This window comes from Panthera tigris, chromosome B1, assembly GCF_018350195.1.
Source record: "Panthera tigris isolate Pti1 chromosome B1, P.tigris_Pti1_mat1.1, whole genome shotgun sequence".
NCBI lineage: Eukaryota > Metazoa > Chordata > Mammalia > Carnivora > Felidae > Panthera > Panthera tigris.
The window spans coordinates 166,082,290-166,370,647 of record NC_056663.1 but is presented as its reverse complement, the minus strand read 5'-3'; positions in this window follow the sequence as shown (position 1 = coordinate 166,370,647).

Genomic DNA, 288,358 nt, shown 5'->3' with positions numbered 1-288,358 from the left:
GACTTTTGTCCCATGGGATATGGACAGAAATTATGTGCATCATTTCTAAGCCTGGCATTTGATAACCCCCATGTGTTTAGAGGTGGATTCACCGTCAAGCTAGTGAAACTTAACACTCAGGCATCTCACTTGATCCAGCTTCAGCTAATACTCATACAGAGCCCTACACATGTGTTTTACATGTATTTGTAAATGACATTCTAGCTACAGCCCTTTCATGAACTGGTCTCTTTCTACTCTGGACTCCATCTCTCACATTTCACCTTGTGTTGTATGAAGTTGTAGAGGTAGAAGGTATTTTAGGATCTGAAAAGGGGAGTATTGAATTAAGGCTGTATGTGGATGACCTCTGGGAGAATATATTCAGATGTTTTGCTTTTCTTCCCATCTGTACTTATTGCCATTTATATGTATAAATGGCTTTCAGGAGTTTTGATTACCCACTATGCCAATTTTCTCAGTGTCATGACACAAAGGTGAGGGGACAGGGGTCTTATCATGATATGACTGTGTCCCATGGCACTCAGAATTATGTGAATGGAGCAAAACCAGGTTTGAAATGCAGGATTCCAAAAGTAGTCTGTAGAAAGTTATTCCAATGATTAAATATATAAAATTAAATGAACAAGAGTCCCTTCTTATTGAAACCTAGTCAAAATGAATGTATTCTCGTGTTAAGGTAATGAAAAGGAAGACACCCCCAAACATGGAAAGGAAAGTACCAGTTAAGAGAGGAATGAACTGCTACTCTTCCCTTAAATCCAAAAGGAACAAAAAACTGAGTCAACTGTGTAGTAGTAGTAACATTTGCATTCGATGTTTCATCTTTTCTAAGAAGGAACATAAATGACTAGTCTGGATTTTATTTAATCCTCCTCAAGATGGAGCTAGAACTTGATAAAAATATTAATAGTTTTAAATTAGTTGTTTTGTGAAATTCAAACTTTTGAAATACATGTTTCTACTAAGATATTGCTTGTTTATTAACAAGCTATGGCATAATCACCCTTCATTATTGCATGCCATTATTTTAAATGACACGTGCATTTGCACATAATGTCCTTACCTCTCCCAATCTTCTGGAACAATTCAGCCTTATTGCTGATGGGCAGTATTAGGGTGTTGTGAGTTACTTTTTAGCCATTCATGTCTAGGCTTATTTAAAGTACACATCCCCCTCCACACTAGCTTAGAGTAATGTAGGCATTTTTCCTTATTAAGGGAAAATTATAACTCTTCCAACAAAATTCTAGATGAGACATGGTATTTTGTTTTTGATTTTCGGTTACAAAAGAAATAACTGATTAATCTGAATATTTTTGTGGCATTTACTTGGAAACAGAACATGTTCTCAGGACAATGAGAATATGTATGATACAAAAGAAAGCAATGACATGAACTTTTTCCAGTATAAATAACTACACTCATTTGAGTCTCAAGTAGACGTCCCTGGACGTCTTATACAAATGTTACTGCATTTCATTACTGGAGAAGGGAGCATGTTCTTTGCAACCCCACCACCCCCTAAGCTGAGAGAGAAAACTTGGATGTCTGTTCCTGATGCCCTCCAGACTTCCTGATGTGTCTTTTTCTGTTGCTGATCCTTCTCTATATTCTTTCACTGTGATTTACCATTGCCATCAGAACAACTGCCTCTGGGTCCTATTGTTCCTTCAAGTGTCACCAAACACTTCAAGTATCACCAAACAATGGGTTGTTGTGGGTTCCCCAAATCACCTCCTGTACTTACTAAAATAAAGTTACTAGGAGAAGTTCTCCATAAAAATTAAGGTGCAAATCAAGATAGAGAAAAATGTATCCAGGAGACAGTGGATTAGATCCAAGGGGTCAGTAAATCCAGGGTTTAAGATGACAACGGTGCATCAGATTAAGAATGGTCAGTCTTTTTTTTTTAATGTTTATTTGTTTATTTTGATAGAAAGAGAGAGAGAGCGCTAGTGAGCACACGTCAAGTGGGGAAGGAGCAGAGAGAGAGAATTCCAAGTAGACTCTGCGCTCAAGGCTTGATCTCACAAATGTCAGATTATGGCCTGAGCTGAAATCAAGAGTCAGAGGCTTAACTAAATAAACCACGTAGGTGCCCCACAACAGTCAGTCTTAATTGAAGCCAAGAAGTATAGAAAGACCACAAATACATATGTGCTATAACTGAGATTGTAAAAAATATGAGGATGTAAGAAAATCCAAAAATATAACCAAAATTAAGCAATTGGCAAACTTACAATGAACAAAAATTGTATAAAAAATTGCTCAATATGAGAGGAAAATGTGTTATGAATTTTAACCACTAAAGAATAAAACTTATGTATTTTACCTAATGGTGGGAACATTTTAGTTCATGTGGTTCCAGGGTTAATTACTTGGATGCATTAAAAAATGTGTTATTTTAGCATATTACTAAGTCTAATATTGGATTTTATATTCCATTAATAATGTAAATGTTATTTCATCCCTTTCATTTTAAAGGATTTTGACTTAGTGGACCAAACTACAAACTTTGGTGGTTATAACAAAATTGAAAATAAATATTAAACTTCACTTTGTAAAGATAAAATATCAGTAGCAGAATTTAGGAGATGCAATATGGAGAAAGAATAGGAGTATTAGTACCACCATCTTTCAATGTAGATAGTCAAAGCTTACTGAAAACACTTGTGGAAAAAGAAACAAAATCTTTATATTATTTTTAAAGGATTTTAGGAAGTGACAGAATTAAAATGATAACACACATTGTGAGTATTATTAAGGAGAAGTCTAGAGTAAGAAAGCTAGATCCTGATCTTTCATGTCAGAAATGAGTATCTAGTGTCTAAAGTTAAAAGTCAGTAAATGTACACATATATATGTATTTGTATGTATACATATATATATATGTGTGTGTGTGTGTGTGTGTGTGTGTGTGTGTATGTATTTGCATTTGTAAATCTATATTTTCAAATATATATATATATATATATATATATATATGTTTTTAATTAGAAAAGCATCAGTAAATTACTTTTTTCAAAAACTCTTCTGTGGCATTTAATGTGCTATCCAGTACATTCACTGATTTATATTAAACCTTTACAGGAAGAAAATATTAATGGTAGGATGCCAATATGAAAATAACTATATCATCAAAGCAGTGGAATAATATGGAGTTTTTCCTATATACCTAAGATTTAATTTCTTTGATGTTACTACACCATTTTTAAAAGGTAATTCTGTGGGGGCATCTGAGTGATTCAGTCAGTTAGCCTCTGACTTCAGCTCAGGTCATGATCTCATTGCTTGCGGGTTTGAGCCCTGCACTGGGCTCTGTGCTAAAGGCCCAGAGCCTGGAACCTGCTTTGGATTCTGTCTCCTTCTCTCTCTGCCCCTCCCCCACTTGCTCTCTGTCTCTCTCTCTCTCAAAATAAATAAAAAACATTAATAAAATTTTTTAAAAAGATAATTTTATGTTAAACTTTTTCAAAATTCATTATAATGTTAATGCCAGGAGGACACAGAGAGTTTTTCTGCTGTATTCTTGGAACACAGAATAATAATTGGCCTACACTAGATATTCCCTACGCATATGTTAAGTGAATAAAATTTGAACTCAACAAATAGTTTTTAACCATCTCCTGCAGGAAGATGGTAGTTTAAGTTTGGCAATTCCAACTCTAATCACTCAATTTTCTTTTCACAAATCTCACTTTAATTCTACTTTATAATTTCATTTCACCCCTATTGCACCATGACCTGTTGCCTCCTATGGTTTGTATCCATGGAAACCTAAAATACTTTAATATTATATTGGCCTTCCAGGGGAATTACCATTTAAAATGAACACTGCAGGATGGGTAGGAATTACGTAAGGCAGATATTACAGACGAAGGCAACAGCATTTATGAGAATTTGATGTATCACAGGGATAGGAAGATCTTTGATATAGTTAGAACATAGAGTTCAACGGGTAAAATGTAGTCAAAGTGTCTATAGATGACTACATATACATTATTATGGGGAAAAAAATGAAAGAACAATGGAAGCCACTTAAGGATATTTGTGTTTCAAAACCATGGGGATAATGAAAACATAGTGTGTGTGTATACACACACACACACACACACACACACACACACATATATATGCATATATACATATATATACACACACATATATATGCATCCTATATATATACCATTCTTACCATTACAAGTATGTGTATATATATACACACATATATATACATATATGTATATATATGTGTGTATATATATATATATGTATATATATGTATATATATAGTGATCAAATTATTAGAATTTGGTGACTAAATGGTTATAGAGAAGGAGGTTCAAGGGGTTTTGGTAAGACTCTTAGAATTTAAAGGGAAACAAATTTTTTGATGGTGGTAGTGGTGATGTTCTGCCTGATATTGTTTTTTGTAATTGTGCTGATGTATGTGAATTAGTGAATCAGTTGACTATGTTATAGATGCCTGAGTAAAATCCAAGTAGAGATGTGTACCTACTTATTGGTTAGAAATTGAGACTTTATCTAAAAAGAAGATTGGACCAATGACAAAGTTTTGGCAGTCAATAGCATATAGAATTAATAAACTTGAAAATTAATAAACCACTGCATTGACTATGTTTCTTTTAAATTTATAATTCTTTTATATTGTTTTTATTGCTTTACCCCACCTATGTTCTACATACAAATAGGAAATAATCACATTTATTATTTATTGAACATATGCTATTCACTAGGTGCTATATAGGATACTTTATTGCTCATTTAATCTTTAAAAAACCTTGTGAGGTTTTGAGATCCCTAGTTTATTGATGATGGAACTCAAGATTATAAATATCTTTCTTGTGTTTCCTAAGTAACTAAACCACCTGAAAGATCTGGAATCTGGGACCACGTTTGTGTTATACTTAGGTCTATATTTGTCTATCAACGATACTGCCTGCGGTCTGTTTCTGTTCAGTTCTGTATTTTCAATAAAGAAATTTCTTCACTAAAACTATTATTTAAGAACTTGCCACCCATTGTTATGCCTGTTGTAGGTGATTAGAGAAGTTCATGTGGCTGAAAATGAATGATGTGGGAAAAATACAATGGAATCTCTTAGGGCTTTTTATTGCTTTTGAAACCTTCTTACTATTACAAGTTTATCTAAAAGTTGTCTCTCTATGCAAGTTTTACTTTGACATATTATCTTACGATACACTCAAAAAAAGGAGTCTGTCAAGATGGAGCATAGAGCCACTCTTAAGATTTTACTTTTGAGTTACTATTATGCAAATCATTAACATTGATAAATAAATATTTGGAAATGTGGTTAAAGTTCCTAAAGTTCATACTTCTCTGTGTTATAGTCTGCAAATTCTGCTTAAAATAGATAATGTGCACATACACACATGCACATTGGATAATAAGTCAATAAAAATATCTGGGATGATGCAACATCTAATAATACAATATCCAGACTTTCATATTGTAGATCTTTATAAATTAGGAGATGGACCAATTTCATAATTAATAGGTATTCTGCTCTGTGGATGATATCTTTTATTTTGACTGTGAGCCCACATATGTCACATCATACTTGTGACAGTGGTAATTGTCATTGACAAAGTTTCTGTGCTGCCCCAGAATCAACCAATTATTCATTTCCTCACCACCTTCCTTGCTCAACAGTGATTGAGAAGCAATGACGTCATTTTCTGGAACTGCTCAATGAATAACTGGTGAGAGAATTATTAGGTTAACAGAAAATCAGAGATTGTGTAACATCCAGAAAAGACTTTGTTAGAATATCCTTGGGCAATTACTACAGGTATGTTTGTCTTCTTACAGTCCAAGAATTAGCTTCTAATTTGACTTTCCTAGATGCAATTTTCAGGAAGTTTCTAGACCCTTGATAACTGCATCAAGGACAAGAAGGTATAGTTTACTAGGATGAAAGAGTCTAAAAAATGCATCATAAACTGAAAACCTATCTTTAATGACTTTTATTTCTTTGGTTAAGTATAACTTTTCAATGAAAATAAATATTTTCTTGGATCAGTGACAGATGGTTTCAATTGGCAAATATGTTTTCTGTAAATCTGTAAGAGGAAAATAATCCCTCCTGTTTCAAAAGAGTAACAATAGGTCAAATACCAAGATTTGGATCTAATCCCTCAGCAGCTGGACTATGAGTGAATATCCCTCATCTAATACTATCTTTTAGAAAATTCTATTTGGGAAGATGTGTTGTATATCTTATTTCAAAAGAAGTCTTATTAATTTCCCACATACTGTGCAGAATTGCTTTTGGGTGCCAACTTTCTCTGTATATTAAATATGCAAGTATGTGCATGTGTGCATTTCTCTGTGTGTAAATTGACAATGAGGACACAACCACAATCCCAGAAGCTAAAATGTTCTTTTTATTTACATGGTAGTATTGTAAATCATATTTTCATTCCTTTGACTTTATTTTGCAAAATTAGAAGATATCAGAAAAATAAATGAGAGCTTCAATCTTGATTTATGAAATAAGGTTAGCTATTTTTTCCCCACAAAAATTAATAGAAACTAAGTAGTTCATGGACAAAATAAAACAAATTCCTCTCTAAATGTTCTTAGTTAGTAGTCTTTTGACTGTCACTCTATCATTGTTTCCACTTGGCTCTGATTTACACAAAATCCTACTAATATGACTTATACTAATATAGACTTACATTTCTCATGTAAAGAAATTCAGAAGGAGGTCATGCAGAGCTGGTAGTGTGACTTAAATGTGCATTGGTAACTTGGTGTCCTTTATCTCTTTGCTTCACTAATTACAGCCTGTGATTTTGGCTGTCATGATCACACTGAAGAATGTGTCTCAATTAAATTCAGAAAAAGGAAAGTACCAAGGGAAGATAGGTCTTTCGTGGAGTGCTTCACGTGACTAATCATAGCTTCAAGGAAACATTGGATAATATATATTTTAGTTTTATTGCTTTGTTAATAGAAGAAGACAAGGGAAATTAATTTGGATATAGCTTTTGAGAAATCCATATAATGTCTACTATAGTTATTAAGTAAAATGCCAACTTTTTAATTAGAAGGGAGTGAGTCACTTTCAGAAGAGAGTTGAACACTAGGGTAAAATTAAACTTGCTCCCTTGCAGATGTACAAAAATGTTTTTGTCTTATTCCTAGATATGGTAGTAAACCACATATTTGCTTATATTTGTCTGTTCTTTATTCCGAAGACTAATACCTGTTGTAGAACCATAATTACTAAATTTTAGCTTCTCAGAAACAAAAATCACCACCTATTCATCTTTGTCTTGTAGCATGTGTTACTGCTCAGGGTATTAATAGACATCCTGTAACACTGATGGATTTAATGAGTGAATATTTTAACCACTTTACAAATAACTAGAAATAATTACTCAAGGTGATTTGGAGGGAAAATTTTATTTACCACAGCTATTATATAGGTAACATAATTTAGTTAATAATATATAGACTTCAGAAATATATAAATAATATTTTATATTTATACCAAAATATCTTTGAAGTTATATTTTGGAGATACTTACTTTTATAATTGCATCCATCTTATCTTGCTACTCAAAATAGATCCAATAGGCCTTAGCCTTTATTGACCTTCACAGCCAGTTTGGGATTAATTTCTGCCCTTCCCAGGTCATTGGTATGCCAACCTTCCCAATTTCATTCCAGCTTTAAGACAGAAGGAATGGGCTGTACCGACTAAAATATTAGGAGTATTTTTTTGCACTAAAATCCTAGAGGTTGGGTCACTGAAAAGATTTAATGAAAAGATGAATGAATATTTAGACCCTTTTAAATAATCAAATTTCCTACATTATTTAGTATGAAAGCCCTAGGCAATCCTCTTAGAAACTATGCATCCCCACACTTAATTTTTTTTAAATGTTTATTTTTGAGAGAGAGACAGAGTGTGAGCCAGGCGGGGGGGGGGGGGGGGAGTGGCAGAGAGAGAGGGAGACACAGAATCCAAACCAGTCTCCAGGCTCTGAGCTGTCAGCACACAGCCTAATGCAGGGCTCGAACTCATGGACCGTGAGAACATGACCTGAACCGAAGTGGGTCGCTTACTGGACTGAGCCACACAAGTGCCCCTGCTTCCCCACATTTATACTCCTAAGAAAGACCTATTCTGAGGACTGGAGAAAAAAGAGCAATAATAATGAAACTATTGCTCCTGCCTTCTCACTTTTACTGATGAATGGAATGGTAAACTGCTAGAATATTAAGATGTAGACAAATGATATAGACTTAGGATTCAGCAGAGATATATTTAGAGTGGACTTTTTGATCCAACTTTTGCCTTAGGCTACTTATATTAAATTTGACTAGGCTTAGGTGATCCCAAAGGGAAGATTATGGAAGACAACACTAGGGATCATTGAAGTACCTGATTTTATTCTCTTTTGGGGAACATGTCCCTTGGAGACAATAATGGCCATATGATTTGTGTTAACCAATGAAATGTGAACTGGAAATGCCATGTATATTTTCTGAATGGAAGTATTTGAGAGTTGTGAGTGATTATATGTGCAGTCTTACTCTGCACCTAGCAACAGCAAAAGCACCTGTTCATACGGAATGCCATGAAATCAATGCAGCCAGAAATGATAAGTCAAAACTTGGAAGATATCTGCCTTGAGGAGTCATCTAGACACAGTGGACTGCATGACTGAGAAAGAAGTTTAGAAGTTTCTGATCTTTTGTTGCTAGTACAATTAAACCTACCTTAGCTGAGCCTCTAGGTTCTAAAAAATTGAGAAATAAGACAAAATATTGTAAAATATCAACTTATTTTACTAATAGAATCTAAGGTGAGAGATAAAAGTCTAAGCTTGGTATGGAGAGGCAAATGGACCTTTTAAATAAAACTCAAAAATAAGCCACTCCTCCCTCTTTCCAAGCCACAGGTAAAGAAAGCTCAAGCCACAACCTGGAACACCTTCCCAAGAAAGGATTAAGAATTGAGATGATGGTGAAAAATTTGGGACCTTGATGGCAGATTCACTATCAAAAAGAAGAGAGGCCCTAAGTTGAATATGACTAGTTTATTGTTACCAATTTTTTTTAATGAGGTAAAGTTATTCCATATCCCCTGGCATTTAAGAGAATAAGGGGCAGGGAAAGGCCAGGAATGCACCAGGAGCTCTACTTGTAAGCAATCAGGATGGAGTACCTTCAGCTCCAGTCATAAATTGCATTCCCGTATTTAATCTTGAGGGCATATGAACATGCTATTTCCATTGAATTAAATGGTCTTCTATTCTTATCCAGTCATCTCTTACTCCTCATTCAAATCTCAACTCAATAACAATTTCCCCAGTTAAACCTTCCCTGCCTCCTTAACTGGATCAAATTACTTTATTAAAAGCTTTTTTACTGCATTATTTATCTTTTATGTACTTACCACATTTGTGATTTCATATTTATTGTGTAATTAATTTTATTAATGTCTGTCTCCCTAATAAGATTATGACTGAATGATATTATGCCTGTTTTGTTCATTGTTTATTCTTTGTGTCTAGCATGGTGGAGCTGTTTCTCTCTCTCTCTCTCTCTCTCTCTCTCTCTCTCTCTCTCTCTCCTCCTTGTCCTCCTTCCCCTTCCCCTCCTCCTCCTCTTCCTCCTCTTCCACCTCATTCTTCTCTCTCCAGAGAGAGAGAGAGAGAGAGAGAGAGAGAGAGAGAGATGAATACAGATAGAGATTATAGGGGAAGAAAAAATTCTCCTCTACCCTTTTAGAAACCCTGGCTGGCCTTAAGAATTAAACTGATGTAAGACAAATTAACAGGAGAAAAGCATACAAGTTTTATTAGAATTTTTTGTATACATGAGGACTTCAAAAGAAAATGAGTACCTGGAGAAGTTGCCAGAACAGAAAGCTTTTTTATCTTTTCAATAAAGAAACAATACATTTGTGAAGAAATGACGATACAAAAGGGTTAGAGCTACGGGCAATATATTGTGGGGAAGTGACTAGGACATGTATAGGGGGAGGAGACTAGTGGAAGATAAGTCATTTTATTTAGTTAGGTTATTTGTACAGATCCATTACAGTGTCAGCCCCCAGTCTCTGGTGATAAGGATATTCGTTTCTTCCTAGTACTGGGAGAAACCTTACTCATAGGAAATATTATGGCCCAGTTTCAGATAGAAAAGGGTAGATCAGAAAGCCCTTATTGCATCTACTGTTTCTCAACAGCCTTCAGCTCAAAATAATGAATGTTCCAAACTTGCATACTTTGGGGAAGGCATATCATAAACTCATTTTCTATATATTTCTCCTTCTATCTTTATGTGCATTCACATAAATCTACATACAATATACAAATATACATAGAGTAAATATTTTATATATAATATGTTATTTATATATACTAAAGGTATAAAGAATGTATATGAACTAAATATTTTAAAGAGATATATTCATAATTATATAGGTGAGACAGTATTTGGAAGGCAGGTGAAATGTCTGAAAGCAATCTGAATAAACTAACCATTTGGCAAATGAAATAAGATTTAAGAAAAAACAAGACGTCAAAAGATGGAGTGGAATAAAGCTGTGAAAGTGGACAGTCTGAAAGTAAATTATAAGGGAATACTTGTCTTCCAATGCTCTTATTTTGCTTATAAGTAGGCGGGGGGGCTTTGTTAGAATAGAGGCTAAGTTTCATGATAGTGTCTCAAATTGGTTTTGATATTGTTTAAGTCATAATCCAAATTTGGGTATACAGCCCATATTTGGGTGTAAGCTATGTGGCTACAACAAGGAATCACAAAGTATGCTGACAAAAAACAAATATTTCCTTTCTACCACCTTCCAGATATGAATGGGTCAGGTTCTTGTGTGTGGGGAGGTGCTGTTCCACAAAATCACCCAGGGACATTGATTCTTTAATTTTTTTTCACTTAGTTTTTCTTGTTTTTACTACCTGATCAAAGCTGAGTTATTGTCACGATGATATTTAGGCCCTTAAGGAGGTATGAGTTTAAGTCCAAAAAAACTATTCTATTTTAATTGAATGATCCAAAATTACTCACAGTATGTGTCTATTAATTATCACTAGTTTCCAAGGAAGTTGAGGACTATTCTGTCTATCTGAGCAGACAGACAGTTAAACCTCTTTTACTAACAGAGAAATCTATAATAGAATTTGGAGAACAATGAAACCATCTGACACACAGTCTATGTAAGAAAGATAATTCTGACTGTAAGAAACACAGAATTCTTTAAGAAATTATACTACTTTTTAAAGGTTTTCAGAAAGATCTTTGATCGTAAGATTTTTTTTAAGTTTTACTTCTTTCTGAAGTAAGTCAGTTTTTTTTTCAGAAATGTAAATAAATGTGAAATTTTATAATGCAGTTTAATGAAGAAAATAAAATCCAGGAACAGAATTATGTTATATAAAACTTGTGTTAATCCTTTCTTTAAAGAAAGATATTTTTAAAAAAAAGGCAAACAAAAAAATTTTAAGTTTAGGTAATTTGGAAGCTAGTGTTGATTTCCTCAAGGTACCTAATAGCACAGGTTTTTAAATTCTGTTAAGCAATTATAGGATTTTGAAAAGAAGCCTGAGGGATCACTTTGTGTGTGTGTGCATGTTTAGGGGCAAGGGAATGTAGCTGGTTTTTGTTTTGTTTTGTTTTGTTTTTATGTTTGTTTATTTTTGATAGAGAGAAAGAGATACAGAGTGCAAGCAGGGAGGGGCAAGGAGAGAGGGAGACATGGATTCTAAGCAGGTTCCAGACTCTGAGCTGTCAGCACAGAGCCCGACCTGGGGCTTGGGCTCACTAACTGAGTGATCATGACCTGAGCCCAAGTCAGATGCTCAACCTACTCAGCCACCCAGGCTCCCTGGAGTGCAGCTGTTCTGAAGGAGGCTGAGAATACTGAGCTCTGAACTTCTTCCTGAGGTTTTAATTATTGCAAATAGACCTGCTAAGAACATTGGTAGATACATTTTTATATTCAAGATATATATTTCATATACATATATTTCATATATATTTATGTTAATATACATGGGAGTGGAATTGCTGGCTTGTAATCATATGTTCAACTTTTATAGAAACTACAAACAGCCAAGAAGTTTTCCAAAGTTTTTCTACAAGTTATTCATTGAAACCATCTGGGCCTAGGAATTTCTTTTTTAAAACCTTTTATATTTCAGATTCAATTTCTTTAATATTTATAGGACTATTCAGTTAATTTATTATATGTTGATGAAGGTTTGGCAGTTTTTAAGGAATTGGGCTATTTTCTCTACTTTTGTAACTTATATGCATAGAATTGCTGGTAGTATTCACTTATTTTTTTTTTTTACTAGTTATATCAATATTATTTCTCTTTGTTCTTGATAATTATCTCTGCTCCTAAGCCTTTTTTTCCCCTAATGTTAATATAGCCACTTCTGCTTTCTTTTTTTAAAAATTCACTTTTTCATAGTGTACTTTTTAAAATATTTTTACTTTCAACCTATCTATATAATTATATTTGAAGTGAGGGTCTTATAAATATAATGGGCTTGGGCTTGCTTTGGTACACCACATTCATTTTGAATACAGTTATTTCTAGTAAATGTGGCAGGAAATATATTTTCTATTCATTTTTTGAGCAGGCAAGGGAGAGAAAGAGAGTGTGCTGGAAGGGAGGGGCAGAGAGAGAGAGGGAGAGAATCCCAAGCAGGCTCTGTACAGAGCTCAGTGTGGGGCTCAAACTCAGAAACCATGAGATGGTGACCTGAGCTGAAATCAAGAGTAGGATGCTTAACTGACCAAGCCACCCCAGCACCCCAAATGTGAAAGAACATAAAACCAATTTCACCAGTGTAGCATGCAGTGAGATTTTGAGAGACATCAATCTGAAATTGTAGCATATGCTTCATGGGCCTACAAGGAATGAGAGTCATTCATAAGTGTTTTTTAATTTAGTGTAAAAAAAGAAGCACCCCTTAGGAATTCAGATTATGATACATATTTCATTAAAATCTTTGGGGTACTGTGGTGGCTCAGTCAGTTAAGAGGACTACTCGATTTCTGCTCAGGTCATGATCTCATGGTTGTGAGATCAAACCCCACATCAGACTCTGCGCTGACAGTGTGGAGCCTACTTGGGATTCTCTCTCTACCTCTCTCTGCCCCTCCCCTTTCTCTCTCTCTCTCTCTCTCTCTCTCTCTCTCTCTCTCTCTCTCTCACACACACACACACACACACAATTTCTCTAAATTTATAAACATGAAAAACAAATTAAAAAATAAATATATGATAAATCCAGTGGAGAAAAATACTTCCTTAAGTTTGAAATATCATTGTATATTCAAGCAATTGATAAATTATTTGATGTGAAATTTTCTGATTTTAGATATATAATTTGGTCATATTTTGGATATTTTTTCAAATGAGTATTTGTTCTTGTTTGGACAATACCCCAGCTTCTTGATCCTTAATTACTGCTGAACTGCCAAGTTGTAACTATAGCAGATTAGTCTTCCTAGAGTGGATAAATTGCTCATGAATAGGCAACGTTTACAAATCAATTTCTAAAACCCATTTTTCATTTAGTTTAATTAATTTGGGGGAGGAGGATCATCTTTCATTTTAAGTTTGTGGTAAGTTTTCAAATTTCAAGCATTTTTCACCAGAACAAACAAATCACCTGCGTATTATTTTTATTAGGAGCCATGATTTTTTTGTCATTAATTTTCATCAGAAAGACTGAAGTTATATGAAGAATAAAGTATGCCGGCAGAGTTTCTTTAGACTCATCTTACTGCTTTGTTCAGTAAGAGATTTTTCCTAAGATCTTGAGTCACCAAGAGAAGCAATTGTTAAGTACCAGGCTGCTGATCGTATTAAAGAAGCTAAGCTGTCTTCAGGTCTCAGATAATTATTTAAGATCAGACATTTGCTTCTTTTGGGTAAAGGTTATGTTTAGAATTGGCAACCTGGGCTGGTTATTCCTCTTTGCAATTAAAATAACAAAGTTAAATATTTAGGCAAAGTATTTATAAAGAGGAGTAAAGGGGTGCCTGAGTGGCTCAGTCAGTTAAGGGTCCGACTGTTGATTTCAGCTCAGGTCATGATCTCATGGTTTGTGAGTTCAAGCCCACATCAGGCTCTGTGCTGACCACAGAGAGCCTACTTGGGATTCTCTCTCTCCCTCTCTTTATGTCTCTCCCCCACTATGTCTCTCAATAAATAAATATTAAAAATGATAAAGATGAATAAAAACAATATTATATATAAGTATAGGAAAACATTGGTTATTTAAACTTAAAATATACCTAAAAGATCTCATAAAGTTTACTGTTGGAATTAAGATGGATAAAAACAAATGCCCTAAGCACCCTTAGGGGACAAATTTAGGATTCCTAATGGGAAGAGCTTCTGAAGAGAAAGTGCACAGATTGAGGTTCAAGTTTGCCACCCAAGCTTCTGATTGGAGACCCATGAGCAGAACACCCACAATTTGTTGGAGATCAATTATGACATCTAGTCAAAGGTATTCCCAATAATTGATGGTGAAAAGTGAGGTATGGTAAATGGAGGGCTATTTTCCTTGGTTAGTTTGCATAAGCAGAAACCCATTACAACCTCTGTTTTTTTTCTCACAAGTTTAGTATTTGCCTCTCTAGGTCTTGTCCATTTTAGTAAGTACTGGATAAAAATAAAAACACCATATTGTCAGATTTTTCTCCAGTCCCATAAAGATTCAAACACTGAATACCTTCAACTGGTATCCTTAGCTTTGCTTGGTCTCTGATCCAGATCTGAACAATGCAGGAGCACGCCCACCCCCCGCCATTTTTTTCCCTACATTCATAGTAATCTTTGTATGCTGCACTTCTAGAGTAAAACAGTACCTTTCTTCCCACTGAGATATCTGTTCTGTCTATATTCTGTTGTGTTTTCGCATTTCATTTGTCTGGAGTTCTGTTAGACAGTCAAGATCAAATTCTGTTTACAGGAGAAAGCTGTTTTCATAAGAGTAGAGTATTTTAACTCTTTTTTCATTACTATGCCTCCAGCAGATATAGCAGATCTTCCTTCATAGTAGATGGCATTAACTATTCATTGAATGAATCAACAAATGAATACCAATGTTAGTCCTCTGTGCCTTTATATATATTTTTGAGTTAAGATCTTATTCTGTTTAAAGTCAGGTCAATACTATCTTTTAAAGATCTGGATTCCATTTGTGTCTTTCCCCTGATTCTGTCTAAAGTTTTGTTCCAGACAGAATAAACAACACAAAATATCCATCTAATATATAAATGTTGTTTGCAAATTCTGTTGTCACAGTTTAATCTCCAGACTGGGTACCTACGGGCATCAACTAACTAGGATTAAGTAAAACTTGCCTTGTTCCTTTGCCATATATAAGTTGCTACAACATAAAGTAGTGGAGTAAGGCTTGGTTTTGTAATAACCCGCATCAGGATTCCAGTACTGTTGGTGATACTGTAATTGTGTTGTGTCCATAGGCAAGTTTCTCCATTCAGTTAAAAAAATAATTGTGTGCTCCAACTCCTCAGGCAGTGTACTATAACCAGGGTTATCAAGATACAGTCATTATGCTTAGAGAGTTCAATGTATAATAGAACAGTCACATAAATACATGTCAAAAAAGAGAGTTTTCAAATGCATAATAGTGATTTAACACAGGATTATAAGAGGTCAAAAGAGAGGAATGTTACCCAGCCTTGAGAACTTCCTAATTCAAATTGCACCCCATAAGAAATTGCCAGCAGAAGATAGCACAGATATAAACATTTCTTGCTATATTCAGAGCTAGCAGGTTAGTGTAATCTAAACTATCATCACCTCCTCTTTGAAAAAAAGAAGTTTCAAGTTTGTTCACCTAGATTTTATTGTCAGCCCAACAATCATACTACTCATTAAAATATAAATTATACCATTTTCCTTTTCAAAACTCTCCCCTAGTTTCCCACATTATTTATATTAAAAGCACTATTCCTTATCATGGCCAACACAAGTTTGGCAAAGAGTGCCCATCTGCTCACTATACCTACCATTTTCTTCATGGGCAGATCACTGGGCAGCCAGCCCCAGAATCCCTTTCAGTATGCATTCCAGGTGATGGAATTTTAGCACAATATGGACTTGGAAGCCATGTGTTAAAGGTGATACTATTCTGGATACCTTAAACACCTTATGAGCAATGACCCCCACCCCTCCTCCCCTCCCCAATGGCATAATAGGAAAATGAGTTAAATTATGGATATCTCAGGTTTACCTATGAAATCTTCCTGAATTAACTTAATTAACACAGGCCCCTGTTTTGTATCTTCTTTGCCCTTTCCTGCCTCATCTCCTACCATCACATTGGCCTTCCTCCTGTACCTTCATCCTCCCAAATTTGTTCCTGCTTCAGGACTTTGCTCTTACTGTTTTCTCTACTTGGCATGCTATTTCTCAAGACATGTGAGTGGTTTATTGCTTGCTTCATTAGTCTCTGGCCAAATTCACCTATAGGAGTCTTTCTCTAACCAGTTCTACTTTTAAAATAGCCATATTTCCATCATGCTCTGTCCCCTTTCCCTGCTTTATTTTTCTTCATAGCATAATAAAATCTCTTCATAGTATTTTAATTTTTAATTTAATTTTTAATATAATTTATTGTCAAATTAGCTTACATACAACACCCAGTGCTCATCCCAGCAAGTGTCCTCCTCAGTGCTCATCACCCATTTTCCCTCTCCCCCATGTCCCCCGCACACCCTCAGTTTGTTTTTTGTATTTAATAGTCTCTTGTGGTTTGCCTCCCTCTCTCTCTGTTTGTAACTATTTCCCCCCTTCCCTTCCCCCATAGTCTTCTGTTAAGTTTCTCAAGATCCACATATGAGTGAAAACATATGATATATGTCCTCTGACTGACTGACTTCACTCAGCATAATAGTATTTTATATATTTTGTATTTATTCATAATATAATTCCAGTTAATGAATTTATACTGTGTATTTATTTTCTTTTTTGTCTTCCTTACTAGAATGTAGTTACTTGAGGCACAGACACTCTATGTTTATTGTTTCATACATAAAATAGTATTTGTGTATGGTAGGTGATTGGTAATATCAGTTGGATGGGGATTGAATGAATATTGGTGTTTAGATGCCTAAGACATAATGATCCTTGCATTTGGAAGATCCGGGGCATGGTTTTGGGAATAGATGCCTAAGGTGAAGTAGATGTCATGGCCAAGAACATGAGATTTTCTATATTTTTTTATTCAAAGTGGTTTATTGAGCACCAGGCTAATACATGATAAATTATGGGTATAGCAGTATATAAAGCAATGCCTCTGCCCTTATGGAGCTTGTTTACTAGTGGGGGATACAAAGAGCAAACAAATGCATTTAAGATGTAGGTTTTTACACATTGACAGTAAAATATTTTATGGAAAGGAGGATTTTGTACCATGTGCCAATGTTTTCATTTTAAGTAGAGACAAACACCTGAAGGAAGATTTAATATTGAGGACAGGGAGAGGATGATAGGGCTGGAATGTATTAACCTCAAAAGAGAAACAGTTTTGAAATGAAGTCTCCAATTCTAGGCCAGAATTATTTCCAACAAATATTACTGCTCAGGGCTGGTTTTCTTCTATAGGAAGAGCCAGTAACTAGGGCTTTCCTGACACGGTGAAAAAACCCCTGGACCTCTACAGGTCTCTGGAGAAAGAGCCATCATGTCTATTTATTGGATATCCTAAGGATCACAATCCCAAGATGTCAAACATAGCCTGTATAAAAATTTGTGTTTAGGAAGGCACCTCTAGGCAGGAAAGAAAGCTGCTGTTTTTGCAAATGGTGAAACCAGAATACAAAACTGAAATATATATGAATGTGAGTTTATGTTCTTCAAACTCAATGAAATTACGACCTTGTCTGCATGTGTGTGATCTCTTATTCTGCCTTCTCTGCTCATTACTTTAAAGGCTTGCGTTTTAAACCCTGATTATAGATTTGCTGCTAGCTGAGTGCATGGACTATAATGTAAACATTTATAAATGTACATTTTTCAAGCAAATTGCACTGCACATAACAGATCAAAACTATTTATGGAAATGGATTGTAGGTATTAAAGAAAATGTGCCCATATTCTTGGAAACTCAACTCAGATTTTTTACCCCCTACTATATTTAATTAGAGTGAACAAAAGTAAAATAAAACCTCTCCTAATTCTTTATACTCATATTTTCCCCATTGATTATATATATAATGTATATTTGTGTAAGTTTCATTTTTCTGTGATTCTGGCTGCCAGTCTCCATGCTAAATTAAGCAGAAAGTTGTCCTGCTGTGCATATGTGAGTTGCAGGTGCAGGACTTCAGTGCTTAAGTAAATGTGAGGGAATTGGTGATACCCGTGGATTATTGAAAATGTATTCACTTCCCTGTTGGGTTTGAAATATGATGTAATGGTACTCAATTAAGAATGTGGATTTATAAAGGCCAAGTTTAGAAAGAATGTACAGGTTTTTTTTTAAATTTTTTTAACGTTTTATTTATTTTTGAGACAGAGAGAGACAGAGCATGAACAAGGGAGGGTGAGAGAGAGAGGGAGACACAGAATCTGAAACAGGCTCCAGGCTCTGAGCTGTCAGCACAGAGCCTGATGCGGGGCTCTAACTCACGGACTGCGAGATCATGACCTGAGCGAAGTCCGACGCTTAACCGACTGAGCCACCCAGGCGCCCCAATAGAAGGAATTTAAACTTTTTCAGGCAAAATAACTTTACAAGAGACTAGTCCCATGAAGAGCAAATACTTACTTTCATTTATCCTTTTAGGTTGTTTACTTTGATAGCATCATCTTTGGAACTATGGATAATACCAGACCTATTCCCCACCATTAACTCTCATTATTTATGAATATATCAAAGAGAATGCTTGGAGGCACTTTGGTTTGCTGGGTTTGCTTGGGTTTGATGAGAATGTTTGAAGAAACTTCAAAACCCTTATCATATTGTCCAATTTGGATTTCAGCCAGAGCCAACTGATACTTAGTTTGGAATATATTTGATGTGAGGTAAAGTTTTTCATATACAAAAAAAAAAAAAAAAAACAGAAATAGCAAAATTAAAACTACCAGCTAAGTAAAATAGTATTTAGTAAGAGTTTATTGTGAATGTAAAAGCAAGTCACAAACTGGGAGCTCTCAAACCAAGAGTGGAATGAGGTACTGAGATACATTGTTGTAAGATATAGGAGTGAAAATGCAGAGACCATTTATTCTTTACAATGATTGGTTATAGGGTTTGAGTTTTTCTAGTGATAATTTGTTAAAGGTGTGTACCTCATGCCAAGTTTGAAGAACAGCTTAAGTTTCATTTATGATTTTCAGAGGCAGGTACAAGAAGTGGCCCAAGTTAAGTTTCACTTGTTTTGCAGAATAAGCTAACTTGAGTTTTGCTTATGTGGCTTAAATGTTTTTGCCTGCTCAGGAAATTTTCAGGTTTGTTCTCTGTTTTGTGTTTCACATTAGCACATGTAATTCTTTTAAAACATTAATAGCACCATGTCATAAACAACTTGAAATAAAGAACTTGAATCAACTTTTAGGTTTTCATTTTCCATTGTCTGGATTAAGAATGCCATGCAAAGAGAGATTTGGACTGAATCTGAAAAAATTGGGGGGGGTGGAATGAAGAATTTTACTATAATATTTGAGAGACGGTAATATCTTATTATATTTTACTTTTAGGGTGATACCAGTCTTATAGCATTGTAGAGAATAAATTATGAGAGGGATAAGACTGGAAGTGGAGAAACCAGATACGAGAAGGTTGTAATATATGTGAGTAATGTTAAGGACTTCAACTAGAGTAAAAGGATATAAAGAAAAGTAGTATCAGTAAGAGCACCTGACTGGCAAAGTCATCAGAGCATGTGACTCTTAATCTCAGGATTTTGAGTTTAAGCCCCATGTTGAGCGTGGAGCCTACTTTAAATAGAAATAAATGCATGCATGCATGCATACATACATACATAAATGGGTAGAAGAATAGATGAATGATGGACTGACTGAATGAATAAATGGATAAATAAATAAGTAAATTTTTAAAAAGTGGCATAATTAAGAGATGTGAAGATTGTAGATTAGGTCTGGTTGTGATTGGATATAGGGTGTAACTCTGACAACTACCTCATGGTCACTACATCGTGTGGTGAGGACTGAAAGTTATACATTATTAGTTAGGTATTAATTAAGCTTAATTAATTAGGAATATAAGAAATCATCAGTATGCTTATAAATATTAAAACTAGTAATCTCTATTAATACCTATAATAGTGATGATGATCCCAATGACAAGTGGAGGTCCCTTTTCATGGAACGAGTATTCTATATTAAATATAATATCAATGATGTGTACATTAAAATATTTGGAATCAATACATCAATAAAGCCAAGGTGTGTGTCGGGGGGGGTGGATTTCAAGAAGTAGGATGTTGTAGTAAATGTCAGCAGCTATAGAGGATTTAAATACGAATGTATGCTGAGAATTATCCATTGCAATTAATGACAAAGTTATTGGAGATCATGACAGGAAGAGTTGCTGTGGGGTGTGGGGACAGAAGCCAGGAACAATTACCTGAGGCATATTTTCGGACCTAAGGTGTAACTCTGTTTCACTGTGGTTATAGGAACACCGCTATGGCTACCAACTCACCATACACTTGTGGGATAGCTGCCTACTTGCCTAAGCACAATCTTAGAGTTGTGATAATTTTTAAAGTAGCCTAATAACTTGGGCTAGTAATCTGGCTCACTCAGTTGATTCTATGCTTGCTATCCCTTATTAACATGGAGATACCACCAGAAATCTGCATCTCAACCATGTAATCAACAACTTGTATTTTAGGTATTCTGAGATCTCCTGTAGTTTGTGATTAATCATCACTTGGTACCTCTAAGCATGGGAGAAGCCCACCAGGGACGTTCTCTGCATAGTTTAGCACAAATTTTGTGAGTCTGCACAATCAGCTTTAGAAGCTTAATAGCACTAGTCATCTGGACCTAGAGTTAAATGCTTCCCTTGTGACAGTTTTAAATGGTGTGTGAGGATGTTGAACAAGAAGTGTAGACCATTTTCAAGAAGCTGAGGCTATAAATAAAAGGACAGAGATAGGGTGGTAACTAGAAGGATACGTAAGAATAAGGTAAGCAGATTTTCAATACAAATAGGACTTGAACATGCTGTTAATGCTTTTGACATATTAATTAGAAACTTGCCTACATTTCCAGTATCAGGAAATTATAATACATTATGTTGAAGTAACCTTGTCATTTAGCTTTTTTCTTTATCTGTAAAACAAACGAAGTTTATACAAAAAGGCCTTTTAAGCTCCTTTTATTTCTTTATTCCTAAAACTCTGAGTTTTTAGGCCAGTTTTTATGCAGAAGACATAATCCACATAATTTTGAAAGTTTAAGAGATTGACAACAATGATATTTATATGTTTGACGATATAGACAGGATGAGACCGTTCCCTTGCTACACATAGATTATATTAAATTAAGCTTATTTTTCCCCTCTGATTTCTATTGAGATAAAAATTAAAACCAGAGTTAAATATGGCTCTTTTTGCTTATTAACTCATTTATTTTTTTCAATTTCATAGGAGATTACTGTTGGCTATTTAAATAATTACAATGTTCTTATGTTGATGCTACTTGTGGCAATGGTTAGGAAATTTTAAATATGATTTTTTGTAATGCGTTATTATTGACTTCAAGTTTTTGAAAGTTTCACATAAACACATTGTGAGAATAGTTGGAGGTGCTTAGGATAGAAATGTCAAAGCTAATAAACTGAAAGTATTTAAAAATGCTATCAGAGTAAGAAGAATGGCTATGAAAAGGAAACTTGGTGTATGCTTTGTCTTTTTTAAAATATGTTTATTTATTTTGAGAGGGTGGGGGGAGAGGGGATAGAGAATCCCAAGCAGGCTCTGCACTGAACTCTCAGGAACTATGATATTATTATATGAGCCGAAATCAAGAGTCTGGTACTCAACCAGCTGAGCCACCCAGGTGCCCCTATGTTTTGTCTTGGTAAGTTTTTTTGCCCTATAAATTTATTGGACATAGCTGAAACTCACAAGGATAACTAGGTAAAGATCTTTTTGTTATACTTGGCATTGCAGTTTTGTTTTGTTTGTTATACATCTTTGAATGAGTATACTGATTTTGGTCTTCATTGTTATAGGAAGTTCACAGGTTATTGAGGCTAAATACTGTTATACACACACACATACACACACACACACACACACATACACACACACACTTCTCTATATGTTTCTGATTGATTTAGTTAAGAATATAGAACTTAACAGAGAAAGAGTAGTTGTAGCTTTTTACTTGGTATATGTTCCATATAGGACATGACTGTGGCAGATGACTCCTGTTCAGTTATGAGCCATTTCTGAGTTGATAAAGCCAAATTCTTGCTATGCCTGATTCTTTTACAATCAGGCTTACATTATGTTCAGGAACAACTAAGGCTATCTATATGCTTCCAATTAAAAATATTTTACAAAAAGTAGTCTGTACTGATTCTTATGTATATTCAGCATGAGCTTAGCTATATAATTACTCAGAGAAAGTTAGAAGATTAAGCTTCTAAGATGTCCCTAAATATCTCTACCTTCTTTATCAGTTTCTCAGCAAGCCTGTTTCCCTACGGGTTGATGTGTAATATATGCATGTATGCTCACACATAAATACATGCTGTTTAACTTGTGGATTTGTCTGTCTCTCCTGGCTGACAAAAGGTTAAAAGAGCAGACTCTTTATTAATATATTGAAATATAGTCAGAATACTATCAATATATAGAATTCACTGCAGAGGCCAACCATAGTATAAATTGATTTTCATTATTATATTAATGTATTGAGAGAGTGGTAAGATTTTATTGTCCTCTTTGTAGAAAAGATTCGGATCTTTGACACTAATATTACATTTCATAAGGTTACATTTTTCTAGTGATAAATTAGATTCAGCTTTAAAATCTTTGTATTCAATTTAAAGTACTTTGTGTTTTATATTTCAGTTGAATTAATATATAACGGTCCTTTTTTATCTCCCATAAGTATTTTTCCAGACACTTATTTAACATACTGTGTCCTATGCAGATCAAAAAAAATTGATTAACACTGTAAAATATCCCAAGAAATGGAGAAAATATAGTTTCTCTTTTGAAATAAAGTGCTTAATTAGAATTCCAAGTTGGAATGAAGTGTCACTTTTCTTACATATACAGTTTCATATCACTAGTTCTTCTAAACCATAATGGGAAATTGATACAGCTTTTCATTACTGCTGCTTTCTTAAAATGAACACTAATGTGAATTTATTTCTTTTTTTCTTTAATAAAGTTTTATTTTAAGCCAATAAGTTGCAAACTCAATGTAAGTCATTGGTTAGAGTAAAAAAAATTAAAAAATAAAGTATAAAATGAATTACAGTATTTTAATCACTTCTGTTATGCATAAACTTAGAAACTGTGCATGATAGTGTTCATCGTAGTATAATTAAAATCATTTTACTGACCTACACACTGACAATTAAAATGCAAAGAATAGATGAAAAATAAGGAAGAGCCACCCCTTTTATTATAAAGTAAATTTAAGCCCATAGATATTTCCAGGAATTTGTGGTAGGACCTTGGATTGATTTCAAGTCACATATTCAAATAGTTACACAGAGGAGGAATAGGATTGCCCAAAATAAACCTAGGTATGACTAAAACAAAAGCAACACTGTGGGTCTAAAAAGTCTTAAGATCCATAAAAATGAATGAAGTGATGAAGCTAAATGAGCTTATTTGCTGTTAACTGAAGTACAGGATATTCTTATTTTTTTTTATGGAACAATATAAAGAAATGGATTTGGATTTTCTATATAGTTTTGTTCTGCTTGATTTGCCAATTTAGCTTCCTATCTAATAAGCAATTCTAAAAGCAAACATTATAGCTGTGAAATTTATTTTCTAAAAATGCCTCAGTAGAGGCTATTTATATAAAATATATCTAATAAACATTGTATGGTGTCCTAACACAAAAATGTTAAATGAACTTAAGTCTTACAGACAATGTGGAAAAATAACACTTTATTTTTATTAGTCTTTTTATCAAGCATTTCAGTATTCCTTATGTCATGCCTCTACATTTCAATTCAACGAACATTCTTTTATATCTGTTATACACTAGATACTGTATGATTCATATCAAGTAAGACCTGCTCCCACCCCAGCTCAGTGATTGGTAGGGAATAAAAATGCAATCATATATCATAATGCAGTCTTATAAATTCTATTACCTCAATATAATATCATAGTGCTACATGGACATGAAAATAAATAGGTGTACTTATAGGTGGCTAAAATATTAGTTTAAGAGTTATGAGGAAAGTGACATTGCACTTATATTCACAGGTGATATGAAATATAATAATGAGTAAAGACCTGGCTCAGATTTTGTAAAGTTATATAACTCGAAAGTTGGACAATATTTTTCAGCTCACAGACTAGTGAGGAAACATAAAACAGCTATAATACAATGTGGAAAATGTCATATCCAGTACCATACAAGTAAACATGGGTCTCAAGGAATGAAGAGAAAAGCCAGGTCAACTTTTTGTTAAGTATCTCTACATGGTAAGTCCACTAGCACCTCAAATAGAGGATGTAAGAAATTGAAGTGCATTATATTTTGTTTAATGTATTTTATGCCATCAGTATTTCCAAAATGAGACCATTCCAGGAATGAAAGTTCAAAATTTGGAGACTTCTTTGCGTCTACTTACTCCTTTAGTATCTCTATAAATGACATTCCAAGATCTGTTAATTCTAATCATGCAATTTCTTAAATCTGCCTATTTATTTAATTTATAAAGCCAGAAGTATAGTTCACTTTCTCTTAAATGATTATAGAGTAGACACCTTGTTAATTGGTTCATAAACCTAATTCTAGTCCTTTCTTTAAAGAGTTGTAGATTTCCCTGAAGTCCTTTTACTATTCATTTACATTAATAGAGAATATTAAAAAGGAGTACATTTACTATTCTTTTTACATTAATTACTATTCATTTAAATTAATACCATTTTTATTTTATTTAGTTTGCTTTCTATACCAGAACTCATAGGCCTGCCTTTTTGTCTTCATTCAAAAATTTTTTAATGTTTATTTATTTTTCAGAGAGAGACAGAATGGGAGCAGGGGAGGTGCAGAGAGAGAGGGAAATGCAGAGTCTGAAGCAGGCTCCAGGCTCCTAGCTGTCAGCACAGAGCACTATGTGGGGCTTGAACTCAGGAACTGTGAAATCATGACCTAAGCCAAAGTCAGATGCTTAACCAACAGAGTCACCCAGGCGCACCTGCCATTTTGTCTTTTTAACTGTTACATAATGACTCATAGTAAATGTATACTATATTTTATATAGTTTTCGTTTATTGACAATTATCTCTTTTTGTTTTGACTTGTCCTATAATATGAGACAATCAGTAACTTTGTACGTGCTTCCTTGTGCACAATTATCACATTTCCCTGGCATAGGTATAGAGGTCTGGTATTGCTTTAAAAAAAATCTAATAAATTCTATGAAGCTACCCTTCAAACTGTTCATCCAGTTTAAAAACCTTAGACACTCACCAACACTTGGTGATGCCAAATTTTTATTTTTTCAGTCTGATAAACATAAATGTTTGTCCAAGTTAGGTGGCCACGAAATAGATTATCTTAACTAGGAATGTTTTAAAGGAAAAGGAGGTGATGTTAACAACTTTCCTAGGGTAATAAACATAAGCAAGGATGGTTAGGGCCAAACTAGAACATATTGCCACCATAGTTAGAACTAAATTTCTAAGACCCAAATCTTGTAAGTTCAATAACTGATTAATTCTTTTTATACAACAGTATACATAAATTCCAAATCCTCCATCTAAATATATGGCCTTTCATGACCTAATCTACCTGCTTTCCTTCTTAATCTCCTATTCCATCCTTTTATTTAATCCATATGACCTACTCACCATCATTACCAGGTTCTTCTGGCCCACATGGGCTCCTGCTGTGTCTTGTCTTCCTAGTCTGTTTTCCTGCTGTTTCTACCTGTCAATGCCCTACATTTCCTTAGAGATCCAGCCTAGTTCTTCATCCTTGCAGGAGCGTTCCAAGATCTTTCTATTCAGAATTACTTTATTTCTTATTCTATTATACTTTATCATCTGTTATTCTTCATTTTTATATCCTCCGCTTCTGCTCTGGGGATATGGCATGGTGGCATAGTGATGAATATGTGTGATTAATATGGCATTGTGATTTCAATAATAGACTTGAACTTGAATCCCAGCTCTGGGGCAAGTTGCTTACTGATTCTGACACAAAGATTCCTCCTGGATAAAATAGAGATAATAGTTCCTATCTCCTAGGACTTTCATAAGGGTTAAATAAGTAACACATGTAAAGCATTTAGATGCAGTGCCTAATATGTATCCTTGTCAGTAATGTGACTTCTCTTAAATATTGTTTTTCACCAGTAGTTAGGCGCTGACTTTTCTGAAATTCTCTCTTTCTCATGCACTAAAAAGAATCTGAAGTGAATCTCTAACTACTGTTTCTTAATTAGAGCAAGGGGGCAGCACAATGTGAGGTTAAAAGTTCAGTGCTGGGATAGGTTTGGCTCAGGTTGGTGTCTTGAATCTGCTACCAAAAAGTGGCACTCTTCATCAGCCTTTTTTTTTTTTTTTAAGTTTCTTTGCCATGCATTCTAAAATGCAAATAATAAAAATACCTACTTCGTTAGATTGCAGTGATAATTGAAGTATGGCAAGTTTCCTTCTAGCATTGTACCTTGGCAGTACTGGGCTAATAAATGTTAACTATTGACAATGTACTTCAAACACAGTGACTCTAGCTCACTCGGTGAAAAATCTCTTTCCTTACTCTAGTCAACCAACCAACAAATAGACTGAATATTTTCATTTTGTGAATGGCCAGACTGTAAACTCACCTGAAAGGTTCACCAAAATATTTGTTTAATATTGTGAAGAAAAAGGTAGTGATTTAATAGATATCTTCACAATGTATTTTTCCAAACTAAATCCAATAGTGAATGGTTTCCCTCCCAATTATTTGGACATTACCAAATAATTCTTTCTTTTCTTTTTTGATGTTTATTTTTATTTTGAGAGAGAGAGAGAGAGAGCAGGGGAGGGGCAGAGAGAGAAAGGAAGAGAAAGAATCCCAAGTAGGCTCCACACTGTCAGCACAGAGTCCAATGGGGAACTTGATCTCATGATCTCATAACCTTCTTCAGAAGCCTTTTTGAAATAGTTTTCAGATTTCGGCATTATTAAAAGAAATTTCATTAAATTATGCCCCTTTTGATGTCTTGTGTTTGTAGTGTGGGTGTGTGTTCTGGTTTCTTGGATTGGAGGTAATTAAAGCAACATCAAGTTGCATGTTAAATTATAGGAAGTGATCAAAAAAGTTTGTTTCTCATAATAAGAAAATAAATTTAGGAATGAATTTTATTTGAAAAAATTATTTTAATATTATTCAAATTTAACTCTTTTATTTTTAGGCTTTAAAATGCATGTCTTGACAATTATTTTTTATTATGCAAAGTAATGTTGGATTTTAATTAATGTTGATGATGTTTTAAGTATAATAATTACATAAACTTAAACAAAACTATTTAAAGGAAAATATGTTACAGAATATTTTAATATAGAATAGGATAAAGTGACTGAATTTAGGGACATATATGTCCACAGAAAAGTTTTTTTCTGGTTTTGAAACTATTTAAATAGAGTACTATAGTATATTTCTGCTTGATTTTTTTCATGTAACATTGTGATTGTGAGATTTATTTCAGTTACCAGAGTAGCAGAATATTTTTCATTTTAACTCCTGTAATATTGATAGGTATTTTCAATTGTTTTCAGTTTGAGGCCATGAGACATATGGATGAAATAAACATTCTTGTGCATATTTAATGTGCATGTTTATTCATGCTCTGGAGAGGAGGATTACTTGCTCTTTATGATTTATTTATAATTTATAATTAATTTATTATGATTAATTTATGATTTATAATTAATTTTAGTTATGAATATGATCAGCTTAAGGAGATAGTCTCATAAAGTTTATCAAAACAATTGACCCATTTGCCCACCTATGAGAAGCTTATAAGGATTCAAGTTAATTCACAATATAAAGTATTAGTATTAACATTATTTTCAGTTTTAGCCATTTTGGGGGTATGCTGCAGTATATAATTGAGGTTTTAACTTAATTTCCTTTACAGATAATAACATGAATCCTTTATATGACTTTATGAAATTTGAATATCCTTGTTCTATAATTTATCTTGTTTTAGATTGATTTGCTGAAGTTATTTATATATTTTCTGGATATTAATCCTTTGTTGGTTATATATATTTCGAATGATTTTTTTTTTTTTTCAATATGTGGCTTTAGTTCTCAATCTCTTGGTCTCTTTTGACAATGAGTTCCTAATTTTAATGTAGTCCATTTTATCTATTTTATTCCTGTAAGATAAGTGATTCTTGTGTTCAGTTTTAGACAACTTTGTGTACTATCAGGCCATAAAAGTATTCTCTTGTGTTATCTTATAGACATTATAAGGGTTTATCTTCAATATTTAGATATACATTCCATTGTGTATAGTATAAAGTAAGAATTCATATTCATTATTTACTGTATGGATGTACAATGGATACAAGACCACATCCTACTTCTCTGCAGTGCCGTCTTGATAGTAAATCAAATATCTATCTATGTGTGCATCTAATTCTGGAGTATGCTGTTTTATCAATTATTTTGTCTACCCTGAACCACTATAACAGATTCTTAGTATACTTCTATAATAAGCATTTACATTTTGCCTTTAGGACCTAAAATTTTATTCTTCATCTTTAAGATTGTCTTGATTATTCTTTTCCATGGATATTTCCTTAATATTTTGAATAAGTTTGTCAAAGGAAACCTATTGTGATACTGATTTGGGATTACATTCAATCCATAGATTAATTGGGTGGAAAAGGATATCTTTATAATATTGAATGTTTAAGTTTATGAAAATTGAACTCTCCTGCCCTACAGATTTCATAATAGAGAATACAACATTGATTTGTAGGATTTCATTTATGTAAAATTCAAAAGCAGGTAAAAGTAACATACAGTGACAGAAATCAGAATAGTGTTTCCTCTTGGAAGGAAGATTGACTGGAAAGCAGACTTTCTTGGTAGTAGGAAACTTGGTGGAATAAGAGAGAGAAATGTATTTTGAAGTTTACATCACTATATATACATTTGTAAACCTCATAAAACAGTGTTTTTAAGATTTATAAGTTTTACTTAACATTTAGATTTTTTTTTCTTATTTGCTATTAGGATCAAAATTCTAACAATGTCACAGAGTTGTATTAAAATGTTTTCTTTTGAGGAACTTCTTGCACTGCTGGTGGGAATGCAAACTGGTACAGCAATAATGGAGAACTGTATGGAGGTTCCTCAAAAAACTAAAAATAGAGCTACGCTATGATCCAGCAATTGATACTGATAAATACTATTAGGTATTTACCCAAAGGATACAAAAATACAGATTTGAGGTGGTACATGCACCCCGATGTTTATGGAAGCATTAACAACAATAGATAAACTATGGAGAGAGCCCAAATGTCCATCTACTGATGAATGAATGCAGAAGATGTGGTATACATATGCAATGGAATATTACTCAGCCATCAAAAAGAACAAAGTCTTGCCATTTGAAACAACATGGATGGAGCCAGAATGTATTATGCTAAGTGAAATAAGCCAATCAGAGAAAGACAAATACCATATGACTTCACTCCTATGTAGCATTTATGAAACAAAACAAATGAACATATGGGAATGAGTGGGGAGAGAAGAAAGGGAAACAAAACAGACTCAATGATAGCAAACTGAGGGTTGATGGAGGGAGGTTGGTGGAGAAGGGCTAGATGGATGATTGGTATTAAGGAGGGCACTTGTGATGAGCACTGGGATTTTTCTGTAAGTGATGAATCACTGAATTCTACTCCTGAAATCACTATTGCACTGCATGTTAACTAACTAAAATTTAAATTAAAAAATGAATAAAACATTTTCCATTTTGGTATAGAACCTAAATTCTATGTAGTATGACATTTGTACTAATATTTTTAAGCTACTTAACAGAAATGCAGTATTGATATCGATAAGCCTACTGATTTATCAACATCTTACACCAACATGTTAGCAAAAGCTATATAGAGAAAAATGTAAATCTTTTTTTTTACTCATTCTTAAAGTGTCCATATAATATTGCTATGATCCCTGAAACTCTGATTTAATATCATCCTATAACATTGGTTATCCCACTGAAAATATACTAGTAAATTTACTAGTACAAATTCCAAACCAAATTTGAGTCACATCTTTCCATTCTTTTTTCAATATCTTATTTTAAATGGCTATTTCAGAACAGTTTATCAATAGCATTTCCATATTTTTAGCCAGTCATAAACCTGTTTTATTACCCAAGTTCTTTCAATTTAATACCTGAATATCCTCGTTAATATAGAAATAAACTTTACTTTTAGGATCAACAGTGCTTTAGAGACAAAAAGTGGTTTGTTTTGCTTTTTTTTTTTTTTTTCAAAGGAATGTACTATTTGGAGTTTTGAAAGAGTGTTTTTTGTTTTTGGACTTAGGAATTACTTTTGCAAAAGTTTTGAGGTTTGCAAAAATATATGAAGAAAAAAATCTGTTTCCAAAATACATGAATAATGAGCAGCTCAAAAATTGTACTTAGATCCACAAACCAAGATTCCATTTACATGAATTTTCAAAATCCTTATTACAGCAGTGTTCTATCATGCTGATTTTTCATCTGATTAGTAACACATTAATCAAATGAATATTTTTACAGATCTGAAAATGGTATAACAACATGGGGCATAACTATAAGACAGAAATCCTGTAGGACTGAATAATTTTTCTTACTAACATACTCATATTTATAGCTACTTTCCTATGTTCAGAAGTTGAGGGAAGAAAATCTCTAGGGTAAAATTTTCCTCTAGAGCCTTAGCTATAATTCAGGATGAAATTGCCACCTTTGCAGAGTTCAAGACCTAGGGGGAATAATTTCTCCGTGGAAGATATTTCCATTCCTTTCAATTCATTGGTAGTACTGTTGATATTCACAATCATTAAGAAGTATGCAGAAAGGATATGGGTGGAGTGGAAAATAAATGACTCTATTTCTTCTAATATTAATAGTTTTGAATCCTTTTCTCCTTGCAAACACTTTTCCAAAATTCTGTCCCGTCTTACACTTTTTCCAAGCACTTTTCTTAGAAAATAGTTATGTTTGCAGAAATACCAGGGGGAAAATAAAGTATGTTGGATGCAACATAAGACAGTCAGGCAGCAGGCTATAGAAACTGCATTTGATTAATGCAGTTATGGTAAATAGTAAATTATGATTAATATGTTAAGGTTATTCAAATTTTAAAATAATACTATATAATGCATTCTTTATATAGAATATATTCAGTGTTATATTTGTTTTCAAATGGAGTCAAAATTAAAAAAAAACTAGAGTCACAAATATTTGGTATTCATAGGCTACTTTTAAGTAACATTAAGATAAAGCTAAATTAAGAAATGAAATCAGGGGCGCCTGGGTGGCGCAGTCGGTTAAGCGTCCGACTTCAGCCAGGTCACGATCTCGCGGTGCGTGAGTTCGAGCCCCGCGTCGGGCTCTGGGCTGATGGCTCGGAGCCTGGAGCCTGTTTCCCATTCTGTGTCTCCCTCTCTCTCTGCCCCTCCCCTGTTCATGCTCTGTCTCTCTGTGTCCCAAAAATAAATAAAAAACGTTGAAAAAAATTAAAAAAAAAAAAAAGAAATGAAATCAGTGATGCATATAATGTATTTAGGTTGATATTTTCAGCTATTATACATTTTTCAGAAATTTTATTAGTTAACAATGGGCAAATAACTTATGATCTGTAAGCTTTGTTTCTTCTTGTAAAGTTAACATAATCATAGGATTTTTACCATAGGCACATGCCTTACAAGCTTTTAAAGAAAAATACTTATATATACATATAAAGCTGTTAGCACAAAGTGAAATAAGTGAGAGAAAGACAAATACTATATTATTTCACTTGTATGAGGAATTTAAGAAACAAAAAGAAATAGACTCTTAACCACAAAAAACAAACTGGTGATTGCCAGAGAGGAGATGGGGGCCAGGGCCAGGGAAAATAGATGAAGAGGGTTAAGAGATACAAACTTCCAGTTATAAAATAAGACATGGAGATGAAAAGTAAAGCATAGGGAATACAGTCAATCATATGGTAATAATATATACTGATACATGTTGACTACCCTTATTCTGGTGAACATTGAGTAATGTATAGAATTGTCAAATCAAGAGAAAGACAAATACCATATGATTTCCCTTGTGTAGTGTTTAAGAGAAAAGAAACGAGCAAAGGAAAAGAGAGAGAAACCACAAAACAGACTCTTAACTAACAAAAACAAACTGATGGTTACCAGGGAGTGAGGATGGGGGATGGGTGAAATTGGTGATGGGGATTAAAGAGTATACTCATCATGATAAATACTGAGTAATGTATAGAATTGTTGAATCAGTGTATTGTACATCTGAAACTAATATAGCACTGTATGTTAACTATGCTGGAATTAAACTAACTAGGTAATTGACTAAATAAATAAATAAATAAATTATTAGCTAGCCATATAGCTACTTGGAAAAAGACTACATTCTCCATGCACACCCAAAAAGTCAAATCAATATGCTGTACATCTGAAGCAAATCTAACATTGAAGATCAATTATTCTTCAATGATTTTTAAAAAGCTGTTACAACAGACTCTGACACATAGTAACTACTTAAAAATACTTACTTATTTGTTGGATAACTTAATGATATCTTATAGTTTAAACAAGTATTTAAATTTGATAATTTTGAGAAAAGCCACACCCAAGTTACAACTAAAACTAAACTAGGTCTATTCTAATTACTTTAGAATATAATAAAATTTATTTTTAATGATATAACCTTAATATCTTTATTTTTTTTTGAAAGTCAGATCTAAAAGATGTTCAAAACTTAATTCAATGTGAACTTCTTTTAGAGTACAGAAAAAATGTATCTCATTTAGCTAAGAAAAATACTAGCTTCTTGACTTCTATAATTTATACATAGAGCTATTTATGATAGTTTAAACACTTATTGAAAGTTTGCTATTTACCATTAATCTAATGCTCATATGACAATGAATAATGTAATGAAATAATTCAGGATTTAATATTGAGTAAACCCTGAGGAAGGTTGTTGACCAAAATTTTAAATATGCTTAGCTCTTACCTCTTATTTAAAATAGCATCATTTGTGTAGAGGAAAATGTCTTCAAAATCCATATAATTTTCTTTATTGAAATAATTGTGACTTATGGTTTATAATAAATAGTCGTTAAGCGTCTATCTGGATTCCACTTCCATCTTTTCAACAAACACATCTCCCTGAGCACATTGACAAATTATTGGCATAATTTGACAAATTTATTGGTGGCTTTTATTATCTGCATCTTTTTGTACATTTTCCAGCACACTTGGTAAATATTTAGCACCATTTCTTGAAAGTTATATAAATACCCTTCCTTTTATTGCTTTGGTAGAATCCTCATTTCTTAGAAGAGTTCTAAGATATAGTTAGTAGTAATGGTAGTATTCATATCAATTCTTACTATAGATACATGGAGAGACAAAGGGAGAGAAAGAGAGTGACTTTCTATGTGCTCAGCAATTTGCAGGTAATTGCAAGCATTAATGCAAGCATTAATTTATTTAACCTTATAAAAACTGTGTATGAATCATAATGGTACGACTATTAGTGAGGGGGTTGAAGTTTATTTGGATTGTCCACATCATACATATGCACGTAGGGAAGGTAGGTAGCGAGAGTGTGAACACAACTCTTTCTGCCTCTAAGTCACAGATGTTTAACCAAGATAATTTATTGCCTCAGAATGTATCACCTAGTTTTCTCCAATATTCAAAATCTTTGTTTACCATGCAACACAATCCAGAAATCTAGAAAAATATTTTTGTGACCTCTCCAATTGTGGATACATTCTCTTAATATGATTTTGATATATGTGTCCCCATTTCAATAAATGCTGCTATAATTCACCTAGTTTTTGAAGCCACACATTTAGATCTATGCTGTTTCTCTCTTTATAGAACACCCAAAATTCAATGCCCCTGTTAGTCATGCATGCTATTTTTTTTAATGTTTATTTTTAAGAGAGAAACAGAGCATGAGCTGTGGAGGGACAGAGAGTGAGGGAGACACAGAACCCAAAGTAGGCTCCAGATTGAGCTCTGAGCTGTCAGCACAGGGCCCGACATAGGGCTCAAACTCACAAACTGTAAAATCATGACCTTAGCCAAAGTCAGACGCTTAACTGATTGAACCACCCAGGTGCCCCATGTATGCTGAGTTTTTAATCCACAGTACACATCATTGTACTTCTTTTCCTCTCTAACACTGTAAACATATTCCTAGCTAATATTACATCTCTACTGTATCTTCTACTCTATTGTTCTGCTCTTGCCTTTTTCAGTTCATTCTCCACCCCACAGGCAGAATTAATTTTTAAAAACCTAGAGATAATTTTACTCTGTTGCTCATGTTCCAATTGTTTTAAATTGCACCGAGAGGAAAATCCAAATTCCTTAACCTGGCTTATCAACCTGAAGTTATTTGACCTTTGGTTAGAACTACAAATTGTTTTAGTTTTCTCTAGATCATCACATTTTGTTCATTGTGAATTTATTTCTGTACCTGAAACATGGCAAGCTTCACTCAAATATTGGGATTCTTTGTTCCTGTCACAAGAATATTTTCCCCTATGTTTGCTGCTTGGCTGAAGCTTTGCTGCCTCTTTTCAGTTATAGAAGCCCTCCCTGACATATAATTGAAATGATCTTTCTGCATCACCAATGTGATTTTTTGAGTACCTACTTAAAATTCTGCATTATCTCTCCACTGATTTCATAATAAACCCTAGATTAGCGTGGCAAGATATTTTATGAGATAATAACTGTTGAACTTTCTTTTCCCATTTCCTGTAGTTCTCTTCAACACTCCAGTTTATTTCAGCCAGCCCTGAATATTGCAGTTCCTTGACTATTTACTGATGTTTCAGCCCTCAGTACTTGCATACTAGGTAACTAAGCAATAGCTTTGGTGTTTTTGTTTGTTTGTTTTGTTTTGTAGAATTATTTGTCTCCAATCAATTTGCTATAAACTCCTTGAAGAAAGAAGTCTGCACTTAAGTGGCTATAAAGTTTCAGTTATATAAAATGATTAAGTTCTAGAGATCTGCTGTGTAACATTGTGCCTATAGTTAATAATACTTTATTGTACACTTACACATTTGTTAAGGGGATAGATCTCATGGTAAGTGCTCTTATAATAAAAAGAAAGAAAGAAGTTTGTTTTCTATGTTTGTCAAAATGTGTGGTATAACATAGGAGATTGACATATTTTTAACAAATTAGTAAGACTTTATGAATCCCTGTATTGCCAAATGCCATCCCTAAATTATAAGGTCACTTGAAAGGTAGCCTGGCTATCTTCCTCCCACTCTATCTTTTATATTTACCAAGCTTTATGAATGTATTTCCTAGTGATCATGGATTCTAACTACATAGAAATAAACAGAAAGGTTGGAAAAATTTGTCATTACTCAGAGAATTGGATGATGCTGTTAGAATGTGGAGGTATTGTTAAGTAATTATTTTAGATGCTTTTTGAGCATTGCTGAAGAACAGTTTGGACCAGTGGTGAGACCTTTGTGAGATAGCTGTCACGCAAATATCATCCTCCACTCTACACTGTAGTTTTGCTCATTGGACTGTTTCTTTTGATAGAAAGTTCTTAACTTCCTAGAAGCACAGAATCTACCAAGACTGAATTATGAACAAATAGAAAGTCTGAACAGACTAATAACAAATAATGAGATTAGAGCAGCAACTGAAAACCCCCCAATAAAGAGAAGCACAGAACCATATGGCTTCACAGGTGAATTTGAAGAAATATTTAAATGGTTAATGCCAGTTCTTCTCAAACTCTTCCAAAACATTGAAAAGGAGGGAACACTCACTCCCAAACTCATTTTATGAGCCCAGAACCACCTGATACCAAAGCCCATAAAGGGCACTACAAGAAAAGAAAATTACAGAACAATATCCCTGATAAACATAGATGCAAAAGTTATCACCAAATACTAGCAAACTGAATTCAATAGTACATTAAAAGGATCTATTTTCTATGATCAAATAGGATTTGACCCCAAGCTTCAAGGATGTTTCAACATATGAAACTCAATTAATATGATACACCACATGAACATAATGAAGGATAAAAATCACATGATTATCTTAAAAGATGAATGAAGAGGCATTTAATAAAATTCAAGAAGCCTCCATGATAAAAACTCTCAACAGACTAGATATAGAAGGAATGCACTTCAAAATTATAAAGGCTATATATGACAAGGACAGCTAACATCATAATCATTCATAAAAAAATCAAACTTTTTCCTCTAAGATAAAGAACGAATAAGGAGGCCAATTTCTGCCACTTTTATTCAACATAGTACTGGAAGTCCTAGCCAGAAGATAAATTTACCATCCCTCTCCCCGACCAAAACATCCAGTCAATTGTATTTCTGTCTTCATATTTAAAGTTTGTCTCTTTTAAGCAATATGAAGTTGACATTTTGAAGAAGAGAAAAAGGGAAGAGTATCTGGTATTCCCTGGGACAGTACTTGGAACAGTTAGTGCCTATTCCCATAAACCAGCCTGAAAAATTGTATAACTCATGGACTTTGGATAGAGTATTAAGAATTGTATTACCTTAGTAGTTAGCCAGGGGGGAATAGTTAGCTAATAGACTAAATGCTGCTCTGATTCAGCCTAACAAATCTTAAAACCAAGACGCAAAAGATCAAACCGTATTTAAGCTACTTAAATATTTCCCAGAACAAAGTGAAAAAAATGGGAATATAAAAATATCCAATTCTCAAAAAGTTAAAACTCATAATGGCTGGCATTCAATTAAATTACCAATCATGCAAAGAAGCAAGAAAATAAGACCTGGAAAAAAGAGAAACATTAATCAAAACTGACCAATAACCGACACATGAAATACACTCACTGGTTTGCTTTCCACATATTCAAATGTTAAAGGAACAATTGAACTTTGTGTTATTTTGCTAGAGTCACCATAACAAAGCATCACAGACTGGGTGGCTTAATCAACAGAAATTTATTTTTTCATAATTCTAGAGATTAGAAGTCCAAGATCAATTTGTCAGAAGGATTGGTTTCTTGACAGACTTCTCTTCCTGACCTGTGAAAGGCTCCCTTCTCAGTGTTCTCACATGGCCTTTCCCCTGTGTGTATACATTCCTGGTATCTCTCTTTTTCTTTTCTTTTTTTTTTTTTTTTTTATCAGAACACTACTCAGATTGCATTAGAGCCCACCCTAAAGGCCTCACTAATTTTTACTTAATTACCTCTTTCTAGGCTCTATCTACAAATATAGTCACTTACTGAAGTGCTGGGGTTAAGGCTTAAACATAGGACTTTTGGGGGACACAGTTTAGTCCCTAAAAAACATGTAACATAAAGAAATGTAATGAACAGGTTACACACAGAGACATGTTCTCTCTCTCTCTCTCTCTCTCTCTCTCTCTGTGTGTGTGTGTGTGTGTGTGTGTGTATGCAAATTGAACTACTCAAGATGAAAATTATGTCTGAGATGAATAATTCAATGGAAAGATTAAGGGAAAGTTTTACATTGCAAGTTATATCAAACTGAATAAATTTTATGGAAAAAAGTAATATGTTGAAAGATATAGCATAAATGATTTAGAAGCACAAGTCAATTCTTATGGTTTCACTCTTGACTTATAAGGGGGAAAAAATGATAAGTAAACAGTTGATTACACAGAAGGTGTTAAAGGCCAGCCTTTGGTTTTCTGGAACATAGGGTTTTATGACAGCCTTGTGAATTCATCTCTCAAAGCTGGGAAGAACTCACTTAGAAGGACACTTGTTTATCTGACTAATTCAACTTTATTTAGAAAATGCCATGTACTATTTTGGAATAAGTAGCTTCCTGGACTGGGGCCAACCTAAGTTTCAATTCTAGTTCTAGCAGTAACTTGTGAAAATTTAGTCAAGTTGCTTAGTATCTTTGAGTCCTACATTTTTATTGCTAATAAAGATAATCATACCTAACTCATAAACTTGTGATGTGGATTAATAAAGTGAAATTATTTTGAAAGTCTAGACCAATGTCTGGTATAATTAATTTACTTTCCCTTAAAAACTGGGGTAAAAATGTCCAGGAAAAAAAATCTTGATTAGGTAACATAAAGAACATTAAGAAACACATAGCGATTTCCAAGTTAGGGAAATACTTATGTTCCTATAAAATATCAAACATACAAAATAAACTTGAAACTTTCAGAAAAAATATAACTATTATGTTATATGTATAGTTAAATTTGGGTAGTTTTTTATTTTCAAAAGATCTTTATGAGGGAAATATACTTAAAGGAAACAAGTTATAAAGTATAGGAATTAAAGTCATCAATATAAGAATTAAGATCATGGGTAATGTCTTCAAAAACAAAGAGACTATTAGGCACATATATACATACAACTACCACAGAATAAAGCACAGTGAGTTACTAAAGCTAATAGAGGTGAGTAGAACTCCACCTGACAGAAGAGCTAATAGGTTATCTTAAGCTTGAAAAGAAAGAGAGGATCTCCGTTTTAATTGCAGAGCTTAACAAATAGCTAATTTGAATATTAACATATCAAAAGCAAAAGCTTCACCTTAGAAATAGAGAGGTTGAGAAAGTTTAAGGTCTTCTTGGCAGGTCTTACCTTGAGCCAGTCAGAGAGACAGTGTTGTGTTCAAACCATCAGGAAACAAAACCAAACATAAGATGTTGGCAGGCCCAGAACTATGGAAACATAATCATCATTTGTAGAAGACTAGACTAGGGCCTTTGCTGGCAGAGATGCCTAGTTCTGAGGAAAATTTAGAAATAAAGAATCTAGCAAATATAATCTGCCAGTCCTGGGAGGGGTGTGGTGTTTCCATTTGTGTTGAATAAATGAAAATGATGAAAGGGCCAAAAGCTTGGCATCATTACCCAGGGTGAGGTATACTAGCCAAGGTTTTACTTGTATGTCCTGTCTTTTATCATGGTAGATAAGAATAACAAACTTTCCCTATAATGGACAATTTAAGGAGTCCATAAAACATGATTTATTAAAAGCCTTTCATTTGGCTACATCCCCACCATTGGAGTCAACCTTCAAAATGAATAAAAATATTCTGGTCTGAGGAACAGAAGGGAAAGCAATGACCCTAAAGCACAGGGACCAAGAGAGAGAGAGAGAGAGAGTTGTGAATAAAATGGAGGTAAGCCAAGATACACTTGTTAGAGCATACGGGATGTGATACCTTGGGGTGAGGTGAAGACGCCAGGGATCTGAGAGCCCCCAGTGTCAGATGTGTCATTTCTAACAACATGGCGAACAGGCATAAGTATGTGGTCAGATGTGGCTGGGTGACAAAAGACAATTGTGATGTGGTCCTCGGCCTTCTGTTCATGAGAAAGAATGACCAAGGGGAGATCACAGTAGTGCAATGATTTTCGGCCAAACTGGTGTTTTTTAAGGCAGAAAGTTGATGGAAATGGCATTGTTTGGGTGGTAGTTGTGAATGAGGTCTTACAGCCCATCTCTTGACATGCTGTTGTGTGTGGTGTGAGGGAAAGAGTCTCATTTTGAGATACTTTTAAACATTCTGGCCAGTTAAAGCTAGGAGGAGGAGATGCATCCAGGCTGACCTCAAAACTTAATGTTCCAAGGGTAGGAGTGACAGGGCTTCATAGGATGAGAAGTGGAAGTGGCTGGGGATAAGGTGCTTGAGGACCAATGGAAATTGTCTTAGGGATTGATTATTCTCATAAGAAATGTGAGAAGTAGGATGACCTATAGGTAATTGTGCTTTGTTGCTGCATCTTCCTGGAATACTTCCTTTAACACTACATTATGTTCTGTGGGAGATATGATTTGCTTCTGAGTTTCTTTTATCAGATTTTATCTGAATTTAAAATTAGCAAAACTCCCTCTATTTTTCAGCATGTACCTTAGCCTGTAAATCCACTTGGACTCCTAGAGTCATCTCCAAATAACTATCTCTTAAGCATCCTATGTGAGTGGCTGTACACGAAGAATATGGTTAAAAAAATATCATTCTCCTATCCTAGTAAATCGTACATTTTCCTCCATGTGTTATTAAAAAAATAGTGCTGTCACCAGAGTTTACAGTTGTGGCTTTATAAACTAACAATTTACTGACACCATATTATCTTGCTTATGGTAGGTTACTCGGGAAATGTAAGTGTTGCAACATTTACTACAATTTACTGTACTTTAAAAATGTCTTTTTAAAATGCCTCATCTTCTTGTACAGTGTAAATGTACAAAGGAAATTCAGTAAGTGCTGTTGTATCTGTCACTGTGAAATAGGAACTCCCCAAATAGCCCCTAATATTTTCTCTTCTCTGAATATATTTATATAGCACAAATGATCATTTTAGCAGCAAAAATTGAGGAACATAATTCTTAATGTCACTGAAGACACAACAGATTGCTTGTCCTATGTGGACACATCCTATATCCATTTACTCCTGGAAGTATGCTTTATGCAAAAATTTGGTTCCCAGACCTCAAGCGGGACATTTCTTTGAAACTAGAAACTGACATATCAAATGATGAAATATGGGCCAATAGCCCTGGGGATTCTCTTAATTTTTTATTTATTCATAAAATTCCTTGGGAATTCTTTGTTGTTGTTGTTGTTGTTGTTGTTGTTGCTGTTGCCATTTTCAATTTGGACAGCCATTGGGGAAGAGCTGAAAAGAAATCTCATTTAAGCCAATACCCATCTTTCTTATTATTTTACTCCATTTTCAGCTGTTTCTTCCCTTCAGGAGATTATTCTCACAATTTATTCTTTTGAGTTGCAATTAAAAAACCAATATTTCTACTTAAGCAGTTACACAGGAATTCATTATATGCGCATAAAATTCTTAAAAATTTTTATCTTGTAGCATTTTTAATAAATTAATTATTCTAAAAATATGTGTATTACTATTTTTGAAGACTTTCTAGGTGGTAAGTATTGTGCTAAATGCCTATTTGTTTTTGTTTTGTTTTGTTTTGTTTTGCTTTTTAAGTAGTAGTCGATAGCAATGCAACTAAGATTAGTTTAAGCAAAACTAGAAATTTAGTGGCTCAAAGAAATCAAAGCAGGTCTGAAGATCCAAGCTCTCTTAAAGACAAAGGTAGAAGGTGAATCTCATTAATGGCTAATATCTAGGATTTAGCAGCTAGCAAGACTCTGTCCTGATCTTTTACCTCTAAACCTTTATTCATGTCAGATTCTGTTTCCCTGTAGAATGAATTTTCTCCATATGATATGAAACAATCAATGATAACTTCTGGCTTTCACAAATTTATCTTAACTCCAAAGGAAGAATTCTTTTTTGGCTTTAGTTTGAAAATACTCAAGAAAAAACTGTGATTAACCTACTCTAATTCAGATGCTTACCCTGTAAGACAAATCAGTGCAGAGTCTGTGTCGTGTATTACAAAATTGAACATTATTTTTTTCTTTGAGTTTATTTATTTATTTTGAGAGAGAAAGAGCATGGGTGAGGAGGGACAGAGAGAGAGAGAGAGAGAGAGGGAGAGAGAGAGAGAGAGAGAGAAGGACTCTTAACCAACTGAGCCATCCAGGCACCACAAAATTGAAGATTCTTATTTAATCAAAAATTCGGGGAGTGTGGAGGTGTTTAACAAAAAAGTATTAGGTTGACTACACATAGCTGTCTAAAAAGTAGTTGATACACATTTTTAGTTACTTACTATTCTATGTATTATCACTTTTTAGCCAGATGAGAAAACTGAGGATCAGAAAATATTAGTTGATATGCATGAGGACATATTGATAAGTAACTGAGATTTGATTCAGGTGACTGCCTTTAATGTTCATATTTTTATCTGCTCCAATATTATGTATAAAATTAATATTAAATGCCTCACTAAAAATTCAGCAGTAGACTGCTCTGCTAGTCCTGATCTTCTAAAAACTGAACCTCAGGCAAGGATTAAGGTGCTCATACCTCATTTGGAAGATGCAGAACAGAACAGAACAGCAAGTAAAAGAGAAGGGATGTAAGGAAAGTAAGAATCAGTGCAAAAACATGTGATACTTTCTACCCTAAGGCTTCTTAATGAGCTGTAATGATGAGAGCAAGTTACAATCAGATGCATTTACTTGGTATACAGAACTCAGGAAAGAGGACAAGAAACAACTATCTTGTGGGATAGTCTATGGAAAAGAGGAAAGAAGGGAAATGTCTCTGCCAAACTCCTTTTTTTCCTCGTATTTCCCATTGGTTAAACTTTGCCCCACGGAAAATTAACTTTCCCATTACATCTAATTTGTATCATAAAGCCACTTTAGTGACCATTCAGTATTTCAAACACCACAAATGTTAGTACTGCATTTCATCCAACGTTGAAAGTGACAAGAAGAGACAAACAAAACACAGAGTGTAGCTATTTGGCTATGATCTGATGTCCAGGAACAAGTGACTATGCCATGGTTATGGCAGCATGGTCCAGGAGTGGAATGATGCATTCAGAAGAAAAGAGGCAGTTAAGAGAGACTGAAGAGGCACATAAAATTTATCAAGTACAGTCTATTTCTTGCACTGCTTGAATCACTTATGCTCTCTATTATATAAAGATTCCATTTTAAAATACTGAGCCTTCATTTTGTTTTTAAAGAATAACAATGTCCTTACTCTTTTCGTCACAGGAGAAGGGCAACATTCTTCAAGTGAAAGGTCAGTTATAATCTCCTGGAAGACTCTAGTAAGAGGGTTAGTGAAACAAGATACAGTATCTGCTACCCGATCTACTCTTAAAGTCATAATTAATATTAATCATTTATCTTCTCATCTACCCATTATAGATTCTCCTCATCTTCTGCAACATTTTAGGTGGTCTGGTTTATGTTACCCAGATCTTTATTCTTCAGCTTTAGAACTCTTGCTTGTGCTTCCCAGATTGTATTGTGGTTATTATTGCTTATTGATGGTTCTCACTAAACATGAAAACACAAAGAGAAGAACCAGTATGTCAGCTGATTTCTGGACATATTTATCCTAGACTTCATTAAACTCTAGTTCCATAGGTAATCAGGATATATTATTTAGGCTAGTTCTGTAAGTGCTTTTTAAAAAAAGTTTATTTATTTTGAGAGAGAGAGAGCAGGAAAAGGGCAGAGAGAGAGTGAGAAAGAAAATCTCAAGCAGGCTCCACACTGTCAGTGTGGAGCCCAACATGGGGCTTGATCCCACAAACCATGAAATCATGACCTGAGCTGAAATCAAGAGTCGGTAGCTTAACCCACTGAGCTACCCAAGTGCCCTGTGCTTTAAGTCCTTTATTCACATGTTGTGCCACTACATGAGAAGCTTAAGGTGATCCAATAGTAGTCACAGCTTCCAGTTTAGAAAGTCTTTTATTAAATTCCCTGGAGAAAGTATTTTTTTCCTAAGAAACAGGGATTTATTTTTGTATTTATTATTTTTTTAAATTTTTTATCTAGCAGAGATCATAATTGTAGAAAAGGGAAGCATGGTTTCCACAGGTGCATGAACAGTGTTATAATGTGTGATAGGGCTTAACTGTGGGTGGGGCCATTCTTAATCACAATTATTAGTTCCCAGGGCAATGTATTGTAGCAATAGGAGACATAGTAATGAATCTCCATCATTGGTTCAATAATTATATTGTGACCTGAAGGACAATGCCCTAACTCAACAACTGTTTCCCACTTTGGACTTGTTGACTATATTTTCAGAAGCCTGTTCCATGATTATAATAGATCAGTTGTTTCTGTATCATGAGCCCATTGTCACATGCTTTTGCTGTAATATGGATCCCTTGGACTTAGGGAATGTGTGTAGTCGGTACCACGTGAATAAAATTTTTAGTAAGATCTGGGATGGTGGTTGTGGGTGATAAGCTTAGGAATCCCCCGGGCTTACACCAATGTGTTGACAAGGCATAAAGAAATACAAAATCATAAAATGCTCACACCAGAGTTTGGGTAAACAAGATTGGCACCCCAAAAATAGGGGGTGCAAAGATACCCCGAGAATAGGGAGGCACAAAGGTGCCAGGAATAGGAAGGTTCAAAGGCACCCCAAAATAGAGAGGCAGTGCAGAGCCCCCAGAATAGAGAGGGAGAGGCAAAGGCCTAAAATAGAAATGGTGCAAAGGTGCCCAATACATGGATATATGAAATAAACAAGATTAGATATTCAGGGTGGAAGCACCCCCAATTTAGTACTATAGCAGAAAAGCTCTTTCCCAGGAGGATAGGGCCAGGTAAGTTGGTGAATTGGACTATGGACCACTGTGCTGCAGGCAAAGCAGCCCAGAGCAGAGATGGTTAACAAAAGTTGCCTTGTCAACCCTGAGGTCACATGTCCTACCTGTCTCATCCCCTAGGCTAGCTAAGATAAACAGAGGTGGTGCCTCATGTCCACTCTAAACAACCTTCCTCCCTACTGCTGGCACCTGGATTTTGTTTTATATTAACCCAAACCCTTAACCCCAAATATCCTCAAGACCCCCTCTCCCTCATGTCCACAAGTTAATGTTCACAGATCCATTGTCTCTTTGTGCACGTCTATCGCCATGTTTGTAAGCCTTCTGATCCTAATAAAAACGGGACAAGGGCCCTTACTTGGGGCTCTTGTCTTTTCCCAGACATTAGCCATCTGTCGCTTTAATCCTGCATCTGCTCTTTTACTGGCCAAAAGAGAACTTTAGACTTAGAGTCTATCACAGGTGGTGACTGTAAAGACATTGTAAATAAGAAAGGAAAACCTATATCTGAAGATTTTATTAAATTCTGTAAGGATAAACTGTAGTCCTCTTCTTTTCCTCCCCCTGCTCACCTTGGTGATGAGGTTTAGAAATTGTCCTGCAGTACAATGCTGGTCTATTTATCCAAGAAATGGTGCCTTGTTAAATGTTGAGCATTGGTGTCTGCTGCTGGCTGGTTGGGTACTCACCAGTGGCAGAAAACAGACAACATCAATGTTGGTAAGGATATGGAACAACTGGAATTCTTATACGCTGCTGGAGAAAATATAAAATGGGATGATTACTTAGGAAAACTAAAGTTAATAATAAATTTGGCAGTTAATAATGAATTAAATATATTCCTACTCTATGATCAGCAATTCCATTCCTAGGTATTTATTCTAGAAAATATAAAGTAAAGCATATATGTGAAGAAAGATTTGAAAAAATGTCCATAGAAGTTCTACTTATAGTATCCCCAAACTAGAAACAACAAATGCCCATCAACGGAGAATGGATAGATTGTGATATATCCATATAATGGAATATTACTTAACAATGAAAAGCTGACTTAGGCAACAACTTCAATGAATCTCCAATACATCATGTTGACTCAAAAGATTACATAAATGTGACTCCATATATCTGAAATTCTAGATCAAGAAAACTATCCTATAGTGAAAGAAAGGGTATCAGTGGCTATTTAGATGGGATTGTGGGGGTGGTGAAATTGATTATATAAGAACTTGCTGGGATGACAGAAATTTGCTGCGTCTTATTAGGGTACTGCTTACATGTGTACATTTATATAAACTCATCAAACAGTACATTCTAAATCTGTATATTTTATTGAATGTAAATTATACCTATAAAAGGATTAAAATGAAAAATGGTATCATAAATTCCCGCCAATTGTTGCATTGGACATTGCTGGCTGGGTATGGGTTGGGAAGCAAAAGAACATTAAATTCATGTCTTTTTTATTTCAGTTGTAGATTATTAAACTCATGGCTCCATGATTCACCCTTGATTTATACTGAGGCCCAAAGCGGGCTAATGACTTTTGCCCTAACACCCCAGAGCCAAGTTCAGACAAAGCCAAAATTCTTAATAGGACATTTGTGTAGTAACAAGAAGAGTGAATGTGATTTAAATGGAGAATAAATTGAAATGAGCTTAATCTCATAATTATGCCCTGAAGTATCTGTAAAGGGAAGGAAGAATGGTTCATTAATATAAAAATTATTATTGGGTAATCATGAGTATTCATGGAGACCCGAATATAATTTTAAATGCTCTTTACTTTACACACAGAATCTCTAATCAGTAGATCAAAGTCTGAATCTCTTGAACATCTGATTTTCCCTTCCATTTTTTCCTAGGATAACCCATCTGCACCTCCATTGTCTACACAAATCTGTATGGGGTCAGAAATTCTAGCCCCTTGTGTATTTGACATCCTTTCCTGGGGGTAGGAAGGGAAGCAAGAGATTTTTTCCAGTGTGGATTACAAGGAGGGGAACTGGGAGGAGATTTTGGATTCTTTAGGACTTATATTCTAGTAGGGTTCATTGGTCCTTCAGAGTAAAAACTCCACAGGTCAAATCATGCTTTTCTTCCTAATTAATAACTACTTCCTATTCATAACTTGGTATTTTTATGTCAGCAGAGTTCTTTACTTTCTTTTTTTCTATTTAACCAAAGACCTGCTTCCTAAAAATGATGGAGAAAGCTGAAAATAATTAAGTGGGTTGAAGTGAGAGTTAAATGAAAAAAAATCTGTACTGCCTTACTTATTCTATAATAAAAAAGCTTTCAGGTAAAATGAGGTTAAATGATATTGTATTTGATGTATCTTTGCAGTTCATAAAGTAATAACATAGAAATTATTAACCTTGAAAAGTGTTTTTAGCATAGGGATTGCTTTGTGCATAAGAATTTTAAATACTTGATGGAGCGCCTGGGTGGCTCAGTAGGTTGAGTCTCCAACTTCAGCTCAGGTCATGATCTCACAGCTTGTGAGCTCGAGCCCCACATGGGGCTCTGTGCAGACAGTTCAGAGCTTGGAGCCTGCTTCGGATTCATGTCTCCCTCTCTCTCTGCTCCTCCCCTGTTCATGCTCATGCTCATGCTCATCCTCATGCTCATGCTCATGCTCTGTCTCTCAAAAATAAATAAACATTTAAAAATTAAAATAAGTAAAAGGAATTTTAAATGCTTAGGTTGCCTGAGTAAGCATCTGACTCATGATTTCGGCTCAGGTCATGATCTCACTGGTTCATGAGACTGTGTCCTGCACTGAGCTGCCAGCACAGAGCTTGCTTAGGATTCTCTCTCTCCCTATCTCTCTCTGCCCCTTCCCTACTCACTCTCACTCTCTGTCTCTGTCTCTGTCTCTCTCTCAAATATATAAACTTTATTAAAAAAAAAGAATACAAGAATTTTAAATGCTTGTCCAATTAAAAAAAATCTGAATGTGAATCTTTCTGTCCAAACAAGAAATTGGGATTATAAAAATAAAATATGGATTCTATATCCATATTTATCAACATACTTGATTCCCAGGGTCCCACGAGGCAAGTAAAATAAGCATACTACCATTACATTTCCATTCTGTATTCAAACTGTAATGGAGATCAGGCAAGATATTAATAAAATAAAGTATAGTTTTTAATTTGATGGTTACTAACCAGCTGCTTCTGCTTGCTTACCTGACTACTGAATAATATAAAATTATAAATAAAGATAATATCTGTAATGTAGGAAACTGAAGATCAGTTAATGACATGAAAACCCCTGGAATGAAATATTGCTTGCTGAGAAATTGTTGACTGCCTATTTAGGCTTATATGTTGAAAAAGCAGTATAACCTGGAACTAGAAAAAAGAAACAAAACACAAGGCCTACTGTCATCTCTGTGCTCCTATATCAAGAGTGAAACTTGATGGCTCCTCCTTAATTATGCAGGGACATACTTCCAACTTGGTAAACACTTACAAGGAAACAACCTGATCAAAGTTATAAAGTAATGTGTGTTGTTCCTTGTAGAATACCTCCAGAATGTGTTCTAGATTATGAGTTAGGAGGCAGAAGGGGAAGCAGGAAGAGAGCAGTCTGAGGATTGAAATTTTTTTGTTTTTGTTTTTAACTTTAGCTTCTACAAACACACACACGCATCAGGGCATCCTGGCATTAGGACAGTTCTATTTCATCAGTCGTTTGGGACCTCACCAATGGAAACCATCAACTAGGCTTTTTAATTTTTTTTAAGTTTATTTATTTATGTTGAGAGAGACAGAAAGAGCGTGAGTAGGGGAGTGGCAGAGGGAGAGAGGGAGAATTCCAAGTAGGCTCTGGGTGGTCAACACAGAGCCTGATACAGGACTTGAACTCACAAAACTGTGAGATCATGACCTGAGCTGAAATCAAGAGAAGGATGCTTAACTGACTGAGCCACCCAGCCTCCCCAAAGCTTATGCACTATCCATTAGATAGCATCCCTTCCTAAGAGATACAAATTTTAGATCCCGATAAGCCTATCTAAACTACCCTTTTTGTACAGTCCTGAAATGGTAGCTACTTCTTCCAGTTGCTATCTCTGCATTACTTCATTTTCTTATTCCTATTCCTATTCCTATTGGTTTCAGTCCTTCAGTAACTATATAACAGTCTGTCATATTAAATTGTTTAAATAATGTGTCTGGTTTCTATATTCTTTCCAAATGAGACAAGAACATTTAACAAGGGTAGGAAAGAGTTCCTTGAAATTATTTTTTTCAGTGAGATTTAAAGAAGTACCTCCAACCCAAATCAATCACCTGATCTTTAGACCCACTGCAGCACTGTTTATTGAAATCTCCCTTTTTAAGTTCTACAGGTGTCTCAAACCGATAAGATTAAAAATAAAATTAATTTTTCCTATATTTTGCTCACTAAAATCACCCTTTCCTCAATCTCCTATATGACAATGGGTGGCATCATCATCTACTTATTCAAATCAAATATTTAAAGAGTGTTATTAGTGCCTCCTTATTCAATCAATCACTAAGTGTATGATTTCTATCCTTAAACATCCCTAAAATCTATTCACTTATTTCCATCATCAATTACTACTTTCATCATATTCCTTGATGGGATTGTTATAAGAGTTTTCTAATTGTACTTTTTGACTATAGGTTTATTTCATAAAATTATTTACCACTTTAGGAAAAATGTACTTTTGGGACTTCCTCAAGATAAAAAGCTCATGCACAGTGAAAGACTACAACTAATTGTTGATTGCAACACAAATACTAGGTAAACTACAGAATGGGAGAAGATATTTACAGATGACATATCTGATAAAGGATTAGTACTCAAAATCTGTAAAGAAGTTAAAAAACTCAACACCCAAAAAACAAATAATCCAGTGAAGAAATGGGAAGAAGGCATGAATAGACATTTTTCCAAAGAAGACATACAGATGGCTAACGAACATATGAAAAGATGCCAACATCATTCATCATCAGGGAAATGCAAGTCAGAACCACAATGAGCTATCACCTCACACCTGTCAGAAAGGCTAAAATTAACAACACAAACTACAGATGTTGGCAAGAATACAGAGAAGGGGGAACACTCTTACTCTGCTGGTGGGAATGTAAACTGGTATAGCCACTCTGGAAAACAGTATTGAGGTTCCTCAAAAAGTTAAAAATAGAAATACAGAAATACCCTATGATTCAGCAATTACCCTGCTAGGTATTTATCCAAAGGATAAAAAAAATACTGATTCATAGAAGCACATGCACCCAGATGTTTATAGCAGCATTTTCAACTATAGCTAAATTATGGAAAGGGCCCAAATGTCCATTGACTGATGAATGGATAAAGAAGAGATGATGATGATGATGATGATGATGATGATGGTGTGTGTGTGTGTGTGTGTGCGTGTGTGTAATATTGCTCAGTCATGGAAAAAAAATGAAATCTCACTATTTGCAATGATGTGGATAGAGTTACAGAGTATTATGCTAAGTGAAATAAGAGAAAGAGAAATACCATATGATTTCAGTCATATGTGTGATTTAAGAAACAAAACATCTTGGGAAGGAGGAAGAAAAGAGAGGGAGGCAAACCATAAGAGACTCTTAAGATAGAGAGAAAACTAACGGTTGCTGGAGGGGAGGTAGGTGGGGGATAAATGGGTGATGGGCATTAAAGAGGGCACTTGTGATTAGCACTGGGTGTTGTATGTAAGTGATGAATCACTGAATTCTACTACTGAAACCAATACTACACTGTATGTTAACTAACTAGAATCTAAATAAAAACTTGAAACAAACAAATAATTTGCCACTCTGACTTCACCACACATTTAAAAGTATTTTTGCTTAAATCCTTTAAATAAGCTTCTCATTAACCTAAAGTTAAAATGAATCTTTCATGACATGGTAACAGCTTACCTTGAGAAATCTTGGCAGGAAACTGTATTTGATAACTCTTCACGAGTCTAACAGACTGCCACAAGCCCAGAGAAAACTTAATAATGATTTTACAGAGTTTCAGAATGAACGATTTAGAACTACTGTTTTCTGGTTGTACATATTTCTATTATTAATTAGACTTCAAAACCACTCTTACAAAAATAAAGCATCTCATGAGTTTATAATCATTCTTTGCCTAAAAATGGCATCCTAGGAAAGTCAACCTGTATGGACACACAGTGTGTCAGAACTGTACCAAATCTATGTTTGACTCTGAGTGCCGGATCAGAAAGACCCATACGTCAAAGTTTTTAAAATGACAACACAACTGGCGTAGAACTCTCCCTGTTGGGGAAATTTACACAGGCTGCCTGGGTTTGAATCTTAGCTTACTGTCCATGTGACTCTGGGCAACTCATTGTGTGCCTGTATGTATTAGTGTATTCATCTATAAAATGGGAATAATAAGAACATTTACCACACATGATTTTTAGACATTTAAATTGGTTAATATATGTAAAGCATTTAGAACACTGCCTGGCAAGTGACAGGTGCTTGATGTTATCATTAAACCATGTGTATCTATATATAGCCTTATGTAACTATTTAGTATATAAGTATATTAAAATGCATAATAAACAACCAATTCTCAATATCCATTTTAGTCAGTGTGTCAGAGGAATTTGACATCGTTTGTCATTCTCTACTTCTCTACACATTTTCTTGCCTTGGCTGCCAAGTCATTTCCTTAACTTGATTTTCCTACTATTTCTCAGGCTTCTGCTTCTCAGTTATTATTGCTGGCTTCTCCTCATATTTCTTTCTTCAGAGCTTAGAAACATTCTAGAGCCTTGTTTTGTTAAATTGGAAATAAGCCTTCTGTGGAGAGGAAACGACACTGGGTTCTCTAATCCTGGGTTTCATTATGTTAAGTCACCTCACTTAACCCTGTATCTACTGTCTTGACGTTTTTGGGGAACCAGTCCTTTTTGTAGTTAGTATAAACTGAACATATGTCTTTAGGCCCAGTGAAATATAAACCACCAAGGGTAATTATTGCTAAGTTAGAATGATATAGAAAAGAATTATGTTGCATTTTATCTCTAAATTTTATTAACCTCTTCCTGTGCCTTATATACGTCAAAGTATTTATTTTGACAGTAAATACAGTGATAATGTAAGTGAGAGTAAGATCTAGTAAGTGAAAATTGTTTTAACAGAAGGAAATGCATACTATAAGAGAATAATGATAATTCTGTATAAATCTCTGTGCTAAAGTATTTTCATGTATGACTTTTAAGATGGTCTAATTTGCATTACAGTATAGTCATAATCATGTTTCACTTAGGAAATTCAACTATGTGTGCCTAGTGAAAAAAATAAACCAGAGAGGGAGGGTGGAAGAGGGGTATAAGCAGAGAGAGAAATGAACATAAATGCCTGAAAATAAGTGTGATTTAGATATGAATCCAATTCAGAAGTTGCAATTTCAAGTACCTAAGTATCTCTCATAATGTAAGCTTCTCACTATGTTCATTGGTTTATTGCTAAAGCACCAACTACTTCATCTGATGCTTAACTTTATAGCTATCCATCCCAACCGTGAAGGTAAAATTTGCTGTGTTAGCTTTAAAGAGGACTATTATGTCTATCTTCAAATGATTTTGTCATAAAGAAATTTTGAGAGAATTTTTGGCCATTTGCAAAGTTTGCCTTTTCTTTTTTTTTCCTTTCCAAAAGGAAAAAAAAATCTTTAAATTTAAATTCTAAGTAGTTAACATACAGAGCAATCATGGATTCAGGAGTAGAATTCATCACTTGCATACAACACCCAATGCTCATCACAACAATTACCCTCCTTAATACCCATCACCCATCTAGTTCATCCTCCACCCATCTACCTCCTTCAACCTTCAGTTTGTTCTTTGTCTTTAATAGTTTCTCATGGTTTCCTATCCTCTCGCTCTTTCTTTTTCTCCCATCCCATATGTTCATTTGTTTTGTTTCTTAAATTCCACATATGAGTGAAATCATATGATATTTCTCTTTCTCTGACTGACTTATTTCACTTGGCATAATACTCTGGTTCCATCCATGTTGTTGTAAATGGCAAGATTTCATTCTTTTTGATGGCTGAATAATATTTCGTTATTATATATATATATATATATATATATATATATATAATATAAATCTGTACACCACACCTTCTTTATCCATTCATCAGTTGATGAATATTTGGGCTCTTTCCATAATTTGGCTATTGCTGATAACGTTGCCATAAACATCGAGGTGCATGTGTTGCTTTGAATCAGTATTTTTGTATCCTTTGGCTAAATACATAGGAGGGCAGTTGCTGAGTCATAAGGTAGTTCTATGTGGCTGGGGGATGGGCTACATGGGTGATGGGTATTAAGGAGGGCACTTGTTGGGATGAGCACTGGGTGTTATATGTAAGTGATGAATCACTAAATTATACTCCTGAAACCAATACTACACTGTATATTAACTAACAAGATTAAATAAAATCTTGGAAGAAAACGAATATGAGTTGGGAGCTACAATGTGTATACAATATACACTGATTGCCTTTTTACTGATATCTGTATTAATCAATTTTGCTGCATAAACAAATGGTCCCCAAGTCTCAGTTACTTACATTAATAAGCTTTACTTACATTTACTTACGTTAATAGCTGAAGGGGACTGTAACTTGGCTATGGCCATATTGCTGCTGCAGAACTCTGGAAGAAGGAGTGTCTCCATGTAGATCATGTGCTTTTCATGGCCCCATCTTGCAGCTCATGCTCTGTCTTCAAGCTTTCAGTAGACATGTTTTTGGTCACATCTGCTTACTACTCCCTGGTCAAGATGTCATATGGGTGAGCCAAAACTCAGTGAGGCGGGAATGTATTCTCTTCCCACAGGAGGCAAATCACATGGCAAAGAGAAGGGTGAGATAATCTTACAGGGAAGGGAGGGAGAGAATAATTGTAAACAAAAATATAGGAGTCTACCTGCCATTTGTCACCACGTGTTAGACTGGCCTGTTTTTCTTCACCCTCCAGGTACTATTTTACAACAGCCACTGCCATCCATTTGAAACTTACTGAATGGAAATTCTTTTGAGTTTAGGTATCTGAATGCATTTTTCATCTTCTTCCTGGTAGGTCTCTCCCAGCTTCTGTTTTTACCAATCTGCCCTAGAAAACATAATTTTCATAGTGTGGATGTCCTGATAGCATTGTCAGGAACACTGTAGGTGCTATTTCTTCTCTATTCTGTAATGTCTCAGTCATGTCTATATATCTGACTGTTCATTCTTTATATGAATGAAACGTTTCCTCAAAGAAATAAGGGAGGAGAAAATTATACTGAAGTCTTGGGCCATATATGTATAAAAGAGATTTCAGGGATTTTAACTCTAATGGATACTCCAGATACAAGATAACTATGCAGAGAAGGGTCATAAAGTTTATTCACAGTATAACCCAGATGTGCATAGAAGATGTGGCTCTTTAATACTTTCTATAATTTATGTGGTCTTCATAATTTCTTACTGCTAGTAATTGGGAAAATAATTAGACCTACCCATTTTGAAATTAATTTATTCCAAGAATGGAAATAGTCCCTTTTAGATAAAATACAGTTTCATTAGGAAAAAAAAGGCTCAGTCTATCATAGTTTTTAGTATTCCACTCCCTCTGATTTTCTGTTTCTCTCCAAAACTTGAACCACACTTTGAGCTGCACTGCCTTAGAGAAGTTTACGTTTCCCTGTGTGTGCTAGTAGAGATATAAAAGAATATTTATAGAAGTATTGTTTGTACTAACAACAAAACCCTTTAAGAAGGATTAACCTGAAAAATGGATACATTGTTTGCATGTTTATATGGATGTATGCTATATATCAGAGAAAATATGAAGCCTAGCTACCTCTATTCATGAGGCTTACTGCAAAAGCATAATGTGAAATGAAAAATGCAAGTCATTGGTGGTATTCTGGGAAGAAGGCCGCAGCAGCCCAAGTTTTCAATCTCTCCAAACCCCTCTATTGAAAACAGAGCAAACAGCATGGGGGAGAAAAAAAAAACATGCAGAACATTTAAAATGTTACAAAGTGACAAGATATTCCCACAAGCCCCAACATAAAAGCAGGAGGAGACAAACCACCCAAATCCATAAGACCTGCTATTCTTGTCTGTGTGAGAAGAAGGAGGTAGCAATGGTGAGGTGTCTGTCAGCCCCGAGAAAGGGACAACCTCAAATAAACAAGATATATTTGCTCAACAATATAAAGAAGGAAATTTAAGAAGCTGTAACTTGGAGGGGTTTGGCCCCTTCCTGTACTGGGTGAATGCAAGAGACCTGTGGTCAGAGAACTGTGAGCTGAAGTAAATTCACAAAACTGAGTGTTAGAACTCCCAACAGAATCACAAAGCAATTGGAACTTTCCAGGAGCTGAATAACAATTGAGAAGTAACAAAAACAAAAGAGAAGATCTAGACCAAAATTGAGTGGGATACAGGGTCCAGAAATCTCAGTGAGTAAGCCACCATATATTTGAACAATACAAAAATCAGGACCAAGAGTTTATTGGAGATACATAAACTTTTCCAGTCTTGCATTACTCTAAAACTTTAGGAAAGCTAGTTTCATATAAAAAGAAGCAACAGAAATGATCCAACTCAAATCCTATGCAAAATTATTATAAGGAAGAGAGAATGAGGAGCAAAATAACATCCTAGAGAGAATGGAGAGTTCCCAAAACATAGGAAACAGTCACCTATTATTTAAAAAAGAGCTAAAGATATGAAAAGTTACCTAAGATGTGAGCAAATCATTAATTATGATTTTAAAACTTAAGAGGTAAGTGACAGATCTCAGGAAATAAATACAATAGAAGATACATAATTTCACAAAGGAAATACAAGGAACCCAGAAGTGAACCCTTAAGAGAAATACAAAGTGAAACCGAAGGAATGTTTAAATGGAAATGGAAGAAAAATACAAAGGATTTTAGAGATGGTGGTAAATATTGAAAATCAGCAAAGAAAAGGCAAAAACAAAACTAAGGGAATCAAATTATACTGAAGTGTATAGTTTAAGAAAACTTTCTCAAAATAAAACTGGACCTACATTTTTATAATTTTTTTAACGTTTATTTATTTTGAACAGAGAGAGACAGAGCATGAACGGGGGAGGGTCAGAGAGAGAGGGAGACACAGAATCTGAAACAGGCTCCAGGCTCTGAGCTGTCAGAAGAGAGCCTGATGTGGGGCTCGAACTCACAGACTGCGAGGTCATGACCTGAGCCGAAGTCGGATGCTCAACCAACTGAGCCACCCAGGCACCCCAGACCTACATTTTTAAAGAGTACACAGTCTAGCTTAAAATATTGACAGAATGGCCAACATCAAAACATCAAATCTTTTTCATGATTTCAAAAGAAACAATTATTTTGACATATAATAATATGTTATTATTAAAATTTGACATCAGTATTTTATGCCAGATGAAAATAGAGTGACATATGTAAGACAGTTAAGAAAAGTGTGGAACAAACAAATTTTTTTCAGCAAAGGGTACTGGCAAATTGTTGTGAATATGCAAGACTCAGGTAATATTGTTCTACTAACTGTCCTTGAGTAATCTACCAAAAAATGATTTTGATCCAAATGACTACAGATATTGACAAAAGATAAATGTTGAGCATTAATTTTATAATTACTTATAAAACTAAGGCTAAATAAGGATGAAGAAGGAGAGAATATGTCATAATGGTTATATGTTAAAATAATATAGATACAATACAATTTTAAAGAATTTAATGTTTATTTACTTTTGAGAGATAGAGAAACATAGCATGAGCAGGGTAAAGGCAGAGCGACAGAGAGGGAGACACAAAATCTGAAGCAGGCTCCAGGCTCTGAGCTGTTAGCACAGAGCTGGATGCAGGGCTCAAACTCATGAACTGTGAGATTATAACCTGAGCCAAAGTCAGACTCTTAACCAACTGAGCCACCCAGTCACTCCGCATTGCAATTTCTTAAATGGGAAGGAATAGAGAGAACATATGCAAACATATCTTTGAAAATGTTTTCAGTAAGCACCATTGATGGTAGAATTAGTGTCAGTATTCTGAAACACTGGTGTGTGTCACATGGGGTAAAACAAATGAGTAATTACGGATTATTCTAATTTTATCATACCTGTTGTTCTTAAGTTCCAGATTTCTGGTGTAGAATAAAGGAGATACAGAAGTAGTGGAGACGGTAATTAATTAAATAATTATAATCTTTCATATGAATTACAAATAATAAGATATAAGGTGTTTTATAAATCTACACACAGATAATCTCTATTTTTGTCAACCAAAAAGGTTGATACAATGAAGACCTTAGAAGCAATGAACATTACTAGCATCTAGATTCAGATCTTCAAACACCATTTCTTGCTAAAATAAACCAGTCCTTGGGAAAATGTCTGATCCTGGGTCATCTTGTCATACTACATGGTGAGAAAACCATCAAAGAATATTAGGGTCATGTCAAAAGGAATCACATATTCATTTGAAGAGATTCTCACTGGAAAAGATGGGTGATTTAAGTTTCAAAATAAAAAAAAAGTAATGGGTAAAAAGGTATAAATATGTTTAAATATATGAGTTTGCAATGCTATTAAAAAGAGTAATCTTCTGGGGCCCCTAGGTGGCTCAGTTAGTTAAGTGTGTGACTTCGACTCAAGTCATGATCTCATGGTTCGTGAGTTTGAGTCCCACCTCAGGCTCTCTTCTGTCAGTGCAGAGCCCGCTTCAGATCCCGCCCCCCACACCTCTCTCTCTCTCTCTCTCTCTCTCTCTCTGTGCCCCTCCCCCACTCATGCTTGCTCTCTCTCTCTCTCCATCTCTCTCTCTCAAAAATTCATAAACATTAAAAATGTTTTTTAAAAAGTCATTTTCAGAGGAAGATGATAGGAAACCAATTATTTATTTGAATTTTAATAACTTAAGGTAAATGAGGTTATATTTCTGATATATAGAAGATATGAAACATCCATGATCTAATCTAGGATTTAGATAATATAACTCTGGGGCCTTGCAGTAGGAACAAAACATATGCATGTATAAGTAGTGTGGTGTTGGTTAAATTATGGCCCCCCAAAAGATATCTCTACAGCCTAACTTTCGGGACCTATGAATGAGACATTATTCGGCAAAAGGGTCTCTGTAGATGTGATTAAATTAAGGGTTTTGAGGTGATATCATCCTAGATTCCTGGGATGGTGTCTAAGTCCAATGACAAATGTCCTTACAACAGAAGAAAAAAAGAAACAACACAGAGGAAAAGTAGTTGTAAATATAGTATTTTCACTTCCCTAAAAATCCTTGTGCCCTGCCTACTCGTATTTCTTCCATCTCCCATCCCTAGCAACCACTGAACTTTTTATTGTCTTCATAATTTTGCCTTTTCAGAATGTTACTTAGTTGGAATCATATGGTCTGTAGCCTTTTCAGGTTGGCTTCCTTCATTGGTAGTATGCATTTAAATTTCCTCCGCTTCTTCTCGTGGCTTGACAGCTCATTTCTTTTTAGCAATGAATAGAATTTTATGTCCTGGATTACCACAGTTTGTTTATCCTTTAGCTTGCTGGACATCTTGGTTACTTCTGAGTTTTGGCAATTATGGATAAAAATGTACATGGGTATATATTTGTGTGTGGTTTATTGTGTGCACATAAATTTTCAAATCCTGCAGGTGTTTACGAAGGAGCACAACTGCTGGATTGCATGGTAAGAATATGTTTAGTTTTCAAGAAACCACCAAAATGGCTTCCAAAGTCGCTGGAATGTTTTGCCTTCTACCCGTAATGGACAAGAGTTCCGTTGCTCCACGTTGTTGCCAGTATTTGGTGTTCTCAATGTTCTGGATGTTGGCCATTCTAATAGTTATGTAGTGGTATCTCATTGTTTTGATTTATATTTTCCTGATGATTTATGACGTGGAACATCTTTTCACATGCTTCTTTGCCATCTGTATATCTTGTTTGGCGAGGTGTCTGTTAAAATCGTTGGCCCATTTTTAGACTGTGTGGTTTGTTTTCTTATTGTTGCATTTATTAATCATTTGCTGTATATTTTGATTAACAGTCCAAAATAACTGATTTTTTTAAGGTTATTTATTTATTTTGAGAGAGAGAGAGACTTAGAGAGCACAAATGGGAGAGGGGCAGAGAGAGAGGCAGAGAGAGAGAGAATCCCAACAAGACGCTGCACAGTCAGTGCGGAGCCCCGTGCAGGGCTTGAACTCACGAAACTTGAGATCATGACCTGAGCTGAAATCAAGAGTCAGACGCTTAATGGACTGAGCCATCCAGGTGCTCCTAAAAGAACTGATATTTATTTTTAAGGGGCACCTGGTGGCTCAGTCAGTTCAGCATCTGACTTTGGCTTAGTTCATGATCTCGCTGGTCTCAAGTTCGAGGTCCCAAGTTCAAACCCTGTGTTGGGCTCTGTGCTGACAGCTCAGAGACTGGAGCCTGCTTCAGATTCTGTGTCTCCCTCTCTCTCTGCCCCTCCCCCGCTCATACTCTGTCTCTTTCTCTCAAAAATAAATAAACATTAAAAAAAAAGAACTGATATTTTTGCAGATATGTATTTTTCCCCAAGTCTATGGCTTGTTCCTTCATTCTCTTGATAGTGTCTTTCACAGAGCAGAAATTTTACATTTTAATGAAATCCAGCTTATCAATGATTTCTCTAACAGATTGTATCTTTTGGTGTGTATCTAAAAAAATATCACCATACCTAAGGTCCTCTATGTTTTCTCCTATATTATATTTTATAAGTTTTATAGTTTTGTGTTTATATTTAGGTTTGTGGTCGATTTTGAGTTAATTCTTTTGTGGAGGGTGTAAATTCTGTGTCAAGATTTATTTGTTTGTATGTGGATGTCAGTTGTTTTGGAACAGTTTGTTGAAGAAACTCTCTGTTCTGTTGTATTGCCTTTACTCCTTTGTCAAAGATCAGTTGATTATATTTACGGGGGCCTATTACTGGTCTCTCTATTCTGTTCCATGGATTTTTTTTTTTTTTTTTTTTTGCCTATTCCTTTGCCAATACCACATTGGAATTGCTACTTTCTGCTTTCTTTTGTTTAGTACTAGCATGACTTATTTTTCCTATCCATTTACTTTTTATCCATATGTTTCTTTATATTTTTAGTGGGTTTCTTGTAGACAAGATATAGTTGGGTGGTGTTTTTGTACCCACTCTGATAATCTCTTTCTTTTCATTGGTGCTTTTAGACCACTGGCATCCAAAATAATCATTTATATAGTTTGACTAATATCCACCATGTTTGTTTCTGTTTTCTATTTGGTGCTCTTGTACTTTGTTCCAATTTTTATCTTCTACTTTTTCTGCCTTTTGTGGTTTTGACTGAACATTTTATTTGATCCCTATATGGTTTCTTTCTTATCATATCAGTTATACTTCTTTTATTCCTTATTTTTAGTAGTTGCCCTAGGGCTTGCAACTCATCCAAGTCCGCTTTCAAGCAACATTAATGTACTTCACAGATGGCGTGAGTACCTTTAATAACCAAATAATCCTAGTTCTTTCCTCTTAAACCTTAAACCTTGTATCACTGTATCATTCATTTTACTTATATATAAGCATACGCAAGTGTAAGCATGTGTGTACATACACAAACACACACGAATATGTATACATACATACATATATACATATAAATATATATATAAAACCAAATACATTATTTTTAATTTCAAAATGCATTCAGTATTTTCATTTGTGTTATAATGATTTTTTTATCTCTTGTATTTCTGTTTCATTCTTAATATTTCCATATTTCTGCTTCCATTGCCCATCTGTTTTTGTATGCTGTCCATTTTATCCATTAGAGCCTTTAGCATATTAATCATAATTGTTTTACTTTTTTAATGTTTATTTATCCTTGAGAGAGAGAGAGAGAGGAGAGTCAGAGTGCGAGCTGGGGAAAGGCAGAGAGAGGGAGACACAGAACTGGAAGCAGGCTCCAGGCTCCACACTGTCAGCGCCGAGCCTGATGCTGGGCTCCAACTCACGAACTGTGAGATCATGACTTGCGCCAAAGTTGGAGACTTAACCGACTGAGCCACCCAGGTGCCCCTAATCATATAACTGTTTAAATACCCCTGTCATGTCTTATTCTGATGGTTTCTCTGTCTCTTCAAATTGTACTTTTTGACTCTTGGTATGCCTTGTAACTTTTTTTTTTCTTGATAAGTGGACATGACCTACCCGGTAAAAAGAGTTATTGTAAAAAGATCTCTAGTAATGGTAAGATGTGAGGGGTGGGGGAAACACTTCACCGTCCTATTACGTCTCATTCTTTTAGTAAGCCTATGTGTGTGAACTGTGAACTTCACATGTGTGTCTCAGTCCCCCTGCCACCCCCTACTTAGGTGGGACAGGATGTTTAAGACTGAACTTGGATATTTCCCTTTTCGTGTGTGGAGTACCAGAATTGGCTGGAATTGGATATATCCCTTCCCTGGATCAGTTACGTTTCATGATACCCTAGAAGATTATGCTCTGGTTAACTAGTTTCTTCTGAGGGCAGGCATTGTTAAGAAGAACACAGTTTTCTTTTTTAATTTTTTTTAACGTTTATTTATTTTTGAGACAGAGAGAGACAGAGCATGAATGGGGAAGGGTCAGAGAGAGGGAGACACAGAATCTGAAACAGGCTCCAGGCTCTGTGCTGTTAACACAGAGCCCGACGCGGGGCTCGAACTCACAGACCGCGAGATCATGACCTGAGCCAAAGTCGGCCGCTCAACTGACTAAGCCACCCAGGCGCCCCCATAGTTTTCTTATATATTTCAGAATGGTTCCTTTTCTCCTCTTCCTGCCAGAAGGAGATTTTTCTCTGATATTTATTGTGAACCTGGTTCAGATCTTGTAGTTGAATCTTACAATACTGGGGGAGCCCCATATGATTGCATCCTCTGGAGTTTTTAACACTCAGAGTTGTCTGCACTGATAGCATTTTCCATTCAATGTATTTTAAGAATTTGTGAAGAAACATCTGAGCAGTGGAGATTAAAAACTGCATTTTTTTTTTTTTACCTTAACTTCTATTTAGTTAACATGCAGTGCAATATTGGTTTCAGGAGTAGAATTCAGTGATTCATCACTTACATGTAACACCCAGTGCTCATCCCAACAGGTGCTCTCCTTAATACTCATCACCCATTGAGCCCATTTTCCACCCACCTCCCTCCATCAGCCTTCAGTTTGTTTTCTATTGTTAAGAGTCTTAAATTAAATTAAAGATAAATAAAAACTGCATCACTACTCTGTAGACATGTAAACATCTGTTAGTCCAACCATTACTCTATACCAGGAATATAAGCCTGTAACCCAAACCTACCCCGCTTCCCATGTTTTAAATTGTAGTAAAATACATATAACAAAAATTTGCCATCTTAACCATATTTCAGTATTGTTTCGGCATTAGGTACATTCACATCGCTGTGTTGTTAACATCATGGCCAAACATCCACAGAATTGTTTTCATCTTGGAAAACTGAAACTCTGTACCACTTAAAACATAACTCCCATTCTCCCCTTTTCTAACCCTTAGAAATTGCCACTGCACTTTCTGAATCTACGTGTTTGACTATCTCATATGAATCAAATCATCTATTATTTGTCTTTTGTGATATGCGTATTCTACTGCAAAATATCATTAGGCTTCACATATGTTGTAGTATGTGTCAGGATTTTCTTTCTTTGTAAGGTTGAATAATATTTCATTTCGTGTATGTGGGTTTCTTCCACATTTCAGCTATTGTAAATAGTGCTGCTGTGAACATGGATGTACGTATACCTGTTTGAGTATCTGCTTTCAATTCTTTTAGGTATATACTTAGAAGTGGAAATCCTGCTTCATGTTAATTCTGTTTTTAATTTATTTTTTTGCCTTTTTTTTTAATTTGAGAGAAAGAGAGAGACACAGCATAAGTGGCGGGAGTGGGCAGAGGGAGAGAAAGAGAGAGAATCCCAAGCAGGATCCATGCTCAGCATGGAGTCCAATATAAGGCTTGATCCCATGATCCCATTCCAGGGATCATGACCTGAGCCAAAATCAAGACTCAGATGCTCAATCGACTGAGCCACCCAGGTACCTCTCTATTTGTAATTTCTTAAACAACTAAGAAATGCTCTTTTTCATACATTTATGAAAGTATCCCTTGATGGTTGATTGCTATACATCAAACTCTAAAGTAATCACCTAAATAACAAAACAAAGAGTTATAGCTAATAAACCAGCAAATGAGATACAGCAAAAGTATAACAAGTACAAAAATGACAGAAAAGGAAGAAAGCAGAAACAAAGAGTGTATGGGAAAGAGAAAACAAAAATATGATAGAATATACCTAACTGCACCACGAATTACATTAAATATGGATAGTCTAAACACAACAAGTAAAAGATACATATATTTTATATTACATAAAGAAATATGACCAAACTATAAGATTCCTACAAGAAACAAACTTTAAATATAGAAAGCAAAAATAACTTAAAGTAAAAGGATGGACAAATATATATAATGTCAATACTATTAAAAATTACAGCAGTGGCTATATTAACTCTTGATGAAATAGATTTCAAATCAAAGGATATTACCAGGGATTAATAAAACCATTTAATAAGGAGGAAAATCAACATTTGGTAGGATATAATAATACTAAATGTTTGTGTACCTTATAGCAGACCATCCAAGCACACGAAGCAAAAATGTATAGAACTATACAAAAACAACAAAGAACTGCATAGAGAAATAAAGAATTCACAATCACAGTGTGTGATTTTAATTTATGCCTCCTAATAAATGACAGAATGACTGGCAGAAAATAAATAAGAATATAGAAGGCCTGAAAAATCCTATCAACAATAGTATCAACATATGAAATGCTCAGGAATAATTCTGACCAATGATGTGCAAGGCATGCATACTGAAAAACTAGAATCATGGAAGAGAGAATGAAAAGAAGACAGTAAATAAATTGAGTGATATACCATATTCATAGGTTGGAAGACTCAAATTGCCAAAATGTTAATTCTCTCCAGTTGATCTATAGATTCAACACAATCCCAATTAAAATCCCAACAATTTTTTATAGAAACTTACAAGCTGGTTTTAAAATTCATATGGACAAGGATGCAGAATAGCTAAATGTTTTGTAAAAGAAGAAAAAAATTGGACTCCTATCCAGAATATAATGAGTTCTCATAACTCAGGAAGTAAACATGTTACCCAGTTAAAAACAGAGAAAGTATTGAAAGTGACACTTAACCCAAGAAAGTGTAAGGATGAAAATAAGCACATGAAAAAATGAGCAATGTTGTAAGTAATTAGGGGAATGCAATTAAAACCCAAATGAGATACCACTACATACCTATTAGAATGACTGACCATACCAAATGCTGATGAAGATATGAAAGAACAGGAGCTTTTATGCACTTCGGTTATGGATGTAAAATAGTACAACTAAGTTGTGGAACATTTTGGCAGTTTCTTAAAAAGTTAAACATATACCTACTATATAGTCTTGCCATTCTACTTCTAAGTATTTACCCAAAGTAAGTGAAAACATGACCATACAAAGACTTGAACATGAATGTTCATGACAAATTTATCTGAAACACCTAAAAATTAGAAACAATTGAAAGGATTGGCTGGTGAATAAATTCACAAATTAAGATATATTATTACATTAGAATAATACTCAGCAATAAAAGAATAGACTGTTGATATATGTAACAACATGAATGAAGCTCAAAATAGTTATGCTGAATAGAATAAGCCTAATTAAAAAATAGTGCATACAGGGGCGCCTGGGTGGCTTGGTCGGTTAAACGTCCGACTTCGGCTCAGGTCATGATCTCACGGTCCGTGAGTTCGAGCCCCGCGTCTGGCTCTGTGCTGACAGCTCAGAGCCTGGAGCCTGTTTCGGATTCTGTGTCTCCCTCTCTCTCTGCCCCTCCCCTGTTCATGCTCTGTCTCTCTCTGTCTCAAAAATAAAAAATAAACGTTAAAAAAATAGTGCATACATTTTAGTGGTTGCACTTATATAAAAATCTGGAAAATGCAAACTGATCTATAGTGGTAAGAGGTACATCAATGTATATGGAGGGATCCTGACAGTGGGAGGAGGAGGGATGAAGAAGTAATTAATTATAAAAGTACCTAAAGAAACTATTAGGGATGATGATTATGTTTTCTATTTGGATTGTGGCCATGATTTCAGTGGCATGTACATATCACCAATGCTTTTATTGTATGTTAATTATACTCCAATAAGTTAAAAAAAAGAAAAGAACAATGGAGTAATTGATCACTTAACTCTTGAGTCCTAGAAAAAATTTCACTGCTATATTACAAAAGTATAATCATTACGTTACATAGGTATTTGTGATGTTAATCTTAGCTACTGTCTTGTTTGATCACATGTATTAGTTCCATTCTTTGAGAACATTTGCCTTTATTCTATTTTGATTATTTCAGCATAACCCTCAATCCTTTTCTTACTCCCTACCTCCCATCTTTTCAGTGTTACCAAGTCACGTATTTCTACTTCATTTTTTAAAATTCATCAAACTTTTGCCTTATGTGTAGGGAATTCTCTGACCCTTGTGTCTCATCATGTCCCAAATTCCATCTCTTTTATTTAGATTGCATAGGCTTAGCTGCATTTTAATTCTCCTGCATTAAGCCAGAAGAAAATATTTTGTTCAGCCAATAGCTTTAGTACAGGTGGAAATGATAAAAAAAATGTTCTCTAAATAATTTCTAAGGCACGTCATTATGACCAGAGGATTATTGCATTCTCAATGATTGTTCAGCCTGCACCACGTGGCATTAGCAATATACTAGTAGGAAGCACATTGTTTCTGCTTGCTTTTTGACATTGGAATGGTCTGACATTTGACATCTTGCCATTTAATTGCCAAGAAAATTCTGAGCTGGAAAATTTGTCTTTTAGCATTTTACTGGCCTTCTGAGACCCAAGTTAAATATAATGGCTTATTTTCTGAGTTTGCTTCTTTCTGTTCAAACTGTTTCTGTCTTTCCTGGAAAAGTGTTAGAGTTTCTTCTATTATTTTTTTTCTTCAAACATGTACCAGGTAAATATAATTATATTTTTTAACTGATGTGGGAGAGATGCCAGTTAAAATTATTATGAATAATGCACTTGTATTTGACGGAAGGCTAGAGTGTTAGTGTATGAAAGACAAGGACATTATAAATAACCTTCAGTTTCAAAATGTTATTAAAATAATTTTTGTCACTGAATGGAGCAAATGCTTGAGGAGATTGAATATTATCTTGAACATAAAATTCTTTCGGAAAAAAGATCCTACAGTTGTCTCTATGTCTGTTGAAAATTATCCTTTTCATATAGTATTATGGGTAGCTACCACTAAAAGCCTACTCTGTAGGAGTCAACTAGTCTAAAGTCATCAAATCCTTGCAGGAGTATTGAATAAAGACTCATTAAAAAAGTTTTTTTTTTTAATGTTTACTTATTTTTGAGAGAGAGACACACACACAGAGACAGAGAGACAGAACACAAGCGGTGGAGGGGCAGAGAGAGAGGGAGACACAGAACCCGACACAGGCTCCAGGCTCTGTGCTGTCAGCACAGAGCCCGACACGGGACTCGGACCCACAAACTGTGAGACGATGACCTGAGCCGAAGTCAGATGCTCATCCTACTGAGCCACCCAGGTGCCCTTAAACTCATTTGAAAGTAGGGTGGGAAGTAAGAAAACTTCTTGTCCAAGATATTTCATAGGGTCACAAATAGTTGTAGAATTCACAACATTCATATAAAACACTTCAACAATAATTTTTAAGTTTAATTTATTTATCTTGAGAGAGAGAGAGAGAGAGAAAGAAAGAGAGGGAGAGCACGAGGGGAGGGGCAGAGAAAGAAGGAGAGAGAGAATCCCAAGCAGGCTCTGCACTATGAGCACAGAGTCTGACATGGGGTTCAAACTCACCAACCATGAAACCATGACCTGAGCTGAAATCGAGAGTCAGAAGCTTAACCAACTGAATTACCCAGGTGCCCCTCAATAATATTTTTCCTCAATAATAACTTTTAAGAAGTTAAGACTCAATCCATCAATTCCACTTCTGGGTATTTATCTGAAGGGGAAAAAATCACCAGTTTGAAAAGATAGCTTCATCCTTATATTCATTACAGCATTATTTACAATAGCCAAGACCTGGACACAATATAAGTGTCCATTGATGAATGAACAGATAAAGAGAACATGATTTAGGGCGGCTGGGTGGCTCAGTCGTTTGAGCATCTGATTTTGGCTCAGGTTATGATCTCATTTGTGAGTTCAAGCCCTGCATTGGGCTCTGTGCTGACAGCTCAGAGCCTGAAGCCTGCTTTGGATTCTGTGTGTGTGTGTGTCTCTCTCTCTGCCCCTCCCCTGCTTGCACTCTGTCTCTGTCTCTCTCTTAAATATAAATAAACATTGAAAAAAATAGAAAGAGCATGATACATATATATATATCTGCAATCAAAACCCAATCCTGAAAACTCCTTATGACCACTACTACTTATTCTATTCCCCTTCCAGTTTGGAATGGATTAAACCTTCAAGGTGACTTTGAAATCACAAGCAGATGATGGATGACTGTCCTTTGACTTTGGATTCTCAATAACTGCATGGAGTCGGGCAACATCACTAGCTCTAAAGTACATATATTACTGTTATCAGCAGAGGAAATGAACTTCTACTGTGTCTGATCCGTGATATATTTTTGGATCTATTTCCTGAAGCAGTTAGTCTATCACACAAAGACAGCACAGTAACTGGCAAAAAGTTTGTGCTAACTAAATATTTTAGAGTAAGTAAATACTTATTTTACTCCAGAAGTCAACATGACGCGTAAAAATTAAAATCCATGGACATTCCTGCTATAGTTATGAATATCAGAAAAAGTGAAATCTTTGGCAGTATTGCTTAAAATTATTCCAAAAATTCTAAGAAATACTATTCAGAAAAAAAAAGAAGTTAAAGATATAGTTATTGGAGAGAAAAAATAACACTTATAAGTATATGATATTATTACTTAAAAATATCAGTGGAAGAAAAATTAATAAAAATAAAAGTATAAAATATAGCTTTTAAAAATCAATTTTCAATGATAATTCTACAAATATTGAAACTCATCAGAAAACATAAATTAAAATATTTCACTTGCACTAAAGGTAAAAAATTTTAAATACTTAAGAATAAGCTTTAATAAGAATATATCTTGAAAGTTTTGGAAGATTAGTACTTAGAACATATTTTATTGTGTGTCAAATTTGTATCAAAGCATATATTAAAAGGCAATTAAAAACCTAAACAAAAACCTAAACAAAAAACCTAAAGAACACAAACTGTAATAAAGTAAGAAAAGTATCCTATATGAGAAGACTGACCAGTACAATAATGCTTATTATTTTGCATAAATCAGTTTGTCAAGTAAATGCAATTAGTATCACCTCAGTCTGCATAACAATTTTGGGTGTTAAAGAGATGTAAAAATTAAAATGGAATAAAGTAATAAACCTATGAGCTTCTAATTGAGTAGAAGGAAATAATAGTGCAAATTATTTATTTCTTTAATTTGTGGAAACAAGGCAATGAAAATTTTTATACGGGTATTTAAAGCAACTCATTATTGTGCAACAAAGCTCCTTACAACACAGCAGCAGCTGTGGAGACATACATAACTACACAAGGTCTGGGATAAGGCATGGAGAGAAGGAAGTGGATAGGGACTTTTTGCTGAAAATGAAGCTGAGAGTTACTTTCTACGAGATATTAGGGAGAATACACTGATATTATACCAAAAAGCACTCAAGGCTTGCTTTATAAAGATGATTAGGAATCTCTAAGCCTGCCCTTTGAGAGTTGTGTACTGATGTGAAATGTCATGGCTATAAAGAAAACTGGAAGAAAGTACAATGCCAATTCATTTAATTTAATTGATATTAAAACAATTCATCGAAAATATGGTTACGGAGGTGCCTGGATGGCTCAGTCTGTTGAGTATCTGACTCGACTTCAGCTCAGGTCATGATCCCAGGGGCATGGGACCAAGCCCTGTGTGTTGGGCTTAAGATATTCTCTCTCTCTCTCCCTGCCCCTCTCCCCACTCACGCTCTCCTCTCTCTCAAAATACAAATAAAAAAATTGTGTTACAGTAGATACTATTTTTCCATAATTTTAAATATGAGTTAATTTGTAAATCTACATTTAAAAACCTAAAATTTACATTAAAAGAATCATTCACATTTCCTAGGTTGGCAAACTTCAGGCCTAGTAGGTAAAAGAGAATGTGAAGTTCTGATTATAAGGTGGGACAAGGGAAAATGGGAGAAAATCTGCTAAATGAGCTGTAGCTCTATCCATTCTGAGGAGAAATAAAAAGAAACCTGTTACATTTTTCATCATAATTGTGTTAATAACTCAATTGATTTCTTTAAGCTAAATCTTAGCTAGACCAAAGTTGTGTCATTTTTCTTTCCAGTGGCTAAATGGTATAGAAAACTACTGAAAAAGGACTGATTATAAAACAATGCAAATCAGCAATACAGAACACTTTGGGGACCATTTCTTTATGGGTGAAGGTTTATGGGTGTGTACATAGCCCCATTTGCAATCCAAGATTTTGCAAACAAGCAGCTATAAAAGGTGTCTCAGGCAAGAGAAAACATGTTCACTGTATCACGTGTAAAGGCTTTAAAAAGATTCTTTCTTTGTTAACCAACAGATGTAGAAATTGCACAGGTAGTCTACTGAACCATTCAGTAAATTATACTGAACCATTCTAATTACCATTTAATGACTATGCTTAAAATTGAATTTATCAAAGATAAGCAATACTGTCGGTGTGATACCTGGAGAGAAATTTTGATTGTGGATCAATTTCCTAATATGCTGGAATAAAAACATTTTCATTGACTGAGAAGAATACATCAAAAGATTCAACCTGGATCACTTTCAATAATCATACTTTCTCAAGCATCTTGATTTTTTTTTCTGTATAATGTTTGTTACTTTTCCTTGTCTGTGTCATTTCTCATGGGTGCATTCACAATTGTGTTCTTATATGAAATAAAACTTGGTGTAATAAAGAGAATCTTAAAATTTTTTGATATCTGGCATTAGGATGTCGTTTGGCTGCTTTGCAGCTCTTGGATTGGGCACCTAACCTGACTCCCTGAGTGTCAAGTTCCCCAGTTTACAAAATGAGAATTGCCCACAGGTCTCCCAGTGTTACTGTAAGGGTCTATGAGATGGCTGTTAGGAAGTTGTTTTATTAATGATAACATGCTACATGATTACAGGTAAGTAGTAATATATTTAGTGGTGAGCTCTGTCCATATGACCTTGTGCCTGCATTTCTCAGTAGTCCCCACACTGCTTGTGTTCATCCATCCATTGGCCTCTGGAGAGTCATGCCTGATACAAGGTATTATTGTTGCAGGCTCTGTTTCTTCTTTCTTCAGCTTGGAGACACTTGGCTCCAAATGGCAATTGCCTGCTCCAGTGGTCTGCCAAAGGATACAGTTTCCCAGCAGTGAGTGTCTATGCAGCCCTGTTTGAAATTCTTCCACAGCAAATCTTAAGAATGTCTCATCAATCTTCCCCGCTGACAGTGATTCTACTTCAGGCCAGAGCGCAGGAAATGAGGGGGTATCTTGCTGGCACAGAATCTGCACACATGTCCTGCCTGGAGGATCTGTGCTGCAGCCTGTGGAGTTGCAATATGGTTGAACTGAGCTCATTCTGAGAAACCATTCTAGCCGGTCCCGGCAAGTTCATAACGCCAAGCTTGGCACAGGGCACGTGCTAATTTATGTGCTTCTTATGGGCTCATGAAGCCTAATAAAGTGTTGATCTCTCTGTGAATATTTAATTAAGCTTTGAGTCTAATTGCTAATTCGTAGAACAAAATGGTGAATATCAGATTGTAGAAGACTTTATCTTTAACTTGAGGATAATAAACGTAACTGACATTTATTGAGCACTTATTATGTGAGATATTTTAAAGTGCATTATAGGTCATAGGTTATTTTTATTCCCATAATCTATTAGGATGCAGGTTTTCTGATCAGGAACTTAAGTACCTGGGGTTCAATGAATGCACCTCAAAGAGCTAGCAAAAAAATTTATACCCTAAATTTGAACCAGAAAGACCCATCTCTGAACCTGCGCTATTTATTAATCACTTCATCATTATGCCTTCTAATCATTTTGGTATGCTACCAATGGAGAGAGATCTAAGCACTGAGTTGAATACTTTAAAAGGAAATAAAAACTTCACTTGAATTTCTCTTAATTTATTCTGTGGTAACAGAGAATGAAGGCCCCAGACCTCTTTCTTGGACTGTTTGTCTTGAATTTATGTGGATGTATTTGAGTGTGTACTTCGGTACATTAAAATGTATAATGCCACTCATTTTCCCAGGAAAGTTGTCTCATTCTTTTTGAGAAAGGTGGATAAATGAAGTAGTGCATAATAAAATAGTATAATATTATAACCACTTTAATACGGTGGGGTATCATTTAGGGGAGTTTAACCACATACTTAAGTCAAATTGGGAGAGGGTTCTCTTTCAATTCCTCTGTAAGAGCAAGAGCGACTATCACATCAAACACCTTAATATCCCTTGACCTACAGGAGTGGGGATGAGGAGTTAACATAACCTAGGTTAGTAACAACATCTGAATCTCTGTGTAACATCAGGAACAGTTATTGGAGACGGGGTTGTGACCATGAGAGCATTGAAGTAACAGTAACAGCATACAGTCATGTAGCACTTTCTAGAGGCGGAACTCGTGCTGAGAACAGCAGTCATAAGGTTTTCCAGGACGCAGCACAGCAGACATCAGCTCCAAATGAGAAGAAATGTCAGGATTATTTCGTATAATATGTGAACAACTTTGAAACCTGAAAAAGAAGGGGAGGGATTAATTCAGTCGGGTTTCTTGGTATCTCATCCTGGAGTTCTCAAAAGTAAAATCAATTTTGTTTTCTTTTTTATCTTATATTAACTAAACATTTATCAACATTTTCTTCCATTTTGGGAAACCAACATTTATGTCTATGTAAAAGGGAAAATGGGAGATGGGAAATCTACATGCTATTTGGCCTATTTTCTTGTTTTTGTATTAAATTAGATTAATTTATCCAGCACCATGAAGCTACATTATAATCACACTTACTTGTCATGATGTTCAAGAATAATCCACTTGAAAAGATCTAAGTGTGCCATCTTCATACAAGAAATAGTATTTAGTATGAGGACAACATTCTTGTTAAATCAATAATATTACTGACAATTGGATATGAGCTTTAATATATCTCTGTTTTTCAATGGTAAGAGTTTTGAAGCTATTATCTAATTCAATTCAGTTCAGTCCTTTTTTCTTTTTTATTTCACTTCTTTTTTGTGGATTGGGGTATAGAATTAGTTGCTGTGGGTGTATAGCATTATGCTTGGCTCGTGGAGTTATAAGAAAAGTTATACCTTGGAAACAAGATCAACATTGATCAGATGTGTCCATATATAAGTACAAAGACTATGGGGTTTTGGAGAAAGGAAAGACTGGCTTTGGATAGTTAGAATCTGGGAGGAGACACCCTTTGAGCAAGAATGTCATGATTAGCATGGATTCCCTTCTAGCTATGGATTAACCATCTTTAGTAACTATATAAATATTAATTGAAATCAATCTATGGAAGTATACAGAACATCTGAAGCTAGATTCGAATACAAAGACTTCAAAAACAGACAAGTGGTTTTGAGCATGAATACCTGTAGTCATGTGAGCTGTGATAATCACAAAACTCTTTTAAACAGTAGTTGTTTTCTCCTTCATGAAAGGGAGACAAAAATAATACGATCCTGACTTATATGGCTGGTGCTATACTGAGGTTACTTAGTAATATGGTATTGTTAGAAAGACATGAATTGCAAGAATATAAATGGTAATTTATAGATTACCACTGAAATTAGATTATTAATTTAATTTGTGCAATACATCCAGTTTTAAACAATAAAACATACTATGTGACTATTAAATAAGAAAATAAATAGAACAAAGCCATTAGAGTCAGAGAAGATGAGAATAAATTTGGGCATCTTCAGACTTTACGACTACTACTGTAGTAGGCAGAATTATGTCCTTCAAATATTTTAATCCCCACAATCTGTGAATATGTTATATTACATGGCAGTGGGTAATTGAAGTTGGGATGGAATTAAAGTTATTAATCAGCTGACCTTCAGGACCTAGTCCTAGATTATATGGGTGTGTCCAATGTGATCACGAAGGACCTTCAATGTGGATGAAGGAGTTAGAAGAGTCAGTGTCAGAATGATCTGTAAAACACACTCAACTAGCCATTGCTTGTTTTGAAGATGGAAGAGAGACTTGAGCCAAGGAAAGTGGGTGGGTTCTAGAAGCTGTAAAAGACAAAAAAGAGAGTATTGTCTAGAGCATCCAGATTACATAGCCCTGTTGACACCTTGCCTTTAGCCCAGGAAGACCTGTTTCAGACTTACGGCCTTCAGAACTGCAGCATGTAATATGTTGTTCTAGGCCACTAATGTGGTAAATTTTTATAGAAGCCATAAAAACTAAGAGAAACACCATGTCTGCCTTTTGCACCATCGCATCCCCAGCATTTAGCACACTATCAGTACTCAGCATTTGTTAGTTGAAAGACGAGTTGAATAAAGTCATTTAATTTTGAAAGTATCACTTTGTCTTTAAGACTCAGTTGATTCACCTCTCAAATTGAATGAACCCACATGAACTTTGAAATGTACCCTCCCACACACAATAGTTTTATAATCCCTCCTATGTTATTGACATCACTTTGAATTTTAAAGACAAAAATTTGAAAAAAAAATGCAGTGTGGTCTTTGGAAGTTATACCACAGTATTTGTTGTTGCCTTTGAGGAATCGTTATATAGGTACACTTAGGTAAACATATTCACTAAAGAATATTGTGAGCTACATGGAGACATAATCGGGATATACTCTGTAGTTCAACCTGTGTGTGCCAAAGGGCTTCCCAACAGCAGTCCCTCTAAAGCTCCAAAGATAATCATAGTGATACAAGGCTACCATACCACCTGTAAGAACATTTCCCACAAAACTCCAGTTTTCATTAGTGATATTATTAAAGGAATTATATCCACAGAACACATTAAGCTGTAGCAAATATGGCAGGTGCCAGCAATCTTCTTACCATGTCCAAGGAGCTGTCTTAATGAATCAACTTGATTCATAACCACATAGTGTGCTTTGGTATTCAATAGCCTTTATCCTAGGCAGTTCAGAGGCAGTATTTTTGTTACCTGATGAACAAAACTGTAAAATAGGATACACATTATGACCCAAGTGGTAGTTTGGGTCACATAAGGGTCAGTTTTCACCAGAGTACTGTGTTACTTTTCCCCAGATTGTCCAGGTGGATATTAAGGCAAAAACCATTAGTTAGCATGAGTACAATTTCCCTTAATTGGAGCAAACATAACTGATGGCTTCTCCCAACATCAATAATTAGCACCACATGTAGGATATAGCTAAGAATCTTAATCCATCATTTTGGGATGGTCTCTTGGGAATGATTTTACTTCATCCTCTTATGAAATAATAGCCTACTCCCTTCTTATTTAAATTGAATTTCTTCTGTTTCCATTTGTTACCCATATCCTTCGTCCTTAGATGAGACTATCTGGCTTGACCTTATTGTTTACTCTTAAGGCATACAGTGATACCAGTGTGGCCATAGCTTCCCATTTGCTCCATTCCAGTGAAGGTGTGATAGGATTGCTCAAGTGAAGAATTGAGACTGCCCCTGACTCTTGATAATGGAGCTGCTCTCACTTTAAGAGCCCTAATCTGGTTACTTATGATGAAGTTCAGCAGCCTCTGTTTGTCACATGGTCACATGAGTGTCTAGAGTACGTGATTCATCTTACTTCCTAAGAAGGCAATCATCAGTATATTGTAACAAATTATTTTTGAAGATTATCAAATTGGAATTCTGTAGTGCCATATTATAGTAGTGTGTTGGTAACTTCAAATATACTCAAGGCAAAACTATAAATGTATACTGAATATTATTCCATGAAAGTGCAAATTGTGACTTAGTAGAGTCTGAGATAGAAAATAAAAATAAGACATTTGCCAAGCCTGTTATAGTATATCAACAACCTTTAACCTGTTGCACTTTCTTGAACAGTTTTTCCATACAAAGTATGGATGAAGCAATCAAGAGAACCACCTTGTCTTATCTTTGAAATCTACTGCTATGGATTGAAATGTGCCACTCCCCCCAATCATTCATATGTCAAGGTTCTAACTCCCAATGTGACTATATTCAGATTTAGGGCCTATAAGGAGGTAATAAAGGTTAAGTGGGTCATAAGAGTTGGGCCCTTAATCTAATAGGGCTGGTGTCCTTATAAGAAAGGGAAGAGATACAATAATCTCTCTCTTTTGAGGTGTATACAGAGGATTATTCTCCATAAGGTGGGTAGGCTTCAGTCAATCAGTTGAAAGACTTAACAGAACAAAGACTGAACAAGAAGAAATTCTTGCAAAAGAGTTCTATAACTCCCTGGATCTCTAGCCTGCTGGCTTATCCTGTAGATTTTGAACTTACCAAGCATCCAAAATTGCATGAGTCAATTCCTTAAAATAAATCTTTCTTTATCTCTATACACACATCCTATTAGGTCTATTTCTCTGGAGAGCCTGGCTAACACACCCTACAAAATAATACACTATTTGGCAGCATTTACAATTAGTGCTGTGCCCTCTTGATCATCTAGTTTTAGACTCCATGCTAGTAGAGATTTATCAGGCATCTGCTAGTTTCTCTGTAGACCAGAGAAACTAGCTTCTTATCAGAATAATAAGCTTCTTATCAGAATACACTATGGATTTCAGGATCTCCTGATCATGGCCCCAGCTATTGATACTTGGGGTGCTTAAAAGTTGTAGTTGAGTTGCTTTGCAAGTGATTATATTCTCTCCCCATGTGGCCATGGCATGGTCCTAGTTCCCTCTTACAGAAATATAGTTTTCAGCCTGAATACTAATAACAGCCATGGAATAATAGTGTTTGCTACTTTTTCTTCTGCTTGGCTTTCTCTGATTATCATCTCTAAGGTAATTCCTCTGGGTCTAAATTCATTTATTCCTTATTCCACTGGTAAGACTTGTGTGCTGTGATATCTTTAAGACTTTAGCCACTTCATACCAAGGATGTATAGGGGGCTATTTATGGAATCAAATTAACATCATGTTGCCAAACTCATCTGTTTCCTTGCCAAATAGTGCCTTAGCCATTTTAATTCATGAGCCTGAAAGATAATCCTTCAGCTGCCACTGATTTTTTTTTTTTTTTTTTTTTTTTACAACAAAGGCTCAAATGTCAAAGCAGAGCATGGTGATAGATCTTTTTCAACTCAAAACTTTAGTAATGATTCAAAACGTAAAGGCAAGTACCAGACACAAATTAAACAGTCTTTTCTTAGAGGAGTGTAAAACTATCAGTTACAGTTTCCAAGTTTCTCTCTTCTGCATTAAGTTTCAAATCAAAGGGCATGTTTTGTGCAACACATGTGAAAATACTATTTACAAAGTCATTTCTCTTTTGTAACCTCTTCATTTTATACTGTGCTAATACTGTGCTAATAAAGGAAAAGGATATGTGAACCCTCCCTTTCTACAGCCATAAACACATACATTCCTATTTAAAGGCAATAAGCAATCTAGAAAGGCTAGATGGATCCTGATAAAAATATTCCAGAATAGGGACCTTGGTAGCTTTTTTCTAGCAAACATGATTAACCGGTTTATAAGAAGGTCTGATCATCAGTACCTTTACATGTGGTCTCCTCTAACGACTCATTCCTCAGGGGAATTTGGTGTGGAAAGTACAAGTTACATCCCTGCTGTTAATGTCTTCCTTCCCAACAGGGCACATTCTGATTGACCTTTGTGGCAGCAGAAGGAAATAGACAAGAAAATTCACCAATAATAACTTATTTTCTTTAAGATTCACCAACAACTATTTAGAGAACATTATTTACACTTGTAAAGTTTCCATTTAAAAAAGTAAAAAAACTGGGGCACCTGGGTGGCTCAGTCAGTTAAGCGTCTGACTCTTGGTTTTGCCCAGGTCATGATCTCAGGTCTGTGAAATCAAGCCCCATTTGAGGCTCTACTCTAACAGCACAGAGTCTGCTTTGGATTCTCTCTCTGTCTTTCTCTCTGACCCTCCTCTGCTCGTGCACACACGCACTCTCTGTCTCTCTCTCGAATGAATAAACATAAAAAATCCAAAAACTGTGTAACTTAATTTTTGAATCTTAATTTATGGAAAGATTTTAGTTCTTCCATGTGGAGAATATTTAGGGAGAAATGTTGTTTACAGGTATAATTTAGAAAGCTGATAGAAATTGACAAGATTTAGTCAAGCTAACAATATTGTACAGCCATTTTTTTTAGAACATGGAAAGCAGAATCGTATGTGAAATTTTTTGCATATTTGTTAAAATATGTGGCAAAATGTAAGATGTTTAAAACTGTTAGTAATTTGGGATGTGGTAATTTGTAGAGAGAGCTAGTTATTCTGAAATATTAAAAATATATGTATAATGATTTAAAAATTAATTGCTCAATCTTAAGTAAAAAAAGTGCAAATAAGTAGTACAAATCTTTTACCCTTTTGCATGGTTATAAAATTCTGAGAGTCATATGCCACAAATAGATCCCCCTACATTTTTAAAAGTATAAAAAATTGAATATCTCAAGTTAACACTAAAAACTACATTATTTTATGATGCTTTAAAAAATTGTAAAGAACTAATGACTCATCATGTTGTATTCTTGTATTTGTTTATTAAATATTTAAGATACTCAGGAGATATTAATTTTTGACACTAATCTCCAAAATGAAAATAAAGTACATTTCAAATACTTACAATTCTGATAAGATTTTCTATTTAAGTTATTTTGCAAAAAAAAAAATGTATTTTTGTTTGTTTTGCCATGAGTCAAAGCAAAGTCAGCACTCCTTACAAATTACTGTTATCATTCTCTAGAATAAAAACAGACATTAAAGAATTAATTTAAAAAATCATGAAAAACCCTGGAAACATAATGCTACAAATAGAAGACTTGATTAATTTCAAGTATTGCTTCAGAATAAACTAATAAACCAAAAATATGTTTCAAAGAAAGTGTATACATGTTCTTTGGTGGCAAGCCGAGTAGATGGATATCAAAGGCACAAATACACACATTTATACACATAAGCTCTTCTTTTACTCTCACACACCCACACACAATGAACTGGATTATTGAGTCTAAATCATTCCCCAAAATACTAGCCAGTTGGATAATGACATTTTGTGGGGGAAAAAATTGAGTGCAGACTGCATATGAGACTGGAAGTCAAAAAATATATGCTATGTATATTACGTAGAAAATTTATTTAATTTATATATTTTTTATACATTTTGCATATTTTTTAAACGTTTATTCATTTTTGAGAGACAGAGAGAGACAGAGCATGAGCAGAGAAGGGGCAGAGAAAGAGGGAAACACAGAATCTGAAGCAGGCTCCAGGCTCTGAGCTGTCATCACAGAGCCTGATGCGGGGCTGGAACTCACAAACTGCAAGATCATGACCTGAGCCCAAGTCAGACGCTCAACTGACTGAGCCACCCAGGCGCCCCATCTTTTTACATTTTGAATGCCACAAAAGTTATGAAGCATTTTGCTCCCTCCAGCTCACTTTAGTCAATAAAAAGAACCAACATTTAATGAGAAGTTTTATGTTAAACACTGTACCAACTTTTTTATAAGTGTATTCTTATTTCTTATGACAAGTCAATGGCATTATTATTGCTTTCCTCCCTTATATTTTTCAGAAGAGAAAACTGCTCAAAATGATTAAATAGCACACTGTTCATAAATGCAAGACTAGGATTTGAATATAATACTTAAGCTACTACATTGCATTGCCTCTTAAGCAGAAAGGAGGTGCTAATCTGTTTCAATCTGTATGTTGGGTTTTATAAATATTCCTGCAGTGGACATGGGGGTGCAGATATCTTTTTGAGTTATCATTTTCATTTTATTCAGATAAATACCCAGAAGTGGAATTGTGGGATCATATGGTAGTTCTATTTTTAACTTTTTGAGGACCCTCCATATTGTTTTCCATAGTGTTTGCATCAATTTACTTTCCCATCAACAGGGCACAAAGGTTCCCTTTTGTCCACATCTTTGCCAACACTTGTAATTTGTTGTCTTTTTTATAATAGCCATTCTAACATGTGTGATGTAATATCTCATTGTGGTTTTGATTTGTATTTTCCTGATGATTAGTGCTATTGAGGACCCATTGTCTGTATGTCTTTTTTGGAAAAATGTCTATTCAGGTCCTCTACCCATTTTTAAATTTGATTGTGGTTTTTTGTTTTGTTTTGTTTTGTTTTGTTTTTGCTATTGAGTTGTATGAGTTCTTTATACAGTTTGATGTTAACTTGCTATCAGTTATATTATTTGCAAATATTTTCTCCCATTCTGTAGGTGGCCTTTTCATTTTGTTGATGACTTTCTTTTCGTTGGAGCAGTGTTTTAGTTTAATGTACCCACACTTGTTTATTTTCACTTCTATTGTCTTTGCTTTTGTGTCAAATCCAAAAAATCATCTTCAAGACCAATGTCAAGGAGCTTACTCCCTATATTTTCCTCTAACAGTTAAATAGCATTTTGGTCTTACATTCAAATCGTTAATCCACTTTGAATTAATTTTTTTATATGGTGTTTGATAGTGGTCCAGTTGTATTCTTTTGCTCACGGCTTTCTAGTTTTCCTAACCCCATTTATTGAAGAGACTGTCCTTTCCCCATTGTATATTCTTGGCTCTTTTGTCATAAATTAATTGACCATATATGCATTGGTATATGTCTGGACTCTCTATTCTAGTCTATTAATTTGTGTGTCTGGTTTTGTTTTTGTTTTGTTTTCCTTTGTTTTGTTTTACCAACACCATAACGATTTTGTTACTAGAGCTTTATAATACAATTTAAAATCAGAAAGCATGATACCCCTAGCTTTGTTCTTCTTTTCTAAGATTGCTTTGGGGTCTTTTGTTGTCCAATACAATTTTTTAGGATTGTTTGTTCTTTGAAAGTGCCATTGAGACTTTGTTAGGGATTACATTGAATCTGTAGCTTGCTTTGGGTAGTATGGACATTTTAACAATGTCCATGAACACAGAATATCTTTCCATTTATTTTTTCTTCTTCAATTTCTTTTATTAGTGTCCTTTAGTTTTCTTTGTAGAGGTCTTTTACATTCTTGGTCAAATGGATTCCTATGTATTGTATTCTTTTTGATTCATTTGTAACTGTACTTTCCTTAATTTCTCTGATAGTTTATTAGTATATATAGAAACACAACAGATTTTTGCATACTAATTTTGTATCCTGCAATGTTACTTAATGTTTTTAGTTTTTTTTTAAATTTTTTTTAATGTTTGTTTTAATTTATTTTTGAGACAGAGCGTGAGTGGGGGAGGGGCAGGGAGAGAGGGAGACACAGAATCCAAAGCAGGATCTAACACTGAGCTGTCAGCATAGAACCTGACGTAGGACTCCAACTCACGAACTGCAAGATCATGACCTGAGCCTAAGTCGGATGCTCAACTGACTGAGACACCCAGGCACCCCATAATGTTTTTTGTTCTAATAGTTTTTGGTTTTTGTTTTTTTGGTGGACCCTAGGTTTTTTTGTATATAATATCATCTGTAAGGAGACAATTTTACTTCTTTCTGATTTGAATGCCTTTTATTCTTATTTTTGACTAATTGCTCTAAGTAGGACTTTTAATATTATGTTGAATAAAATTAGCAGTAGTTGGCATCCTTGATTTATTCCTGAATGGAGATGAAAAGCTTTCATCTCTTCGCTGTTGAGTATGATGTTAGCTGTGGGCTTGTCATATATGGCTTTTATTATGTTCCCTCTATCCCCCGTTTCTTGAGAGGTTTATTTTTTATCATAAATGGATGCTGAATTTTGTCAAATGCTTTTTCTTTGTCTATTGAAATCATAATATGATTTTTATCCTTCACCTGGATTGATTTATGGATTGAGTTGCAGGTGTATATTTCCTTAACTTTTGAAGGATAATTTTAATAAATACATAATGCTAGGTTTTTGGGTGTTCTTTTTTTCTTTGAATAATTTGGTATTTCACTTTACTCTTTATTTGCTTAGTTTCTGATAAGAAGTCTGCTGTTGTTCATATCTTTTTTTCTATATAGATTAGCTTTTTAATCTTTTTTTCTTTCAGGAGTTTCTACTTTTCCTAGTTTCGTGCAGTTTGAATCTGCTATTCCTAGATGCGAAGTGTTTGTTTTTGTGCTTGTTTTTGTTTTTTTGGTATTTACACTGCTTGGTGTTCTCTAACCCTCAAGGATTTATGGTTTGGTGTCTGTTAATAATTTCTGAAACTTCTATTTCACTTAAAATGTTTCTTCTACTCTGTTCTCTTTATTTTCCTTCTGGTGATAATCAAACTTGATTACAATTTTGTTACACTTTTGAAGTTTTTCCACAGTTCTTGGATTTTATGGTGTGTGTGTGTGTGTGTGTGTGTGCGTGTGTGCTATTTCTCTTTCATTTTTGCTTAGAACTTTCTACTTACTATATTCAAGAGTACTGATTTTTTCCCTCAGTCATTACTAGTTACTAAGAAACCCATCAAAGGCATTCTTCATTTGTCTTATAGTGTTTTATATCTTTAGAATTTCCTTGACATTCTTTCTTAGAATTTTCATCTCTCTGTTTATATCACCCTTCTGTTCTTGTATGTTGTTTACTTTTCCTTTAGATCCCTTAACCTGTTAATTGTTGTTATTTTAAATTCCCTCTCTAAAAATTTTAAAATATGCTTCATATCTGAGTCTGGTTCAGATGATTTAAATGGTCTGTTCATCTGTGTTTTTTCTTGCCATTTGCATGCCTTGTAGTTTTTTGTTGAAAGCAGACATGATGTATTGGGTAACTGGAACTGAATTAAATAGACCTTCATTGTGAGGTTTTGTGTTAGTCTGGCTAGAATTTGGGCTGTTTAATGTTTTCCATAACTATAAGTGCCAGAGGCTTCACATTTCTCCATTGTCTTTGTTTTTGTCTCTCCTGTTGTTTTTAGCTTCTTTAACAACTGCTCCTCAGAGACACTTGGTGTTTTCAGCTCTTTTAATTATAATTCACTGGCATTATTCTGGAGAGGTAAGGTGTGGGTGAAAAGTATTGTTCTATAATTTTACCATATATATATATATATATATATATATATATATACATATACACATATATACGTATGTGGCTATGTTCTGGGCTACAACCATCACCAGGAGTTCTTACACAACCCTGCTACTTCCCACCTCCTCATGCGAATCCCACCCATTTGGGAGACAGAAAGCCCAAAGGGGAATCTTTCACAGTTTTTTAATCTCTCTCCCCCACTCCCAGAGCCATAAGGGGATCTTTCTTGGCTCTTTACCATTAGAACTTGGTGGCACAAAACTCATGAGGGATTCAGGTGTATGGGCATGGAATTAATACTGTAGGTAGCAGGAGTTTCTCATTCTCAGCTGGTCAAGGCTAAACCTCCAACAATTGCACAAAGTTATCATTTGACTCTTCCTATCAGTTTGCAGTTTCAGGGGGCTTCTGTTCCAACTAGGCAGATCTTGGCTGTGACTCTGAATTTACCTGTTTCTCCATTTTAAGGGAATGGTGATATGTCTTGTGACTTCAATTCTGGGAAAGGTTTAATAAAAGCCACCGGTATTGACTTTGTTTTGTGCTTTTTTTTTCTTTTCTTTTTGTCATAAATATGATGGTGATGACTTTCAAGTTTTCTATATATCAAAGCTAAAGTCCTTGTATTATTTAATTTTTTTTTACTGTGGAAGGATTTTAAACAAATATTAAAAAAAAATAACATTTAAGTTATATAGTATGAAAATAAAAGTAATGTCCTTGTAGCCACCCGGCATTTTAAGAGATATGGTGATACGAGTGTTGAAGTTTTGGGTATGCACTTCCTTCAAGTTCATAGATGCAGCTACTTTAATCATCAGTAACCACTATACTCAACTTGAATATTCTATCGGTCCCTTGTTTTTTTCATACTTTTACTACATGTATACATATTCCTAGCAATATATTGGTGGGTCTTATCAGGATAATATGTACTTATATCTATAGATAAACTTTTGTTCTTAAGAAATTTTAATGTTTTCTGCTTACTGACCTTGAGTGCTACTATTGAACTGTTAGGTAAAACCCAGTGTTACAGAACACACTGTAGTAAACATAAAAGTTACATTTAGTAAGTTCTGAAAATGTCAAAAATTGCTTTTAATTAGCACTGTGGAATATTAGATTCACAGCATGGATTCTTCAAAAAATAATTGTGGCCTGATTTAAAAAAAATAGATTAACAGAATCACAAATGAATTGTCATGATTTTCTTCTGTCTTCTAGGATATTGATATATCAAGTTTTCTTAATTTTAAAATTATATGTTTATATCCCAATATGTAACTAATTAGGAGACTGAATGATACTTTCTTTGTCACAAATGCATTTTATTTCGTAAATAACTTTCTTTACTTTGTACCATTTTAATAGTTTGATCTTTAATTTTGACCAAACTCCCTCTGATCACAAGTTGTTTATATTTTACTCTCAAATTCTTTTTAAACCCATTTTACTCTTTAAAAAAATTTTTTAATGTTTAGTTACTTTTTGAGAGAGAAAGAGAGAGAGAAACAGAGCGTGAGTGGGGGAGGGGCAGAGAGAGATAGGGAGACACAGAATCTGAAGGAGTCTCCAGGCTCTGAGCTGTCAGCACAGAGCCCGACACGGAGCTCGAACCCATGAACTGTGAGATCATGACCTGAGCCGATGTCGGGGGCTTAACAGACTGAACCACCCAGGTGCCCCAAAACCTATTTTAATCTTTAATAGAAGCACTAATGTCTCATTCCCTCCTGTTTCACTCATCTGCTTTTTTGGACAATTACTTTTGATTCTCTGACCTTCCCTTACTCCATTGTTTGTTTATTTCCAGCACTGAATGCTTAATTCAAGCTCCCAACCTCTCTTGCCTCATTCCTTGATAGCTTCCTAACTGATCTCCCTGCCTACACTATTAACTCCTAAATCCATTGCTTCCCTAGAGCCAAAGTGGTTGTCCTCCAAACTGAAATTAAAAAAGAAGTCTAATCTATGATTTAAACCTTCTACAACTTTCCCAACACACTTAAAACACATAACCTTATATTACTTTGCCATTACTTACTTCTCTGACTGCATCTCTTTCCAAAACTTCTTTACCACTATAATACGGTCCCATTAGCAGTACATTTCTGGTCCTTGATGAAGCCAATATAATTCCTACTTTAAGGCCTTTAAAGTACCATTTATATTTGCCTGAAGGAGTCTTCCTTTTAAATCTCGCAGTGCTAAAAAAAGAAAAGAAAAATCTCACAGTGCTGACACCAATTCCACAGAGTCGATCTAAAGTAGCTACTCAACTCGATCTAAAGTAGCTACTCAACCACTATTTACATTGCAATCACATTCACTTACTTTAAGTCTGTGGAAAGCACATGCCACTATTTGATATTTTCCTTGATTATTTCAAAAGTTATATACTTATTTATTGTTTATTCTCCCCCTGGAATATAACCTCCAAAAGTATAGAGACATTTTCTATTTTGTTCCATGTTCTATTCCCAGAAGTTTTGACAGTTGTTCAATGAATTTTGTTGACTGAGTACTGAATAACGTAATTCTTTAGTAACAGTTGTTTTAAATAAAGTTCTTCCAGAGCAGATGCTGAAACTACAATTTGAGTGGAAGAGGTGTTTTTTAGAGATGATCCCAGGATAAACTATTTAAAAATAGCGAAGTCAGAGGGAAAGAGGAAGAAGCCAACACAGAATGTAGTGTTAAGGAGGAGAGCCTGGGTGACTCAGTTGGTTGAGAGTCTGACTCTTGATTTCAGCTCAGGTCATCATCTCACAGTTGTGAGACTGAACCCTGAATCGGACTCCACACTGGCCATGGCGCCTGCTTGACATTCTCTCTCCCTCTCTCTCTCTCTCCCTTTGCCCCTCCCCCTGCTCATGCTCTCTCTCTCTTTCTCAAAAAAAATGTAGTGTTAAGGGAAATAATAGTCCTCCATTTAGTCCCTCAGTGATGTTCATGTCCTGATTTTGGAAACCTGTGATTATGTCAGTTCACATGGAAAAAAGGAACTTTTCAGATGTGATTAAGGATCTTGAAATGGGAAGATTATCCTGAATCATCTGGGTAGATCCAATATATTACAAGGTGTTAGGAATATTAGAGTATTAAAATCAAAGAAACAATGGGGCACCTGTGTGGCTCAGTTTGTTAAGAGTCCAACTTCGGGTCAAGTCACAATCTCACAGTTCATGAATTCGAGCCCCTTGTTGGGCTGTCTGCTGTCAGTGCTGAGCCCACTTTGGATCCTCTGCCCCCCCTCACCCTTCCCTCTCTTGTGCTGTCTCTCTCTCTCAAAAATAAACATTAAAAATAATCAAAAATATATCAGAAGATGCAACCCTATTGGCTTTGAGGATTGAAGAAGGAAACACCTGTTAAGAAATGCTGGTGGCCTCTAGAAGCTGGAAAAGACAAGGAAACAGATTAATCCCTAGAGCCTCAAGAAGAATGCATTCCTGCTGACATCTTTATTTTAGCCCATCGAGAACTATTCTGGACTTTGAATCCCAAGGTTGTAACATAATAAATCTGTGCTGTCTTAAGTCACTATTTTGGCGTAATTTGTCAAAGCATCAATAGGAAACTAAAACAGGTGCCTTAAAGAGAATGTTACCATTTTGGCAAATGAAGCTTAGTAATGCTGTGGACTGGAAATTGTGTAGAACTTCTTTTAGAATTGTCTCACTGGAGAGGTGAGAAGGTGGTGAACGTATCCAACAACGATTTTTAATCTCTGGTCATTCTTTAGGCATGACAGTTGGCAGCACCACCCTGCATAGAAAACATGTTCTCACAAACAGAGAAGGCTCTCAGGAGCAATCAGAAGCCTCACTAAGTGGTGCCTTGGTGGCTCAGTCAGTTAAGCATCCCACTCTTGATTTCAGCTCAGATCATGATCAAATAGTTTGTGATATCGAGCCCTGCATGGGGTTCACACTGACAGCAAGGAGCCTGCTTAGGATTCTCTCTCTCCCTCTCTGCCTCTCCCCTCCCAGTCCACCCCCCCCCCCCAGCTCACACAGTCTCTCTGTCTCTCAAAATAAATAAATAAACTTAAAAAAAAAAAGAGAGAAAGAAGCCTGGATGGAATGCATGGCAAGAATGAGTGTAAAGGGAATGGGGAACCAAGGTATTTGGTAAAATAATCTTGACCTTTTATACTTGCACTTTCCTGCCATCTTTAGTGTTAATATTTATTACGGTAACTTAAATTTAACTAACACTTTTTGCCAAACACTAGATCAGGATAAGACAGCATGAAGCCATAATCTTATTCCTTAGTCAGTTTCATTTTAGTATGAAACAGGAACAATTTACGGAGTCCACAATGAAGGTTAAAATGCAAATATACCTAAGGTGACCTAGTGGCATATAAGACAATTATTGGATCCAGATAATGTTGTAAGAGGTGATCAAGATGACTAAAGTTAATATGGAAGCAAAGTATATAAGGATGTGGTAGAGGACGTATTCTAAGCGTAGGGTATATTATGTATGAATGTATGCCTCAAAAAGAAAAAGCTTTTTAAAATTTTGTATATACATATATATATACATTTATATATATCATATATATACATTTATAATATATATGATTTATATATGTTAAATATTATATATTTATATACATTAATATTTATAAATTTATAATATGTATGTATTATAAATTTATAATATGTATATGTGTGTGTGTGTGTGTGTGTATATATATATATATATATATATATATATATACCAGAATCATTGAAGTACTAGGCCCACTCCTCACAATTTTTTCTGTATGTGTATATATATATATATATATACACACACACACACACACACACATATACATATGCATATATATATACACATATACATATATGTATATATACACACACACATATATATATATATATATATATATATATATATATATATATACAGGAAAAAAAATGGTGAGGAGTGGGCCTAATACTTCAATGATGCTGGTAAGTGGATTCAAGGACCAATTTAAAATGATACTTTAATTCTTTTTTCACGTTTATTTATTTATTTATTTATTGAGAGAGAGAGAGAGAGAGAGAGAGAGAGAGAGAGAGAATAAGTGGGGGAGGGGCAGAGAGGAGGTGGGGGGTAGGGTGGGAATCGCAAGCAAGCTCAATACTGTCAGCTCACAGCCCAACGCAGGGATCTATCTCAGGACCAACTTGAGGCTACCTGAGCTGAAATCAAGAGTGGGATGCTTAACCAACTGAGCCACGCAGGTGCCCTTTAAGTACCAATTTAATCTCAAAGTATCTGTTAGAATTTTGGTTTTGGATTTTGCTAGGTAAAGCTCTGTCCTCCATATATATTTGACACATTTATATTTGCACATTTGGGAAAGGGTTAATTGACAAGAAATAGACATATATTTGATCTCCTTCGATAGGAGTTTCCAAAATACAAAACATCATCAATCGCCCGTGTTGTAACCAAACAAACATGAGTTAGCTCCTTAGTGAGTCAGAAACTGCACCAGGATGAATTGTAACACAAAGAAAACTTTTATTTGTAGCAAATGAGATCACAAGGAATGGCTTCCAATTCCCAACTCCCAGAGAGAGAGTGAATGGGCTCTGTTTGTTTAAGGTTAAGATGAATATTTAGATATTTAGATGCCTTATCATCCTATGTAGAGGCAGGCATAAGGTCACACATGTCCCTTAAGGAAACATGCGTATACATACATAGTTGTTGATGTAAATGAGGCTGAGTATCCTCCTTGGGCAGAGATTTCAGTATTATAAGGAAGTAAAGGTAATTGTGGGTCGTTCCAGAGGTTACTCCATGGTCCTTCTGCTCAGGCACAATTCAGGTTTAGCTCAAACTGTCTGGGTGGTCCTGGAAAGTGGCAGATTTTGTCAGGACAGTTGCCATCACCTGGAGCATAATTTTGGCTTTCATTTGTCTGAGTTAAGAGGAAAACTGGAAAGAAGAGCTTAAGGGAAAATATAAGACAAAGGTCAGTGATTACAAGCAGGTGGATAGTTAAGGCCAGGTCTTAGAGTCTAGCTGGTGACAGTATTGGCTCAAGTGAAATAAAATTCTAGAAAAGGATGGATTTTCCTCTTGACGTTCATGTAAAAGAGTTGAAGGAGTAATCCTCAACGGTTCTCATTTCTGATATGCTTACATCTAATCCATCACCAACAGTGATTTCAAAATATTCAAGGATCTGAACACTTTCATCATTTCCAAGGTTACCATCCTGGTCAGGTCAACCATGACCTCTCCCCTGGTATATTGTGATCACCTTTTACCTGAGGTCTTACAATCCTGATTATGTGTCATGATTGTTTATGCTCAATCTAGTAACCAGAGTTATCTTTAACAAATGTTAAGTGAGGTCATAGCCATTGCTGTTCCTAATTCTTTGAGTGGTTCCCATTTCATCTGGCATAAAAGTCAAACTCTAAAATGACCTACAAGGCCCTCATTCATTTAGATTCCCTTTATTTCTTTGAATAAAATTGTAGGAGTACAACGTCTTTTCCTTCGTTCTACTGCAGCCACACATTTCCCCTTCCAGGACTTTGGTATTTCCTGTTCCCTGTACCTGGAGTGCTTTACTTCTTTCATTTAAGTTTTCATTTTAAGATCACCTACTTATAACCACTTCCATGAACACCCTATATATAATTTTATAACTTCTCAATACTTTTTTAAAAATTTTTTCTCCTTAGAAATTATCATTATTTAATGTATCCTAAATTTTACCAATGGATTATATTCATTCATCATCTGCTATATTCCATAAATTCAGAGATTGTTTCTATTTGGTTTTTTTTCTGTATTTCTGGCATCACAATAATTACCTAGTATGTAACAAGTGTTTTTTATAGGGAAGAGATATAATAAGATTTACATTTTTTTGTTTTGTTTTTTAAAGATCAATATGGAGTACTTTAGGACAGTGGAATGTAATGATTCTGGAAGCAGGCAATGATGGTTACAATGGTGGTTTTTTACCTTAGTCATTGTTAGAACTCCACTTCCCCACAGAGATACAACAATAAATTATTGCAAATACTATAGCTAATAACACCTACACATCACTTATAAAGTTACCATAACTGTTCTAAGTATTTTACATGTGGTAACTCATTTTAACCTCAGATGAGTATCATGAGGTAATGATTATTATTATCCTTATTTTATAAATTGGAAACTGAGGTACAAGTATGTTCAGTAAAATGACAGAGTCATAATTCAAATGCAAGTAATCTGAGTCCAGATTCTACATTTAAAAAAAGTACTACTTAGCCTTTATATGTACACATGGCTAAAACTCCTAGTTCCATGATCTTTGAATGTTCAAAGTTTTCACACGACTTCTTCAAAACCTTAAAGGTTTTGATGCTATATTTTCCCCCTGTATCTTGAATTAGGCAGGTTGCCTTTCTGCCTCTTGTCTCTTTCTCTCTTGTTTTTTGGTTTGTTTGTTTGTTTTACTTTCATATAACCTGATACTGAAATAGTCTCTGCAGTGGTTTACAAACACACACACACATACACGTATGCACATACACACACACTGTCTCCTTCAAAACAGCACTCAACAATTTTGACAAATATTGTGACAAGAGCCACACCTGTGGAATATATACAAAGTACTTAATCATTAACATACATGGATAACTTTATACTATAGCATTGCTCAGTACAATCTTAACAGATTGTACTGCTTACAAGTATCACTTATTGAAGACCATCAATATCTCTATGAAGTTGGCACTGTTATTATCATTCCCTTATAGTTAGGAGTAAAGAGGAACATAAAGAGTTAAATAACTTGACTAGAGTAAAATAGAAAATAGGAGTTAGGTTCACAACCAGGCATATTTTAGTCCAGTCACTTTCTCTTAATGACTAAACTGTATTGGCCAGGTACAACTTGTTAGAAATAAACTGTATTTAACAACAAAAAACAAAAAGGAGACATAAATACATATGTATACCTATTTTCAAATATGTATATATGAAATATCTATTATATATGCCTAATATATTCATTTTTAATTTAAATTTTAGTTAATATACAGTGCAATATTGGTTTCAGAAATAGAATTCAGTGATTCATCACTTACATAAAATACTCAGTGCTCATCACAAGTGCCCTCCTTAGTACCCATCACCCATCTAGCCCATCTCCCACCCACCTCTCTCCATCAACCCTCAGTTTGTTCTCTATCTTTAAGTCTCTTGTGTTTTGTTTCCCTTTCTTCTCTTTCCCCTTTCCCATATGTTCATCTGTTTTGTTTCTTAAATTCCACATATGAGTGAAATTATATGGTATTTGTTATTCTCAGAATAATCTATTTCACTTAGCATAATACATTATAGCTCCATCCATGTCATTGCAAATGGCAAGATTTCATTCTTTTTGATGGTTGAGTAATATCCCATTGTATATAAATGACACATCTTTATCCATTCATCAGTTGATGGACATTTGGGCCCCCTCCATAGTTTGGCTATTGTTGAGAATGCTTCTATAAACATTGGAGTGCATGTACCCTTTCAAATTTGTATTTTTGTATCCTTTGAGTAAATACCTACTAGTGCAATTGCTGGATCCTGCAGTAGATCTATTTTTAGCTTTTTTAAAAATTAATTTAATTTAATTTATTTATTTGGAGAGAGAGAGCACAAAGCAAAGGACGGGCAGAGAGAGAGGAAGAGAATCCCAAGTAGGCTCCCATTGTCAGCACAGAGATCATGACCTGAGTCGAAATCAAGAGTCTATCGTTCAACCGACTGAACCACCACCCTGACTATTTTAGTTTTTTGAGGAACCTCTATATTCTCCAGGATGGCTGCACCAATTTTCATTCCTACCAGCAGGGCAAGAGAGTTCCCTTTCTGCTCATCCTCTCCTGTTAATTTTAGCCATTCTGACAGGTGTAAGGTGGTATCTCATCATGGTTTTGATTTGTATTTCCCTGATGATGAGAGATGTTGAGCATCTTTTCATGTGTCTATTAGCCATCTTGATGTCTTCTTTGGAAAAGTTTCTATTCATGTCTTCCGCCAATTTCTTAACTGTGTTGTTTGTTTTACATGAAGTGAGGGACTTTAATGTTTTTCCCATTCTTTGACAGATCAGGCAGACAAAAGATAACTCAGTTTGACTAAACACATATTATCTTAAATGTTAAAACCTACAAAGAAAAACTTTATTTGCTGTCATCTAATTACAAATATATATGTATCAAGTCTCCTGGAAAGACTGAATGAAGCTCTACTTTAGGGGGCAAAAAATAATTATTCAATAAAATAATAGTGATGCAATAAAATTGAAATTAACCATAAAAGAATATACCAAAAATGTTAATTGGAAAGAGACAAAATAACATTTCTATGAATGACCCTATATGTGAAGTATATATATCAATATTGTAGCAATAACTGTTTTAAAAATAATAATAAAGAAAATCCTATCCAGATAATAATTGAGTTCACACCATACCCATAGGGAACCTGTATATGCTTAAGTAGTTTTCATTACTGAGGATAAAATTATGGATATTAACAAATTCATTGCTAAGAAGAAAAAAAGCAATATAAAGAAGAATAAAGTAAAGTTAAAAACAATTCTAAGGGGGAACTTGGGTGGCTCAGTTGGTTAAGGGTCTGACTTAGGCTCAGGGAATGATCTCACTGTTCATGAGTTCAAGCCCCACATCCTGTTCTCTTCTATCAGTGCGTAGGCCATTTTGAATCCTCTGTCTCCCTCTCCCTCTGCCACTACGGCATGTGCTCTCTCTCTCTCAAATATTTATCTATCTATCTATTCATCCATTATCTATCTATCTATCTATCTATCTATCATCTATCATCTATAATGCATTTATTTTCAGTGCATTGACCCCATGGACTTTATTATTTATTTGTTTGTTTGTTTTAGCGAATTAGACCCATGGATGGATGGATGGATGGATGGATAGATGGATGGATTTATTTATTTAGTTAGTTAGTTATTTTAAATTTAGTTAACATGCAGTGTAGTCTTGGCTTCAAGAGTAGAACCCAGTGATTTCTCTCTTACATACAACACCCAGTACCCATCCCCAAAAGTCCCCTTCTTAATGCCCATCACCCATTTAACTTATACCCCCCACTGACCTCTGCTCCACACCCACCTCCCCTCCAGCAACCCTCAGTTTGTTCTCTGTATTTAAGAGCCTTTTATGGTTTGCCTCCCTCTCTGTTTTTATCTTACTTTTGCTTCCCTTCCCCTATGTTCATCTGTTGTGTTTCTCAAATTCTACATGAGTGAAATCATATGATATCTGTCCTTCTCTGACTGACATATTTTGCTTAGCATAATACCCTCTAGTTCCATCCACATTGTTGCAATACTATTCAGTGATGACAAAGAATGAAATATTGCCATTTTCAAAAATGAACATTAAAAAACAACAATTCTCAGAGGGAAACAGTAGACTTTGAAGTTTTGGTTTATTTTTAAAAATGCAATAAGCAAAAACCACTAGCTGTGAGAGTTAAATTGATATGTCAACTTGACTACACAATGAGATTTTGAGATATTTGGCCAAACATTTTGGGTGTGTCTGTGAATGTGTTTTAGATAAGATTAACATTTCAATTATAGGCAGAGTAAAACAGATTGTCCTTCCTAATGTGGATGTCCCAGATCCAATTAGTTGAAGGCCTGAGTACAACAAAAAGAAAGATCCTTCTACAAATAAGAAGAATTCTTCTCTGCCCAGTGGCCTTCCATCCTCTCCCATCCCATCTGTCTGAAGGACACCAATCTTCTCCTGCATTTGAGTCCAAACTAGAATTATACTATGGGTCTCCTGGGTCTTTGCTGGCTTCAGATCTTAGGACTTCCCAAGCTTCATAATTGCATAAGCCAATTTCTTATAATACATCTTAAGAGAGAGAAGGGCGTGTGTGTATTATGTATTTGTATATTTTATAAACACACACATATATTTTCTATAGATTTTATATCTCTGGAGAACATAGGCTAATACAGATTTCTATATCAAGAGTGGTTATAGAGGAATATAATTTTATGGATGAGTTTTATGAATTAGTTTTGTAGTTTCTGGAATTGATAGATTAGATTTAAAAACACTAATGATTCTATTTTTTAGTAGAAGAGAGAATACTGATAGTCCATGGTATACATTTGTCAATAGAGGTATGCAAAATATATCCATTGGATACTCTTAATCAACCAGTTATAAGCAGCAAGGAGCTAGGTGACTATAAATATGGCACTTTCAAACATTCTTAGAAAACTAACAAATATAATAATATTGGCTGGTCATTCTTAATGTTACTGGACAAAGTGGAGAGAGAAAAATATGAGCTCAGGGATTTGAATATACTCAGCTTTGGCAAAAAACAAAACAAAACAAAACAAAACAAAAAACAAAAACAAAAACCTGAAAGCTTCTACAGGTGTCACAAAAGAGACCCAGATCTCCTTGAATTAAGAGGAGGCCAGGTGCCCTTCAAGAAGGACCCAGTGCACTGCAAAAAAAATATGTACTGTTTATCTTGACTGCAGTCGTCCTCAAAGAACAGTACTGTCTTTTGCCAGGATAACTATATGTTGGAGGAAAAGATATAATCAGACCTTTCAAGGACTTCTGGACATTGGCTCTGAACTGATAGTAATTCCAGCAGATGTAAAATTTCACTGTGGTCCAGTAGTTGGAGTAGGGGCTTATGGTGGTCAAGTAATCAATGGAGTTTAATCTTGGGTCCATATCACAATAGGCCTGGTGGGGTCCCTGAACCCATCCTGTGGTTATTTACCCAATTCTAGAATGTATAATTGGAACCTGGGAAAATTTTTTCATTAGTTCCCTGACCTGTGGAGTGAGGGCTATTATGGTAAGAATGGTCACACTGAAGCCAATAGAACTGCCTTTGCTGAGGAAAGCAGTAAGTCAAAAGCAATACTACATTCTTGGAAGGATTTCAGAGATTAATGACACTATAAAGGGCTTGAAAGATTTAGGGGTGGTGATTCCCACCATGCTTCTGAAAATAAAAAGGGATTTCTGTCTGCTTGATGGTCTTCCTCCTCTCTCATTATATCTGCCTGATGGACATCAATCCTCTCTTGTCTTCAAACTGGATCTATACCATTGACTCTCCTGGGTCTCCAGCTTTAGGCTGTACATATTGGGACTTATCAGCCGCTATAACTATATACCAATTCCTCATAATCTCTTCTTCCATATCTATGTATCTATATATCTATATCCATATCTATAGTTATCTCTATCTCTCTGTCTCTATCTCTATCTCTTTCTCTCTATTTTACCTTCAGAGAACCCAGAATAATACATCTACTATTCTAATAAAAAAGATAAAAATACAATAATACAATACAGGAAATTAAGAAAAAAGAGTAATATAGCCATCAATACAGAAGAAATTTGTAGATTGGAAAAAGTTAGTTTATTAAAAGGGTTCTCTCTTTCTCCCTCTACATTCTATGTAGCTTCATTCTAGGAAGGAATTATGATAGCTGAAGTTAGATAATGGTTTCCAACCTGGAGATGAGGGCCCAGTGTTGCCAAATCTTCCATAGTTTAATTAGAAACAAAATCCAGCTATTTATGTAAACTTACTCATTTTTTTAAACTGACCCATTTTTTTTAAATGTTAACTCAAAAAATTAAAATACTGTGTAATCCATATGCAAAAAGGGTCAGTTGATCAAAGTCAACCTACACTCCAAGCTTTTGTCCTCTGATAAAAGGAAAGGATCACCATCTATTTTTCAATAAATTCTATAAACGTTGAAGTTTATATCTGAGTTTTTGTAATCATTGGGCATTATTGAAATCACATTTCTTAGAAAGATATGGCATACAAATGGTCAATGTTTTATTTAAAGGAATAAATATGTACTTTAAAAATAAGCAGAATTAGAGGTAGGCACGATAAGAACTTTTGAAATTTGGAAGTCCTGATAGGCACATATCTCTAAATGGAAGTGTATCCCTTTCCCATGTGGGGTGAGCTGAGCCAATATTGGTAAGAAATTCAAAGCTTTTGTGTTTATTTGACTGTTTTTAGAAATGCTCACAAAGAAAAATAATGGGGGTGCCTGGGTGGCTCAGTCGATTAAGCATCCAACTTTGGCTCAGGTCATGATCTCATGGTCCGTGGGTTGGAGCCCTGCCTTGGGCTCTGTGCTGTGAGCTCAGAGCCTGGAGAATGCTTTGGATTCTCTCTTTCAATCCCTTTTGATTGTCCCTCTCTCTCTCTGACCATCTGACACTCATGCTCTCTCTCTCTCTCTGTCTCTCAAAAATGAAGAAGCATTAAAAAAACAAAAAGCTCACAAAGAAGTATGCATTTCACTCACTCAGTATTTATTCATTATCTACATTTTTGCTAAGAATCGGATGTATAGTGACATGTAAAGCAGACATTATTCCATACCTTTGTGGAGCATTTCATCATTTCTAAAGTCTAATAGTGAAGGGGGAGAGAAAGAGTAATAGGCAGGTGTGGAGAGTAGATAGGAGAAGGAAGAGCAGCAGAAAATGAACTAGAAACTCCCATAAGGTTTGAACTACATGCCAGTGTCAAGACTCCCGTGGCAAAACAGTGAAAAAACATAATCCTTGATCCATTAATTATTAGGTTTATTGATATATTAATAAAAAGCAAATCAGTTAAATAGTAGATGAAATTGATCAAAAGTGATAATTGGGGGTAGATTATTAGTGAGGAGTCATTCTTTGTGATCATAATTAGCTATCTGTGCCAGTGTATCAAAGACACTTTAGTTTGTAGAAATAAATCCAAATGAAGTGTATCATCTACATATCTGTAGTTTCTCTCTGTCAAATTTCTACACAATTTCATTTTAAATTTCTACATAATTTTGTATGATTCATGATAAATAAAAGACTTGTGTAACTACATTTTTTTCCTATTATGCTTTGTGTAGTTTGATATTGGAGTGAGTCCTCACTCCGTATCTGTTTAACACAATAAAAATGCCATAGACTTTTGAAAAAAACTTAACACTAAAGGAAATTTAAGAGATTTGTCTTTTCTTTTGCCACCGTTTCATAGGTGTAAAGATTGAGACCTAAAGAAGTAAAGTGTTTTGTCAAGAGTTTATAAGAACATGTGGAGGTTGCCTGCATAGGAAGTGTTTGGGTACGTTAGAAGAAAATACAGAAATGTCTCTTTTGAGATATGTTTAAAATTCATCTTATTTTTTAAATGAAGCACATGATGGGGCTCCTGGGTGGCTCAGTCAGTTAAGCATCCTATTCTTGATTTCAGCTTAGGTTGTGATCTCACTCTTAGGAGATCAAAGTGGGCCTGCCTATGATTCCCTCTCCTTCTCTTTCTTTCCCTTCCTCTCACGTGCATGTGCTCTTTCTCTCTCTAAAATAATTTTTAAAAAATGATAAAGCACATGCTGTGTAATCAATTTAGTTCATAGGAAAAGAACATTCTTTCTAATCTTGATGGAAGAAGTTTCCTGTAAGTTTTTCTTGGCAGTATTTTTTTTTAAATATCTCCTTTCATCGTTAATAGATGATGCTCTTTTTTAAGCCTATTTATTTGAGAGAGAGAGAAAGCAGGAGCAGGGGAGGGGCAGAGAGCAAGAGGGAGAAAGAGAATCCCAAGCAGGCTCCACCCTGTGTGCAGAGCCCTATGTGGGGCTTGATATCATGACTGTGAATCATGACCTGAGCCGATATCAAGAGTTGGACATTCAACTGACTGAGCCACCCAGGTGCCCCTACTTGGCAGTATTTTTGACTTTTGATGCTATGAGCTTTGCTATGCCTGTTTGACTGTTAGTTTCGTCAGTAGTTAGTCTGACTGTCTACAGTGAAAGAGAAATGGGTTTATATGGCCTGTGAGTTGGTAACTCCTGGGTAGACTATAAAGCTCAACCAGTAGTCAGTCACAAAGGTCAGCATGTTAGGGAGGAGAAGACATTTAAAGTCAATTTCTGGATTAAAGTTATTGCTGGTGAGCATAATACCAGAATTAACTAGCTCAACACAAAGCAAATACCAGTAATTAAAATATTTCTGTAAATGGTTCATACCATCATTCTTCTTGTCCCTGTCCTAACCAATGTTGAACACTTTGCTTCTAATGTATTCAAGTCATGATACTGAAAAAAATGTCTTCAGCCATATATTTTGGATTTACTCTTTGTGCATTGTATGTTTTCTGTAATCTCTAAGCTAAATGATTTTATCTTTAATAAAAAAGTCATTGTTGACCTATATTATTTGTGTTAGAAATGTTAGTTGATGACTTTATGTTGGTGGAAGATTCTTGTTTTAAGACTAATATAGCATGTGTGACAGTAGATAAACAACAGTAAATAAAAGCATTATCTGGATCTTGTGTTGAAGAAATTGATTTTCCATAAGATCCTATTAAGTCTTATTCTAGGAATAAACCAGCAGTGTTTTATAAAGCAAACGCTATCATATTTTAAGAAACCAATCATACAGAGAAAGAAAAAGACACAAAAGAAACATTATTTGATGCAAAGCTGAGTTTTACTATTGCTTTTCAAGTCAGTGGTTTTATACCGTACAAGAGAAAATTCATCACCTCTTGTCCAGTTCAAGAGGGCCATGGCATTGGCATATACAAGAAAAAAAGCCTTGAACATTTTCTGCAATGATAGTTCAAAGCCCATGGAGAAATCATTATCAAAAAGTTTTATTTGTATGTGAGATTTATCAATATGCTTAAGTTCCCTAAAAAAAAGTTTTCATAAGTGATTTGATCTCTTTCAATTGTATTTTTAAAGGACATACAATTATATGATCTGCTTTTTCCTCTGTCCCTGAATAATCATTCAGTTTCCATTTAGAAAATATTTAGAAAATATTTCCATCTAGAAAATATTTTATAAGAGTACAATATTTGGGATAGCAAAGAGGAAAGGACATTGATTTTTTTGAGATTATAGATATCAAATACTGTTATTCTGAAGGCAAAGATAACTAATAAATATAAGTAGGAAATTAATATACATAACTAAAAAGAGAATGTTTATTAGGATCTAAATTGAAAGGATATTTCCCTAAGGAAATCAAAGAAACTCTATGCAGGCTTACAAGCAAAAATCTTCAAAAAACATCTGCTTTTAAATAATCTCATTTTCTGTGCTTATATAGAAAGAGCAATTGCATCTACTGTTTGGAAATGTGAAGAAGTTAGATAGGTAAAACCACATATAACTCTTCAAGCACTATGCAAGTTTTAAGATTATGATGACTATAATTTTAATTATATATTAAAATATTAACCCCCATAGTTGTATAGTATTTAATAATTTCTAATTATTTTCACTTTTATTATCTCAATATTTTCACTTAAAATAAGTCTGCATTGCAGGAAGAAGAGTACTAAGAGTCATTTTCAGTTAATAAAAGAGACTTTGAAGCCAGTCTGAGATTGTTCTTACCCCAGACCAATGACCATCTCCATGTTGGGACATTACCAAATACTTAGTTTCATCACAAAGCACCCGTTCTTCTTACAAAAAGTACTCATGTGCATTTGTGTTCTGACAAATGGCCAAACATCTTTGTATTCCCTTCCAAATAGAAGAGCAAATGAAAAGAAATGCATTGTTTTTTGTTTTTAATTTTTTTTTTTTGCATATAGCTGACATAATATGTTACATTAGTTCCAGGTATAAAGCATTGGGGTTTAATATCTCTATATATTCTATTATTCTTTGCTCACCACAAGTATAGCTACCATCTACCACCATGTAACACCATTGACTATATTCCCTATGCTGTGCCTTTTATTCCTGTGTCTTATTTATTCAATAACTGGAAGCCTACGTATCCCACTCCCCTGCACCCATTTTGCCTATCTCTCCACCCCCTTTCTGTCAATAATCAGTTTGTTTTCTATATTTATAGGTCTGATTATGCTTTTTTGTTTATTTGTTTTGTTTTTAGATTCCATCTATGAATGAAATCATATGGTATTTTTCTTTCTCAGTCTGACTTATTTCACTTAATATGTTGTCAGAAATGGCAAAATCACATCCTTCTTATGGCTAATAATATTCCATTTGTGTATGTGTTCATGCGTGTGTACACGTACATATGTGCATGCATGTGCATCTGTAAGATCATATGGTATTTCTATTCTGAATTTTTTGAGGAACCTCCATAATATTTTTCACAGTGACTGCACCAATTTACAATCTCACCAACAGTGCATGGGGTTTCATTTTTCTCCACATCCTCACCAAAATTTGTTTCTTGTGTTTTTTATTTTAACCATTCTGACAGGTGTAAGGTAATAATCATTACAGTTCTAATTTGCATGTCCCTAGAGGTTAATGATGTTCACCATCTCTTCATGTGTCTATTGGCCATCTGTATGTCTTCTTTGGGGAAAAAATGTCTGTTTAGTTCCTTTGCCCAGTTTCAGATTTTTTTAAATTTTCTTTTTAATTTATTTTTTTTAATTCACATACAAATTAGTTAGTATATAGTATAACAATGATTTCAGGAGTAGATTCCTTAGTGCCCCTTACCCATTTAGCCCATCCCCCCCTCCCACAACCCCTCCAGTAACCCTCAGTTTATTCTCCATATGTATGGGTCTCTTCTCTTTTGTCCCTCTCCCTGTTTTTATATTATTGTTTCCCTTCCCTTATGTTCATCTGTTTTGTCTCTTAAAATCCTCATATGAGTGAAGTCATATGATTTTTGTCTTTCCCTGACTAATTTCACATAGTATATTACCCTCCAGTTCCATCCACATAGTTGCAAATGGCAAGATTCCATTATTTTTGATTGCCAAGTGATACTCCATTGTATGTATGTATATATATATATATATATATATATATATATATATATATATATATATCACATCTTCTTTATCCATTCATCCATCGATGGACATTTGGTTTCTTTCCATACATTGGCTATTGTTGATAGTGCTGCTATAAACATGGGGGTGCATGTGTCCCTTTGAAACAGCATGTGTCCCTTTGAAACAGTATCCCATGGATAAATGCCTACTAGTGCAATTTCTGGGTCGTAGGTAGTTCTATTTTTAGTTTTTTGAGGAACCTCCATTCTGTTTTCCAGAGTAGCTGAACCAGCTTACATTCCCAACAACAATGCAAAAGAGATCCTCTTTCTCCACATCCTCACCAACACCTGTTGTTGCCTGAGTTGTTAATGTTTGCCACTCTGAAAGGTGTAAGGTGGTATCTCATTGTGGTTTTGATTTGTATTTCCCTGATGATGAGTGATGTGGAGCATTTTTTCATGTGTCAGTTGGCCATCTGGATGTCTTCTCTGGAGAAGTGTCTATTCGTGTCTTTTACCCATTTCTTCCCTGGATTATTTGTTTTTTGGGTGTTGAGTTTGATAAGTTCTTTATAGATTTTGGATACTAACCCTTTATCTGATATGTCGTTTGCAAATATCTTCTCTCATTCTGTCAGTTGCCTTTTAGTTTTGCTGATTGTTTCCTTCGCTGTGCAGAAGATTTTTATTTTGATGAGGTCCCAGTAGTTCATTTTTGCTTTTGTTTCCCTTTCCTCTGGAGACGTGTTGAGTAAGAAGTTGCTGCGGGCAAGACCAAAGAGGTTTTTGCCTGCTTTCTCCTCTAGGATTTTGATGGATTCTTGTCTTACATTTAGGTCTTTCATCCATTTTGAGTTTACTGTTGTTTATTGTTTAAGAAAGTGGTCCAGGTTCATTCTTCTGCATGTCACTGTCCAGTTTTCCCAGCACCATTTGCTGAAGAGACTGCCTTTATTCCATTGGATATTCTTTCCTGCCTTGTCAAAAATTAGTTGGCCATACGTTTGTGGGTCCATTTCTGGGTTCTCTATTCTGTTCCATTGATCTGAGTGTCTGTTCTTTTCCCAGTACCGTATTGTCTTGATGATTACAGCTTTTTAGTATAGCTTGAAGTCCAGGATTGTGATGCCTCCGGCTTTGGTTTTCTTTTGCAAGATTGCTTTGGCTGTTCGGGGTCTTTTCTGGTTCCATACAAATTTTAGGATTACTTGTTCCAACTCTGTGAAGAATGCTGGTGTTATTTTGATAGGGATTGCATTGAATATGTAGATTGCTTTGGGTAGTATTGACATTTTAACAATATTTGTTCTTCCTATCCAGGAGCATGGATTCTTTTTCCATTTTTTGTGTGTGTGTGCCTTCTACAATTTCTTTCATAAGCTTTCTATAGTTTTCAGTGTATAGATTTTTCACCTCTTTGATTAGATTTATTCCTAGGTATTTTATGGGTTTTTGTGCACCTGTAAATGGGATCAATTCCTTAATTTTTCTTTCTGTCATTTCATTGTTAGTGTACGGAATGCAACCGATTTCTGTGCATTGATTTTATATCCTGCAACTTTGCTGAATTAATGCATCAATTCTAGCAGGTTTTTGGTGGAATATTTTGGGTTTTCCATATAGAGTATCATGTCATCTGTGAAGAGTGAAAGTTTGACCTCTCCCTGGCCGATTTGGATGCCTTTTATTTCTTTGTGCTGTCTGACTGTAGAGGCTAAGACTTCCAATACTATGTTGAATAACAGTGGTGAGAGTGGACATCCCTGTCTTGTTCCTGACCTTAGGGGGAAAGCTCTCAGTTTTCCCCATTGAGGATGATATTAGCGTTGGATCATTAATATATGGCTTTTATGATCTCGAGGTATGCTCATTCTATCCCTACTTTCTTGAGGGTTTTTATCAAGAAAGGATGCTGTATTTTGTCAAATGCTTTCTCTGCATCTATTGAGAGGATCATAGGGTTCTTGTCCTTTCTTTTAGTGATGTGATGAATCATGTTAATTGTTTTGAGATATTGAACAAGCCCTGCATCCCAGGTATAAATCCCACTTGGTCATGGTGAATAATTTTTTAATGTATTGTTGGATCCAGTTGGTTAATATCTTGTTGAGGATTTTTACATCCATGTTCATCAGGGAAATTGGTCTATAGTTCTTTTTAGTGTGGTCTCTGTCTGGTTTTGGAATCAAGGTAATGCTGGCTTCATAGAAAGAGTTTGGAAGTTTTTCTTCCATTTCTATCTTTTGGAACTGCTTCAAGAGAATAGGTGTTAACTGTTCCTTAAATGTTTGGTAGAATTCCCCTGGAAAGCCATCTGGCCCTGGACTCTTGTTTTTTGGCAGATTTTTTATTACTAATTCAATTTCCTTACAGGTTATGGGTCTGTTCAAATTTTTTATTTCTTCCTGTTTCAGTTTTAGTAGTGTATGTTTCTGGGAATTTGTCCATTTCTTCCAGATTCCCCATTTTATTGGCATATAATTGCTTATAATATTCTTATTATTGTTTTTATTTCTGCTGTGTTGGTTGTGATCTCACCTCTTTCATTCTTGATTTTATTTATTTGGGTCCTTTCCTTTTTTTTTTTTTTTTTTTTTGATCAAACTGGCTAGTGGTTTATCAATTTTGTTAATTCTTTCAAAGAACCAGCTTCTGGTTTCATTGAGCTGTTCTGGTTTTTTGGTTTTGATAGCATTAATCTCTGCTCTAATCTTTATTATTTCCTGTCTTCTGCTGGTTTTGGGTTTTATTTGCTGTTCTTTCTCCAGCTCCTTAAGGCATAAGTTAGGTTGTATATCAGAGATCTTTCTTCCTTCTTTAGGAAAGCCTGGATTGCTATATACTTTCCTCTTATGACCGCCTTTGCTGCATCCCAGAGGTTTTGGGTTGTGGTGTTATCATTTTCATTGACTTCCATATATTTTTAATTTCATCTTTAACTGCTTGGTTAACCCATTCATTCTGTAGTAGGATGTTCTTCAGTCTCCAACTATTTGTTACCTCTCAATTTTTTTCTTGTGGTTGATTCTGAGTTTCATAGCATTGTGGTCTGAAAATAAGCATGGTATGATCTCAATCTTTTTGTACTTGCTTAGAGCTGATTTGCATCCCAGTATATGGTCTATTCTGGAGAACGTTCCATGTACACTGGAGAAGAATGTATATTCTGCTGCTTAAGGATGAAATGTTCTGAATATATCTGTTAAGTCCATCTGGTGCAGTGTGTCATTCAAAGCCATTGTTTCCTTGTTGATTTTTTTGATTAGATGATCTGTCCATTGCTGAGAGTGGGGTGTTGAAGTCTACTACTATTATGGTATTACTATCAATGAGTTTCTTTATGTTTGTGATTAATTGATTTGTATATTTGGGTGCCACCACATTTGGCACATAAATATTTACAAGTGTTAGGTCTTCTTGGTGGATAGACCCCTTGATTATGATATAATTCCCTTCTGGATCTCTTGATACAGTCTTATTTTAAAGTCTAGATTGTCTGATATAAGTATGGCTACTCTGGCTTTCTTTTGTTGACCATTAGCATGATAGATGGTTTCCCATCCCCTTATTTTCAATCTGAAGGTGTCTTTAGGTCTAAAGTTGGTCTCTTGTAAACAGCATATAGATGGATCTCATTTTCTTATCCATTCTGTTACCCTATGTCTTTTGATTGGAGCATTGAGTCCATTGGCGTTTAGAGTGAGTACTGAAAGATATGAATTTATTGTCATTATGTGTCTTGTAGAGTTGGAGTTTCTGGTGGTGTTCTCTGGCACTTGCTAGTGTTTGTTGCTTTTGGTCTTTTTTTTTTTTTTGTTCATCTTTTCTCCCCTCAGAGTCCCCCTTAAAATTTCTGGCAGGGCTGGTTTAGTGGTCACAAACTCCTTTAATTTTTGTTTGTCTAGGAAACTTTTTATCTCTCCTCCTATTTTGAATGACAGGCTTGCTGGATAAAGAATTCTTGGCTGCATATTTTTCTGATTCAGCACACTGAATACATCCTGCCACTCCTTTCTGGCCTGCCAAGTTTCTGTGGATAGGTCTGCTGCAAACCTGATCTGTCTTCCCTTATAGGTTAGGGACTTTTTTTCCCTTGCTGCTTTTATGATTCTCTCTTTGCCTGAGTATTTTGTGAATTTGACTATGATATGCCTTGTTGATGGTCGGTTTTTGTTGAATCTATTGTGGGTCCTCTGTGCTTCCTGGATTTTGATGTCTGTGTCTTTCCCCAGGTTAGGAAATTTTTCTGCTATGATTTGCTCACATTACTCTTCTACCCCTATTTCTCTCTCTTCCTCTTCTGGGACCCCTATGATTCTGATGTTGTTCCTTTTTAATGAGACACTGATTTCTCTAATTCTTAAATCGTGCTCTTTTGCCTTAATCTCCCTCTTTTTTCCTACTTCATTATTCTCTATAATTTTTTTCCTCTATATCGCTGATTCTCTGTTCTGCTTCATCCATCCTTGCCACTGCAGCATCTATCCATGATTGCAGCTCAGTGATAACATTTGTTATTTCATTCTGACTAGTTTTTACTTCTTTTATCTCTGCAGAAAGGGATTCTAATCTTTTTTTGACTACAGCTAGTATTCTTATTATCGTGATTCTAAATTCTGGTTCAGACATCTTGCTTGTATCAGTGTTGGTTAAATCCCTGGGTGTTGTTTCTTCGTGCTTTTTTTTTTTTTGCAGTGAATTCTTTTGTTTTGTCATTTTGAACAGTGAAAAGGAATTAATGAAGTAGAAAAATTAAAATCAAAAAAATTAAAATTAAAAAAATATTAAAATGAAACACACACACACACACACACACACACAATCTAATAAATGATGCTATATCCTAGGTGTGTTTTGGTCTGGGTGTTGAAAGTGGTTTGACAGATTAGAGAAAAAAGGGGGGAAAAAGGAAATCATTTGAGAATTTGAAAAAATGAATACACTGAAGTAGACTAAAATGAGATGATGGGAGTAAAATAGAATTTGAAAAAATTACACAAAAGTAAAGAATATAGTAGAAAAATTAAAGAAAAATATTTTTAATAAAAATTGAAAGTAATAATGAATTTTTTTCTCTTTCTGTATTCAAGAAAAGGAAAAGAAACAAAAAATAGATAAAAGAGAAAAAAGAAATCGTTTTAAAATTTAATAAAGTGAATACACTGTAGTAGACTAAAATAAAATAATGGAAGTAAAACAGAATTTGAAAAAAAATTTACATAAAAATAAAATATATAGAAAAAAATTAAAGGACAATATTTTAATAGAAATTGAAAGTAAAAATGAAGTTTTCTCTTTCTTCAAGAAAAAGAAAAGAAAAAAAGAGAAAAAAGAAAAAGAAAAAAAAGAAATCATTTGAAAATATGGAAGAGTGAATACACTGAAGTAGACTAAAATAAAATGATGTAAGTAAAATATAATTTGAAAAAAATTATACAAATGTAAAAATATAGTAAAAAATTTTAACGAAATATTTTTAATAAAAATTGAAAATGAATTTTTTTGTTCTGTATTCAAGAAAAAGAAAGGAAGTGAAAAAGAGGGAAAAAAAAGAAAATTGAATACATGGACCTGCTATCAGATTGAAATAGGACTGAAATTACTTTGTTTTCCCCTAGAAGTCAGACTATGAAGTGCTTTATAGTCCATAAACTAAGCAGGTGGTGAGACTTGTGTTCTTGAAAAGCAAGGTTGGCCCAGTTGGGCGGGGCTCAGTGTAATGGCTCCCTTCTCCACTAAATGGTGCTGCTAGCCTACTGGGGTGGAGTGTTGTGGTGCTCTTAGGTGCGTATGCGCATGTGCGAGAGCAGTGAAAATGGTGTCACCAAGCTACCCAGTCTCTAGTATCAGAACTCTGTTCTCACAGATGAGCAATCATGCACCCATCCTCTGTCTTCAGCTTTTGTCCACTCCCCGTTTCTTCACTGTCCGTGATCAAGCCCCAGGCAGTACTTCTCCCGAGTTTTGTGTCAGATGTGGCTGTTTTTCCCAGCCCCTTACTTCTGAAGGACTGTGGCTTTGACACATTCTGTCCCTCTGGGGGAGGGTCTCACTGAGCAATGGCCTAATATGGGCTGCAATCAGGAATGCTTGCTGGACCCTGCTGCTGCTGGTACCCCGAGACTATGGCCTGGTGCCAGGCCATCCCAGAAAAGGTTCATGAGATAGTGTAGCAGCAGCTTTTCAGGGATTATGGAAAATCACAACACACATCATGCACCAGGCTTCACCCTTAAGGATCTTGTTCCAGCACCATCGAATGTGGCCATTTTCTGGAGTCTGCTGGGACCAGGTGGCTTCAATAGTCTCTACTAAATGTCCTTCCAGCAGTGGAACTGCTTTTCCCCATGTGGCCCAAGAACCTCCAGGACCCCACTCTGCTCCTGGGGATTCTCTCTTCCCATCAGAGCACTGCCAGGTATTGAGTTGCAGAGTTGCAGACTTTGTGCTCCTTTTGTTTACAGTCTTAATGGTATTTAAACCCTCTCCTTTCTCCTTTCTCCTTTCTCCCTTTTTAATTTAGTCCCTGTGACTGTTTCCAATTTTCCATTTTCTCTCCAGCTGCTTTGGGAGAGGTGCTTTTCCTGTATTTTCCCCTCCACCCGCCGACCATCTCCATCCTCTCTCTGCCTGCAAAAGCACCTCCCTGCCTGCCACGGCTTCTTGCTCCCCAAGTTCACCTCTTCACGCTGTGTACCTGCTGAATTCTGTGGTTCATGTTGTGCAGATTGTTGTGTTAATCTTCAGATCAGTTTTCTAGGTGTGCAGGATGGTTTAATGTTGGTCTGGCTGTATTTCATGAACACAAAACACACAAAAACTTCCATGCTGTTCTGCCATCTTGGCTCCTGTCTGGTTTGGTTTTTTAGTCAAGTTGTATAAATTATTTATATATTTTGGATAATAGCCCCTTACTGGATATATCATTTTCAGATATCTTTTCCATTCAGTAGTTTGCCTTTGTGTTTTATTTATGGTTTCCTTTGTTGTGGAAAATCTTTTTATTTTGATGTCATCCCAATACTTTATTTTTCTTTTGTTTCCCTCACCTTAGGAGAAATACATAGAAAAATGTTACTGCACCCAATGTCAGGGAAATTACTGCCTGGGTTCTCTTCTAGGATTTTTATGGTTTCAGGTCTCACAGTTAGGTCTTTAATCTGTTTTAGGTTTATTTTTGTGTATGGTGTAAGAAAGTGGTCCTGTTTATTCTTTTGCCTGTAGCTGTCCAGTTTTCCCAGCACCATTTATTGAAGAGACTGTCTTTTCCTTATTGTATAATTTTTCCTTATTTCTAATAGATTATTTAGCCATGTAAATGTAAGTTTATTTCTGGGCTCTCTATTCTGTTTTATTGATCTATGTGCCTTTTTTTTTTTTTTTTTTTTTTTTGCAGTACCATACTGTTTTAATTACTACAGCAGTGTAGTATATCTTGAAATCTGGAATTCTTCTTTCTCAAGATTGTTTTGGTTATTCTGGCTCTTTTGTGGTTTCATGCATATTTTAGTATTATTTGTTTTAGTTCTGTGAAAAATTCTGTTAGCAATTTGATAGGGATTGCATTGAATCTATAGATTGCTTTGGTAGTGTGGACATTTTAACAATATTAATTCTTCCAATCCATGAACATGGGATATCTCTCCATTTGTTAGAAACACATTTTTTTTTAATTGTAGAGTACAATAGGTTACATTCTCTGAGCATTTCCACTATTTAGCAAGTGTGATAGTCTTAATGATTATTCTCAATAGTTCATCTGTCTCCTTCCAGTGTCAAGGCTGTATTAAACTTCTCCAAAACTTGGGACTTAGATACGGACATACAGCTTTTTTTTTCCCTTAAGAACATATGTAGCAGAAATGACATGTCTAACATTCAGGATGAAGCATTAAGCAATAGTGCTTCCTCATTTTTAAAAAATCTCTTCCTCCTGGCATGGAGACTAGCAATGTTAGAGATGGGATGGTGGCTGTTCTTTCAATATGGACTAACAGAGTGATATGATGAGCAGAGCACTTTGCTACCCCACATATTTGTGGAACATACAATAGCATTAACTTTGTTTTGGTGTGCAGTTTTATGATTTTATATGAATGTGTATAAATACCAGTGTAATCAGTATATTGAAAACTCCCATCATCTCTAAAATTTCCCTCTTGCTTTCATTTTGTAGTCAAACACTCTCCACTACCCTAACCCCAAGAAATCAATATTTTTTATCTTCCTATAGTTTTGTCTTTTCAAGAACTCCATAGAAAATGAAACCATATGGTACATAACATTTGGAGACTGGCTTTATTCATTCAGCATGTCTTTTGGATTCACCCAGGTGTTACATGTTATTGGAAACTCATTACTTCTCATTGTGGAATAAGCCTTCTAATGTATGAACATACGAGTTTTCTTTATCCATGAACCTAATGAAGGACGTTTTGATGGCTGCCAGTTTTGGGTGATTGTGAATAAAGATGGCATCAACCTTGTTTAAATGCTCTTGTTTGAAGAGAAATTTTCATTTCACCCTCTGTATACAGGAGTGAGATTGCTGGGTCATATGGTAAGTGCATGTGTAATTTTATAATAATTCTCAGTGTTTCCTAGAGCAGTTGTACGATTTTTCATTCCCACTAACAACAGTATGGGAGTTGCAGTTGTTCTGTATCCTCAACAGCACTTACAATTGTCATATTTAATGAATTAAGCTATTTTAATTGATGTGTAGTGGTATCTCATAATAGTTTTAATTTGTATTTCCCTAATGACTAATAAGGTTGAGCATCTTTTCATGTACATATTTTCCATTTATACACTTTTTTCATCATATAACTCCTCAAGTCTTTTGCCCATTTTTAAATCGAGTCATTTACTTTCTTACCATTAAGTTTTGAGAATTTTTTTACATATTCTGGATATGTATTTTATTAGATTTGTGATTACAATACTTTCTAAAAGTCTGTAGATTGTGTTTTCATTATTTTTATATTGTCTTTCATTGAGCAGAAATTTTAATTTAGATGAAACCCAATTTATTAATATTTTTCTTTTAAAGAACTAACTTTTGTTGTCATACTTAAGAATTATTTGCCTAACCCAAGGCTATAAAGATTTATCCTAGGTTGTCTTCTAAATTTTCATAATTTTATGTTTTAAATTAGTGTCTATGAACTTTTTATTTTTTTATTTTTTGGTACAGTGTGAAGTATAGGTATGGGCTTTTTTTTTTTTTTTTTCATTTGAATGTACAATTGTTCCAGTACTATCTGATGAAAGAAAATATGCTTTCTCTAATGCCTTTGAACCACTGTCAACTGACCATATCTACCTCTGGACTATCTATTCTGTAATATTGCATTCATGATTTTTCCAAGAACAAAATATTTTGAATATTATTAGTTTATGGAAAATCATAAAATTGGTTATTGTATGTCCTCCCACTTTGTCCTTCTTCCTTCAAACGGCTTCCATTTCTCTGGTTTCTTTAATTTGCAATATAAATTTTAGTATCAACATTGGTACCTCCAATAAAGATTTCTGGAATTTTATATGAACTGCACTAAATATATATGTCAATTTGGGAAGAATGGTTGTTGAAACTGTCATCTTCCAAAATATGATCATGGTATTTCTCTCTATTTATTTAGGCATATTTTCATAGCTTTCATTAACATCTTATAGTTTTACAAATATTGTGAGTAATTTTATATCTTCCTTTTCTGTTAGCTAAACTTTTATTTTTTTACAAGAAATTCCATGATAATATTGAATGGGATATTTGAGAGTAGGCATCCTTACCTTTTCCTCAATTGCAGGGATAAAGCATATAGTCTTTCATCATTAAGTACAATGTTTGCTATAGTGTTTCTTTATTTGGTGTAGACGCCCTTTATTAGATTTTCTGGAGTGAGTGTTGTACCTTATGAAAACATTTTTTCAGTATCCATTGATATGGAAATATAGTATTTTTTCTTTAGTTTGCTAATACAATGGAATATGGAATAATATGATGTACTGGATTTTTAAAAATTTTTTACGTTTATTTATTTTTGAAAGAGAGACAGAGAGACCAAGCAAGGGAGGGGAGTGCAAGCAGGGAAGGGGCCAAGAGAGGGGGAGACACAGAATCCGAAGCAGGCTCCAGGCTGTGAGAAGTCAGCACAGAGCCTGTCATGGGGTTTAAGCACACGAAGCATGGGATCATGACCTGAGTCGAGGTTGGACACTTAACTGACTGAGCCACCCAGGCACCCCTGGACTGGATTTTGAATGAACCAGCTTTGGATTTCTTTCTTTCTTTTTTTTTTTTAACTGTGATAAGAACACTTAACATGAAATCTATCCCCCTAGCAAATTATTTTATTTAAACTTCAGTTAGTTAATATATACTGTGAATTACCTCCTGACAACATTTTAAGTGTACAATATTGTTAATTATAGACATTATTTTCAACAGATCTCCAGAATTTACTCATTTTGCATAACTGAAACTTTATAGCTTTGAAATACAATTCTTCATTTATTCCTTCTCTCATCTGAGTCCATGGAAACTACCATTCTATTTTCTGCTTCTTGAGTTTGACTATTGCAGGTGTCTTAGATAAATGGAATCCTGCAGTGTTTGTCCTCTGTAACTGACTTAGCATAATGCCTCCAGGTTCATCCATGTTGTTGCATATAGCAGGATATCTGTTTTTATTAAAGTCGAATAATATTTCTTTGTCTGCCTGTACCACATTTTCTTTATCCATTCATCTGCTGAGGGACATATCTTAGCAATAGTGAATATTACTGCATATCAATGCAGAATGTCTCTTTGAGATCCTGATTTCAGTTCTTTTGGATTTGTACCCAGAAGCGGGGTTGCTAGCTCATATGGTAGTTTTATTTTTTAATTTTCTGAGGAATCTCCATATTCTTTTTCATAGAAACAGTGTCATTTTACATTCCCTGGCATAAAGACAGACATATAGACAAACAGAATAGAATAAAGAACGTAGAAATAAAGCACACATACACAGTCAACTAATCTTCAACAAAATATCCAAGAATACTTAATGGGGAAAGAATAGGGTGTTCAACAAATGGTTCCGGGAAAACTGGATATCCACATGCAATAAAATGAAATTAGACCTTTCTCTTACACCATACACAAAAATTAACTGGAAAATGGTTTAAAAAATAAATGTTAGAAGTTAAACTGTAAAACTCCTAAAGAAAATGTAGGGAAAAAATGTTCTTGATATTGGTCATGACAAGGATTTCTTGGATATGACAACAAAAGAAAAAGTAACAAAAGCAAGAATAGACAAGTAGGACTATATCAAACTAAAAATCTTCTGTACAGCAAAGGAAGTAATAATCAATGCAAAAAAGGCAACTTATGGAATGGGAGAAAATATTTGTAAACCCTATATCTGGTAAGGAGTTAATATACAAAGTGTATAGGAATTCCTACAACTCATTCGTTAAACAAACAAACAAGTAAACCAATCAAAAAATGGGTCAAAGAGTGAATAGATATTTCTCCAAAGAAATACCTATGGCCAACTTGTATGTGAAAGACTATCACTAATGATCAGGGAAATGAGAATCAAAAAACCACTCACTTTTGACTTATTATTCTTTTTATGTATTGCTGAATTTTATTTGAAACTATTCTGTTGAGTATATTTGAACCTATGTTCAAAAAGGATATTTGTCGGGGCGCCTGGGTGGCTTGGACGGTTAAGCATCCAACTTCGGCTCAGGTCATGATCTCATGGTTCGTGAGTTCGAGCCCCGCGTCGGGCTCTGTGCTGACAGCTCAGAGCCTGGAGCCTGTTTCGGATTCTGTGTCTCCCTCTCTCTCTGCCCCTCCCCTGTTCATGCTCTGTCTCTCTCTGTCTCAAAAATAAATAAACGTTAAAAAAATTAAAAAAAAAAGGATATTTGTCACTTCTTGTTCTGTCTGCATCAGGTTTTAGAACAAAGTTAATATTCCCTTGTGGGAAATCACATATCTATGTCTTGGGTTAGGCGATTATAGGGAATGCACTGGAAAGCAGAAAACTGCTTTCTGGCCCTGCTGGAGACAGGGGCCATGCTTCACTTATCTAGTTAATGTATATCTAGGAGGCACTCACTTTGCTTATTTAGTTAATATATATCTAAGAATTAGGTCCTGCCCACAGTCATAAATTCCTTAGACTATGTTATTGCAAGGAATATTTTACCCTGTCTTAACTTGATTATCTGCACATTTTCTACACATTCTTACTGGCACTAGCCCACTAGCCCACAGGAGCTTGAGAGCAGCTGGGGAGACTTCCCTTAGCCTCCCTTTCACCTCTCTTGCATGGAGTCTTGAGTAATCGGCTTTGCTAGACAAAGCCAAAAGCCGAACCCACATTCCCTCTTTTTCTATTATCTAGAAATAATTATTGACATATTTCTTCTTTTAATGATGGATAGCATTTGCCAGTCAAAATATCTAGACCTTAGATCTTGTGTTGGGAAGGTTTTTAAATATGCATTCAGGTTTTAAAATGTCTGTAGGAATATTCAGGTTTTCTATCACTTTTTGGTTGAGCCTTGTTATACAAAAATATCTTGCTGCTAAGAAAATTACATTTTATTAGAGAAATAGCTAGAGGATATAGGCCTTTACACAACTCTGTTGTATAGGCAAAGAGAAACAGTGTCTTGTGAGCAGTGGCATGATGATCCTAGATATGCTCCATTATATGGCCAAAATCCAAAGACAATTGATTTAGAATATTGAACAGATTCTGTTCTATATGAGGATGGACCCAGAAGAAACTTGAAACTGGAGAAGTTGTCAGGGTCTTAAACATATTGCTGTGATTCAGAAAATACCTTTGGTCATAACAAGAATTCAATGTATAGTGAGGTGTTTGATCTAAAAATCACACTCAGAGATTGAATCAACATAGGAGGGAAGAGAGATTGGCAACTGGGAACATATTTCATGTCTACAAGTTGCAGGAGACACACTGGAAAATGAACCATGTTAGAACAAAGACCCAAGTCTTAAAACAAGTTTGACTTATTAAGTTCCAAATGTACTTCCTTCTCAGACATCTTTTTTTAATTTTTATTTTTATTTACTTATTTATTTTTATTACAACTAAGGTGGGGCTGAACTTATTGATAAAAACCTTCAGGATTATGGTTTGGCAGGGTGAAGGAAGAAGCTATAGAATCAGGAGTAGACAAAACATTGTTTTTATAACTAATTTTAAAAATGAATAAAACATATCAAGGAAGTCACTTAACTAGGGGATTTTTAAAAAGTAAATAAAACTTAAAAAATCACTATTGTAATTGAAACATTATTAAATTAAGTGAACTAAAATATCACATAAGTCCAATAATTTTGCCAAGATACTTTTCTGAGGCAAGTGGGAAGCTTGGTACTGAAATAAGACAGGATTTACAAGGAATATTTCTACCAAAAACACTTAACATGCTGATCTCTGATATCATAATAAATCCAACAACTTGGAAAAGCCCCTCCTACAGACCAAAGTAATCAGTAATCCAAAGATTTAACAAAGGTTAAAAACTGTAAAATGAACCTCAGAAATACAACTGAAAAATAAGTAGATAGAGTGGGTTTGGAAAAGCTGATAATTGTTTATCCTAGAGCGATGTGTTCAGGTTGGAAGACAAAAGTAATGTAATCACAGTGGTTCATAGATAGTTATTAAAGGCAACACAATGTTTAGATAATTCTGGTCAGTTGTAATATAATGAAACAATAAAAGTAATAGGACATCCGGAAGCCCTTAAGTCTTAGATGAAGGAAAATTGTGACAAAGACTTTCCTTGAGCAGACTTTAGTCAGGCTCCCCTGGTGCTCTGTTTTTGATGAGGCCTCATCCTGATTCAAATTTTTCTTATAATTTTAACAAGTGTCAGAATAATTTTTTTTTTCTTTAACAGTTGTGACTTCTGTTCAATCTTATGACTCTGCATTAAGTGTACTCAAAAAAGGTCTAATGGAAAAGAAAAATCATGTAACTCTTTTCATACTCTGATCTCTAGCATTTTGTTAAATGCTAAGATAAGACCTACATAGAGGAAAAATTAGATTTGATAGAATTATAAATGTTAAGCTTGAGTTATGAAAATGAAAACAGTATATAGAAACTTGTGACTACTCACACAAATTTTTCCAACATTTTTAATGATTATTTACAAGTATGACAGAGCCAATAGTGTATATAAGTAGGGAAAAAAATCCCTCCTTTACACTTCATATAGCCTCAAGCTTGGTTTTAATATTCTGTCATGGCTCTTTTTCCTAGAGTAGGTCTTTCCCTTGGTTTCTTTATTATTGGGCTCCGCATCTAGAACATTCATTATAGGCTTTATGTACACCATGTTGAACCAAATAGTTATGGTCCCCACCATCTTGTAGCAATTTTAAAAAGGCTTTTGAATTTGATTTCTCCCAATACTAGGAAATAGCTACTGGCATGGTATGGTAGGAAGAAATTTATGGTCATCTGGAAACCAGATTAAGGAAGTGTATTTAAGAGGAGGGAATGATCAATATTTTCAAATCCTGCTGAAACATTTCATAACTGGAGAACAGTTATCCTTTAGATTTTACAAACTGAGATCATCATAGTCTTGAGATCAATTTTGGCAGTGTGGTGGGTGAGAAAGCTTAATTGGAGCAGGTTTATGAGAAATGAAAGGGAAGAATTGGAAAAGTGAATATGGACAATTTGCGGAGTTTTGCTGTGGAAGTAAACACATATGGGGCAATAGCTGGTGGGGAAAAGTGGAGAATAGAGTCAAGAGAAAATTTATCTATTTATGGTGTGTTTATTTTATGAGGAAAAACACCAGCATGTTTGTAAGGTGATGGAACTAATGCAGTAAACTGTAAAAGATAATCATGTAGGATAAATCAGGGAGAATTGCTAGAGCAATATCTTGAATAAATGAGACAGTATAGGGTCTACTGCATAAATGACACAACTGACAATGTCACAAACATATGCATATGCCATCTAAAGTAATTGGAGGAAAAGCAGGGGGACGGGGTGGACATTTTGAGAAATGGATGGATAGGGGAAGAGTCAGAGTCTGAGGATATTATCTGAGGATGTCGTGAGTCAGTGACCAAAAGCTAAATTATAAAATGAGTTTGGAGCTATTGACCTTACATATAAGTCTAGATTAGAAGACATAGCTTCTCCAAGGGCTAAAATAGGCTTGCTTTCTCTATTCCCACCATACTTCCCAACCCCTCCCCCCAACTTAGGTATATTAAAAAACACAGCAAACAGAAAGTTTGAGTGTCTGTCTCTCTGTCTGTCTCTCTCTTTCCCTCTCTTATCTACCTTTAGTCACAATGAAGAAGCAATAAGAAAGAAATACAATTTGCCACATTTAGGATTTTTGCTGGATTACTACCATCTAAACAAAGGGAGATAGGTTATTCCTCCTCAAGGAAGTAAAGAGAAGACGTGTGGCGAAGAGAGCTGGGTGAAGATATCTACCATAGAAAAGAGAGAAGTGTGGCAGAAGAGTGGGCAAAGTCCATACAAGCAGATCTATAGTAAACATCTAGTAAAACATCGTGGGGGTGGGGGGAGATTTTGGTGTCAGAAGTGTTATCTAAGCCACTTCTTTTTACTGTCATCTTTGAGGGACCAGCCTACCTTATTTACTGATACCACTCCCAGATTATGAAGTCAATAATCAGTTAAAGGGACTATGTGTTTTTGAAAATGTGAAGACCATCTTGTTCTCCCCTGCACAGCTTTATACCCCCTGCATGATGGCAAGCTATGAAAACAATGAAAGCAAATTAATTTTTAAATTAAGAAATTAAAAACAAATTTAATGTGAGCATCCAGTGTATAGAAATGCCTTCTCCTTAGCAGAGTTGGAGGCAAACATTTTTTCCCTCAGACATCAATTTGACAGAATGTTAACTTTTTTATAGATAAAATTGATTTATATTCATAACCACACTCATGAGATGGCAGATCATTTTGAAAACAAATAAGTAAGAATTGATGGCTACTATATCTGAAAGCTTATTCAAAAACAGATGCTTGTTAAAATACAGTAAATTCTATTATCTGTTTTCAGAAGTGCAAAGGAGTCTTCTGTGCAACTCCAGCCCCTTCTCTGGTAGGTGGCTACATTTCAGATCAAGATGAATGTGCCTAGTTCTCTAAATGTGAGCCATAATTCCAATTCCTCTAGTGTCGCTAGGGGGAGGCAGAATAATGTCCTCTCCTCCAAGATGTCCAGACCCTAATCCTTGGGACCTATAAATATGTTACCTTACAGGGCAAAAAGGACATTGAAGATGTAATGAAGTTTACTGACCTTGAGATGGGGAGACTATCCTGGGCTATCTGTGTGGACCCAGGTTAATCACATGAGTTGTTAAAAGTACAGGACCTTTCCAGGCTGTGGTCAGAAAAAGATGTTGAGAAGGAAGATCAAAGAAATACAACACTGCTGGCTTTCAAGGTGGAGGAAGGACGCATGAGCCAAGTAATGTGGAAGGCCTTTAGAATTTGGAAGAGGAAAGAAAATGGAGTCTTGGTGCCTTCAGAAGGGAATGTAGCCCTCTGACTGACTTCTGCCCGGTGAGCCCCCTGTCAGACTTCTGACTTACAGAATTGTAAGTAATAGTTACTTAAATTAAAAACCACTAAATTTGTGATAATATACCCCTTAAAGGTAAAGCATTCCTAAGGGTAAGGGTTACCTCTTTAATCCTGGCATTTTTTACAATGAAAACAAATGTCCTGTATTAGAAAGAAATACCACATATAAATAGTCTATGTTGATAAATTAAGAAGTTCTTATTTACATTTCAAAATATTCTTTTCTTCAAGATATCTTTAAAGAAGAATTTCCCCTGAAACATTTCAACTATAATGTTATTTGGAATACAATGTAGCTATATGGACTGTTTTTGTATATCTTTGGTTATATACATAAATATGCACAAGTGAGTTTCTTAATATGAATGCCTGCTTATGCTTGGATATAGTTCTCATGCACTAGCTTGGTGTTCAATTCATCTGTTGAATGAATGAAATGTTAAATAATGGAGGAGGAATAAAAGAAGTGGATGAATGAATGAACAGATTCTTAATTATACACTGTAACTATCATTTAAAAAATATCTCCCTACCTTCTGACTCATCTCAGAAAGACCCAGCAGGCTGTGTCTCACCATCAGATCTCTTTTCCAAAATCTAGTATCAAACACAGAAATAAGCAATAAATAAGTTTTGTGTTAGTCACATCCCATTTATGTCTCCTTTGATCAAATTTGTACTATATTATTACTGAAGCATATCAATCAATTTTCTGTGTTTTTTTTACTGTGAAAGTATGTAAATTATATAGCATAAAGGTTGTGAGCATAAGGACACATCCATTAGCCCATTAATATCTGGGTTAATGTTTAGTATTACTGAAATTTAAATTGCAAGGCATTATATTGAGTATAAAAGAAACACCATTTAGTAAAATCATATTTTAGAATATAAAATCCCTGCTTAATTATATCTGTAATCTCTCTCTAGTAGGTCCCTTCTTAGGCAGCATAACATACCAAAGGAATGTAAACATTTAATGAAAAGCTTATATGTCAACAATACTTCTACAGCTTAACTTTATTTTCTTAAATTCCTTTTTGTTCTTGTCTACATGTACTACAGAGATGTTTGAAGCCATAGTTGATCATAATATTTTATTATTAAACTTATACTTAATAGTATTTAGCTGATATCTGTCATCATACATATATATAAATTATTCTCATAGTTTCTGACAAGTTCATATTAGTTATTGATAAAGCATAATTTATTGTTAACTGCTTCTGGTAATTTAAGTTGGTCAAGTATGAAAGTCAATATAAAACTCTATTATTTATTTATTTATTTATATTTTTATTTTATTTTATTATTTTTTTAAATATGAAATTTATTGTCAAATTGGTTTCCATACAACACCCAGTGCTCATCCCAACAGGTGCCCTCCTCAATACCCATCACCCACCTTCCCCTCCCTCCCACCCCCTATCAACCCTCAGTTTGTTCTCAGTTTTTAAGAGTCTCTTATGTAAAACTCTATTTTTTAAATTTCATAATCTAAAAAACACTTAATGTGATCAATATGTTTGCAACTGGCACATGAATAGAATGTGTGCTCATATTAGTGGTTAAAGAGAATGATCTGTTTTCTGCTTTAAAAATCAATATATAGGATACTCCAAATATCAACAACTGGTTTCCTCCTGCATCCCAGGAGGCTTCATGGCTACCACAGATGATGTGTGTGTTTTCAGTGAATGTCAAATCATTTGAAAATCATCTAAGATAAATAAAATTAAGAAATTTTCAGCTTAGGGCTGGAAAAAAATCATACTAAAGCTAAGTATAAAAAAGCTTATATTTCTTGAATTTGCTGTGTCTATGCAAATTCTCCCCTCCATTGGTCTGCATAATAAAAAAAAAATTGACTACACCTAGAAATTCAGAATGAGAATGAAATGATAGAAATAAAGTCTGACAAAACCAAATCTATCATATGTCTCTTTAGACACCTGACTATCTACTTATAGAAGATAGAATCAGCACAAAACTTAAAACAATTTTGTGCAGATGGACTTCAAAGCCCTCTCTGTGTGCCCTGCATCTCTCAAGAACAGCAATTCCCACTAATTCCCCTCCTGCAGCATATATTGGACCCATGATAGTTTCTTCCTGGTCACCTACCTGTCTACTGCTACCCTCTACTGTTGAAGCTTTTGTTGGTTTTACTACATCAGCAGGGATATGAAAAGCAGTGCTGAAGTGTACTTTCTATCTACATTATTGAGCTTCTTCAGAAATTCTCGGGCATATATGTGGTACTTACAGGTTCTTTTATTCATTAAATAGGAAATGAATAGCTTTCATCTTTAAGACTTACATATACATGCACATATTTCCAAGGTAGATACAGTAACCTGACAATATATGGGTTTAACTCTACTTTTGCTCTGTGAGAAAAGAATTAGATTTTATTCATCTTTGAGTTTCCGTTGTTTAGAAGGGTGCTTTGCACAATATTAAACGCTATAACTTTGTCAGGTAAATGTGTATGTACCCACTTAGCATGAGACCATTGTTTCAATAATCTTAATCACATTTATAGAGAAGTTCTTTGAGATGAAAGAGTTAAATTTTCTGTGTCTCAATTTATTTTACTTTCTAAGTAGATTCAACAATATTATTTTTACAGATGTTTTTTTCTAGTGAAAAAATTTGGATCTTACATTTGCCATACCACTACTAATTTTCTGGGCACTTCCTTCTTTAATGTGTATCAGATGAAACTTTTCACTTATGAAATTAAAAATTGTTATATTCTTTGACTACAACTGTATAAATATCCCAATGAATCCAGCACATTTTGGTTTCCTACCAAAGTTGTATTCCTTTATTAATAAAAACTATATAAAGATTCTGCTTATGTTATAATTGCTTTCTCCATTAATTGTCTTGAAATATTTGTGCATAATATTCTATTTGGTAGCCCAATTGCCTGATGAAAATCTGCTGGAGTATGGTTTACAGAAACCTTATCCCACATCATTCCTGAATTACTGATTTATAAGTAAAAGATAACTCCAAGATGCTATGACAATGAATGTAGTCAAGTCTACCTGACTTTGCTTTTCAATCCCTCAACAGTTCATATGCTAAAGAATTGTTCATGTAGATATATGAACAATTTTTTTTCTTCTTATTTGACTATATTATCATGTCTGGGAATGTAACTACTCTTCAGAATGCTGACTCTGATTTTTACTTGCTCAAATGTTCATCAATCACTTATTTGACTGTAATGGCTAATAAAGTTATAAAGATGATTGAATATTAAACCCAAAATGTAAAGGAATCACTTCATATTTTTATGACTTATTTTTGTCTGTGTAAAAGGTACTAGAAAAATACATAAATACATAAATAAATACATAAATACATTGATCAGAATGCCCCAAAATATTGGTGACAAAGAATATTTTGTGCTGATCTTTTCCTTTCCTTTTTCTGTTACTTCATATTTTGACTACCCTTCAATAGGTCCTGCAAGCAATTCTCCAGCTGATTGCTCTTATTGCTTGAGTACTTACTTTATTATATAATTCCACATTATAAATGACACATATCTCCATTTGGGAATAATTTTATTTGGTAGCTAATGGGCCATTACATCTGGCACATGTGACTAGCAAAGCAGAGTATTAGGCACTATTATTCCTCTGTTTTTCACCAATTTCTTAACATTACAGTCTTTGGTCCAGTGAAGATGTCTCCGCACTGTCTGTTCTCTCATCTTACCCAGGAAAAGCCAGGGAAAGGAAAGTGGAATTTGGCAGATTAACAGCAACTGCTTTGACTTCTTCAAGGTTTTCAACAGAACAGATGACAGCCAGTATTTTTTAAGGGTTGGATTCTTCATGGTGCATTCATTTTTAAGCATTCAGTGTGCAAACCTATTTCTTCCTTGCTACCTTCTCAGATGTCTGTGATGCCCTACTGATAATAATTATTACAAACCTTGAAAGTAAATCACTGAAACAGTACTTCTCCAGCAATCAAAATTCATTTTCTATTAAAGTTATATGTTCAGAGAGGAACTCAATTGTTAGTTCCTGCACTAAAAAATATAGCTGTTGGTGGTGGTTTTTGGTTTCTTTTTTTTTTTCCTCCAAAATTTTATTTAAATTTCAATTTGTTAACATGTGTTGTAATATTGGTTTCTGGTATAGAATTTAGTGATGAGCACTGGGTTTTGTGTGCAAGTGATGAATTACTAAATTCTATACAGAATCCAATAAAAAGTAGTTTTTTAGCAAGAAAATATTCTTTGTTTACATTTCATGGTTCTGGACATTAAATTCCTTTGTATGAATTTAAATTCTTGCATTATGATTTATTGGGAAGGCACGTCTACTTTTAAAATGTCAAAGAACCAGATTCATAGGTAAAATCCCATTTTAGGTTTTCTTTTAGTGAAATAAACATAGGAGGTTATGCTGTCTCTGAATGACTGCCATCTAGTGATATTACTCACTAGGGAAATAATTTTAACATAGGAAGTTATATTGTCTGTGAACGACTGTCATCCACTCATATTATTTCACTAGGGAAATAACTTCACTAGGGAGTTATTTCTGTTCAAACAATTAATTAACGACTTAGTGTAATTTAAGCCTGTGTTCAGGACCAAAAAAGGGGAGGTGGATTTCTTCCAGAAAGTCATTGTGCATAATTTTGAGATAGATGTAGACACAGATCATTTTCAAGAATATATTCAAGAATATATTAAAAATATGTCCCAAGCATTGTAGTATCACAGAGGAAAGACTAAGAATATAAGTCATGAAATTTAAGGGTCAGTCTTTTCAGAATAAAGAATTTTGAGCTAGCTATTGAGAACTTATAGTTGGAAATATGTAACTGACTCTCACTAGTGAGTCTAGAGCAAAGAAATAACATCAATAACTAGTGGTAGAAAGGTGGCTAGAAAGTTACGGAAGTAGAATAGTTGCAAAGTTTGGGTATTTTAGGTTGGGCATTTTATGTTGAACTCTTGTGGAAAATCAATTTAAAAATTTTTGGATGATTTCTGTTGAATTTTTTTGAAACAATCAACAAAACTAAAAAACATCCTTCAGAATGGGAGAAGATATTTGCAAGTGACATATGTGGTAAAGAGCTAATATCCAAAGCCTATAAAGAACTTAAAAAATTCAACACCCAAAAAACAAATAATCCAGTTAAGAATCGGGCTGAAGACATGAATAGACATTTTTCCAGAGAAGACATACAGATAGCTAACAGATACATGAAAAGATGTTCAACATTACTGGCTATTGGGGAAACACAAATCAAAACTATAATGATATATCACCTCACACCGTCAAATGGCTAAAATCAACAGGACAGGAAACATGTGTTGGGGAGGATGCAGAGAAAGGGCATCCCTCTTACACTGTTAGTGGGAATGCAAAATGGTGCAGCCAGTCTAGAAAATAGTATGAAGTTTCCTCAAAAGTTAAAAATATAACTACCCTACAACTCAGCAATTGCACTACTAGGTATTTATCCAAAGGATAAAAATATACTTATCCAAAGGGACACACGCACCCTGATGTTGATAGCAACATCATTGTCAATGGCCAAGTTATGAAATGTCCATCAACTGATGAGTGGGTAAAGAGGTGGTGTGTGTGTACGTATGTGTGTATATCATTTCACTCATATGTGGAATTTAAGAAATGAAACAGATAAACATGGTGGGGGAGGAAGAGAGGCAAACCATAAAACAGACTCTTAACTATAGAGAACAAACTGAGGGTTACTGGAAGGAGGTGGGCAATGGATGATGGGTATTAAGGAAAGCACTTACTGCGATGAATCACTACATTCTACTCCTGAAACTAATATTACACTATATGTTAATTAATTGGAATTTAAATAAAACTTGAAACATACATACATACATATAAAAAGTTTGGATGAAAAATAGGAACAAAGAAGACTAAGATGTGACAAAAGAAAAAGGACAAATTATTTATTAGAAAAGTGTCAAAGATGCAGAGTGTTGGGAAGATAGAGGGGCATATTATGATGTAGGATGTTCTTACCACGTCAACTGTTGTGGGAAATTAAAGTTTGAAAAGATCCTAGTGAATGTGTCAATGAAAAGTTTATTAAAACCTTACTAATCTTTAGTACAATTTAGAGTTCTATGAAATATGTAGCCATTCAAATTTTGAGTTTTGTAGTTGTTATTGTTTCTCATTTAAATTGAACTTGTTTAGTAATTTTAGTAGTAGATCACCTTTTATGTAGAACACATACCAGTATTTTGGTTTGTTTTCTACTTCTTGTGTCCCTCTTCTCACTAATATTATATATATATATATATATATATATATATATAGTGATATATATATATAGTGATATATATATATATATATATAGTGATATATATATATATAGACTACCTGTTTCATATTGTAGAACATTTTGAAGTTTATTTTTATATTAATAATTTAAATCCAGCAGGATTTAGTACTTCCTAAAATGAGGCAAGGATATATTTTTAATATTAATATGATGTAGATATTATTAAAAAATGCCTCACTTGTTATATTTCTACATGCATTTGGTCTTGACTCTAGACTTTATGTTAATTTACTAATCTGATAATATATCTTGATAGTAAAATGACTGTATTTTGTTTATCATCATATAGAATATGTTTTAATATTTGAGAAAGCACTTCATCATTTTCACAGACTTTGAGGTTTATCTCACAAATGTATTCCACCATACTAATTTTGGAAAACATAAATAAAAATATCTTTGTTATTGAGATTGCAATAAATTTACAGAATTATACTCAATGTATTTACTACATCACTTATGACATTCTGCCATTTTTCAAAAAAATTTTTTTCTGTTCCTCATAAACTTTTAAAGCTTTCATCATATTGACAACTTATTTTCTTAGTAGATATTTTATATACTGTTAACATTATATGTTAGATTTTATTTCTATTGTATTTTAATATCTTTAATTTTTTAAAACGTTTGTTTTTGAGAGGGGCAAGGGCAGAGAGAGAGGGAGACAGAGGATTTGAAGCCGCCTCTGTGATGAGAGCAGTTGGCCTGATGAGGAGCTCGAACTCACAAACTCACAAACCATGAGATCATGACCTGAGCTAATGTCAGAGGCTTAACCGACTGGGCCACCCAGGCTCCCCTCTACTGTATTTTAAACAAGTTACTGCTGACAGATAGGAAAGTTATTTTAGCTCCACTTCTATGGCATAGAGAAGGGAAACTTTTTCTGTTTTATTCCCTTTTTACTTACATCTCTCTGTTAGTACTTACCTCTCAGCTGTGCCCAAAATTAGGCCGCAATCCCATTGAAGAGCTCAAACTGTGGCTAGAAATTCTGTCCCTTCTTTTGAAATAGAAAACAGATACCCCAGAAAGTGAGTAAAACTAGACTGTGAAGTCAGATGTATGACACAGTAATGGGGAGTTTTTTTTTAATAGTAAAGTAACACAGAAAGTGCAAGGTATCAATATGCATATGTGTGTGGATTTTTCTGTCTGTTTCTATGTATGTTTCTATGTGTGTTTGTATGTGCAGTGATAGGTAGATCAAAATAAATAAATCCTCCTGCCTGTAAACTTTTCACATATTCCCCCAGATGTTTTCTCAAGGTTTCTATAAATATTTTCACATAAAGGCTTGTAATAAGCCCTTGGTTAATACTTGTTAAATAAAAATACCCACAAGAAACACAGTTCTAATCTTTTTGAGTTCCACCTCATAGACAACATATATTTTCTGGTGGATTGAGAAAGACTGTGGTTTATTTGAAGTGAGTCTGAAGGGTTGGCTGAATATATCCCCTGAAAAATGATAATTACAAAGATGAATGAATTTATTAATATTTTCTCTTTCTCTCCTATATGACATGGTACCTACTATGGATTTTGTTTAAAACAGTGCCAAAAAATGACAGAAGACAGTTGTGGAAATTGGGTATTAATATTCTGAGGGTTTAACTATTGCGAGAAACTCCCAGGTTACTAATCTTACAGTGATCGTTGGTTCTGCTGAGGTGCAAATTCAACTTGTAAATGGCAGGAGGTGGTGTGACAGCTGTCGCCACTTAGCTCATCAATGAATATATAGTAACAAAGTTTTCTGAATGCAAGACTTATTTTGTGTGAAGGATTTCTCCTCAGGGATTTCGTAAATTGATGTAATCAGGTAACTACTTTTATTGCTGTCCTCTAGGAAAATCCAGACACACACACACACACACACACACACACACACACACACACAGCAAAGTCTGTTCAGTTGTTACTAAGGTCCTCAGTGAAGACTGCATTTGTCTTGAATTTGTGAAATGAATTTTTCACCTATTCCCACTGCTATCTTCAATGATCCTCGTCCATTAAAATGTAGATATACTTATTCATACTGTGATTGTTAGTATATGCCTAATTTTAGTCATTAATACTGCTAGTCATGTATTTGGCATTATTTCCTGTAGCACACCATGCTGTGAAGTACAGTCATAGAGAGCTAATTTCTTCTAGTTGCATTAACATTGAAGAAAAGCACAGAAGCATGTAATTTTATATAACTATAAGAATCAGATGCTGTAGAAACTTGCTTTCACTTACATAATTTACTTAAGTGATTTCCTACTACTTATTAAGTCAAATATCCCAAACACTGCCTCAGAGAAACAGAATTCCATGATCTTTTATTCAATTTAATTGTTCCTTTCTCATTGACTTTTGCCCATGGCATATTTCTAGCTGTAAATGTAAAATATTTTAATACATATATCCAAGAATTAAAAATGTTACAGATGTACCAATGTACATAGGAATTACCCAGTGAGAGCGATGTATGAACTAATATTAATATTAAATCATATTGTATTTTGACTCCTAAAATACAACAGGGGCATTATAGTATTTCAATAATTATTATTTCTAGGCACAAATATAAAGCTTCAAATCTAAGAGAGTATTTACGAAAAATTTTTTTTTTTCCTTCTCTTTCCCCCTCTGTAGCTCTAGCAGAATAGCAAATCCAACACGTAATTAACTGTATATCAAGCTCTACCTTATTTTTATTCCTTCTTTTTTGGGAAAGTCAGTTAAATATGCAAATAAATCTGGAGATCTCCTTTTTAAAATGAAGAGAACACTACAAAATATTATAAGCTTAATTAGAGTAAATCATTTTTGGGGCTGTATTTCTTTTGTAAAACACCTGAGACTAATATAACAGAATTGACTTAAATCTAGGCTTTCATTCATTCTGCAAAGTCCATCCTAGATAAAAATCCATCTGTATGTTTTTTTTAAGAAAATGCATGGGATAGAAAAAAAATCCAACTTTTACATAAAATGATTTTTTTTTCTTATCTACTTGCTCTAATGATTTCATGTTTCCAAAGAAGTCATCAGAAGAAAAGCGGCAATGACGTATTAGAAACAACTTGATATTCTTGACTGTGGAATGAAAATCATCTTTAAAAAAAATCATCTTTTCATAGAATCATAAATCTTTTTTTTTACCTTTTTAAATAAACAACAATACTTTAAATATCACAAGTGAATAAATCAAATCTCTCAAGGAATCTTACTCACAAACAGGACTGTAGTTAGGGTGAGATGATGAGGCATTCACTTCAGGTGCAGAATTCACAGTTTAACAAATAATTAGTATTTAAGACAAATGTTTTAATGCAATGTTTTTAAAAGTCAAATTAAATGCAAAATAATCAATGATGGGCAAAATATCAAACTTTTAAATAAAGGATTTTATCCAGCTCTCGTGTGACTCCGTTACACCTTATTCCCTGCCCTCCTAATACATGTTTACTGAGTAATTTTTAAAAGCATTCAAATAAAAATTGGAAATTTTGATTTCTAATCATTAAATAACAACCTCTTGCTACTAAAAGTCATGTTCATTTGTGGTAACAGAAGAGAAAGAGAGGTTGCTGATAATTTCATGTCTATCGATACTGACCTTGGAGAAAATGGAAGTTCTAAAGAGAAATAAACTTAAAAAAATTAAATGTATTAAAGTCCATTGATTATTATCCTTTGCTTTTTCTTCATTGATCATTCAAAGAAAAGCAGTTGGCATCCATGATTGTTTGTCTATATTTTTAAATGATAACTCATTTCCATCATTGAATATTTTCATTGGACATAATTTATTATTCACTATTTTTGCTTGGATAACTTCTACTTTGTACTTCCCATGAAGCATCTTTACATTTTCTCTCTGAGAAACCATCTGGAAATTTCAGCCACTAGTTAATCAATAAGTAACCAATAAATCCAGTCATATAACATAGAGAAGCAGCCAATGTTACTCTAAAATTAGGGCAGGAGATAGTAGTAAATACTTAATGAAGTCAGGTATGACATAGTTTGAGCATGTTCATTTCCAATATTACACTGACTCTATCTTTTTTGTTTTTGTTTTATAATCCAAGTATCATATATTTCTGTGTCATTGAACAGTACTTTCGGCCTTTTGGAAAATGCTACTTATTGTTTAAAATCTTCTTGAGTTACTTGGGTAAAACTGGATTTAGAATTGCTTAAAAACAGAAAGTAGGAGGTTTAAGAAATGAGGACTCAGGTTGGGGATATGCTAAATATGGCAAGCTTAATTTAGCAAAGAATTAATAAAATAGAATCTCTAATGAAAATCAGAGATAGTAGAAATAACTTAACTGAAAGCAGATGGTTGCCGTAGTAACGAGATGCATTCACTCTGGTATTGAAAGGAACAGATCTCAGAATTAATACAGGCCACAGAGGATGGTATCTTTGGGAATCTTTCTGCTTGCCAAATTTTCTGCCCTAGTAAAAGATGGAGAGATTGAAGGTCAGGATGGATATGAAGATACTACAAATGAGAAAATTCTTTTGGAAACCGGCTAATATTAGCAGAAGGTGACTCTGAATCTATGTAGTTCAAGCAACAGGACAAATACTTAATGTTTCAAAGTTGAGCTGAGGTGGCAAAAGGATTTCATCTTGAGTGCTGTCCTTAATTGATTTGGTTGTGGATGTCTGAAATGGTAATGCAGCCAGCTCTTACAGATTCAGTCTAAAAGAATGCAGTTAAGAGACAGGTCACTGATTCCGGGGGACAAAGGTGCAAGTATTCCTATTGTCTGCTTTTGGAACATGAGTCAGGGAAAACACATAAGAATCAAAAGGCTTTTCAGCAGTGACAACTAGCAAAGGTGAACTAATGGTGTATGCAACATTCTAAAGCCCAACCAATTGAGTATAATCAATAGCCAGTACTTCTAGCCTGAAGCTATTCACACCCACAATACCAGCATATAAACATCCAAACAAAAAAGAAGGCATTTCTGATTTTGTAAAAGGAAAAAAGTGTAAAAAATGAGCTCACTTGGACTACCTGTAGGGGTTTAGCTACAAAATCAATTGCTCCTGTTTTGAGTGTATGTTTGCACAAAAAATTAATTTTTTCCTCTTCATGTTATCCATTACACATTTAGTAAGTTATTTTATTTTTTAATTGTTTAATTTGATTGAGAAGTTGACTTGTGTCTGTGTCTGCTAGACCTAACTCATCAGAAGACAGAGAAAAAGCCCAACACAGACAAATGAGTAAACTACATTCTACTGAGAGCAAAAATTATTTCCAGAGGAATATTGGACTCTGGGGGATGGACATGTTTTTAAGGATTTATTTATCAGGATACTCTATAGTAAGAATATTTGTATTGAGTTTGCAATAAAGAAACATCTTTATTTGGAAAAATTTATAATAATTACTCTCAAACACTGTTTCATCTTTCTTTCTATAAAATTTAAACTGTGCTATAAGAAGCAGATAAATCCAGAACTGTCCTGAATGATCAGGAAGGAAGGACTGGGTACCTCACAGGCTCAGATTCTTTTGCCATCACCTCATCCCACCTTGCAACAGCTTTGTGGTATCTCTTATGCTGAGACTCACTGGAAAGCAGTTCAGGCAAAACTTTTGACCAACTCTTTTTCTATACAAATGTCAGAGTAGTTTTTAAAATCTAATAGTGACTTCCTTTTAACTTCAAAACAAACAGCAATTAAAAAAATAAAAAAAAAACACCAAACATAGACCACTGCATAGAGAATATGTGGACATCGACACCACTCAGAAAAGGGAGGGTCATTAGTAGGTTAAAGCATTAGTCCAAGGAAGACGTGGTTGTGATCTAAATCATTACAGTTGCCAAGAGGACCCTGGGTAGATGGCTGCGTAGGAGGACACTGGCCTCACTGCGTCCTGCTGATCACTCAGATTCCACCTACACTTGCCTAAATAACCCAGAAAACTGCCAGAAGATAGCAGAACGGAGTCTCCAGAGCCAAGCGCAGACGAGAGGCCCACGGAAGAGGGTAGGAAGGGCGGAGAGGCAACCAATGGAATGGTTGCCTAAAAGGCAACCAATGGAATGGGATTGGAAATGACATATCGGACAAAGGGCTAGTATCCAAAATCTATAAAGAGCTCACCAAACTCCACACCCGAAAAACAAATAATCCAGTGAAGAAATGGGCAGAAAACATGAATAGACACTTCTCTAAAGAAGACATCCGGATGGCCAACAGGCACATGAAAAGATACTCAACGTTGCTCCTCATCAGGGAAATACAAATCAAAACCACACTCAGATATCACCTCATGCCAGTCAGAGTGGCCAAAATGAACAAATCAGGAGACTGTAGATGCTGGAGAGGATCTGGAGAAGCAGGAACCCTCTTGCACTGTTGGTGGGAATGCAAACTGGTGCAGCCACTCTGGAAAACAGTGTGGAGGTTCCTCAAAAAATTAAAAATGGACCTACCCTATGACCCAGCAATAGCACTGCTAGGAATTTACCCGAGGGATACAGGAGTACTGATGCATAGGGGCACTTGTACCCCAATGTTTATAGCAGCACTTTCAACAATAGCCAAATTATGGAAAGAGCCTAAATGTCCATCAACTGATGAATGGATAAAGAAATTGTGGTTTATATATACAATGGAGTACTACATGGCAATAAGAAAGAATGCAGTATGGCCCTTTGTAGCAACGTGGATGGAACTGGAGAGTGTTATGCTAAGTGAAGTATGTCATACAGAGAAAGACAGATACCATATGGTTTCACTCTTATGTGGATCCTGAGAAACTTAACAGAAACCCCTGGGGGAGGGTAAGGAAAAAAAAAAAAGAGGTTAGAGTGGGAGAGAGCCAAAGCATAAGAGACTCTTAAAAACTGAGAACAAACTGAGGGTTGATGGGGGGTGGGAGGGAGGGGAGGGTGGGTGATGGGTATTGAGGAGGGCACCTTTTGGGATGAGCACTGGGTGTTGTATGGAAACCAATTTGACAATAAATTTCATATATTGAAAAATAAATAAATAAAAATAAAATAAATCATTACAGTTGCCATGTTAGGTGAGATGGGAGACAGATAAGAGAGGGGACAGGTTCAAAAAGATATTTGGATGGGAGGATTGGATGAATGGAGTGCTTTAGTGGCTATGGGAAAAATGAGAGGGACACATCAAGAAAGAAGACTGGAATTTTGCTTGGCAGTAAAGTGAAAGTGCCTCTATTCACAATATAATAAATTCAGGTATAGTAAGTTCAGTTTTACATGTGTTGAATTTTTGAGGTTCCTAAGGACCATCAAGTGGAGATACTGGTTAGGCCAACTGATAGGTCTATGAATCAGGAAAGAGATGGCTACACACACACACACACACACACAGATATATATATATATATATATATATATATATATATATATATATATGTATGTATATCTGACCATCAAATGGATACACATCTGTGTGTATCTGACTATTGGATGGAGACATCTCTGTGTGTGTGTGTGTGTGTGTGTGTGTGTGTGTACATGATAACTGGGGCCATGACAATTGATGAGATCAGTCTGAATGTGAAAAGTAAGTGGACAGAAAAAAAGGTAGAGGAAAGGAAAGATAAGAGAGTCTACAGAAGAGAATCGAGTGAGGAGCATAGGAAGAATAGTCCACCTAGAATAAAATACTGGTCACATAATATATTTCTCCAGCACTATTCTTAGATAAATATTTTTTTTTCAATTTATTTGTAAGTTAACATACGATGTAAATTGGTTTCAGGAGTAGAACTCAGTGATTCTTTGCTTACATATAACACCCAGTGCTTATCCTAACAAGTGCCCTCCTTAATGCCCATCACTCATTTAGCCCATCCCCCACCCACCTCCCCTCCAGCAATGGTTTGTTTCCACCCACCTCCCCAAACCATTATGGTTTGTTTCCCTTTCTGTTTTCATCTTATTTTTCCTTCCCTTCCCCTATGTACATTTTGTTCATTACCGCATGTTCATTTTGTTCATTACCGCATGTTCATTTTGTTCATCCTTTTTTTTTAAAATATTTTTTACGTTTATTTTTGAGACAGCGAGAAACAGCATGAGTGGGGGAGGGGCAGAGAGAGAGAGAGAGAGAGAGACAGAGAATCAGAAGCAGGCTCCAGGCTCCGAGCTGTCAGCAGGAGCCTGATGCAGGACCCAAACCCACCAACTGTAAGATCATGACCTTAGCTGAAGTCGGACACTTAACTAAGCACCCAGGCACCCCATTTTGTTCATTCTTAAATTCCACATATGAGTGATATCATATGATATTTGTCTTTCTCTGAATGCCTTATTTCACTTAGCATAATACACTTAGTTCCATCTATGTTGTTGAAAATGGCAAGATTCTTTTTTGATCACCAAGTAATATTCCATTATGTATATACACCTCATCTTCTTTATCAATTCATCAGTTGATGGACATTGGGGCTCTTTCCATAATTTGGCTATTGTTAAGTGCTGCTAGAAACAATGGGATGCATGTGCCCCTTTGAATCAGTATTTTTGTATTCTTTGGATCAATACCTATAGTGCAATTGCTGGATTGTAGGGTAGTTCTGTTTTTAACTTTTGAGGGACCTCCATACTGTTTTCCACAGTGGCTGCAGTAGTTTGCATTCCCACTAATAGTGCAAACGTGTTCCCCTTTCTCTGCATCTTTGCTAACAAATCTGTTGTTTCCTGAATTGTTAATTTTAGCCATTTTGACAGGTGTGTGGTGATATTTCATTGTGGTTTTGATATATGTATTTTTAAAATTTTTATTTGAGTACAGTTGGCACAATGTTACGTTAGTTTCAGATGTTCAACATGATGACTCAATGTGTTATGCTCATCACAAGTGTAGCTATGATTTGTCACCATATCACGCTATTACAATATCATTGACTATATTCCTTATGCTGTGCCTTTTATTCCCATGTTTTCTTCATTCCATAATTGGAAGGCTACACCTCCCACTCCCCTCTAGCCATTTTGCCCAAACTCCCAGCCCCCTTCCCTCTGGTAATGACTAGTCTCTGTATTTGTAGGTCTGATTTTGCTTTTTGTTTGTCTATTCATTTGTTTTATTTATTTTTTTTTTTTGGTTCCACATTAAGTGAAATTACATAGTATTTGTCTTTCTCTATCTGACTTACTTCACTTAGCATAATACCCTTTAGGCCCATCAATGTTGTTGCAACAGGTGAGTATCTTTTTAAAACTTCCACTTTAGGGGTGCCTGGGTGGCTCAGTTGGGTAAGCGTCCAACTTTAGCTTAGGTTATGATGTCATGGTCCGTGAGTTCGAGCCCTGTATCAGGCTCTGTGCTGACAGCTCAGATCCTGGAGCCTGCTTCAAATTCTGTGTCTCCCTCTCTCTCTGCCCCTCCCCACCTCACACTCTGTCTCTGTCACTGAAAAAATGAAGAAGCCTTAAAAAAACTTCCACTTTACTACTATATTTTTAGTATCCAGATGTCATTGCAATATTATTTACCTTTATAAACATCAAGAACAAAAAAATAATTGGATGAGTTAAATGAGTTTATGAGTTAAATGAGCTAAAATTTGAATTGTATATTTCGAAGAAACTCTATATGGTCCAAGTTACATTTAGAGGAAAGTTGTTGACTGTTCATGTAGTATTAAAAGTCAACAAGAAAACAAATAAATACCTAATGCAAGATTATTCAAATAAATTTGCAAGGGAAAAATGGGGAAGAAATGAAAAGATAAATGACATAAACTCATACAATTTAATTTCTTTAAAATTATTTTAAGTAAAATGGGCCCTAGGAGTTTCAGGAATAGGGCTTCCTACAGTGCACCAGAATATGCTTTCAATCTATTAGTATTACATTCTTAAATCGTATTCAAGTGATCTCTATACAACGTTATGTAAATGTGAGACTATTAACTTTTTCTTACAGATTAGAAAACTGAGGCTGATAGATGTGGAAGCCGCCCAGGAAGTAATCAATGTTGCACTCTGGTGTGTTAAATCCAAAAGCTGTGGTCTTTCCACTTTATGATGATGGTCTCCAGCCAACATTTTCCTAAAGTAAAAATCTAACTATGTCATTTCCCTGCTTAACATCCTCTTATTTATTACTTACCTTGTTAAGCTGTTATGGTAGTATTTGTTTCTAGGAATACATATATTAAAATAATTTAGCACATATTGGATACTATCAATGATTGCACTAGAGCAAATAGCTGCTCCCATTTTGCATGTATATGCTCAAAATATTGTAGCTCAACAGACGTTGAGGGCTGAAGTCAAGGAGAGGAACCACTACCAACCCACGACATGGGTAAACAACATGTTCTGACCTCACTGTCTCCCGTCCTCTGAAAACCTGCCAAACCCTATTCCTAAACCCAACTGGAAACGGGCAGGAGAGCTCTAATTACTTAGGCCATGGAGATCGGTGTTCCCAGAGCACAGAACCGAGAGGAGAAAGGTGGAAGATGGATCAGGAATGGCAAATGAAAAACACTCAACACAATTGCTAATTACAGGGATGTGATACTCTGAATATTTTATGCACTTATGATGTCATTTCATATAATCTACCAAAGACCACCTCTTACATTTTTTTGAAAACAAACTAGCTTTAGAAACTTCTTGTATTCATTATCCTTTAATTTACATAATATAATGAGTTCACTGATCATACTCTTATCAGCATTCTGAATTGCCATAACAACTGTTCATTTTCAAACATATCTTGCATGTTTCTTTTAAGTTTCAGCTGCATAATTCTACTTAACCTCTGTACCATGTTGTTCTTTCAATTTCCATAACTAACTTTCTGTATTCTCTCTTGGGTAATGTTCTGCCTATAATCTGACTAGTTATATTGACTTTTACTTATAAATTGTAATCTGTCCTGTATTTTTCCTTTTGTCACACACACACAAAATTGTGAATCTAAACAAAACAAATTTTTTAAGAGACAACTTTTCCACAATTCCTTTTTTTTGGATAACTGAGATATTTTGATAGAAAATATGCTCTCAAAGACACACCATTTATTTTTTTCACTTTTATTTATTTATTTTTTTAAGTAGGCTCCATGCCCAATGTGGGGCTTGAACTCAGGACCCTGAGGTCAAGAGTCACATGCTTTCCTGACTGAGCCAGCCTAGGGCTCCTAAAAGACACCATTTAGATGTTATATCTATCACCTCATAGTTGGTTGTACTTCTTTAGTGTCCTCAGGAATACAGTGAATGTCAGAAAATTAATGCACATAACTTCTCTTTGTAGTAATTTTAATATATATATGTATATTGTATCTTAAGATATGTGTTATCTCAATATTTTACAGATGAATACTCAGAAATCCTAAATATGTTGTCCAAGATCAGACGCTAAAAAATGACAAAATAGCAGTCCAGCCAGATTTACTCCAGTTTGCATGCACACCAGTGTGTAAATATTTAAGGTGCATGTACACAGATTTTTACTCACTTTTAGAGGTAACATATTAGTAAGACTTCCATTTTGGTATGATAAGAAAGTCCTGAGTTCCTAAATATTTGTTAAGAGGACCAACTCCTCTTGGAAAGAAAAATAGCAGGCATATATTTACCTTATCAGTCCTTTACAAGAAAATAATTGAACAGCAGAGAGAGATATAATAGGTCACCTCAGAAAAGGACAGCATTTACAAGAAACCATGACATGATAAGAACAGGGATATTATGAGCTTGCAACTGTTGTCATCCATCACATTGGGAATACAAATAAGGATGAGATTTACAAGAAGGATATATGCAGGCAAAGCAGGTTTAAATTATAAGGGCTTGCTAAAGCTTTTCACTGGGCTTTCCTTGGGAAGTGTTTTCTTTTCCCATCAAAAGCAAGTAAACAAATAACCCAGCATCACAGGTAGGACAAATGCAAATGACTCAGGTCTAGCAACAGAGGGCAGACATCATTTCTGTAATAAAATGGAAATCTCGGGAGCATTATGAAAGTAACCAGAGCAGCTGCCTTTGAATTCTGCCAAAGAGACAGATGCTCTTGGAACAGCCCCTTCCACTGCTGGTGCCCGAATCCCAAAAGGGCACTATTGTCATGCCATTCCACTTATATTTTATTACTTTATTCATAGCCACATTTTACTCAGACTCCTGAAACTTGCATGGAAATTAAATGCCATGTGTTCACATTAGGCTTTCACCAGCAGTCCCATTCTATATGAAATATTTTGGTCTAAGAAGAATCCAACCCAGATTTCACTGAAAATATTCCCTCCTTAGCCATCTAAATATGGTTTCTTTTTAATTTAGCATTAATATTTTAAAAGATGAAGTTCTCTGCTTTACAAACTTAAATGAAAAGTCTTCAAACTTAACAGTCATTAGGCATAAGAACTGTTTGCATCAAGCAACGTTTTTTAAAAAAGTATTTATTTCTTTTGACAGAGAGAGAGGGAGAGAGAGACAGAGAGAGAACAAGCAGAGGAGGGGCAGAGAGAGAGAGAGAGAGAGAGAGAGAGAGAGAGAGAATCTCAAGCAGGTTCTACACTGTCAGCACAGAGCCGATACAGTAAGTAACATTTTAAAGGGGTGCTAGGGTGGCTCAGCCAGTTAAGTGAGTTAAGCGTCTGACTCTTGATTTCTGGTCAGGTCATTCATGGTTGGTTAGAGTGATCCCACATCTAGGATCCCTGTCAGCACAGAGCCTGCTTGGGATTCTCTCTCTTTCCCTCTCTCTCTCTCCCCTTCCCCACGCTCATGTTCTTGCTCTTTCTCTCAAAATAAATAAACATTAAAAAATAGAAAATAAAATAAAGAAAAATAAAAATATGTTATACATGCTGAGTAGGAAGTTGTATTTATCAAGAAGAAATATAAAATCCCATGTTTCCCATGTACATTCACTGTAGCTGCTTCAAATTAGGACTGTTTCCTAACAGGGGAAAACTCCCAAATCATATTGTTTTAATCAAGCACCCAGAAAGATTAAAACAGAGGGTAATTTTAGACTAATTTTCCAAACTGTGTTTATAAAATATATTCATAGTGTTTTTCTTGTTCAATTTCAAGATGCCTTAAATTTGAATAAAAGCACAATAATCATAAAAAGTACAGAATTTTAAGCCTATAATTCAGCAAATTTAGAGCAATTCTCAGTTGTTGGGTTATAACACATAAACACATATTATGTTGGCACATAAGCAAACGTAGTAAAAGAAAATAAACAAATGACAACATTGACATCTTTAACCCTTAAGTTATTCAGGCTGTCATATGAGTTGCCCTGAAATTAGTATGCTCAAGAAAGAGAAATACAGTATGAGGATCAAAGTCATGGTTTTGGAGCCAGATTCCAGGCTCAAAGTATATGTCTGCCATATAATAACTGATAAACACTGGCAAGTTATATAAATTATCCGTCATCTGCAAACTGTGCACAACATTTGTTATGTATTTCAGAGGATTGTTGTGAGGATTACATAGTTAACAATGCAAAGTGCTTAGGACATGCTCTGGCATATAGTTAATGTCCCGTAATTCCTTTTCAAAGGTAATTTCAAGCTGTATGAGTACATACCTTTTCATGTAAGTATGTTGAGAAACACTTGGCAAGTGTTACTTTCCTCAGTCCCTTATATGATTTTCTATTAAAAATATGACTGGGTTCTTAATTACTGAGACTTACTGGAGCAGATATATAATAAGAGGTACAATGAAAGCCATGCATAGGATGCACTGAATTGGGAGCAGGTGAAATGAGTTCAATTCCTATCTTCAGCAACGCATCAGCCCTGGTCCTTTAGGTTTACATTCTCATCTGTGGAACTAAAAAGGGAATTCTGGAAAAGATGATACATTTATTGTACATCTAAAAGTATAAATTTAACTGATACTGATGAAATTCATAACACTAAGTGTATTTTTTGAAATATAAAGATATTTTAAAAACTTACAATGGAGATATATGCTAGAGACTTAATGATCTTATATTGGTGTTCTGATGATATTTATACAATTTACATCCATTTTTTCACACCACATTATGAGCTATTTGGTTATTTAACCATATGGAAGTAAGAAGTAATGAAATCATTAAAAACATGAAAGTAGGTAACAGCCATTTGAACTCATTACGTAAACCAAAGCTGTAAGTTAGGAAGGGAAGATTTGTTCCAGACACAGAAAGTCACAAAATAAATATATGGCGCACACAAGATATTAGAACTTAAATATGAAAATTTAAATGTGGATAAACTCACAGAAGGAAGAACTACAGGTCATGAAATGTATCTGCTTTGATTATGGTGTTAAGGCGTACCTTAAAGAAGAAACTGATTCCTCAGTTTCTACCAAGTAGTTTGTATTTATATCACATTGTAGTCATAATGATTAGTTGATTTTTGATAAACCAAGTCACAAGGGAAAAATGGCACTGAACACACTTGTTGTTATTATCCTGCAATAATGTATTCTGAAAAGCACATCTGATTCCCTCCTCTCTCCTTTGTGTGTGTTTAATAAACCATACAATCCTAAAATACACTAGGAAAAGAAAACAAAATTTCTAGTTACAGAGACACTTGTTAAATCCACTCCAAACGCAATGCAATTTCATCCCTAGCCATTTTTGCTTACTAGTATCCTGTTCCTTTAAAAACTTCATACTAGCCCACTCTCATAATTAATGCCAGTACTTAAATATATATGCTGACTCAGCACTTTAAACATCGTACGTGAACATTACATTTCAGAACAATTGTTGCCTAACAGAAGGTAAAATTTAGTCCCTCTTTATCTCAAGTCTAAATAACATCCGCTTTTTGGCTTTAGTGAGTATCAGTAGTGTCTATTGATCATGAACTATGTGCCCTGGAACAAATACAAGTGAGTTATAGTAAGACTACACCATCCAGAATGTCACAAAGGTACTTATCTTGAATTAATTAATTAACTACAGATATGGAACTATTACTTCTGTTGGGATTTATACTAGTTATCTATTGTTATGTAACAAATCACCCTCCCCCAAATTAGTGGCTTAAACAAAACATTTATGATCCGTTTCTCACAGTTTCTCCGGGTCAGTAATCTAGGCACGTTGAGCTTTGTCTCAAGGTTTGTACCAAGACTGCAATCATCAGGTTTGAGGTCTTACATGGAATCTCATTTCCAAGCAGAACTGTTGGCAGAACCATCCTCACTCGGTCCTAACAGCATCAGTTCCCTTCCGTGCCAGCCTGTCCACAGCTCAGCTAGAAAGTCGGTTGGCTTTTTTTTTTTTTTTTTTTTCTTTTTCATCAGAGTGAGAACCTGTGAGAAGGGAGAGAGAGAGACAGGAAGTCAGAGTACTTTGTAGCCTCATCCCAGAAATAATATCCCATTACTTACTCTACTCATTAGATGCGAATAGAGTGAATCAGTAGGACCAGCTCACAAGCAAGGGGGAGAACATTTACAAGGACATGAAAACCAGGAGTTGGGGATTATTTGGAACCATTTTAGAGATTGTGCACCACAAAACTGCAGCAAAAAGGCTGGGAGTGGATATTTAAAGTTTTCAATTTCATTTCATAAACATCTTTCAATTAAAGAATTATAAAATTTTGTTAAATTACTACATTAGTGTTAAAGATTTTGGAAAATTAGAATTCTAGCCAGTTTTATATTTTGCCGCAAATTTCACATATATGAAATGATGCCTCCTTAATACTTTTACTTTTAACTTTTTTTTACGTTTATTCATCTTTGAGAGAAAGAAAGAGACAGAGCACGAGCGTGGAAGGGGCAGAGAGAGGGAGACACAGAATTCAAAGCAGGCCTCAGGCTCTGAGCTGTCAGCACAGAGCCTGACGCAGGGCTTGAACTCACAAACTGCGAGATCATGACCTGAGCCAAAGTCGGACTCTGAACCGACTGAGCCACCCAGGCACCCCAATACTTTTACTTTTAATACTTAACACTTTTCATCTCCATTAGAAACATAATAACCTGGGGAAAAAAAAGAAACAATTATTTGGGATCCAGTGATTTCCCATATCTGCCTGTTTCATGTAATCATTTTAAATTACATAGACATAGCCAGAATTACAGGTTATAAATAATACAGAAATCAGTATTTTATAGGTACTTTATAGATTCCATTAGATCCTTTTAATATTGTTGACTTGTTGGCTTTGCTTATGATAATTTTAAAGGAAAAAGTATGCTATAATAAGTTCTACTAAATTGTCAAGTTATAGTTGTTTTCCTGAGCTCAGACAGTATAAAGCATTTTAGATAGTACTTATTGATATTAGTATATAGGCTATCTCTGTTTACACATGGAAGACAAGCTTGCATTTACAGTTATCTGAAAATAGTCCAAATCCTGCTGTGTTTGGGAAAACATAATTCCTGCGGCATTGCCAACGGAAAAGTCCCTCATGTCATCTTGCGAACCTAGAAAGTCCCAGAACTTTTCAATGTATAAAACATACATATTGTAATACAGGATATTATTTTTTAGGTTAAATGTTTTGCTAAGTTTGTACTATAGAAAGTTATTTTTTTTCCAAACTACAAGAAGCAATTTGCCTTTAAAGTAATTTTTTTAATGTTTTTATTTATTTTTGAGAGAGAGTGTGAGCAGGAGAGAAACAGAGAGAGAGGGGGAGACACAGAATCTGAAGCAGGCTCCAGGCACGGAGCTGTCAGCACAGAGCCCGATGCGAGGCTCAAACCCACAAACCGTGAGATCATGACCTGAGCTGAAGTCAGACACTTAACCGACTGAAACAGACTGAGCCACTCAGGCGCCCCAGTTAATCTGCATTTTGAAAACTAGTGGAACTATTTTGATAAGCTATTTTTTCTATATTCAAGCCCTTAGATTTGGATAACGTGAATGATGTTTTTACTTGTTTTTTGTTTTGTTGTTTTTTGGTTTTGTTTTGTTTTGTCCTGAGCATCTGGATGAAGCATGGAAAAGTGCACTGAGATTACAAAGCCTTTACAGAAAACAAGTTGGGACAAGGGCTAGAGAAGATCAGCTTGATTTAAGATGTGTTGGATAGAAGATTATTGGATAATCAAGTGAAAATACTGAATAGGCAATCCTGATTTTAAGGAGAAAGATACAGGCAATCACCACACAGATGACATGTACAGCCATGAGACCCAATAGGATCATTTTAAGTATCCCTTAGATAGAAGGGAATATACACACACACAAACACACACACACACACATATATAAAATATATTAAAAAAAAATACATATATATATATAAAATCCCTTATAGAACAGATGGGGAAACAAGCAAGCTAAGAGGGTAGGGTAGTATTGGTAGAGGACTCAGAGTGGCATCTGAGAAGCCAAGTTAAGAATGCACCTCAATAATGTTAGATGTAAAATAATAATAATAATAAAGTTTATTTTTAATAGAAATGTATTTTAAAAACTTATAATGGAAATATGTTCAAGGGAATTAATTATCATATATTGATCTTCTGGTGATATTTATACAATTTACTTCCATTTTTTTTCATACCACATTATGAACTATTTGGTTATTTAACCATATAAAATAAAGAAGTGATCAATTCAGGGGCGCCTGGGTGGCTCAGTCGGTTAACCGGCCGACTTCGGCCCAGGTCATGATCTCGTGGTCCGTGAGTTCGAGCCCCGCGTCGGGCACTGAGCTGACGGCTCAGAGCCTGGAGCCTGTTTCAAATTCTGTGTCTCCCTCTCTCTGACCTCCCCCGTTCATGCTTTGTCTCTCTCTGTCTCAAAAATAAATAAACATTAAAAAAAATAAAAAATAAATAAAATAAAAATAAAATAAAATAAAATAAAAAGGCTCACATTTAAAAAAAAAAGAAGTGATCAATTCATTAAAAACATGAAAGTATATTACAGCCATTTGAACTCATTACATAAATCAAAGCTGTAAGTTAGGAAGATTATAATTATTATTAGTTATCATTAAATATTAATTATTATATGTCAAATATGTCTCAATTAAAAAAAACTAAAAACATTTTTTAATGAGAAATTGCATCATTTTCTATCTATAGGCAAATAAATTGCAAACTGAAACTTGACCTTGAATATAGTAATAAAAATATCATTATTGACACTGGCAAAGTATATCTCATTGTACTAATGGGGCCAAAATTCTTACTGGAGTGGGCCTCAGACAACATGGGAGAAGACAAAATGGTGATTATAGCACAGATAAATGTGTTTAAGAGTTTTAGTTTGAAGGGATTTAAAAAAATAACGGTATTTATAGTGGGTGATGTGGTTAAGAGGACATTTATTACTGAGTCAGGATTTTTCCCTCCTGTGGTAGTGAGGAATGCATAAATGGAACAAATTCTTCTGAAATAGTAGGATTGGAAGAACGTTAGAAAGCCTAAAAAACTTTTGAGGAATATTTGTGCGAGTAAATCAATGATATATAAAAGGGAATAGAAGACAGCAAAAATATAAAAAAGAAGAATGGTTCTTTGAAATGCTTAAGATGATGCATAAATCTTGGGAATCATTAATAAAGGAAAAAAGAAAATGTAAATGAACAAAGTTCAGAATAAATTCAGCTGCAGACATAGCAGAGATTTTATGATAAATGAATAATATAAAAAATTTAATCCTTGTCAATTTATGAGTATATTTGAAGGGAATAAATTTATGCAAAAAATTAAAATGCAAAAATTTATAGAAAAATAAACAGCAATCTCAAGCTAATAACTTTTCAGTAACTAAGAAGTTAATTAAAATGTTACACTCCCTCACCCTAAAATGCCTTAGTCCTATGTGTTTTGTTTGTTTGTTTTCCCTGGTGAACTGCACCTAATATTCAAGGGTATGTAATCCCCTTCTAATACATATTATTATATTTTTAAGAAGTTTATATAGTATTTATTTCAGAACTATAATGAAAGTATAAGATGCTGTGACAAACAGGATGTATTCTGCAAAAATTGATGTGGAAGAGGAAATGAGAGTGGCAGTGTCCAACTTGAATCCAAGATTAAGAAGATGTTCAAAATCCAACAGGCACACATCTCATTGGGGAAAATCCAAAAACAGGCATGCAGTTTTGGCTGTTTACAAGCATGATGAAGAGGCAGAGATAAATGAAGAATCAGAAGAGTGGCTAGGCTGTGTCTTCTTCCAGTATCTCAGGATGAGCACTCTTAAGTCCTTGCCATGGGCTGAAAAAATAAAAGTCAACAGATGCACAAAGATCCAAATACAAATAGCCAAGCGTAACTGAATACTTGTATTCTTTCTGTGTCATTCGGTATCTATCAAAGAAACTTACAGATAGGGAAAGAGAACTATTGTGTCTAGTTTCCTAAGAAATTGATAAAAATAATTGAACACAATAACAGAATGTCTATATACATGTCAGATATTACTTATTGCTGACTTTAAAATCACCAGAATACTTTATGATCATAAAAAATCATAAAGCTCAATACTGAGCATTGGGTGAGGAGAACATTGATCAAAGGGTTTATCACTATCATCACTATTTTTTAAAATTTTACATCTACATCTATAGTACTAAGGTTAAAGTTAAAAACCGGGTATTAGAACAAATTTAAAGTAATCAGCCTTCTTTTTTTTTACTTTTTCTTATATCACATGCTCAAAAATATGTACACACATATTTAATGGGAATGAAAACATAGGTTGTATCATTTGGAAGATAATTCTTTTGAAAAGAAAAGAGCCAGATGTGATTTCAGACTAGAAAAAGTAAAAACTGAGTGCTTGAAAGCCATATATAAGAGCGCTTTCCCCAAATTTCTCTATTCTCTTCAGAATGCTCTTCCATTGTTCTATACAATATTGCATATACATTTTAGTACCAGCAGAAGGAAGGATATAGGACATAACACAGAACACTAAAGGAGAAAGTCTCTAGTTCAAAACGCTTAATTCAAAAATGACATCTATATGGTCAAATATAGATCTTTAATATGTTTCTGGGACACCTGGTTGGCTCAGTCAATTAAGCATCCAACTCTTGATTTTGGCTCAAGTCAAGATCTAAGGGTTATGAGATCAATCGCCGCATGGGGCCTGGAACCTGCTTGATTGTCTCTCCCTCTAACAACCTGTGGTTTCTCTCTCTCTTTCTCAAAAAAAAAAAAAAAAAAAAATCAGAGTTTATTTTTCGCTGGTACTGATATTATAAATTTTTTTAATGTTTGTTTATTTTTGAGAGAGAGTGAGACAGAGTGTGAACAGGGGAGGGGTCAAGACAGAGGAGGACACAGAATCTGAAGCAGGCTAGAGACTCTGAGCTGTCAGAGCCCTGATATGGGGCTTGAACTCACGAAGCATGAGATCATGACCTGAGCCGAAGTCAGATGCTTAACCGACTGAGCCACCCAGGCACCCCTCATTGGTACTGATATTATGGAATGACATTGTCTAATATGGTAGCCACTAAAAACATTTGACTTCTACAAATTAGACTAAATAGTTAAACGTAAATATGATTAATTTTATTTCTTAGTCACAGTAAGCTATATATCACTGTTCAATGACCACATGTGGTTACTGGCTCCTGTATCAAACAATGCAGATGGGGTGCCCGGGTGGCTCATTCGGTAAATAAAGCGTCTGACTTCAGCTCAGGTCATGATCTCACGGTTCATGAGATCAAGTCCCACATCAGGTTCTGTGCTGACAGTGTGGAGCCGGCTTGGGATTCTCTCTCTCCCTCTCTCTCTGCCCCTGCCTTGCTCTCTTTCTGTCTCTCTTTCAATCTCTCTCTCTCAAAAAATGCATAAACATTTTTGGGAAAAAAATGCAGATGTAGATATTACCAATAGTATTACCAGAAAGGTCTACTGGATAGTGCTGTCCAAGAGTGAATGGAATATTGGAGAGCATGGATTCCCATACTAAATATATCCCATAAGACCATAGCAATCCTTTTCTATATAATTTTATTTTTGCAGTACACTTTAAAAACATACAAATAAACAAATAAAATACAAAGGATAATTTTTTTTCCATTTAAATTATCCTTTATTTCATTATTAGTCAGGTTCAATACTCTCTAAGTTTGACACTTGTTTGTTTTTTGAATTGTCTTTTTATTTTTTTTTATTTTTTTTAACGTTTATTTATTTTTAAGACAGAGAGAGACACAGCATGAACGGGGGAGGGGCAGAGAGAGAGGGAGACACAGAATCGGAAGCAGGCTCCAGGCTCTGAGCCATCAGCCCAGAGCCCGGCTCGAACTCGCGGACCGCGAGATCGTGACCTGAGCTGAAGTCGGACGCTTAACCGACTGGGCCACCCAGGCGCCCCTTGAATTGTTTTTTTATGTTCTTTGGCCACATCATTAAAAAAAATCATTTGAGTATAGTTAACATACAATGCTGCATTAGTTTCAAATGTACAACATCTCTATACATTGTGTTCTGCTCACCACGAGTGTAATTACCATTTGGTACTATACAATGCTGTTAAAATATTGACTATATTCCCTATGTTGTGCCTTTTATTTCCATGACTTATTCATTCCATGGCTGGAAATCTGTATCTTCCACTCCTCTTCACCCATTTTGCCCTTTTCCCACCTCCCTTCCCTCTGGCAACCAGAAGGAATTTATAGGTCTGTTTGATTCTGCTTTTTGTTTATTCATTTATTTGTTTATTTGTTTTAGATTTCACATATAAGTGAAATCATATGGTATTTTTCTTTCTCAGTATGACTTATTGCACTTAGCATAATAATCTCTAGGTCCAAACATGTTGTCTCAAACGGCAAGATCTCATCACTATTTGCAGATGACATTATATTTAGAATACAAAATCTCCACCAAAAAAAAGCTAGAAGTAATAAATGGATTCAGTAAAGTTGCAGAACACAACATAAATACCCAGAAATCAGTAGTGTTTCTATACACTAATAATGAAGTAGAAGAAAGAGAAATTATGAAACTAGTCCCATTTCCAATTGTACCAAAAAGGATAAAATGCCTAGGAATAAGCTTAACCAAGGAAGTGAAAAATCTGTACTCTGAAAACTATAAAACACCAATGAAAGAAATTGAAGAAGACATGAACAATGGAAATATAGTCCATGCTCATGGATTAGGAGAACTAATATTGTTAAAATTTCCATACTACTCAAAGCAATCTACACATTTAATGAAATTCCTATCAAAATACCAGCAGCATTTTTCACAGCACTAGAACAAATAATCCTCAAATTTGCATAGAACCACAAAAGACCCCTAATAGCCAAAGCGATCTTGCAAAAGAAGAACAATTCCAGATTTTGAGATATATGACAAAACTGTACTAATCAAAATAGTATGGTGGTGGCACAAAAATAAGACATAGGTCAATGCACCAGAATAGAGAGCTCAGGAATCAACCCACATTATATAGTCAATATGTCAATTAATCTATGACAAAGGAGACAAGAATATGCAAAAGGGAAAAGACAGTCTCTTTAATCAATGGTGCTGGGAAAACTGGACAGCTACATATAAAATAATGAAACTGGACCACCTTCTAACACCATACATAAAAATAAACTCAAAAGGGATTAAAGGCCTAAATATGAGACATTGAAACCATAAAAGAATTGAAGAGAACATAGGCAATAATTTTTTGACATTTTTCTAGATATGTCTTTTAATAGGCAAGGGAAAAAAAATAAACTACTGGGACTGCATCAGAATAAAAAGTTTTTGCACAGCAAAGGAAACCACCAATAAGACAAAAATGTAACTGAATAAGAAAATATATTTTCATATAATAGAAAATTGTGAAAAACCCATGTACATAATGGGAATTGATATATGATGCATGAAGCTCCATAATTAAGTGGTGAAATAATAGGAATTTTAGTATATGTTATTAAGCAGTGTGCACAATGCATAAAGTAAAATAAAGTTAAAAATAGAACTACCGTATGATTCAGCAATCCCACCTCTGGGTACACATCCAAAGGAAATGAAAACAGGATCTCAAATACATCTTAAAAATTGACAGACCAAAAGAAAAATTGACAGACAAAGTCCTAAAAGACTTTTTATAAAAAAGACAATTTATAAAAATATATATATATATAAAATTTGTCTTCAAACATATGAAAAAATGTTCATGCTCACAAATGTAAGCTACAAGTATCTGGGATGACACCTGTGAACCAAATGGGGGGAAGGTTTGTATGGGAAAATAGGATGCTCCCATCTAACAATTTAATGCCCCCATGGCTTTTAATAGGATGTATGAAATGCAAGGTGTTTAAACTAGTGGTTTAACTGGGAGTAGATTTTAAAATATGCTGCAGAGAGATACAAAGATATATCTATATATTTGTTTTATTTTGTTTAGGAAAACTTACTCTTGGCAGCAAGTTTGACTAATTCCCTGATACCTGCTTGCACACATTAATAGTCACAGCTCATTAAAAGTGAAAAGCATGACAGCACATTCTGTTTCTGATGCTGGAAGAAACAGATACTCTTATACATCATACACATTAGAGCTGGTGCCTGCTGTTAGGGTGGGTTCTCCAGAACCCGTGATGGAAATTTGACAGGCTGGCATCCAGAGCCGTGAAAAAGGGAGAAAGCATATTTGGGTGGAGGAAGAAGAAATTTAACTGTGAGGCGAATGAACAAAATCTCAGCCATCCCACAGGAAGATCTGGAGCATATACAACCCGAAGAATCGTTTTTTTAAGGGTGCTGAAATGGACAAGTCTTTTATACCCCTGCTTTGATTGGTTATTCAATATGGGAGGCTCCCCAAAGGTTTTCTGCAGCTGAATCAGATTGTAACAATGTTAACCATTGGAGTCTGTGGGCTGACAGCTGGGGCCACAAGGTCTCCTTTGATGTGGGATCTGAGAAATTGTTTCCATCATAGTGCTTACCATGGAAATAGGAATAAGAATGGGGATTAGGAATAAATAATATAAGAGAAAACTAATAGTCTTGTGCCTTGGCCTGAGGAGTGTCCTAAAGACAACCGTTCACAACTAGGGTTATTTATGTGACAAAGATTTCGTCCCAAGTCAGCCTTCTGCCTTTTGGGGATTCACATCATTTCCCTGAGCCTCCATGGTCTTAACTGATCTGTGAAACAGCAATGATAAAACTTTTCCCATAAATCATAAAGTACTTTGGAAGCAAATGGTACTTCTGTTGCTTTTGAGGCTTGAAACTTTGTTTTAAACATTTGTATGCAATCAAATATTAAATGTTGAACATGAACAGTTCCTGGATATACTTTTAATTAAATGTAGTAAACATTTTAGAAGTCTGATTATCCTACTAAAAGCTGACAATACCAAATCTCAGTTAAAAAGAGAATTTAGATTTTGGAAGAGAAGGCCTGAAAGCTCAATGGAAAGTATTATCAGGAAGATTTACTTGACTTTTAGAGAAGTGAAAGAAAGTAGAGAGATTAATGTCTAAGAAATCAAGGTTCAGAAAGACAAAGGAAAATGTATCATTTATTCTATATGCTAGGCACTGAACTGGAGATTTTAAAATATTTTTCTCATTTATATACACATTAACTTCATGAATTATAAATTATTACTGTAAGCTTACAGAAGTGGTAACAGAAGTAGAGAGTGGCAAATTAAGTTATCCAGGATCAAATAGCTAGTAAGTGGTAAATTCTGTATTCCATTCCAGTCAATCTGGCCCCAAAGACCTTGTTCTTTTCAGTAAACAATTTAACTGTTGAACACTTATTTTAGGCCAAAATCTGCCTGTACTTTGTTCAGTCTACCAGATAATGGACACATTAAATCCTTTATTCTTGGATTTGCAGCTTTGTTATTTTCCTCAAATATCGTTATGGCAGTTAACTGATATTCTGTTGATTGGACCATTGGTCAGGTAGGCAGTGCTTACTGTGTCATAGGGTAGTTCGTATCTTCCACACACTATTAAAGCTATGAACCTAAAACTGCTACAAAAAAAAAGAGAAAGTGTATTTTATAAAATAAAAATGAGCATTAAGTAAATTTGGATGAGATTCTGTAGTGTTAGTGTTATTGCAGGGACATGTTCTGGGATACTCTAAAACTTGTCTTTAAGTGGAATGAAACTAGTAAAGACTCCAAACTGACCTGTTCATTTCACTGCTATAAAGTCCCTTGTAAGTCATCTAATGCAATATTCTTAATGTGGGAGTAAAGAACAGGCTCAGGGAGGTTAAGTGGCTTACCCCAAATGGCACAGCTATTTTATGACAAACTTTGCCATACGAAACTTTAATGTTTCATATGAGAAATGTCAGTATCAGCAATGGCGGCTTTAATAGGAAATCAGTTGTGGGTTGTGAACGTATCACTGAATAAGCAAATTTCATTTTTCATAGTTTGGTGAGGGAACCTCATTTAGAAAATTAAGTGGCATCGGGGCCCCTGGGTGGCTCAGTTGGTTAAGCGTCCGACTTTGGCTCAGGTCATGGTCTTGCGGTTTGTGAGTTCAAGCCCCGCATCAGGCTCTGTGCTGACAGCTCAGAGCTTGGAGCCTGCTTCCGATTCTGTGTCTCGCCATCTCTTGGCCCCTCCCCGGCTCATGATCTGTGTCTCTCTGCCTCTCAATAATAAATAAACGTTAAATTTTTTTTTTCTTAAAGAAAATTAAGTGGCATCTAAGGCCACTGCACTAACATATTAGAAGTCCAAAATCAAAATGTGATATCTGTAAATTCAGTATTGTTTCATTCTTTGTATATTTGATTTCCCATAATAGAGAACAACATTTCTTCATTAATAGAAGTCTTAAGTCAAATATACTTGAAAAATAAAATATTTTATTTAGGATTCTTGGAGATTTGGAATATATGTCAGCATAGTAAAGCTTCTGAGAAATCTGCAGTTGAAATATTTAAATTTGCATAGCTCAGTGTTTCCCAAATTTATTTGAGCATGGAACATTTTCTTCACAACATATTTTGTATTATTTTATTAAATATAAGTATGGGAAAAGCCAAATAATCCTATGTTTTTAAATATTTATGTAATTCTTTGTTACTTGTATCAAAGTTTCCTTCTGAATGACAGGTCTAAAATCCAGACTTATTTTTTCTAATTTTTTAAACCTTTCTTAGAACATTGGACAGCCTTAGCTTTGAACTATGATTTTCTGTAAACTATGTCTGACTACTCTTATAAATTTTTTTTGCCAATTTTTATTTCTTTCACACATTATATATTTCTCCGCCAAGCATATAATATTTCTACAATAATACTGAATTATTGAGTTAAATAAAATATATTACAAAAGTTAATTTTACCTGTATATTTTTACTTTTTAAAAATGTAGCTAACAAAATATGTGAAATTAAATAGGTGGCTGTAATTATATTTCTATTGGACAGAGATTCCAGAGATGGGGGGTAGAAAATAATGATATAGGGGTGCCTGAGTGGCTCAGTCGGTTAAGCGTCTGACTTTGGCTCAGGTCATGATCTCACAGTTCATGGGTACGAGCCCTGTCGAGCTTTGTGCTGACAACTTAAGAGCCTGGAGCCTGCTATCAACTCTGTGTTTCTCACTCTCTGCCCATCCCCATTTGTGTTCTCTCTCTCTCAAAATAAATAAACATTAAAGAGAGAGAGAGAGAGGGAGGGAGAAAATAATCATATAGTTTCTTGGGACATGGTTTCACGTACGCTTTAAAAAAGTTAAAAAATTGGGTCACCTAGGTGAATTAGTTGGTTAAGGGTCCTACTCTTGATTTTGGCTCACATCATGATCTCATGGTTCCTGAGTTCAAGCCCCACTTTGGGCTCTGCACTGACAGTACAGAACCTGCTTGGGCTTCTCTCTCTCTTCCTCTCTCTTGTCCCTCCCCCCTCCCTCTCAAAATAAATTAATAAACTTAAAAAAAAAATTTAAATTGATTTCTTTTCATGACACCAAATTCAGGCCTTGTCCATATCAGTCAAGAAGCTAACAAAGGCATACCAGTAATATTTTGGAGATGAATACATTATTTATTTACATTCTATTCCTGTGTTATTTACGTATGTTATAGTAAGTTGAACAACTTAAGTTTAAATTTTAGCACTACCTCTTCCTGCATTTCTGAGATCTTTAAAGTCTCTAAGCCTATGTTTTCCATCACCTATTTAAAAAAGAAAAACAAAAGACCCTCTTGATATTATATGATTGTTGGTTGAAGGTTTTAGTATTTGAGTAATAATCAATTTACATTGCATTTAGTTCATATTAGGAATCATTATTACTGTAGCTGTTTTTGTTGTTATTAATATTAGTAAAAACCTTATTGTTGTTTTTTTTTTTCTGAGCTTATGAATACGTTGAATGGCTAGCACACTCTATTCATACCCTTCCTTTTTTTTTTTCCTATCAGTGTTATGAAGGGCACAGCAGGGAAATCACCAGCTAGAGCATGAAGGTAAAGCAATTTTACATTCATCTTCCCTTTCGAAGGAAATATTGAAATGTCGGTTGCTGCGCTGCCTGATACACTATGAAATCACTTACCGTCCATTGGGATTATGAGACCTGGTGATGCGTTGCCTTTTCTGAATATAACTTCCCTGAGAAAGTTGCTGCAACATGGCCATCTGTTGGGGTGCCTTGGCTGAGACATATTTTAGAAGGCTATCTTCCTTTTCCCCTGTTTCTCAACACATGCATTTTTACATCCATAAACCAATGTCTTAAAGGGTTTTTCTCAGAGCACCCAAATTGAGAGCAATGGATTTAGAGTCAGGAGACCTAGTTTCTATTCCAGGCTCGGCCACTAATGAGTTCTGTGACTTTGGGAGAGATGTTTAATTTCTCCTGCCCTTAATTTCTTGCTTTATACAACAAGGAGTTTGAATGAAATTTTTTACATATTCCCTTTAGATGTTATTGCCTAAACTTCTTTGTCACATTTGAAATGAAAATATTGTGTTATCTTATGATTTTTTGCTGGTACTTTCCTGATGTTACCTATTTTATGTCTCTATCGTTTATTGATTCATTCAACAACTTTATGAGGACTTGCTTCAGATAATGTTCTAGGTGTTAGGAAAACAATAGTAAACAAAAAATATGTCCTTGTGAATCTTACAGTTTGGTTGGAGAAACAAACAATCAAAGATTTGCATCCATATCTCCATACAAACACATGGGATATGATTGTGACAAGCACTCTGCAGGAATAAAATTTGGTGACATGAGAATAAAATAGAAGTATGTGTCTTTTCTGGGTGCCTGGGTGGCTCAGTTGTTAAGCATCTGATTCTTGATTTTGGCTCAGGTCGTGATCTCATATTTTCATGAATTTGAGCCCTGCACCCCCCCCGTCAAGGGTCCGCACTGACATTGTGAAGCCTGGTGGGGATGCTCCCTCTCTCTCTGACCCTGCTCTGCTTGCACGCTCTCTGTCTCTCAAAATAAATGAATAAACTTAAAAAAAAAGAAGAAGTGTTGCTTTTGGGGGGAATTAAGAGAAGGGATTTGTGTGTATAACCAAATATTATTTATTTTCCTTTTAGAATATGTATTCTCTAGTTAATGCACTAATTACTCAAATTTTGAATCTAAGTCTTATTATATTCTGGGCCCTGTTACATACCTCAATTTATAGTAATGAATGAAAGCTTTATGAAACTTACAGTGTAATTAACAAAAGAGAACAGTAAATAATCCAGAGAGTTCTGCTTCTTCTTAAGATATAGGAAGCAAGAGAATATGACTTCCATCCTAACAACTCAAAAAAGGCAAAAAAAAATTAAAAAGCGTAACTTCTCAGTATAGTAGACTTGTCAAAAGACCACCAAAGGAACTGAATTTCAAGAGTGAAAAACATCTCCCAGGAGAAAAGGGACAAATGAACTGTGTCATTTTTGTCCGAGCAGAGAAGCCACAGGTGGAAACAAAAGACGCATGTGAGAAGTCAACTAAAATGTTGATGAAATACTAAAGATCTAGTTGGCCTTGCCTATGGGTTTAAAGTAACTGGAGCCACAGACATGTGGAGGACTCTTCCCACAAGCTTCCTCCACATGCTCAGGAGAAAGGCTGGGCAGGGCTAGAGACAAGGAATGAGCCCTCTCAGTGGTACAGGTATGCATGAAATGATTTTCGTCCATGCTAACTGCTTTTCTGGACCCTCTTACAGGAAGCAAGTTTTTAGCTGCTGAGGTGGAGGTGAGGGCAGCAAACCCTCTCAACCCTATGGTCTTCATGGGAGTGGTGGGAGCAAAATCTGTGCAAAGATAGGAGATTCTCTTTGTCAATACCATAAAGCAGGCAAATGTGTACAGCTTCTAGAGGAAGTGTAAAAGTTCTTTGCATCGAAGGAAGGTCTACAAAGTCTCTTAGACCATGGACCTTGCACTGATAGACAACAGAAGTTTTGCTACTACTTACCAAGGAGCAACGAATTCCCTTCTTCCTAAACCCTACCACGGATAGAAATCAATTTGCTGCCACAAAGAAGAATGGCAAAAACACTGAGAACGTGCTATCTATCCCCTTGGCCTGGGTACACACACCCTTACTAAGACTGAGGCTGCATCAGGAGAATTGCCACCATTAAAATCCCAGCACGGAGTAACAAACAAGAGCAGTCTACTGCTGCAGGACAAGAGCATAAGAAAAGGCCCAATCTCTGTGGCAGAGCTATGCTATTATGAAAACAAACAAAAATAACAAGTGCTGACATGAATATGGGGAAATTGGAACTCTCCTGCTCTGCTGCACTGCTGGTAAGAATGTAAAATGGTGTAGCCACCATGGAAATCAGTAACCTCAAAATCCGTATCCTTTTGAGGAATCAGTTCCTCAAAAAAAATTAGACATACAATTCCGTGTGATCCAGCTAGGTATTGCTAGGTTTATACCTAGAAGAACGGAGGTGGGGAGTTCAACAGATATTTATATGTCCCTGTTCACAGTAACATTATTCACAATTGCCTAAAGAAGGAAACAACCCGAATGTATGTTGACTAATGAATGGATAAACAAGATGAGAGATACACATACTGCAGAATATTATTTAGCCTCAAAAAGAGTTTGGATGTATGCTACACAGGGATGATCTTTACAGATGTTGTGGTAAACGAAACAAGTCAGTCACAAAAGAACAAATACTGTATGATTCCACTTACATGAGGTGCCTGGAGAAGTCAAATTCATAGAGAAGAAAGTAGAATGGCTGTGATCAGGGGCTGGAGGGAGGGGGTAATAAAGAGCCTTTGGGAATGAAGTTTATGTTTGGGAAAATGAACAAAGTCTGGAGATGGATTATAGTGACTTTTTAAAAACAGTGAATGTATTCTTTCTTTTGTGACTAGCTTGTTTCACTCATTGCAGCATCTATAAAGATCATTCTGTGTAGCATACATCAGAACTTCCATTTTAAATTTATTTATTTATTTTGATAAAGAGAGAGTGGGGGGAGAGGGGGAGAGAGAGGGGGAGAGAATCTTAAGCAGCCTTTGTGCTATCAGCACTGAGCCCAACGTGGGGCTTGATCTCACGAACTGGAAGATCATGACCTGCGCTGAACGCAAGAGTTGGATGGATGCTTAACCATCTGAGCCACTCAGGCACCCCAAGAACTTTCTTCTTTTTGAGGCTGAATAATATTATATAGAATGTATTTGCCTCATCTTGTTTATCCATTCATTTAGCAATGTACATTTGGGTTGCTTCCTTCTTTAGGCTATTGTGAATAACGCTGCTATGAACACAGGTATATAAATATCTGTCGAAAAAAAGATGAGGGAAACAAACCACAGAGACTTTTAACAATAGAGAACAAACTGAGGGCTTATGGAGGAAGGTGGGTGGAAGATCGGCTCAATGGGTGATGGGTATTAAGGAGGGCACTTGTGGGGATGAGCACTGGGTGTTGTATGTGAGTGATGAACCACTGAATTCTACTCCTGAAACCAATATTGCACTATATGTTAACTAAAATTTAAATTAAAAAAAAATAGTTATCTGTTGAATTCCCTGCTTTAGTTCTTCTATGTATAAACTCGGAAATGGAGTTGATAGATCACATAGAATTGTAAGTCTAATTTGGGAGGGAACCACCTTATCGATTTCCATTTTGACTACACCATTTTACATTTCTACCAGTAGTGCAGAAGAATTCCAATTTTTCTTTACCTTTGTCAACATTTGTTATTTTGTTTGTTTCTTTGTTTCCATAATAGCTGTCCTAATGGTGATGAAGTGGTATGTCATTGTGGTTTTGGTTTGCATTTCCCTAATGACTAGTGTTTTTGATAATCTTTTCATATGCTTATTGATCATTTATATATCTGGAGAAATGTCTATTGAGGTCCTTTGCCAGTACTGTAAGTGAGTGGTTTGGTGTTTTTTGTTGTATAGTTGTAGGAGTTCCTTATATATTCTTGATATTAACCCCTTTTTCAGAGGTATAATTTGCAAATATTTTCTTCTATTTCATGGGTTGACTATTCACTCTGTTGATAGTGTCTTTGATGCACAAAGTTTTTAACTTTACTGAGGTCAAATTTATCTATTTTTGTTTTTGTTTTTGTTTCTCGTTGTTGTTGCCTATGTTTTTGGTGTCATATAATGCTAAATCCAATATTGTAAAGATTTTCCCCTATGTCTTCTCCTAAGAGTTTTATAGTCCAGCTTTTAAATTTAGGTCTTTGATCCATTTTGGGTTAGTTTTTGTATGGTTTTTGAGGTAAAAGCCCACTTTCGTTCTTTTGTAAGTGGATATCCAGTTTTCCCAACACAGTTTATTGAGGATTGCCCTTTCCCAATTTAATAGTAATGGTGCCCTTGCCAAAAATCACTTGACCACATATTCAAGGACTCATTTCTAGTTTCTCTATTCTATCCCATTGATCTAGATGTCTTTATTTATGCCATACCATACTGTTTTGATTCTCGTCATTTTGTGTTAAGTTTTGAAATCACAAAGAATGAGACTTCCTACTTTGTTTTTCTTTTTCTAGATTGTTGCTATGTGGAGTTCATTGAGATACTACATAAATTTTAGGATGAATTTTTCTACTTCTGCAAAAAAACATCATTTAGATTTTGATGGAAATTGCATCCAATCTGTAAATTGCTTTGAGTAGCATTGACATATTGATAATATTAAGTGTTCCAAGCCATAAATCTGTGATATCTTTCCATTTGTTCACTCCTTTCTTTGTTACAGTGTACAAACTTTTAACCCCTGGCATTGTTCATTCCTGAATATTTTATTATTTTGATGCTATTGTTGGTGAAATAATTCTTAATTTCCTTTCTGATTGTTTATTGATAATGTATAAAGTTGCAGCTGATTTTTGGGTGTTGATTTTGTACACTGCAACTTTGCTTAGTTTGTTTATTATATGTTTGTGTTTGTATGAAATTATAGAAATATTCTACACATAAAATCATGTTGCTTGTGAAAAGATAAAATTTTATTTCTTCGTTTCCAATTTAGAAGGCTTTCTCTCTTTCTTTCTTTCTTTCTTTCTTTCTTTCTTTCTTTCATTTTCTCTCTCACTCACTCACTCACTCACTCATTCATTCTTTCAAGCTTATTTATTTTAATTGAGCTGCTCTGGTTAGGACTTCTAATTTATGTTGAATAGAAGTGGTGACACCAGGCATTCTTGTCTTTTTCCTGATCTCTTAGGAAAATCTTTCAGTCTTTCACCATAATATATAAAGTTAGTTTGGGTTTTTCATGCATGACCTTTATTGTGTTGAGGTAGTTTTCTGCTTTTTTTCATTTGCTGAATGTTTTTCCTCTAAAGGGTGTTGAATTTTAACAAATGTTGGTTTTTTTTTTCCCACATCCATTGAGCTGATTTTATGTTTTTTTTTTTTAATTTGTTCTGTTGGCATGGTGTATTTCATGATTGATTTTTACATGTTGAACCTTTCTTGCATTCTAGGAATAAATCCTACTTGGTTATGTTGCATAATCCTTGTAACATGCTGTTGAATTATGTTTGCTTGTATTCTGTTGAGAATTTTTATGTTAACACACAGAAATATTGGCCTGTAGTTTTCCTTTCTTGTAATGTCTTTATCTGCCTTTGGCATCAGAGTAATGCTGGCCTCACAAAATGAGTTTGGAAGTGTTACTTCCTCTTCAATTTTTTTGGAAGAGTTTCAGAATAATTGGTGTTAATTGTTTAAGTGTATAGTAGAATTTGCCAGTGAAGCCATATGTTCTTGGGATTTATTTTGTTGGGAAATTTTTGATGACTAGGTCAATAGAATTACTAGCTACAAATGTATACAGATTTTTTACATCTTCATGATTTAGTCTTGGTAGGTTGTTTTAGGAATTTATCTGTTTCACCAAAGTTATACAATTTGTTGACACACAATAATTCATAGTAATCTTGCGTAGTCCTTTTGATTTCTATAAAACTGGTAGTAATGCCATCTCATTTCTGAAGTGAGTTATTTGACTCCTCTCTTCTTAATCAGTCTCGCTTAAAGTTTGTCAATTCTGTTGAACTTTTTGTAGAATCAAATCTTGGTTTCATTGATTTTCTTTATTATTTTTTGTTCTCTATTTTATTGATCTCTTTTTCAATTTTTTTTTGTTTTTTATTATTTCCTTCCCTTTGGTAGCTTTTAGTGTAGCATACTCTTGTGGTTAATTCAGATATAAACTTATGTTGTTGATTTGAGATCCATTTTTTAATGTAGACATTTATATCTATAAATTACCGCATCATATGTTTTTGTGAGTTTTGTTTTCATTTTCATTTGCCTCAAGATACTTTTAAGTTTCTCTTGTGATTTCTTCTTTCTTCTGATGGCAGCTGTTTAAGAGTAAGTTTTAAAATTTCTACATATTTGGGGGCACCTGGGTGGCTCAGTTGGTTAGGCATCCTACTTCGGCTCAGGTCCTGATCTCGAGGTTCACGGGTTCATGCCCCACATCAGGCTCCATGCCAGGCTCTGTGTTGACAGCTCAGAGCATGGAGCCTGCTTCAGATTCTGTGTCTCCCTCTCTCTCTGCCCCTCCCCCACTCCCACTCTGTCTCTCTCCTCTCTCAAAAATAAACATTAAAAACAAAATTCTACATTTTTGTGGATTTGCCAGTTTTCCCACCTGCTGTTTACGTCCAGTTTCCTTTCCCTGTGATCAGAAAAGATACTTTGCTTGATTTCAATCTTTTATAAGCTATTAAAACTTGTTTAGTGACCTAACATGTGGTTTATCCTAGACCTAACATGTGGTTTATCCTAGACAATGTTCCATGTGCACCTGAGAAGAATATGTTGTTTCCTTTTGTTGTGGAGTATTCTGTAAATATCTGTTTACATATGTTTATAGTGTTGTTTAACTCCTCCATTTCCTTGTTGATATTTTGTCTAGCTGTTCCATCTACTATTGAAACTGGGGTATTGAAGTCTTCTATTACTGTAGAACTTTATGTATTTCCCTTCAGTTCTGTCAGTGTTTTCTTCACTTATTTAGGAGCTCTGATATTTGCAGCATACATGTTTATAATTTTCAAATCTCCTTGATGAATCGATCTTTTTATATAATTAATCTTTTCGTATATTATGTCTTTCTCTTCTCTCTTGAAACAGTTTTTCATTTAAAATTTATTTTTTCCTAATAATAATCTTATCCTAATCTCATTTGGTTACTATTTGCACAGAATATCTTTGTCTATCCTTTCGTTTTCAATCTATGCATGCACTTAGATCTAAAGTGAGTCTCTTGTAGCATCCCATAATTGTATCCTGTTTTTTTTTTCATTATGCCAATCAGTCAATCATCTTTACTTTGAGGCATTTAATCTATTTACATTTAAAGTAATTTAGGAAATGGGGAGATTTATTATAATTTTTTCTCTATTTCTTATAGATTTTTTCTTTTCTTTCTTTCTTTTCTTTTTTTTTCTATTCCCCCTTTCCATTTATATTTTCTGTTGGTTACCATGGGAATTATATATAACATTAAAGTTATAACAGTCTATTTTAAAATGATACCATTTAACTTTAATCAATCTTTATCTCACATTGCATTTTTATATTAGATATATTTATAATTTATAATTATAGTTATATTAGAATAAATGTATATTTTCCTGCATTTATCTTTTAAATCCTGTAGAAAAATAAAAAGTGGAATTAAAAACCAAAATTATAATACTGGCTTTTATATTTGTGAATATATTTACCTTTATTAGAGAAATTTATCTTTTCATGTGACTTTGAGTTACTATCTAGAATTTTTCATTTCTTTTAGTTTTAGCATAATATTTTATTTTTATTTAGACAACAAAAGTACTGCCTTTGCCTACATCTTTTAAATTTGATGGTATAACAGTTCAAGGTGCAAATCCTGAAATAAATCCTCATTTATTATCTACTAATATTGTACACATAATATAGAAATGACTTCAGTCTTTAATTTTATTTTGTGAACTTGCAATAGGTGTTTTGAACTATTTTGTTTTTTTTTTCTTTTTTCATTTCAACTTGAAGAACTCCTTTTAACATCTTTTGCAGATCAGATCTAGTGGTAATACATTTCCTCAGTTTTTGTTTATCTGAAAATGTCTCAATTTCTCATTTTTGAAGTATAGTTTTACTACATGTTGACTTCTCAGTAGACAATTTTGTTTGCGTGTTTACTTTCAACATTATAAATATGCCATCTCACTGCCTTCTGGCCTCCAAGTTTTCTCTGGAGAAATCCACTTATAATCTTACTGAAGACCCATTATATATGATGGACCACTTTTCTCTTGCTCCTTTCAAGATTCTCTGTCTTTGTCTTTTGATAATTTGATTATGTTTTATCTTGACATGAGTTGCTTAGTGTTTAGCATACTTTGAGTTCACTGAACTTCTCATATTTATTATCAACATATTTCCTCAAATTTGGTAAGTTTTCGGCCATTATTTTTTTTTAATGTTTTTTTTTTTTTTGGTTTATTTTTGACAGAGAGACAGAGAATGAGCAGCGGAGGGCCAGAGAGAGACATAAACACAATCTGAAGCAGGCTCCAGTCTCTGAGCTGTCAGCACAGAGCCCAATGTGGGGCTCGAACTCGTGAACCGTGAGATCATGACCGAAGTTGGCTGCCCAACAAACTGAGCCACCCAGGCACCCCGGCCATTATTTCTTAAAGCAAGTTCTATAACCCCTTCTCTCTTTCCCTCCTGGGACTCCCATATGCAAATATTGTCCACCTGATTTGTCCAATATGTGCATTATGCTCTATTCACTGATTTTTTTCTTCTTGTTAGACTCAGTAATTTCAAATGACTTGTCTTCAAGTGTGTTGATTATTTTGCCTGTTCAAGGATGCGGTCCGATCTGCCTAGTGAAATTTTCAGTTCATTTTTTACTTTTCATCTGCAAATTTCTGTTTGATTCTTTTTTTTATATTTTCTATCACTTTACTTATATTTTCACTTTACTCATATATCATATTCCAGATTTCCTTTAATTATTTTTCTGTTTTCCTTTAGCTCTTTGAACATATTTAAGTCAATTATTTTAAAATCTTTAATAAATCTAATACTTGTATTTCTTTAGGAACAGTTTCTGAAGATTTATATTGTGCTTTGAGTAGGCTTCCGCCCACCCCTGTTGTGTTGTATTCCGGGTGGTATCTTGTTGAAAACTGGGGACTTAAAACCACAGCTTCTTTCTAGTTGTGAAAGACCTAGATGTCATCTTCTTCCAATACAAGGTTGTTTCACATACATTGAAAATCTGTTGTCTAGTGTAGCTACCTTTGAATTATGTTAGCGAGGCCCTCTGGATAACTTGCTGCAGCTTCTGCATTAGCATTTGCACCTGCTTCACCTTTTAAGTTTACATTATGGAAGCAGCTTCTTTCCTTAAACCTCATGAATCAAGCTCTGTGTATCTCATACTTCTCTTCAGCCTCGTCCCCTCCCTCAGCCTTTAGAGAATTGAAGACAGTTGGGGCCTTGCTCTGGATTAGGCTTTTGCTTAAGGTAACGTTGTGGCTGATTTGGTCTTCTATCCAGACCACTCGAACATTCTCCATATCAACAATAAAGCTGTTTCACTTCCTTATTGTTCATGTGTACACTGGAGTAGCACTTTTAATTCCTTCAAGTACTTTCCCTTTGCATTCACAATTTGGCGGTTTGGTACAAGATAGCTTTGGGGCTATCTTGGCTTTTAAAACGCCTTCCTCACTAAGCTTAATCATTTCTGTTTTTGTTTTTTTTTTTTACCTTTAAATGTTTTTTTTTTTAATTTTTTAATGTTTATTTAGTTTTGAGAGTGAGAGAGAAAGCACAAGCAGAGGAGGGGCAGAGAGATAGGGAGACAGAAAATCCGAAGCAGGTTCCGCGCTAACAACCATGAGCCCAGTGTGGGGCTCGAACTCACAAACTGTGAGATCATGACCTGAGCCAAAGTTGGACTCTCAACAGACTAAGCCAGGTGCTCCAATCATTTCTATTTTTTGATTTACAGTGAAAGACATGTGACTCTTCCTTTCACATGAACACTTAGAGGCCATTGTAGGATTATTTACTAATTGGCTTAATTTCAATATTGCTATATTTCAGGGAATGAAAGGCCGAGGAGAGGGAGACAGACAGAATGGCCATTTGGTGGAACAGTCAGAACACACACAACATTTAATGATTAAGTTCACTGTTTTATGTGAGCATGGTTTGTGGCACCCTGAAACAAATACAAAAAACAAGGTTACTGATCACAGACCACCAATATAGATATGATAATGAAAAAGTTTGAAATATTGTGAGGATTATGAAAATGTCACATAGAGGCATAAAGTGCTGGTGGAAAACAGTGCTAATATACTTGTTCAGTGCATTTTGCCCCAAAACTTCAGTGTGTAAAAAAATGTAGTATCTACAAAATGCGATAAAGTAAATTGTAATAAAAAGACATATACCTGTACTTTTGATAGGTCTTTAGTCTCTATATTCTAAATCTATGGCTTTCTCTCCTCTGTTTTTATCTCTTATTTTTTTCATTGTAGTTCTCTTTGTTTTTACCCCTCAGATTCCTTCATTTCAATTAAATAATTCTCTTTTGAAATTTTTTAAAAAGTAGTCTTTGATTTTGGATGCTTTTGTCTTTTCCTTGGATTTCTTTCCTCAGTTCAGGCAATTTGATTTCAAATTTCCACGTGTGTATGTATGTGTGTACACATCTGTTTTTTTGTTTTACAGTTTTATTAAGAAATGATCAGGGGCGCCTGGGTGGGTCAGTTGGTTAAGCATGGGACTCGGCTTCAGATCAGGTTAGAATCTTACCGTTCGTGAGTTCAAACCCCGCATTGGTCTTTGCACCGACAGCATGGAGCCTGCTTGGGATTCTCTTTCTCCCTCTCTCTCTCTCAAAAGAAAAAAAAGAGAGAGAGAGAGAGAGAGAGAAAGAATCCATATACCACACAACGCACCAATTTAAAGTATGTGGTTCAATAGTTTTTAGGATATTCACAGAATTTGCAACCATCACCATAATGTAAATTATGAGCATTTTCATCACCCCCCAAACAAAAAGAAAAAAAAAAAAAGAAACCTGTGCCCATTAGCAGTTACTTCCCATCGATCTCCCCAGCCTTAGACAACAGTGAGTTTGCTTCCTTTCTCTAAACATTTGCCTAATCTGGACATTTCACATAAGCGAAATAAAAATAAACATTATTTTTTAAAACTATATTCTCTTTTTTTGTGACTGGTGTCTTTCATTCAGAATATTGTTTTCAAGGTGAATTCAGGTTTCCCGTGGGTTTTTTTTTAGCATATTTGTGATCCATTCATACTCAAGTTGTTGGCTCCCTGTCTTTCACTTTTTCCATTACTTTATGTTATTTAGTTTATATTAGGGTCTTGTATTATACTTTTTCTTTGTTTCATAACTGTTTGTGTGTATTTGCATCTACCTGACAGTTTTGACAGTCACTTTCTACTTTCATCTTTGAGTAGATCTGAAGGGAAACAATGCGAGTTTTTCTGTGTACTTTAAAAATATCTTTTATATTTCTGAAACATTAATTAGAGTTAATTATATGTAGATTAGTATGCATGGTTTGAATGTCTTACTAAGATTCTTAGTTCAAGATCACTATATTCTGATGGCACAGAGAAGTTTCTTTACCTAATTGCTACCTGTTTCCTGTGTGTGTTGGGGACAGGAGAGATGTAGAGTTTCTTCTGATGCTGTGATTTTAGTTTGTTTCTGAATATTACATGTTTCCACTGCATTTTTCCTTCTCTCTCTTTACCACCATGCTTCCAAATAATGCCACCTTTTCATGTGGCCTCTATCATCCCCCAAAGTGATGGTTTTCTACTACATTATCTTTGACTCCACACATGTTCCAGGCCTTTCCTTTTTGGTGCCTTCATAACCATTGCTCTGGTCTACAGGTATTTGACATGTTTTGATTATTTTGTCACACAGAGTCAGACTTTCTCCTTTAAGAATGATTCTATATGTGTTCTCCTACTTTAAGGACTCTATCTCTCTATCTATTTCATCAATAACCTTCCTGTTTCTCTTAGAAAAGGTATGTAGAGTAGGCTATAGTAATTTTGGATGTTTTTCCCCTTATACATGTAAACTGCAATTTTTAGCAAACTGTATTTCCTAATTGTGCTCCAGGCACAGGTTACAGTTAGTTTTATTTCTTCTAAGGTTGTATGGGAAAACTTCCCATTTAGGGGCTAGTCATTATTCTATCCAGTGTTTTCTTAAAAATGGGTGACTTCCCCTCATTTGTTTGGTTCTGCAAAACTGTTAGATTCATTGTGGTAAATAAACTAAATGATCTTACAGACAGTAGTTTTATATAATTATTTATGTCATTGCTATAACATTTGACTGATTTTACTATTTTACACAAAAACATTATAGTTTGGGCTAAGTTTCCGACATAGAGATTACTAGTACTCATCATCATATCTGCTTTCCCTTTTCTTGCACAAAACAGGCTGCACGTTCAATATTTCTTTTAATTATGTGGGATCATGTGGGTATTTCTGGTCATGAAAATGAGGAGTGGAAGAAATGTGTTATTTCTAGACTAAGGTAGAAAGTGAGTAACTAGAGAGTTCTATTCTCTCTTCCCCTGCCAGAACAATAATAAAGCTTCACTTTGTGAGAGAAGAGCCACAAGATGGAAGTAGCTTGAATCACAGAGTTTCCACATGGGAGACAGCTTTTGTTGAGAAATACCTGAAATCACACTGAACTTGGAATGAGTAAAAAAATGAACTTTTGCTTTGTGTAGTCGGTGAGATTTTGGGGGTGATTTATTCCTACAGCATAAGTCTAGCCTACCCTGACATAGATAGAAAGTTTAGAGGTTGAAACAACCTCCTCAGAGCAAAAATAGGTTCCCAAGTTTCCATGTTTCACAGGAAAAAAAATTAGCCTTTCCACATAACTCAAAGAATCATTAAACTGGCAAAGTTCTTTAGTGGAAAAAGTTAAAGAAAAGTCCTCATACATAATGCAATTAGGAAAGTGAAAACTTCTTACATCCTTCTGAAAGTCATATTTTTCTATATATAAGCTGTCAAATAAAATGACATACTAAAGTAGAAATTTGCTAGTTTATTTAATACCTTAAAAGAATGAACAACCAGCATATTTGCATATCAGGTTTGCTGAAAGGAGACATATTGAAAATTGGACACTTGTAAGCAGTTCTTTACGAGACCATTGCAGACCTCCAAGTTTGTGAAAATCACTAAAATATATAAATCCTGCCATGAAATACTATCTCATTTTAATGATTAAGTTTCAAAACAGCAAAGTATGAAATACTATTTTATTTGATTTCAATTAATTTAACTTGGCAGAAATTTATTTTTTTCTAGTAAAATAGACTATATTTTATAATTTTACATATCATTAATGTAGTGATATTTATTACGAATTTAAACTGAATTGGCAAAGCTAAAATAGGAATGGTAACAGACTGATTGCTGCTGTATTTTAGGTGCGTGTGTTCACTACAAACAGCATGAATGTATATTTAGAAACAGATTTTCTTTCATTATTGAACGGTGCAATTCTAACTGAAATTTATTCTGCCTATGGATCATCAGTTTGTGTTTTCTGCCTTGGTAGGGAATACTTTCTCGGTTATGTATTCAACTGATGCCTCCTTTCCTATTAACTTCGCATTATGCAAATTAATATGCTTCCGAAAATTCTTGAACCTATCTTTGCTCACAAGATTGGTTGCTTCAAATGCTGTGCTGGGACCTTCAGCACCTGTGGTTACATGGAAACATTTTTTTTAAAGGCTTCTGACTTCTTCCCAAATTATATTTGCATCTAGAATTACATGTTTCCTGTGCACATCTTCATATTACACATTAATTACCTTTTTAACTGTCATAAATTATTATCTTTTAAGCTGTGGACTCCGTATAGCCTGGCACATTGTATAAAATAATTTATTTTTATTTCTAGATAGAGTTATGTGAGATAACTATGTAGAGTTATCTGAGTCACAACCACATTTATCAAAACCCATATGCTATATTTTATATATCTATGTATCTATGTTCCAGTTAAGGTCCTTTGCTTTCACAGTTTGATTTTCATATCTTGCAAGAAACATTATCTTGCTATTCTAGGTGATTTTCAAAAATGCATGTTATTATTTACTACTTTTTAGCTTTTAACACAGTGTACTAGATATGGAACACATAGCTGAAATGAGTAAAGCTCTACTTAAACATAGATGTTGTTCAGATTTACTCATTAGCTAAGTGAAAAGATCCTATAATGGAGACTCCACAACAGTTACAAATAAATATCACATAAACACACATAAGTGCATAAACCCACACATATCATAGAATTCTTTAGTCTCTGCTCAATACTTGCTTTTAATTTCCCTGAATACCAAGAATGTAGTTAGCATATCTTTTTTTAATACTAGATGGCTAGATTTCAAACTATTCTCATATCTCCAGAAGCAGGAGATAAGCAGGAAGGCACTTGTTTCTGTTCCCTAACTCCAGGTAACGCCAACGAAAGCTGGTCTCTTTTACATATTTTGTATATTTGTTTTACATAAAGAAAGGCATACAAAATAATAACTTAAAAATGAAATGCAGCGGGGCACCTGAGTGGCTCAGTTGGTTGAGTGTCCAACTTCGGCTCAGGTCATGATCTCATGGTTCGTGGGTTCGAGTCCCGCATGGGGCTCTGTGCTGACAGCTCAGAGCCTGGAGCCGGCTTCGGATTCTGTGTCTCCGTCTCTCTCTGCCCCTCCCCTACTTGCTCTGTGTGTGTGTGTCTCTCTCTCAAAAATAAATAAACATTAAAAAAAATTTTTTTAAATGAAATGCATTTTCATGAATGAAAATGAAACAGCAAAGGTGCTACCAATTTGTAATTCATTTGGATTCTATATTAGCGCATATTGATTTAAGTATACTTAATATAGTATAGTAGACTGTCCAGCCCAAAAATTTGATCACCAAATGATCAAATGATAAAAAGCTAATATAGAATATATTAGAAACTGTTCTTTCTCAGTCAAATGTTTTCAAAAACATTTCGTTAGGCTACTTTTCTCTGTCTTGTATCAGTAAATAACATCCAAGGAGTCAAATCAAACCTTCCTGATGAGGCTTCTAAATTTTTCTTCTTGTATAGGGTAGTTAGTGAACTAAGCACCCTACAATCGGAAATTCTTCTTCAGAATTTAATGTGCAAACAATCCCATTCCCTATGTAACATAATCAAAACATTTGTAAAAATGTGTAAGTCTATAAATGAATGGGTTTTGTCATTCACATGAAGACTTGCCCTAAAATTTGGGTGTCGCATTTTTAGCAATATATTATTCAGTCAGTATAGGTTACACATTTGTTTCTTGCCAAAACCACTAAACTTGTATCAGAATTATCTCAGAACCGTTATAAATATTTATATGTTTGCCTGATTTCTTATGTTTTTTATCCAGCAGTTTGGGAGTTGTTTTGCAATATTTTATAAGCTTGCTCAAATGATTAGTTTGAGTACCAACATTTGCAAAACTCTGCTCCAATCAAAATTCTAACCATTTGAATACCATCCCAGGAATCAGAAGAAACAGAGTCAGTATAACTAGGCATTTAGAGTTTTGTTTTCATGTGTATATCTTAGACCCTTTTTTTTTCTTTTTCTTTTTCTTTTCTTTTTTTCCCCCCATGAACCACCTGCTTTAGAGTTTGAGAGTTTGGTTATTGATTCTCTCATACTCAGTTAAGAGGTTTCGGTAGGACCCAGAATTTTCATATAAAACAGGTTCCCTAAGTGAATCCTTATGACTCAAGTCTTTCAATTATTACCCTCTACCCATTTATTTATTAAATAAATATTTTGATTTTTTATTATTCCTGGTGTTTCCCTTGATTTCTCAAGGCACATGATTTTCATTATCCTGTATCATACCTTACACTTGACTACATTTCCCCACCCAATAATAAGATGGGAGACATGCCACAAAAATAATTCTGGAGAGTGTGTTAAGGGCTACATAATTTTTTAAATTTTTTGTAATGTTTATTTATTTTCTAAAGAAAGAGAGAGAGACAGAGACAGAGTGCAATGGGAGAGAGCAGAGAGAGAGGGAGACACATAATTCCAAGCAGACTCCAAGTTCTCAGCTGTCAGCACAGCTGACAAGACGGAGCTTGAACTCATGAACCACGAGATCATGACCTGAGCCGAAGTCAGATGCTTAACTGACTGAGCCACCCAGGTGCCCCCAGGGCTGCATAAATTTAAAGGGTATATCCTTTCTCAGATTTACTAGTGCTCTTTCTCCCAGTAAATAAGGAAAAGAGAAGAGAAATAAACACATATACATACCATCTCTTTGACATATTTAATCTTCTTCATAACACAGTCTTTATTAACCATGATTTGCATTTGAGAATACAGATTTCCCAAGAGTATAAGTAACTTGAACAAGTTCATGAAGCCCATAAATGGCAGAAGTAGGATAATAATTGATATCTTTCTGATGCCAAGTCCCATGAACTATTTTACACTATGCTACAAAAGAGAATGGTAATAATAGCGGAAGAACAGAAATGTATTGTGTAATGCTAGACTGGATTCATTATTTGATCATTCTCTTAGTAATACTTGTGCTGCAAATGTCTGGAATTTTGTTTAATACCAACATTAAAACCTGCAGCTGTTTTATTTTAAAAATATATCTCCATTTTTGTATGCCATATCCTAAAAATTGTTTTATTATTGAATTATGTTCTCAATTACTTGGAATATTGAAAGAAGAATTTTAATATTTTAGGAAAAGACAAGGTTAATGATATTTCAGGACAGTTTTGAAAGATGAATTCTAAAGGAAAGAGTGAAACAAAACATGTGAAGGATGTTCCCTGAACATTTGTGGAATAATAAGAAAACCTACTAACTTTAATCATAAGCATGTAAGATCCCTCTCATGCTCATCCACCATCAGATAAGCATATAAAATGTAACATAATTCAAATTTTCCAAATTATATAATGACTATGATATAAACAACTTGATATAAAACTTGGATTTCCCTGATAAAGTATCTCTTGATATTATGCTTAATACTAAAGTTCAACTAGAACCTAGTATTGAGCACTCTGTTTGAGGGCATTATTTAAACCACCCATAAAGACATATTCAAAAATATTTAAATTTTATTTTTGTATTCTTTAAGGTAATGCTTCTATATGAGAAATGTTGATATTGTGTTCAGATGTTCAGAGCAATACCTTCCGTTTATTTGCAATCCACATTAGATGAATGTAACCTATGTGGTCTTATGGAAGCAATCAGACTTTGAAGCCCATAAATCATTTGCCTTATTTTATCCTGTATTGAGCCATCTGAAGCTTTCTTAGTCTCATTTATTTTCCTTTTCATCCTTTATTCTATTCTCCTTATCTCATTTTGCTTTTCATATTACTGTCTATTTTCTTAAAGAATTATGCTTAAGCAGAAGGGTATGCTACATTGACAACAAATAGGAGTTTCTATCAGCAGATACAAAACGTACACTAGCCCTTATCAGTTCTCATCGCATTGACACTATCAAGTACGGGGCAGTTACAATAGTGTAGTTTAGATCACCTCAGTCTAAATCCTGACCATGGTGTGAACATTGGTTTATGGAAGAAGTCTGTAAGTAGAAATCTCTTAGCATACGAAGAGGAAATGTTTAAAAATTAAGTTAATGATAACTTTAATGAAAGAAATTCCTTGATGTGCACACTTTAACCATATAAATTCAATTTCAATTAAATGTGAAGGCTTAATAAATTTTCATTTTAGATTAAGTGCTCTGGATTCTTTGTGTATACTGCTGTATCTATGCCTTGTTTCTAAACTAGCTAGCTGCATTAAATCTAGTTATTGTAATCGTCTTTATAGTATATTCTGTCACTAGAGTCAAATACATGCTCAGTAAGCACTCAAAAGAGAATCATATCGGATGTTGAGAAAATGATGGCTATTATTTTGCACTTGATGGATTATTTTAAAAAGATTATTTTGTGTTAATGTTTAGCTCTTTATATACAATTTAAAGTAATATTGTTTTAAATTAATCATTGAATATATATATATATATATATATATATATACACACACAATTCATTTTAACAAAACATAATGTATGGAAATACATTTTTTTAAACTGGAGACAGTCATTTATTTTTAGAGAAATAAGGGGCCTTAGGCTCTATTTCAGATTCTATTACTCTCCAGTTGGGATTTTGGGTAAGCCACCATACCTTACTTTCTTGTAAATTCTACAGCAATAAACTGAGGTTTGTAAACTTTTTTTTTAGAGTCTATGATTTAAGTTATGAGCAGTTAAAAAAAAAAAACAAACACTTGTACAGCGTGAAAAATCTCCCTGGATAGGTAATTTTGTTCAGTTATCTTTTCTTTTCTGTTTCATATTAACCTTTTGTTCACATAGTCTGGCACTGTCTCTGATCTAAAGCATGTCCATTATTGGCATATATTCAGTATAAATAGTGTGAGAAAAAGTGTTATGGAAGGAAATGCACATAAGAGCCAAAATCTGCTATGCCTATTATGTTTTCCCTCTTGTACCTGGAATATGAGCATTGGTTTTTCCGTGAAATGAAAATGGGTAAAATATTTAAGACTACAGTAAATATATTGTGTAACTTTTGATTACTATCTCATATTACAGATGTCTAAAATAAATGTTCCCTCTGCTTTTTCTTATAATACCCAATAGAGCTGTGCTCCTTTCTGGAGGCTCTAGGGATGACTGTCATGTCAAGCTCATTCAGTTGGCAAGATTCATTTTCTTTCACTTGTAGGATTAAGGAAACTATTCCCTTGCTAATGATCATGGAAGGGCTGGCCTTTGCTCCTAGAGGCTACCCCATTTCTTCGCATGTTTCCATTATCTCCCTCTTTTTTCAACAATGGCAGGTGGTATCTTTCTCATGCTTCGTATCTCTCCCCTTAAATTTCATCCTTCTGATGGATTCCCAAAGTAAAAACGAAGCCATTGCCTTATTAAATTTTTCTCAATATTTAGTAAATTTCAGTGTGCAGTACTTGCATCAATTTTGTTATTTTTTTGAATTTCTTAAGATAACCATTTCCCCACAACAAATTTATAAACTCGACACACTCTGTTGTTTTAAACCACCAGGTTTGTGGCGATTTTTTATAGATGTCCCAGGAAATTAATTAATTAACTAATTAATTAATACATTATGTATAAGAAATTCTAGAGTGAGCAAAACTAATCTATAGTCACAGTAGCAAATATTGCCTGAATCAGGGACTACAGAATATATATGTAAATATATATAGAGAGAGGCTGTGTTTATGATAACATGAATGAATACATGCTATATATAAGTGTAATATATATACATATACATATATGTATAATATGTCATAACTCATGGAACGACACAATTAAAATAACATTGATTATACTTCAGTAAGTTGGAAATATGTTTTCTGAGTTCATTGCTTGCTTAATCTTATAAACAAATCATCACATCACATTGTGGGTAGGACCAAATGGTCAAGTCCTATGACTTGAGTCCTATGGTCTCACTCTATTTATGCCTGGATTTATTCTATATCTTAAAGAGGTTCACAACCTGGGAAACAGTGCAATAGCCATCATAGGTCTCAGATGTGTTCTTTGTTCTCTAGTGGGTCACTACCTTTATTTTGCCATGTCACTATTGAAATGTATGTGATTACAAATTATGCCAGTTTCTGCACATGTGAAAAGTCACAAACAATAATGAAACAATTTCCTTTCTTTTGAGTAACAGAAGATGGTCAGTCAATGCAAGACAGTGAAGCAGTAACCATGAGCAGCTTGTGCTGTGTTTATTTAATAATAATCTCTGAGCATAACTGAGAAATCAACTTACTACTCTAATAATTCTGCAAGAGAGAGTGAACAATTGATTGTATTAGTAATTTGAGGAATATTTATTACTTTCTGAGCAGCCAAAATGTCAGTATATTTCCTTGTCTCTAAATCAGGGTTGACATATGGGAAGGAACTCTTACACTGGATTGCAGAGGATATAAAAACAGCACAAAGACATAGATAGAAATTGTAAAAAGTTGTCAGCATAAGAGGAGTCTAGAGCAGGCAATAAGGAAAATATTAATTTGCAAACAGGCTTCCTACTTTACTTTAAGCTTCTCTCCCTACTACCTCTTCCTTTACCTATCTTGATTCTGTTACTTTTATGTAAATCCAAAATTATGTTTTGGCATGGCCAGAAAAATATTCACGAATACACATGATTTTATAAGGCAAGACAACTATGTCATTGACTAGAACAATAAGAGATAGGGAAGCCCTATAGTTCGCCTTATAGAATTTCAAAACTGCCTTCATAGTATAACTTTTGCAAACGATAACATGAAGAACTTTGTCCTAACCCTTAGATCTAGAGCTTAGACTTGGGCATTTGGTTGTTTTCACAGGCATTTTAACTTATTGGCCCTAATATGTGTTTTCTTCTTATTTTACAATGCACATATATAATATTGCCAATATGGGTACAAGATCAGATGTAGAGTATGATGGAGAAGCTGACCAATTGGCTGCCAGATTTATTTTAGTGAATGATATATGGTATCATGTATCATTTCCCAAAGTAAATGATACATGATAAAAATATACAAGTGACTAGATGCTAGCTTAGTGAAGAGGCTGAGGCAAGTGGATCTTAACAGAGGGAACTGCATATTCATATATCTAGTGAAAGCATCTAATAAAGGAGTATGGTATTTTGAAAGAACAAAAAATATTACTGAAGAGAGCGTAGGAAGAAGACTTCTTGAAAGATGTAGTTAGGTACAAGAAGAGCAAGCAAAGAGAAAGGATTATGATTTGACTTTTTCTAAGAGCAAAGAAGCGGTTTTAGGTTTTCATGAAGGGAGTAAAATGCCCGAAAGGTCATCCTGTGCTGGAGGATTTTCCAAATTTGGGGCCCAGGGTAGTATCTTCCTCACCAACCTAGCATTACTGAGTACAGGAAGTAGCAGTGGTAGTTTGAGGGAGATCAAAGCTCCCTTGACCCTCAGAGGTTATGTGTACATGTTCGAGGCCAAATTCCTGAAGCAGTAGGCTGTAGTCTGTAAGGCCAGAGGCTTTTAACACTATAAACATTGGCAACAAAATGTCCATTACTCTTTTTTTTAAATAATAAAAATCTTTTTTTTTTCTTTCAGAGAAAGACACTCACTCACTTGATACGGAACTTAACTCTCATGCCTACATTGATGAACCTGCAACCTAAACTAGTCAGAGTATCCATAATAATTAGCTCACAGGTAGACACGAATTAAGCAGAAGCACAGCTATTTGAGGCAATTAAGATGGATATTGAGGGAGGAGGTTAGCTTTTATTATTTCTTAATTGTCAGCTAAAGTAGCATTGTAAGTCTACAAGTTTTATTAGTGATTTCTGTCATAATACAGAGAGAAATTAACTGATTTTATTTAAGCTAGTTGGAGATTTTATGCTTTCCTTTGCAACTGCAAATATCCTGATATATGCATTAATGAAAAGAGAAAGTTACTCGGTATTAGAATATAATAACATTTTAATAGATTATACATAAACCTATAATTTCATATAAATATATGTATGTATAGTGTTACATGATAACTTCTAATTTACAACAGAAAATCATATAACCAGGGAATATTAATTAGAGGCAAAATAATTAAAACCACAAAGCCAATATATATTGAGTATGTGTCAAGTGCTGAATGTAGAAATGAGATGAACTAACACATTTTAACAATTTAAGGTCATGTCCTGATGGTATATACAAATATTTGAAGCATGTACAAAATCTATGAAATGTATTGTTGTGTGTTTAACAGCCTTCGCTCCAGCCTTCGTATTGATGTTCTATTTTAACATTAGATCAAAAATACTTTGTCCTAAAGCAGAACAACCTTTCAAATGTGATATTTGCATTCTTTATAAGATTAGTGCAGGAGCCTCAGGATTTTCTGAGCCTTTTGTAAAGATTGGTTTGAAGGCCAAAGTACACATCACTGTATTCCAGGTGACATATCTTGTTCTCACTCATGAATTAAATATCATATGCCAACTTTATAAGGATGCATGCAGTGAATATACCTGAACAGTTCCTTAATTGTTTGGTCAGAAGAAACACATTGGAAAGTGTGTGTTACAGTATCAACATTATCTAATGTTTTCCATTTCCCAAAAGAGTAAAATAAGAAATATCATCCTCAATACAATAACATCTAACATGGTATTCTACCTGCATAATTCATTGAAAGTAATAAACACTATCTGGATGCTAACAGATATATTGAATCTATGATGATGGCAGTCCATAAAAATGTTTACCACTTTCACTCAAGTCTATATAGAGCCACTGACAATTATATAGATAGACACAATTATATTATATAGACACAAAAGAAATATTAAATATATTTTTAAATTTAAGATAATGTAATTATACTTATAGGTAATGACTAATAAGACTATTGCACAGAAAAACAACATTGTTTGAAATTCAATACTTTTGTTTTGAAGCCTCCGTGGAATTAATTTCAGGGGTTATGAGTATATTATATACCTATGATTCAGATAAATGGGGTTCAATTAACCACAAATCAATAGGGAAACCCCAAATGTCTTTTTTGTTTCTTTAGAACATTTAGAATGTTAACATTACCGGGACCCAGACCATATCAAGCATATAAATTTGCTAACTACCCAGGCATTGGGTAATAGGCATACAGACCTTGGTCTCCACTGTGGACCCTGCAGTGGCCCATGAACTGGCTCCTGTACTTCTCCACCTCTGGGAGCTCCCGGAGAACACAGGATTAGACAATCAGCCATGGATGAGAGAGTCTCTGTGGAAGTCCAGTAATCCAGTAGAATAGTTCCACACACTATTGGAAGAAAAAAAATTTGAGTATGGATGCATTAGAGAGGGTAAGAGGAGTAGTTTGACTTTATCTATATGACGCCTTCCCCAAGATGGCACAGGTTGGTGCTAAAAGAGACCGTTTTGGCCCATGATTTTTCATTGGATGTGATTGGGCATCCAGATTCTTAACTGCGAAGGCTGCTACCAAAGAGGCCAATATCTCTCTCAAAAAACAGAGAGTACTGAGTCATGAGCTGCATGACTGTGGGGAGGGAAGATACTGGGAGTGTGGCTGATAGGAATCTCAGAGGGCATTAGAGGGATGTGGGCTTGGATCCCGCTAACTGCAGTGTGGATTCTATCAGGAGGGCTGTCCATCAGCTGCTGGGTGTGCCTCACCTGTGGATCCCCCAAACCGGCCTATGGGCACCAGTAGTGTTCTGTGCACCTCACCCACACACACCCCCAACAATTCACTGTGCACACTCCATTAACTGTGTAAGAACGAACTTTGGTATTGACTAGTGAGCTTGTGCAGAAGAGCAGTCTGAATCTGCAGGCCAATAAGAGACCACAAATCTCAGCTTTAGCATGACCACTGGGAAAGCAAATGGGAGGCTGTGAGCAACCTGCTTGGCATTGAGAGAAGGTACCTGAGCTTACAAATTCTGCCACAAGAGGAAATGTAGAACAGGCATATCCGTGGAAGATTTGAAAAAGCCTCAGAATCCCCAGCAGGGCAGGCATAAGGTATTTCTCTACTGAAGAAATTAAAGGCTGGAGGGACTGACTGCTACTTCAGATATGAAGATAAACACGGGGAAGACTTCAAGGAACATGAAAATCAAGGAAAATTGACAGCAACAAAGAATCACACAAATCTTCCAGTAACCAATCCCCCAAACACGGAGAGCTGTGATTTACCTAATAATGAATTGAAAATAGCTCTTTCTTTTCTGGTGATGAGGAATTTTAAGAGCCACTCTCCCACCAATTTTCAATATACAATACAGTACTATTAACAGTAGTCACCATGCTGTACATTTATTGTATCCTTAAGACTTATTTTATATCTGGAATCTTGTTCTGTTTCTTTTGCGTCCTTGCCCAGCCAGGTTCCTACCTGGGCCTGGAGGGGCTAGATACCACATCAAGGACATAACCCCTGCTGTGGCCACCACACTGCCCCAGATGGAGTAAGTGCTCCCAAGGAAGACAGTGCCTCATCTCGGTGGTGACCTCAACCAGCAAGTGCAGGGGTGGTGGAGGACAGAGAGGGCGCCTGGCTGGAAGGCGGGGACTCCCTGCCACCAGCTCCCCACCTGCGACCTACCCCACCAGCCCACCAACCCGCGGTGGGCTTCAACCAGTGGTGAAGGTGCAGAGTTAGTGCCCCTCAAGGAGTGAGCCTCAGCTCCAGCAGAGGGGCGGGAGTCCCATTGGGAGCTGGCCCAGTGAGGGGCATCAAGCTGGCATCAAAGGGCCAGCGGGGCCAGAGTGGCGGGGACCTGGAGTTACCCACCCCCCCCCCAACCCGCAGAGAAAGCACAAGTGCCGCTACACGTATGGCATATGGCGAGGAGTTAACCAAAATCCTTGCATCTCAAGGCATACCTGAAAACTCACACAAGTGAGGCCCTGCGCCGGCAGCTGGCAGGACTACAAGTTCTCCGCCAAGTGCACCACCTTCGAGAAGCGCTGCAGAACAGAGCACCTGAAGAATCTCACCCTGCCTCCCGCCAACTGCCACCTCGGCCCACTGCGACAGCTCCGCGGGGGTCCGTGTACTGTGGCCCAGCCTCTGGCAGCCTCTCACGAGCCCTACGGTGTCCGCCACGCGTCCTGTGGACCCCGAGTCTGAGGACCCTCCTCCCTTACTATGTCCTTAAGCAGATGCTCTCACCCCCTTTCGTGATCCCCTGTCTTTTACTTTTGTAAAAAGAGGGAGAACTTTACGAAGTCAACAACAACAGGAAAATTCCCTTCATCTCAGGTAGCAAAGTAAATTTTGGGAGAAAAATCATAAAAACACAATCCACAAATTTCACAACAGACATACCCACGGAAGTGAGTTTCAGCGGTGATGATTGATCCCCTTTTTCTCAGATAAGGACATGTTCCAAGAGGTCAGTGAGGACATCCCCTTCCTGTAGCCTCACTCTACATATTTGCACTCCAGAATTTTCTGTGTGGTTGGAGAACACACTGGGGACAAAACAGGCAAACCATCACAAGTGGAGCTCAGGGTCTGGCCTGTGGGTTAGTCCATGGGCCAGCTTGGAGCTGACATGGTCACTGGCATTTGTGTTTCCTGGGCAGATGTTAATCAGCGGGCCCTGCATCTCCCTTTTCTTGCCCCCAGTGCAGCCTGCAGCCTCTGCGCCAGCGGGCCTGGATGGTCTCAGAATGCACAGGTTCCGAGTTGAAAGTGTTAATCCGTAACATGCTAAGGAGGCCAACACCAGGGAGACCACAGATGTATCTGCCCTCCTTGGGGGCCTTGCTTGTCTCTCTCTCTCCCTGCCTCAAGGAAGGAGACTCCACAGGAAGCTTACCTGCAATCCGCACCCCACCCCCCACACCCGCTCGGCAGACCATTGGGTCATTTGATGTCCAACGTGACAGGCCGAGGCCACACCCACTTGGTACTCTGCCTGTCAGTGGTAAGTGCTCCTCACAGAGATGCCCTTTATTCGTGTCCCTGAAGAAGGCATATGGAGCCCTTTCACTATTATGCCAGTGGTGTAATACCTAGTGGGTTTTCTTTCAAGGACACCACACACCCTCACCTCTGCATCAAGTCTGAACTTACATCCGCAAGCCAAGAATACAGCCCTGCATGCATTCCCTCCATCTATATTTCTCTACCACCTCCATCTCTAAATTTACTTATCACTTAAGATATCTGGAGACATTTTGTGATGTCACAAAGAAAGGGGAGGAGTACTTTCCCTAGGGATCAATTTGCACAATGCCAAAGAAAGGGCCAGTTTTCAATAAAATAGTGCCCCAAAAATGTGATTTGAAAACGTGATAGAGCAAAGATTGCAGATTGTGTCTAGATCTCTGTCTCCTGTGCTAAATGGTGGTGGGAGGGTGGTGGCAAAGGATTTCAATGCCTGTATTCATCCAGGGGTACAATGACATCCCTCCCTCCCACTATGAACTGAGATCCAGGCAGCTGCAGGGAAAATGATCAAGGCAGGAAGGAGCAGCATCAGAAAATGGGGAGTTGTGTTGATCACTTATTGACCAAAGTTACTTCTGAGAGGGAACAGAAACAAAGGGACTGGAAGGAGGGACTTCCTTTGACACTTACCATGCTGTCTCAATGACTGTTAACATTTCCTACAGGTCTTCAGGAGGCAGTCATTGGTTGGGAAGGTGGGCAGGAAACAGTTTGGGAAACCATAAGTTCTTGCCAAAGCTGAAGAACTTGAGTTGTGTGGGTGAGGTCATTTAAGTCCTTAAAAAGAAGCCCAAGAAGCTGAAAGAGGTTGTCTGAGGCCCACAAAGTGGAGAAAAGGCTCTATTCACTGGGAGCACAGTCCCAACACTGTCAGGATATCTCTTGTCCTCAGTGGACACCTTAGCATTTTTCTAGTTCCAGAAAGTTATTAGGAGCTGCTCACTGTCAGCATGGGAGATGGAGATTATAGACTGAGACAGGTAGAAAAAGTACTGTCTTTCCAGGCTTTGACACCATCCCTTCTGGGGGCGGCTGACAAGGAGGACTTGAGGTCTGACTTGGGGGATGGGGTTAAAGTCAGGAGAAAAGGAGGCTATGCAGTGACCTTGTCAGGGAAAATAGCTCAGATGAGAGCCTCTCTCTCATGCCAACCAGTCTCCACAAGTAAATAATCTCCACAAATTAAATAAAGGAGACTATAAAGAGCAGACAGAGGCATAGTCTCCAGATCAGATTCTCACCTTCTCACAGATATGCACAGGCACACCATCACCCCCCCCAGGGGTGACAAGACAATCCAGGGTTGGCTGCACCATCCCAGAAGTCTGTGGGCTGGGAAGTCTGACTGAAGATTGTTATCCACAGTCTAGCACTATGGTGCGGCACAAAGTAGTGGAGGCCAGCAAGGCATGTGTGATGGAGGGTGGTGGTTGACGAGGACTTTGAGACTGCTAGTGGTGGTGATGAAGACTCTGGAACCAGGATATGGATTTTCAGATTTTAGATATAGAATGCTTTTCCAGAAAGCTGTCCAAATGCATGAGCCTCTTCATGTGTATGCATGGAAGTCTAATTCTTTGTCATGGGAGAATTTCATGAGATAAAGGAAGAGGAAAATAGGATGCCGTAGGCAGAAAAACTGCCTTCTCCTCTTCCTCCTCTTAGGATCCATGGCAGGGACTGCTGGTCCTGGACATCTGGGGGTCCCAGCTCTCTTGGGGGCAGAGGCTCACCCGGAATACTGTCCCCAGCCGGGATATCATTTATTGCAGCCAGTATGGCTGCTTATGCCCCACCATTGTCACCGAAGAATGAGAGAAAAAATAGAAGAGGATGGGGCAGAAAGCAGCATGATAATTAAAGATCCCTAAGATCTTTTAAGGAAGTTTAGTACACTTTAAGAAAACACAGAAAAACAATACAACAAAATCAAGAAAAACACTACACAAATAAAAGAAAAGTTCAGCAGAGACAGAAATTGTGAAAGAACCACACAGAATTCTAGAGCTGAAGAATACAAGGAATGAACTGAAAAAAATACAATAGAAAGCATCAGCAGTAGAATGGATCAACCAGATGAAACAATATGTGAATTGGAAGACAGGTCTTTAAATTAACCAGTCAGAAGAGAATTAAAAAAAAAAGTGAAGAAACATGGTCTATGGAATACCATCAAAAAAAAAAAACAATCTGTGAATTACTAAGAGAGAGAATTACAGAAGAGAGAGAATGGGGAAGAAAGCTCATTTAAAGAAACAATGGCTAAGAACTTCCCAAATCTCAGGAGAGATTTGGACATCCAATTTCATGAAACTTATAGGTTCCCAAACAAACTTGACTTAAGGAAAAGTTTTCCAATACACACTATAATACAACTGTCAAAAACAAAGACAAAGAAAGAATCTTAAAAGCAGCAAGAGAAAAGAGGCATGTAACTTACAGAGTAATCTACATAAGGCTATCAGCGATTTCTCAGAAAAAAACTTTATAGACCAGGAGAAAGTGGAAGGATATATTCAAAGTGTAAAGGCACCTGGATGGCTTAGTTGGTTAAGCATCTGACTTCAGCTCAGGTCATGATCACGCAGTTTGTGAGTTTGAGCCCTGCGCCTGGCTCTGCACAGACAGCTCAGACCCTGGAGCCTTCTTTGGATTCTGTTTTTCCCTTTCTCCTTCCCCCTCATCTGCTTGTTCTCTCTCTCTCTCTTTCTCTCCAAAATAAATAAATAAATATTTAAAAACAAGCAAACAAAGTTTAAAAGAAAAAAAAAATTCCACCAAGAATACTATGTCTGGCAAAGTTGAGCTTTAGAAAGGAAGGAGAGATAGTCTTTTCTGGACAAACAAAAACTGAAGAATTTCATCATTGCTAGAGACTTACCTTATAAAAAGTGCTGAAAGAAATTCTTCGTTCTGAAATTAGAGGATGAAAATGAGCACACAAAAACATCTGAAAGTACACAGCACACCAGTAAAAGTATAGAGTCAAATTCTGCATGCTCTAATACAGTAATATAGTGACAAGTTAACCACTTAACTCTAATATAAAGGTTAAAGACAAAATTATTTTTTATTTTTTAAAATGTTCATTTATTTTGAGAAAGAGAGAGAGAGAGAGAGAGAGAGAGAGAGAACACACGCATGTGTGTGTGAGCAGGTGAGGGGCAGAGGGAGAGAGAGAGAATTCTAAGCAGGTTCCAAGCTGTCAGCAAGAACCTGATGCAAGACTTGATCCTACGAACTGTGAGATCATGACCTGAGCCAAAATCAAGAGTCAGACGCTTAACTGACTGAGCCACCCATGTACCCCTAAAGGACAAAATTACTAAAAACAAGTATAGCTACTAGAATTTGTTAATGAATACACAACATAAAAAGAGGTAAATTGGGAAAATCAAAAACATAAAGGGGAAAGAGTAAAAGGGGAAAGATTTTGTATGAAATCAAAGTTGAGTTGTTAGCAAAGAATAGTTAATATCTATAAGATGTGTTATATAAGCCTCATGGTAACCACAGCATTAAAACCTACAGTCAATAAATACAAGATAGAGAAAAAAAAATCAAAGCATACCATGACAGAAATTCATCAATTCACAAAGGAGGTCAGCAAGAGGGAAAACAGCAATGAGAAAATTATAAACAGCTAGAAAACAATTAGCAAATCCTTACCTATCAATAATCCCTCTAAGTATATATGGATTGACTTCTCCAATCAAAAAGCATAGATTGGCTGGATGGATAAAAAGCAAGACCCAGCTAGATATTCCTTTAAGAGACTTACTTCAGCTTCAGGGAAACAAAGGCTGAAAGTGAAGGAATGGAAGAAGATATTCTTTTCAAGTGGAGACCAAAAGAAAGTGGTGGTAACTATACTTACATAAGACAAAATTGACTTTAACTCAAAGCTGCCATAAAGAACAGAGAAGGCTATTTTATAATGATAAAGGGGTCAATTAATCTAGAAGGTATAACAATCATACATAATTATGCACCCAACATAAAGTAAATACTCACAGATCTGAAGGGATAAATAGACAACTATAAAACAACAGAAGACTTCCATACCCCACTTGTAACTGACAAAAATGTATTCATCTTACATGCCTAAGTATGGAACCAATGAAGAGCCAGACACAGAAATCAAGTATGTGGAATTAGTTCTTCAAACAAGTGGATCTGCTCACATCCTATGCATTCTTGAAAAGGGAAGAGAGGACGGTGCTGAGAGGTGCTTGTATGATTGGTTGTCTCAAGAAAGGGTTTTTAATTATTATCTCTTATCCTCAGACTTGACCATACGTTTATTAGTCAAGGGCTTTTACAAAAGCCAATGATATATATTTGGCCTTTACACAGGAAGTAAGAAAAATAGAAAATAGGCACTAAGAGGAGAAGCGTTGAATACAAGAAATCAGAACTTACCCACTGCAATAAACAGTTAAGATATTTGAATGAAGCAGTTAAGAAATGGAACCAAGAAAAATCTGCTCCAAAAGTGCTAGACTCACATGTTTGCATAACTGATTCTATTAAAACCTCATGAAACATATCATTCTATTTATATTCAAATTCTTCAAGATATAGAAAGAAGGAAAACTTTGAATAATTTTAATGTAAATCCATTAATTAATAATAAAATCTTACAAATATACAAAAATATATTCCTAATATATTACCAGGGCCAAAGTACTAAAATAAAACATTAGCAACTACAATCCATCGATACATTAAAAGAATAACACATCACAACCAAGATGGGCTCATTAAAGAACTGAACGCATGTGCCAATATTAGAAAATCTATTAGTTTAACTCCCCTTTGTAATACAAAGGAAAAAAGCCATAATATGTATTCATAATTGTTAACAATGACATCTGCTATAATAAAATCCACTCCAAATAATAATTCTAAAGAATGCTTCTTTCACATGATGAATTTGATAAAAGTTTAAAATTTCCACATACTAAAATTATTTTTAAATGTAAAATTTTAAATGTAATGGTAAGAGGGCAAATTTTCTTGTATCTTAATCTACACTACCTGGAAAGTATAATCCAAGACAAAAATATAACACAGTAACACTTTATTAAGAGAAGGGATATAGTTTCAGGGAATTAGAAGTGAAGGGCAAAGGAGAGTGAGGAAGAAGGAAAGGAAGGAGAGCAAACAGAAGTGGATATAATATTAAACCAATTGCAGTTTATTAACAATGCATCGTACTTGTAAGTCTTGTGTGATGTCTTCAGAGAGGTCATATGAACTGTGCTTCAGCTATTTTCTTTTTTTAAAAAAATAATTATTCTATTTTGAGACGTTGCCTTAACCATATCCTAAATTTTTGTATACATTGTCATTCATCTCTATATTTTTTATTGTGTTCCATTGATTTGTTTACTTGTGTGATAATTTCACACTTTTAGTTTCTGGTTTAATTACACTTGGTTGTATTATGTGCTAGTCTACCCATTTTGGTTTTTTTTTGGGAAAACTCTCCAAGATAGTTGCCTCCTCATTTTTTTTTTTTTTACCCCATGTGAATGTTAGCATGGGCACGTTTAAACTCCATTTTCTAAAAGTTTTGTTTTGGTTTGATTTTGGTTTTGGTTTTGGTTTTTTGGATTACACTCATTTTAGAAAATTAATTAAGGAGGACCTGAATCTTTATGACATTCTATCTCTGTCTGGCAGGAACACTGCCATGGAAATGCTATATGTCAATTCTCCTCTACTCTCCGTTGCTTAAAACAAATACTATGCATGCTCATGAATCTGAAAGACTTTTGTTCAGTGATTCTAGATGGGGCTTTTCTTGTGTGGCACTACACTTCTCATGGGTCAGTTGGGGAGATTCATCTAGTTCTCCTTAGAAAACAGTATTAGCTGGGTGTTATGGTCTTAGTGTTTCTGTCCCCACAATATTCACATGTTGAAATCCAAAACCACAAGGTGACAGTAGTAAGCATGCTCATGGATTGAAATAACAAATATTGTTGAAATGTCTGTACTACTCAAAGCAATCTACACATTTAATGCAATTCTTATCAAAATACCACCATTTTTCATAGAGCTAGAAGAAACAATCCTAAAAATTGTATGGAACTACAAAACACTCCAAATAGCCAAAACAACCTTGAAAAAGAAAAGCAAAGTTGGAGGCATCACAATTCCATACTTCAAGGTATATTACAAAGCTGTAGTGATCAAAACAGAATGGTACTGGCACAAAAACAGACACAAAGATCAATGGAACAGAATAGAAAACCCAGAAATAAACCTACAACTGTATGGTCAATTAATCTCTGGCAAAGCTGGAAAGATTATCCAATAGGAAAAAATAGTCTCTTTAACAAATGGTGTTGGGAAAACTGGACAGCAACATGCAAAAGAATCAAACTGAAGCACTTCTTACACCAGTCAGAAAAATATATTCAAGGGGTGCCTGGGTGGCTCAGTAGGTTAAGCATCCGACTTTGGCTCAGGTCATAATATCATGGTTCATGGGTTCTAGCCCTGTGTCCGGCTGTGTGCTGACAGCTCAGAGCCTGGAGCCTGCTCCAGATTGTGTCTCCTCTCTCTGTGCCCCTACCCTGCTCACACTCCATCTCTCTCTCTCAAAAATAAATAAACATTTTAAAAAATAAAAAAGAAAAAGAAAAAGAAATGGATTAAAGACCTGAATGTGAAACCTGAAACTGAAAATCTTAGAGGAGAACACAGGCAGTAACCTCTTTGACATTGGCCATAGCAACTTCTTGCTAGATATGTCTCCTGAGGCAAGGGAGTGTAAAGCAAAAATAAATTATTGGGACTTTATCAAAAAAACAAAACAAAACAAAACAACAACAACAAAAAACAAAAAATCTTCTGCCCAATAGACAAACCATCAACAAACTAAATGGCAACCTATGAAATGGGAAAAGATATATGCAAATAACATATCTGATAAAGGGTTAATATCCAAAATTTGTAAAGAACTTATCAAATTCAACACCCAAAAAACGAATAATCCAATTTAAAAATGGGCAGAAGAAATGAATAGACATTTTTTCCAAATAATACATACAGATGACCAACAAACACATGAAAGAAACTCAAAATCCCTGATCATCAGGGAAATACAAACTAAAACTATAATGAGATATCACCTCACACCTGTTAGAATGGCAAAAATCAACAACACAAGAAACAACAGGTGTTGGTGAGGATGTGGACAAAGGGGAACCCTCTCACACTGTTGGTGGGAATGTAAACAGGTGTAGCCACTTTGGGAACCAGTATGGAAGTTCCTCAAAAAGTTGAAAAAATAGAACTACCCTATGATCCAGCAATTGGACTACTAAGAATTTACCCAAATAAATAAAAATAAAAATACTAATTAAAAGGTATACATGCACCCTGATTTTTACAGCACCTTTATGTACAATATTCAAATTATGGAAATAGCCCAAGTGTCCATTGACTGATGAATGGATAAAGGAGATGTGGAATGAATATATATATACATATTTTATATGTGTAATGGAATACTACTCACATTAAAAAGAATGAAATATTGCCATTTGCAATGACGTGTATGGAGCTAGAGAGTATTGTGCTAAGTGAAATAAGTCAGAGAAAGACAAATACCATGCAATTTCACTCATATGTGGAATTTAAGAAACAAAACAAATAAGCAAAAGGAAAAAAGAGAGAGAGAGGCAAACAAAGAACAGATTCTTATTATAGAGAACAAACTGATGGTTACCAGAAGAAAGGTGGATTAGGAGGCATGTACTTGTTGTGATGAGCACTTGTTGTTATGTGCAAGTGTTAAATCACTATATTGTATACCTGAAACTATTATTACATTGTATGTTAACTAACTGGAATTTAATAAAATCTTTAAAAAATTTAAAAATTCAAAAAATAATATATCTTTTCCATCCCTAAAAAAATAAAGCAGAACTTTGGGATTCGATTAAGCCACAAGCAGGGAGGCTTCATGAATGAGATTAGTACCCTTATAAAAGAGGTCCAAAGAGCTCCCTTACCCCTTATACCATTTGAGGTTACAGAGAGAAGATGTCCATCTATGAAATAGTAAAAGAGTCTTCACCAGACACTGAATCTTCTAGTGGCTTAATCTTGGATTTCCAGCCTCCAAAACTGCAAGAAATTAATTTCTGTTGTTTGTTTATAAGCCACTTGATCTGTTACAGCAACTTGAATGAACAAAGGCACAGTGTGATATGTTCCATTAATGGGCAGTGGCATGAATTACAGTAAAGCAAGTAGAAACATGAAATCACTTACTTTCTAGCCTTGAAACTAGAACACTCACTTCCACATATATGACAATAGCCAATGGAACTCATATTCAAGGTAAAAGCAAAAGATGGGGAAGTACATTATTACGACCACTTTGAGGCCATGGCAATGGTGTGAGTGCAGGGATAATTGAATATTGAATCAAACATTCAATAGCCTCCATTGTTCATTCTAAGAGAGGGATCATACCTCTAGAACAAATGGAATAGTATTAAAAGTTACCATTCTGATGAGTGCTCTATGTTCACTGATCATTGATGGTTCTAGAGTAACTATTTCAGGCACTGTGTCCTGAACAATGATGTATTGAAATCTCACAGATGCTAAATATTAATAAGTATTCAAAATGTATTTTTGTCTTAACTAACCATATATGATGTTATGTAGATGTCTGCCAAGGATTTTTCTAGATAGGAATTACCTTACTAATAGTAAGAGGCAAGAGTTTAAAAATGAATTTAAACATTTACACCATGGGATCTCATATAAAGGGATCAGGACTAAAACCTAAAACCTAAGTGACAGTGTTGAAGGATTGCCAAATAAACAGGGAAGCATTGTCACTGTTTGTAGAAACTGTGAAATATACTGGAAAATAATGATTTCAATGCAATTATTACTGACTTGTTTAGTGTGTTGTTTGTTTGTTTTATTTAAGCCCTTCCATTTTACTCACAAAGATTTTATCATTTGGAATTTTGTCCTTGAACAAAATCCATTGAGAATATCTATTCTAGAAATTTGACTCAATTAAATTTTCAATGGTGAATACCCTATGACTAAAGATAATAACATTTAATTTTGAATTAGAATTGGATGGAGATACATGGAGCCCATTCACTGTTATTCAAAAATTTTAAATAACCTTCAAATTATGCAGCATAGACTTCAAGCTATAAAAATTCTCGCTGACTACTTTAGAGAGATTTCCTTCACATTATTCAAGAAGTACGAAAGTAAAAATTGTACATAGAGCAGATGCTAAGTTAATTCATAAGCAACATTGTCTTTCTGGGACTATCCATAAAACTTTTTGTTTTATTCCAATTGTCAAATTAGATTACAACCAAAGTAAGATTTAAGTTAAAACTTAAAAAAAAATTTTCTTGTGTATTATAGAATATATTTACATTATTTATAGAGATCTCATCTCTTTAAAATAGATTGAATAAACTGAGATTGATCTACTTATTTTTTTTTAACTTAAGGGAGAATGAAGAATTTAGATTACGCATTACATTTTTGTGCATTTTTGTGTTTTATTAATTTTCTGGATAAAGATTTATACCAGCCAAGAAAAAGTTGTAAAGTCAGGAATTAATAGTAGTAAGATGGGTTTAATAAGATATTGAGTCATGTCAAACGAAGAAAAGAAATAATTTCCCTTCGTTTGCTTTCTGTTTATAATATCCATTCATTTATTAATGTCACATATATTTATTACAAACCAATTAATACATTTTGTTTTCCTCCCAAGATAAGATCCTTGATTAGGGAATGAGAATGACTTATCTTAGCTAATCATGTCTTTTGTATGGATTGGTAGGATGCACGGATATTTTTTGAGTTATACAAACATTTTATATAATTTTGAATATAATTTTTAAGGCTGATCTATGAAAATTTATTTCTCCCATCTCTAACTCAAATCACTTGGTCTTACTTTGACTATACATCATAAAATAGTATATGAGATTTACAGACGACTCCGTTGTAAGTTATTAGTCTTACGTAGATTTATCTTCCAGATAAGTATATATTTAAGATTTATCTTCCAGATAAAATATCTATAATACTGACTTTATTTTAACCATATAGTTTAATTCAATAAACATTAATTTTAATTATTAAAAGTGATGTTGGTCATTATGTAAATTTTATAGATACTATACCTTAAATAAATAAGGATAATCAGAATTGCGGAAAAGATTTTGCCAACCTGTGAACATCAACGCATTAGAGCTCGCATTGATTTATTTGGCATCATATTTGCTTGCTAGATTGTTATGTGTGTTCCAAGCCACAAGCTACTTGTCAACAATCACATCTGATATGTAACTGACAGAGCCAATGAGCAGGCCTATTTGGCATAATGTCACAATATCTTAAAATATATGTGGACATTTATTATATAGACCATAAATGTTTTTGTAGGAATGGGTAAGTTGTGCTTTCCTTTTTGACACTTTTTTAAAAGGAAGATGTAAGAGCTCATACTTCGGGAATTTTCCACTAAACTTGAGCTATCTACCTGCTGTAATTATGCAGACTAGGACTTTACGTATGTTTAGCTATGATGTGATACTTTGAACACCTTCTGACACTGTACACATGCAGGGCATCGTTACTCCCTTTGTTGTGGGGTAATCTCAGGAGGGTGAAAATTCTGGATAAGTATTTTAGAATAACAATATGGGCTTCCTGATAGGTTTTTAAATAGCCAGTATAATTATTAGAACCAGAAAAAAAATTGTATTACTAAGCCTATTTTTAAGGAAGATTCAGACGTGCTTTCTCTAAATGGCTAGAGTTCAGGGCTATTTGGATTAATATTCATTATACACATTCTTCGGATTAAGCTAAATAGCCTGGGAAATGGATGGCCAATGAACCACTTTATCTGTGCTCTGCAGGTACCTTGAGTAGTTTCCCACCTGCAACATAATTATAATTCTATTTTGATGTAGGCATTGCTACAGTAGCTAAAATCATTTTCACTTTTTTCCAGAATATCCCACAGAGAAATTAAAGATAATACAGCTTATTTTAAAACAATATTGTTTCCCTGAATTTAAGCAGTAAAATGTAACCATAATTCAAAAACAGCTCATGTATCCTTCAATGGGAAAAGGGACAATTACTGTCCATGTTGAAGAACAGGAAAATTAAGTGTAGACATCATGAGAGTCCCTCAATATTTGGTTAATGAGATTGCTTTAATAATTTTCTAAATCAAAATCACTTATTCAAAGATGTTTGGATTCTTAAAATATGTCTTGATTCAATTTTTTTTTTCTACACATGTAAATGGAATATAAGACCAAAGCATTATGGAAGCAGATGGAAAAATGTATCTTGGCATTAATAATTTAAATTTGAAGGAAATGAAGGTTCACATACATTTATATTCATATGTATATATGTATATGCAAGTATTTTATTTTTATTCAAACTTGATTTGAGTAAGTTGTTTTTCTTAATTTTTTTAATGTTTATTTATTTTTGAGAGAAAGAGAAGTCATGAGTGGCAGAGGGGTAGAGAGAGAAGGAGACACAGAATCCAAAGCTCAGAGCTGTCAGCAGAGAGCTTGATGCTGGGCTTGAACTCACAAACCATGAGATCATGACCTGAGCTGAAGTAGGACGCTTAACCAGCTAACCACCCAGACACCCCTTGACTTGAGTAATTTGTAATTTTATTTTATTTTTAAAAGTACAATGTATTGTTAAAAGTATATATAGGACCTTCACTGTATGTCATCAGAATGGACCCACAAAGACATCCAGACCAAAATCCCTAGAATTGATAAATTTTTTATATGGCAAAGGATTTTACAGTTGTCATTAAGACTATGGACCTTAAAACAGAGAGATTATTTCAGATTATCTCACTGGGTCCAATCTAATCACACACTCCCTAAGGGCAGAGAACTTTCTAAAGTAAAGTCAGAGAGATGAGATAGCAGAAGTCAGACATTTAAAGCCACAGGAGGGGCTACTGTGCCATTGTTGGAGGGGCAACATAGAAAGCATGACAAAAAGTGCATCTAGGAGAAAAGGCAGTGAGACTGACAGCCAGTGAGAAAATAGGGGCCTCAGTTCTAAAATTCCAGGGAAATGGAGTCAGCCAACAACTTGAAAGACTTTGGAAGCAGATATTTTCCAGAGCCTCTATAAGGCAGGCAACCCTGTCGACACTGTGATTTCAACTCTATGAAATCCTGGCTGATCCTAACTTCTGACCTAGATAATATGTAAGATAATAAATTGTGTTGTTTCATGACACTAAGTTTGTGATAATGTGTACTGCACCAATAGAGATCTAATACATTATATTTTAACCTGACAGTTGGACAGAACTATAATTTAACTATTTTATTTAGGTAAGTTTTACTTGAGTTACTCATCACTACGGTAGTATATTTCATGTGATATTACTTGACAGTAGGAATATGGCCCAAATGGAAAACCTACATAGTCACTACTGTTTCTCCTTTTGTTCATTCCCCCATGGTAGCTCCTGTACTGGACCATTACAGATGGCAGCATCTATGCCCCCTAGACTAACATTCTTGATCACATTCTAGAAAATCTATCTATACATCCATATCTATCTATCTATCTAGATACATACATATATTTATATATACATATATAGATAGATATAGATGTATAGATAGATTTTCTAGAATCAATATATCTATACATCTATATATACATCTATATATGTATATATATACACCCATATATTTATATATACATATATAGACATATAGATGTATAGATATAGATATAGATATATATTGAGAATGAGTTGAAAACTAACCCTACTGTTCTCTCCCCTCCCCAACAATAACAACAAAACAGAAATAAACATAAACAAAAATAAATACATGCATTCTTAGGGAAAAAATTCATTTTAAATATTGCCTCAGTAATGGTTCAATTACAGAACTGAATGATTCTATTAATAGAGCTTCCAGGCTCAGTATTTTAATATTTTAAACTTTGAGAATGTGTGTATTGGGCAAAGCCCAACTTTGATTTGGTACATAGGAGTTACACATACGACAGGATTTCTAGGTCTCAGAATTTGTTTCTCATTTCTTTCTTCAGATACAGTCATTTGATATACATCTGTTAGGATAGTAGTGTGACCATGCCAGACTTATTATGTTACCTCACCCTAGAAGAAGAAAATTATTGCTCATCTTCAATCGAAAGATGTAGCCCCTCAACTAAAGTTCATATTTTGTGGCAGCCTTAGAAGTAGGCCTTTCAGGTAACTGGTAAAAAGAGAACCAGCTGTGGGTTGTGAAACTGGCTCACAGTCTCCACTGTGGTTGCCTTTAGGCTGTACCTCAGCTTGCCAGCCTTGGCCTTGTGCGTTCTAGAAAGTCGTCATCAATGACTAAGCACCACGGAGGTACAAGAACTTACTGTTGTGGTCAGTTCAGGACTCCATTATGGAATTGTACTATACTTTGAAGCTCTTTCTACCCACTATCCCTTTCCCGACCCCTCTTCTTTCAGAGATGTTGGACTTGCATTATAGTCTGAAGGGTTTTCCTGCCTATTTTGTCTCCCTCTCCCTTTTAACTTTCATAGGTATTATCCCTCAATAAACTTGTGTTCCTTTTTTTTTTAAGTTTGTTTATTTATTTATTTATTTATTTATTTATTTTGAGAGAGACAGAAGCAGCACAGTGGGGGAGGGTCAGAGAGAGAGGGAGACAGAGAATCTCCAATGCAGGGTTTAAACCCAGGAAACCAGGAGATAATGACCTTATCTGAAATCAAGGGCTGGACACTTAACTGACTGAGTCACGCAGGCACCCCAATAACCTGTATTTCTAATTCTACCTTAAATATCAGCTGCCTTGGAAATATATCTAACACAGGATTAATTTATTAATTTTCATAAAAACATTCCCCCCCCCCTCTGGGTGGTTTTCTGTGACCTTGAAGGTATGTGCTTTTCTTGAACTAATTTTTTCTCTTGTTTATGTGGCTTAATCTGATCATTTGTAACACACTGCTATGGTCTATTTGTGTCATCCCCAGAATTTATTTACTAAAATCTAAACCCCAAATTGATGGTATTAGGAGGTAGAAGATGATTAGTGCTCTTATTAAAAAGGCCCAGGGGTGCCTGGGTGGCTCAGTTGGTTAAGCGCGTCCCACTCTTGATTTCGGCTCAGGTCGTGATCTCACGGTTTGTAAGATCAAGCCCGAATCAGCTCTGTGCTGACAGTGCAGAGCCTGCTTGGGATTCTCCCTGTCTTCCTCTCTCTCTGCCCCTCCCATGTGCTCTCTAAGTAAGTAAATAAACTTAAAAAAATAAAAGGCCCAGAAGTCTCCCGTATCCCTTATTACCATATGACAACACAAGTAGAAGACACTGTGAAACAGAAAGTGAGCTGTCACCAGAAACAGATTGTGCTAGTTTTTATCTTGTACTTCCCAGCCTCCGAATCTGTTGTATGTAAGCCACCCAGTGTATGGTATTTTGCTGTACCAGCCTGAACTAAGAGGCATATTTCGGGATTTATTTGGGTGGGGGGGAGGAATAAATTAAAAATACGCATGTAACAATCAGCATTAATTTGTAAATATATTTATTTCTTCGGGAGGTATATATTCACTTAACCCATGTTTACTGAAAGCCTATTATAGGTTATATCCTGTTCTAGGTGCTGGGATATAGCAATGGGCAATACAGGCTTTGCTTTTATTGATTTTATTATATTCTACTGACTGGAAACAGTAGATAAATTTAAAAATAAATAAAATACATTCTATTTAGATATTTTAAGTAATATGGAGAAAAATAAAGATGGAGATTTGAGTGGGTCCAGAGTGTTTTCTTATTCTCCATAAAGTAATAGAAAGTGAATTCCGAAGCTGAGGGATAACTTGAGGGTTGTGCGTTTATGTTTTAGAATTGATGCCAAGATAAAAGCCATAATGAGATTAGTGATGATGATCACAAATAAAATAGTGGCCATAGTGCTGCTGGTCTTGTAAGGGGGAAGGGAATGATAGTCTAGGCAGCAGTACACAGATTCAGTAATCCCGTATGAGTCTAAACTTTCCATATATTCACATATTAAAGAGCCTCAAAATCACTTTTGTTTTTGAATGACGTTATAAAGGTGCAGAACTTTTTAAACCCAATGGTTAAATTTGATGTATGATGAAGAACACAGATGTGCTGTATTTCTTGTTTAGCTATTATCTGTAGATCTCTTCAATTAAACTGAATTTTTCCAAACGTCTACATTTGTAAAGCTCTAATTATAAGATGCTTGGCGATTTTTACTGTTTTTTTTTTTAATTGCATTACCATGTGTCAAAATGTTAATATCTTAAATGCTTGGCAATTTTATTTCAATTGTGCTTCAGAGTTTAAAACTTTAGAAGACATGTTAGGCCTCATTAAACTTTCATATTTAATTAAAAAGCAAATATGTGATAACATCAAAACAAAGAAATCAGATGACAGATAGATTAGTATATAAATTCTATGAATTAATAAATTAGCAATCACAGAAAATTCCCATCTAACACGTCTGCCTGGAACATTTCTTTTGGTACCAAATGTAAGATATGTTTGTATTTCATCACTATTAAAATATGTAAAATGCATGTTTATATTGCCTCTATATAAGGTTAAAATCATTGCTTCAGTTCACATTTCAGCCTAATCATGCTAGTAGCACATTTTTTAAAAAGATGCCATTTTCCTTTTAAGCATGAATTTATCCCATGAGTTGCTTTCTAATGATTAATTACAGAGTCCATATGTACATGTTTGCAATAGGTTGGATCAATCTTAGAATACTTCCTTCATTCCTCTTTGTGTCTGAGAAGAACAATGTTGGAGGACTGACATTACCTGAACTCAACATTTTTTATGAAGCTACAGTAATCAAGACAGCATGGTATTGGTAAAAGACTAGACAGATCACTGGAATAGAACAGAGAGCTCCAAAATAGGTCCACACAAATATAGTCAACTGATATGTGACAAAGGAGCAGAGGCACACAATGGAGGAAAGATTGTCTCTGCAACAAGTAGTGCTGGGAAAATAGGACATCTAAGGGTGCTGGGGTGGCTCAATCGGTTAAGCCTCCAAGTCTTTTTTCTTTTTTAATGATTATTTATTTTTGATAGAGAAAGCACAGAGCGTGAGCGGGGGAGGAGCAGAGAGAGAGGGAGACACAAAATCTGAAACAGGCTCCAGTCTCTGGACTTGTCAGCACAGAGCCTGACACGGGCTTGAACTCAGGAACTGCAAGATTATGACCTGTGCTGAAGTCAGTTGCTTAACCAACTGAGCCACCAATGTACCCCATAAGTGACTGAGTCTTGATTTCAGTGCAAATCATGATCTCATGGTTTGTGAGTTTGAGCCCCTTGTCAGGTTCTTTGCTGACAGTTTAAAGTCTGCCTGGGATTATCTTTCACTCCCTCTCTCTCTGCCCCTGCCCCTGCTCTCATTCTCTCTCTCTCTCTATCAAAATAAATAAACTTAAAAAAAAAGAAAAAAATAAGACATCTACATAAAAAAGAATGAATCTGAACACAAACCTTACACCCTTCACAAAAATTAACTCAATGAATCATAGACCCAAAAATGATACAGAGCTATAAGACTTATAGAAGACAACAGGAAAAATCTAGATGACTTTGGGTTTGGAAATGACTTTTTATTTATTTTTGAAATAATTTTTCAAATATTTGAGTATAGTTGACAAACAGTATGACATTAGTGATTCAACTTCTCTGTGTGTGAAGCTCTGCTCACCACAGGTATAGCTGCCTTGTCATCATATAACGCTACTATGATATCATTAACTATATTCCCAATGCTGTGCCTTTTATTCGCATGACGTATTCATTCCACAACTGGAAACGTGAATCTCCCACTCCCCTTCACCTGTTTTTCCTATCCCCAATCCACCTCCCCTTTGGCAACCATCAGTTCTCTGATTCCACTTTTTGTTTGCTTTTTTTCTTTTTTCTTTCTTTCTTTTTTTTTTTTTTTTTTTAGATTCCACATATGAGTGAAATCATATGGTATTTTTCTTTCTCAGTCTGACTTATTTCAACTAGCATAATACCTTCTGGGTTTATTCATGTTGTCACAATGACATGGCAGCCTCTAAAAAGGCTGCATATATTCCATTGTATATATGAACCACATCTTATCTATTCATCTATCGATGCACATTTAGGTTGTTTTCATATCTTGGCTATTGTAAATAAGGCTGCAATAAACATAGGGGTGTATATAGATTTTTGAATTAGTATTTTCATTTTTTTGAGTAAACACCCAATAGTTGAATTACTGGATCATATAGTACTTTTATTTTTAATTTTTTGAGGAACCTCCGTACTGTCTTCCACAATGGCTTCACCAATTTTCATTCCCACCAACAGTTCATGAAGGTTCTTTTTTTTTCACATCCTCACCAACATATGGTGTTTCTGTCTTCTTGATTTTAGCCATTCTAACAGACATGAGGTGATAGCTCATGGTTTATGGTTTTAATGTGCATTTCCCTAATTATTAGTGGTGTTGAGTATCTTTTCATGTGTCTGTTGGTCACCCATATGTCTTCTTTGGAAAAATTCCTTTTCAGGTCCTCTGCCCATATTTTAATCAGATTAGTTGTGGGTTATTTGGTGTTGAATTGTATAAAGTTATTTTTATATTTTGAATATTAACCAATTATTGGATATATCATTTGCAAACTTCTTCTCCCACTCATTAGGTTGACTTTTTCTGTTGTTGATTTTTTCCTTTGCTGTACAAATGCTTTTTTATTTTGGTGTAGTCCCGATAGTTTATTTTCACTTTTGTTTCCCTTGCCTTAGGAGATATACATAGAAAAATGTTGTCATAACCAATATCAGAGTTTCATCCCTGTGATTTCATTTAGGATTTTTATAGTTTCAGGCATCACATTTAAGTCTTTAGTCCATTTTGAGTTTATTTTTGTGTAATGGTGTTAGAGAGTGGTCTAGTTTCTTTTTTTCTTTTCTTTTCTTTTCTTTCTTTCTTTTTTTTTTTTTTTTATTTTGTATTTGGCTATCCAATTTTTCTGGCACCATTTATTGAAGAGACTGCCTTTTTCCTACTGCATATTTTTTCCTTCTTTTTCATAGAATAATTGGCCATATAAGTGCAGGTATATTTCTGGGCTCTCTATTCTGTTTCATTGATCTATGTGCTTGCTTTTTTTGTTTTGTTTTGTTTTGTTTTGTTTTGTTTTGTTTTGCCAGTACCTTCCTGTTTTGATTAGTATGGCTTTGTACTATATCTTGAAATCTGGAATTGTGATAACTACAGCTTTATTATTCTTTTTCACGATTATTTTGGCTATTCTGGGTCTTTTGTCGCTCTATGAAACACTTAGGATTATTTGTTCTAGGTATGGGAATGGTGATGAATTTTTAGGTGAAACACCAAAGGTATGCTCCATGAAAGGAATAATTGATAAACTGGATTTTATTAAAAGTTAAAAATGTCTGTTCTGCAAAAGACACTGTCAAGAGAATGAAAACACAAGCCACAGATTAGGAGAAAACATTTACAAAAGACATATCTGACAAAAGACTGTTACCACAATATACAAAGATTCTCTATAATAAGAGAATATACAACCCGATTTAAAAAATAGGCTAAGACCTTAAACACTTCAGCAAAGACTGTATGCAGATGGCAAAAAAAGCATATGGAAAGATGTTCCACATCATGTTTCATCAGAGAGACGCAAATTAAAACAATTACATGCCACTACACTTCACTTTGAGAAATGGCCTAAATCTGGACCTCTGACAACACCAAATACAAGCAAGATTGTGGAGCCATAGGAACTCTCAATCATTGCTGGTGGTAATACACAACATAGCCATTTTAGAAGACAGTTTGGTGGTTTGTTACAAAATTAAACATACTCTTACCATGAAACCCAGCAATTGTGCTCTTTTGTATCTACTCAGAGGAATTGAAAACTTATGTCCAAACATAAACCTGTAAGTGGATGATGACAGTAGTATTCATAATTGCCCAAACTGAAAGCATTCAAAATATCCTTCAGTGGGTGAATGACTAAATAAACTGTGGTACATCCAGACAATGGAATATTGTTTAGCACTAAAAAGAAATGAGCTATTACATCATGGAAAGACATGGAGGAACGTAAATGCATATCACCAAGTGAATGACACCAAGAAGGTTGCATTCTGGTTGATTCTAAACCTTTGCCATTATGGAAAAGGAATAACTATGGAGATGGTAAAAAGTTGTTTCTAAAGGTTTGGAAGTAGGGAGAGATGAATGGTGAGTATAATGACAATTAAACATTTGTCAAAACCTATTGAATGTACAATATCAAGGGTGAACCCTAAAGTAAACTATGAATTTGAGTGATAATGATGTGTCAATGTAGGTTTAATCAGTTGTAATAAATGTACCACTGTGGTGGGAGATGTTGAAAAGAGTGTGACTATGCACTTGTGGGGATAGGAGTTATATGGGAAATCTCTTTCCTGCTTGATTTTCTACAAACCTAAAACTGCTCTAAAAATAAAGCCCATGTAAAAAGTACTGAATGAGCTAAATTAATAGAAATTATCCAATTTTCAGAACAGAGATTAAAAAAATTGAATAAAAGTGAACACTGTATCAGTGCACTGTGGAACAATATAAAGTGGTCTAGCAAATCAATAATGACAGACTCCGGGCTAGAGGAGAGAGAAAATATTGAAAACAAATGGGAAGAAATAATGGCTGACATTTTCTCAAAATTGGTGGAAAACATAATTTCACAGTTTCAAGTTCAATGAACCCCAAGAAAGATAAATACAAATAAAATCACACTTATAACATAATTGAATTCCTGAAAATCAAAGATAAAGCACAAATGAGTACTTAAAGATCCAGAGGAATAAGCATAATTGAATACAGAGAATGGTAAAACTAACTATACCAAGCCTCAACAAATTTCAGCTTTCAATTCATAAGGAGAATATTATCTCACTACATTGTAATCATATTGGAAGCCAATAATTAAAAGATTATTCAAATTCCTTTTACATTGTAAATTAAGAAATGCCCTTCTATATAACATGAGTCAATGAAGAAATCACAATGAATATTCAACATCAAATCACCCTCCATGATTACTGAATATTTTGAAACTTTTCCTTTATTTTATTTCAGCAGAACACTGAGAAAGTTTATGTTGAGATCTTTTTTATTTAATGATGTCTAATTTCACTAATTTCTTCCTGTATTAAAATGAATCCTGCAATTGACATCAGCAACGGCAGTTAGAATTAAATAGTATGTAACGTCATCCTTGCACACATCAGGCAAGTTTGCCACAGTTTATGTCTTTTGTGATTATGCTTCTATAACTGCATTACCATAATGAATGTGTAGTCCCCTAGAAAGTGTTTTAATGTATTGAACCGGGTTATCATTAATAGAAAGTGTCAGGATAATAAAGCAGCTGATTCCAGAATTTTGTAGAAACCTTGAAGACAAGGCTCCTTATCTCATGGTATAATTCATCTTGTTCATCTTTTCAACAGCATATGCATTACCAATGAATTTGATTTCTTAGCATACGGTATTGAATTACCAGTGGTTTGTTTGTTATGCTCAAGACACATATTGGTGGTTGAAGCAGAGACACAAGACATGAAATAGCTCAGAAACATGGTTACAAGTAACTGTCTATGAATTAAATTTGTCTACAGATGTATTAATAACAAAGAATATGATAATATATTAATAAACAAGATTTATTATATTATAAATATATATTATAATATTTATTATATTATTAAATATAATAAATCAGAGTTCCTTATTAATACCAAAAATTCAATTTAAAATTTCTTCATTTTGTAAGGACAATTAAAGGCTTTGTTTATTTTTTCTGTGCTTAAAAGTCAGATAACTTAGCTTTTAGGAAACTTGCAATAAAAATAGAAATAGTAGAAAATAATGAAGGTGTTATCATAATATTGACTGTTCACTAAATGCATGCTTTATCTCTTTTAATCACATCAAGTGACAAATTATTATTTCCATTTTAGGGATAAGAACATTGGGGTTCATAAGGAATTAAAACTTGCTAATGGATACAGCGCTAATAAAAACAGACCTGGGGTTCAACCCTTGTTTGGGTGCATTAAATTATGCTATGCCACTTTGAGAATATTACCTTGCCTATAAATTAAATTGATATGTTATTGGGGAGCCTGGGTGTCTCTGTGCATTGGGCGCCTGATTTCAGCTCAGGTCAGGATCTCATAGTCCTGGGCTCCAGCTTTGCACCAGGCTCTGTGCTGACAGCTCAGAGCCTGGAGCCTGCTTCAGATTTGTGTCTCTGGCCCTCCCCCGCTTGTGCTCTTTCTCTCTCAGTCTCTCAAATACAAATGAATGTTAAAAATATTATTCTATTTATCCATTTAATACTTAGCACAGTTTTAACCTTTGACAAATAGAGTTTAGATTCCCTCATTGCTCTGTGAGAAATATACATATAAGAGGATTAATCAATGAAGAACTTAGTAGCTGGTAAAAAATGATAGATAGGTGACAAAAGACAGATGGTCACAGTTTGAGTACCTTATAAGTACAGTACAGCATTGCTTTGCGAGCCTAATTCATTCTGGAAACATGCTTGTAATACAAAGCACTTATATATCAAAGTGAATTGTCCCATAAGAAATCATGGAAACTCGGATAATTCTTTCCACAATCCAAAAATATTCATATAAAAATGATTACCAAACTGTAATATAATACAAAATAATAAAGAAAATACAAAATCTTAAAAGTAATAAATTAGGGGCGCCTGGGAGGCGCAGTCGGTTAAGCGTCCGACTTCAGCCAGGTCACGATCTCACGGTCCGTGAGTTCGAGCCCCGCGTCAGGCTCTGGGCTGATGGCTCAGAGCCTGGAGCCTGTTTCCGATTCTGTGTCTCCCTCTCTCTCTGCCCCTCCCCCGTTCATGCTCTGTCTCTCTCTGTCTCAAAAATAAATAAAAAACGTTGAAAAAAAAAATTAAAAAAAAAAGTAATAAATTAACCTGCACTTATCTTTGAAAACCTTTGTGGCTGATGTGAGGGAGACAGGAGAGAGGAGGGTTATTATGTAGGACAACTTTCACTGTCACTAATGGGATCACTGCTATCTATTGGTTCAAAGGAATCTTTTTCTGCATGGGGGCCATTGTATACACTCGCACGGATGTTGACTACAGAACAGTATTAAGAAACTCTTGTCATATACTGTACTTAGTGGAACTGGCAATAAGGTAGCAGAGGAAAGGGTCTATATCTGCAGGCAGCCTGACCTAGAATGAAGCAAAGCATTCCTAGGCTTCCTCTTGTATGGAAAAGCAAAGGACTGTCCACAGGTGCTTTGAAGTGACAAAAAATACACTAGTGCCAGTGTGGGCACCTTCCAATGTTCTGAAAAATCACTGATTGTTGCCAAACACCACAGCCTGAGACCAAGCATCTAAGCATGGGAGACGATCACCCACCATCTCACAGCAAGACAGAGAGAGAGACAGAGACAGAGAGAGAAGAACCATTGTCTCAGTTGTGATCATGTGACGTTCAGTGTCACGTCCTACTTGTATTGCGAGACATCACTTGTTTATCAGGTTAAAATTTATTGGAAATGTTTGCTCACCTTGAGGAATACTTACCAAACAATTTACTTGCATTCTGAAATTTTACTATACTTCGAAAGCAACTAATTGAATTATATAAAATAGGAATTACATAAAATAGATTTCTGATTTTCAGAAATCAAACATATCAAAAATGAGCAAAATCAATTATAAAAACTTTTTTAAACATTAAAAAAATCTATTATTAAAGATGAAGACTTTGGCTAACGGCCCTAATGGTCTAACAAGGACCAGATTTAACCTCCTGCGATAAAACTAGCATAGAAAACGAAATGTATGGGATTACTCTTTTCAGACATCAGACAATAGGCAACAAATGACTGTGATCTCTGAGAAAAGGGAGACACATGGACTAAGACTTAAAATCATCCTGGCTTTCCTGTTTAAGACATTTTCCAGTACACAGTCCAAAGAAGGGAATCCCAAACTGAACAAGGGAGCCTCCCTGAGTTAAGGAATTAGTAATAACAGTTAGGGTTGCTGAGGTGCTTGGAAATTTCAGCATAGCTTTCTGGGCATGAGGGATCTGTGTAGAAAAAGACCTCCGGAGATTTGCAGTGGTGGCCTCTAGAGTGTTTGATGACTACTAGACGGCCATGAGAAATGTGAAACTCCCAAGGACCAGGCAAACAACAACCAGAGTTGTAAACTGAAAATTTCCAGAGCTCAGTACACAATGAGATGTACTATCCCTAGCCAGAATGGAGCACCCTCAGAGATCACTCGGAGTGATCCTAGAGAGCCCAGATGAGTCGTGACTTTGTAGTGACACTGAACTCTCTGAAGTGCAGGCTCTTTTAGAGCCACCTGGGCAAATTATAAAAACAAATTTCAAAATAATCAAAGTGCTCAGCATGTAACTCAATTCTGTGGCAAAACAAAGCATTGCATTCTTTCCCAGAAGACATAAATCCAGATACTCAAAATATCACATTTGCAATGTTAACATCCAATCAAAAATTCTCATGCAGGCCAAGAACAAGAAAATGTGACTCAAAACTAGGAAAAAAATCAGTAGGGAAATAAATCTGTAAATGACAGAGATAGTAGAACTAGCAGAAAAAGATGATTAAAAAACAAAACCTACGACTATGCACAAGTGTTTAAGGAATTCTAGACTTCTTCACCATGCTTCCTCCTCAGAGAAACTATCTTTCTGACTTCTTCCACATTAATGTACTTAAGCCAAATTTTATTATGTAAAGGCAATAAAATTGTGTGTACTTTCTTGATCATTTTACCTAATGCTACGTCAAAACAATTCATTTCCATTGCATGTTGTTTCTCCTCTATTGAAGCATTATATTATGTTATATGATAGCCCACAATATATTTATTACTGTGTTGCTAATGGCCAAGTGAAATATTTTCAGTTCTGACAACTGTAAATAACAATGGTAGGAAAATTCTTGTGCATGTCTTTTGATACAAAATTTTCATGTTACTTTTGGGCAGTAGTAGGATGGGTAGAGGTGGTAATGGCTGGAATATCGGATATGCATATATTTACATTTGGCGGACACTGACACATAGTTTTTTCAAAAAGATTTAACAATTAAAATTTTCAACTGCAGGGGCACCTGGGTGCCTCAGGGGGCTAAGCATCGGACTTCAGTTCAGGTCATGATCTCAAGGCTCCTGAGTTCGAGACAGAGCCCGCGTTGTGGTCTGTGCTGACAGCTCAGAGCCTGGAGCCTGCTTGGGATTCTGTCTCCATCTCTTTGCCACTCCCCCCCACCCCAACCTCTCACACTATGTCTGTCCCTCTCAAATATAAATAAACATTATTTTTTTTCTTTGAAAATGCAACTGCAGTTCTTGGGAATTGCAGTTGTACACACATCCCACCATCACTTGGTTTTGCCACTATTTTTTTTTCCTTTTGTAGCCATTCAAAATGGATAGCATTCTTGTTTTAGAATTATCTTTGTCCTCATGAAGATTATCTTATTCTTGTGGTTGTAGGATTATTCCATTGTCCTTTTAAATTATATTTCCCTTTTATGCAAACTGGTGCAGCCACTCTGGAAAACAGTGTGGAGGTTCCTCAAAAAATTAAAAATAGACCTACCCTATGACCCAGCAATAGCACTGCTAGGAATTTACCCAAGGGATACAGGAGTACTGATGCGTAGGGGCACTTGTACCCCAATGTTTATAGCAGCACTCTCAACAATAGCCAAATTATGGAAAGAGCCTAAATGTCCATCAACCGATGAATGGATAAAAAATTGTGGTTTATATACACAATGGAGTACTACGTGGCAATGAGAAAGAACGAAATATGGCCCTTTGTAGCAACGTGGATGGAACTGGAGAGTGCGATGCTAAGTGAAATAAGCCATACAGAGAAAGACAGATACCATATGTTTTCACTCTTATGTGGATCCTGAGAAACTTAACAGAAACCCATGGGGGAGGGGAAGGAAAAAAAAAAAAAAAGAGGTTAGAGTGGGAGAGAGCCAAAGCATAAGAGACTGTTAAAAACAGTTAAAAACTGTTAAAAACTGTTAAAAAAAAGAGGTTAGAGTGGGAGACAGCCAAAGCATAAGAGACTGTTAAAAACTGAGAACAAACTGAGGGTTGATGGGGGGTGGGAGGGAGGGCAGGGTGGGTGATGGGTATTGAGGAGGGCACCTTTTGGGATGAGCACTGGGTGTTGTATGGAAACCAATTTGACAATAAACTTCATATATTGAAAAAAATTTAAAAAAAAGAAGAAAATTTTAAAATAAAAAAAAAGTAGAGTTCCCTTTTGATTAAAGAGATTAAGCATCTTTAGATATGCTTATAGGACATTTGAATGTCCTCTTTTATAAAGTGCCTGTTCCACAGATCATGATCTCGCAGTCTGTGAGTTTGAATCCCGCGTTGGGCTCTGTGCTGACAGCTCGGAGCCTGGAGCCTGTTTCAGATTCTGTGTCTCCCTCTCTCTCTGCCCCTCCCCCGCTCATGCTCGGTCTCTCTCTGTCTCAAAAATAAACATTAAAAAAAATTTAAAAGTATAAAGTGCCTGTTCCAATATTTTGCTCATTTTCTCTTGGAAAGATGGGAGAGTTTATCCTTTCTTTTCTAATTTATAGAGAAACTCTATGTATTCTAGATATGAGTTCTTTTTGATACATGTATTAGCAATATCTTCTCACAGTCTGTGAATGTTGTCACTAATTAAAGGAATCTTTCAATGCACAAAGTCTTTAAGCTTCAACAGTGTTCAATTTATCAGTTTTCATATTAATCTGTTTTGTTTGTTTGTTTGTTTTTATGTATGGGTTAGGAAATCTTTGCCTACTCCCAAGTTCATGAAGACATTTTCCTCTTATTATCTTTAGGAGTTTAATTATTTTATTTTATTATTGTCTATAATAGAGCTGGGGTTTTCATATTTGCATATGATGTGAGAGTAGGAGTCAAGGTTTACCTTTTTGCCAATTTGACACTCCACTAGATCCAGAACATTTTGCTGAAAAGAACATTGTTGCTTTGTTGGATTTGAGTGGTCCTTTTATTATAAATCTATTGCATATGTATAGATCTCTTCCTGGACTCTACAGTCTGTTCCAATTGTCTGTTTGTTGCTCTGTACTCTATCTGTCCCCACATTATTTGTTCCCCTTGCCTTAATTATTGATATTTTGTAATAAAAATTCTCCAACTTTCCTCATCAAGCTTATCTAATTTTTTGGCCTTTTGCATTTCCATGTGAACTTTATGATAAATTTCTCTACGGACTTTATACTAATTTTTTTAATATTTATTTATTTATTGAGAGAGACAGAGAAAGAGAGACAGAGTGTGAGCAAGGGAGGGGCAGAGAGAGAGAGAGAGAAGAGAGAGAGAGAGAGAGAGGGAGAGAGAGGGAGAGAGACAGAATCTGAAGCATGGTCCAGGCTCCGCACTGTCAGCATAGAGTCTATGTGGGGCTCTGACCCACGAGCCCTGAGATCGTGACCTGAGCCAAAGTCGGACACTTAACTGACTGAGGCACCCAGGTGCCCCTATACTCAGTTCTAATAATGAAACTTACAGGAATATTAAATTTCATTGAATCTAACAAGTTATAGAGAATTAACAGTTTAACCTTGAGTTCATCTGTGTGTGGTATATGTCTGATTTAGACTGCATACATTTCTCTGTGTAATGTTAAATAATTTAGGATATATGTCATTCACAATATTTGATAAATTTTGTAGTTATTTGTTGCTTATTGGTCCTGTTATAAGTGATACATTAAATTGAGTTTTCCAATTTTTGTTGCTATTCTATAGAAATAAAATTGAACTGAACAGTTTTATTTCTGAAAATAAACTGTGATTTGAGACTTAATGTCTAATTTGATTATTGTTTTAAATATAAACACATTGATTCTGCCAGAGTCTCCTTTCCAATCAGTAGAAAACCCAGCATCACTGAAATGCGTTTAATTGGAGAGTAAGAGATGACATTTCATGATTATCTGATTCCATGAGTTCTGCTTATTCGGTGTACAACTTCTGGATGCATAGTAAATCATTTGACACAAATCAGAGTGATACTCACTTGGGTACATGTGTATATTTAGAGACTGTGTTATTATTATTATCACATTTATGTACATGTCTCAATGAGTTTATATGATATAGGTTAACTTTAAAAAGTTTTATTTGAAAAACAGATGCTCACTATTTAGATATAGACATTTCAATAATAGTTTAGCTATAGAATTATTCATTTTTATATTATATTCATTATTCTATTTTTTAACTTTGAGTCACTTTCTGTTATTAAGATTGTAACAGCAGGTATACATGTGAATGCTACTTTCATGATTTTTATGTTTCCTAAAAAGAAAATATTAAAGTAGAGCTAATCATTGCCAACTGCTGAGTTAGATAATGTAAACTTTCATTTCACTGGAATACAAAATAATAGACAAGTTCCCACACCTTCTCATACTACCTTACAATAGATACTTGCAATTATTTAGCACTGTTATTTAAGTTTCTTCTTCAACTTCTGATTTAATTTTACAAACAACACGTTTAAAAAAATTTTTTTGTATTAATGTTTATTTTTGAGAGACAGAGTGTGAGCAGGGGAGGGGCAGAGAGAAAGGGGGACACAGAATCCAAGCTCCAGGCTCTGCGCTGTCAGCACAGAGCCCAATGTGGGGCTCGAACCCACAAATCATGAGATCATGACCTTAGCTGAGGTCAGACGCTTTACCGACTGAGCCACCCAGGCACCCCCACAAATATCACATTTTCCCTAGACGTAAGAAGCCCTGCCAATCTAATTTTTCTTTTCTTGTGCTATAGAGAAAAGTAATTGTGCCTCCCCCCAAATCACAGAGAAAGACTACACTATTTACAATTTTCGTCTTTCTCTCTTTTGCTGTTTGCTTATTTTATTTCGTTTCTTTTTTTAATTGAATAAATTTGACATTTATCGTCATATAAGTTTAAGGTATACAGCGGGCTACTTTGCTACATTTATGTATTGTAATATGACTGCCCATGTAGCAATATTTATCACATTCCATATTTTTCTGTAGATGTACTAGCCCTGATATTTCAGAGTTGAGGGAGCTCTTAAAAGATTTAATATAAAGTAGTCCTTGGAGAAATATTTTCAACCCAGGGCAAAATTTCAATCCCACCTGCAAGTCCTGCCCTTAATGAGACAGTTGTACAAAATAAGTAAACATATGTGTGAGAGTCAGGAAGAGTTTGCAGCTGAACCTCCTGTATTTCACTGTACTACACACCATTACCTAGGACCATTCTCTCCATTGACATAGTCTCTTCCAACCTAGGGACATTAGTAGAACAATAATGTTCACAGAATCCATGGCTACAGCTTTTAAAACAATAGATTTTAAAATGTGTTTTCTATTTGCAATTATTTTTGATAACAGCACCAAGTGGTCCTGTGGGTGCAATTCCAAAGATTGTGTGAAAGCTTAGTATGTCTCCATTTAACAGCCCTATTACAGCAAATAAACCCTGAAGACCTAAATTGCTTCTCAAGCCTGAAGCTAAAATGCACTAAATTTGAAGAGTTCCCTCCATGACTTGCAACATTTCCTCTATTGGATATTCTAACAAAATGTTTTTTTTTTTAATTTAACAGAAACTTCTATGGAAGAGCTGTGGCTATACAGACAAAGTGTTATATCTTAGAAATCACTGTAATTGACAAATTGGATGATAAAGCTTGAGGGCTTCTTTAAAGACAGACGTTAAAGAAATATGATTCACTTACCCATCTCTACTTTTTAATTTATCTTGTTTTAATATTTGCAGATTTGACAGGCAAAGATGGGTGATGTATGCCTCGTTTATACCTTCTCCCCTCTGGCTTGGAAGTAAGAGCCAGCTGGTTGGAACGGCTTGTGAAAGAATTTGATTTTCTATACGAGTTCTTCATATGACAAAATTAGATTATTTAAATTATTTAAAATTTTCTATTCTTCCACACAATATGTGTTTAGAGAAAGCAGTTTGTATGCCATGTTGTTGCTACTAGCAACAGATATTTAGTCAGTAAACATTCTAGAGTGGGAAAGTAAACCAAAGGGATAATGAGAGGTTTTGTGTTTCTACATCTTAGTAAGCTACACATGGCCTGGTGTAAATGATTTAACCTACCTGAATTTCAGTTTCTGCATTTATAGAATGAAAATAACATTAGTACCAATCCCATAAGCTAAATTTGAGGCATAAATTAGAATATATTTGTAAAATGTTTACCACTCTTCCTAGCTGGCATCTATTATATGCTATATAAATTATAGATATTGTTACTAATCTAGAATTCTCATTTTAAGTATTCAAAATTTTAAACTTTTTATTCTCTAAAGAGACTGCATTATTTAAAACTTTTATTTGGATTTGAAAGTAAGAACAATTGTGTTAAACTAATAGTTGAACTGATTCCCTTTTTTTTTTTTTAACTGATATCTTGGAGTAATTAACTAAGGCAGTAAATTTTAACATAGATATTCATAAAAATATATATTTCTATATGTAGTATGTGCATTATGATCAATAAATAATATTTATTGAATTAATAAACTGGCAAGTAAAGTATGAGACATTAAAGCAAAAATAAAAGTTATGTTTTCAAAATTAAATGTTGTGGAAATAAACTGATGGAAATAGAATACTCAAAATTCAGACTTTTACCTACAATCTATCAATATTCATTTTGGAAAATAAAGTGTAAAAGTCCATCTCAATGCTAAGACACAATAAAATATGGAAAAATACTACCAGATTAGAGTCAATAACTCAGATTTTATTCCTCATCCCTCCCTCTACCCCAAACTTTTCAATGAACTATCCAGCTCTGCGTTTTCTGAAAGTGCTTTGTTTTTCTAGGCTTAGTCTCCTCACCTGAAGAAACAGAAAGAAAATATTAGTTCTAGTGATGTCTAGGGTCACTTTTATTCTAAAATATCTAGGGGCGCCTGGGTGGCTCAGTCGGTTGAGTGTCCGACTTCAGCTCAGGTCATGATCTCACACTTCGTGAGTTTGAGCCCCACGTCGGACTCTGTGCTGACAGCTCAGAGCCTGGAGCCTGATTTGGATTGTGTCTCCCTCTCTCTCTGACCCTCCCGTGCTCATGCTCTGTCTCTCTCTGTCTCAAAAAATAAATAAATAAATAAATAAATAAATAAATAAATAAATAAATAAAATATCTATGGTTAGTTTTCTTATGAATGATACTCAGGTATAGCATGTGGTATCAATACCCGGGGTTTGGTAAAAATTGAAAAGAGATACTAGAACCAGAGAAAGACTTGCTGGAGAATACACATGTAATCAGATGGGAATTGGGTACAGTCAGCTGATAGTTTTCATTGAGAAAAAAATAATTCTCATGATTTCCTAATATAAAAATACAGGAAATAGCATCCACAGCGCAGATTATAATTTTCTATTTAACTATCTTTAGCCTATGAGAAATATATAAGCTAAAAAAAATGGAATGGCTTATTGACTTGAGTCATTCAGTTAAATTATTTGTACTTCAATTTCTTACTCAGTAAAATGGGAAGAAAAATATATATCGTTGAGTGAGCATGAAATAAGGTTATTATATATATGATGCCAGTTGGTAACGTATAAGAATTCAACAGATGCTAGATATTATTCTCCCTATCTAGACTGTGAAATTATTTTTCTTCCTTCCTTCCTTCCTTCCTTCCTTCCTTCCTTTCTTTCCTTTCTTTCTTCTTTCTTTTTTCTTTCTTTCTTTCTTTCTTTCTTTCTTTCTTTCTTTCTTCTTTCTTTCTTTTCAGAGAAGGAAGGAGATTTGGTTTCATTGACCACTGTCATGGGGTTTCAACATCTGTCCATAGCAGGCACACGATAAATGTTGCAGACTCATAGGTTTGGCTGTCAGCATTGGGAGATTTTACCTCCGGTTGTGCAGCCTTTGAAATTTTCATGATTCTACTTTAGTCTGTATGGAATTGTGATTGAGACTGTCAGCCAAGACTAATGAGAATACGGAGAAGAATTTTTATTAACTTTTAAATAGGCTCCCAGTCTTTCTGGAGAGCCCTGGTGGTTAGTCATCATGCTATTTCTGTATGACTATCAAGTCTGGGTTTTAGAATAGAATCTTTGGTTGTGACAAGCCTCATTTATATAACATTTTATATAATGCTAAAATATATTTCAATTCATATTGTATTCCAGAAAAAAATAGTTCTGAAGAAAAGAGCAAAAGAAGCTTAGGGGGAAAAATGCTGCTACTGGAAAATAACTACACATCTCCTGAAATAAACGTAGTTTTCAGCAATATGTTGTCAAGGAAAGCTAACAATTAAGGGCTAGCACACTCACATTTTGGTCCTGATTAATTAATAACTATTTATCTTGCACAAATTTTTATCCTATTGGAAGCTTAATTTTCTTAAGAGGAAGATTTTTAAACCAGACTACCTCAGTATCCCTTACAATATTATGAGTATGAACACTGAAAAGAATTCTCATTGCATTCTGTTTCTCTCTTTGATACTTATGACAACCTATTTGGTTCAGAGAAATTTTCAGGCTTACAGCACAACCACATATTCTCAGCTTATACCTTCTAATTTTTTGTTTCTATTTACCAACAGTGAAAAAGATTTCAACTTGCATATTGAGAGACTCTGTTTCAGGGCTTCTAAAACTTTCAACCATCACAGTAAATGGACTCTTTTAGGAATATATTAGGTAAAAATAATTTATTCATTTGTTTCATGGTTAGTGATATCTTGTAGCAGTCATATGAACATAGATTATATTTAAACTTGTGGATCTACTTACATTAAAGCAATATAAATGTTCCTTCCCTTTTTGTAGGAGTCCAAGGGCTATTACTATATATATATATTTTGTATAACCCGATTAACTCTGGAATAACAGACTCCGAAAAATATGAGTTTTATTTCAGAATTTAAACCAAAACCAATATTTAAACAATCAACAAAACACTGGTATACGTGATACAAAAAATATTAAAAAGCCAAATTTAAAGTGTCTCTCTGGTACCGTCTAGACGCACTGGAGGATTATAAAAAAATCATAATTAGAATGATTTGAGAATAGTGCTTGGTGAAACATCTCTGCTCACTAACCAGTTCACCTGGCTCTTGACCAAACTATAAGCTCAAAATAATTTCAGTTCCCAACTCAGTTGAGTACTGTGTTTTATTGTGTAAGACACTCTCAATTATAAATTGAGCTTAAGATAGTTACATTTAGATAATTAGTACACATATAAACTCCTCATTGTAAAAGAAACTGTCTTCTCTTTAAAAATGATGTCTACACAATGGACAGTTTTATAATAAGTAGAGCACATACTTTATGTTATCTGTACCTTAAAAACAAACTTTCCATGGGTGCCTAGGCAGCTCAGTCAGTTAAGTGTCCAACTCTTGATTTCTTTTCAGGTTATGGTCTCATGGTTCCGTGGGCTGCACATCAGGCGCTGCGCTGAAAGTGTGGAACCTGTTTGGGATTCTGTCTTGCTCTCTTTCTGCCCCTCCCCCATTCACACTCACACATGCTTTTTCTCTCTCAAAGTAAACATTAAAAGAAGTTTCTAGGCTGGGCAGAATAAAGGATTCATGGAAAGACCATTACTGTCAAAGGGAAACAAATTATTAGTCTGAAACATCTCCCTAAAGGCAGCTATTACTATATTCACTACATATACAAATTACCAAAGTAATTAAATTAGAAATGATGTTCCCTCCCATCCTTATCTGAACCCCAGCGATCACATGTCACATATAGCTAATTCCTGGCTGGCCTTTCTTACCTCTGCCATTCAGGAAAGCATTTTGGTGTAAGTTTATATCTTGTTATTGTAAACAAAACCTCACATTTGTTCCAATTAATTTTACCCATGTATTTATTTTTGTTTGTGCATTTTTAATTGTGAGATATATGTATAGAAGAGTGAATAAAATCTAAACGAGCAGATTAAAGCTTAATATAAAAACACAACCATGTATCTACCATGCAGTTCACAAATGAGAATCTTCCCAATAACCCTGATGCTGCTTTTTATAATCACATCTCTCTACCACTCCTTAAAGTAAATGCTATGTAGACATTTGGACTGCATTTTATTTTTATGCTTTATATGTTTATATATATATATATATACATATATATATATATTTATATATTTTTTTATTTTTTTAACGTTTATTTATTATTGAGAGACAGAGAAAGACAGAGCATGAGCAGGGGAGAGGCAGAGAGAGAGGGAGACACAGAATCGGAAGCAAGCTCCAGGCTCCAAGCTGTCAACACAGAGCCCGACGTGGGGCTCGAACTCACAAACCGTGAGATCATGACCTGAACCAAAGTCGGACACTTAACTGAGCCACCCAGGCACCCCTTTTTATTTATTTTTCATTTTTAAATGTTTATTTATTTTGAGAGAGAGAGAGAACATAAACACGGGAGGAAGAGAGAGAGGGAGAGAGAGGGGGAGAGAGAGAGAGAGAGAGAGAGAGAGAGAGAGAGAGAAAGAATCCCAAGCAGGATCTGCACTACCAGCACAGAGACCGATGTGGGGCTCAAACTCATGAAGAGTGAGATCATGACCTGAGCCGAAATCAGGACTTGTAGGCTTAACCAACTGAGTCAAACAGCCATCCCTATATTGTATATTTATATATATTATATAACCATTTTTATATAATATTATATATCTATATATAATATTAATATCATATGTTACTGTATATATCCCCAATAATATATATTTTTCTGTCTCTAAGGCTTATACAAATGAAATTATGCCATATACAATATTTGTCTTTTTCTTTGCTCTATGTTATCTTTATTAGAGCTATTTACACTGTTATGTAACTGTCACTTATTCAATTTTATTGTTTAAACCATGATGATATCATCCTCACTTAACTGTAGAAGTTATTATTAAATACAATACCAATCTGAGTTCATTATTGATGAAACTCAGATATGAATCTATGTAATCTGGCTCCAAGTACTGTATTCTTAATCATTTTGATATGTGCCATCTCACTAGAATATTTCATAGTATAAAATAGCGTGTTTGCCCATTCTGCTCTTGATGGAGATAAATTGTCTCCTGCTTCTCCTATAAATAATAATGTTCTCTATATATTTTTGTATGAATATCCTAGCACAAATGTACAAGAATTTGCCTAAGGTATATATTTATGACTGAAACTGATGGGTTATAGGGTATGCGGGAATGCAAATTTATTAGATGACTTCAATTTTTTCCCAAAGTGGCAATAACTTTTATACTCTCAATAGCATATGAATGTTCTCCTTTGCGAAATTAGAATTACATTTTTTTCCCATTTGATGTGTGCATAATAGATTTACTATGTGATTTTAATTTGAATTTTTGCTAACTAGTTGACGTCTTTTCATTTGTTTATTGTCTAATTGAGTTTCCTCTTGTGAAGTGGTCATTTACAGCTTCTATTTTTAAGTGGGTTCTCTCTCCTTCTCCTAATTAAATGTAGGAGTTTTCAATATATTTTAACTGTCAATTATTTTGTTGGTTATGTGTGTTGCAAACATTTGTTCACACTCAGTGTTTTCTACATTGTCTTTGTAGAAGAATGATTTGTAATACTATTGAATACTTTAATATTTTCTATTATAATTAATAACTGATTGTGTTTTAATAAATCATTTATTACCCTGAAATTATAAAGATATTTTTATTATCCTCTAAAATATTCATAATTTTTCCCTTTGCATGTAGAACTCTGATACACAAGGAACTGATTTTTATGTATGGTGTAATGTAGGGACACAATCTGATTCTTTCCTACATGGATACCCAGTATTCTAAGAAGCTTTTTATTTAGAAGTCCACTTTTTATCAATGATTTCTAGTGCCACTTCTGTCAACTAACAAGGTCCCACATGCATGCATGGAATAATTTCTATTCATATGTCATTGTCTTTGTCAGCACCTTTTCTTCTTTAAGGAAGGGTGCCTCGGCTATTGTCAGCCATTTTAACTTCTAAATAAATTTTCAACTCTATTTTTCTACTTTTTCTAACTTATATTTTAAAATAAACATTTTATAACATAAGTGCCATTAACTATTATTAATAACTAGCTCATAACAGATAATCATGGAAAAAACATATCTCAACATCTGTCTTAAGCCACTTGGGCTGCTATAACAGAATATCTGAGTGGCTTATGGCAAGAGAAGTTTATTTCTCATAGTTCTGGAGCCTGGGAAGTCCAAGATCAATTATTCAGCAGATTTGGTGTCGGGTGAGAATTTGCTTCCTGGTATATAGATGGCCATCTTTTCACTGTACTTTCCTATGGCAGAAGGGAAAAAGAAGCTCTCTCTGAACTCTCTTTTATAAGGGCGCAATTGCATTTATGAGAGCCCCACCCTCATGACCTAATCACTTCCCAAACACTCCACACCTGAAAATATTATATCACATGGGGTATTAGGATTTCAACATATAAATTTTTCAGTGACACAAACATTTAACTATAGAATTCCACACCCAGTCCCCCAAGTTAATGTCCTTCCTGCACGTAAAATACATTTATTCCATTAAAATAGGAAAGTCTTAACTCATTCCAGTATCAACTTGAAAGTCTAAGTCCAAAATCTGATCTAAATATCATCTAAAGTAGATATAGGTGGGATTCAAGGAGTAATTCATCCTTAAGCAAATTGCTTTCCATGTGAACCTGTGAACTAAAAAGTAATGTGCTTCCAAAATACAATGGTGTGATAGACACAGGGAGACGTTCACATTCCAAAAGAGAGAAATAAGAAAAAAAAAGGGATCACAGTTCCCTCTAAGTCTAAAACCTAATGGGACAAACAGCATTTAACATTAAGGCTCAGGAATAATTCTTTGTCTTGATGCTCTGCTTTCCAGGCCCACTGAGACAGATGTTCCACCTTCTGGACATACTGTGGTGGCAGTCCAGATTCCACAACATGCAGTGCAGCCCTGCCCCCACAGCTTTGGGTGGCTCTGCTCCCACAGTGGCTGTATTCCTTTGTCTTGTCCCCATGATGTTTCTTGGAAGTGGTTCCATTTGTCAGAGTTCTGTGACTGGGTTGCACATTTATGGTTTCAGGGAGCTCTATCCTTGAAAGCAATGTGCAGGCAGCCATGCCCATCGGATCCTCACCTGGAGTGGCTAAGAGCATAGAACCAGAGTGTAGGGAGGACATGATGTGAGGCATGTCAGGCCAAGCTCACTGACGTCCCACAGACTGACAGCCCCTCCTTTGAAATCACTCTGCTTCCTGGGTGCTTGCACTCTGGGCCTGTGAGGAGAGTTGCACCTTTGGCGATCTCTGAATTTTTTTCAGGCCCATTTTTCTATCATTTTATAAAATAGCTCCTGGCTTCTGTTGAAACAGGGGATCCATACAAATCTTATCAAAGGATCCCTTGGCTATACCCTCAGTGCCCTTAGTGTTATTTAATTTATTAATTAATTAATTTATTTATTTGCAATATAGAAGAGCTGAGAATTTTCCAAATCTTTAAGTTCTGCTTCTTTTTTGATTGACAATTCCATCTTTAAATCATTGCTGGCTTTTTTTTTATTTTATTATCAGCAGTCAGGCAAAGCCAATCCATACCTTCAGCACTTTGCTTATAGATGGCTTTAGCTAAGTATCCAATATCATTGCTTACAAGTTCTGTCTCCCACAGAACAATAGAACACAAACACAATTGAACCAAGTTCTTTACCATTTTATATCCAGATACATAAATATGTATATCTAGATATAAAATAACATGTTCGCCATCTCTGAGACCTCATCAGAATGATCTTTACCATCCAAATTCTTACATTGTTGGAAATTACTTAAATATCCTCTAAGAAGATCAAGGCTTCTTCTCTATCTCTTGTCTTTTCTTTCTGACTTCTCATCAGAATCTCCTTTAAAGGTCCACTCACAGCAATGTAAGCTTTTTCTAACATGTACCTCAGAACTTCTCCAATCTCTACCCACTGCCCGTTCCTGAAGCAACTTTTATTTTTTAGGTATTTGTGTTACAACAACACTCCATTTCTCAGAACCAATTTCTGTCTTAGTTCATTCAAGCTGATGTAATAAAATACCACAGACCAGGTGCCTTATAAACAACAGAAATTTATTTCTCATACTTCTGGAGGCTGGGAAGATCAAGGTGCTGGCCAATTTAGTGCCTGGTGAGAACCTGCTTCCTTGTTTGTAAACAACCATCTTTTTGCTGTCTTTGCATGGTGGAAAAATCCAGGAATCTCTCTGAACTCTCTTTTATAAGGACACTGACCCTGTTTATTAGGGCTCTGCCCTCATTATCTGATCACCTCTTAAGGCCCCACTTACAAATACAATTACATTGGATATAAGGATTTCAAGATAGAAATATTGCGGGGACACAAATATTCATTCTACAGAAACATCAAAACCAAGGACTGCTTTGTTTAGAGGTGTGACATTTAATTCTAGTGTTTTCCAGTACTGCAATACTTACTTTTCTTCCTATTGAACCAACCTCCAAACTTGATCTTACACATGAGAATGACAAATGAATATGGAGAAAATATGGCTTATGGAAAATAATTAAATGCAATTTATATGACTATTGGCTGACACCAAACTCATTGGTTACATCATATTAAAGTACTAGGAATGACCATCAAGGTTTTAAAAAGTGCCTTTAGCTTGACTAACCTTTACACAGTTAGTTTTCTTGACTTTAGGCCCCTGACCTCCCTTTTCTTCGAGCATTTACTTTAGAAAACTTGTATTTGTAAATTCTTTCTCTGACCCTTTGAGATGTAAACATTCTCCCAATCTCTTGGCAGTTTTATAACCAAGGGATATCTTTCTCATGGACTTGGGAGTCATCTTTTCTGTGGTAATCATCATAGAAGCACCTCTTTCCATCTGTTTCTTTGGGATAGTTGGGTCCTAACTTGTTAAGTGCCAGCTGGCAAACACAGGTGGCCTAATTGCATTGACCAACCACCGTCTTCCCACTCAACATCCTCCAGTACTTTTTCACTGGTTTACATCAACACTAAAAAAAACCCATCAGCATTTTGTTTCTGTGGAATTGAATTCCTTTTCTCTCCCCTATTGTGGTAGTCTTAAATAAAATTTTTCATGCCTGTTTAACTTGTCTGGCCTAAATTTTCTGTGATTATAGGATATTTAATTGATGAAAATAAAATATCAGAAACAATTTTTATATATACATTTGTTTTAACCTAACAAAGTATATTTCTGGAGAAAACAACTTTGAGTAGTTGAATATAGGTAAAATTTAAGAAAATAGAATAATGGATTTCTCTAATTGTGACTTAACATGTTTTAATGCAATCTGTAAGATGTTGCAGGTAATATTAGCTCAGCTCTGAAAATATGTTCTCTCCAGCATTGAAAGACTTTCGCTAGTATATAGAGCTCTAGTCTGCAATATCATGGAACTTAAAAATGCACAATTTCATCAAGGTATCAATAACTTACTTTATTTGTAAGGAAGCTGAAACTGGCTATTTTTAATTAAGGAGATCAGGGACATCTACTTTCCTGAGGATTCTAGCTCATGAAATAACTTAGGACTAATTCATTTTTCAATTAGATTATTTTTTCTACTCATAAGCACTTTCTACAAATGTAGGGGACAGGATAAAGATATGTTTGAAATTATCATGATATGAGCATAAAATATTTGCTTTGCTTTCAGTAGCTTTTTTTTTTTTTTTTTTTTTTTTTTTTGCTCTTCATAACATTACACTCAATGATGTGCTACAAATGTTTAACTATTGGTTATCAGGGGTAGAAAAAAAGACCCCATTTGTAGTTTTGGTTGTTATCTATGGTGTAATCATCCAAACTTCCAAGGTGGTATCACCAGATAAGGAGTTGAGAAGATATAAACAAAACCAACTCTTGTAAAATTCAATGAACCAGTCTCAGCATCCCTGTGGTTACAGATGTAATTTAACATTAATGACTTACCATTTACCCACCCCTAATTCTGGTTATACCCTTTCCAGACAGTAGACTGAGTTGGGTTTTCTTGCCCTTTTGTGGTTGAATGAGTCCCTGTGATTACATCTGGTCGATGAGTGATCTCAGACATCATTATATCACTTTCATTCAGGAGTATTTAATTGCCTTTGCAAGATCCCCCAGAACTTTTTTTCCTTCTTCCACAGTCACAATAATCTTCCAGATAATGTTTTATCATCACCTTCAGTCCTAGAATAAAGATGAAAACTGGAGGAGTAAAATTGAACTATGATAGGTATGTAATATGAAAGAAAATTAAATCTTAGTTATATTGAACCACAGAGATGTCAGTATTGTTTTGATATTGCAGCATAATCTAATCTATCCCACCTGATAAACTTATTTACAGAGATGTTAAAAATGTCTCTCCATTCATACATTTTAAAACACTAAATGAGCTTATGTCAAACATTATAATTTTATAAAAAATAAATTTCCAAATACCAATTTGATACAGTCAACCTGCTCTGTTCACTTCAGACATTCTGATCCCAATAGATATTTTTTCACCTTACCTTTTTGCCAAAACTGTCAATCTGAACTACAAGTTACTGTTTCAATGATTCAAGAGAGAGAGAATGTTTTTATTTACTTACTTACCTTTACTGGTTAAGGGTTTATATTGTTACCATGTGGCTAAATAGTGCATGGAAATGTTAGTAGTTTAATGAAATATTTTGCTATAATGTTTCTAGCAAATGTAGATATATAATGTATATATAATGTTCCATAATGTAGATATAAAACATGCCTGAGATTTTTATTTTGATGGGATTCACCAATGCTGAGCAGCATTAAGTAAATAAGGTCTTTGGAGATGATTTGTTATCATCCAAACAGAAACCATGAAAAAAATTAAAGATAATGGCAGCAAGCTCATACTAGTGGTATTCCTGACTAATAGACGAATAAAATGGATTATTGCAACTTTCTGAACAAACAAAGGTGAATTCATGCAAAATTATATCCAACAAGCTTCAAGTTTTTAAAATATATTTGTTATCTGCATTAATCAAGCCTTCTAAAAACAGAGGTCATGCACCCTCTTATCAGCCTGTGCACAGTCACAGTTATACCTGCTGAGGAGCATTACCCACTGGGTCTGAAAATTGTTACACTTCAATCTTCATGATTTTGTCACAGCAAATAGACTTGCACAATAATTATTGTTCTCTTCTCCAAATAATGGTGTCTTTAGCAAAGAGTAAGGCAGAACTAAACCAAAATGAAGCGTTTTATTGTTTTTCCAATGCCATTCATGCAAACAACTTGTTTGTAATTAATGAATAGCACTGAATATGAAATAATTTTGAATGATAGGTCAATTCCATATAAGCATCTTCATTGGTGTATAAAAAGGGGAAGCATGAAAGACATGGGTTTACATACCATCCTGTGAAAGTCGAGGCCAATACTAAAGAATAGCTTTAGAGGTGGGGGCCTGAAAAAAGTTTTCACATGCTGTTTTATGATAATAAATGTATTTTAAATCAACTGTATAACTTTTAGGTAAAGGTAGCTATCAATATAAAGCACACACTTGGGTGGAATGTTTTCTTATTTTTATAAAACTCTTAATGATGTCAAAAATAAAACTCTAGATCTCAAAAAACCTCACATTCATGATTATCTTTACCTCTTACAAGATGTATGTCTTATGCTTTTTGCAGAAATAAACTTGTGGGAAAAGTTCAAAGATATGGTTAAATTAAAAAAAAAACAAACAAAAGTAGATTACAAATAAGAAGATACAGTGAGATACTGTTTTTACATGTACCACACGATAATGAATGTAAAAAAAATTAATATCTGACCCAGAAATTTCAATCAGGCAAGAAAACTGAGAAAGATATTTATTATTTTTTAATCTTTATTTATTTTTGAGAGAGAGAGAGAGAGAGAGAGAGAGAGCGAGAGCAAGCAGGGGAGAAACAGAGACAGAGGGAGACACAGATTCCGAACTCATGATGCGTGAGTTCATGACTGACCTGAGCCTAAGTAGGATGTTCAACTGACTGAGCCCAAGGCGCCCCAAGAAAACTGAGAAGGATCTTTAGACGAAGTTAATCACTACAGAAGAAGGAAATGTGGAGGACTTGGAATTAGCAAAAAAACCAAAGAGGATAAAAAAAGAAGAGCCAAACTCTTCACAATGGAAAGTATTTTGGATAGAAAATAAATTATATCAAGTCAGAAAAACATTTGGGAACATATGAGCCTGGGATTGTCACTTAAACTAGGGGAGGGAGGGTCACTTGGAAAGAGGCATATAAGCTAACCCCGGGTGTGACATGATCAAAATAAATAAATAAATAAATAAATAAATAAATAAATAAATAACACTCAACCAGCATTTATTAAGTGCCTGGTACTGTTCTCTATCTCCCAAAGAACATTAACAAAGGCCAAGTACATAATATTGACATTAAAACAGTTTGCATTGCTAAGATACAAAATAGCTCTAGCTACCAGTTCTACAACTCCTCTCTCTGCAACATGCACAAATTCTTTGATAGATCTCCTGAACTTAAAATTTTCTTAGTGAATGATTTGTGTGTGTGTGTGTGTGTGTGTGTGTGCATGTGTGTAGGCCTGACTTTCAAATATGGATTTGGAAGATTACAGAATAGAAATGAAATTTTAGAACAAGATATTATGTGGCGTATGGAATCAAGACCCAGAGGCAAAGGTGGTCATGAGAATTATAACTGTTTCAGAGCAATTCAGTTTAAGGCTGGGTTATCTAGATCTCAAGACTCAAAAAAAAAAAAAAATCCCCATCTCAACAAATGACTGAAATTATATGGCATTTGTCTTTCTCTGACTTATTTTACTTAGCATTATACTCTCTATGTCTGTATATATTGTCACAAATGGCACGATTTCATTTTTATGGCTGAGTAATATTCATTTTGTGTGTGTGTATCACATCTTCTTTATCCAATTGTCTATCAATGAACAGTTGGTTGCTTCCATATCTTGGCTATTGCAAATAATGTTGCAACAAACACAGGAATGTATATATCTTTTGGAATTAGTGCTGTCATCTTCTTTGGGTTTACCAAGTAGAGGAATAACTGGATCATGTGCTAATTCTATTTTTAATTTTTTGAGGAAACTCCATAGTATTTTTCACCGCAGCTGCACCAATTTGCATTCTCCCCAGGTGTGCACGAGGGTTTCTTTTACTTCACCTTCTCACTAATACTTAATTTCTTATGGTTTTGATTGTAGCCACTCTGACAGGCGTAAAGTGATGTCTCATTGTGGTTTTAATTTTTCATTTTCCTGACGATTAGTGATGTTAAGTATATTTTTAGGTGTCTGTTGGCCATCTATGTAGAATTTTTTAAAAAATTCAAAAATAAAGAAAAAAGAGACCAACAAAAGCAGATTCTTAAGGACAGAGAACAAACTGGTGACTGTGAGAGGGGAGGTGCATAGCGGGATGGGTAAGACAGACAAGAGGGATGAAGAGTTTACTTATCTGGGGGTTGCTAGAGGGAGGTGGCTGGGGCACGGGCTAGATGGGTGATGGGCATTAAGGAGGGCACTTGGGATGAGCACTGGGTGTCGCAGGCAGGTGATGCATCACTAAATTATACTCCTGAAACTAATATTACACTGTATGTTAACTAAATGGAATTTAAATGAAACTTGAAATAAAAAAACATACTCATCTTGATGAGTGGAGACAAACATACAGAATTGTTAAGTCATTATATTGTACACCTGAAACTAATATAACACCTCTGTTAATTATACTTGAAAAAAATAGAGGAAAAATATAAAACCCATTTCAAATTTATATACAATGTTAATATTAGTATTAACAGTTCTAAGTGGTAAGATTAAGAATGGTTTGTATTTACATTTTAGTTTTTCTCTTTTTTAAAAAAAATTGGGAGAGAGAAAAAGCAAGCAGGGGAGGGACAGAGAGAGGGAGAGAGCGATAATCTCAAGCAGGCTCCACACTCTGAGTGTGGAGCCCGATGCCAATGCCCGATGCCCAATGACCTAAGCCAAAGTTGAATGCTTAACCGAGCCTCCCAAGCACCCCTGTATTTTAATTTTCTGATTTTTAGACAGTAAACATAGATGATTTGGGTATTAATTTATTTAGAAAGCTTTAGAAATGAATGAAAATGAATATAGAATTACAATAGCAATAGCAATTAGGAGATACAACATTGCTTTGTGCTACTAAAGTTTTTACATAGATTTGTGGTTTGCTTCGAGGTATTTTTCCCCATTTAGTTTAAAATAGCACATATAGCAGTAAATCCTTCTGACTGTATGAAACTTAATTTGTTCTAAAATAAGTTTTGTCTTAATTTGATGGGATGTTTTTTTTTTTTAATTATTCACAATTAGGGGAGATATTTGTAGGCTCAAATTATAGGCCATTGGAAATCAGTCGGTAATAACCATGCAGTAACGGAGAAGAAAGGTAAAAGCAGAATTTGTTTAGAAAGGAATTCTGGAGGTCACACCCCATGTCAGGTTCTCTGCTGTCCGTGCAAAGCCTGCTTCACATCCTCTGTCCACCTCTGTCTCTGCCCCTCCCCTGCTTGTGCTTACACTCTCTGAATAAATAAATAAATAAATAAATAAATAAATAAATAAAAATAAACGTTTAAAAAAAGGAGTTCTAATTTTAAGAGAAAATGTGGTGTGAAGTCAACAGATTGTGTGAAATTTCTGTGTCGCAATCCTCAAGTTTGGTGCATATCACACAATCTCACTGTAAGAATATTATTGTATATAATTCCTTATAACATATATTTTTTGAGAATTTATTTAAAAATGAGGTTTTAGGGGCTCAGTCGGTTAAGTGTCTAACTCTTGATCTGGGCTCACTTCATAATCTCACAGTTTGTGAGACTGAGCCCCTTGGGATTCTCTCTCTCCCTCTATCTCTGCTCCTCTCCAGCTCTTGCTCTCTTTTTTTCTCTTAAAATACATAAATAAACTTAAAAAAATAAGATTTTAATTCATGGATGTCAAAAAACAGTACGTTTGGGTAATTTAATGTTTACTTTAAAAACAATTTCATATGAACTGTATTAGATTTAGTGGAGCACATTTTAATACATTTTTGTTTTTTATGTAGCCAACACCGGAGGGTTTGACGATGTCAGAGATTCACTATTTCTCCCCTCTGAACTAATGAGAATACACTAATGGATTCAGATAAAGGGTGCGTATGTGTGGATGTGTGTTATGTGCACGTGTGTGTACGTTTCATTGGTAGTTTAAGCTTGGAAAATGAAAGTAAGCCTCCTGTCTCTTGATGTGAATTTACCTAGTTATAGCAAATACATTTGGAGAAAGTTTATCCTTTCACGGTGAGGGGAGGGAAACATTCTTAGGGGTTCTTACCACAAAGAAAAACAGAGTTGCAGGGGATAAAACTTTGCTTTGGGAGTAAAGGTCTAAGAAAAGAAGGGAGAGAAGAAAAAAAAAATCAGAGTTAGATCACTATTGCCTGATTTCAATGCAAAAACCAGATGCCATGCATGGCTGCATGGATTTGGATGCTTACTAATATCACCACTTAAATGGGATATGCCTTAATTCATATGTTTTATGTGAATTGAGAAGAAATAGACATTTTTAATCAGAAATGATTTAATTCCATACTCCCTCCAGAGGACTGGGCAAGAGAATGAACACCTGTTAAGGAAATGATTGGTAAGGTGAATGGAAATTCTCTCTGAACTCTCTCTCCCCTAGCTTATTATTTTCATTAACCGGGCTTAAAAAAAACCTGAGATCAACCTGGAGGTGGACCTATGCCCACTCGTGAGAGATCAATAACCTACCAAGAGTCCTGCCCCACCTTTATGGGGCTGCTCGCCCTATATGTACCACAACTTCCCATTTGTCTTTCAGCACCCCTGTACTATATAACTATAACTGAGTAATAACTCAGCTGTTGTCCTCAGAAAGCTGAACTGAGTCCTATACCACATCTTTACCTTGCATCCTGTCTCCCATCTCACATAACAGCAGCCATGTTATTCAGTAACTCACTAGTAATGATTACATAACTAAAATGTAGCATAACAATATCCTAAATATGACACAAGTAATCAAATAATTCTCAAAGTTGAATAATATGAATTCCCAAAGTATTTAAAGTGGTAGAAATAATTTAAGGATAAAATATTCTCTCTCCCCTTGAAAATCAAAGTTCAAAGCAATGTTTATAATTTTTCTTCAATTTTTTAAGCTGCTCAGGTCCAGTGACATCAGCTTTTATTTGCTTGCTTATATATGTATGAATTTATGTATTATGTATGCATGTGTGTATACGGATATGTGTGTATGGGCATTTATGTATTTATTTATAGAAGCAGTTTCACCTTCAGCCTATTCCAGTGAACTACCCCCAGCATTGAGCTGACTCTACCTGGGCTTGTCTGGTTCCCTATTTTCCTCCAGTCACATGGCTATAGCTTCAGAACTAAGAAATGATATTCTGAAAAGATGAGCTGATTTGCAGCATCTGGAGTTTTCCTAACTAAATAATGTTTATAGGAATTAGTCATATCAGAGTGCAAGCAAATTCTGTAGTCTAACTGGTTTCAAGAAGAATGCCAGAAGACAACCAAGGTCATTTGTGTCAAGCATTTGGAACATTTTTGAACTTGATATAAGGAATTCCCTTCTGAAATGATGAAAGCATATACTCCAGTGCTGGATGCTAAGGAGCAGTATCCTCTAGGCATAGATGTTCTGGAAGGATAGCATTTGAAATACGGTTTTACATTCTGTAGACATATAGAGTCTTATGTGAGTTGTTAGCATCTGAGATTACTTTTTCAAAGTACAATTCTATCACCTCTGTTAAGTAGGCATTGCTAAAATTCTATTCCTTCCTCAATTAACATATGCAGAATATTTTAGAACTTTTGGTACCAGTATTCTTTTTTAAAACTGTTTTTTTGGTTTTTTTTTGTTTTGTTTTGTTTTGTTGTTTTTGTTTTTGTGTTTTTTTTTAATTTTTTTTCAACGTTTTTTATTTATTTTTGGGACAGAGAGAGACAGAGCATGAACGGGGGAGGGGCAGAGAGAGAGGGAGACACAGAATCGGAAACAGGCTCCAGGCTCCGAGCCATCAGCCCAGAGCCTGACGCGGGGCTCGAACTCACGGACCGCGAGATCGAGACCTGGCTGAAGTCGGACGCTTAACCGACTGCGCCATCCAGGCGTCCCTTGTGTTTTTTTTTTTTTTTTTTTTAGCAACCTGATCCCGAACTGAGTAGGAACCCTTGTCTAGCACAGATTTCATCCTTTTATTTGAGCAGGGAAACTGCATCTGTAAAGACAATTGCTGAAGTGTAATTCATTTTCTTAAGTTTTCTCCTTTAAAATCTCATTCCATTGTGATTCTGTCTATATTTTTCTCCTCTTAGAAGTATCTGAAAGCGTTTTATTTTGTATCATGGTGGCTGCTGCTGCCTCTGACTGTAAATTCCATATATTTTTTAATCTTGACCTTGTAATGGGTTTGCCCTTGCCTTTTCATTTAATTCAGATGTGTAAGGACATTCCAAAGATTCATATGAACTGAAACAACCACTGATGGTTTCATGTATATTCAGGGACCCAATGGGAATTACTGCGTCCTCTTTTAAGTGGCATTCTTCAAAACCTAGTCTTTCTCTAACTTCCCCAAATTTTCTAACACTTGGAATGTGACAACAGAAATGTCCATTTATTAAAAAAAAAAAAAAAAAGTCTTTCTGATCTACGGGTTGTATTCAGTGTTATTTTTCCCAATCTTGTCTCTCCAGTTCTTTTTTCTCCCCTCAGGTACACCCAGTTGCATGGGTAGATAATAGAGAGATAGATAGATAGATAGATAGATAGATGTAGATAGAACCCAAAATCTATAAAGAACTCACCAAACTCCACACCTGAAAAACAAATAATCCAGTGAAGAAATGGGCAGAAGACATGAATAGACACTTCTCTAAAGAAGACATCCAGATGGCCAACAGGCACATGAAAAGATGCTCAATGTCACTTCTCATCAGGGAAATACAAATCAAAACCACACTGAGATACCACTTCATACCGGTCAGAGTGGCTAAAATTAACAAATCCAGAGACTATAGATCCTGGAGAGGTTGTGGAGAAAAGGGAACCCTCTTGCACTGTTGGTGGGAATGCAAACTGGTGCAGCCACTCTGGAAAACAGTGTGGAGGTTCTTCAAAAACTTAAAAATAGATCTACCCTATCCCAGCAATAGCACTGCTAGGAATTTACCCAAGGAGTGCTGATGCATAGGGACACTTGTACCCCAAGGTTTATAGTAGCACTTTCAACAATAGCCAAATTTTGGAAAGAGACTAAATGTCCATCAACTGACAAATGGATAAAGAAGATGTGGTTTATATATACAATGGAATACTACTTGTCAATGAGAAAGAATGAAATCTTGCCATTTGTAGCAACTGTGGTTAGAACTGGAAAGTATTAAGTTAAATTAAATAAGTCAGGCCCAGAAAGACAGATACCATATGTTTTCACTCATAAGTGGATCCTGAGAAACTTAACAGAAGACCATGGGAGAGGGGAAGGGGGATAAAAAAAAAAGTTACAGAGAGGGAAGGAAGCAAACCATAAGAGACTCTTGGATACTGAGAACAAACTGAGGGTTGATGGGTGTGGGGGAGAGGGGAAAGTTGGTGATAAGCATTGAGGAGGGCACCTGTTGGGATGAGCACTGGGTGTTATATGGAAACCAATTTGACAATAAATTATATTTAATATATAAATAAAAAGAATCTGCACAGAAAAAAAATATAGGAAAGGAAAGAAAGAAAGAAAGAAAGAAAGAAAGAAAGAAAGAAAGAAAGAAAACTTTAACTTCTCAACAGTTTTTTCACTTCTTCCCACATCATATGTTTGCAAGTACAAAATACATCAATCCCTTTTATTTCCTAAGATAACTCTCCAAATATGGTCTTTTTCAGTCTTCAATAATAAATATTTATGAATATAATAATTTATTCATCTATCCAAATCATCCATTTTAAGCAAAATCAATCATCATCTATATGTGTAGGGCAATGCTACTCTTTCACATTTCCAAAATATCCTCTCAACTTTTTGTTTTTGTGTTTGTTTAATTTGTGGCTTGCTTTGTGTGTAGACTTTTATTGATGGTTTTTCTTTAGAAACCTAACTACATAAATTTATGGCTATGATTTCATAGCATCTTAAACATACTGCATCAGCCTGTCTTTAATATAATGCTTGTACCCAGATCATACTAGGCTTCCATTCCCATTTATGTTTATTCAGTATGGTCTTCCATTTGCGTAAGGGTTGTTTCCTGAAATTTTTATTGGCTTTCTCTCTAATATGTTAAAGGGAGACATCTAAATAATTTTGTGGTGATATATCCCCACAATGGATTGATCCTTTCTTCTTTTTTGTTGATCTCTTTTCGGCTCCAGTCATCTTCATTTACCAACTGGAAAAAAAAATGATTTCTGTCTTCACTAGACCTATCAAAAGAACAGTAAAGAGTATTTTCTTTTCCTTTTTATACTTGTCTAAGCTGGCCTTTGAGAAATTTACCTTTTCCCTAAGGAGATTTGTTTCCTCTTCTAACATGATCAGTTTGTATGCTTAATTTCCATTTCCTTTTTTCACTACTGTTTTCATCCTGAAATCTTCTTGAAAAGCATATTCCTCTTTGAATCTTAGACCAAACTTGATTCTCACAGTTATTCTGGCTCATATATTTTTAATAACCTCCTTACCCCTTGGATTTTTAATGAATCGCTAGAGATTCACTTCTTTTCCAAATTTCCAAAATGTTATATATTCTTTAAAGATGGTCTTTTCTCTCACTGTCTTTATGTGTTCAGAGATACAATTGATCATACTCTGTGATTAAAATCCTAGTTACATTGGGAGGTGGGTCTTAACAAATCCTTGGACTAAAAGCAAGTTTTACTACCACTTTTACATATTTACTTTTGGATATAATTGCTCACAGGGAAAAGAAACATAGATTGGGACAGGTGTCCAGACATTGCCTGTCACCAAATAATAATATCATTAGACAAAACTTTTTCCATTTTGGGAGGCATATTGTTTATTCCATAAAGATCAAGGGAAAGAAAGTAGTTATTCCTCAAGATATTCTGTAGCTCTCTGCTGAAGATATTAAGTGATAAATATCCAAGATTGTCATCATGACTATGACATAAAGAGCACCTTCTAGAGTTGTGCATTGCACAGCCAACGTTGAAGTCCTTAATCACATTGACTTTATCTGATTTCATGGTTCAAATACCAGGATGCAGTCATTAATGAGATGAATTTTAAAGAGAAAAAACAAAAACAAAAACAAATTGACTGCACCTGCTCAAATGCTCTTCATTCCAGTTTCTAACTTATTAGGATCATTATAAAAAAGTGCAAATGGATAAGACAAAAATAATGACAGAGTAGGTGTCTCTAAAGGTTGTTTTTCACCCACTGAAGCAACTATTTAGCTGGAAAAATCAATTATAATAAACTACTTTGGAACTCTGGAGGCTGATTGGACACTGATAATAATCAGGTAAGTGCTTAATGAAGGGAAGACTGCTATCCTTTGGCAAGAGAGTGGTGCTCATAAACCACTTACCATAATCCATTTCTTATCTTTCTATGGTGATAGAAGCCTATATTCCTGGACCAGGTGGCTGATGCCAGCGTGGGCAAAAAGACCTTGTGCTCCATGAATTTAGGGTTGTTCAGTTTGTTTTCTCTGGAAATCCCCTGAGAGACCCAAGTAAACATGTGGTTTGGTTTCATCATCTTGGGATTTAACCAAGGAGATAAAAGGCTTACTTCTACACTGACAAAAACTTCAAAACATTACTAAAAGAAGTTTTAAACGCCCTAATTAAATGGAAGGGCATCCCATTTTCATGGATTGGAAGACTGAATAGTGTTAAGATTTCAATACTATCCAAAATAATCTACAACTACAATGTAATCCCTATAAAAATTCAGCTGATATTTTATGCAATAATAGAAAATTTATCCTAAAATTCATATGCAATTTTAATGCTAAATACCTAGAACTAACTTGAAAAAGAATATAGAGAACCTACAAATCCAAATTTCAAATCTTAAATAAGGCTACAGTAATCTCATCAGTTTGATGCTAGCATAACAACAGACATAGAGACAATGGAATAGAATTGATAGCCAGAAATAAATCCTCATAGATACGATCAACCACTTTGACAGTGTTTGCCAAGATAATTCAGTGGAGTAAAATAATCTTTTCCATGAGTGATATGTGGGTATTCATATACAAAACAAAACAAAACAAAACAAAAAATTGGACCCTTACTTTAAAATAAACCAAATTAACTCAAAATTAATTGTAAATGTAAGAACTAAAACAATAACATTAGAAAAAATGATAAAAATACATTTTTATGGTCTTGTATTTGGCAAAACCTTCTTAGATATGACACCATAAGTGCAAACAACAAAGTAAAAAAGCAGATCAGGCACCTGGGTGGCTCAGAAGGTTAGGAATCTGACTTAGGCTCAGGTCATGATATCACGGAGATGCTGGAGAGGATGTGGAGAAATGGGAACCCTCTTGCACTGTTGGTGGGAATGCAAATTGGTGCAGCCGCTCTGGAAAGCAGTGTGGAGGTTCCTCAGAAAATTAAAAATAGACCTACCCTATGACCCAGCAATAGCACTGCTAGGAATTTATCCAAGGGATACAGGAGTACTGATGCATAGGGGCACTTGTACCCCAATGTTTATAGCAGCACTCTCAACAATAGCCAAATTATGGAAAGAGCCTAAATGTCCATCAACTGATGTATGGATATAGAAGTTGTGGTTTATATACATAATGGAGTACTACGTGGCAATGAGAAAGAATGAAATATGGCCCTTTGTAGCAACGTGGATGGAACTGGAGAGTGTTATGCTAAGTGAAATAAGCCATACAGAGAAAGACAGATACCATATGGTTTCACTCTTATGTGGATCCTGAGAAACTTAACTGAAACCCATGGGAGAGGGGAAGAAAAAAAAAAAAAAAAAGGAAGTTAGAATGGGTGAGAGCCAAAGCATAAGAGACTCTTAAAAACTGAGAACAAACTGAGGGTTGATGGGGGTTAGGAGGGAGGGGAGGGTGGGTGATGGGTATTGAAGAAGGCACCTTTTGGCATGAGCACTGGGTGTTGTATGGAAACCAATTTGACGATAAATTTCATATATTAAAAAAATAATAATAAAAAAATTTAGAATATGTAAAGAATTTTTTTTAGAGAAAACAAGAGCATGAGTGGGGGAGGGGCAGAGGGAGGGAGGAAGAGAGAGAGAAAGAGAAAGAGAGAGAGAGAGAGAGAGAGAATCCCTAACAGGCTCCACACCCACCACAGAGCCCAACATGGGGCTCAATCTCATGACTGTGAGATCATGACTTAGCTAAAATCAAGAGTTGGACACTTAACTGACTAAGCCATACAGGCACCCCTATAAAGAATTTTTAAAATTAAACAACAATAATGAAAACAACCCAATTTAAAAACGGGCAAAGAAATGGAAATTGGGAAATAGACATCTCTACTCCAAAGAACATCTACCAATGGCCCATAAATAACTGAAAATACACTTACCATTATCATTAATAAGGGAAATGGAAATCAAAATCATATTGATACCATTGTAGGCCCATTAGAATAGCTATTAAAAAATGAAACTGGAAAATAACAGTGTTGAGGATGTGGAGAAATTGGACTCTCATGCATTGCTGGTGGGACCACGAAACAGTACAGCCATTGTGGAAAATAGTTTGGCCACTTCTTAAAAATGTACACAGAATTACAGTACTATGAAAATAGTTCTCCTTCTATTCAGTTACATAGTCAAAAGAATTAAAAACAGGGACTCAAACAGATAACTTGCACACCTATGTTCTTAGCAACATTTTTCAAAATAGCCAAAGGGTGAAAATGACTCAAATGTCCATCAACATATAAATGGATTTTAAATATGTGCCATATATATGGGGCACCTGGGTGGTTCAGTCAGTCAAGTATTTGACTTTGGCTCAGGTCAAGATCTCACAGTTCGTGAGTTCTAGCCCAGCGTCAGGCTCTGTGCTGACATCTCAGAGCCTGGAGCCTGCTTCAGATTCTGTGTCTCCCTCTCTCTCTCTTCCCCTCCACTACTTGTGCTCTGTTTCTCTTTCAAAAATAAATAAAAACATTAAAATATATATATATATAATATATATTATATATATATATTATATATATATTATATATATTATATATATATTTTATATATATATTATATATTATATATATATTTTATATATATATTATATATATATTATATATATTTTATATATATATTATATATATATTATATATATTTTATATATATATTATATATATTTTATATATATATATTATATATATATATTATATATATTTTTATATATAGTATATATATATATTATATATATTATATATATTTTTATATATATAGTATATATATATTATATATATTATATATATATTTTATATATATTATATATATTATATATATATTATATATATATTTTATATATATATTATATATTTTATATATATTTTATATATATATTATATATATATAATATATATATTATATATATATGTTTTATATATAAAATATATATATTTTTTATATATATTATATATATATTATATATATATATATATATATATACACACGCACATACACATACAATTATTCAGCCCTAAAATGAAATCAAGTTCTGATATATGTTATCATAGGGAGAACCTGAAAACATGCTAAATGAAATAAATGAGATACAAATGCAGAAACATTATCTGATACTATTTGTTAGGTATCTAGAACAGGCAAAATCATACAGACAGAAAGTAAGATAGAAGTTACTAGAGACTGAGAGTCAGGGGAAATGGGGAGTAATTGCTTAATGAATATAGAATTTCAGGGTGATAAAAAGTTTCTGGAAATACACAGTAGTGATGGTTATATACTTGTAAATGTACTTAATGATGTAGAATTGTATAGCTGAAAATATTTAACGTGGAAAATTTTGTGTTAAGTATATTTTACTGCCCTCCCTCCCATAAAAAATTGTTCAGTGAAAAATACCTCTCCGTCCCTGTCATCTATACCACAGTCAGATAACCATTCATCATTTTCTTCTACCTCCTTCCCCAGACTTTCTTCTCACTTTTATTTAAGCAATAATTTAAATGTTCTCATATTTTAACATTAGAAAAGTAATAAATGGTGCCAATTTCAGCAGCAGAGACAAAGAACAAAAATATCCCAAGGTACACAACCAGCTGTATTAATTAAACTAGGTTAGATGTTAGATAATATTATCAGTCTGGGTTGAATCAAGACATGGAAACCACACATGTAGTCAAGCAGGGGACAGCTGATGTGAGGAAATTGTATTTGGTTAGAGCTGAGAGAAAATGCCCATGAATGGACACACGTGAAAGGCAACCCCCTACTCCAGCAGGCTGGGACCAAAATTTTATTGGAGAAAACTATAGTTCTGCCCACTGGGTATCAGAAATATTTACTGATTTGCCTAGGCCAGAACTGGTCTGAAGTCAGTGAGCAAGAACCAAGCAATCTTCCAAAGAGCAGGAGAGGTGCAGTTCCTAAGAAAATGATGGTGTAAGAAGGGTGGTTGTTTGAGGGGAAGCCTCTGGGCTACAGGGACGCAGTTCAGGGACAGGCAGAAGGAACCAGGGTGCTAGTTCGGGTTTGAGCCCTTTCGGGCATTGGTTTCTGTGTCAGTAGGACCACATGAAAGTGACTACCAGGCCACATTGGACTTCATGTCACCAAGAGACCAAGTGTTGGGCAGAGCTCCACCTGATAGTCTTATCTCCACACCACTGACTCAACAGGCAGCCACTAGCAACCAATGGAGAGCCCTGTTGTGTGCAACATTCCTCTAGTGCCCTCCACAGAGAAACCTTAATCTTGCGCTCTCTGTAAAGGAGAGACCCTTAAAAGTTGTCCTGTAAGTTATGGGAAAGCAAATACACTTTTGTTTATAAATTCAGAGCCGAGAGGCAGTCAATTGATAACTAATGCAGATAATATGGCAAAGCCTCCTGCACTCACCCAAATTCATCTTAACAACTAGGACTGGATAGTGTAGTTTTACAAATAGGGAAATACGGTGATTCTTTTTTTGCAACAGGTTTAAACGAGTGTTGAAGGCTGGCGCTAGGGTGGCCACATCAACACAATGACGCCAAACAAGGAAAACAAGTCCTAATAGATGTTAGGCTCTCAACAAAGTCCTGATTAGTTAGCCTCTCGTCCTTGCAAGGGCAAGAATAGGGAACACTCTTAAAAAATAGATGAGGATAGGGGCACCTGGGTGGCTCAGTCAGTTGGGCGTCTGCCTTCGGCTCAGGTCATGATCTCACCGTTTATGAGTTCGAGCCCCACGTCGGGCTCTGTGCTGACAGCTCAGAGCCTGGAGCCTGCTTTGGATTCTGTGTCTCCCCCTCTCTCTACTCCTCCCCTGCTCATGCTCTGTGTCTCTCTGTGTCTCAATAATAAATAAACGTTAAAAAAAATTTAAATAAAAAAATAGATGAGGATTGAGCTTTCTGATTCATTTTCTTGTGCTCTGTGAAAGTATTGAAACAGGAATGTTTTCCCCTACTGACTTCAACAATCATGAAGTTTACATGAGTAATAAAATTCGTGTGTCAAACTTTCTTCATCCTCAATTTAAACATAATTTTACAAACTCGGGGCTGTTTAGAATAATTTAGAATTTTTCATAAGGTTTAGAATAATTCAAGTGACAAAGAATAGCACTTACTCATATGAATAACAATCTTGAGTAGCATATTATACAGAAGCACCGGCTTTTTCCTTGTTTGATGCTATTGTAGTAGGTCGGACTCTTAATTAGAGTTCTATGGGAAATAGAGGCTACTCTTGTGGTTTTTAATTGTTCCATAGATTAAAATGAAAATTTTATACATCAGTAGCCTTTTCTGTGTACCTGACATGGAGCTAGAAGCAGCAATTTATGAAATAGGCAAAGACATGATGAGAGATTAGAAGATAATGTCCACTAGGTGCCTAAATTTATAAAGAGATTAAAAATGGTGTGAACAGTGTGCTCTTTTGAAAGTTTTATTGAAGTATAATTTACATACCATAAACATATCACTCAGTATATTTAGTAAATTTATAAAGCTATGTGACCAAAAGCATCACCTAGTTTTAGAACACTTTCATCACCTCGAAATGTTCCCCTGTGTCTATTTTCAGTCTCCACTCCCACCCTCACTGCCAGGCAACTACTAATCTCCTTCTGTCTCCATAGGTTTGTCTTTCCAGGAAATTCCATATAAATGTAATATGTCTTTTGTGTCTGGTTTATTTCATTCAGCATAAGGTTTTTGAGGTTTATCTATATTAAACCACGAAGCTACAGTTTGTTTCTTTTTATTGCTGAAGTATGCCTTTGCATAGCTCTGCAGCATTTTGTTTATCGACTCACAGTCGATATCCACTTGATTTGTTTCCTGAGTTTTTGCTATTATATGTACCATGCTACGAACATTCATATGCACACCTTTGTGTGGACATATATTTATGGCCCTTGGGTAGAAATCTAGGAGTGGAACTGCAGGCTCTTATGATTAAGTTTACATATTAAGGAACTCCCAAATTGTTTTCGAAGTGGCTAAAACTTTTACATTCCCACCATCAGTATTTGAGGATTCCAGTTTCATTATAAATTCCCCAAACCTGCTATTATCATAGTCATGCCAGTTTTTATTTAGTGATATCTCAGTGTTGGGGGGGGAAGGAAAGCTTAGTAACAGTTTTACTGAGATATAATTCACATACTATGAACACTTTTTTTAAAGATTTTATTTGTAAGTAATCTCTACACTGAGTGTGGGGCTTAAACCAACAACCCTGAGATCAAAAGTCATATCCTCCACTGATTGACCAGCCAGGCACCCCCCTAAAATTTATACTTTTAATGTATATATATTATTTTCATATATATGTATATATATGTATAGTTAACATATATATATATATATATATTTAAAGTTTATTTATTTTGAGAGAAAGAGAGAGAGAGAGAGAGAGAAAGCAGGGAAAAGCAGAGAGAGGGAGAGAGAGAATCCCAAGCAGGCTCTGCACTGTCAGCACAGAGCCAGACGAGGGGCTCAAACCCATGAACTATGAGATCATGACCTGAGCCGAAATCAAGAGTGGGACATTTAACCCACTGAGCCATCCAGGTGCCCATATACTTTTAATATATTTTAATATATTAACAGAGTTGTACAACTATCACCACTATCAAATTTTTGAACATCTAAAAACCCCTGTACCCATTAGCAGTCACCCTCATCTCTCTCTCCATCTAAACACACCAAAGAACTTCCTGTTTCTATGGATTGTTCATTCTGAACATTGTTTTATATGACTGACTTCATCCACTTAGCAAACTTTTCCCAAGATTTATCTATATTGTGGCATGTATACGACTTCGTTTTTATTGCTGAATAACATTCCATTTTATGGATATACCATGTTTTATTTATCCATTCATCAGATGATGGGCCTTTGGATTGTATTTAACTTTCGTTATTATGAATAATGCTACTATGAATGTTCAAATACAAGTTTTCATGTAGACATATGGTTTCTTTTCTCCTTGGTATATTCTTAGAAGTGCAATTTCTGGATCATATGGTAACTAACTCTATGTTTAACATTTTGAGAAACTGCCAAACTGTGTTCCAAAGTGAATGCACTATTATATAATCTGACCAAAATTTAAGAGGTTCTAAATTCTCTGCATTCTTACCAGCATCTGTTATTGTTTTTTGTGTTTTTTTTTTTTTTTTTAACAATTCTTGTGTGTGAAGTGTGCCCTCTCATTGTGGTTTTTATTTGAATTTCCCTGATGGCTAGTGGTGTTGATCATTTTTGCATGTATCTATTGGATATCTTATTTGAAGAGTTGTCTTTTCAAGTCAGTTTTCTATTTTAATGTTTTTATTATAGACTTGTAAGAATTTTTTGTTTTGTGTATACAGTTTCTTATTAGACATGTGATTTATAAAAGTTTTCTTTTATCATGTGTTGCCTTCCACTTTCTTGAGTGTTCTTTGAAGCATAACAGCTTGTAATTTTGGTGTTGTCCAATTTATCTATTTCTGTTGTTATTGCTTGTGATTTTGATATTTTATCTGGGAGGGCTTCGCTCAATTCAAGGTCATAACTTACTCCTGTGATTTCTTCTAATAGTTTTATTCCTTTAGTTCTTACATTTATGTTGCTGTTCCTTTTTGAATTAATATCAAAATTTGTGCTTATAGTGTGAAGTAGGGGTCTGAATTCATTTTTTTTTTTTTTTGCATGTGGATCCAGTTAATGTAACACCATTTGTTAAAAAGACTATTTTACACACCAAATTGTTCCAAAATGTTTTACTAACACTTAGTTAACCATAAATGTAAGGATATATTTATGGAGTTTCAATTCTATTCTGTTGATATATAGCCAGCAAAACACAGTTTTGATTACTAGAGTTTTGTCATATAGTTTGAAATTTGGAAGTATGAGTCCTCCAAATAGGTTCTTTTTTTAAAAGAGTTTTTTGGCTATTCTGGGTCCTTTGCATTTCCATATTAATTTTAGAAACAATTTCCACAAATATGTTATGATAAATAGATTTTCCCCTAACTTTATTTCTGGGCTTGAAATTGTAGCATGTAAAAATGTGGAAATTTGCATATTGAGGTTCTATCTTATAAATAATAATGAACTCACTTACAAGTTCTAATAGTTTTTGAGTGTGTGTGGATTATTTAGGATTTTCTACATGCAATACCATGCCATTTGCAATGATAGTTTTAATTTACCCTTCCAATGTGAATTCCTTTTATTTCTGACCAATGTCCCTGGCTAGAACCCCCCCTGGAACTGATGCAATGGAAATGGTGATAGTTGACATTTTTGCTTTTTTCCTGATATTTGAGGAAAAATATCCAACTTTTTCTCATTAAGGGTAAAAAGCTGTGGAATTTTGGTAGATACTTTTTATGAGATTAAGGAAATCCCCTTCTATTTCCAGTTTATTGTGTATTTAATTTTTTTTTTTTTTTTACATTTTCATTGTTGAGAGACAGAGAGAGACAGAGCACAAGCAGGGGAGGAGTAGAGAGAGAGAGGGAGATGCAGAATTCGAACGAAGCAGGCTCCAAGCTGTCAGCACAGAGCCTGATGTGGGGCTCGAACTCACAAACCGGGAGATCATGACCTGAGCCAAAGTCAGATGCTTAACCGACTGAGCTACCCAGGAGCCCCTGGTTTATTGCATATTTTAACATGAAAGTGTATTGGATTTTGTCAAATGCCTTTTCTACATCTAGTGAAATGGTCATTTATTTATTTATTTTGCCCTTCATTTGATTAATAGATGTATTACCTTGACCAATTTTTTGAATGTTGAATCTACCTTGTATTGGTGGGATAACTTGGACTTGGCTATGATGTAATAATCTTGTAGGTTGCTAAATTTAGTTTTCGGTATTTTATTGGCTATTTTTGCATCTATATTCATAATAGATATCGGTCTGTGGTTTCCTTTTCTTGTGATTGTAGCATAATACTTGCTTCACAGAATGAGATAGGAGTATTCCCTTTTCTTTTTTTAATTTGGAAGAGTTTGGAATGATTGGTATTAATTACTCCATTGAAGTTATTTGGACCGAGGCTATTCTTTGTAGGAAGTTTGAAAATTCAGACCAAGGCTATTCTTTATAGGAAGTTTGAAAATAATTAACTCAACCTATTTACTTTTTATAAGTTTATTCATATTTACTATTTCTTCTTGAGCTAATATTGTTTGTGTCTTTTGGGAATCTGTCTTTTTAATGTATGTATTAAAGTTTGTGGCTGGCATACATTATCCGTGGCATTCCTTATAGTCATTTTTAATTCTGTAAAATTGGTAGTGGTTTCCCCTCTTATTCCCAATTTGGATATTCTCTTTCTCATTGTTCTGTTTAATCTAGCTAAGTGTTATAATTTTTAAAATCCCTTCAACTAACCAACTTTTAACTTTTGTTGATTTATCTTTTGTTATTCTGCTAATTCTATTCTAACCTTTATTACTTTCTGCATTATACTTGCTTTGAGTTTAACTTGCTCTTCTATTTTAGTCCCTTTCTTTCTTTCTTTCTTTCTTTCTTTCTTTCTTTCTTTCTTTCTTCTTTCTTTTTAGAGAGAGCAAGCTCAAACAGGGAAGAGAGGCAGAGGGAGAGAGAGAATTTAAGCAGGCTCCACTGTCAGCATGAATCCCTACACAGGGTTGTAGGATCATGACCTGAGCCTAAATCAAGAGCCAGACACTCAACCAACTGAGCCACATGTCTAGTTTCCTGACATGAACAGATTGCTTAATGATTTGAAATATTTCTTCTAGGGGCGCCTGGGTGGCTCAGTTGGTTGAGGGTCCGACTTCAGCTCAGGTCACGATCTCGTGGTTCGTGAGTTCAAGCCCCGCGTCGAGCCCTGCGTCGAGCCCTGCGTCGAGCCCTGCGTCGGGCTCTGGGCTGATGGCTCAGAGCCCAGAGCCCGCTTCCAATCCTGTGTCTCCCTCTCTCTCTGCCCCTCCCCCATTCATGCTCTGTCTCTCTCTGTCTCAAAAATAAATAAACATTAAAAAAATTTTTTAAAAAGAAATATTTCTTCTTTTTTAATAAGTGCATTTATAGCACTAAATTTTCCTTTATGCACTTCCGTAGTTTCATTGAGTACATTTTAGTATGTTTTGTATTCCTTTCCTTTATCTCAAATTTTCTAAATTTATTTATGATTCATTCTTTGACCTATTAGTTATTTAGGAGTATATTAATTTCCATTTATTTAAAAATTTCCCTGATTTTCTTTTTTTATTGATTTCTAATTTTATTGGATTGTTGTCACAGAATATACTTTGTACTATTTTAGTCTTTTAAAACTTATTTTGCTTTGTTTTATTGCTTAATATCTCATATACCTGAATAATGTTCCAAGTGCATAGGAGAAAAGTATATATTCTGTTGTTTGGGGATTATTTTTGGATGTCTTTAGGTCTAGTTGATTTATGATGCTATAAGATTTTTTATTTCCTTATTGAGCTCTTGTCTTTTTTTCATCTTTATAAGTAGGGTGTTAAAATCTCTAAATATTATTGTTAAATTGTCTACTTTTTAATTATGTCAGTTTTTGCTTTAAACATTTTGAGTCTCCACTTTTAGGTGTATATATGTTTATATGTATATGTCTTCCTGATGGGTTAATCATTTATCATAATAATATATCCTCCTTTGTCTCCTGAAAGTTTTTTGTTAAAATTTATTTTGTCTGATATTAGCCACTCTATCTCTTTATTGGGTTCTTTTTACATGGTGTATATCTTTCCTTTCTTTTACGTATAACAATTTTGTTTCTCTGAGTCTAAATTCTGTCTGTTGTGGAGCATATAGTTGGATCATTTTTAAAAATCCATTTGTCCATTTATGAATTTTTATTGGAGTGTTGTATTTATTTTCATTAATGTAACTATTGATAATACCATTTAATTATTTGTTTTCTATATGTCTTCCATCATTTTTGTATGACTATTCTTCCATTATAACATTTTTTTGTGTGGTAAATAGATATTTTGTAGTGTATAATCATATTTTTTGTTGTTGCTTAGCTAATTATTTTGTTATATTTAATTGTTCTGGGGATTACAATTAACATATTAACTTATAACCATATAGTTTGATAACAACTAAATTTCAATAGTGTAAAAATAAGTTGCTTCTATATAGTTCCATTATTCCCCTACTCTTTTCTACTGTTATCATATAAATTATATATGTATAAATTATAATTTCACCAAGACATTTTTATAATTATTAGTTTATGCAGTTGCCTTTACATCAGGAGCAGTAATTAATTACAAACAAACATGCATTTATACTCTTTTATATGTGTCTATGTACTTGCATCTGTGGGTGTTCTTTTCTTTTTTTTTACGTATTTATTTTGAAAGAGACAGAGACAGCATGAATGGGAAAGGGGAGGAGAGAGAGGGAGAGTGAGAGTCCTTAGCAGGCTCTGCAGTGTCAGCACGAAGCCTGATGCAGTGCTTGAACCCACAAAGCTGTGAGATCATGACCGAAGCTGAAACCAAGTGTCAGACACTTAACTGACCGAGCCACCCAGGCGCCCCTACATCTATGGGTATTCTTAATTTCTTCTTATGGCTTCATATTTCTGACTAGTGTCTTTCATTTCAGCCTGGACACTTCCTGTAGAATTTCTTGTACAACAGCCCAAGGCAAAAACACCATTATTCTTCCTGGAAGTTTGAGAGTTTTTCATGAATAAACTCTTCTGTATTTGTTGTTTATCTCTGGCTGATTTCCAGAGCTCTGAAATATCTGTTTTTGACAAATTTGTCCAATATTTTAGTTGTTTTTAGGAAACGAGATATTTCAATTTATTCATTCCACTTCGGTCACCATATGTTGGTCGTAACCAAAATGATAGATTCCAATATAAATTAAAGAAAATAAAAAGATGTTGTGCATTACATTTCTGGCTCATAGATTTGTTTCTAAACTGTTTTATTATTGTTGAGTTTCTAGGTGACAAAATAACAATGAATAAGAGCTATAGTAAAATTTTATAATTTAACTAATGCAGGTTAACTAAAGATAATATAATGAGAACTTTATTCCTCAATGTGCAACATGCCTATATCACCATGAGGAATAGATGATTTACTTTGAAAAAACAAGTGTGGAAGCGCCTGGGTGGCTCAGTCGGTTGAGCGGCCGACTTCGGCTCAGGTCATGACCTCGCTATCCGTGAGTTCGAGCCCCGCGTCGGGCTCTGTGCTGACTGCTCAGAGCCTGGAGCCTGTTTCAGATTCTGTGTCTCCCTCTCTCTCTGACCCTCCCCTGTTCATGCTCTGTCTCTCCCTGTCTCAAAAATAAATAAAACGTTAAAAAAATTAAAAAAAAAGAAAAAACAAGTGTGTGTGTGTATTATATATATATATATGTATAGTGTACATAAGTGTATGTGTGTGTATGAAATGAACACTTTATACAAAAAGAGAAGGATAAAAATACAAGTTCAAATTTGGATATTGCTCACATATACTATTCACTATCAGTGAGATGAAAAACACGAACAATAATATTCATAGATTGGTTATGACAATTATGTGTTATAAGAAGAAGCTTTGTTTTGATCATTGTTTAAGGTTATCTTAACCATTACCTTCTGCATAAATTTCTTTCTGAACCCAGAGTATGTTGGGTGCCACTCTTCTTTGGTACCAAAATTCTCTGAATATATTTCCCCCCTTTATTACAGTGCAGAGTTTGAAGTGTTTGATTTTAGGCTGGGATGTCTTTGAAATTCAGGACTATGCTTTCTGAAACTGTTGTCCTAGTGTCTGCCAAAGTCCTTGGCACATATTAAACACTCAATAAAATTTAGCTGAATCAATGAATTGCCTAGACTAACCTTTTCTAGACAGTGTTTTTATAGAATGTCAGAGTGACAAAATACTCCAAGGAGAAACAGAAAAGGGCTACGTGGTATAATACATTCCAGATAGTCACTATACACATGAATATGTTAAAAGTGCTTAGAAAACTTGAGGTAATAAAACTTTATCTAATCTTAACACAGTGTTTCACAAAGATTCCAGAGCCTATTTTATTCTTAACCCCCAGTAAATTTTGACTTATCATAGTTGGATGGGAAATACTAACCTAAGAAGTCATGGATATCAGCCTCCGTGGATATTTGCTAAAACGTATTTATTTGTTGTTTAAGCTTAACAAGTCTGTGTTCTTTCTGAGGCTCTGTGTTCTCATCTATAAAAGGAAGTCGCTGTAACTCATTAAGTTCTTGCGTGAATTAATTGAGTCAATGCTAAAGATATATTGACCATTTTCTTTATAATCATCCATTTTTCATAATGCGGGTATGGTTTTACACTCTCTTGGATATTAACACAATAAAAGAAAACTTGGTGACATGCTTGCATCCTAAGAAATATAAATTCCTTAATATAGAAGTGTTTTATTCAGGCATACTTTGGTGGTGACGCTGTAGAGAGTAGGAAATATGAATTGTTAAAACAATTTGTCTATAAGCTCTTATTTAAAAATCAATGTATCAAAAGTATGCCAATCAATGTCTGAAGAAATTCACAATTAGACACAGTCTTTTTTTCTTATATTTAAATAGATTTTTAAAGACTATCTCCTAATAGTGACTAACCTTATTGCTAGAATCCTAATTTTTAGTGTTGATAACTAAAGGAATCCCATTTTCATAAATTCCGAATCTGATTGTTAACTTTTCTCTCTACTATTAATTTAATGATAATCAAATAATATGTACTCCTTATGTGGCAGCTAATGAAAATTATTTGGCAGTTAATTTTATTAAGTTTGGCAGCTTCCCTGACAATTTTCCTAAATTATTCCTTTTCCTGGGCGGTCTATTAAACATAGTAGACATGACTTAATAAGATGATTAGAGGTGAAGTTTCAATCAGCATCTTGCAATGTTTTGTAAGATAAGATTTTGTATTATCTTTCCTTGCGAAGAGCACATCTTCTACCATCACCCCATGACAGAGGTGAAATTGACTTTCATTCATGTGTGATATCTTCCAACACGCTGGAGGGGCAGCCTGCCAACCCCATATCACAAGGGTTGAAATTACACTGGAAATCATAATGTCTCTTTCTCGACAGAAACAGCAGGGAGCAATGGTAGGTTTAGACAAAGATAGAGACCCCCTACCTATAATCCTTTAGATTGATTTTCAGAAAATTTCTTTCTTAAAAAAAAAAAAAAGAATTGCTTACTATACTTTCTGCCCAGTATCTTTGCTTTCTGCTTCTACCCCCCCCCTTTTTTTCCTACGTTCTAGGTCCCTTTCCCTGAGAATTCATTCATTTCAGTTATGTGAAGATATTAATTATAAAAGTGCTGTTAGTTAAGTACAGTTCCCCCTAAGACACCATAATGATAGTATGTTATTAGAATTAACAGAGAACTGTTACTAACAACTCTGTGTTTTCCATGAATATGGATCAAACTGACAGCCTTTTTCTTGTCCTCTAAAGGAACATTCATTATATTTATTATGTCTAAAAACTGAAATTGTCTCATTTTCCAGAAAGATCTACATCAGGTTCAAGTAATTACATCTCTTCTTTAAGAAGAAATATACCAGGGCCTGTGTGGATTTCAAATTAATTAACAGCTGGCTAAAAATATTTTTTAAAAATAAGTAAAATATTTATGAGAAAAAAAACAGGCTTTATCTCCTAGATACATCACATCTAAGTCAGTAAAATTACAATAAGGATTGACATGAAGAATATTAATACTGAGTTACTTTTAAAGGGATGGAAAAGTCTACAGGGGTCCAACAGAGTGGATAGTATCTTTAATGGCTTTGCTGTCCAATGGCCATGAGAGCAAGGCTATAATTTCTGTCTCCTAGACACACACAGAGCTTCCGAGAAGTTCTGGCTAAAGCATTCAGAAATGGGTTATTTTCAAACACTTTTTAGCTTTCTGGTATCCTAAGCCATGTTGACACAGAATGGAAAAATTAAGAAGAGATATGGTCTATTGAGGCAACACATAACAGATGCAGACAAAAAATCATAGAAAATGTACCTGTTTTGTACTTGTATTTTCTAGAACTGGATACAAAGACAAATAAATGTACATCAAGCTGTGACGTGATTTTTCTTTTAAAGAGCATTTCACTACTTTTGAGTATTGCACTTCAAAATAATGCAGACATTTTATTACTGTTCTGTGTCAAATACTGTATCATTTCTTAATAAAGAACTAATATTAAATTCTCAAAAGTATTCTGATAATGTTGCAATTAGACAAGTTGAGTTTTCAGGAAGAATATACTGAAATAATGGCAAAAATAAATAGAGCTGATTTCTATTTCCAAGAATTATTAGGAGAGCAGAATAGCCTGTACCATGTCTCTTCAATGCCAGATGCCTGTGTGATTTTCCACTAACAATTTTAGTATAAATAGAACTAAATGAGTTATCTCCTAATATGCATAAACATAAGTCATAACATAAAAATGAATGCCATATGTTATTTTTTAAATGAAAAGAATATATTAATTTTGTAAACTTAGTGCTTGACATTATAATTTTTTTTTACTCTTGAGGAACCTTGAAATTAATGACTAACTCCTACACATGAAGGTTAAATGTTTATTAAAGGATTTGTTGGGCATGTCGTAATGGCACTTATGATATTTTAAATCTAATCTTAATAACTTCATGAGATTTCATTCAGTTTGTTAGTTTGTTCTTCTTTTCAATTTTGTAGGTTCTACATTGGTTGATTTTTACTACCCGTTATTTCATTATTTTCAGTTCTGTCCTTGAATGTTGTTTTCATATATGAATAGAGACTTAGAAAAAAATAAAACTAATCATAAAAATAAGGGATTATTCTCACATATCTTTTAGTTGAGATCAAAGCTAAATTGTGTAGCAAAAAGATTTCTTAGACAAGCTATATTTGGAAGTATTTCTCCTTATATTAATTGGCTTTTATAGATAACTACATTCACAAGTATGAATGATAAAGAGGGCACCAAGAGGATAATTTAAAGTCCAAAACATTATTTTAGAAATGTTAAGAATTAGAAATATTTTTGAAGCCTGCATTTCTATTTGTTCCAGTAACTTTGGCAATTACCATAATATAAAGATATATGAAATAGATTGCAGATAAAAGAAATTTGTTTCCTCAATATAATTTTTTAAAAGTTTTATTTTATTTTATTTTATTTTTATTTTTTAATGTTTTATTTATATTTGATATATATAGAGACAGAGAACAAGCTAAGGAGGGACAAAATGAGAGGGAGACACAGAATCTGAAGCAGGCTCCATCCAGGCTCTGAGCTGTCAACACCAAGCCCATTGTGGTGCTTGAACTTGCAAACTGTGAGATCCTGACCTGAGCTGAAGTCAGAAGCTTAAACTACTGAGCCACCCAGGTGCCCCCACAAAATTTTTATTTTAGAGAGAGAGAGTGTGTGTGAATGGGGAAGAGGGGCAGAGGGAGAGAAAAAATCTGAAGCAGGTTCCATGCTCAGTGCAGAGCTGGAGGAGGGGCTCGATCCCACAACCCTGGGATCATGACTTGAGCTGAAATCAAAAGTCCAACACTCAGCCGACAGAGTCATCCAGTTACCCCTTACTAAATATAATTTTAAGTACATTAAAATTTGTATTTTTATAATTTACTATAGACTGGAAAGATACTAAAATGAAAATATATTTAAAGAGATTAGGAGACATACATGATAAAAAGAAAAAAGAAAACATCCCCAGATATTTCATGAGGAGAAAAGTGACAGAGTTGGAAACTGGCAATATTTATAGTAATACAGAATGATAATGTACCAAATTTATAAAAGAAATCTGAAGCATGCAGAAGTTTATCCATCTTGGACACTGTTAAGTGTATGAAACTTTCTTCAGTAAAAGAGACAAACACCATCTGCACAGAATGTTTTAGCACCTGTAATGAAGGAAGTTAGCAAAGGTGACTTACTTTTGGGATAGAATAACCCTTTCTCTTTTTAACAACTTATTTTTTATTTCTTTCTTTTTCATGCTTATTTATTTTTGAGAGAGGCTGAGACAGAGACACAGTGCAAGCAGAGGAGGGGTAGAGACACAGGGAGACACAGAATCCGAAGCAGGCTCCAGGCTCTGAGCTGTCAGCACAGAGCCCAACGCGGGGCTCAAACTCACGAACCGTGAGATCATGACCCGAGCCGAAGTCTGATGCTCAGTAGACTAAGTCACCCAGGAGCTCCTTGTGAATATATTTTTCAAATGAATTCCTCCAAAATTTCCTGAAGACTCAGCTGAATTTGACCTTTGTCACAGCCAGCCGAAGTCCCTAACCCATGGAACTACATCGCACTGTGGCACAGAAATTAAAATATCCCTCTTTAACATGTAGCCAGGCAGCATCCACTTGCCTTCCAGATTGCAACTTTTCTACTGAGAATTGAATATATGCTAAGACACGATGATGAACCTATCATCACGCTCCCCCACACTTGAAAAGTTCTGAGATAATACCTAAAATTACATCGGTGACATTTCAGAATCATATACTTATTGCAAGAAATGCAAAGAAACAAGTAATCGCTTACTTAAGAATATTTCTGGCTCATTAGCACCATGTCTGGCATATATTAGATATTAAAACACTACTTGTTGAACAAAAAATATGACTTTTAAAATTATCTTAACTGAAATTAATTTAGAAAAATTCATGTCATAAAATTGCTTCATTTCTATTGTCATATAAATCTTTTATTTCATTTCACATATTAGAGAGGAACATGCCATTATAATTACAGCTATTATTATGAATGTGAATGATTTTATTTTTCTTATCTATCATTTGGAATTAAAAAAAAACAATGTGGTTTCACTTGAGTTAGTGCTAAGGCTTTACAATGGATGAATTTTACATTAAAAGTTTAATATACTAATTATCATTAAATAAGCCTGGAGCTGCTTTAAAAAAATTCTTATCAATTGAGCTAGGAATCATAACTTTCTCTGTTATGTTTTATATTCATCATAAAGACAAAATTTAGAGTTAGAAGAAATGCAGTGTGCTGCTTTAAGCCATTTTTGAATATACAGATTGATAGGACTTTTCTTTAAACACAGTTAGTTTATAAGAAAGGAAATTTGAACTGAAAGGAAATCGGGTACTGTCAGGTCTGAGTATCATGAATGTCTTCGTTATGAGGGACTGTCTGAAAAAAGCATCTTTCTTATAGACTATTCAATTGTTGTCTTATGTCAGGGTAAGTACCTAGCTTTTTCCGATTGCACGTAAATTATTAAAGTCACACACAAACATATAAATGGTGAGAGAGGTTTACTGAGAGGCCCCTTGAAGGTCTGAAATACCTGGGGAAGCCGCAAAGCATTTCCTTAACTAAATACAATCCCGGGAAATTTGGAGGGCCTGAAATGAGAATAAATAAGAATAAATTCCATTATCTTCCTTTATTCCCCTGAGGTTCCCAAACACAGGTCTCTTAAAATTAAATTGTTCAGATTAAGATTTTGTAGACTTTATAGGTAATGTAACCATGTAGTTCAAATCTCCATGAAGACAAGAATGTGGTTTGAAATCTTCACATGATTATCTGTTTGTTTGATTATTTGTGGTTTCACCACCTGGAATTTAGTAAGAAATACAGTTTTTTACCTCTCTTTGCCTGTGAGCTAACTAAAAATGCATCACTTTATAGAGTCTTTGCATTAAATAGTGGATCTCAATCTCAATTCCTCTCAGCACATTTTTGCATGACCCAAATCATTTGTCTCTTCTGGATGGCTCCTGTGTAACCTCCAGATCTTTTTAACCTAGTGTGGTCAACCATCAATGGGGCAGCTCAAATTTAAGTTCACCACTCTGATTTTTAATGACCTCTGAATGTTGGCACTTGAAAATTTTTTTTTCTTTTTAGCTCAACAATAAACTGAAAGGGAGATTATTATATCTATCCATGTTTCTTGGTGTTTGTTTTTGTTTTCTGTTTTTGAGTATCTGGACTTCTACAATAGTGCCAGTATTAAAAATGTTGGTGTTGGGACACCTGGGTGGCTCAGTTGGTTAAGTGTTTAACTCTTGATTTAGGCTCAGGTCATGATTTCAGGGTTTGTGCGCTGACAGTTTGGAGGCTGCTTGGGATTCTTTCTCTCCCTCTCTCTGCCCCTCCCCCTGCTTGAGCATGCACTCTCTGTCTCCCTCAAAATAAATAAATACACTTAAAAAAATGCTGGTGCAGCCTCATTTTTAGCCAGAATTTGTGATTAATCATTTTAGTATAACATTGTCATAATTTAGTTGATAAAAGTAGTAGTTCACAATTTTTGTTAAAAATACTGAAAGTATTTATTCATTAAGACTATCTTTTAAATCATCCCCGTAGACATATCAGGTTAGTTTTCTTGTTGTTCAGCAAAATGATTGCCTCAGAGATCTTTATACAAAATTCTTACCAATTTATTATAACTAATTGTTTTTACTGTTTGCAATTTCTCAGACTTTTTTGGGGTTTTTTTTGTTTTCAACTTTATTAACCAAATTCTTTCCAGTTGGTTCCCCTAAACACATAATTCTATGGGATTCTGACATTCTGAATTAATCTGTGGTGGATGCCTGCTTTTCCACAACCAGCACACCTGTCTTCTGAAAGGACAAACCAGTTATTCTTGAAGCACTTCTCATCTTTTACCTGGTAGAGATTTCAATCAAGTCATGATGGCCCCACCAGCGAGGGTGGTCAAGTGACTAAACTGATTACCCTACAACTCCTGCCACAGTTATTTTTCCAACACAAAGTTTTGCTTCAAGAGAACACTCTTCTTTTCACAGATAATACCAGAACTACTGTGGACATCATAACACATGAATTATGCCTGCCTGTAATTAAAACTAGTAAAGTTTAAGCCAAAGCTGACAAGACAGATTTGTGATATTATGTGACTAGGTGCGTTAATCCAGGCGCACAAGGAAATCTTTTGAATATTTAATTCACAATAGCCAAAACATTCCTTTTTTTGTTCTTAAAATAATGGTCGTTAATAGCCAAATTATGGAAAGAGTTTAAATGCCCATTAACTGATGAATGCATAAAGGAGATGTGGTTTATATATACAATGGAATACTACTTGGCAATGAGAAACAATGAAAGCATGCCATTTGCAGCAACGTGGATGGAACTGGAAGGGATTATGCTGAGTGAAGTAAGCCAGTCAGAGAAGGGTATATATCATATGTTTTCACTCATATGTGGATCTTGAGAAACTTCACAGAAGACCATGAGGGAAGGAAAGGGGAATAAAATAGTTACAAACAGAGAGGGAAGGAGGCAAACCATAAGAGATTCTCAAATACAGAGAATTAACTGAGGGTGGATAGGGGGGTGAGGGAGAGGGGAAAATGGGTGATGGGCATTGAGGAGGGCACTTGTTGGGATGAGCACTGGGTGTTGTATGTCAGTGATGAATCACAGGAATCTACCCCAAAAACCAAGAGCACAATTTACACACTGTATGTTAGCCAATTTGACAATAAATTATATTTTTTAAAAAAAGATAACGGTCTTTATTCACTTTTAATTAGAATGTCTTCATAGAGAAGTTATGCCTGAAATATTCTAGATTTATCTTTCTTCTATGGGCCATATCCACAATTTCAATTAAGACACAGATATTTATGACTAATTAATTTATCAGTGCATCCCAAATCTCTACTCTGAGCTACAACCACGAATAGCCAACTGCAAATTTATCTTTACTTGAATACTTCATTATACCTCAAATTCAGACATTTCTATGACAAGAATCACTTCCTTTCATCTTTGTCCTTTTCAAACTCCCTCCAAATAACCATGTTCCTATTTTCCAATGGTCCATACCTCATTGAACTATACTTATGTCTATTTATGTATGCAAACTTAGATATCACGCTTGGCATCTCCCTTATCAGTATCAAATATAACATTAATTTTTCATAAATTCACCTTCTTAATTGTTCTTGTATCTAACTGCTTTTTTTCTATCTCCAGTACACCACCCCAGTTTATCATAATATAGTTTTCCAAAAAATTAAAACATGACTGTTCTGTAAATACAAAGTGAACACATATCATATAATTTTCTTCAACTCATTATTTGAGGGAAGTATTAAGAAAGAAAAACTGGTTCAGGCAACATGCTGAGTGAGGAGTGAGGTAGTTAGAATCCACCAAAAAAAGACATTTTTTTGTTGTTTATTTATTTTCAGAAGAGAGAGTGTGAGTAAGGGAAGGGGCAGACAGAGGGAGACACAGAATATGGCTCCAGGCTCTAAGCCGTCAGCACAGAGCAGGACACACATGGGGCTCGAACCCACGGACCATGAGATCACATCCTGAGCTGAAGTCAGACGCCTAACTGACTGAGACACCCAGGCGCCCCCCAAAAAGACATTTAAAGCAGATTTGCTAAGTTAGAAATAAAACTCCTACAAGGCTATGAAACTGTAAAGTGAACTGTAAACGTTCACTTCTCTACTAAACAGATACTTAGGAGTTAGCAAGTAATTCTATTGATTGTGAGCTCTTACTAGTGAATATAAAGTCAACCTAAATACACGCCTTAAGATAATTAAATAATGTTTGTGTGACTCTATCGTTTTGCCCAAATATCAATTTTAAATGCCTTTTTGAAGTATTCTTCCCATTTTGATCAAAGTAATTGTCAAGAACTATTCTCTAGCACAAAAGCTCTTCCTATAATGTTCTGACCCATTCGTTTCCCACAGTGCAGCCAGGGTAATTTTTACAATTACAAAAATTACCAATTTGCTCTGTCCAACTCTCAATATCTGCATTTCAAACTACTCAGTGCTTTCTTTAATGCAGCCTACGTGACCTTGCCATTTTAGAAACTTGCCCCATTTCTCATTTTAACTTAAATCACCCTCATTCTCCCTTGCTGCGCCCTTCAGCCTGCTGGAACTTGGATCTTACATTTAATCTTTTCTAATGCCATATTCCTTCCAAGAGTGTACCGGATATATAGGATGGGATAGCCTTTTCTCTTTAGGGGCAACACCTTTGCTTTGTCCTTTCTGGTTAGCCTGGTAATGCAGCTCAACAGTAACTCTTTCAGGGTGGTCTTCCTGATGCTCCAGTCTACATCAGGTTATTTACTAAGTGCTCCCATTGTTTTTATTTCTTTTCTTCGGAAGTACCACCTCAGTTTTTAATTGTACATCCATTAGTAGACATATTTGATCCATGTGCATAGAAACAGGGACCTTATATATTTAAAATCTCGCATTTGAGCACTGTATTCTTCCGCTGAATAATACAATGAAAATCTAAAATCTTGTGTGTATTTCATGTTTAAGTTACGTAAAATGATACTCAAGATTACAAAGGCGTATAAATTATGTCAGATGCTTAGTATTTCAGGCTATATAATTTAAGTGCCAAATTAATAAATTTGTAATTATTTTGCTTTAATTCAAAAATTCCTCAGTTTTTATTAGATTTCCTTTTAGTTTTTTATGCTTCTGTGCGTTCTCTTATGACAAAGACCACAACATTTTTTCAGTAAATTGCATACATTAACTTACAACATTGTCTTTAGCTAATAAGCTAGCTCTTCCTTTCTCTTTCTTTCTTTCTTCCCTCTCTCCCTCCCTCTTTTCTCTTTTTCTTTCTTTCTTTCTTTCTTTCTTTCTTTCTTTCTTTCTTTCTTCATTTTTGTCACATGTCTTTATGTAGTTTCTTAAATCCATTACTGTGTTCTAAATACATTCACTTACTATAATAACATATAATAACACTGTACTTATTCACATATAAAACTAGATTTATTATAAACAACTTCTGTAGTTGAGCCCTTACAGAGTATGTGAAATGCAGCTCTTGTGTTGAACACATTCTTTCATTAAAACACTTTTGCCTGGGGGCACCTGGGTGGCTCAGTCGGTTGAGCATCTGACTTCAGCTCAGGTCATGATCTCACACTCCGTGAGTTCGAGCCCCGCGTCAGGCTCTGTGCTAACAGCTCAGAGTCTGGAGCCTGCTTCAGATTCTGTGCCTCCCTCTCTCACTGCCCCTCCCCTGCTCATGCTCTGTCTCTCTCTGTCTCAAAAATAAATAAAAACATTTAAAAAAATGAAAAAAAACATTTTTGCCTGTATGCAACAGAATTCTTTTACTCTTAGTAACATCATCTTTTTATAAGACTAAATGAAGTGTATTACATGTACCAGAATATTACATGTACATGCCCAATGCAGAGCCTGATGCAAGTGATACTTACTTCTGTACTTATTCACATATACAACTAGCATTCTTAGAAACATCTTCTATACATGTACCTTTTCATGGTGTTTTTATGTATTACCCTCTGGATATATATGGTAAATAAGCTTATCACACAGTGTTATCATATTACTTTAACCTAATAACACTGTGTGATAAACTTATTTAAACCTGACTTCTCAGTGCATTTTTCTATTGCATTTCACGTATGTGATGTAGCACATGTCTATCTCATGTTCTGGAATAGTAGGTCAATGGTCTTTGTTTTAAATGAAAATGAATACATGTTCATACATATCTATTAGTATAAAACAATTAAAATAAGGTGGAAAATATAAAGAAATAAAAGCCGACTGAGATTTTATTCACAGATTGATATTGCTAACATCTTTATAATTTTCCTTGCAGATATCTTTCTACACATGCATATCATTTACATAAATGGGAAAAGATTACTAATGTAATGCAATGACTTTTAATAAAATGTATTTCTTAATGTATTGTAAGGCAAAATGTATGATAGCTAAAATTGTGTCAATATATATCTTTTAGAAAAAGATCAAAACCAAGCAAACCTCTCTTGCATTATTTTTTCTTATTTCTCAGTTGTCATCCCCAAAGGTATCTGCATTCAACTATTTTAGTTGTGTTCTATTCTCTCCATTTCCCACTATAGATATACCATATTTTCATTTAAATTATAATTTATTTAAATTAGTGGTAAGTGTTTCAGACATTCTTAACTTGGTGTCCAAATATACCCCTGAATTGAATTCAGTAAATCTGTGAACTTGGATGAGGAAAAATGCTTCTATCTCCATTTCTAATTTCTATCTGAAAATCAACATTTTCTTAAAATATGAATGTAGACAAAGAATCCAAATGTCCTAGCAGTATTTATGATTTTATCACCAATAGGAATCATAAATACTTTGAAAACCACATTCCAGCTGTAGAGATTTCAGTGTATCAACTATGTTCACAACTAGTTGTTAGGTCTTTGCTAAATCATATTATTTGTGGAATGAATAAAGCGGCACATATTCAAAATATAACTGTACCATATTTTAAATAATTCATAAGGTGTATTTAAATATAACTAGTTTCCCTTTGCAATCATATATGTTATAGTCTGCATTTGAAAACGTTATTCTGAGAAAGGGTCCACAGGCTACACCAGACTGCCAAAATGTCCATGCCATGCAAACGTTAAGAACACCTGACTACATTATTACCATACAATCTTTTAATATTTATTTATTTATTTATTTATTTATTTATTTTAATTGAGAGAGAGAGAGAGTGCAAGAGGGGGAAGAGCAGACAGAGAGAGAGAGAGAAAATCCCAAGCTGGCTCTATACTCAGCGAACCCAATGCAGAGCCTGATGCAAAGCTCAATCCCACAACGAGATCATGATCTGAGCCGCTGATTAATCAAGGGTCAGATGCTTAACCAACTGAGCTACCCAGGCGCCCTAACCATATAATTTTTTTTTTTTACAGATGAATCAGTAGAATATATTTACTTTCTTGCTACTTTTCCTGAAATTAATAATTTCTCTAAAATGCTAAGCTCTGTGCCTCTCAGGGAATGGGAGGGTCACTGTCTTTCTTCATGATTTGTGCTCTCCCAGAACAGGAGCTTTCACTGTTCTTTTAAATCCACTTGCACAACAAAATATGTGTTGACATCATTCATCCAGGCTGTTGTGTCTTTCTACTCTTGTTTTGTGTTTTTGTTTTGTTTTGTTTTTGTTTCTTTAAGAATACACACACACACACACACACACACACACACACAGAGGCACATATGGTCACAAATGATTCAATTACCTTTACTTTAGTTGTGATTTGTGAGGGAAAGAAGATTAATGCTTTCTGTCAGCTTTCTCTGTGTAATTGTAATTCATTAATATTCAACTGTCTGTTACAGGCATTTTCCCCTGTAAATGAATGAGCTACATTATCATTTTAATGGATGCTTGAAATTTCATAATGCATGTCCTGTCATTTATTTAGCAAATCTCTAGGATGCATTTATGTGGCTTCTAAATAATGCCATTTTAAATACGGTGTGATGAATAAATACTCTCATGCACAGATGTCTTTTTGTAGTCTGATAATCTAACTAGGATAAATTCCTTAAAAATAAAATTCAGGTAGACAAAAGTACACATTTTCTATCTGTACTCATTTTAACTCTTCCACTTATTTGCTCCATGTCCTTGAAAACATTTCTGAACTCTTCTGAATATATTTTCTTACACACATAAAAAATTAACTACAATATTAACTACAATTAACTACAATATCTTAATGGGTTGTTGGTGTTGGTTTCGGGGATAATGTACATTCATTTTCTCACACAGACTAATTTATCTGACTGTTTTACTGATGTAGTAATAACAATTGGTTATATAATAATAATAATAATAATAATAACAATTTTGTCCAATATTCCAGAAAGTTTGTATATTCATATAATTTGATAGTGCGTTTTTTTTTCCATATCCATTCTGGTAATGAGATTTACCCATGCTTCTTTAGTCAGTTGTTTTACAGTTTTGTCCATTTTTTCTATTTTTTTCAATTCTGTTCCTTATTAATATGTGAATGTTTTAATATTTTTCAGTCCTAACTGACACAAATGTTATTTTTGATGTTATTTTGTCTTTCAATTATTATTATTGTTCTTTCTTTAGAGAGAGAATGAATGGGGGGTGGGAGAGTGGAAGAGGGAGAGAATCTCAACCAGGCTCCATGCTCAGTCAGCACAGAGGCTGATGCAGAGTTCAATCCCATGATCCTGGGATCATGGCCTGGACCGAAATCAAGAGTCGGACGCTGAACCAACTGAGCTACTTAGTACCCCTATCTTTCAAAATTTTAAAAGACTTTTTTGTATTTTGTTTTGTTTTTGATTTTATGACTTTTTTTTTTTTTGCTAAATAGCAGATAAATTAATAATAACCTTTTCCAGCTCAGGATTAAAAATATGTTCACTATTATTTTGTTTTACTAATTTTATGATATCAAATTTTACTTTGGAATTATTAAAATTGTTATTACTTTTACTGCAAAATAAAATGAATGATAAAAGTTTATTTTATGTATTATTCCAGGTGACAGGGAAGTTATCTTAATAGCAATTATAGAATAGTCTATCACTTATTCCACTGACTAGGAATTATAATCATATATTACAGTAGGTCTCTTTCTGTTTTGGCATTATATCTGTACTCTGTTCTGTTGCATTTATTAAAGTATAAGGTAAAGAACATGACTTTCCTATTCCACACTCATCACTGCCTTCTGATATTGTTAACATTATCCCAGTTATGTTCACAAGGAAAGATCACTGTGAGGAAAGATCAGGGTATGAATCATAATCACCCCATATCAGTAACTATCATGCCATTATTTTCCTAGTGTTTAGACAAACATTAAACTTGTAACCCACTTTTGGCAAATGACAACTTGAAGGAAGCCTTTGTCTTTTCTAATACGAGAAAGCATTACAAGAAGAAATTTTTCTTTCTGCTCCCCTTCTTTTCTGTAAGTTTCACTGTTGTGTAATGATCTATTCATTGTCTTTGTAGGCGTATTATAATGATGAAGAAAAAAAAAAACAGAATTATTGAGACACAGATCCGGAGCTGATGAAGAAAACGTCTAAAACTGCTCACTTCTGGGCATCTTAAGTAAATAATAGAAGTCATTACCATTTGAATCATTACCAAGGATTCTATTACTTGCTGCCAAACTAATACAGTGTTTTATCCTTATGCTGATATCACACTGTTTTAATTATTAATATCTCAACCTGATTCAACATCAGATGTGAATACCTACAATTTATACTTTTAATTTTGTTGTTGTTATTCTCACCTCTCACATGAGTATTTTTAAAGAAGGATTTTAGACTATGTCTTTTAGGTCATAAAAAGATGTTAAATAGTGTATTAGGGTTAGGGGAGCACCTAAGTGGCTCAGGTGGGTGAATGACCAACTTTGATTTCAGCTCAGGTCATGATCCCAGGGTCATGGGGACTTCTGCACTGAGCATGGGAACTTCTTGGGATTTTCTCTCTCTCTCTCTCTCCCTCTACCCGCACTCACACACACACACTCTCTCTCTCTCTGATTTTCATATCACTTATTGATATTGCATGATGCTTGAAACCATTTAAGATGAAATTTCTACAGGACTGAAATAAAAAGAACAAGTAAAAGTCAAGTCAATGGCTCCTTTTTAAAAATATAATTTATTTTTAGAGCATTGTTCTAAGTTTACAGGAAAATTGAGCAGAAGTTGCAGAGTTCCATAAAACCTTCTCTTCCCAGACCCATGGTTTCCTCTAATATTAACATTACTGGTGTGGTACGTTTATTATAGTCGACACAATATTGGTAAATTATTTTTAACAGAAGTCCATAATTTACCTAAGAGTTTACTCTTTGTGTGTTATACAGTTCTATGGTTTTTGATAAACAAATGCATATTTTCATTATTTACAATTATGTATCACACGGAATATTTTTACTAAAATACCTAAGTCTCATGTGCTCTACCTAATCATCTCTTCCCCACACTCTGAAATTTCTGGCTACCACTAATCTTTTTATTGCCTTTGTCGTTTTGTCTTTTCTTCTCTACTTAAAAAAAAAAAAGAAAATCTGGTTTTATTGAGTGATGCAATGTTAAAGCAAAAATTTTAATATGAATCAAAGTATGCTAAGAATGGAAATGTGTTATGTATATATGAGCATGTAGGAATATTGAGTAAAGCAATGTGGCCAACACAGTGGCCACAATGCGGCCAGAATGTTCTTTTATGTTCTGAATCCACCGTCAGCATTGGAGCCTATGGGACATATGGATGAGAAATAAATCTTACCTCAGTCATCCTATCTCAAGAATCTCATGTCTCTGTTTCTTTCAACACTTGCCAGCATCTAGAAAAAAATATTTATTTCAATTCTTTCTGTCAAACTTGTAAGGTATTTACAACTAGTAGATATATTTTGTAGACATTTGCCACCACTAAGTCTCCTTGTTCATATATGGAACAAGTACTCATTGATGACCAGCTATGGTTTAGGCACTGTACTAGGCTGTGAAGAGAAAAGACATAGAGGTGAAAATGAATTCAAGTAAATGAAACTGTTTTATCTAAAATCCTAAAAGTATCATTACAAGTCAGTATGAGCATAGCGAATGTACTGTATATCTCTCAGTAAATTGAGATCTCCATTTATTCTGCCCAGGGCTTTGTTTGATAGAATTTGAGGGGATACATAGGGAGGATGATCCAAACTCTCCAATTAAAAATGTATATCTATAGGGGCACCTGGGTGGCTCAGTCAGTTCAGCGTCTGACTTTGGCTCAGGTCATGATCTCTCACCTCTTGAGTTCGAGCCCTACATTGGGCTCTGTGCTGACAGCTCAGAGCCTGGAGCCTGCTTCAGATTCTGTGTCTCCCTCTCTCTCTGCTCCAACCCACTCTCATTCTGTCTCTGTCTCTCTCAAAAATAAATAAACATTAAAAAAATTTTAAATGTATATTTATAGGGGCACTTGGGTGGTTCAGTTGGTTAAGTGTCCGACTCTTGATTTCAGCTCAGGTCATGATCTCAAGGTTCCTGGGATTGAGCCCCATGTTGGGGTCTGGACTAACAGCATGTAGCCTGTTGGGATTCTCTCTCTCTCTCTCTCTCTCTCTGTCTCTTTCTCTCTCTATTTGTACCTCCCTTGCTCACATGCACATGTGCATTCTCTCTCTCTCAAAATAAACAAATAAACATTAAAAATTTAAATAGATGTATATATATGTAGAGTATTATTCTCTGATATCTACACTATACATATTAAAAATCTCCAGTGTAGAATTAGGTTTCGATTCTAGTGACAAATAAACCTGTTTATTGCTATATAAATGCTTATGAAGTTTGAGGCCTTCATGGTAAACTTCAAAATGTTTTTTGGAGCTTGAGCAGCTCATTTCTGATATTTTGTCACCTGAAGAAATGAAAGGAGATGGTTAGAGTTCTGACCATGGAATAAATCAAGGAGAAAACAAAAATATAACTCACTAACTTTCAAAAGAATTTGCAAAACCTCACATTATTGCAATAAGTGTGCTATCAAACCATCACTATTTTTCTATATTCATACACTCATCATAAATGCTATATAAGTTAAATTATTCAATTGGTTTCTCTTTCCTCAGTTTTTATAACTCAAAAATGCTTTACTCAGAGCAAATTGCTTCAGATACCAAGAAATTCTTTAAATATTACTAGATTAATTGTATTTAACAATCAATATTTAGTGGATAGAGCATAAAAACAATATGATTTCAATATTTTCCTTTGAGAAATATTTTTTGACTTTGATAAAAATGTTAAAGGTCACTCTATGTAATTTTTGACTTCTATGGACTACAAATATTTTTCTTTAGAAATAAAATGTTTACTTTTATATTCCCTATATTTCTAAATCTGTAAATCTCCAGAAACTGAAATTTATTCAAGTTAAATTGTCATCTTCAAAACAATTAGGCAAATGCATTGAAGGTGACTATTTTTTTTAATCAGGAAAGTGTAATGAAAGGAGATATTTCACACGTAACTTATCACTGAATTATTTATGTCAGATTATATTCTGCATTTATTTCATGTTTTAATATGTATCTCCTCAAGTATATCGAAGCTTTTTGAGAGATTAGTGTACATTTTTACTTTTTAAATTTTACCTAACCTGGTGTCTAACAATAATAGATACTGAATCAATACTTTGTAAATTTTTGTGGAATTTCTTATTTTGAATGTGAAAAAGAACACCTGTTACAATAGTTGAACGATATTCTTAGTTATAATACCATACATTTCTACATAATCGCTTACAAATATTTTAATAATTATTATTCTCTGTGCTTGAAAATATTAAAAATAAAATACAAAAATAATATTCAAAACTAAGTTAACAATTTTTTCTTTTATCACATTGATCATAATTCAGCCCATGAATCTGAGTTATCATCATTAAAAGACAGATCAATTCTGCTTTACGACCTGATCAATAGCAGTGCAGTCAAATAAAGTGTTAATAATATTACTAACATTTGTAGAGTTAATGCCGTGTGCAGACACAGGCCTACATGTGCTACCTGAATTGTCTTACTTAACTAAAGTAAGAGAAAGTAACTGAATTATCTTTAACTTAACTAAAAGCTCGTTAAGATAAGTTTGTTTTTTCCCTCGTTTACAGATGAGAGAATCAAGGATTATAGAATTTAAGTAATTTTCCAAGTTTTCTTCGAGAACAAAACTCAAATTTTAACTGTGTTATACCATTCTTTATCAGAACTTTGGTTTTTACAGCTGAGTACTTCTCTTATTGTGGGTCAACAATCCTTTGGATGTACCAGTCCATTGACCCTACTCCCAGTCATTCCCTGTACCCCCTCATCTCATCACCTCTCTTGCTACTCTTACAAGTATCATAATCGCTCTAGTGTGTCTTCTTTCACCCCCTTGGCCCCTCTTTGTAGTCTTGGATAAATGCAGACTCCAGATAAATTCAACTCTTTCTCTACTCTGAACCTACCTCTGGAAAACTGAGTGTGGCAAGAGGAAAGCACAGCCATGCTATCAGGGCTCGCTTTAAATTCATTACCGTGTGTGATGCCAGGGAATGTTACATCAGTTTTCTGGTGCATTGACTCTCACACACTTCCAGAAATAAATTTCATGTTTTCCTCTCATCAAATCTCCAAACTCTACTCCCAATGTCATTTTCAGCTAATCAAATTCTGTCTTTCTGACTAAAAGGTTAGGAGCCGGTAGAAGAGAGTTTTAACAAGGTGCCACCAGGCCAGTACCTGTTTACCTGGAGCTGTGCACAGATCCTCTGTATTCCCTGCTGTTAACAAGGTTAATCTGTCTGGGCTCCTATCCAAGACAAACTTTTCCACTTGTTCCCATTATTTTGTCCTTTCCTTCCTAGTCAAGGACATATACCTAGCAATACTTTATCTCTCTCCTACATCACCAATTTTTTTCCTGCCTACTGGAACTTTCCTAACACCATCTAAACCTGCTTTATTTTTTCAAACATTTTCAAAACTCTTACATGTCCTAATTTTCTCTGTGATTTACTACCATATTTCTATTCCCTTTATCTCAAAATCCTCAAAAGAATCTCCTGTACTCTATGTCCCCAATTCCTCTCTTGCCATTCTTTATTGAAGTTATTTTAATAAACTGTTTTCCACCAGTACTCCATTGAAATTGCTTTGCAAAAACATCAGTGGCCTTCATATTGGCAAACACTCTATCTTTATTGCAGTTGACAGAAAATTGGACATAGTTAATCACCTGCTCCTCTCTGAGAGGTATTTATTTTCCACTTGGTTTTCTGGTCGTCTATCTTACTGCCTTCCCCTTCTAAGTCTCCTTTGCTTCTCTGTGATTTCTCAGTGTGGGAGGGTTCCAAGGCTTGGTGATTAGACTTAATCTCTTAATCATCTACATGTTCTCTCCTGGTTATCTAATGCAATTGCATTGATTTAAATATCATGTGAGCTTATATTTCTATAATTTATATCACCAGCCAATAACTATTCCTTGAACTCTAGACTAATATACTCAGCTATTCCCTTGGCATCTGTTAAGGTGTTTAATAGATGCTACAACCTCCACCTGTCTGAAAGCAAATTCTTTTTCTTTTCTTCCAAATTGGGCCTTCTTCAAATTATGGAAAGAGCCTAAATGTCCATCAACTGATGAATGGAGAAAGAAATTGTGGTTTATATACACAAGGGAATACTATGTGGCAATGAGAAAGAATGAAATATGGCTCTTGTAGCAACGTGGATGGAACTGAAGAGTGTTATGCTAAGTGAAATAAGCCATACAGAGAAAGACAGAAACCATATGTTTTCACTCTTATGTGGATCCTGAGAAACTTAACAGAAACCCATGGGGGAGGGGAAGGAAAAAAAAAGAGGTTAGAGTGGGAGAGAGCCAAAGCATAAGAGACTCTTAAAAACTGAGAACAAACTGAGGATTGATGGATGGTGGGAGGGCGGGGAGGGTGGGTGATGGATATTGAAGAGGGCATCTTTTGGGATGAGCACTGGGCGTTGTATAGAAACCAATTGGACAATAAATTTCATATATTAAAAAAACAACAACAACAACAAAAACAAATTGGGCCTTCTTCTTTCAGTCTTTACCATTTTAACTATACACTACTCCATAATGTTAACTAGTGAGGCCAAAACTTAGATTCATTCTTGAATCTTCCTTTTTTCTGACACCCTAAATTCAACCCATCAGCAACCTATTTGCTCTCCTTTCAGAATGAATTCAAAATTCTACCCCTGTACAACATCTCCATGTCTGCTTTTTTAAAATTATTTTTTAAAGTTTATTTATTTATTCAAAGAGAGAGAGAGAGAGAGAGCGCGCATACATGTGCACACACACAAGCGGGGGAGGGGCAGAGAGCGAGGGAGAAAGAATCCCAAGCAGGCTCTGCGCTGTCAGCATTGAGCCGGACCCGGGGCTTAGTCTCAGGAGCTGTGAGATCATGACCTGAGTGGAAATCAAGAGTCAGACACTTAACTGACTGAGTCCCCCCAGATGCCCGGCATGTCTGCTTCTTGATAGAGTCCACTATCATTTCTCATCTAGATCACATTGCAATTATCTTCTAATTCTTCTCCCTAACTGTTCCCTGGCAACTATCTTTGAAACATAGCAGGCAGAATAGACTCTTACAAATTCATTGTATGTTCTTACTCTTTCAAATCCCTACCCTCTAGTTCTTGTCAGTATCTAACAGTGTAGAACAGGAGCCTGTATGGAGCCCACGCTTCACAGCATCAGTTACCTCTCTGATTTTATGTCCACCACTTCTTCTAGTATTCTGTTCCAAAAATCTGTGTCCTTGCTGTTCTGCAGTACTTTTGTTTTTTGTTTGTTTGTTTTTGCTTATTTTTAAATATATTTATTTTTTAATGCTTATTTATTTCTGAGACAGAGAGAGCATGAATGGAGGAGGGTCAGAGAGAGGGGCAGACACAGAATCTGAAGCAGGCTCCAGGCTTTGAGTTGTCAGCACAGAGCCTGATGCGGGGCTCGAACTCATAAACCGTGAGATCATGACCTGAGCGGAAGTCGGTCTCTCAACCGAGTGAGCCACCCAGGCGCCCCCTGCAGTACTTTTGTACCTAATGGTTCTACTTTCAATGTCCTCCTCTCACACACTAAGTACAGATGGTCCCTGACTATGATAGTTCAACATACGATTTTTCAGCTTTACGATGTTGTGACAGTGATACACGTTCAATGGAAGCTGTACTTCAGATTTTGAATTTTGATCTTTTCCTGGCCTAGCAGTATGTGGTAGGATTCTCTACCAATGCTGGACAGTGGCAGTAAGCCATGGCTCTCTGTCAGGCTCATGGCCATAAGAGTACATATCTGATACATTTACAACAATTCTGTACCCATCTAACCATTCTGTTTTTCACTTTCAGTAAAGTATTCGATAAATTAAGTGAAGTAGTCAATACTTTATTATAAAATAGTCTTTGTGTTAGATAATTTTACCCAACTGTAGGCTAATGTAAGGTTTCTCATATAAGATGGGCTAGGCTATGGGGCACCTGGGTGGCTCAGTCAGTTAAGCATCCAACTTCAGCTCAGGTCATGATCTCACCGTTCATGAGTTCAAGCCCCGTGTGGGGCTCTATGCTGACAGCTTGGAGCCTGGAGCCTGCTTCAGATTCTATGTCTCCTCTCTCTCTGCCGCTCCCCCTCTCACACTCTGCCTCTGTCTCTCTCAAAATAAATAAAACATTAAAGAAAACATTTAAGATGAACTAGACTAAGTTATGATGTTCAGGTTAGGTGTATCAAGATGCATTTTCCACCTAGTAATATTTTCAATTTACGCTGAGTTTATGGGACATAACTCTATCATAAGTTGAGGAAGGTCAGGGTACCTTATCCCATCCTTCCCTTGGTTTATTTTTCTCCATAGTGCTTTCAGTACAGTTATACTTGGGTTAGTGTGCAATTCCCTTACAAGGGAAGTGTTTTAAAAACCTGTATAATATTATTGCAGACCAATCATAGTGAATGCTTTGTATATGTCTCACTGGAATGCCCTATTTTTGCAGGTGTTAATCCTAGAGGTTCTGCATCGTTTGAAAGTTGTGGATGAGGATATCCTCAGGATGGTATGTCTAGCTAGGAAAATGGAGGGATGGATGTGACAAAGGAACAGGTAATAAAATAATTTACTATTTCAACAATGGATATGTCAATACCAGAGTATTGAGGTAAAATATCAGTCTAGAGATAGATCTCGATCAATACAGATGACAAATTCCCTAAGCAAATTAATATTCAATAGCTAAGAAGACGGAAATTTTTCTCAGGTATTTAGAAAATTTTACTTTCAATAATCACTTTAAAAAACTCCTTGTCAGGGGTGTCTGGGTGGCTCAGTCGGTTCAGCGACCGAATTCAGCTCAGGTCATGATCTCCCAGTCCAGTTCGTGAGTTCAAGCCCCACGTTGGGCTCTGTCCTGACAGCCCAGAGCCTGTAGCCTGCTTTGGATTCTTTGTCTCCCTCTCTCTCTGCACCCTTTCCACTAATGCTCTGTCTCTCTCTGTCTCTTTCTCTGTCTCTCTCTCAAACATAAATAAACATTAATTTTTTTAAAAATCTTTGTCAAACATTAAACACTTGTTCATGGTAGAATTTCTGATCTTAAAAAAAAAATGTGTGTTGAACACTAGAACTTTATGAGTTAGTGGTCTGCAAACAGTCTTCCAGATCTAAAATTCATGTTAGTTTGCTGATATGTTACATTCTGAAGAACTTTTTAATTTTTTTCCAAAACTGTGCATTAGGATCAAGATGAATAACATTGATGTAAATTAAGCTATTTTTGGAATTGTGAAAATTCCGCCTTTGTGAAATTAGCTCTTCAACTGATTGCCTTTGTTTTCTAATACACAAGATTGCCAGCTGTTTTGCATTTCCCAACACAGCTTTTATATCTTTTTCTTAAAGCTTGCAATAGTGAATTATTTTAAAATTATTTTAAAGTCAAAGTGTACATTCCAAAAGTTAATGAAAGTATTTTCATTTACTTGAACACGCAGGTTAACTCTTTTTCTTTCTATCGCTTTGCTTTCTTTTTTTATTCCTTTCTGCAAGTAGTCCAGTGGTGCTCTGATAATAGCTTATCTATCACGGGCTTCTTCTATGTAGGTGGCACTGTTTTGCTTGAGTTGAAATCCAAATAGAAGCTTTTTGGGTCGCCTGGGTGGCTCGGTCGGTTAAGCGTTCGACTTCAGCTCAGGTCATTATCTCACGGTCCATGAGTTCGAGCCCCACGTCGGGCTCTGTGCTGACCACTCAGAGCCTGGAGACTGTTTCAGATTCTGTGTCTCCCTCTCTCTCTGCCTCTCCCCTGTTCCTGCTCTGTCTCTCTCTGTCTCAAAAATAAATAAACGTTAAAAAAATTAAAAAAAAAAGAAATCCAAATAGAAGCTTTATAAAAAAACAAATAAGATTAAATGTAAAGAAGGTGAGGCATTTGCTGCTTTTCATCTGTAAGGGAAAAGGTGGGTAAGACTGTTTGCTTAGCGGAGTATGCCGCTTTTCTTTAAAATTGAACCCAAGAAAGAAAATCTGCCTAGTATATATGAGGAGTATGGTATGCAGAACAAAATATTAGTGTTTAATGACCTGTTACATATATACTAAAATGAATCCCATTTAAATTGACAACGTTCAATGGTCACACTTTTCAAGTGGTGATCCTTTCAAACACTCAGATTATTATATGATAAATGATTACAAATAAAATTATAATGGTTTAGGAAGAAATATGTTTTGTTATAGACAGAGGATTCATTTTTGGTAAATACATCCCTGAGATCACATCTCGATATATCACTTGGCCATGTTTTAACATTGTTATTTTTCATAACCTTTTCACTTATTACTATTTTGCACTGGATACAACTGTAATGTTTACAAATTTGGATATATATGTGTGTATATACACATACATACATACACATTATATATCTTTAACTTTCTATACAGTGTATGTAATCACATTTTATAATGTTAACTCAATTTATTTCTTTTGTGGGAGAGAACTCAGTCATATTTTTAAATTCTTTTTTCAACATCCACATGATGCCCTGCTGTCTCTCCAAACATTTTATTTTAGACCTATTTGTCATATTTGCCTTCCTTATAATATTTCAAATTCTACAATTTTTTGCTTCCTTCTTTTTAGTGCTTAATCTTGCATCACTCACTTTAGATTTCAAATCAGAGAGATTATAGTTAAAATCCCCCAAATGCTGCTAGTTGAATGCCATGCAGATATGCTGTAGTTCCTGAGGATCCAAATATCCTTATTTGTAAAATGAAGTTGAACTCCTCTTGTAGCATTGTGAAATAACTGAAATTGTCTGAAAAAATGCAGAATTCAACAAACTATTATACTCTGGACTTCACAGATGAACACTTTAATTACAATCTATCTTATAACTGAAACTATAATAAAGTAAGTTATAGATAAGAGGCCACAGCATTAAGTACAGTAAGGACAGAATGGATATGCGTCTAATGAAAGTCCATCTTTAGGGACCACAGTATTAAGTACTCTATGGTCAATAATTGGGGGGAACTTATTGTGAGATACTGATGTGTAAAAATTTTCACACTGGTTATTTATAAGAATAATTCTTTGGTATACACTGTATCTATAGTATAAACTTGAACTGTGAAATAGAACATGTGTATTATATTTTGGGTAAAATGTCATTATATTCAGGGTGTCTGGGTGGCTCAGGTGGTTAAGCAACCGACTTCAGCTCAGGTCATGATGTCAAGGTTCATGAGTTTGAGCCCCACATTGGGCTCTGCACTGACAGCTCAGAGCCTGGAGCCTGCTTTGGATTCTGTGTCTCCTTCTCTCTCTGCCTCTTCTCCACTCACGCTCTGTCTCTCTCAAAACTAAAAATTTTTAAAAAAATTAAGAAATTTTAAAAAATTGTCATTATATTCAAGGCTACTAAATTTTCAGGGGCATTTTAATATCTTTTTTGAGTTTTCATGCAATTTCCCTCCACATACAATGATTTTCTTGGTGAAGACACAAGCTATAATTAATATAAATAATTTTGATTATGTTTTAATCTTCCTAGTTAGTTTTCCTATATCTCTCAATCTTTGGGCATCAACTTACTGTAAAAACAAACAAATGAAAACAAAACAAAAACAAAACCAAACACACAAGGCCAAGTAAACTTTTGTGAACATGAGTAACATAATTGTCTCCAGTGGCTTTTGGCTTCTTTCTGAGTAAAAGCCAAATACTGTCCTTTGTCTGTAAGATGATACAAATGGATAACCTCTCCTTTGCCAACCTTTATTGTCCTTACCTTCTAATCGTCCCCCTTTGGTATACCTGATTCCATACAGTCTTGAACAGAGCAGATGAAATCCTTATCCTCATAGAATTTATAGCATAGCAAATTTAGACAGACAAATATCACTGAAACAAATACTGAGATAATTTTATATAATGTATCAGTTAAGACTGTAGTTAATAATACTGTATTTTACTTGAAATTTGCTTAGAGAATAGGTCTTATGTTTTCAACACACACACGCGCGCGCACACACACACACACACACACACAATGGTAACTGCCAGGTGATGGATTTGTTAACTAGCTTGATTGTGGTTATCATTTTACAACGTATCAAGTCATCATGCTGGACACCTTAGATATATGCAATATTTGTCAATTATACCTCAATAGAGCTGAAAAAAAAATTTGAAGAATAATAAACAAGGGGGCGCCCAAGGCCCAAGGCCTTAATAACTCAGATGGTTCAACACCTGACTGTTGCTCTCGACTCAGGTCATGATCTCACAATTTCTGAGATTGAGCCTTGCATCTGGCTCTGTGTTGACAGTGTGGAGCCTGCTTGGGATTCTCTCTCTCTCAAAATAATAACGAAACTTAAAAAAGTAGGAAAGAAAATAAACTTTTAAGAGGAGTAACTGAGGCACTCTGAGGAAGTGTTATTTGAGCTGGAGATTTAAATGTGAATAATTTAGGAATGATGAAACCCATAACAGCAGTGCAGAGCTAAGAGCAAGTGTGTAGGCTGTAAATTGGTAGAAAGCCAAACGATTACACTGTTGTGTATATTTTGTTAACGTTTTCAAAATTAATGTGAAACAAACATCAAAATGCTTCACTTTAAGTTTTCACCTTGCAGCTTCAGGTTAATTTGTAAATCAAGCTAGCCAGACTCGTATATCAGTAGTAAGATATTTTAGATTCAGGAAAATACAAAATCTAAAACTTGCACAAAAGTTTATAAATATTTAAGCTTATGACAAGTTTGCAAAACTGAAATGGACATCATATCTACAATATGGTCTTATCATTACATGCGTTTTGATGCAGTCATGGTAAGTTCATGCCTCAAGAACATTCATCTGAATTCTTCCAGCTATGTGAATAAATAGACTTGTGCTCCACCAGGCTGCTCTTTGTAAAACTTTATATGAACAGACATATCGAGGACCTCATTTTTAAAAATAGACAGTTGCAGAGCTGCGGCATTCCAAGTCAATGACACATTTCTAAGAAGTTTCAATACATGCTCAGTGATAACTAAAAAGCTTTATTCTGACTTGACCTGGTAGTTGAAGTTGACACATTCATTGTCTATTTCAAAGTTTAATATAAATAAATTCAAATTTCAACTCTTCTTACTAGGGTTTAAGAAAAATAATATTACATTTACATCTACATTTGAATCAAACAATGAAAGAATCCTGATGCATCAGTGAATAACACTATAGGTTCCCCGAGACACATTTTGAAAAACTATTGGTGTATGTTAACTCACTTTCAGAATACCTTGTCTTTTTTTTTCTTCAAAAGCCACATAATCCAATCTATATTATTTATCAACTTCAATTGTACTGCCGATAATATATTGGAAGCTAAATTTTAATAGGTTATCACAAAATATTTAGGAATAAGTCTATGACTTAAATTGCTCCATACTGTGGAAATGTTTCACGTCACTAAAATAATATAATCTTGAGGTACTTCATTCTCACATGCAATAGGAGCATGCGATAAACTAACAGAATTTGGGTTATTGTACTTACAGTGCAAAGTTGCAGTACTTACGATTGAACTTCACAGCACTCCAGAAGGCGACCTACTGTCCTTGAAATATTAATAGAGCTGAAATCATAAAATGTCCTCCAAGATGAGCTTTTTATATTCCTATCTGAATATCTGGGGATATGTCTCTGTTATTCTTCAAGAATACTGTGAAAATGTCTTGAAGAGGCAGATGTCTCTAAGGGGACTTGAGACCTTTTCAAGAGTTATGTCTGCAAGGCTTGAGTGGATACAATGTGATATGACATCCTGTTTCCGATTATTCACAAATCCCCTCTCATCATAAAATAGAGTATGCTAAGCAGTCTTTAAAAAACCCATCTCAGTTGAAGTTTAAAAAATGCATACCATGTTGAGTAGATGCTTTCTGTTAGTATTTCAGGGAGTGAATTCTTGAAATGCTCTATCTGGCATAATAAAAGTTTATACACAATATTGCATAGATGTTTTTGTTCTAAAAACATCCAGCTTATAAATACAATCATAGAAATCCATTTTTTAAATAAATAATTTCTAGAATAAATTTTCACATATGTAATTCTCATATGTCAATGATTTAAGCACAGAAAGTTAATGTCCGTTAATTTATTAGTCTCTCCCCACCCTCAACACCACATACTATTGGGTGTATCGTTTTTACTCTGTCCCATAAAAATAACACTATTCTATTTTTTTGTGGTATATGCATTTTATTTTATTTTTTATTGAAGTATAGTCAATACACAGTATTACATTCATTTCAGGTGTATAACAAAGTGATTAGATAATATAATATATATCTATACATACTGCTGTGTTCATCACAAATGTAGCTACCATCTATCACCATACACTGACCATTTCAATATAATCGACTGTATTCCCAGTGTTGTGCCTACCATTCCTTTGACTTGTTCATTCCATAACTAGTAAGTTCTGTTCCCCTTCACCCATTTTGAGAGAGAGAATCCAAGCAGGTTCTACACAGAACCACAGAGCTTGATGTGGGGCTCTATCCCACAAACCGCAAGATCACAACCTGAACCAAAAATCAAGACTTGGACCCTTAACTGACTGAGCCACCCAGGCATACAAGAAACTCTCTCTTTTTTGTAATATTTATGTTAAAAATAAAATCAGGGACACCTGGATGGCTCAGTTGAGTGTCAGACTCTCAATTTCAGCTCAGGTCATGATCCCAGGGTCTTGGGGATGAGCCCTGTATTGGGCTCTGCTGTGAATGAAGCCTGCTTGAAATTCTCCTTTTCCCTCTGCCCTTCTACCCCACTTGTGCTCTCTTTCTATAAAATAAAAATAATAATAAAAATAACAAAGTAACAAAATCAGATGTCTAAATACTTAACAAAAATGGAAAACTGAATGGTTAACAGGTATTTCAGGATTCCAAGAAGTTGATTTCAGTTCTGGCCACACGAAGAAAATATTTCCTGCCTACTGAATACTAATTTTTAGAGAGTTATATTTTTGAGAATGATATTGCTGGAAAGTTACTTGTAAGGCTTGCAGTTTAGTGGAGGAGATACTGACTGGCCTCACCAGTCAAAGACATTCATTGTCTCTTTTTTGTGGCACTCATGATTTCTCCTACTATGGGTAAATTATTTTCCATTAAAGATTTTTAAGAATTAATATATTGGAGAAAATTTTTAAAAATTTGTGCAGAAAGTAAAACTTAGGCAAAAGAATGACTTTATGTCTTCCCAGAGTCAAAGTGAAGCATTGTTTCACAGGCTTATCTAAGACTTGATTTTGTATAGGAAAATACCTTTGATTCATTTCATATTTACCATTAATTTTGAATCAGACTCTCGAAAATAGCATGATACCTGGAAGATTTTTGTCTGGTAGAAAAAAAAATTATTTCTGTGCAATCTGTACATAACCCCAAAGGATATTACTTCATTGTTTTATAATCCTATTAGCCAGCTTTGCATCCAAAGTAATAATCTCCTTCTAGAATTCATTTTTCAGTACTTCCACTTACTTAGTCTGTCAACATCTCTTTTAAAATAAATTTATTGTCATGCAGTTACCATCATTCTTAGTAATTTGTTTTCTTTTCTTTTAATTTCCAGATTGTGAGAAAGTTGTTATTGCTTTGTAGCCATAAAGATTTTACTTAAAATACACTTTTAACATGAAATCTATGCATTTGTGGATCACAATACTTGTTCCCTACTCCTGATTTTCATAAGGAGACATTTTCCCTAGACCATTGCAGCTCTCTCTTCTCCATATTTGTACCCATGAAAACGTGACATTTCTGACTGATTAGTTTTCAGCTAAGTAACTAGTTATGTTTGATTCTTAACATTCCCCTTGAGACCCAACTGCTCATAAGTACCATACATGTCACTACCCTTCCAGGGACATAGCATCCCTCACCATGTGGAAAGCAACTAACCCTCACTTGAGCCTTCTGGCTGCATCTTTAACAACCATCCAGGGAATACTCTGGAATTCGTCTCATACTCTTGATTCATTCTTTATTCATTCAATATTCTGACAGGGGAGTTGTCAATCATATTAGATAACCCCCTCAGAGTCCCAAACAGTTTTTAGTAATCTATACATAAAATATTAGATCCCACAAAAAATAACAGTAACTGCTACAGCATTCTCATTCAATTAAATTGTTGTAAGTCTCAGAATTAATTGCCTTAGTATTTCTTCAGGAAATCAAATTAAATTCTGTGTGTATTAAAATCATATTATATCTACAAGAAATAATTAATTTGAAGAATGTCTCTTCTGAAAATAAAATGAGATTAAAAATTCTGTAAATATTAAAGACTCCATCAGCACGCCTGGGTGACTCAGTCGGTTAAGTGCAAGACTTCGGCTTGGGTCATGATCTCATGGTTGTGAGTTTGAGCCTGTATGGAGCTCTGTGCAGACAGCTCAGAGCCTGGAGCCTGCTTCAGATTCTGTGTCTCCCTCTCTCTCTGCCCCTTCCCCGCTCACGCTCTGCCTCGCTCTCTCAAAAATAAATAAACATTAAAAAATATATACACATATATATTTTAAAGACGCCATGAAACCATCCTCTGCTTGACTTTTTGACCCAATATTTTCTATAACCAGTCACTGATTTATAGTCCATCAAAACAATTGCACAAGGAAATTCAAAATCACTGCAATCTTATTTAGTCCAGAGCACAGCTATTATCTAAACAAAAGGTTTTTTTTTAATATCCTTAGAACTTGCAAAAAGAGGTTTCAAAAATACAGAAGGTGAGGTTAATAATTAGGGTAGCCAAGACTCTATAGATTTATTGGCAGGTTGAAAGTTTTCCTCACAAATCAAGTCTTGCAAAGTGTTATCCTTTGCCCTTAAGAGAACTTAAAGCCCCAAATATGTCTGGATATACATTTTCAGTGACATCATAAATTCTTTCTATCCATTCTAGAGTAATATTTGTCTAATGCATTACAATAATAGCATATTACAGTAATACAATATAAGAGAGAATATTATTGAGGATTTACCATGTGGCAGGTCCAGAGATAGCACTGTGTGCTTTTAATTCTCACAATAATCTCTGCATTAAGTACAGTTATTATCCATATTTTAAAGATATGTATCCTAGGAAATAGGGAACTTAGGTAAATTGCTCAAAGATAATCAGATTTAAGGGGCTATACAGGTAGCCCCCATAGGTCTACCTATATACAACATATGCGATGATTGATGTGGCATTATGATACCCATAAACTAACATTAACTCAGTGGTTATGTTTTATATATATTTGTGTTTATGCTAAGTGTTTCCCATAATGTTATTTAACCTTTGCAGCAAGTATGTGAAGGAAGTTTTTCTTTTTTTTTTTTTTTTCGTTTTGAAGGGAGGAGGGGTGTAGGAAAAAAGAGAGAGAATGGGGGCTCAATTTCACCGCCGTGAGATCTTGACCTGAACCGAAATCAAGAGTCTAATGCTTAACCAACTGAACCACCCCCACACCCCTGTGAAGGAAGTATTAAATTATCATTTTCACTTTTTTACAGTGTAAAAAAAAAGTCATATAAGGAAGTTAACCAACTGTATATATTTTCTGTCTCATTCTTAAAACCTCGTGGTCACCAATGGAATGAGATTTAATTTTGTTCCCCCTTATCTGACTCTCCTTTTTCCTGTCTTTAACTGAACCCTAATCATTTACAGAGATGTTTTCTCTGAATGTACTCATAGGGCTCCATATTCAATTGCTGACGTGCAAAATTATAGGATGGCAAGAATGATAAAGAGATTTTGGATATTTAGCAAGGTTAGCAAATAAACAATCATGAAAACTATTGAAACTTGTTTTCACGATCCTGTTTGGATATAAGAAACTATATATTATTATCCCCCTTCCTTGTTATTCCTATAACAATTCAAATCAATGCCTGAGGTCGATTAGGGATGATCTTATGCTCAGAAAGAAAACAGAGAGAGAGAGAGAGAAACATTCATAATTTTCAAAGTGACTCAATTTTTACAATACACTTACTTTTTATTTCACTTGTATTTGAGGAAAACTAATATTATCCAAGAGATAAACACATATAATAATTTATCAGATATCAGAGTGCCATACTAATCTTTCCATATTCATTTTTACCCATATGAAATTAAAGCATCTATAGATAGTTGTATTATTAAGATACAGTATGAGGTGTTATAAAAATATCCTCTAAATATAGTGAATTTATCAGGAAAAAAGGTTTGTTTCTCTAGAATGTAGCAGTCCAAGCATAAGTCAGGCCTCAGATGGCTTCATAGTGTACAGGATTAAGGCATCTCTGATCTAGTAGCTATTGCTAAGTGTTCTCTTTGTCTCCTTATCTAAAGATTGTTTACCTTTATTCTAGTAAAAAATAAACACTTCCCCCTTCCTGGGGGAAAGGTGGAAAAAAGAAAGAGCATGAGTATTTCTGTCCAGGACATTTCACAAAGGTTGCCATTATCAGTTTTGTTCCTGTTTCATTGCCAGAGCTTGGTCACATGGTCAGAACATACCAAGAGAAGATTAAAATGTAATTATTACTTGGCTGATCATGTGCTTAATTATGATTTCTTTTTTTTTTTAATTTTTTTAATGCTTATTTATTTTTGAGAGAGAGACACAGAAGAGTGGGAAGGACAGAGAGAGAGGGAGACCAGAGAATCCAAAACAGGCTTTAGGCTCCAAGCTGTCAGCACAGAGCCCACTATGGGGCTTGAACTCATGAACCGTGAAATCATGACCTCAGCTGACGTTGGATGTTTAACTGACTGAGTCACCCAGGCACTGGACAATTAAAATTCCTATCATGATGAAACTTGCAAGTATAAGTTCCAAGCTCTGCTACATTATACAAAGAAAACAATGTTTAAAAATTCAAGTCTAAAGATCAATGAAACCCATACTACAAATTTTAGGGAAATTTTCAATACTTGCATCATTTATTGGAACAAATGCTTTGTACGGATACAAGCCCTGAACTTTCCTTGAGTGAAACTAGAAGAAAAAAAGATGTATGACCATTCCAACTATAACAGTGACAATCATAGGCTTACACTAATGTCATTTGCCAAAAGGATATATGAAAAATAAGTAAACAAAAGAGAGCTTATGTGGGCTATATTGATCCTTTATGACAAAAGCAGGAGCTAGAAATAAAGAATGTTACTACAGAATGACAAAAGGTCATCACTAAATGACATAATTTTAAGTGCATGCATGTCTTAGTTACATGGAATATGTAAAAACAACAATTGAAGTATAAAAGAAATTGAAATATCTGTCATCTTAATGGGATATTTTAACACATATCTTTCAGTGATTGCTAGACCAAGATGACATAAAATCAGTAGGGATAAAGCACAATCAAACAACACCACTAACAAATTTGATGAACTGACATCAAATGACATCAAACAATGCTGCCAAAAATTTAATGCACTTTTTTAATCGTAAAGAGAACATTAACAAAAACTGACTGCATTCATGGCTATAAAACATAACAGATTTGAAATAATAGCTTTCACATATAAAATATTGTCTTAGCACAGTACACTTATGCTAGAGAATAATAATAACAAATAATAAATAATAACAAATAAATAATAACAATAATAACAAAATAAATTAGAATAATTCTATAAATATGAAAAAAATTAAAATTACCTAATATATTACCTAATAGCTAGCTATCTAGCTATATATATAGCTTTATTTTCTTTCTTTTTAAATATATATATGTGTATATATATACATTTTTTTAAGTTTATTTTGAGAGAGAGAGATAGCACATGCACGCGAGTGGGGTGGGGGAGAGAGAGAAAGGAAGAGAGAGAATCCCAAGCAGTCTCCATGCTGTCAACGCAGAGCCTGATGCAGGGCTAGATCATACCAACCATGAGATCATGACCTGAGCTGAAATTGAGACAGGTGTTCAACCAACTAAGCCACACAGGCATCCCTAAAGCAATAAGCATTTAGAAGAAAGTACTGGATTTAAATAAAAATAAACTATTGATTATAGTAGGATATAATGAAAGTAACTTGAAAGGCTACATACCAAGACATTCCCCACTTAATTAAAAATGACCCATAAACAATAGGAAACATGAATAGTATTTTTATCAATAATACTAAGTTAATAGTTAAAAATCTGAGCACTGTGATGAATCACTGAATTCTATGTCTGAAACCATTAGTACACTATATGTTAACTAACTTGGATTTATATAAAATTTAAAAATAAAATAAAATAAAAATAATATTTAAAAAATCAGCCCACCAAAAATAAACAGAGAAAATGTGGATTTATGCCAAAGGCTAACAAAATTTTCAGAAACAAATATGTCTAATCTTATTTAAAGTCTTCCAGAAAATAAATGGAAACAACAGTGAGTATTCTCTAACTTAACTTTGATGAGAAGATAGTTTTTATACCAAATGTAGTCAAGTTCAGTAGAAGAAACTGCTCTGGGAGACAGGTACAATAATAGCAGAATTATTGCAGAGAGAAAGAGCTAGCAATCAAAAAAGTCTAAAGAAGCCTAGAACTAACTGAAATGTCAGCACTATTCAAAAGAATAAATACTTTGTGGTTGTTGATCAAACTCAATATAACAGCAAACATGAATAAGCTACACCAATGAATTTTAAGTTTATTAATTTTGAGAGAGACAAAGAGAGCACAAGTGGGAGAGGGGCAGAGAGAGAGGAAGAAAAAGAGAATCCCAAGCAGGCTCCACAATGTCAATGCAGAGCCTGATGTGGGGTTCCACTCACCAAACCATGAGACCATAACTGAGCCGAAACCAAGAGTGGGATGCTTAACTGACTGAGCCACCCAGGGGCCCCACCAATGATTTTTAACATACCTGATGGCTGTCCATTAATGCTAATAGTATTTTTCTATCATGGTGAGAAACAAGCATCACAGAATTCCAAAGTGATCTATAGGTGGTGAACCGACCACCCCCAGCTGAGAATCAAAAACTTTAACTGTATGCATCAACAGAGATATGCATCAGAGGGGAAACCTGGGTGGCTCAGTTGGTTAAACATCTGACTCCTTTTTTTTAATATTTATTTGTTTTTAATAAAGAGAACAAGCAGGGCAGGGGCAGAGAGAGAGAGGGAGACACAGAATCCAAAGCAGACTCAAGGCTCTGAGCTGGCAGAACAGAGCCTGATGTGGGGCTCTAACTCACAGACTAGGAGATCATGACCTGAGCTCAAGTACAGTCTTGAACCAACTAAGCCACACAGATGCCCCAAGCATCTAAAATCTTGATTTCAGCTCTGGTCATGATCTCACGGTTTGTAGGTTTGAACGCCATATCAGGCTCTGTGCTGTCAGAGCAGAACCTGCTTGGGATTCTCTTTCCCTCTTGTCATATCTCTCTCTATCTCTCTCTCTCTCTCTCTCAAAATAAATTAATAACCTTAAAAAAAAAAACAGAGACACACATATCTTAAATGGTGATTGAAAGAAGGAAGTCAAAAAAGGATACATATAATCCTATTGAAATAAAGTTGAAAAACATGCAAAACTATTGTATGCTTAAAAATGGATAAATATGTGATTTAAAATAGAAAGATACACAAATGATCAACAAGTTTTTCATGATAATGGTTAACTCTGAATAAAGAGAGAATATGATTGGGGAAGGGTAGGTATACAAGCATTGTGTACGTAATGTTTTCTTTCTTCATCTGAGTAGTGAATGCATAAGTATTTATATAAGCTATCATATGTTTTGTAAATTCTTCTTAGTTTTAAGAGCAGGAAAGGATCTTAAATGGAGATTATTTCTGCAAGATGAAAAGTGTTTCAGGCACATTTCATGCGGGAGTTTGGGAGAAGAGATGAGAAGATCCAAAGGACACTGGAGAAGTTAAACATGACCTACAGGAGCAATTTTTCCATAAACACTACATAGAGAGATCTCTCTTACCTAGATTATCAGATTATTAATATATTATTAGATTAGATTATTAGACTAATGTCATAGACTCTGTGTCTGGAGTTCTTTCTTGTCCAGCAAGAGATGGACTCAGGATTAAAATGTGAGAGAGGCTAATGTCCAGGAAGAGACTAGAGCCCCAAGTACAGGCCCTTGCTCCGTTTTTATTAGGATCAGAAGGCTTACAAGCATGATGGATATGCACACAGAGACAATGAATCTGTGAACATTAAGTCATGTGTGTGGGAGAAAGGGGGTTTTGAAGATAGGAAGATACGTGGTGTTAGGGGTTTGGGTCAATACAGGATAAAATGGTGGCTCTGGGCAGATGTTGTTTAAGATAGGCACCACTTCTGTTTATTTTAGCTTGCCCAGGGGGTAAAACAGAGCACCCTACCTCAGGGTCAACAAGGCACCTTTCTTTTGCTAATTAGCTCAGCTCTAGACAATGTAGCCCTGCAGTGGTCTAAGCCCTGTTTACCTGTTTACTTACACTGTCCTTCCCACCTGTGAAAGCAGCTTCCTGCTATTATACTAAATTGGGGGGCTTCTGCCCTGAATATCTAATCTTGGATGTTTTCAGCCTGTGGCTTCCTATTTTTTAATGCCTTGTTAACCCATCGGTGCAAGTTCAGGGAATTCCTAAACTTATTCCCCACAGACTAACAGATTATGATTAGAATATTAATAGAAGCTGGACGTTTTTGCAAAATTTCTAAAGCTAAAAAAATGGAAGTATGACCTTGAAGATACAGTGAACAATTATACTGTTCATGAAGGAAACTTTATGTATGTGATATTCTAAATACTCAAAGAAAATATTCAGAAACGATAAATGACAGAGCCTGAGATCAAAAGTGAGATAGTTAAACGTGTTTCAAATAAAATATTTCCTCCTAAGTACCCCATAAATTTTGATATGTGGTATTTATAATTTAAAATGCTTTCTAATTTCCATTTTTACTCTTTGACACACATATTATATAGAAGTATATTATTTAGTCTCCAAATATTTGCAGATATTCCAGAGATCATTCTATGATTTATAATTTAATTCGACTTTGCTCAGACAACATACTTCAAAGAACTTGAATCCATTAATATTTATTGAGATTTTTTATGGTCTAAAGTGTTGTATATTGGTAAAAAATTCTGTGTACAATTGAAAAAGAACATTTGTCTTCTGTTGTTACTGTATGGAGCCTAGTTTAAAACTCAAGTAGGTCAAGTTGGTTGACAGTGTTGTTTAAATCCTCCTTTTTACTGATGATTTTCATTCTACTGCGTCTGACAACTCTTAAGAGGGAGAAATTGGCATCTCCCATGATTACTGTGTATTTGTTTCCTTCTCGTTAATCTTTGTTTTTGTTTCATGCATTGTAAATTCCATCTTTAAATGCATAAGTGACGAGGATTATATGTCCCTTCAAAGAATTGATCATTATCATTATAATATGCTTTTTTCTCCAAAATCTACTTTGTCTGATATATCAATATAACCTCTCCAGCTTTCTTTTGATACATCTTAGAATGTTATGTTTTTTTTCATCTTATTTTTTAATTTATTTGTCTCTTCATAGAAAATGTGCTTTATAGACTATATGCCATAGGCAACAAATAGTTGTGTCTTGATTTTTTATCCTGACAATCTCTGCCTATTAATTGGGTTAAGTATTTAATGTGGTAATTATTATAGTTATGTTTAAATCTGTCATCTTACAGTGTTTTCTATTCATCTCATCTGTTCTTGTGCACTGTTTTTTTTTTCTTTTTCCTTTACTTTATTTCAGTTTAATTGATTGTTTATGTTTCTGATTTCTCTTTTTTGTTGGTTTATTAACTATAATCTTTTGTCTAGTAAGCAGTTACTTAGAATTCATAGCAAATATCTCTAATTTGGCACACTATACCTTCAAGGGATAGCATACAATCTCACATATAAGATGTTTACCAAAGTATATTTCCATTTTTCTCCATCTGGCATTTATGTTATTACATATATTATGAATGCTACACTGCATTGTTATTTTTTCAATAGCCAATTATATTTTAAAGATATTTAATTTTTTAAAAAAATTCAGTTAATTTACTCTTATAGTTATTACCCTGATATACTTCCTTCATTTGTGTAGATTCAAGTTTTCATATGGTATAATTTTCCTTCTGCCTAAAGGACTATTCCTTTCATGTTTCTTATAGTTCTGCTGGAGATGAATTCTTTCAGCTTCTGTGCATCTTAAAAAGGTTTTATTCTGTTTTCATAGTTTGAATAATATTTCACTGGGGATAGAATTCTAGGTTGACAAATTTTCAATATGTTAAAGATGTTCTCTGTTGTCTTTTCATTTTCATTGTTTCTGATAAGAAATCTTCTCTCAGTAATTTGATTATACTGTAACATAATTTGATTATGATGGGCCTTGATGAAATGTTCTTGTGTTTCTTGTCCTGGCATAATTGAGCTTACATCTCTGAGTTTATAGTTTCTAATAAATTGTTGCCAGTAAGTCTACATGAATAATTGTCCTCTATGACTTGTTAATCTCTCAACATTTGACTTATAACCCATGGATCTGTTATATCTGGAGGAAAAAAATCCTCATTTCACAAAATTTTTCATAATACAGAGTGTCTAATCAAACATTTTTACCTTCTTTCAAAGTTTATTGAGTTTTAGAGGCAGTACTTTCAGATTTAATACTTTATCTAAGGGACTTTCACCCAATTCACTAGGGAAAACAACAACAACAACAACAACAAACATCTAACATTTCTCCATTAGACTCCATATTTCTTCCATCCCAATACTGAACTAACCATAAGATCTTTCAGGAGAACCTACCCTTGTATAATTTCACACCTGTGGTTCAGTGGATATTTCTACATCTTTTGCTTGAAGAATTGCTTTGACCTCAGTAACTTCACACTTATTCCAGAGCCAATGTAAGACCTCAGGAAAGACTGAGTGCAAGCCATTTGAATCCCATTTATTTCTTTTATGCATATCTCCTTGAGCATACAAGAGAGAATTTGATGCCTAAAGTCAGACATAGTTGAGCATTTGGAAGCTCAGGCAGAGCTTAGATTCTTTGCAACTTATGGTAGTTAATATTCCATCAATGAATGTCTTAAGGGCCTATAAAGACACATTCAATACATTAACCACCATTACCAACCCACTGGTAAGAAGGGTAACTGTATTGAAAGCCAGTCTTGTAAAATGTCACCCTTCCTATGTCCCTCTGGACATGTTTATAAAAATACATGCCATTTTTATCTGATCATTAAATCAAATCATCTAGAACTTCTAGACAAAATGTTTTATTAGTTCAGTTCCAGTTAGTATGTATATCAGAAAATAATAAAGTTGAAAGTCTACAAAATTCTTATTTCATAAGAATTATAAAGAATTTACAAGAATTAAGGGTCACTTCTGGTTGCTGAAAGGATACTATAGACTGGGGAGTTTAAACAAGTAAACATTTATTTCTCACAGTTCTGGAGGTTCAAAATCAGAAGTTGGAGTGCCAGCATGCTTGGATTCCTGGTTAGTGGCCTTATTCTGGTTTCTAAACAGCTTCTCATAATACTGTGGCTGAGGGAGATATGATCTCTCTCCAGTCTCTTCTTACATGAAAGTTAATCCTATTCCAGAGGGCTTCACCCTCATGAAGGTGAATTACCTAATAACCTTCCCAAAGGCCTTACATCCAAATAATATCACCAAATAATATTGGCGATTAGGCTTTAACACATGAATTTTGCAGGTACACAAACATTCGGTCTATAGCATGATCATTGTTGTCTTAATTATTTTTGATAGATTTTAGAAGATTTTACATATGATAATTCTAACTCTGCAATCACCTAGGAAATAAAAAGTTATTTAACTGTATCTATCTACTCTTTCTGGCAAATAAATCAGGCCGTGCATTTTCATTGGCACTAAAGTGATGTTATTATTTTTCTTGTCTTAGATGCACTGACATTTGTTCTACCATGTAAAATAAGGCTTTTAAAATAATTTAAAACAAATTTACCATCAAAAGTCTTTGTGACAGTAACTTATATAAGTGGATTTTATGGAAATTGCAGATATATCTTTACAGAATACAAGTGACCTTTACCTGTCATCATTAAAGAATAAATCTTATTGCTGTTTCTAGTTCTGTTTTAATAGTGGGGAATGATATATGAAAAAGCAAAGAAAATTGTGAAGTTAAGAATTGTCTGAAGGTGATAGATTTTAAATAACATTCTCTTTGACCTCAGATTTCACAGCCCTATTTTGAAGACAGGTGTTGGGAAAAGCAGTCCTTGCTACTTGAAGAGAAGAATTTATTCTTAATTCAATTCCCAGATATCTGTTTGAAACATACACTTTAAATCAATAGTACTTACATTTGATTAGTGATTCGTCTGGAGTAATAATAAAGAGCATTTAGACATTTAGATAGTTGAGCAGGGCAAATTTATAGCTATGAAACAAACACTTTCATGATGTACACATTTGAAATGTTTTATTTAGAACATGAATATTATACTTTTTAAAACAGTCAAAGAAAATATAAGAGGAAGCAGTTATGTGTACTATGATACAAGAATTGACCTAATCCTAGTCCACTTAAGTCTGATTGAAAAGAATAAAAGAAACTATAAAGAACAATATGTGGAATATACCGATAGAGATAGAAATGCATCTCTGGGAATAAAGAGTTTAGTTTTGTGGGTTTTTTTTAATCTTTTCTCTCTATCACTTTATAAAATCACACCCTCAAATATAGAAGTTGTTGCTCTAAACTGAAATTGTCAAATGGCTATCATCAAGAATAAGATTTCTTATTTAAGCAATGAATCTAATAAGCTAAGGTTTGGTAATATGAAAGCACACAAAAAAATAGTTCACTTACAAAACAAATATCTCCTTTTACATGTGTCAGTATTTTATTTTTTTCTTTCAGTGCCATCTGTATAACCTCTGCATTGCAGATGAAAACTCTGCCAAAGAACGATAATAGTAAACCTAATAAGTGTATACCCAAAAGTTAAGCTAGAAAGTGAAAGGTTTAATGTGAGATTATAAAAGGAAGAGGTAAAGAGTATTCTTGTAGATTTCAGAGCCGATAATTCAGCAGGCATCTTACAGCTTTGTTTATAATTACTTTATAAAATATTTCATCAAATTAACATTGTATAGTTAATTTCAAATTTCTTACCCTACATCCAAGGCTCTCCACTTTTACCTGTTATAAAAGTATCATTGTAGCCCAGGTGTGGGCTGTGAGATAAAGGCCAGAGAATAATTTGCAATTAGTATACTAGAAAGATAAAAGCCGATCTGGTGCTAAAAATGGGTAGGAATGCCAAGGACCCATTCCTCCACTGAAGCAATAATTGAGGTGGCAATTACTGTCAGAATCAATTTTATCAAAACTCTGGAATGTAGTAAAATATTGACAAAAGCCAGGGAATACTTATTAAAGATAGAAGGTGATAGATTTTGGCAAGATCATATTGGCATTTCATTTTCATGCCCACCATTCCCTATCTCCCATCTCAGAGGTGGCTATATGGATGGTAGCCCATTTTCCTGGTATGTCAGACTGGTGCCAGAGGGGAAAATAGGGACTTTGTCCTCAGTTAATTGTGCTCTGTGTTTTGAATGTCTGTCAGTGCCATGAGGGACCACCTCAGGGTCCTATATCATTCTTTTTACCTTGGAACTTGCTTAGGGTTAGATTAACCTTCTAAGAGGAATTTGTCAAAATTACTTAAACAAAATATATTCACTCCAAAGGCTGACGGGACCAATCTGTTATGCATAGGACAGTGTAACTTCCTATAGCCACAGAACCACATGGAACCAGGTGGATTGTAGAGTCATGGAGTGAGGAGTATGACCCTTGTCACAGATGGCATGTACCGAAGCAGGGTTTGACTCCTGGGGTGATGAAAGAGGAGGTTTGTAACAGTTGCCCATATGCCTTTGACACAATCAAGCCAAGCTACAAGTTTGCTAATTGAGTAGAGAAGCACAATAAGAATTAGGTAGAAAAGTTACAGATTGGTGGAGACAAGAATGCTAAGAGCCTTAGATCACTTAGAAGATTTAAAATAGATACAAAGATTAGGTATTAGCATAAATGTGTAAATTAATGATTTGGTAGTGGCTGCATGGAGTCTTATATCAAGAAAGATCTGAAACCAAATAGGTATGAAGAAGGAATGATTGCCACGGTAGATTAATAATGACTAACTAAAGCATGGAGAGGGGTCTTTACTAAGAAGCAAGGTATGAATGCTACATATTTGATACACTTGACTTAGGACATTTGTTAAACAGATGCTTAACAGCAGATGTTAAACAGGTTTTCACTGTGTACAAAGTGCTGCAATGTGAGGCAGTGGAATATCAAAATCAAAAGTCATGGTCATTACCATGAAGAACTTAGGGTCTGGTATAAAAACATACACAAAAAGAAAGATTTACAACTACACGTGTCAGTTACTGAACAAGGTACAATTGGAATATCAGTACAGAAACTACCAAAACCACTGAAGGGAGGAAAAGTTAGCTTCATAGAACGAGTGTCATTTAAAAGAATACATGAGCACAAATTAGACATTATTAATACATTTCCCTGAAAATTTGAAATGGATTTTATTTTGTGCAAGTGAACCCAAAGCTTTATAAATATATAAGTAGTATAAAAGCACATTTTACCAACCTAGATAAAATACTTTACATCATCAAAGAATTATATACTCTTATTAAAATTTAGAAAATTCAGGTTTTTAAATAATTCTAAGTTTAAAATTTAAAAACTTGGATGTAGAAACAGTATACAATAAAACAAAAATAATATTTAAATTATTTTTTTGAATTTTAATTTTGTTATATATTCTTCAGGTATTTTATTATGAGAGCAAAATATTATTAAAATGTTTGTATACATTTTATTTATGCACAAATTTGTATATGTCTCTGGTTAACTTCTTTGAAAAAGAAATAACAAAATTCTACGGACCTTATGAAGACGGTGTGCTAAAACTGCTCTCAGGGAAGTTGGACAAAATTACATTCCGTCTGGAGAGATGTTACAATTTTTGGCCATGACCCAAATTCACAGAAATTGATTATCATTAAAGCCATCACTGTTACATGTTTTGAACTATAAGATTATGTCATATTGTTTCACTTGGCACTTATCAATTAATAGTGTGATTAAATAGCTTACATATGTTTATGTGCCTTTCATAGTTTTTTTATGAATATTGTTTTATGTACTCTACACCATTTTATATTTGAAGGAGTTTTGTTATTCGTTTTAAAGAGATTTTAAAATCGAAAAAGCAACATGGATTCTTCTTTTTTTAAAATGTAGGACTGCAGGGGCGCATGGGTGGCTCAGTCGGCTAAGCGTCAGACTTCGGCTCAGGTCATGATCTCACGGTCCGTGAGTTTGAGCCCCGCGTCGGGCTCTGTGCTGACAGCTCAGAGCCTGGAGCCTGTTTCAGATTCTGTGTCTCCCTCTCTCTTACCTTCCCCCGTTCATGCTCTGTCTCTCTCTGTCTCAAAAATAAATAAACATTAAAAGACATTAAAAAAATAAAATAAAATAAAATGCAGGGCTGCAAAAAATTCTAAGAAAACACTATAAAATAAGCAAAGTAATTCACGGTAAACTTACATATAATTTTATCCGAAAAAAATGGTTTCATAATAGCAATTAGTCAAAGACTTTGGAGCTGCATTTAATACAAAAATGTTCACAGTTCAAAACATATCAAACCTAAAAGATAACATTAAAGAAATGTCCAAGGAACTTCAAACCAAATTCACATTTACCCTCTTTTTTGTTTTGTTTTATCACAATTCTCTGCTATGTTCAAGACCACCGGAATTCTGCAGCAATAACAGTTTTAAAACCTGCACAAAGCAAAAGTTCAACATGGCAGCCCTACAGAGAAACTGTCTTGAAAGTGAAAACATTTGGTTATTTTCCTAAGAAATGAAGGGATAACACAAGGTCTGTCAGACTACACAGCAGGGGGGATGCCTGGTACAAAGTCAGACAAGACAGATTTGCCATGGTGAAAGAAAAACAGAGGAACAGTTATTACTTCAATTATGGTCTGGAAGCTGGAGTGGAAAGAATAGAAGCAAGCACAGAGCAAGCGACACAACCTTCCAAGTAAAGCTCCAGTGGCATAGCTGGAATCCTTTTCTCCTCTCACTGCTGACAGATGGAGGGGGCTATGATGGCCACAGGAGCCAAAAGATCCAAGAGGTTTTAGTTTGTTTGTTTAACTTCTAAGCTTTTTACTTTTTGTGAGTCTTTGGGGTTATAAATAATTTGCTTGTTTTATTCTTTGCTAATTTCTCTTCTTTCTCCACTTTCTCCACGTTGTCAGGCAAACAGGTTAAAAAAAAATCTTTCACAAAAATACAATTGTTTGTGAAAACACTTGTTTAATTGTAACATCTCTTTTAGATTATACACTGTGACTTCTTTCATACTCTACCTCCAGTACCTAACAAAGTGTCTGGCACAGAATAGAATTTCAATAGTATTCACCTAATACATGAATAAATGAATCTGAATTGTTATTGCCTATGGTAGTGTGGGAAACTTTTCAAAATGAGTAGTATATACATTATACTGAAGGGTTTCATCCCTTCTCTCGTTGATATTTTCTTCTAAGTAGGTAATGTTATTAATAACATGTTCTGGTAACTTTCTTCAACTGGTGATATTTCAACTGGACATTTTCAGCAACTATACATTTCAATTTGCTTGAGAATATATTTTGGAGAAAATAGCAAAATCTGTTCTAGTAGGAACAAATTACTTTTAAAAATGTTAAACTGAGTGGTGCCTGGGTGTCTCAGTTGGTTGGGCATCTGACTTCAGCTCAGGTCATGATCTCATGGTCTGTAAGTTCGAGGCCCATGTTGGGCTCTGTGCTGACAGCTCAGAGCCCGGAGCCTGTGTCACATTCTGTGTCTCCCTCCCTCTCACTCTGCCCCTCCCCCACTTGCACTTGTCTCTCTCACTCCTCTCTCTCAAAAATAAATAAACATTAAAAATATTTAAAAATCGGGGTTCCAAGTGGCTCAGTCGGTTAAGCATCCAACTTCAGCTCAGGTCCTAATGTCACACTTCGTGGGTTTGAGCCCTACCTTGGGCTCTGTGCTGACAGCTGACAGCCTGGAGCCTGTCTCGGATTTCATCTCTCCCCCTTTCTCTGTCCCTCCCCTACTTGCAGGCTGCCTCTCTCTCTCTCTCTCTCTCTCTCTCTCAAAAATAAATAAACATCAAAAATAATTTTAAATAAATAAATAATATATATATATAAAATAAAATAAAAACCACAACTGATCTGTAAGTGATTTTACATCCCTATATAGTGGAGATAATATAGAGCAAATATTGATAACTGATTTTCATTCAAATACAATATTAATATGAAGGAAAAATTAATACTAAAATATTTTTATTTTAAATTGATTGATAGAGGCATGTTCTAATTTCACACTATGTAGTCTTTTCCTTAAGAACAACATTCTTTGCTTTATGACATAGACCCAAATGATTCCTCCTTTTTTTTTTTATTGTTCATTATGGAGTAGTATATCAGAAATTGATAGGTGAAAGTCTGATTCAGAAATATATGGTGTCCAAGTACTCTGAAATCCCTCACTAACTTAAATATATGTTAAATCCTGCAGTCATCAAACTAATTTTACATTCAGTGTTTACCAGAAAAGAATGGGGGTTCAATTTTTTTTATGTTCCAGTTAGATATTGTTTACTCAAATAGTGATTTTGACAATCCTTTGTCTTTCAGTTTTTGTTCTGGTATGCAAGAAACTGAAAAGTTGCTACTCTATCCTAACAAGAAGTAAAAAAGCAGTTTAACTGAAAAATCACTAACTCTTCTTAGATTGAAAGAGTAGTAATGTCAGAGGACAAACCGTTTGCCCCAAAATTGAGCCAACCAGGTGAGTATAAGGAATCACTCCTAACTAGAGCAGAAACCTCTGTAGAAATCAGTGACAGGGTGGGAAAATCTACACAGTAATTGACGAACTGCTGGAGGCTAGGTGTGGACAGATCTTAGAGTTAAAAAATTCAAAGGAACTCAGTTACTAGTGGATCTCCACACTTTTGTGAGTTTTATTTTCCGAAGCTAGACCAAATTATCACATGAAGTATTGGAGAAAATCCCCTTGTGCCAGAGTTTACTTGACCTAGGAAAGAAAAGTACACAATTCAAGCCAGCTCTAGCCTTCCAAATGGGAGAAGGAAAATACCCAATTCCAGCTTCCTTTAGCCATCCACTTCCATCTGAGAGAGGATAAGAAAATAAATGCTTGTGAAGTTTACAGTCCAGAGACATAGGCTCACTGAGAGACCGAGACTGAATCATAGCACTATGGAATGTTTTACCTCCCCCCACCCAAGCACCTCACCACCACATTACTAAAGGTCTATATTTACAGTAGTTCCTTTTACACAGTACATCATATATAACTATTAAGAGAAAAAATTACAAGGCACACTGAATTACAAGGCAAAAAACACAATTTAAAGATACAAAGAAAGGATTAGAACCAGGCATGACAGTAATACTGGAATTATAAGACAGGGTTTTAAAACTATGATTAATATTTTAAGCACTCTAATGGATAGACAGTATGAAAAAGCAGACAGACAATGTAAACAGAGAGATGGAAATTCTAGGAAAGAATCTAAAGAAAATGCTAGAGATCAAAAACTCTGTAACATAATTACTGAGTGCTTTAATGGGTTTATCAGTAGACTCAACATAGCTCAGGAAATAATCTCTGAGTTTGAGGATATTTGAATAGAAACTTCCAAAACTGAGAAGCAAAGTGAACTATGATTAAACAAACAAAACCAGAACAGAATATAAAAGAACTGTGGGACAACTGCAAAAGATGTAACATATGTGTAATGAGAATAACAGAAGGAGAAGAGAGAACAGAACAGAAGAAATATTTGAAACGATAATGACTGAGAATTTCCCCAAATTAATGTCAGACACCAAGCCACAAATCTGTGATACTCAGCAAACACCAAGCAGGATAAATGCCACAAAAACTTACATGTAGACATATGATGTTTAAAGCACAGAAAGTAAAAAAAAAAAAAAAAAAAAAAAAAAAAAAAAGTTTGTTGGAAGAAGTCAGAGTAAACATTTTAGTTATAAATGAAAAAAGGGTAAGAATTATACCGAATCTTTCCAAAGCCACCAAAACAGAGACTAGGATGACATATTTAGCATTGAGAGAAAAAAAAATAATGCCAATCTAGAATTTTATACCCCCATGAAATTATCCTTCAGAAGTGAAGGAAAAATGAAGACTTGCTCAAGCAAACAAAAGTTGAGAGAATGTGTTGCCAATGGAATTGCTTTGCAAGAATTATTAAAAGAAGCTCTTCAGAGGGGCACCTGGGTGGCTCAGTCAGTTGAGCATCCGACTTCAGCTCAGGTCATGATCACTCAGTCTGTGAGTTTGAGCCCCGCATCAGGCTCTGTGCTGACAGCTCAGAGCCTGGAGCCTGCTTCGGATTCTGTGTCTCCTTCTCTCTCTGCCGCTCCCCCACTCATGCTCTGTCTCTCTCTGTCAAAAAAACATTAAACAATTTTTTTTAAAAGTTCTTTAGAGAGAAGGAAAATGATAAAGGTCAGAAACACAGATCTATATAAAGAAAGAACATAAGAAAAGGAAGAAATGAATGTAGGACATCACTTTCTTTTTTGTATTCTTAATTGACCAAAGAGAAGAACAACAATGTATTCAGTAATGTATGGTTGTAGGTGATAGAAATGAATGACAGCAATGATTCAAAGGACTGAAGAAAAAAATGGATTATTTGGTTATTATGAGGTACTTACCTGTGAAATGACCTAATGTTATTTGAAAGTGTACTTGTATTATTTGTAAGTGTATATTACAAACTCTAGGGTAACCACTAAAAACAGCTTTTAAAAAGGAATATAACTATAATGGTAACAATATAGAATTATACAAAATAGCCTATTAAAACCAAAATGCCAGAAAAATAGTGGAAGACTATCTGATAGAAATAATAACAAGAAATAGAAACAACGAATTTGGATAAAAAATAGAAAATGTTAACAAACGAGGTAACAGTAATCCAAGTATATCAATAATCACTTGGAATGTCAATGGTTTGAATGTACCAAGTAAAACACAGAGATTGCCATAGTGTATGAAAAACAAGACCCAACTACAGTCACTTATAAGAAACCCATATTAAATATAAATACATATATAAATTTAAATTAAATGAATAGAGAAAAATGTCTCATGCTAACACTGATCAAATGAAAACAGGAATAGGGGTGCCTGCTTGGCTTCAAGTATCCGACTCTTGATTTTGGCTCAGGTCATGATCTCATGGTTTGTAAGATTGAGCATCAGGCTTTGCACTGATAGTGCAGAGCCTGCTTGGGATTTTCCCTCTCCTTCTCTTTCTGTCTCTACCCCGCTTGCATGTGCTCACTCTCTCTCTCTAAAAATAAATAAATAAACATTTTTTTTAAAGAAAGGAGGAATAGCTATAAAAATGTCAAACAAAGCAGACTTCAAAGCAAGAGATGGTATCAGTGGTAAAGAGGGGCATATGACACATAATGATAAAAAAGACATAATATCTCTTAGCATGTATGTACCTAACCAAGTGTCAAAATGCACGAACTAAAAAACTGATAAAATTGTAAGGAGAAATAAATAAATTCATATTATGTTTGGAGGCTTCAACATCCTTATTTCAGAAATGGACAGATCCACTCGGCGGAAAGAAACTCAGTAAGAATATAGTTGAACTCAATAAAACCATTAATTAATTGAATATAATTAACATCTATAGAGGAGGCAAAAGTAGAATAGCAGAATATACATTTTTCTCAAGCTTACATGGAACATTCATCAAGCTAAACCACATTCTGAGCCATAAAACATACCTTAATAACTTTAAAAGAATGGAAGTCGTGGCGCCTGGGTGTCTCAGTCGGTTAAGCCTCTGACTTTGGCTCAGGGTCATGATCTGGTTCATGAGTTCAAGGCCCACATTGGGCTCTGTGCTGATAGCTCAGAGGCTGGAACCTGCTTCAGATTCTGTGTCTCCCCCTCTGTGCTCCTCCCCCACTCATGCTCACTCTCTGTCTGCCTGGCTCTCTCTCTCTCAAAAATAAATAAACATTTAAAAATTAAAAACAAGTAAATGGATAAAAGAATAAAAGTCAAATAACGTCTTTCTTGGACCATAATGGAATTACACTAGAAATCAATAGAAGAAAGATATCTGGAAAATCCCCAAATACTTGGAGATTAGGGAAAACACTTCTAAATAGCATATGGGTCAAAGAAGAAATCTCAAGAAAAATTTAAAAATATTTTGAGCTAAAGTGAACCTAGGTGGCATCCGATTTTGGCTCAGGTCATGATCTTGTGGGGCATAAATCAGCATCAGGTTCTGTGCTGGCAGCTCAGAGCCTGGAGCTTGCTTCAAATTCTGTGTCTCATTCTTTCTCTCTCTGCCCCTCTTCCACTTATTCTCTCTCTCTTTCTCACTCTCTCTCTCTCTCGAAAATAAATAAACATTAAAAAATATATTTTGAACTAAATGAAAATGGAAGAACAACTCAACAAATTTGTGGAATGTAGTAAAGCAGTGTTTAAAGGGAAACTTATAGCATTGAATACATGTTGGAAAAGAAGAAGTATCAAAAGTCAAGTATTTAAGGGGTGCCTGGGTGACTCAGTTGCTTAAGCATCCAACTTCGGCTCAGGTCATGATCTTACTGTTCACGGTTTAAGTCCCACATCAGACTCTGTGCTGACAGCTCAGAGTCTGGATGGAGCTGCTTCAGATTCTGTGCTCCCTCTCTCTCTGTTCCTCCCCTGCTGTCACTGTCTCTTTCTTAAAAATAAATAAACATTAAAAAATTGTTTTTAGGGGCGCCTAGGTGTCTCAGTTGGTTAAGTGTCCGACGTCGGCTCAGGTCATGATCTCACAGTCCGTGAGTTCGAGCCCCGCGTCGGGCTCTGTGCTGACAGCTCAGAGCCTGGAGCCCATTTCG